The sequence below is a fragment of the Condylostylus longicornis genome, unplaced genomic scaffold, assembly GCF_029603195.1.
Source record: "Condylostylus longicornis isolate FDR11 unplaced genomic scaffold, ASM2960319v2 ptg000064l, whole genome shotgun sequence".
In the NCBI taxonomy this organism is placed as follows: Eukaryota; Metazoa; Arthropoda; class Insecta; order Diptera; family Dolichopodidae; genus Condylostylus; species Condylostylus longicornis.
The window spans coordinates 1,876,044-2,141,257 of record NW_026578032.1 but is presented as its reverse complement, the minus strand read 5'-3'; the positions used below and the strand labels follow the sequence as shown (position 1 = coordinate 2,141,257).

Sequence of the window (265,214 nt, the reverse complement as noted above, 5' to 3'; positions counted from 1 at the left end):
GTTAATTTTAAAATATTTTGGTTGACAAATACCTAAGCTGTTTTTTGACAACGTCAAACTATTATTTTAAAATAAAATATAAAATTAAAAAATATGTATTTTTTGTTAAAAAAAAAGCAAGACACATCCACTAGACAAAGTATATTACTTTTCAATAAAATAATTAAAATTAAATTCGGTCTGTTGAAGGGGCCCAAGAATTAAAAAAATTGAAAGTAAAAAAGTTTTTTTTGGTGTTTTGAAATATATGAATAATACGTTTTTAGTTCCGTCGTTTGATTATAGACTTATACAATTAATGAACTTGAAAAACAACCGAAAAAAAATTTCATATTTTATACAGTTGATTATATATATTTTATAATATTTTTTATATATGCAAATAAAAGTGGAAACATATTATTGAGGCAATAAAATTTTTCCGATGTACTGGCATTACTAAATATAGCATAAAAATCGATTAAATTTTTAGTGTTTTATTATTTTGATACTTCATAAATAATAACCTAAATGTCAAAATCATTCATATGTCATCTAGTGTTTAATAGGTTAACTAGATATATATGGAATTTTTTGAAGTATTTCCTAATATATGCTAGATGTCGCAAATTTATTTACTTGACAACTGAATATTTGTATTTATTACAGTTATGGAGCCAAAAATTTACAAAAATGTTAGTATTTAATTTCTTATTTTATTATTTTTAAATTAGCAAATGTAGAAACGAATTTGTGAAATCTTTTTTTAAGAAATTTATTTTCAAAAACACGAAATGTTATTAAAACACTTGCGAATTTGATTAAAAAACTAATTTTTTATTAGAATTTGCATTGATTACTCGGTTACCATGGTGTAAGCAGTTCAAAACAAAAAAGATTTTAGCTTCGTACCTTCTGATTCTGAAGAAGTCATTAGATAATTTGGATTTGAAAGTGCTTATAACTTATTTAAAAGACACTCAAAATAAAATAATTCCTATAAAATCTTTTATTCTCACAAATAAAAAATGGCTGATCCTTATTGTAATGGGAAGACACCAAATTTGCCATCATTAGAAGTTGTAAAAAAAGGTTTGTGATATTTTATTTTGCACAAATTTCCAAATGCGTAATATGATGTATTTTTTTTTTTAGTTGAAAAACCATTTGTTCAAACTGAGAATTTAAATTGGTTACTTCACATTTATTATGCTCGTCAAGATTTTGATATGTGCCGGGTTTTAATAGAACGTCAATTAGTTGAAAATATTAATGCTGATTATTTATATTTTGTACGGGTAAGTTCTATCATTAGGCTAAGTCAAATTAAATTGGATTTTTAAAGTTTTTTTAGCTTAACATTTTTTAAATCGTACAATACTTAAATGAACTTGTGCGATTGCATTATGTACATATGTTACAGCTACATAGGTAGGTGCACCTGTACATTGATTTGGTATGTTGTTAATAACTTATTACACAAATCAAATAAGTAGAATAGACGCTGGTAGAATAGAACCGAAAAATGATCATAGTTTTTTAGGAAAATTCTTTTCTTCAGAAAACTTATTTAAGTACCTGAAGATTCGCCCACATTTCGAATGCCAATTCAAAATCAAATACATAATATATTCAAATTCAAGATCTAACCTAACAAATAATTCGTAGGTGGTTGGCGGTAGTTAATATCTGCGTGATCAGTAAATTTTGTAGCTGGATTTTCATACCGATTTTTAAATACAAAAGTAGGATTTTGAAATATGTCCCTGTCTAATTAATTTTCTGTTCCTGGTTTTTAAAATTTTATTCGTAACGCGTTTCCGTATAACGTACATTCAAGGCACATTACTTATAACACAAAAATTTAAAGTCCATAATTACAATTAATTTTAAAATCTAAATTATTATTCGGTTTAAACAACTTTGTAATTTTTAAATCAAATAATTAATTATGTATTTTAATTATATTTAAAAGTCTAAGTACATTATAGATTAGGAATACATAGACTGGAGGTACTTGTTGGAAACCAAAAATTTCATTTACAAATTTGTACAAGTATCCTAGTATTGCTAATTTAATTTTATTTGGATTTACACATTAAGTAATTAAGTAGGAATATAGTTGCATTACACTATTTAATATTTCTAAATAATATTAATTAAATTATCAAAATTATTTTTGATATTTCATTACCTTGCAATTCATGCTCATGTATTTTTGATATAATATGTAGGTACCTTTCAACTCATTCAAAAATCTTTTAGAAATCTTTATCATTAAATATTATTAAAATCTATTATGGGGTTTCTTGTACAGTTTTGTCCTTGAATAATATCTAAAATCTATTTAATATGATAATGATCTCTAAAGTATAGTTAGGTACATAGTAAGTAATGCAATGTATAAAATCTTAAATTTTATATATTAAGAGCTGTTATCAAGTAAAATAAAACTTAAAAATTTTATCCTTGATTTAAAGCAAAACCTAATTAATATAAAAATACATATATCATACCAGACAGGCTCTTGAAACTTGTGTAAATTAATTTTTCACTTTTACTTTACATGTGGGAACTTATGTACATACTCATACATGCTTACATAGGTTGGTACATCAAAAATTAAACTAACGCTCCTAATACACAATTTAATTGCAAGATAATTAAGAATCCTTTTTGCATTTTAAATACATTTTCACATTATAAATTATGATTTATAGAAGAATGTAAAGAAGATAAATTATAATGAATGTGAACTACTTGCACAAAAAAAAAATGTGTATAACTTGTATTAATCTAATTATATAATAGTTATGATTACATATATAAGTATGTAAGTAAGTATGTAGATAGGTATTTTGTTTTGTATAGAAATAAAATATGAAAAAAAAAATCTTAACATTTTATTTTTTTCTTTTTAAAGACATTTTTATTATTTATTTGTTGAGTTGACAGTCTCTAGATTATTTAAAGTTTTGATAGAAAATAAAAGAGAAGAAAATTTATTAATTTTTTTCCCATGTATGTAAGTGTATCCTTGTATACAAGGTTTTTGTAACCTTACTTAAAATTATATAAAAGTTTTATAATATTTTATTATTTAACAGTGTTATAACTGTTGTTGATGCAATTGGTAGTTGATAACGTATGTTGCACATAATTTTTTATCGACCATGTAGTTTTATAGTAAAGCAAGTCTTGTTTTCGTGCCACATTTTATAAGAATTGAATTGTTTTCTATTATCAGGTTTGTAAGATCTTCTATTTTAGTTTTCCATTATTTGGTTTATATTAGAAAGAAAACAAGGATTAAAATCACTCGAGCAAAAAATGTTTTAATTTTTTATTTGCTTTATTCAATTATGAAAACCGGTCAAATTACCTCGATCTCCAGTTCAACTTATAATTTTAACTCAATTCCCTGTAAATTGTCTCCTTGTATACCAGAATTATTTTGTAAATCCAAGAAGAATTGTTTTGTAAGATAGATCTATCGATTATGAATTGACCACATCATTAAGTTTTTGATTTTTCTTTTCAGTTATTTATTGGTTTAGTTTTATAAATCATTCTAAAGTTATAATGAGTAAGAAAGTTTTCATGAAAAATTTATTGATATACGTAAGTGAACCGAAATATGATATTTTTTGATATATGAGAACTGGAAAGAATAATAGTTATATACAATTATGGAAGTATATAGAAATTTGAAATCAAATTTATGTATGTTATGTTATATTTATACATATGTAATATTTATTTTATCACTTAATGACGTCACATTGAAAGTGCAAAGAAATACCAATCAAAGGTCTAGACTAGAAATTCTTATTTAAAAATTATAAAGAGGTACATGTATAAAACATATAAAATATAAATAGAATTGAAATATGATAAAAATAATTTAGTTTAGTTGAAATGTTGGAAACTCTAGGATACTTAAGTAAACAATAAAATTAAGTAAATACAGATTTATTAGATTGATATGGAATTGTAAAAGTAATGTAAATCATAGATGAAGTTATAGGACGAATACATTTTAATCCATTTATAATATTACAATACAAATTCTCATTTAGAGTTTTGAAAAATTCAGTCTATAAGTAATGTATTCGAATTTCTTTATTTATTTATTTATTTATTTATTTTATATAACATTATATAATAAATTATAATAATATTATCAACACCCTCGGCTGCCAGGGCTCGAATTTCTTATTTCGATCTTCTTTATCTGTTCGTTATTTTTGCGCATATCAATATGCAACAAAACATCACTTTATTAGAGCATCTTTAACAGCATTGTTACATATGGAATCACAATATGGGGGAATATTTACGAAAAGAATTTGAACTCAATGAAAAGCTATAATCCTATTTTACAGCAATTTCATAATTTATTTTTAATTATTAAACTTCCTTTAAATAACTTTTATTTTTCATCAGTAAAATTTTTTGTATTATAAGAGAAATGTGTTTTACACTATTCAATGCTTGGACATTTTTCTTTTTCATCTCGTTTCCTGCTTATTTTGTAGACTTTTTCTACACAATAAGCAGAAATTTTAAATTCAAAGATATTTATAAGAAAACAATGAAAACGAATTTAGTTAATCGTCTATTTCGTTTATCCTACTTCTATAAAACTGCCATTCGGTCATCAAATTTATAAGTAGAATAAATTGTGTAGTTTTGCTTTTTGTTCTAATTATGTAAGTACATTATTATTTATTTAAATTAAAAATTAATTGGTTTTAATAGAAAATAGATTCATCAATAACAAAATGATATTTTATATTTCTTTCTATTTTTTAGAATATAGCAAATTTATTAAAATGATGCATGAGGATTCATAGTAATTAAATTTAATAATTAATTTTCACAGTAAATCATAGAAAACATATTTAAGAGCAGATGGTTAATTATATTACGAGTAGGTATTACACGCGTATTAACAATATTAGAAAAATATGTGTTTATTAAAACCTTATTATATAAGAGTTAGTACAATTTAATTAAATTTTGTATTTTTTTGTCATGTTTTAATTGACAAATATGTTCATATATGAAAAATTAAGTTCTTTCAAAGTTTGTGGAAAAAATTTTTCTTAGAAATTTTATTAAAACATATAAAATATGTAGGATCTAGGAAGATATTTTATTTTATTATTTTAAAAGAATTTATTTTGGTTAAAATATTTTTAAAATTAATATGAAATTTGATTATAAAACAAAAAACACAATTCCGCCTTTTATTAACAATAATTTTACAAAGTAAAGAAACAAAGCTTTTCTGACATTTTAAATTTTCATAAGAATCTTATTTTAGAATTGTATTGTGTATGCACATAACGTACGTAAATTAATTAGAAAATTTATTTAAATTTAAAATCTCTTTTATTTTAATTAATTTAAAATATTTAACTTTGGTCCTACGCAAATATTAAATACAAAAGAGTGTATGTAGGAATTTTATAACAATTAAATTTATGAGAATTCAATTTTGATTTAAAAATATTTCTGATTTTATTTGAATTTTAGTGGATTAAAATGAAAAATATTATTTTATTTCCTTAATGCTTTTATATATTAATTTACATTTTATTGTCTTTTAGTGATTTGTAATGGCCAAAATGAACACGGAAATGAGTCTAGGAAAATATGAAATTAAACATAAAATATCAAACAATAGGAAACTATTCTAATAAATAAGGAAATTTGTGGAAATTTTTTGGAAATCAAAAATATTTAATTAATTATTTTAAATGTGGTTATACAACTTAATTTCTCGTGAAAAACTTTTAATTATTATTTGTGGTGGTTTAGTAGTAACCAAATTATTAAAATTAAATTTGATAAAAATTTGATGTTCAGTTGGATGAAACACTCAAAATATTTTGTACATTTTTAGTGTTGCTTAAAATTATTTCATTAATTTTTACATTCAATATTGATTTTTATAAAATTTTAATTTAATTAAATATTTTAAATTAATTTGAGCGATTTAATCGAAATAGGAACGAATGTTATTAGAAAAGTAATTTAATAGTAGAAACGAATCCATCTAATTCCTAATCCAGTAATTTCACTTTAATGAAATCAATTAATGATGTAACGTAGTAAGGGTTTCAAAAAAATTTTCTAAGCAAATATCAGATTCCTCGCATACGAAGTAAACAAATAAAATATTTAAAAAATAATAAAAATATTTGCATGTTTTTGATATTTTGATTTGTTGAAAAAAAGGAAAAAATAATAAAATATTAAATTTTTCTAAAGAATTCAAGATGACTTTACTGGAAGATGGAAAGAGAATGTTAAAAAATAAGATGTGACGGTTTTTTTTTTTTTAGATCAGTGTATTGCAGGCTGAAGCTAGAGAATAATCGGACTCAAATGCAGTTTGTAAATAATGATTGATATACACAATAACAATTTTTATATTATGTTTTCAATAACATTTTTGGAAACGAGTTGTTTACAAGTCTACATGCGGATTCGAACTAGAATAAATGTATAGAATGCAATTATTGTCAGGTTCATAACGTTCTTATATAATAGTACAATTTTATTTTTTGTAGAATATTTCCGTATGTATTTGCAAATACATGCAACTACTCTCTAGTGCCAATTTAATTACTCAATAGTCTGCTACTGTTAAGCGGGTAGTAAAATGTAGGACAACTAAAAAGTGACAATAGTAATTTGAAAAATTTAATTAATTTGAGGCATTTTGAGGCAACCTTTTAAAATTATTCTTCTTTATTCATTTATTTGGAATAGAACCAATTTTCTAAAAAAATAATTAATTTCTATATAAAATAATAAAATACAATAAACACTTAAGCATTAATAAACAAAAAAATTTTTATTACTCTGACATAGTTTTTATCTATAAATTCGCCGAATTTAAATTGAAATTATTATTTTTAAAGAAATGTTTACCAAATTTTAAAAAATATTATGCATTTAAATCAAGATTCTTTTATTACACAAAACATAATTTTTAAGAGTTTAACAAAAAATATTATTTAAAATATTTTTTATTTAATTTTATGCTAATCTGTTTTTGTAAATAATTCAAGTACATATAATATTATTTTGGAACTTACAATAAAAGAAACAAAATCCATACAATTGTATTATTTTGATATTATTTTATTTCTAAGAATATTACTAAATAAAATTCATGAATTCCTTTTTAAATTATCTTTGAATGATTCTACAATTGTCATATATGTATTTGAAAGGATTTTGTTTTGGTTTTCAATTTCTAGGTCAATTATAATCTCTAAGACATAATGTTTTTGTTAGAAGTTCTCTTTAGAGAAGGAAGAGTCACTTTGTAAAATATTTTTTTTGAGATGCGATGACCTTGTGAATATTTTTTTTCTATACAATTTGTGTGTTTTTTTTTTTTAATACATATTTCGTTTTTTTTGTTACTACATTACATCCTTTTTTTTTTTTTTGTCCTTGTATATTTATATGAAAAATGTAGTAGTCCTTTTTTTTAATTCAGTCAACTCTAATTTCTCAGCTTGAAAAAAAAAATGTTTTTTTTTTACGTTTCTTAGATCAAAGATAAAAAATAATTTTGAATATTTTTAAGTATATAGAGCAGTTTTGAAACGTTAAGGTTATAATCGGTGTTAGCGAACCGCTTACATACACGTGGCGTTTTCTTCATTAGTTCTAACTAAATATGTCTTGTAGGGCGTAATCTTAACGTTTGATTTGCTATATTTACGATCTGTTATTATAAAACTCTTTCTTTTTTTATTAAATTTCAAGTTAAACTTATTATACAAGTCTTTGTATATTTAGGTACTTCAGCTCTCGCAGATTATTGCACAGTTAAAAAACAGAACACGGACTTCGTTAAAAATTAACAAACTTTGGAAATTTTTTTTATAATCACAATCTTCAATAGGTTATAATATTCATTTACTAAATTAATCTATTTATTAACAAAATTTTTAATTTCAGTTTAGTTGTAAGGCATGATATTAGCTAGAACCATAACTAATTTTTGTCCTTGTTTGACATGGTCTATAAAAGTAAAAAGAACAAGTTAATAAGAGTATAATGTGCATATATCTATGTTTATACAACAGTTGCTAATGTAATTTACTATAGTAAAGGACCTATATCTTCAATAAATTCCTTGTATCTACTTACTTTTTTAATGTTTTAATTTCAAATAAGATCTAAAATATTGAAATATGAGCAACGTATTCATTCAATAACTCTCTTGTGAGTTCAATACTATTATAAAATTCGGTTTGGTCACAAGCAAAAAAAAAAGGACAAAATTTTTCAATTTTCGTTTTTTTTTTTTATAAAAATTTTTTGAAAAAGTTTCACACACACTTGAAAGTTACAAAGTATTTTTCTCTCGGAAAAAGAAATGTCTCCATTTTTCGATAGAAAAAAAAATTTTTTTTTTTGGAAATTCTAAATTTTTTTGTTTATTTGTGAATTCAAGGTTGGATAATTTTACGTGTAATATGAAAAATAAATGAATTCTACATTAAAAATTGAAAAGTTAAATGTTTCAAACACTGGAACATGAGAAAAGCAGAGATAATGTCTCAGAATTTTGAGTTAGGAAGTCTCTATTAAACTACATATGCACCATTTCAAAAGAATATTAATTTGTTGTTAAAAAAGAATGTCAATGAAAAATTCTGTACAGAATACAGAGGTATAAATAGAGTATGTAGTATACAGAATGTTCAAGAATTAATAGTACTCCCAAAACAAAATATAATGGTCCCATACGTTTGCATTAATAACTATAAGTTAAAAATAATTTTTTTTCGAATTTCTATCAAACACAATCATTATAAATTGTTTTTGATATTTTTGTTTTAAATTGAAAATTTTCTAATAAATTGTTTTCTTCTTTTTTATTTTAGGGTTTGATTGAACGAAAAGAAGGTGATTTATTTGCAGCAATTAAAAGTTTTCAAAAAGCAATCGATCTCAATTCAAATAATTTGGATACTTATAAAGAAATTGGTAAAACATTGTGAGTACATGATGACACCATAAATAATACTAATTGTAATTAAGATTATTTAAGTATTTTTATTAAAATTCAGAGTTGTGAATGGCTAAAATTTCGTTTTTATAATAATTTAGATAAGATAGACAAAAATCTTGAATATTATTAACATAGAATTAAAGCGTCATTCTGTATCTCACTTTCTTACTCGCCGATTGAGAAGAAAATGAGGAATAAATTTTATTCTTATATAATGCTTTTTATAATAATTAATAACAAACAATATTTTCCAAATAATTCTCAAACCTTCTAAGAATTAAATTCAAAATATAATAATTTAATTTTCATTGCAAATATTTGTTTTTATATTATAAATTAATAAGTAGATAAGTATATTATTTTCAGTAAACTTAATTTTTAAGTAATTACTTATAATAATAATGAAATTTTCATATAACTCAAATGATTTTTAAATAACTTTATTTTTGCCTTTTATTTAAAAGAGTTTTCTTGGTAATTACAAATGCACACTCAATACAAAATTTATTTTTGAATAAAAGATAATTTCGAAAAAATTACGAATATTCCGAAAAGGAAAATATATTAAAAAATCAGGAACTTTTATAAAACAAAAAAAAAATTCATACTAAATTTTTGTACTGCTTTTAAAAGTAATAAAAATCAGCAAAGCTATGAATGAAATTTTTTTGTTAAAAAAGTTGGAATTTATTTATAAATATCTTTTGAAAAAATAAATTATAAAAGAAAGGTTCATTTCACTGAAATGGACAACCATTTACATAAAAAAAAGAAATATTTTTTAAAATAAAATAAAAGAAAAAACTCTTTAAAAGAATAAATAATAATTTTAATATTAAAATATTACAATTATCACAAGAAAAAATTTTCATTTATAAAAATATTTTTATTAAAGAAAAAGGAAAAATTTATGTATAAAAGTCAGCGGGTTAACAAAATTGTTGTCTAATTTGAAAAAAATTTTAAAACAATTTTATTGTAATTAAATGTAAAATAATGTTTTTTTTTTTGTTAAATTTAAATATAATTAAAAAATAATTTTGCTTTTATAATGAAAATCTCAGTAGTATTTCACATTGCTATACTGAAAATGTTCATATTTTTCATCCAGAAACGATTGATTTTATTAAAATTTAAATTTTAAAAGATGAAATTTTTCGAAATGTAAGAAATTATTAAAATTTTTATTATTTTATGTGATTAATAATAAGTTAATGAGTTTAAATATAATTAAATTCTAAATTCTATATTTAAAATTTTAATTCATAAATAATAGATTGAATCAATAATTTTAAATAAAATTAAATTAATTTTTGTATTATTTTTGTATTTTGTATAATTTGTTATTGTTAGTTTGATTACAATATCATTTTATAAACTATAGAGTATAGAGTATCTGCTTTGAAAATATCATTGTAAATTTTTAATATTAATATACTTTTTCTTTACAAAATTTTTAAATTCAATGCCAAAACACAGGATTTTTAAGACATTTTTTATGTTATTTATTATAATGCCTTAAAATTGAATATAATTCTTAATATTTTTCTAGAATTTAATTGTAATAATTTAAAATGAAATTCTCCAATTTAAATATTTAAAAGATATTCAATATCAATGATTTGTTAAGATATATATCCTTGCTTCTTAGGGAATAATACCATCAGAAATTATTTAGTATACTTCTGTTTTCAATAAATTCTTTCATAAGTTACAAATTTTGTAAAAATTTTATGAAAAATTTTAAATTATTTTAAAAATATAAGTTTATTTTTACTCAGTTTAAGAACTCTGAGCATATGTTGTTCTTTAGAATTTACATGTAAATTGTATAGGAAACAATAATATTTTCATTAAAATTTTCGAAAACTTTTAAAATAAGTTTTAGTTTTAAGTGATAAAAGAAATTGTAAATAGAATACAAAATTATAATACTATAAATTTTCAAAATTAAAAAAAAAATCTGAATCCCATTAAAATAATTTATAAATTTTTTAATAAGGAGCTCTTTAAACTATGAATAGTTTTATACATTGTTAGTTTTAGGGTTATAATCATATTTTCTAACTTCAAACACTTCCTTTATATCATAAGTACCTTTATTAATATTTAAGACAAAACTAATCTCAAGCATCTACTGAAATCTAGGATGTATTATTAAAATAGAGTCAAATTAATAGCAGTCAAAATTATATTCCTTAACAGAAATTAATAATTTTTCACATTTATATCTCATATATGGTATTTTTAGTATAAATTAAATTTTGATTAATAATTCTCCAATAAACTGTAATGACAATTTTAATTGGTATTTACTAATAAAATGTTTAAATTTCTAAAATAATTTTATAATAAATTTAGAACTCAAAGACTAGAAACTACACTCTTTAAATTTGTTCTACTAGCAACAACGCAAAATAATAATTCACTGATTTTATAACTACATTTAATTTTTTGGTGTTAAACAATTCATAACAGAAACCAATTGTATATTGGTTCTTACCATATAATGAGGTCGCCCAACCAAATAATCTATAATTCCTATAATCCTACTTAAATCTATTGTAAAAAAAAAGTTAAAAACTGATTTGTATAATATTTATCCTTTTAAATTCCATTGCATCTCTTTCTTTTAGATTGCAATTATTAGAATTGTGTACTATGATTTCCTTTACCATTCTTTTTATATGGTATATGAACATGTATATTAAAATGTATGTTATTTTTTTTGTTAAAATTAACTAGTACATGTTGTGGTTATTAGTGTTTTTGTCAGAAAAATTCATGTACCCCATATCCCATTTGAATTTCTTCACCACATGTGTACTCTTGTATTTGAACTTAATATGTACACATATGTGAATGTATAAACATATCCAGTTGTATATAGAAAATTTTTATTTTTCAAGTGCACTTTGTATTTCTGAAATGAGAAAAATTGATTTTTTACTGTTGTTAATTTTCTATTTTCGTTTAATATGTAGGATTTCAAAGCATACTCTATATTTAGATTCAAAAATACTTGTAAATGCTCAAAATATTGGTACTTATTATAAATATTGCTCTATTGAATTATCGATTATTTCTATAGTTTAATTAAAGATGATGAAAACAAGGGGATTTAAACCGCCAATTGATACCATTGATTTATTTTTTTTTTTTAAGAAATTTCATCAAAGTATAATGTTCAAAGTTTTAAATGGATGCTTCAATTAACAAGTTACTAGTGTAGGGTACTACTTAAAATTAAAAGATCTACTGTCTTTTCTTTAAATCAGCTGTTTAAATCTGTTCAAATCAGCTCCGATTTGCTTTGTGGCATGAAAAACTGTAGTCTTAAAGATTTCCTATATAAAATGTATATAGCAAGGCGGAGATTGATTTTTGACTATATTTTAAAACCGAAATCAAAAATTAATTTTTTATATCAACTAAATTTTCTTTTATATAATTTTTTGTTTTAGATATTCAATGGGTCGTTTTAAACAATCAATGGGAGTATTTAGAGAAGCTGAAAGAATGTCAACACAATTACGTAGACCAGATCCAGAAATATGTCATTATATTGCTGAAATATTACAATGGAATATACAACAGAAATTTGAATCAGGGAAAAAATTATCATCATTAGATTCAAATAATTCAAATCTTATGAATGAAGTTAAAGAATATTATCAAAAAGCAATTCAAATTGGAAAAAAATTTGAAAGTTATAAAAGACTAGCAGAAATTTATAGAAATGAAAGAGAATATAATAAAGCAATTGAAATCCTTGAAAACTGTTTGCAGTAAGTATTATTTTCACTATTTCTTTTGCTTTTATATGTCAATAAGGTATTTTAAGCACAAAATTCTTAATAAAATCAAGAAAGATTTAACGTAACAAGAGGAACTTAAGAAAATGAAAGAGATTCGTATTTTTATCTTTTTCAATTTAAATTTTTAAAGAACTTTTGGTTCAATATTTTTTTCATTTTTCTTTGAGAAAAAAGGAAAAAATTATTTTTTAAATCGGTTTTATTTGTAGAATTGTACCAGAGAATCAAGAGATTTTAACAGAAATTGGTGTCTTATATTTAAAAGTGAATGATCCACAAAGGGCCTTTGATAAGTTAATTGAAGTTACTAGTATCAATGATAAATTTTCAAAAGGACTTTTGGCATTTGGTGCAATATTACAAGTAAGTTAAGAAAAAAGAAACCCACTAATACTTTTTATAAAATGGAAATGTTTTTTTCTTCTACTCGATTTTCAATACTTTCATCCATCTATTTTGTAATTTTTTTAATATTCAAATGAATTGTACAAAAGTTGTAAATTATTTCTTGTTAAAGGGTTGTTAAATATTTTCAAAAAAATATTAATTTTTTAATTTGAAATTGTACTTGAAATAAATATTACCAATTTATTTTAGCTTGCGCTAGTAATTATTTCTATTCAGAAAAAATTACCATTTCGGTACTTGATATTAAAATTAAAGCACTTTGATTTTCAAAAAGTGGAACAACTTTCTAGAACTTATATAGCGGTTTTTTATAAATTTTTCAATATTCAAACAATTTTCAAAACTTAAAAAGAAATCAGATTTATTTCAATTAATTGAATTTAATTATTTAATTAACATTATTCATTTTAATACTTATTCCTTTTCTATATTTCTTTTACAGTCTCGTAATGATATTGGTGGTGCTTTGGCAAAATACACAAAAATTTCAGGTGAAGAATATGAATGTGCTGAATTATGGAATAATATTGGTTTATGTTTTTTCAAAAAGAATAAATTAATAGTGGTAAGAAGAGAACTATCAAAGCACTATGTATCTATATATACTAGATTTTAGATATATTAATATAAAAAAAATTGTAAAATTTGATATAAAACTATTTTTAATATTAATTTGTATTCATATTACATTAGGATTAATTCAATTAGAAAAGAATTTGCAAATATTTTATTACTTTTGGATAATTAATATTCAGAATTTAAAACGAATAATTTTAATAAATATTACAAACTTAAAATTGTACAACCGATCTCATTAAAAATTAGGAATATGCATTGATATCGTCTATCGTTAGCATTAACTTTAAAAAAAGAATTTTAATTCCTTGTAAAACTTTATTAAAAATTTTATTTTTAACCAATTTGATTAAATAAATGCATTTATTTTGAGAAGCTTAAAAATAATTAAAAATAGTTACAAATTAATTTTTGTAACTCAAAGTTTATTGTGAAAAAAAAAAATTTATTGCAATTACATTAATGAAATTAATGAAATTTTATGTTAAAAAATTTTCCACAACATTACAATAAATTTTTCTTAAATTGTTTATCTCCTAAGACTTACTTTTTATCGTTCTTCTTAAATTGTCATGTAATCTTTCAGAATTATTTAAAATTTCATTATTCATTTAAAATACCTTTTTTTTTTTTTGTTGTTGTCCTCTTCACCTTTACTTTAATGTTTCTTACTTAAATTGCTGTGCCATTTTTTTTTAATTTAATAAAAGAAATTATGTACTTACCTACCTATAAATAATATATAACCATATAGCTGTATAACAATTTATATATTTTTCAATTAAAATGTAATTAAGAAAGTTTTATAAAAGCATATTTTCCTATACAAGTGTAGAAATTTATGTACAAAAAATATTTTATATACTTTTAGAGAAAGTTTTCTCTTTTTGTTTTTTGATTTTGTTTTAAGGATTTCCACTTCAGTTCTAGATGATCTCAATTCAATTAAATTCTTTATCTATATGTATTTTATTTCATTGTGTTATAAATAATAAAATAAAAAAAAATAATAACAAGGAATATAAAATAAAAGAATTTCCTGTGTCTGTTTAAATTAATTGAAAACAACTCAAATGAATACTTTAAATACTAAATATATATAGTTAAGCTCCAACTGGGGGATTATAAATTTTATGCAATTAAAAATTGCGGGAATATTAAATAAATCTTAAATAATAAGTTGCTTTTTTATTGTTATTTTGTTCGGTTTTTTTGTTCTTTTGTCTTTTAGAATTATTTAATTTTCATTATAATTTTTATTTGAAAGTTTGTAAAAGAAAATTTTTAAAAGTTCTTTTGTTTTTTAAAGGTGTACCTTTAGATATCAACCACTTATTAAAAAAGTGACAAAAGTTTTTTTTTATATATATATATAAGTAATTTTTAATTATTAAGAATAGCATAAAACTTTTCAGACTGTTAATAGAAAAAATGTAAAATAATTTTTATATTAAGGTTTTTGTGTTTAAGTATTTTTTTTTTTAAATCGTTTAAAGTAACATTTTAAATCTTAATTTTGAAATCTTTCGAATACAATTAATTTTTATATATAATATTAGAGTTAAATTAAATTTTATTATATTTAATTATCATAATTTCTAATTATTTCTTATATTTTTAGGCAATTTCATGTTTACGTAAATCAGTTTGGATTTCACCAACAAATTACAATGCTCTTTATAATTTGAGCTTAATATTTATAACTGGTAAGATTTCTTGGTAACTGCAACAATTTTTTGAAATCTCAAAATTAAACTACAAGACATAGAAATATTATATTGCAAATTGTGTAGCTAAGGAATACTAAGGCATAATTGTCTAGCTAGAATAGTTGGTAATATACATCAAATATGTTGAGAAATTTCTAGATATAAAAGTGAGAAAAAACGATAATTCTATGTATAAATTTAGTAACTTTCAATTTCATGTAAACTTGAACTGATATTAAACAAAAAAATTTATTAAAATCGTAACATTTGAGCAATATTATCATTCCATATCATTCAGTTATTTACAATATCATATCATTCAGAAAATGTAACCCTTCCTTTTAAAAACTTGTTAAAAAATACTATTAAAAAAGAGTAGAGTAGTTTTATTTCCTGTAAGGTATATTAAACTTAATCCGTTTACTTGGTATTTTAAAAAAAATATTATGAAATCTCAAAGGGAAAAAATCTCTTAGAAATCCTCTTGTAATTCGTAGAATTTTTTTGATTATGTTATTAAATATTTTAGTATTAAATCACAATTTAAGAAAAAAATGAAAGTGTCCCTATAATATGACCTAAAAAAAAAAAACTAAACTTTTCTTTTTGAAAACAAAAAATTTCTCTTTAAAATTTTTAAAAAAAGGATAGAAGAATTTTTTAAAGGATACACGGAAAACAAAATATTTTTTTAAGTTACAAAATGATAAAAGTTTCCTTTTTAGTGTAAAGGCATTTTAGTTATAGACCTATTTTTGAAATAAAATTTATTTTTAATGGAAAATTTTTCATATTCCTTTACAGCTCGACAATATGCAAGTGCTTTTCATACATTAGCAGCTGCTTTAAGTTTACGGAAAGATAGCGCAGAAAGTTACATGTTACTTGCAAGTAAGTAAATAAAATTTGATAGCTGCTGCACTATTTAATTTATGATACAGCAACTAATTTTACAAATTTAGCTATAGAAGTGAGGTAAAATATAAGTGGCTCACCCAAAATTATATAGTTTCAAATTTTAAAATTTGATATTTCTTTAGTTGAAATCGTAATTCTTTTTATCACAACCATGTTATACAATATAATGTTGCTGTTCAATTTACAATATGAATTGAATATGAATATTTCTTCTAAACATTTGAATTCTATAGATTTAAAATGAATTTATAAAATTCAATTTTATAATTTCTATAATTTTTCAATTTTATAATTTCTATTAAATTTTTCAATTTTAATAGTTTTCAATTTAATTATAATATTAAAAGATTAAATTAAGACATCATGTTACAATAATGTAATATTAGATTTTCTTAAATTTTAAATTAAATTTTCTTTGAATATATTTTTACATTGTAAGTGAAAATATTTAATATATTTAGATTATCTAAATTATATTATTACTTACAATGTTTATGTAAATGTATATAAATGTAACTTTGATTTTAATATTATGAATTTATTTTAATTTTTCTTTTTAATTTTAATTTTTCTCTTTAATTTTAATTTTTCTTTTATTTTCTTTTTAGTATGCTTAAGAAAACTTGAAGATTATGAGAATGCATTTACTGCATTTGAACGTGCCGCAACATTACCAGATGGAATGAAAAATCCATTGATTTTATTAAATTTTTCTGCATTTTGTTATGAAACTGAAAGAATTGAATTAGCTATAAAATATTTTAATGATTTTGTTGATGTTGCTCAAGATTTCGTTCTACCAACAGAGGTATGATGTAAGTTTAAGATTATAATTGTAAATAGTAATGTAATATTATGTATATAGATTAGTTTTTATTGCTTTTTTTTATTTTATATTACATTTTTATTTAGTTTATTCTTATTTCAGTTAATTATACTTATAATATTATTGTGTTTGTAAAATAATGTTTTCAGATAATAAAATGTAAAATTTTTAAGGAAATTCTTAAGAAATTTTTAAAGAGTTTGTTAGTGTTAATTTTTTTGCTCGATCATTTAATTTATTTTGCTATTTCAATTTTATTTTATGTAACAGAAGAAAGGTTTATGTAAATTAGAACATACATCATAGTAAAAAAAAAAATGTGACATTATAATTTTAATAGAATTTTAATATTTCGTGTTTGTATTTATTATATAATGCTTATAAAATTTATTAAATTTAGCTTATTTAAAATTTTGCAAACCGATTCATAAAATTGTCTTTATTAAATCAATAATTTTATTCAAGTTTGTGCTTAAAAAGCTTATGCTGCAAAATAATATTATATAAAGTTAAAATGTATTTATTATAAGCACTTGAGAAAATTGTAAATAATTTTATATTACCTATAATGTGGTAACTTATTTATTACTTTAATGCTTATTTTAGAATAACCAATTTAAAATGAAAATATAAAAACTTTATTGTTTTTTTTTTCAATTGTGGTTTTTTTCCAATTATTTGAAATATGTAAATATATTATAATGTAGGTTAATTTTTATTTACAATTTAAATTAATGAATACAATTTTCAATTGACCATAATGTAAGGCTGCAATCAAAGTATTTATTTTTAATATTGTACATTTTTTGTGATCCATAAAATGATTTTCATAATTTTTGGCTTTTATTTTAATTAAAATAATAGATTTTCGTTCGTGAATTCTTGTGTTTGTTTTACAATAGAAAACATTAATAGATATTTTTTTCATTTTTGCAATAATTAAGAATTTAATTTTTAGTAGAAAGTTTTTAATTATATTATAATTAATATGATTTTAGAAAAAAATATATTATTATAACACGTAATAATTAGTTAGAAAATATAAAAATTTTTGTGAAAAAACCTCAAAATTTTATTAAATGTAAATAAGTTATTAAATAAGATAAAATTAAACTATAAAGCTATCTTTTAACAATATTATTATACAATATTTCGAAATTATAGGTATTACAGAAAACCAAAAAATTATTATAATCACTTAAGCGGTTTATTACAAACAGCTTAAACAAGAATTTTCTTGCCATTTAATTAATTTCCTTTAACAATCTTAACGTTGAATTTTTAAAAATTAAAATTATTGTTTTTAATGCGGCACAAAATGTATGTTTGTTATAAGCTCCATAAATTTACTCAATACCTTAAATTTCTTTAATAAATTTATTTAATCCTATGTTTTAATACGATTAAAAACGGTCGTCATTTAGATTATTTATTACATATTCTCACAATAACTAAGAATTAATAAATGTATGTATATAATTACATTATATTATATGCATAAATATAAATTTGAATTAAAAGTAATTTTGATTTTTACTTTCTCGATACAGTTACAAAATTTCGTGATCGGGTGGAAATTGCATACATATGGAATGTTAATTTTTTTGCATTCAAAAAATATTTTGTATGAGTATATAAAATTTTTTTCGGAAATAGTTAATTTCATTTTTTGTTATTAAAAAATTGATTTCTAACAAAATTAGCTTTGAATTTGCTCAAGGAAATCGGAGAAAATTAATTTCTACTAATAATATTTTAGAGGTATATTACGTAAAAGGTTACTTAATCTTAAAATTTATAAGTTGGGATATAAAAGATGACTTTCATAGTTTCATACAGTCATTTCGTTAAGTTAATAAGAATCAATTTAATTGAATTTGTAAATACATATTATTCATAAAAAATACAATGTGATCAGTTATGACCAGACCATATTGTTTCTTCTCTATGTTATGGATTAATTGAATTAAATCAGAAAAATTAGAAAATTTACAAAATGTGGTTTGTTATTTTGTGTTAAGTTTTCAGTTTCAATATAAATTATACACAAATATCTGAAGACATTTTTAAATTTAATATTTTTTTTTTTTGTGAATTATCTAGAAATAAATAAAAATTACAAAATTTTAATTTTAATCCTTTTGAGGTTTTCAAATAAATAATTTTACTTTTCATGAACTTTCTTGATATCATTTTTTTTACTTTGTTCAAAATAATTTTAAAGTAAATGAATAGGCAAAGATTGTAGGAAATATAGAGATTAATAAAACCAAAGAAGATAAAAATATATTTTAGTTTTTTACTTGCAATTTATTTTAAAAATGTAAAAATTTTATTTCTTTATAATTTGTATGTATGCAAAATTCAATCTAATTTTTATTCATATTAAGATAAAATAGAATAAATTTGTATTTTGCTATGTAAAATATTAGTGTTTAATTAAATTATGCAATAATAAATATATGATACACATGTATATTATCTGTAAAAATTTCTTAAGAATTGTAATTTCCTCATATTCTCTCAATTCAATCCTTAAATTCATTAACAATAATCTGATGTAGAAACTTTATGTTAAAAATTAAATTTAAATTTAAAAATAATGAAATTTAAAAATCATATTTATGCATTCGGGAATTCAAAGAATTCATAAAAATGAATAAATTATAGCAAAATTATTTTGAATCTTATGGTCAGTTGAGAGAACCTTAAGGATTTCAATGAATCAAATTATTATAATTTAAATTGCTTAAAATTCATAGTAGTAGCAGTAGTTGTAATAGTAGTAACAGTAGTAATAGTAGTAATTTTTTAATATTAATAGTAGTTCTAAGTAAAAATAAGAGTTCAGTTTTCAGTAAATTAAATTATTATTTGCATAATTTCATATTAAAAAGACCAACAAACAAAATATTTAAATAAAAATTCATGATTTTATTATTTAAGCACTTGTATAATTCTCTATTCTTTATTTTGTACATAAAGAATACTATGTAGTATATGTAGTATTAAGTATTTTAAATTTTGTAATAAAGCAATAAAATATATTTGACATATATTGTATGTATACATACTTTTATAGACATAAGTGTAAAATTTTCAATTGTCCTTGAATTTTAAAACAATAGCAAAGGAAAATCATTAAAAACATAAAAAATATTTTCTCTTTTTTTTTTAATTATCCTTTGTGTATATAAAATATTTATAAAAATAATGTAATAGAACTACTTAAAAAATACTTTGTCGTTACTAACAATATGTATATATTTGTAATTGTATATTATGTTATATATAAAATAATATTAAAAAAAAATTACTTAATTGAATATCCTTGATATCTATATGTATATTGTTTATGAGCTTATTTAAAGGTTTATAAACCATTAATTTTCTATTGTTATTTTATAATATATTAATGTCCTTTTAAAATATTATATACATGTCTAGTTTATTTTATATAATTAATGTTAAGAGCACAATTTAAACCTTACTTAATTATATTGATATTTAAAGCACATTGCTATATAAAAAATATTAAAAAAGAGAAACTAATAAAAAATGGACACTTGAATACAATGAAAACAATATGAATTGTTAATATTAGAAAAAATATATTTAAAGTATTTGAAAAGTTAAATATTAAATAATAAAGCTCTCATATTATATAGTACTTGTATTGTTAAGTCACTATTTTTAATTAATATAAAAGTGATTAAAGAATATATATATTTTTTTTTAATTAAATAAGTTTATTTTCTCCATATAAAATCATATAAATATAATTTTCTCCATATGAAAACAATTAAACATATTAGCATTAAGTTGAATAAAAAATTAAAATCCTACTATTGTAAAAATAATTTGCACCTAATGAAAATGAAAATTACTTGGGGCTTATGTTATATTTAAAAAAATAAGTAATATAAGCTGAACATTGTAAATGTCCTGAACATTAGGAAAACTTATTTCTGCCGGCTATAACCCTTTAAATAGTTTTAAATGCAATAATTTTCTTCTGATTGAGAAATCATGCTTAAACACTTAATTTGTAAAGCTATTGGTTTTGCTACGTAAAACTTAATGAGATATAAATTTAAGAGAGCACTTATTTGAACTAGTAAAATATTTTGAATTTATATGCATACGTATTTTTGGGCTTTTAAAATCAGAAACACAAAACGTATGGATTTTTAACCATAGCGATTTTTAAAAATGAAATCTAGATCTAAATTACTCTTTATACAAAATTTTGTACCAATGCACTAACTTAAAATTTTTAAGTAAAAAAAATAATGTATATGTTCATTGCATAAAATTTGAATAGATTTACACAATTATTTAATTTCAATTTAGTTAATATTTAAAAATTCCGTATTTGTTTCAACTGAAAATTTATATTTAATCGTCATTTATATAAATAAAATTTCTATATATAGAATAATAATCTTCTTATTGTTATTTTTTTTTTATAGTATAAATTTCAGGCAACCAAATTGAAAGCACTTTTACAACAACAGGAAGAATTTGAAGGAAATCCAAATGTTACAACATCAGTTGATTTACCATCAAATTTTTTAACAAAAGAAATTAATAATCAACAGGGAAATAATATTGAAAATGATAATGAAAATAATAATAACAATGAAAATTTACGTGATATTAATCAACAAGCCTCAAATACTACACCAACATCAATTACAAATGAAACAAAATCAAATAAAGATAGTCTTTTCCCAAAAGTTGGTATAAAAAAACGTAAAGAATTTTATTACAAGGATGATATTGAGAAGAATAAAAGTTCAAATGATTTAGAATCACATAAACAAACTTTAAATAATGAAAATGTTGAAATTCATTGTTATAATGATCAACAAGAAGATGATGAAAACAAAAATAATGATAATAAAAATGATAATAATGAGAATGATGGAAATTGTAGCGGTACTGGTGGTGATGTCATTAAAAAGAATTTTATATTATAAAGAGAATTTGAAAATCAAAATTAAATATGATTTTAGAAAATATTTAATAATAATTAATTTATTATTATACTTAAAATTAAATTTGAATTTTAATAGAATTTTTATTGCAATTACACAAAATTTTCAAATTAAAATGTTTATTTTTTATTTCTAAGTTAGGATTTCAAATTCTGCATAATTTAAAATTTTTAATTTCCAATTCGTTACTGCACAAATATTAAAAATATTATTAAGTAAACAATATAATATATTTGTATAACAAATTGGTAAAATAATTTTCGAAATAATTTTTAAGGAATAGTTTAAAGCCCAATATTAAGAAATGATAACTAATAGTATGATAGAAATGAATAGAATGAATAGAAAATATAAACATGAAATTCAGTTAACTAAAATCAACAGAACAGAATTCATAAAGATTTAACAGTGAACAAGAAAAATTTTCGAGAATTTCTTCTTTTAATAATTTTTTTTAAATATCTCACAAATTAATCTCATATTCGAGAGTTTATTCATTTATTTAAACCTGAAAAATGGTATTTTTTTTTTTTAAATTAATTGAACTTAATTATAAGAAGTGGTGGGATGTTGGTTAAAGTTATCTGAAAATACTTTTTAAATCAAATTTATTAAATGAAATAATGTTGAATAACACAGAATTAAAAAATTTTATTACAATAATATTGGATAACACCAATTTTTATTGTGTATTATTAAAAATTATATTATGCATTTTTAATTGAGTAAATCTTGATATTAATGTTGCCTTTATAATTTTATTTAGTCAGTACAGAGAAAATTTTTTTATTTCCATATTTTTCCCACAGAAAAATTATATTATTGTTATTTAAAAGCAACCAAAACCAGACACTTAAATTATTCATTAATAATATTTAAATTTACACTACTTACCTTATTATATATTTTTTATTTGCAATTTCTTTATTACCTATATAATAAATGTATTATATTATCATGTGTAGTTTATTATACATTACTGCGGGCAAGGAAAATTTCAAAAAGTGAAAATTTTAATATTATTCTTTTCCATGGAAATTTAAGAATTTTATTTTTCGATTGAGAGTATTCTTATTTTCATATATTAATGTTTTTTTTGTGGATCATTACAAAAGAGTTAAAAAATTGTATAGTGAGTTAATGTATTAAAAAGTAATAAGAATAATAAAAAATATAAATCAAGCAAAATTTTTTTTACAAAAAGAAAATTACTTAATTTATGAAATATTTCGCCTCTTATAATAAAATTAAATGAATTTTTCCAATTTTTAAGTACATGTTTTATACAAATACATAAGCCCATTGTGCATAAGCATTGAGTTTTAATCCCTTTTTTGTACTTAAACTTACTGATTTTTTATATACCACAAAAAAGGACTGATGACAGATTATAAACTTGTATAAGACAGTTAGCATTAAAATTTAGCTGGAAACTGAATTTTTAGTTTTTCGCTTCTGTACTGAATATGCATATACCAGTTATAAACATATCGTATATATTGGTAAAAACGAACTGAATACAAACGTAAATTTTTTTGTATCAGTAGAACAATTTGAAAGACAACGTATCCAATTGTGGTTTTCCAAATGTCAGATATATCACAGTCTTACATTTCTATAATTAGAGAATAAATATATAGAAAAATTTTGAAATAAAAAGAATATAATTTTAATTAAAAAGAATTCATTTATTTTTATTCAATTTTACATAAATGTTAAAAAAACTAAACAAATTAGAATATTTCTTTTTCTTTTTTTAAATTAAATTAAAAAAAAAAAAAACTTAATTAAATATTTTATTCTTATATAATATAATATTACTAATATCTAATATTTTATTGAAATATTTATTAATTTTTGCTTTATAACTAACTTAATAAATAATTCGTTTCAATTTTTAAAAATATTTTTGCTTTTTATATATTATATAACTATATATGTATATTATATTCTAATTATATTCTTAATTTAATATAATAATTATTACGAAAAATTTAAAAGCATATGAATTTTGTATGTCATTTGTAACATAATTTAAGGGCTCATTAAAAAATGTTACAAAAGATCAATTAAATCGATTTTAAACATTTTTTATTAAAAAAAATACTTAAAATAGAATTTCTTTATTATATTCTTTATTATATTTTAATTTAAATTTTAAAATAATATGTAAATTAATACAAATACCTATATAGATTTATAAGTATTATTATACTAAATGAATCAAATAAATAAATTTGTAGTTTTAAAAGCTGTCTCATACCATATAATAATTTATAAATATTTTCATTATTTGATATTTTAAAAATTTTATTGTAATTCGTTTCAAAATATTATAGACAAATTTTTTAACTCTAAAATTAAGAAACAAGATAAGAAAGGAAACCTATAAATTTCTTTATTGATAACATAATTGTTGCTTAAGGGATATTTAATAAAAAAGAGAATTTGCAATTTTAAATTTTATTTGGTTCACTTTTGATCCACTAATATGATTATTTGATTCAGTTTAAAATTTGATTCACTCATGTAATATTTTTTTTTTTTCAAATTTTCAAATAAAAATTCTCATATTCATATTAATATTCAATTCTAATGTAAAATCTAATAAATATTTATGTAATTTATTTAAATTATTTTTGATTTATTAAAAATATGAATCGAATAAATAAGCAATTTGAATTAAAAAAGAAGAATTATTTTAATTTAAAAAAAAAAATTTTACTATTTTAAAATTCTTAATTAACTTTTGTATTCAATTAGTTTCTGTTCTGAATTTTAATTGTAGAAAATTGTAATTTTTCCTTTTCTCTATATTTAATTGAAATTCTCAATTATCTTGTATTTAAAACTATGTACTTTTTCAAAAAAAAAATCTATGTTATTACTTATTTTTTAAAATTCAGAACAAAAAATAATTTACCTTTTCCAATTAAAAATAAATTTTATACGAATAAATCAAAATACATAGATTATTAAAATATTTGTACATAGTTTTTAATTTATAAACTATAATTATTTATTAGAAATCATAAATATTTCAAAATGAAAGAGAAAAATTTTTTAAATATTTTTATAAGAATTTTCTTCGAATTTTAATAATACGATAAGATATTTTATAAACAAATAACTTAACAGAATAACATTAAGAATAATAAACTTTTTAAAGAATTCCTGAAATTATTTTTTGAATAAAAAAAATTTATTTAATTCGTTAATGTAAAAAGACAAATAACGTTAAAATAAAAGGACCAATTAAAAAAGATGTAGGCATAAAATGAGCTAAAGAAAAAAAAAGAAGAAAAAGTAAAATTGTTATACTCAAACTTTTTAACCCTTTTTCTAAACATTTTTTTTAAAGCTAAATCATTTTATACAATAACAAATATTAAGGCTCTCTTAACACTTTACAAATTTCGATTGATAATTTAAAAAATGTTCTTCATATTTAGTTTTGTATGTACGTCTATAAAATTTTTTATTCCAATTATTAGAGAATATTCATAACAATTAAAATTTTAGAAATAGTTTCATTTATATGTTATTAAAGGCGTGTGTGTAAAAAGGAAGTGAAAGACCAAGAAAAACCAGTCTTTACCCAAGTTTTATTTATCTTGATTTACAAAATTCTTTAAGTAAAAGTTTAACACTTTAAACTTTTCTTAAAGAATTTTAAACTAAATTCTTTAACAAAAGTTTAACACAAAAGATTAAACACTTCTTTTTCATAAATTAAAATTTTAGCATATTTTTTACTCCGAATTTTTTTATTACCATTTCCAGTTCCATACCAGTTTATTTCATATATTTTCGCTTGTTATTAGATATTTTATTATTTTGTGTTAATTTTAACATTGTCTGATTCTTGTCTAAAGTTGTACGCTTAAAAAATTCTTGAAAAAGAAAATCAATCTAATAAAAATGAAAGGATTCGCGTTCATTATAGTAACTAGTCCTTTTTTTTTACTTAAAATTTAAAAAATATATATATATATTGTTAGTTATATAATATAATAATACCAACTGAAATTTTTTTTTCTCAGTTAAAGAAAATAAAAATTCCTTTTTCGTTTTGAAAAGGGTTTGACAAGGGGCTAGTGAACCTTATGCTCTGAATTTTTTTTTTTCTTATTTTATTTTCTATTTAATAAAATGTTATAGGCTTCATTACAAAAAATGAATTGAAAATTATACAGAAAATCAAAATAAAGTTAAAAGAAAATGAAATTATATTTGGTGTTACGTTTAAGGTCACTACAAAAAGGACATTTCAATTTGATATAATTTAATTACACTGTACAATTAAATAATAGATATTAAAATTGTATTTAGTGCTTTCTATATAGAAAATTAAATCAAAAAATAAATTTTTAATGTTAAAATCAATAAATATTTGTAAAAATGTTTGTAAATATATATGTATATCGAATTTGTAATTGTTAATTAAAAATCAAATTTTTGCAATTGGAACGAAAATTTGAACAAAAATCTATTAAGATAATAAATATGGAGTGAGAGCAAAAGGTCAAAACTCTTGAAAAAGAGAACAAATTTTCAATAATACAATCTTTGAAAGTTCTTCAAACCTAAATTTAATTAATAGCTGTTAATATTATAAAATTTTTATATTTTTGATGTTAATTAATAGTTAATTATGCTGCCTTATAAAATTTGCATAATATTTTGATCTTTTGAAATAATTAATAATTAAAATTTAGAAATTTGCAATTGATTTTAAACAATTAATTTTATGTATTTTGTTATTTAATTAAAATGTATTACAATAATAGAAAACTAAAATTTTAAGCCAATTTTTTTATTTTTTTATAAATTTTTCTAAAACATATTCTAAAAAATTTTCTTAATTTCTATGGAAAAAGGTAATATTGAAATGACCTTTTTATTAAAAAAATATGTATAAATTATATATGATATTTGTAATTGAATTAAATATATTGTTGAAATGTGACTGATATTATTTGTCATCATTTATAAAATGTATACATATATAAATATGAGAATTTTATATGAGTTAAATAATAGAAATAAGGATAAAATGACAGACAGAAAATAGCCCTTTTGAAAATGATCCTTTTTGATTTTGATATTCACATAAATAATGTATTTAATATTATAGATATTTAATAATAATTGTAAAATAATCAATAATTGAATTGAAAACCTTTGTAATAGAAAGTCGATTTCACTTGTAACACCTTTTATTTTAAAATTTATTTAATTTTAAATTTAATATTTATAGGTTTATAATATATATATACATATTACTTTAAAAAAAAAAATTGGAACTGTTATAATACAATAAGAAGGTTAAGAAATAATATTCAACAAATATATTGTGGAAAAATTATTATTTTTTTGAAAAACTTGCAAAACGGAACCATTTCGGTAACAAATTAGCTAAAAAGTAATTGAATTTGAAGAGAAAAATTGTTATACAAATAACACTTATAACGTAAGTAAAACTGATTTCTTATTTATTTAAAGCTTAATATGAGCTTATATTTTCATTTATATTGAAAATATAACTGATATAATTAAATGTGTGAACTAAAATTTTAATTTATTTATTTTAGAAAGAAATCAGAAATTTGAAATTTGTGCTGGACTGCATTATATGTGATTTTCCCTAAATTTGGCACATCAATGGAATTCAAGTGTTTATAAAGAATATATCAAAAATTGTCTTTTTGGCCAAGAATTTGGAAAAAATGAATAACCCATTGCACATACGTACCTACTTTTCTTATAACATCACAATATTTATTAAAACACTAAAAATTAAGAAACCTTTACATACTTAATGAAAATGTATTAGGAGTAAAATTTAAAAAATTTTCTGTAGAAACTGTTAGAAAATTTCTAGTTAAAAAATTGTAAGAGAACTTGTTAAAATATCTTTCATATTATGTGTAATACAATAGTATTATTTGATGATCATTGACAGAATAAATTCTAGAATCTCAAAAGTCTCAATCAATAACAAACGTACATATGTAATATTGTTACCCTTAGTACAATTATGTATAATGCAAAGATGATGGAATCAAAAACATAAAATAAATTCGATACGAGTATTCTTGAATTTTTTTTTCTGTTCTTGAATCTTGTTCTCTATTTATTTAGAAAAAATGTAATGATATAGTGTAATGTATTTCTAAAAAAAATATTTCCACTATTAATCTTCGATTTAATATTGAATTTAAAGCAATTATGTAATAATAGAGAATATAAAAATAAAATAGAATATATGAAAAATTATTTTTATATGGAAAACAAGATCAATAATAGTAACTAAAGTAAAAAATAAAAGGAAGGTTAAACGAGCGTAATTCAATCTATATTTAATTTGCAATACAAAAATTACCTAGAGATATTTTGAAAAATAAAATATAGAATTATAAAGTCGATTACTTTAATTGTGATAGTGTTTAATGTTATTATAAAACTATTGTTATTACAGTATAATAAAATGTGATAAGAATAATCTTTTTTTTTTTAGAGGAAATAAGGATTTTTCTATTTTTGTATAAGTTATTTTTTTGTATGCTTTGAAGATTTTCAATAGAATTCACAACATGATAGGATAACATATAAGTATATAAAATTAATAAGTTTTTATTTATCTATATTAAAATAAAATGTTAAATATAGAACAAAATTCATATTTTTCTTTCTTAAACTTTCACAGTATTAAAAATAAATAGTTGATAGAAATTGAGTGTTATTATGCTTCTGTTTTGTAATTTAGACAAATTTTATAAGAAATTTTATAAGAAAACCTATTGTGAAAATTTACATTTAGTATTGTGGCAGAATTCCGAAAAACAAATATTTTCAATTAAGATATCCTAATCTTTAATCTCTTAACCTCTATCTATGAGAAAAACTTAACACTTAATCTAATTGTAAACTTAAACTGCATTCATATATGTAATTCAATAATAAAACTTTAATATAAAATAAATAATTAAAAAAAAATTTCAAAATATTTAAGCATACCGAATTTCAAATATTGTTAATATTTAAAAAAAAAAAGTTTAAAATTTTAAAATTTTCAAATTGTGGAAAAAAAATTTTATAGAAAAATATTTTTGAAATGATTGATGTGTTGATTGCAAAAGCTGTTTTAGTCCGTGAAATTTAATACAAATTTGAGGTCGAAATGCAATCAGATATAAAAGAATGAAAGTATAGTATCTTTAATTTGGCTTTCTTTTAATAATTTAAAATAACTTTTTTTTTTTCTTTTAGGAATCAAATTGATTTATTTGTTCAGAAGTGCTTTTTTACTAACTGGTTTTCAAAGTAAATCGGAACAAAAAGTGCTAACAATAATAAGAAACCAATTTAAGGACAAAAAAATTGTGATCATGTAGAAAAACAAGAAAAAATTTCTGGAATTTGACTGGGAATCGAACCACAATTCCTTTGATCACAATACAAATTATAATTTATCCTAAATTTATATAGCTACTAATCTAATTGAAATGAACTTTTCAAACCAATCAACTATATAATGGAGTGTATGAAGAAGATGTGCGCATACATGTCAAGTAAACTAAATAAAATGCCTGATAAGATGATAATTTTTCTCAAAGTTTGACTATAATGGTTCTAACATCAAAAAAGTGATCGTTTTGTTTACATAGATGTTATATGAAATATAATACAGTGGTTTGAAATTGGTTTATATTGGATGAAAGCATGAAAACTAAAAATAATAATTAGCTTTTTAAATAAAATTTGATTTTATTTTACAACATAATTTAAATATTATATGTACATATATTTTTATGGGAATAGATCAAAATAAGAGTCTTATAGCATTTTTTTCGTTTTATTTTAGGCAACTGTAACAGCGTATTGGAACTTAATGTTTACTAGAATACTGGAAAAATTTTTATATTGTATACCAACACTGGATCAATAAGTAATGAAGGAGATCTGCGAGGAATTAATTGAGCACAAGAGCATGATACTAATTTTTTGGCATTCGGTAAGGATAAATACTTAAGGAGATTTGTAGAATATTGATATAAGAAATAACAAGTAGCATGTGTAATTGAGAAATTGTGTGTAATATTGTGTTGAGCGCGTGTAATCTATGAGAATAGAATATAATATAGATGTTAAAAACTCTAATGGGAGTGTGTTTTAAAGCTGTTAACTTCAAATATAAAATTCTAAAAGTACATACTTTTTTTTTTTAAATAGGAAATGGTCACATAATTGTTACACAATCAATAGTTTTAATAAAATAAGTTATATTGAAAATTACAAGATAAATAAATTAAAAAGATTTCTACTATGATATATAATAAATTTTTTTAAGGATACCTTTTTTTAGTATTTATTAAAAAAATTTATCCTTTTGTTGAAAACATACAAATAACAAAAATTACACAAACAACAATTCTCTACAACCGTTTTTTTTTTGTACAAAATTTAGATCCCTATGTCCTTAAGGTTCAAAATTTTTGTTTAAAAAGGATATTCAATAAGAGGAACTATTTTTATACAAATTGCTATTGTAGATTTTCAAGTAGCGGTCTTTATATATTTTATATACTCATATAGGTCAAATCCATACATATTTTAAAACCAGGAATGAAAAAGGTATTCTAATAAAAATCAATAGGGTATCTATGTTCTTTTTATTATTGTTTTATGGGAATTTTTTTTAATAAATATAGGGAGTATGTTTTAAGTAAATATAGGAAAAATGCTTACACACGCAATTTTTTAAAATTTACAAACAAATAATAGAAACATAAAGAAATTTTAAGCACACGTGCATTTTATTAATATACGTACACTTTTGACTATGTTTCGTAAATCATTATTTAAAAGGGCAACGTAAGACTACGTTTAAATTGTGTTTTAATAAAAAAAACCATTGTTTTTAAATATTTTTTTTTTTTTCTTTAAAATTTTAAAAATTTTTGTACAAGTGCAGATTGTACGTGTATTCATTATATAAGCTCGAAATATAAGTAAATGTGTAATTGGAAACAAGAAAAAATTCTTTAAGGGTTCTTAAGGAATTTTATTTTGCAATTAAAAACATTTTTTATAGAAAAAGTAAAGATCATTTTTATAACAATTAAAAGTTTCTCTTTTTAGAATCAATATTTTTCGTATGGGTGGCTATGAATGTTTGTGGAAGTTGGTACGAGTTGCAAGAACAAAGTAGTTTTTCATAATTTTTGCTGCAGAATATGAAAGAGTCATTTTACAAGTATACTCGTATCTACAAATATTTTTACCTTAAAAAATATTAAATTTTTCAAACTGTTTCATGTCTGGAAATACCACAGCAGAATAATAAATGCAAACTATGTATATAAAATTCAATAGGATTTCAAAGAATGCTATTTTAAAAGTATAACAGGAAATTAATGCAAAATAAGCGCAGTTTTGCAATTTAAATTGTGATACGGCGCAGAATAAAATTTTCTAAGAATTAAATCAAACATCAAATTTTTACTGAGGTGTTCTTTTGGATTGAATTGTTTTGCTTTAAAAGTTGCCTCAGTTCTAATTTAAATATGTAAACGCAAACAGTATCATTAAAATAACCATTCATTTACAAGTATATATCAAGGATTTAAAACAAAATATTCTTAGTATTAACATGAAATATAAAATTTTTTTAATATTATAAAATTCACATGTAAATTTAAAGTTATTATTTCAAGAAATTTCTATATATATATATATATATATATAGATTTTATTTTCTCTATTTTTCTTCACTCGTTTGTTTTCAAAAGTTTAAGAGTTTAATTCCTTGAAAAAATATTGAGATTTAAAACACAATAAACTATATAATTATGTATGCGCATTCATTAATTCAAAAATCGTGATTTTTTCTTTTAGTTTCTATTAATATAGTGTAAAATAAAAAATCATATATAGTATACACAATATATTTTGTATACATAACCATATATTACATAGTATTGTAATCCTTAAAATGATAATCGGAAAATTTCTTAAGAAATCTCATTTTTAAGTCAAACAAAGGAGAAAAGTAAATTCAATTGGAATAACAGATGAAAAATCCTTATAATATCCTTATAATATTACAATTATTGCATATACATGTGTATATATATATAAACTGTGTAATACATACAATAGCATATAAGTGAATTCCTTTGATGTTTAAAGAATATTAAAAATTTTTTCAATCAATAAAATGAAAAAATGTCTAGGAAATTACTTAAGTTTATTTTTAGCATATTTTTAATACATTTTAATTTATAATGAAAGAAATAATCTTGTGAGAAACGATTATCATTATTATTAATTGTTTTAAAGTGTGCATGTAGCCTAAGAATTCTAATTATGATCCAATAATAGCTACGTCCGCCAGAATATATTTTTGGTATTTTTACATTTTAATTTATTAATATTATAGATCTTTAGAACTTCAAACCCATTTATGTAAAAATTTGAGATTTTGTGGCCGTACAAAAATACTATTAAAAAGTCAATTTTATCGATGGATGTTTTAAAATTTAAAATAGAAATTTTGAAATTTTAAATAGTTTTAATTATAATATAATAATTTTATTAATATGCAGATAGGGAGTTTGTTTTATATTCAGTTGTTCAGAATATAAAACCAATACAATTGAGATATCAATTCTGACCTCAAAGCCACAAAATAAATCAAATTAATTGATTAAATTAAAACTAATTAAAAATGAATTTTTTAGCTGTTCAAAATACTTTGGAAATGTTTAAAATTCTTCATATTTTATTTTGAAATTAAAGTTATATAAAAATTGAATATTAAAATCAACTTTGTATTTATATTGGAAAAATTGCAAATTAAAAAAAAAAATAAAAAATTTTAACTCAAAATTATTTTTATTCGATAAAAATTAGATGGAAACCAAAAAATTATTTAATTAGATTAATTTAATTTTCAAGGTGGAATAAAAATTATTTAAATTTTAAATATTATTCATGTAATTGATATTTGATTTAGGTTAATCATTTGGAATTTTTCTTATTTTATTTATAATTAATTTCAATTATTACTCATATTACCGAATATTTACTATTTAATTTAATTTTTTCTGGGAAATAATCAATTCACAATTATTTTATAACAATAAACGATAATATAAATTGCTATTCTTATCAAACAAACTGTTAAAAAACTATCATGTAAAATCTCGAGTAAAATTTTTAGTGTAAAATTTCGTGTGTTTACTTCTTTACCGAAAAGCAGTTATAAAAGAAAAAACTACATATTTAAAATTTGTTGGCCATTACTATATTAGCTTTCAAATTTAAAAATAGAAAATTCTATGTGTCATTTATTCAACAAATTGATCAACACAATTTTTATGAAAGTTAATGACAGAGTTAAAGAATAACCAATGTACATAGACGTATATTAATGTACTCAATTTCTAATAATGTATAATATTACAGTAAAAACTGTTTCCGTCTTAAACAGGTTTCTGATAGATCTTTGACAAATTGATGAAATTAAAAGTTATAAGTTTAACATTTATTGACGAATCACAATAAGTTTTTTCCAGGATATTAGTTTACAATAACATATTTTATGTTTATAGATATTATTTTATATAGTTAACTCTCTTAATTTTTAGTTGGCAATATTTTGATATTATAACAATGTAAATTTATACATCACCAAAGTATTCCAAATTGCAAATTTATACATTTTGTCAGACGAGTTACTCTTTCAATCAATTTTACATATTATTTATAAATATTTTATTAATTTATCAGAGTATTATTAATATATTAGATATAACAATTGTTATATGATAATTTATAGAGACAGTTTGAATATTAATTTATATAGTACATTATTGCATATATTCTTAATTTAATTGAAAAATATTTTACATACACAAATTTTTTTTTATATTGATGTTGCTGTAATTATTCATTGTGCTTTTTTTTTTGGTTTTATTCAATTTTGCATATATAGGTCATAATTATTATATAATAATAAAATTTTGTTATAAATTTTATTAATATATATATATAATAAAAATTGAATATAATTAATGTAAACATTCAATTTTATAAGATTATTCTTAAATTTTATAATTTAATTTTAATTTTATTTAAAATTATTTTCTTTTATTTATTTTATTTATTATAATTAAATTTTTCTTAAATATTATATATACAAAATTTTTAATTTAAGCGTTTTTTAATAAATAGCTTAATGCTGTAATAATTTTTAATAAAAATATTTAAATTTCTTTTTTATTTTCCTATCAAAATTTTATTATATAATTTTGCGAAATTTTTAATCTAAGACCTACTTTTTTATATTTACATATACATAATGACATATATTATATAATAATTAATTTTATAATTATATGTAATTTTTATATTAATTATAAATTTAAATGTTTAAATTTAGCAAGCAAATATTTATTATCATCAGTTATTTAAATTTTTATTTATTTTACATTGTAATTTTTAAATTCTCAATGTGTATATTGAATTTTTTTTTATTAATTTACAACTCAATAATAAATTTTTACATTGATTAAATTCACAATTATCATATATATATTATATTAGCAATTCACAATGAACAAATTTTTGCTTTTCTTAATACTAATTAATAAAATATAGTTATAATTATTATTTTTTTATATTTTTAATTGCATGCAAATATTCTCTTAACATTAATAATTTATATAATATTTAAATGCATAAGAAAAAAAAAAACATTTTTTTTTATAATGTATATACTTAATTGTAAAAAAAAATTTACAATATGGCACTTAATTTTTAAAAATTTTAAATTTTCTTAAATATTAATTTTTTTTTTTTTATATAAGGCTCCCCAATCCAATATTATAACATTTATTATTTAATATATTGTATGTCATTAAAATTAAATTTAGTTAAAGAAAATGTAAAATACATAACGGAAATGTAATTAGAATGGTATAATCAAAATTGCATGTGTAAAATATGAATGATTAATTTAAAAAGCGATTTATGAATTGTGGATGGGTATGCAAGAAAATTTTATTCATTTCAATATATAGCAATTTTTCATTTTACTGCATATTTACATTATTATGTTGTTAAGAAAGCATGAAATGCTATAAAAATTAGGTTAAGAACAAAAAAAAATTGTTAATTATAAAATATTGATTACTCTTATAGTGTTATTTACCAAACTTTGTTTCTTATTTTTTATGCTAAATTATGTATTAAAGTGTGATAATATAATTGTATATCACACTTAAGAATATGAAATCAAATAAAATTAAATTCATATAGTTGTAAAAACAAAATCAAAAATATATTTATTTTATATTCACAATAATTATTGTGAATGGTTTGTTAAATTTATTGCTGTGATTTTGAAGTAGTGACATTTTATTAACATAATAAATTTTATTTTTATGTTTTATACTCGTAGTTTTAAATCAAAAAATCGAAGTGTCGAAATTTGAATAATCGAAACTGTAAACAACTAAATAGTTTTCAATAAACTAGCTTAAATACTCGTAATAAACGGAACTGGAATTTTTGCAAGCTAAGATATCAAAAATTTTAATTTAAGATAATGGAATTGATAGTTGTATAAAAGAATTTATATTAACAAAATGTAATTAACTGGAAAGTAAGAAATGTGAGATCATTAGATTATTAATATTAAACTCGTGCCGTATTTCCAGTGCTTGGATTATTATATGTAATGGTTTAACAACTCATTTAAATGTTAGTAAGTTTCTAATTAATTATATTGTATGTAATTATAACTCAATTTTTATTATACTTTTAAGCATAATTGAAAGACTATAGTTTTGTATATTTTTAGGTATTACATTTAACATTGGATGAAATCATTAGAAAAATATTTGTTAATCCGTTTTGGTAAATAACATTTATTACTTGTAACTTGTAACTATAAATTTTCTTGAAAGTAATGGTATTGTATTCAGTTAAGCTTTTAGTCACATATTTTATATTAGTTTTAAGGAGCATGCATATTTGATATTCTTTAAACTCGCACTTATTTAATTTAATATAAATATAGGAAGAATATAAAAAGTAATAGGTATATAATCTGTATCCTGAATTAAATAAAATTTAGTAAGCACAAAATAAATTTTAGTTTAGTATAATAATTTTCATTTTAGAATAATATTTTATTTATTTATTTTCTGTTGTTAATTAAAGTAATTGATTAATAGTAAAATATTTTGTAAACAATGCATTAAGAACAGAATTTTTTGTTAATTTTACTTAAATCGGTAAATTGAATTAATTATTTTTTAAGCTAAAATTGCAAGTGAAACAAGAAAATTCCTTGAGAATTTCGTTTGAAACCGTATATGAATTAAATGACTATATAAAAAGTAATCATGTATGATTTAAAATTACTTATGATTTTTAATATTCTTCCTAATCTACATTGTACTTATATAATTTATTATTATGTATTTATTTTACAACAGAAAAAGAAAACGATTTTAGTTTTTTACATTCATAACTTAAAATATTTTTTAAATAATAAAATTCAATTATAATTACATGCATCATTTTGTAATAAATAATAAAAATTAATTTCTTTTTTGTAATTATTAAAAATGACTGCAATCACTACATTGTATATGTATATAGATGAACTGATCACTGAATATTGCACTTTTTTTTCACAGAAAATGTAATGGGACATTATGCGTTTTTTTTTTTTGTTTTGCTTTATTAAAATTTATATGATAGTTAATGAAATTAAAAAACTATATCGAATATTTATGAACTGAAATTTTTTAAAGAAAACAAAAAAAAAAAATATAAATGAAAAATTAATAAAAGTATAATTATTTAAAAATTATTGTATTATTAAAAATATTTAAAAAAAATTTCTTTAATGAACATTAATTTTATTAATTTTTTTTTGTTTATTTCTTTTATTTTTAATTCAATTTATAAATTAAATTTTAATTTATTTAATCAAACACATGTCATTGTCATACCTGTTGTACGTGTCATTTCAATACCAGCTAAACGATTTTTAATAAATAATGATTTAAAACTGGTCCTAAATTGTTTTGACATTAAACCATATAATACAAAACCAACAGCTGCATTTATTAATGCTAATAAATCCATAATTTCACCAAATGATGTATAACAGCCTTTTAAAAAACTACGTCCAATTATACCACTTAATAAACCTAATATACCTTGTGGAAATTCTGTTATTAAAAATAAAATTAATACAGCAACTAGTAACATTGTTGTTCTATCTGGTCTTCGATCACATTTTGCTGATGGTCTACTATATATATATATATATATATATAATGGAAATAAAATATTATTTAATTAATTATATAATATATAAGGTTTACAAACTATAAATTTATAAATTAAAATTTTTAAAACATATTTTAGGGGCATCGAGAACGATTTTTTCTCAAATAGTAATTACATTTTATGGTGGGTAGAAGAACGATACTGCAAAACTTAATTTCAAAAACTGTCCATCAGTTTATGTATTAATTAGAAATTGAATATCGAAAAATTAATTTGACCTATATAGTGAAATTTTTAAACAAAGTCCTATATTTTAAAAATATAAATTAAATTAGCGATTGCATACAAATAAAAGTGTTCTACAGTCCACGTTCATTTTTGTACGAACAAATTCTAAATTTAAAAATTTCTGCACGTCTCTTGTACAATTTTAAAAAAAAATTGTGTGTTTTTAGAACTTTTTAATTCTTAATATTTTTTTGTAAATATTTAAACTTTAATCCTAATAATAGTTAACCTAAATAAAGCTAAAAAATAAATATTTTTTTATTTTGTTATTTTCTAGAATACTTACCTATGACATCCATTCAATGACACTGATGGATTTGGATTATTATATTCTTTTAATTTCATTCTACGTTTTGATGCCTCACATAATACTCGTACCAATATAAAACTTATCACAGTTAATATACAACATGGTAATAATTTTATCAGAATTGAATGAACCCAAAAATTGAAACTGTAAAAAATGTAAAACCAATTAGTTTTATATGTACAATAAGTGTATGTTTTTTAAATTACAAGTATAATATTTAAGTGGAATTGTATATTTGATTTCTAAGATGTGAGCGAAGGTAATAAGTGCATAAATAGTTAATTCCATGAATATTATATATTTCAAGTTTATTTGAACTTTAATGTAATAAAGAAATGTAAAACCCTAAATCAGACATAAAAATTTTAAAAATAAAATAATTAGCTTAACTATTTCAATACATTTATCAAAAACTTCATAGTGAATATTTGCTTGCTTGTATTAAATTAGGGTAAATTTTGTTTTTAAAACGGAGCTAAGCGTGTCAACTTGATACCGTTACGCGTGCATGAACACTATTCATGACAATTGCTCAGGCCACTCTTTTTTCTAATGTGTTTCTAATAGAACGCTTAATTTTAAATATCTAGCGAACAAAGCTTGAACGGGAATAATAAAATGATATTTGGAATTACTATATCGCAATTACATTCATTCAAAGTAAATAAGAAAGCAATAAATTATAGAATAATATATTGATAAATATTGAAAAGCATAATTTAACCATCTTACTAACAAAATTTTAAAATTTATATGAATTTTGGATAATAATAAAAATATAATTTTGTTTTTTTTTTTTAGAAAGCAAAAATGTTGCAATCTGGACTCCAGACATATTTGTTTTGTTTTCAATTATGTGTAAAAGACATTTAATTATTACAAATTGAATAGAATGCTGAATGAATTATTTTTGGGTCTTCTAAGTTTCTATGAGTACAACAAAGAAAATAATTACGACCCTTGGAACAAAAAAAAATTAATTTTATTGAATAATACAATTATGTATAGAAAGCTGTTATAGAGAACTATAGAGCTATAAAGAAAATGCAGAACAAAATACAATAAAAGAATAGCGGCAAGAATACGAATTCGTTACATAATTGCTATAAAATTTTAAAAAAAGGATACTATATGGACAACTGGATAGCTTTAACGACAATATTTCAAATTGATATCATAATTTATTCTTATAATGAAATTGGCAATACGTGCGGTATTCAGGTGCGTCTGCTTAATAAGATGATTCTTTGTGTATATAAAACAATAAAATTGCAAATTAAAGGAGTTTTGAAAGACTTTGCTCTATATAATTTAATGACCTTTTATATAATTATCAATATTCATCAGCTGTACATGAAAAAATTGAAGATAGAAGATAGGAGAAGTACTTTAAACTTTTATTAGGAATAATAACCACGAGTCGATTAATAAAAATTATTAATTTATTTTTTCTCTTTTATTATTGTTTATTGCATAGAAAATTTGTAAATATAAAATACTAATGTTCATGATATTTAGTTTATAGAGATTCTTACAACTATAGGTATAGGTCAAGTTAAAATTTTTTGTATATTTTTAAAACTTTATTTTAAGTCACTTGTTTTTGCATATTTTTAAAGGTTTTGCTCAAATGTACACATATAATATATCACATTGTTCAATTTATTTTGTAAGAAACCCTAATTTATAAGATACGTAACTAATTGAATGGGTTCTGGAAATTTTTACAAATTTTATGTAAACTTCTGAATATTACTTCCTTAAAAAGCACCTATATTAATAACTTTTTAAAAAAGAAACTTTATTTAAACCTAAATTAAATTATTTCCTAAACAAAAATTAATAAAAAATCAAAATGTTGAATATCAAAATCTTAAATTTATATTATAACATTTGCGATTTCATAGTGAAAAATTTGTTAAGTACATAATTCTATACTAAATATACATACATGTATACCATAAATTTGATTTTCAGTTTAAAATTAAAATAATATTCAAATTTGTTTTATAATTTAATGTTATAATATAACCATATGTCATGAAAATTTTCATTTTACAAATATTCTTAAATACAGCATTTTATAATAAGAAAAAATATTGCTCACATGAGCGAAATAAAAGTTTATTAAAGTCTATATGTTATATGTTCGTATATAGAGCTATGTACTTTTTGCATATGATCCTTTTTCTGATGTTTTTCATCTTAAATCATATTTTTAAATAGAATCCGGATAGGAAATTTGCTTTAAGAATTTAAAAAAAAATTAGCAATGTTGATATATTAAAGTTATTACTTATTATTGGAATGTTTTTCATGTACCAAACCAAAAAAAAAGAAAAAACAAATTATAATAATGTTATGAAGAAAGTTTTCCTCACAAAATAAAAAGCACCACCACATTTCAATAAAAAATAATTTTTTATACCGTTTAAAAGAAAAAGGAAATAAAGAAAAATGTATTTTTTTTTTCCAATTTTTTGTCATTTCAATTTAAATTATGTTAAAAATTAAACTTTAAATTTAAAATAAATTTTTTAGACTAAAAATTTTTCTCTTTTAAATTTTTCCAATTTTATATTACGTAGATCTTTAAAATTTTAGTATGAAATTGCGTATATTTGTTAAGAAATTTTTGTGAAACGTTTAAAATGTAAAATAAATTAAATGAATGTTATGAAGCGAATAATTTCATTTAAATGTAATTTTTATATTTTGCTGAAATGTTATAAAGAAAATTTATAAAATACTAAGAAAATGTGGTATAAGGCAATGTGGTATATAGCTTGAATGTTCATTAAAAATAAATGAGAAATTATTAAAATAATTGTACCATTATAATATAATCAATTAAATAATTGAAATCAAAAAATTTTCAATTATTCAAATCAAAGAGTGTTTTAGCATTTTGTAAAATTTCATTGAAAATCTTAAAATATTCGAATTGATATATATATGAATGCACGTATAATGTATAGAAATATTTTAGATTTTATAAGAATATCATATATGGATATCGAGTAGTAATTATAAAAATCTTGAAAATTAAAGATTAATTGCACAAAAAATTACTTGTAATTTACAAAATTTGAATTTGTTGTTTATTCTTTACAAATATATTTTAATATAATATTTTCATTTAAAGCAACTTATGTGGCTAAAAAAAAGTTATAGATAAATAATAATAGAATCTTTTTCACTATTTCATCCTATTGATAGACTACTTTTCAAAAAAATTTTTGAATAAAATAGAAGTTTTTTTAGGGTTTTTAGAAAATCACTTCTAAATCTGTACATATACTTATAAAAATTCATGATTTAATTATACACATTAATATTTTCAGTAACATTATTAAATAATTTTAAACGTTTAAAAATTTCAATTCATATTATATACGTACATGTAATTAAATTGTTTAATTTACTGTTGTATAGGCTAGACTTGTTGTCTTTAACAATTTGAATTTAATTGGCCCAAAAAAAATGTAAAAAATAAATCAAAAATAATTTTATTATAATTGTGCCTTTTATTCATTTATGACATACTTGAAATATTATTCACATTACAATATAACGAGCAAAATCTATGTAGTCAATAATTTTAAAAATAAAATATTCGGTCCAAAAGTAAAATTTCAGATCATTAAATATAATAATTGATTAAAGTCATCATAAAATATATATAAGTGATAATAAAAATTTAAAATTTTTCAAACAAAATAATATAATAGCAATTTTAATTATATAACATAAATATTTCTATTTCTTTTGTAGGAAAAAATAACCGTAGGAGACTTCAACGCTAAATCGGCCAACTAGAATATATCTTAAAATTTTTGGAAAAGGAAGAGAAATATTAGAGATGGCCACTAGATGAATATTAATTCATTATTAAAATCGCAAAATAAGAAAAATTTTAAATGTTCAGGATGCATAGAGACAATACTAAATATTATACTGGTACCTGAAAGACTACTGCCAATATCAGAATATAAAAAGAGTGCACAGGAAGTAATAATCATCACGTTTGAGATATGATTACGTGAAAAATACGATAACTAGTATCTATAGTTTTAAATTCATAAAACATTAAATAGAATGGAAAAAAATGAATTATGGTTCCGCCATTTACGATTATGGATACCAAATGTGTACCAGATTAAATAGGAGAAGCTGAACCGAAAGTGATTTATTAGCTTAATTTAGAACGCAGTCATTTATGATTAAGATTATACAAAATTTATTTTAAACAATTAAACATATTACGTGTATATTCTAAACTTTTTTGATATTGTATCTAACCTTTACCAGCATTATTTTAAATAGATTGGTATGAATGATTTAATTATGTTATAAGTAGTATACATTTAGATTATATTTCCGTAGATAAAGTGAATTTTTTTTTTTCAACAAGAAAACACATATTTTCCTACACATAAAAATGATTGAATACTCGAATTATTACAGTAAAAATAATTTAAATCCTTTAAAATCCTAATTAAAATCAAAAAAATTAAAGAATGGGTTTTTGAACAGGAATTTCTTTTCTAAAATCTCTTATTCTTTTTCCTCATAAAATGAGAATTCAAAATTTTTAATTTTTGTATTTGTTTTGGATTCTTCAAAAGAAATGTCTGATGCCATTACAGGATAATAGATTTAAACGGAAATTAATTTCTAAAAAGTTTAGAAAGCGTGCTTATTCTGCTGAAAAGATAAAAACAAAAAAAAAACATTTTTTTTTTTACCAATATAAAAAGTTTTTTTTAAATTTTTCACGTATTTATTTTCATTTAAAGTAAAATTTTGCATTCAAAATTAAATGTAAGAAGTAATTTAAATTTAAAATATTAAAAAATTAAATATTTTATATAGAATTTAATTGTATATTATACCATAATTATTGTAAATTTATTTATTTTCTTTATAAAATCAATATTTAATTTTATTCACTTTATGTATATCTTTAATATTTAATTAAATTAATGTAATACGATACTATATTACATTCTTTTAAGTAATTAGATATTATATTACATTTGTAATACTTACAATTAATGATATAATAATGAATTTAAATAATTTAAGTTTAAAGTATTAACACCGTTTTTGAATAATCTAAAATCATAATAACATAAAAATATCTACACAAATATAAAATATAAAAATTAAATTATTTACAAATTTATTTTCAAATTCAAAATTATAATTTATTGATATGATCGTCTGCCTCATATTCCTAGCATATGAAATTCATTATATTTTGTTATATATTCAAGGATTTTCATTAATCTTACCCGTTTCGTACAATACATCAAAATTCTATTGAAAATATTATTAAATTTATGTTATTCTACTTATATTTATGTACGGGTACAAAATGTTAATTTTAATATTATAATAATAATATAATATTAATATAATAATATTATGTAGACATATACCATAAATTCGCAATAAATTCTAATTGCGAACCAATTTTTAACTTGCAAAATTTTTGTTAAACGATATGAACACGGTAATTCAAATAAAAAAAAATAGCAAACAAAAAATTCTTTATAAAGTGAAAAATTAAAATTAAAAACAAACATTATATTAGTTTAGTTTTAATAATGTTAAGAATAAGTTTTTGTAAGACTAAGAGTATTCGTTAGTAGACGAACTTTCCACTTCTAGAAATAAAGAAATGGGTTTTTCTACTAAAATCATAATTGGTTGCTTATTTTAACCACTTTCCTCCAATGTTTTGATTTCATTTCTTTTAGATTATTTTTAGATTAACAATTCTTTATAAAATTTTCTATGAATCCAGATATATTTACATTTATTTTATTTAAAATCTATAAATAATCTGAAAATAAGATATTGGAAGAAAATTATGTGATGATGTAAAATAAATTTACATAATATTCTTTCAAAATGTTATTTTTATGGACCAAAAAGCAAGAACTTGATGATTACATTTCAGTTTATGGCACATTGTTTGCGTTTTATATTAAATCATTTGCATATTTTTATATAACATAGATACGCGTGTGAACATTATCATTTGTAATTACATGCGTTATCATTGTATATTCAAATAAACATAAATACAATGCTAAAAAAAAAATCCTATTACAAAGATTTATATTTTTTTTACCATTTCATTTGAAATAATTCATATTTCATCATAAGATCGCAATAATAATAATTTTTAATTTAAAATGAGGAATTATTATATGAACAGTAATAAATTTTTATTCTTGAATTTGAAAATAATAACAATTTGATTTAAAGCGTAAAACAAAATAAAAATTGTTAAAATCGACAATGTGTGAAGGTTATAATCTTTAAGGTACATACATTATATTACAATATAAAAGTTAAGAGAAATAAATCAGTACAATGAATTAATTTTCATATTTATATACATGTACATATATACATACGAAAAAAAAATATATATTTAAGTAATTGTAAAAATATAATATGCAGATTTAATTTTAATATTAGGTAGAAATTATATAATGTAGACAAGATTATATTATATAGGTGTAGTATATATGCGCTAACAAAATTCCTTTTTATAATATTCGGTGTTCTTCATTGGAATTTAGATAAAAAAAAAGTTTATAGTACCCTATCAACCATAAATATAGAAATCAAGTGAAATGAAAAAAATTAAGTTAAAATAAATGTTTTAATTTAAATATATGTGCATATATGTATAAAAAAAAATGGTTGAATTAATAAAATTCAGATATGTAATTATGGAATTTATTTTTCGAAATCATAATTTATTTTACGGTTCAGAAACAAATTTATGAATCAATTGAATCATAAATTTATTACACAAGAAAAAAATTAATTGTATATGAACTTTTAATTATTAATTATTCTAAAATATTGAATTTTTTCATCAGTTTTTCTTTCATCCCGAAAAATTTAATTCTCGTTTCAGATTTTACCAGTTTAAAGTTATTTACATAAATGCTATTTACAAAAATTTCAAAAAAAAAAATATTAATTTTTAATAAATTCGTAAGAAAATTATTTTGATTACATATTTATCATAAGTCTAGTAGAAAAGTCTATAAATATTTTTATTGTAACAATTCATTGGAATTTCTTTTTAAATGCTATAATTTAATATAGAAAGTTTTGACGACGGATTTTAGCCTTATTCTTGGTAATTCATGTACTCTTTAGATTTTTATATATTTTAAATCAATTATATTCTATAATTAGGTAAAAGGATTTAATATTTTTATGTAATAATCTCACCATAATTAATTTTATTTAATCGCATATATGCAAAGAATTATGAAAAAAGAAAAAAAAAACATTTTGATGTCAAAATTAAAATTAATATTTTGGGAATAAAATAAAAACGTTTTTTTTATCTAACATTATCAGTATACGATATAATTTTTATATAATACAAAGAACCTTGAAATTTTCTTAGAATATCTAGAAGACTTACTATAAATAAACCATAAATTTAAAATTTTTAAACATAATTTAAAAAAAAATAAAAAAATTATTCATACATTCAAGATCAAAGTAAAAAAAAAATATGTACACATATGAATTGCGAGTTTATGTAATATTAAGATAATCTTGATTTTAATTAATTGATGTGTGTTAATTCAAATTTCACTTTAATAATTTTCTTTATTAAATTAAATTAGAGACTGATTTCATAAACAAATTTTTATACGAGTAATTTTTAGCTCTCAATCTATGATACATGTAGTGCACTTAATTAAAAAATTATTTTTCAAAATATCAAATTATTGAAATTTTTAAATTGCACACTTTAATAAACGAATAATAACAATTCAATTAACAATAATTATTTTAAAAATCAATGATAATGCACACATAATGATAAAATTATTGTCAAACACTATGTGTGCATATACATAGGTAGATGTGAATTGTTGAATTGTTCAACAATAATTATGTGAGCCTTAGAGAATATTACTTGCTGTATTTTGTAATTTTTTTCATTAAATATGCAAGCATCAATTGATTATATTATTAAACAAATTAAATTATAATTACAACACAAAAAAAAAATATATATGAAAAAGCATAAAGTAATAATCAAGGACGAATTATTTTCTTTTTATGTAATTTTATAGAAACTGGTTATGTTGTTTTATTAGATATTATTTATTTTGATAATTAATAAATTTATCTTTTATTTTTTACTTTAAAAAGATTGAATTGTAATTAAAGTAAAAATTTAGTTAAATTTTAAAATGAAATTTTTTTTATCTAAAATTGTAATTATTTTTAATTATTTAAAATAAGTTAAACTAAGATTGAATTTTAGCCATTTGTTTAAATATGTATTTCTTATGAAAAATTTCAATAGTAGGAGTTAGATTCCGATCACATCAGCTCCACACACAGTATTTACAATATTTTAAAAGTTCTAACGCAAAGAGTGACTTTTTTTTCCAATATGATTTTCTTGTTTTAAATTATAAAACTTCTCAGATTATTGTAGGAGTTTAAATGTCCTTGTTTATATTATCCTTGATGTAAAGCAATATAATTTTTAATCATTATGTTCCTATTTTAGTTTCGATTGTCATTAAAATAAAAGTATTTACAGTAAATGTTTTTTTATTAAATTTTTAAAGATTACTTTAAAATTAAATTATGGACAAGTTCAAAAAATAAATTAAATAATTTTAAAAAAGTATTTACAAAAAGTCTAAATTAAAGAGGAAATTTTATTATTTTCCATATTATATACAATTTATATAATTCTGGAGGATATATTAATAAAATATATCCTCCAGACTCACCTTATTTAATTTTATATGTTTTCTATAAAATAAGTTCTTATATTTTGAAATTTTTGAATATTTTATGTTTTCACTTACATAATCCCATTAAATTTTAATTTATTATTCTTAAGAATTATGTCAGACAATTATGTTCTTGTACGCGAACTTGTTAAGTATGTAGTAAATTTTAAATGTATTTTATAAAATAATAATAATATTAAACATACCTATATAATTCTGTATTCGTTTGTGCATCCACTTGATATGTTTCATCACCAAGTTGTTTTACTTTGAATACAAAAAATGTTGGTAAACATAAAATTGGAGCAATTACAAATGAAAAAATTATCGCTTCACTGCAGTGTGACAATACAAATGTTGAAATTTTTCCATGAGGATGTCTGCAAAAAAAATAACTAAACATAACAGAAAAAATTTCCATTTTAAAAGATTAATTTTGAATTTTGAAAAAGCAGCATTCCAAAAAAAAATAAAACAAAAATTATTACATAATTAAATTTTTCATATCATTCATAGATAGGGCAGGAATAGATGAATAAAATAAAATTGAAATAACGTAGATATTTAAAAGATAATCAAAAAGAATGAAATTAATTGCAAATTTACCTTTTGTAATTGATTTTGCATCTAATACATTGATTTGCTTTTCAATTATATAAAGACGTGTCGTAAATATTTTTGATTTGCATTCCCTTTCAATCTAAAATGATTTTTCTAATTTTTCTATATAAGCGTTTGTTTGCTTACTATACTAATCTAATTTTTCTCTACTATCTAATAATAAAATTTTTCAATCAATATTAATAATAAAAAACCTTAATCCTATTATAATTAACTTCAAACTCTTTAAATTACTAGCATTTTCTTATGTTACTGCTATATGAATATGCTATACAGAATATGCCATATATTTTGGGTCAAATATTTGAATACAATAAAAAATAATTAATTATGTTTTTTTTTAAATTATATAAAAAGTATGTAGCTATTACTATATCTATTAAATTTAAGTAAATTCAGGAATTATCCAAAAAAATTTACAATATTATACAAATTAAATTTCATAACTTACTTACATTTTGTATCAAAATTGAAAAGATTTTAAAGGAGTCTTACAATAAATTGGATTTATTTCAGCCGTAAATTATGCAATATTAAAAAATTTTTAATATGTAAAAAACAAAGATGAGAAATAGAGAACAAATACTAAAGTTTTGGAACGAGATTTATTTTAAAATTTATTTAAAATAATCTTTAAAGCAAAATTAAATTTTAAATTTTTTAATAAAAAGTGTGAGTAGACCGAAAAGTTAAATAAAATATCACAATAAAATTTAATATTTCCCAAAATCTTAGGTTTCATGTTTTCACACTTCTTTATGATTTTTATATGGGTTCAATTTTTATAAATTATTTTTAAATGACTTGGGAAGGAAAAAATTATTATATTTCAATTTTTTTTTTATTACCTTTTTGACATTTTTATTGACATTTTCAATAAAATTAATAATAACGGTATAAAATTATCAATTTCGAATTTTCGATAATAATCACAATACGGTATGACTTTTAAGTTTTAATACTCGTATAAATAATAAATCTGCAGTGTGGTTACTTAGTTGGGTACATGTAGGTTCTTATATATCTTTCCTGCTCTCAAATGTTCTATATATAAAAGAATTAATTTTTAATCTACTATTTTTCGAATTTTTTCTTAATAATAAAAACTGCAAGGCACCAATTTTATACTTAAAATTTTTATTATAATCTACATGCAAATTCAAACTACATATGTAAATTGTAAATCGCAAGTATATTAAACTCATAAAATCTACACTGAAAAAATAAATAAATATTTTTAACTACTTTAGAAATTCAATTTGCAATTCAAATAGAAATATAAAAAAAAGGAATTTTTTTTTATGACAAAATGACCTACAAATGAAAAAATATTTAATTTAAGAATTATCATAAATAAATTAAAATAAAATAATATATATAAAAATAAACTTTTAATAATAAAAACTTGTTAAAAAAACATTAAAGTAAAATAAATTTTTTTTAATACACGGCAGTTCCTAATCATTAAAATAACAATATACGAGCATATTATATTTTAATATTATGCATATTTATATATACGATATAATTGTTTACACTTATGTTTTAGCATAATATATAAATTTTATTATTATTTTTTTTATTAAAACATAAAAACAAAAACATTTAAATTTTGTTAACGTGTCGCCAATCGCACATAATAATTTTTTATATAAATGATTTTTTAACACATTCAATTACAGCGGTGCTTAACGATTATACAAATTGCCAGTTATTATATAAGTGGTTATTTTTTATTAATAAAATAACAAAAAAAAACGAAAATTTAAATAAGGATAACAACGTATTTATTGAAAATAAAAATAAAAAAATTTCATAAAAAAAAAATAAAAGCGCACCTAAAATACTTCCGAAAAAATTTACAATTTTTCTTTTCTTTTAATTTAATTTTATTCGAATATTAAAAATTATTTTATATTAGGTATATGTAGTTAACCATATTGTGATTATATTAAAAGGACTCAAAATTCATATTTAAAAAGGACTTTAATATTGTTTTTTTTTTTTTTTTTTTATTTGAATAATTTATACATAACGGTTAATACACGCATAAATACTTCAGAATCAAAGTATGACAAAAAAGTGTAAAAAGAAAGAGAAAAATGAGGATGATCAAATCAATGTGTTTGTAAAGTATCACATTTTATTTTAGAAAATTGGAATACAAATTGATATTTTTGATAGAAATCTTCATAAATGCAATATTTGCAGTATAATAACTTTGGAACGCAATACTGCAAAAACATAACGTATTGAATATGCGATATATTTTTGACTAACCTATAAAATCAGAACAGATCATAATATGATTTAATTGCGTTATTCATATATTAGTTTCGCATTATTGTTGTTTTTGAATTCAACAATATGGGGCAGTTTACGATATATATCGCGATATGTGTTTATGAAAAGATCTTATATTATAGGCCGTTTTCTAATATATCAAATGAGTTCAACTGATATTAGTCATGAACTCCAACGCGACATGACTTACAGACACATACATGCACACATAAATATTAATATACATGCATTGCTAACGGCTATTATAAGTTAGTTTTATATTATGTCAAAATGAATGACCAAGAAAATAATATTTTCATTGTAAAATTTTTAAATTTTCCACTTTATTGAAATAATTTTTAAAACGTTAATTGAGAATTTCGTTCAATTTCAGATAATTGAACGTGATTGTATTGATTGTCAAATATTCGACATACTGGGAAATAGTAATACTGTAGTATATAAGTATAAGGTGGAATATTTAAAGGAACATTTAATCAAAATTTGGAAAAAAAAAATGTTTTACCATACGCCATCTATAATGAAAATGACATCTATAATTTAAGAAAACAAAAATTGGTTTAAGAGATAATGATTAACTGTAACTGCTAACTTTTCTCGATTGATAATTTTAAAGTTAATGTCATATAATTCAGTTATCTATAGTTGCCAAATTTATTCAGACTTATATCAAATCCTTAAGGAATTGACCATTGCAATTAAAAAATGCTTTTTAAATATTTCAAATTTTTCAAAACTTCTGTCATTCAACTGATTCTCCTACTAATCCTGTAATTTAATATAAAAATATATTGGACGAATATACGAGTACCTAACGTTGCGCGTAAATAGCCGACAATAGCTCATAAATTAAACATTGAAACTTATTTCGTGTCAAAGTACAAATAAATTGTTACCCATAACGTCGTAGTTAAATTTCCTTTGATTTTATTATAATTTTAAAAATGTCAAAACTTTTTTTTTTTCGGAAGTATTTTTTTTTTTTTTTTGGAAAAAAAGAACGTCATGCCACCTCTTAAAATATTTTAATTTTGCGTTTTTTTGTTTTATAGCTCGCATAAAAATTAAAGTAAGCAAAATTATTACTTCCTCGCGGTTTTTCATTGTGACAAAATCTCTTTCAGTATAAGAATTTATGCAAATTAAAATAAATAAAAAAATATTTTTTTGCTTTTAATAAAAAAACAAAAATAATAAAATGAAAGCAAAAAACAATAAAATAGAAAAGTAAAATGACTGAGCATAAAAAAAGTCCTTCCAATTAGGTTACAAAAACAAGTTTTTTATTTTTTTTTTAAAGAAGCCTTCATTAAGGATACTTGGTGTTATTGTTGTAATTTTTTTTTTTTGCTGTTTAACATTGTATTTGTGTGCGCACGTGTATTTTTTCTATATTTCTTAGATTTATGTTAATTTTTTCAACACACATATAGAAGAATATTTTTATATATATATTTTTGTTATAGGTTTACAATATTGTTTATTATATATAAAATATTTTGTTAAAAAAAAAGAGAATAAAAAATGAGGACGTACCTGATTGCCAAGTATCTCCATATTGCTAAGGTAACTGTCAAAGATATTGAAATTGTGTGCAAAATTTGCGTGAAATGCATATGAAATAGCAAATAAATTGCCCACGTATAACGACCATTTCGCACTGTAATTCATAGAAAACATGAAAAAAAACACACAATAAGAATTATAAATTTATCATAATGTAGAGGGAAAAAAAAATTAAGATCATTTTTTTAAATAAAAATAATATTAAAATAAATCTCTTGAAGGTTTTAATTTTTTTTTTTTTTCTATATTCAAACAAAATTAGATTACCAACACCATTATTTTAAATTTAACGATATTATAGATTACAATTTAATAATAATAAATTTTTTTTTTGTAAGAATGATTTTATTTTTAGATTAAAATAAAATTAATTTAAAAAAAAAAATATTATTATTGATTCTTTTATAAAAGTAGTAAACACGATTGCCATATTTAATTAATTCGAATATTGTAATCCTCTTAATAAAAGATTAAAGAACAGAAAAGCAGAAAAATTAGTAGAAATCAAATTTAATAATAAAATTTTAAATATATACATACATATATTGAATTACGTAGTTAAATCGTGTATTTAAACATAAATACGTACATAATAATTATTTGATATCCGATGCGAGAATGAGAATGGGTGAGGAAAAAAATTTTTACGATTCACTTTGTAAAATAGAAATCATAAGTTTTATAAGAACAGGATGTTAAAGACCAAAAAAAAATTTTGTGCTATAGCATTTTTAGCAATATGAATTTTAAAGTCAAAATGAGATGAAAATCTAAGTGTAACAGTCCAAGGTTGAAAAATTTGTTATATACTCGTATGTACTTACGAGAGCTTGTACATTAATATCTCTTGTTCATGTGTTTATCTGTTACGAGTAGTACAATTTGATGAAGTACATACATAAGTATGTGCTCCGTTGAAATTCGAATTATATCTTATGGAATTAAGTATAAGATTTCTTTGTAAATACATAAAAATATTAATTTACGTGATTTTTGTAGAAATATTTTTTGTAGAGGACCGCACAACGAGTACACCTTTGAATCACATTTGAATTTAAAAAAATATATTAAATGACATTTGGCAAGTGTGATTAATTTCAAAAATCAAATAATTACAGTCATATAATGTCAGTGTCAACTTTGCAGATAATGGCCATTTACAGAAATCATATGATATTGTTAAGGGTCATACACATATTATTTTAGAAAACCTTTAAAAAAAAAAGTTGTTGAAAATTTTATTTAAAGTATAAAAAAAATTCCAATCTTTTCAATGTGAAATTGTATGCGATTACTTTCATATATAAAGTTCAAAGCATATTTAGGACAAATTTATTTTCCGATATGTACATAATATTATGTACGTATGTACTATCGAAAACTCTTCTTATGACATACATACAGTATGTATATATGTATGTATGTGTAAACAAATTGATATTTTGATATTTTCAAATATTATTTGCTCTTAAAGTTTACGACATTTTTATATTTTTAAATTTTTGCACTTCTAAAACATGGAAATATGAAAATTTTTGCACTTATGCATAAATATTTGACACAAACTTACAAATTTTCTACTAATATTGTTTTTATTATTTGATATGCAGGCCTTGTATTGTTTAAAAGATATTTATATGGAATTCCAAGAAGTTTACCTAAAATTTTATCGTACAAAAATATTTTTAGAAATTGTCATCATTAAGAATGCTTGAACAAAAATTTTCCTGTTATATGACGTCAAAAAGTTTACGAGAACGAGATATACGTTCACAAGACTTTTGACATAAGTATTATTAAAAATTGGAAAATTGTTTTCATTATAATTGTTACAAAATTTATAAAAAAAACACTCACTTGTTAAAATTGTAATTATATGGAAAGAGTTTGAATTTTAAATTCTAATTTTTAATATTTTAAAATTTTCAGATGCAATTTATTAAATTTAATTCTGAATTTTTCTATTTAAATTGTAATTTAAACTGAAATTTTTGCAAATTATTGTTTCAATTTATATTGTAAAAATTATTTCGAAGTAAACAATTAAATAATTATAGAAAAAATCTTTGCAAGTACAATTACAATTAACTATTTATATTGTTTTATTAATCTGAGCCCCATACACTTGATTTGAAATTTCTAAAAAAAAAAAAATATTATTATTAATTAATTAATAAATTTTTATCAAAAAAATAATAAAATATTTTTATACACTTAATAAAAATGTTGTATATTATGGCAATACTTTAATAAATATTTTGGATTTATGATAAAAATTAAATAAAAATTTTTAAATAATTTTTAGTAAAATTCTCAATAAAAAATAATTTCTATAATAAAATTTCGTATTAAATTTGACATAGTACTTGGAAACAAAATTATTATTATGTTATATATTAAATACTATATAATATATATATATATATATATATATATATATATATATATATATAACATTATATACAATTATAAATTATTTATAAAATTTTATGTTATTATTATAGCAATTTATTTAATAATATGAAAATATTATAGTGTATAACACCTACATATAAATAATATGCAGTTATAAATATTAATTTTAATTAAAAATATTAATATAATTATAGTAATAAATTTTATTAATAAAGAAAATAATAAGTAGTTTGTATAATATATTTACATATTGTTTATGTTCCATTTAAGATTATATAATATAGCACTATATAAATTACTTTGGAGTAGTTGATATTAGTATGAATTTGGAAGTATTTCTAAGTGTATTAATTGCTCTTTTGTATAAAAATCCGGTTATATATTAGTTATCCTGTTATATATTATTATATAGCGTAAATTATTTATTTTCTATACGAAAAATGTATAAGGTCATTTAAACCGGAATAATTACCATAACGAACTATATATCCCATTTCAATTACTCCTTTTCTTGCCGATAAAATTTGGATTATGTAATCGATTATATAGAATATTATACACCCTTAAATGGAACAGAAATAATATTATATATGTAATTACCTGGTGAAATTATATACATATAACTAGCAAATGGTATATATTCTATCATAACGAACATATCAGCTACAGCTAACCATTTTAAAATTTTATTTATTGGTTGTTTACACATTTCCTTTCTAGTCAATACAATAATATTTAATATATTTGCTATTGTTCCAAATATGCAAATCTGTAATAAATATGAATGTATATAAGAAAATATAAAATGTATGTATTTTTTTTAATAAAACTTTTATTATGAATAAAATTTATGTAAGATAAAGGAAAATATTTTTTAATAAAATATATTTATATTATTAATTGGAAAATTTTGTATATAAATTTATGATAATTTTATGTTTATAATCAAAATGCGAAGCATAATATTGTATACAACGTGGAACAAATTCAATATTAAATTAGATAAGATTATTCATACCACGATCCCTATAATTATGCAATTTAATTATATGCAACATATTTTCCAATTTTGGTAAGTCTTTATTTCGCTGCAAAATTTTCGAAAATTTGTTTATCTTTTCTTGCTAACAAAAAGATTCTTGCTAACAAAACCTATATGATTAATAGTTTTTCATTGTTTATAAAAAAAATTTGATCAACTCGGCTCCGTGAACTATAACAGCAAAAACATCGACTTTTTTAAATATGGCTAACGATTTTTCGGCCTACCAAGAAATCAATATAATTTTATAGAATCCAAAAACAAAATGGTGTATGTCAGTAAAATAGAGAATTATTAGTATATAAGAGTGAATATTAGACTGAAAGTTTTGTTTTCACTAACAAATATTTGTTTAAGCTGCAAAGTACGTAAATTTTGGGCCAAAATTTGACTACGAAATTTAATGTATATAGTGTTTTTTATTGTTCAGCATTTTATTGTATATAGTTGTTTTATTGTTGTTTAAAAATATATTTCCCTGACCCTGTATTCAATATTATTTATAAATAGGTACAATATGTTCTTTTTTCTGCAATATTCTTTTGGCTTTATTTTGGGCCCATAATTTAATATGCATAAGTTAATATTCTTTTTTTTTCAACTAAGATACATGTCTGTGTACATATGGAGAATTTTGCATTTGAATATTTTAATATAAAATATCTTTTATATTTTGAACAAACAAAGTGTTTCAGTACATTTTAATAAATAAGTTCTACAAAAAGAATTTCAGCAAAAAAATTATTTAAAAATTTTAAGATTTTATTTTTTATTTGGGTTTTTTTTGTAAATTAAAAATAGGAAACTATTTTCTCCGATAAAATTTGTTAGGAACTCAAAAAATTTACGTTTTCCCACTTAAATTTTAAATATTTTTTGAAGTAAAAATTATGACATGCAATTGTTCTTAATGTAAGCCATGTCTATAAAATTTTTTTGTCAAATATACATAATATGTAGATACTTTTTCTTTTTTTTTTTCCTTCTTCACTCCAAGGAGGAGCATAGGGCTAGTGCATGATATAATGTCCTAGTTTCTATAGTCATAGAGAGTTAGCTAGGTAGGTGACTAGCCTACGGTAGTTTTTATTTATATTAAATATTTCAGTTTATTAATATTTACTGTTTATTTTTCTTAGTCATATGTAGATACATAGCTTGATCAAATTATGAAAAAATCAAATTGGATTTGAAATTAAGAAGAACCAAACAGAACTGTATACAGCTTGTACACCAATTTTACAATTTATTAAAATATTACAAAATTTCATTTTTTTAAAAAATATTATTAAAAATTTAATTTTTATTAAATCAAATCAAAACTTATATTTAATTAAAAATAATATTTTTATTATGTAAAATTTTAAAAAATAATTTATATGAAAAATCTTAAATCTAAATAAAAAATATGGTACTTAAAGGCAAAAAATATATTCGTCATACTTACATAACACATATATTATATGCATATACATATATACGTATGTATTACCTACAATATTATGTGTAATGAATTTCATATTTAAAAAACAAAAAATGTATATAAAAATTCCAAATAAAATTCAATAAGTAATAATTTTTGAGATTTTTACTTTTCAAAGAAATTCTAATTGGAATAGGAATCATTTTTTCTACGGAATTTAATTTCAATTTACAGTCAATTACAATAAAAATATTGTAAAATAATATTAGAAGTTGTCAATTTATTTTCTTTTGGTCTATCTATCTAAGCATATATAATTTAATTTAGAATTTGTCAATCAAAAAATAATGAATTAAAAAAACGAGAGAGCTTAAACTTACATCAATTAGGTTAAAGAATAAACAAAGTATATGCTTACACACACATGTATTTACAAAAAATTTTCAATTAAGTTTATAATACGTGTATTCATACTACAACAGCATGTTGAGAAACTTTATGCGAAAAATTCCTATAGTGCACTAAGTGTTCAAGTTTCAATGTTGCCGCCTAAAGTATCTATTCATTTTCTAAATATTTTAGTGCAATATGAAGAATATTAAATTTGGGGAATATTTTCTAAAAGTTTTTTCGCCTAAGGTTTTTCGTGTTCCTCTTTTAAATATATTTACCTATAGTCGACCCTCTACTAATTAAAAAATTTTAAACAGAAACAAAAAAAAATTTATCATCATTAAAATATTCTATTTTTTCAAATATATTTTTATTTTTATATAAAATAAATGTAAAAAATTAAAAATATCCCGAATTGCAGAGAAAATTTTAATACCATATAGGAGAAAAATATAAAAAATTTCACGTACCTACTTATTGAGAAATTTCTGCTTTCAACTAATTCTTTATTATTATTATTGTTAAATAGGTCGACAATTTCATGTTGTTTTAAGAAAGAAAAAAAAATATTATAATGGTATATAACATTTTATCACGTTCTTTTTTTAATTATCACGTAAATCTTGTTTAAAGAATTTACGGTATAAGTATTGATAATCATTATTATTGGAACAGAAATTTTATAAGATCTTTTTTATATACATAGAAAATTTTAAATGATGATAACAAACAAACCTATATTGTAAAATTTACATTATAGTAACTTATTAAATGATACATTTTAATTACCAAAATCGATAATGATATACATATAAACGTTCTTAATAAATTAATTGAAATTTTCCTAAAAATGTACGTGCTTTACTTTTAAACAGTTAGTTAGTATATACGAGTAGCATTCCTTAATATTAACATTCCTTAATATTAAAATTACCTTGACCTACAAAAACAAAATTTACTGGTATACTTATAGCACAACAGTATTTAAAGGAAAGTGGAATTATACCACGTCAATATGGCTAATTAGTTATATATACTCAAGTGCTATATGTATTATGTGTTTAAGATTTCTCGAAAATCATTAGTCAATGAAATCAATAAAAACCAAGTCACTGTAGTTTTTTTTAATTGTGAGATCAGAATAAATTTCTTAAATTTGAAATAAATATTCTTATATATATTTTTGGTAGATTTTGCAGAAGTAAATATTTTGGGTAATTTTTGGGAATAAAATGATTCAATAATTTATCAGTTGTAAGAGTAAAAAAAATTGACATAATTCAGTGCTCTGGCCTATAATTTGCAGCTCGCACGTATTTTTCGTAATAAGCATTCATTTACATAATGACAGTATGATATAAAATTGTTATACCAGTATCTAAAAAAAAAATAAAAAAAAAGTTCAATAAAGAAATAGCTTTGATCAAACTTTTTAGTCGCATTATTCTAAACTAAACAAAATTTTCATAAATTTGAAAATGCTTGAAAAAAAATTCAAAGTTTTATTATATTTAAAAAACGTAAACTTACCAAAAGTGAAACATAACCATGATAACTTTCATATTGCTGTAATGTTGGTCTTATCTCTCTACACCATATTGGATCAGTTGTATCTAAATCAGATTCACTACCACTTGTTACTGATGTAAAATTTCTAGCTGCTAATAAAAATGCTTCAATTTGTTCTTGTGTTATATTATATTTATTTATTTCATTTGTAAAATTCTCAAATAACATTAATCCGGGTAAATCATAATGATTTGTTTTATGTGTTGTTAATTGTGAATTTAAATTATGATCTTTTTTAAATGTATTGGTGGTATCAGTAGAGGAGTTCATTATAGGAATCATTTAGGAGATTTAATATTACTTTTTTTTTTTTTGTTTTATTTTATTACTTATATTTTATATTATTTTGAATTCTATATAATTTTATTATCTTAATATGCTTGAATTTATTTTATATTAATTTAAGAGTTTTTATTATTTTACAAGTTATTATATATTTAGCATTTAATCAAATTTTTTTTTATTCAACAACGAAAAGATTTGATAATAATCACAGATTTTTTTTTTTACTATTCTTATTTTTTTTATTTTTTTCTTATATCTCTGTAATATATTTTAAAAAATCTTAAATTTTAAATTGTAATTATAAAAAAAAAAAAAACAAAAAACAAAATTTATTTTTTTTTTTATATGAATTTCAGTTTAATACATAATTATTATTCTATTATATCAGGAGTTAAATAAGAATTTCAAAGATTTTCTTTTAATAAATTGTTTTCTTAATCTTCTCATATACTTTTTGAACATTTCTTTCCTAAAAACATTTATGAAATCAGTGTTTGTATTTTATTTTCGAGTTAGAGAATTTCATGTATGCAAAAGTAAAATTTTCTTTCAATGTACGTTAATATAGAGTCAATAATGATTTCTTTCTTTTATTTATGCATGCATATTATATTTTTTTTATTATTATTCTTCTTGATATTATAATTTTTTTTTTCTTTTCATTTGAATTATTTTCATCAAAAATGTTTTTATATAATGCGATATCTATAGAAACACGCAATAGATCTAAAGGTATGTGAATCTCAATAAAAATTCATACATACATACATATATAGTAATAAATTCTCCTATTTCATTTCTTTATTAAATTGGTTAAAGTATCAGATTATCCTGTTTTTATTTTTTGCCTTCTTCTTGCTGTTGCTTAAAAAGAAATCGTATGTAAGTACATGTACGAGTATGTACAATATACGATATATAATATATATTCTACTTTATTATAATTTAATATTCAAATATCCTTTAAAAGCCACATCGACACAAAATACATTATCTACGTTGTAACTTTTTCTAGAAATAAAGAAAAAAGAAGGAAAAAAATAAATATGTAAAAAAAAAAAAGTTTATAAAATGTACTTGCAATATTTATTTTCCAAAAATATATTTTACATAATTATGGATGTATGCAATCACAACATATAGATACTCTGTACAGTTGATTTTCGTACAGTTTCTTTATCATATAAAATATTCAATTAGAACATTGAAAATCAAATTTAAAATATTCATTAGTAATTTTAAAAAATAACAATAATTTTTGTATATTCTTATGAAAATCCTATAGATAGGATTTTGTATATTCTTATGAAAATCCTATAATAGGTAGGTCACCATTCTAAAATGTAAATGAAAGAAATATGAAAGGAGCTTATAGTTATAAAAAAATTAAAATAAATTAATGATATTATATAATTTTACTTTACTTATTTCCGAATCATACATTGAGAATGATTTTAAAGAAAATGTAATCAAAAATATATATTATATCGTTAATATTTTCATAATTAAATTATAATTTTAAAATAAAAATAATTATATGCTTACCTTCAAAGGCAGGTACATAATTATATGCAAACACTTACAGTCTAAATTTAAAACATATTTAGTACTCATTAAAATCAAAAGGAGCATGGCTAGAAATGATCTTGTATAAGTTTTTAAATATATTATGTTTTATATAACATGTACGTATTAGTTCTCTCTCTCTTTTATATAACATGCCAGTAGCTATTTTAATTTTTTATTAAAAATTTTTTAAGAATCTAAGTTAAAATCTTTAAAATTATTCTTAAATAATTTATAAAATTTGGAAACTTTTTAAAAACAACACGTAACAAATGTATATATGCATATTAAAATTAGCTTTCAAGTTCCAAAATTCCTCCTTTACTTTCAAGTTAGTTTATGCATATCTGACTTTCTTTATTCAATTTATAATTGAACAATTAATGCATCACCATAAAAATTAAATAGGCTTTTATACTAACTAAAAGTTTTTTAAATATGCGACTTATAAAATATGCAACACTAGTATAAAGAATAATCGATTAAGTCAATCTTAATATTTTGGAATATATATAAAAATATAGGCGAACTAGCTTTGTGTTGGAATTATTTTTCTATAAAAAAATAATTAATATGAATATAAAAGACAATTAAACACAAATATTTACAATTAAAAACTTATTTTTATTTTTTATTTTTAAAAAGAAAAATATAAATTTGGCGAAAAAAATTAAAGTTTAAATTCTTAAAAGAAATAAACGTAAAGTGGTATTTTTGTTTTATAAAACAAAAAAAGTTATTACACAGTATTACAATACATATATAAGTTTATATAATAGTCATAAGAGTTTCTTGTTTTTAGTTTGTTTTAAATCCTTAATTTAATAACAAAAACTAAAGCCTAAAAGCAAAATAATCAATTTTTAAAACTAATTAAAAAAAAAGTATTAAATTTTTTTTTTATTATTGAATTTTAGTCATAACAAAATGACCAAAATTGTAGTAATTTTCTTAATGATTTAAAATTTTCATTTTCTTATGAATTTATAAAATTTTAATGCTAAAAATTTCTATGTGCAAATGAGCTTCACATCTCTGGTGTTTTATCAAATCTATGTACAAAAATTAAATTCGAAATTTGTTTTTTCTCAAATTATGAAAAATTAATATACTTATAATTTCACGTATATAGTTACGTCTACCAATACGACCAAAATGTTTTAAAAAAAAATTTTTTTCGTAGTATGCAACATTTTAAAAAAGTTTCTTTTATGCAGAAAGAAAGAAAAAAGAAGTTATTAAAATTAGAAAATAAAAATATCAGAAATATTTCCACTTTATTCCGAAAAACTGTCGCTCCAGTATGTTGTTGTTAGGGGTGCGACACATTTAAATAAATCTCGTCCCAATGTTAAATTTTCAACATCAGATTTTGCTTTTTTTACTGGTGTCGGTACAGGCGGTCGTGGTGGTTTGGGTCCGGGACATTTACCATCTTCAAGATGTCGTTCTAGAGTTTTCTTTAAAGCAAAAACGCGTTTACATTTTTCACAGGGGAATGTTTCAGGTTTCTCATTATGAACTTCAATCATATGGCGTTTTCTTTCAACTAATTTTGTAAAGGTTTTTTCACATTTATCACATTTCAATGAATCGCCATCAGTTTTATGCTTTTCAACGTGAGCTTGGTACGCCGCTAATAGTTTAAATGATTTGCCACACATTTCACAATTTAATGGTTGATTACTATGCGTTTTTTTATGTTTTATTAGGGCACTCTGCGAAGGTAGGATTTCATTACAATAAGGGCATTGTGCTTCTTTTGGTGCATTAATAGGAGTAGATCCACTTTTATTTTTAACTTCCTTACGCTTACGAGCTGGTGGAGTATAATTGTCTTCACTGCCACTGCTAAAATCGGCTGAAGGGCGTTTCTCTGGCGAAGATGATTCTTTACGATTTCTTTTTGCAGCAGAATTCGTTGATCCCGGCTTTTTTGCTACTGGTGTGGGCCTAGCTGCAGATTTCACTGGTGGAGGAGGTGATGCAATAATTATTGGTTTTATTATTTCACGTTTTTTCTTTTGGGGCTTTTTTGTTCGAACGCGCCTTGATCTCCTTCTACTGCCATAGTCAGAACCCGAATCAGTTGGATCAGTGCCTGAAGATTTCACAACTTCTTCATTTGACAGTTTGAATTCATCATCGTTATCTTCAAGATCGTTGTCGCTTTCATCACTCGGAAATTTTGTAGCGTCTAATAACACATACTCCGTTGCTGGACGACGCATTTTCTTTTTACTTCTCGATAATTTACTGCGCAGATCTTTGTCTGTAGTTTCACATAGCACCTTCAAATTATAAGCGACTTGAACACTTTGCATACATGTATTACATATAAATTGAGGCAAAAAGTCTTTACGTTGTATGCGAATTCCTGAGCATACATTCATTAATTTATCAGCTATTGATAGTTTATTATCTGTTTTGAATATACTTATTAAATCTTCTTTAACTAAACAAACTCGGCATTGATTTTCATCGAGTCCATCTCCGCTTTCGGTTTCTGTAGGAGCTATAGGTTCAAGTTTACTTCTATTTTTGTTGTAAGGACCCCGAGGCCCACGTTTTACAACCGATGGTTTTGAATTACCAGATTGTTTTTTATTAGAATTAGTCATTCGTTTGGCCAATGGCAATTGATCATCATCATCTTCATCATCATCCTCTTTATAATTTTTTGATTCCTTTTCCCGTCTACTTATTGTATCCACCTCTGTTGTTTCCTCTTCTTCCTTATCAACAGTTTCCTATTATAAAAATAAATAATAAAATTGAGACTGTAATTTAAAGATTAAAACTTTAGCGCCTATTGCAAGACTCTTTGTTAACCTCAACATAAAAATGTTCTATACATTGCATATAGCGATCGTTATTAACATAATACATGAGTACATGAAATCTATGGCGCATAAGAGTATTTGCAAAATTAAGCCGGTTTTTTCCCTATACATTCATATTTCCCTTGCAATAGGCAAAAAAACATTTTGTTTTTCATAACTTACATCTTTTTCCTCTGTATCTAATCCATTTGATATTTTTTCGTTTGTATCTTTATCTTCTTCTTCCCCATCTTCATCACCATTTTCCTCAGGATCTTTTTCAATTGTTGGCTCTTCAATTAAAGGTTGTTCTTCGCTATTAAGTTTTTCTTCTTCTTTAGTTATTTCAAGGTCAGCGACATCAGTGTTTTGATTTTCTTGTTCAATTGGTTGATATTCTTCCGCCGTTGAATTATCATTTTTGTAATTTATATCCTCTGCGTTATATTCATCAGCATTTAAGTCAGTATTTGTGTGATAACCATTATTGGGATTAGCTGTAGTATTACATGAATCCGCAATTTCGGGTATACCCATATTTCTTACTTCGTCAAAAGCATCCATTTTTCATTAATTAATATATTTTTTGTAGGAATTGCAAGTTGTATGAGTACAACCTATCTTTTAATAAAAACCGCCGCCGCCACTTACTAAATATCTTTGTACAAAAATACAGTATGCAATATTTATGAGATTTCTGTTGATTATTTTTGTTTATAATTTTCGAATTCTTCTAGAAATACTTTCATCTATATACTATTTATATTTATGAATTGTTTATCACTCTTTATTTTGTAAAACTCCTTATTTTTATTCTCACTTCTAAATATGCTTTTTTTCCAAGCAAAACAATTATTGTGAATTTTCACACACAAAAAAAATTATTTTGATGTTCACAATGACAATATTTTAGGTATAAGTTTTGAAAAATTTTAAAAAAAATTTGCATGTAACTTAATTTTTATTTTCGCACAATTTTTCAATTATTTTAGTTATTAAATATTTTTAAAATATTTTCTTTGCAAATTTCATTTGTTCACACACCCGGCCATTTTGAACTCTTGAATTGAAATAATTGATTTTCTATTGTGAATTGACGTCAACGCTTTGTATGCGAAACAGAATAAGGAATATTTGTTTTCTTTGATACAAGTTATTTATGCGCATGTGTTAAAAGGAGATAAGTATATTTGAAATTTTTTCTTTACAGTGGTTCTTCAAAATTGCACAGGTATTTTTATGTAATATAACTTTCCCTTTTACGCTACCAGAATACATTATTTGAGACATTGTGAAAAGAGTAAAGAACTACATCACATTTAATATTGTAGAAAAGCGTCATAGTGATGGGAATAGTCAATTTTTTTTCAGTTTATAACAAAATCAAAATACTGAAGCTTAGACAATATGCACTTTTTTTTTTTGATATTATTATGTATGTAGTAAATAGAAATGATTTAAAATCTGTATCTATAATGTCCAATAGGGTAACCAAAGAATTATTTGTAATTAACAGAAGTAACAAGATGTAAAGCAGTCTAAATTTAAATTATAATATATGATGCTATATGTGACTTACTTTTCTTCGTCAAATGACAAATGATAAAAAAGAGGACAAAGGTATGTGATTTTGTTTTTAAAATTTTGACAATCATCCGAATGAAAATAATATAAAATGAGTAGAAAAACAAAATATGTACAATAAGTTGTTTGAAACGAATCTTTCAAACCGGTTGCAATGTTTAGTTGACATATTTGATTTGTATTAATGTAATACATATGCTATAATAAAGATGTTTAGTTGTTTATATGTGTATATAAGATGGTTCATAGTAGGTTCATATAATTTGAAGCTCTTTTAATTTTGTCACAAATCAAATATACCAATAATATTAAAAATTATTAGATACAAACGTTAAATTAACTAACATTAAAATAGCCCTTTCATTTACATGTTAATATGCGTTTTATATAAACGATCCATACAAACATAGGATTCTTTTCACTTTGAAAGAGATGGAATTCATTTGCATTAATATTGTTTTTTTTTTATATTTACTATGTTTATGTTTTGTGTGTTAAGTGTGATGATTTATCGTCTTTTGCACGCTTCTTTATTCGCACATTTTTAAAATCTCTGAGAAATTTTTTGCGATTTTTGTTGACGTTAATTTTTTGTGAATTATAAATATCATATTTGTATTTTATCACAGCTTAATATATGTTAGCGGGAATGTTATATCGATTTATCTGCAATAAATCTAAAATAAATAAAAACAAATCTATTTTAACAATAAAAAGCAGATATGTAAGATATATAAATCTGATTTTATTGTTTTCGATATTTGATTATCAATTAACTCAAAGCAAATTTTGAGGCAGAAGATTGGTCCTTCTTGCATGCACTTTGGTGTATGCGTTTTTTAAATGCTATTTTATTTTTTTTTCGTAATTTACGATTTTGACGTTTTTAATTTCAAATTTTTACTAAATCTTCTGGCAACACTATTTAACGGATTCCGGTATTTCTGTTTGCTATTTGAAATTTTTTAAAGAAGCTTTGCAGATGCAAGTTCAGCTTTATTTTATAAAGAAATTACATAATTAAGATTTATCAAAAAGCAGGAAGCTGTGATTTTAATTTAAATTCGTTAATTCTTTTAAAGATATATTGGCTATTTTAATATTATATTACGAATATTAATAAGAATATTGAAAATTTAAAAAAAAAACTCGCATATACGTAAAAATGTGTAGCTCAATGTTTCAACGTAAGCGATTCGAGGTAGGTGGACCTCCAATAAATGCAGTGATTGGATCCGAGCTAGGTGGATCCTTACAACATGTTCAAGAACCGGAATCCGAGCCAGTATTTACGACTACTGAGTCCGAGCTAGGTGGATTCAGCTGCAACAATACATCTGTATGCACTTAAGGTAAGTTTTCTTTTAGAATTTTTTTTTTTTTTTTTTTACGAACTGAAATAAGAAGAAGTTTTCTGAAATTTTTTTAAGTCCCTGTATCTCGTAAGACCTTGAAATTTGACCTCAGCTTCGAAACAAAATTTTCTTCCATTTTGAATTCTTGAACCAACGGTATATGTATATTGTTATAAGATTGATGTTATCGCCATTTTCTTTGCTATAAGTTTTGAAAAATTTAATTTATTTAGGTCTTTAAAAGATTAATTATAAAAACAAACTTTACAAATTTTTACCAAAAGATCGTAATTGTAATTACTGTAGACTATCAACTTGCGTGTCAGAATTCTTACAATTTGTGTGCCCTACAACTGAAAATCGAAAAAGAATATACAGTTTGCAAATTAAACACTAATTTTACTTTACAGGCTAAAAATTTGTTCTATATTCATTTATAAAGATATGACATTGAATGTTATTATTAAATAAGTCAAAATAAAATTATTGGTTCAGCTACCGAATTTGTTCTAATTACTTCGAATTTGTACTAATTGCTTGTCGAACAATAAGTGCACATTACCTCAACGTTTTTCATAGATTAACGAGGTGAAATTGATAAATACATTTTACTTTTTTTTTATAAAAATTAAAAAAGAGCGTTCTTTTGTCTCAAAAATAATAAATATTCGTACTATTATAAAATTTTATTCTTTTGTATTGAAGAAAACCTTTTGGATTTAAAAAGGATTTTTGCATTATTTTCAATTAAAGCCCTTGACTTTTATTTGGTTTTTATCTTGTTTTGTAATCTTTTGAAAAAAAGTACTTTATTGTTCACCTTTTACATTGTTAAATAATAATGCGAAAACATTAGTCTCGCACATCTTATTATGTAAGTACATACATTACATAAATTGATATGGAAATATTTAGGTTTTTATGTACATTATGTACATAATAAATCTTCGGTTGAATAAATCACAAAAATGCACCCACTTCCATATACATATGTGTATGTATGTAGTATGGAAATAGCATATTATGTATCTTAAATTTAAAAAAAGTGTATCATTAAAATTTTCATTTCATTTTAATTTTAGGAGGTACTAAGAAATTGAAATTGCATTTAAAAGAGTAAAATATTTGAAATATTGTTGAAAATTTTAATTATGTACGAACATACATATTATGTAAGTATGCTTATAATATTGTTACTAATTTGCGACATGCTAGAATACACAGTACATTATTTACTATTATGTTATTTTATATAACCTGTAACTGTAAATGCCATAGTTATATATGGGGTGTGAAAGGAAGTTACAGTAGGAAAATATTACAAAAGTAATAATATTGAAATAATGACCTTGAATTTTCGAACAAATTTTTCTCTGAAAATATGAGACCTTTATGTTATACAGATTTTGTTTGCTTTGTTATGTCTTTAAACAAAATTATCAACAAAGTAGACAGATTAAAATGCACATTTGTACATGCATATTATAATATTGTATGTACTTGAACATGATATTTAAGGATAAATTAAAAATTTGAGAGATTGATTAATTTGAGGAATTCGTATAAAGTTTTTGTTAAATATATACCTAATTTGTGATCCTTAAGTGTTCTATGTAATTTTATAATAACACAAAGATCATTTTAATTTTGTTTTTTAATAGTATTTTAGTTCGAGATTTGTTGCCTTTTGTTGCCATATTAAAGTTCATACAATTTCAAATTTGTTAAATTTCATAAATACGTACATACATACATATTACAAAAGGGTTTCATAAAAAATAAAATTTTTTAGTTTAAATTTAAAGGGTATCATAAATATTTTTGATTGAGAATATATTTTAATATTTTATCATAAAAACTTCTAATATGAGTAAAACTTATTATTTTTTTTTTGGTTTTTCTAGGCGAGGAAGCCACTACATTGTTTTTATATAGGTACAATGCAATATTTTTTTATTATAACTAAGTTATACTAATACTGGGAAAGAAATTAAACTATTCATTAAATGATGTAGCATCATTAGATTTTTGAATTGAATTTTTATACTAAAATGGGATTATGCATATTATTTTTCAGAATGTATCAATTTTAAGTTAGAAAAAGCACAGACTGCCATTTGGGTTTTTTTTAATGTGATTTTAGGAAAATAATTGGTTTTTACTAATTTTTTTTTTATTATTCAAAATTAGTGTCCTAGAAAAGCATCATGTATTATCAAAAAGTAACAGCATTTTGTAAAATGTTTGAGTGTACATTTATTAAAATAAATTTATATTTGAAATTTATTCTATTTTACATAGGTATTCTGCAAGTACAATTGTAATAATGAAAATTTTTTTAGATAAAATTTTTTTGAATTCGTTATACACATATAAAAATGTCTGTTTTTTTTTGTATAGTGCACAATAATTTGTTTTTGAAAAAAAAATATTTTTTATAAAAACATTTTCGTGAAATATGAATTTAATTATTATTTTGTTATTAGAAATTCAATATTATTCATACTTATAAGTGCAAAGTACAAGCAAAAACATATTCAGAATTTTAATGCTCTGCATTCTAGAATTGCAGTATGTTTTGTTTGTATAATTACGAATATTTTGCATATTAATTTTTGGAAATGAAAATTCCATATTTTCCGTAGAAATTAAAATGTTATTTAGGTAAAACATAAATAATTTTTTTAGACTTTCACTTCATTTTACTCGTATTTATTTTTTTTTTTTTTTTCAAGTATAATAACAATTTTTTAGGTAATCTATAAGTAATTTAACTTTAGAAATGATGTTGTTTATTATAAAATTTCGAATAAATTAATTAAATTCATTCATTATCCTGCATAATGTTTATTTTTCTTGCCACATACAATATGTGTATAAAATATTCATAACCTTTGAATATATTTATTTTATTTTTAAATCAGTAAAATATTGTATATTAAAAAAACAAAAGTAGGATGTCCGAAAAAAAAGGAATTCTAGAAAGGGAGATTATTTTGAAATTTATAAATATTTTTATTAAGTTGTAGGATTATTTGTACGTAATAAAATGAAGGGAAAAATTAAATTAAATTTGTTTTTGTCAAAAGGTATAATAAGCGTCGGTATATTATATGTATGCAAGAGTTTCATTACCATTTTTAGCCGTTTTTTCGCGAAATTTTAAAATTAAATTTTTATATAATTTACAGGGAAGATATTTGTAGGAAGACATTTCTATAATAGCTAAATGATGAGTAGAAGAAAGGTATATAGATGAAGTTAAAGTCTATATATGACACTATATAACTGATTTAAAGGAATTAACAATTGAAGATGATGAACAAGATTTTATGTTGACATTTTTTTTTGATTTTATCTTTAATTTGAAGTACTTCAAATATTATCTTGTTACTTTCAAAGCATGAAATTTCCAATATTTAAATTTATTTGCAAGTTCTTACTTTTAATTTTTTTTTATACTACAGTATTTTCCTGCATTGCCCCATTTTCAAATTATTATCCCAATAATATCCACGGACATAAAACACTTCCATTATATATTACGATTAACATGCCACATTGAAAACTTATTTATTGAAGTTTAATAATATAAAAATTATTAATAATTCATTAAATATAATAAGGATAATTAATTTAAAATTTTTTTAATTTCATAATTATAAGTAAATAAAAAAAGGTGAATTATATAACAATTAATTTTTACATACCAAATTTAATTTTTTTAATTGATAATTCACAGAAATCCTGAATTAAAACAATTTTAATCATTTAATTGTCTAGTTAACCTGAAAAAAAAAAGTAAATTGTTTAATAATGTTAATTAATTAATTATTTTTCATACTATAAACATTATAATTTATAAAGTAAGAATTTAATTGAATTATACAGAAATATGCATATAATTGTAAAATATTTTTAAAATTTTCTCTTACATTTCTTTTGAATAAAATTTTAAATTTATTTATTTTTGTAATAGGAATGCACTGTATAACTGTATAATTTATGAATAGCACATGTTTTCTTTTTTGTTGATGTATATGTCAAGCGAATCAATTAAATCAATTCGAGTAAGCACTATACTTGGAACTGAAAATAATTTTCTCGTAATTTGCAAATACCCGTACTAAAAAAAAATAATTTTTTTCTCGTAGAAAAAAGTTTTTCAAAATTAAAATATCTTTGTTAAAGATTTTTTATAATAATAAATATTAAATATGATTGAGAACATTGTATTGTAGTCGCAATTGTTATGAATTAAAAATCTTATGCTTTGTGCAAATTTTTTTTTCATCTTTTCAAGAGTGTAATATTCATTTTTGTTGTTATGTTGTAGACTAGACACATTGTTATATAAATTCATAAATTGAATTAAATTTTGGTAAGCTAATTGGTGTGATTTCTATGATGATTGAATCTTATAATTTTTACTATGAACTTCAAATTTATTCATAAAATTATTAAAATTTTTATAAAAAATATGAATTATATTTGAATTTGTGTATGAGACGTGGGATAATGCCGTATGTATAAATCATAAGAATATTTTTTTTTGTTAAATGCCAAATTGTAGCTTAATTAAATTAAATAATTTTGATAAAATTAAATTGGATTTCATAAAGATATTAATGAATGTGGTTATGTAACATAAACTTTAAGTTACATAAGACAGGGGAATCCAGTTTGTTTCGGATCGAATGTTGTCGATGAAGCTTAACTCCGTTCAGCTTATTATTGAAGGATAGTATTAAGCTTAATTCTCTATACTTAAAGGTACTAAGTCCTATGTTACTATACATAATATTACTTTAGCTTTAATTAGGCTGAGCATTGATTAAGTAGGCGCCGAATAATGTTCCCATTTTAAAAATCTGATAAGGTTTTTTTTTAATTCAATAGATTTAATACAGTCCAACACTTATTTATACCTATAAAAGTATCATAAAAAGTGCAAAAAATTCGATATTATGAAAAATAGTTGCGACGTGATTTGAGAAGGAGCTATTTCAAAAAATTTTTGAAAAAAACTTATTTTGTGTTCCTTTTTTCTTTTTTAAGAAACTATTAAAATCTGAATTTTTATTTAAAATTTTATTGGATTTTTCCACATTATTGTACTTTCACCTTAACTATATTATATATTAAATTTATGCATTTGTGTACTTAGTACATTTACAAACAAATAAACACATATGTACGTGAGTAAAATGTCTATTAAATTTAATTGTTCATATGAAAGTTTTCATAAAACGTGTATACTACTTCAAATGTTTTTTAAGTCTCTCTTTATTTCTTTTTATCGACCAGATTGAAAAAATAGGGGAAGTATTGTGATTGCATCCAATTTTACATGTCGAATTTTTAACATAAAAGCTTTTCTTGTTAATAAAGAAATGTAAATAACCTGTATGCGTAATTTTCTCTGTGTAATTTAATATCTGAGTTCTGTTTGGCAATGACACTAATTACAAACAAGAAAATAAAACTACAGAACCTGAACTCATACTCAAAACAAAAATTGCTCTTTTTGGAGTTTATTAATAGAAGTTTAATAATTTTCTCAAAATCAGAAATATCAGTGAACAGGTTTATTGTATTTTTTTAAAATATTATTCGGAAAGTAGAGAATAACGTAATCGACCTGATTTTGTGCTGACCATATAGGTTCTGTACTATATTGCTTTAAGTCTATTCATTTTTATGTTTATAATTCAAATTGAGCATAAAATTACAATAAAAATAGTTGTATGAAATCTAAAATAGTTTATCTTTTATTACCTCATTTTGGGGGCATTAGAATTAAATATTATATTCGACTATATAGACGTTAATGTTATTGTTCACGTTTCTCTTAACAATAGCATTATTTTCTTTACATTGATTGTGATGTTCAAGTGCGTTAAAACTCTTTGTTGTATTTTTACACAATTTTGGTTTTTCTCTTTATTTTAATTTTTTAAGTTCAAGAACTTAAATATTTCTTTTAATGTTTTTTTTTTTTAAATTATTTAATAAAAAATTATTTTTATTTGTAGGTACGTTTACGTATGTGTTTAGTTTTATTCATTAGTGATTAGAATGCCGTAGTTTACATTTGTAGCTGCAAGAATGGGCTCTTTTGGATTATCTAGCGTATTTTAAGGATATTTTTGTTAAAATAGTAAAGTCGTGTGTGATACGTACTCAATTTAATATTTGAAATAACATTTTAAAACATGAAATTAAAAATATCATAGGAAACCTATTTAGTGCATCTGGTTGAATATACCAGAACAGATTCCTTGTAGTTGTCGTTAAATCATATAATGGAAAATCTACAATTGTTTAGCAATGAGTTCATGAGTTTAAAAATAGTTTAATTACAAATACATTTCAAAAATAAGTAATTTTTATTATTTCCTTTTGCATTTGAATGAATTTTAATTTTTTCATCTATCTACTGCGTTCAATAATATCAAATTCAATGATAGTACAGTATAATATCCTGTATCCTATGATAAATCTAAAATTGATATGCTGATGATTATAAATAGTTCAATTGCATTTGTATAATTTAAATTTGTATGTATATGTAATAAAAATTGATTATTTTGCTTGTTATTTAGTTCAATCTAAGGCAATAATCATTTCATATCATCAATCACTTAATGTTTATATAAACTGAATAATATTGTTGAAAATTTAATTGTTTCAAGAATTTAAATTTATTCAAGGATTTAACATGAGTTCTGTTAAACTAGAGCTGTGAGACTAGAGCTTGAGGGAGAATTTGATTAGTTCTACATAAAGAGATGCTATAACTAGAACCATAAGCGGTTTAGAAATTTCATTCAAAATTATTATTTTCTAATTATTCATTATTTTCGATTTAATTTTCAATTTCTATATAGTATTTCCTTTTGTTAGATTTATTCAAATATCAATACCACTGGTAATACTTTAGATTTTTTTTGACTGGCTCATTCATACATTATTAATCGCTGATCCACAAAATAATTTTTAAAAATAAGCATTTGATTAGTTCACAATAATTTTTCCGTTTACGGTTAATATTATGCCTTTTGTTATCTTCATATGTATATAGCTCGATCTTTTTAACCGATTATTTTTGAAGTTTATAGGTTCAATTTAAAATTTGTAATAAATTTTAAATTGAACCTATAAATTCCGGTTTAATTGTTAAATAAAAATTTCATATTTGAATGTTAGTCAAGACTACATAAAATCGGTAGCTCATTCGAAGGATCCAATTTTTGGACACGTTCAGTATTATTTTCGCAGTTGCTGCGGTAGATGTAACATGGTTGAATAAAAAATAGAGATTTCACCTGCTTCCAAAGAAAATAAGCTAGTCACACCAAATGGTATAATTTGTTAAGGCTGACTCAAGTCCAAACCTGGAAAGTCCAAACCTTGAAATTAACTATTTCGAAATCCGAACACTAATTTCTAATTAATTTTTTGTTTTTGATTAAATATTAGTTAGTAATAATGGTGTCATTCTCCCAATGGTATGATATATCGGAAAACAAACTGTGTTGAAAATACCAGTTTATTTCAAGTGTCGCTTTAGGTACGCCAAAATAAAATAAAAACATATAGAAAAATAATTGATCCGATATCATGTAAAATTTTAAAAATAAATTTTTAAAAAATTCTCAAAACAGCGCCACATAAAAATATTATTATGTGGTATGCATATATGTTTGTGTACGCATTTCAGAAAATGAGCAAATCATAATATTATTTGTTGTAAACAGCATAAATTTTATGTAATCAAATATTAGAGAATAGCTTTGAGGCATTTTATATCCCAAAATTCAATTTAATTTTTTTGGTTTCAAACCCAAAAAGGATGTTTTTTTTTTAATTCCTTCTGTAATTGATATTTTATGGGATTGAGAGTTAAACCAAAAAATCTTTTAAATTTAATTTAAAGGTTTTGCTCTTTTCATTTTGTTTCTGTAGTTGGTTTTTATAAAAAAAATTTAGACTTAAAAAAATATGCATGGTTGTATAATTAAAATTCATAAATAAAATTTAAAATTTAAACATGAAAATAAAAAACAAAAAAATCAATAAGTCAAATAAACCATATAAACCACTAAATAAGGTGAATGGTAAAAAATTTTTCTTGTAGTTTAATATTCTAAGAAAGGAAATATTTATATTTTCTTTGAGATATTGAAGATATCTTTTTTCAAATTTTTTAATAATATAGCTATTTTTTTCGTTCTCTTTCGTTCTATTTTTCTCGTATAATTTATTTAAAAAAGAATCATTCATTCATGCAATATTTGATCATTGTCATCATTGATAAAGTCAAAAAATAAAAGAAAAGAAAAAATTTTTATTCTAAAGGATTAATGGTTAAAATGTAGTGAAAAAACAAAATTTAAAGTTGGGGACCAACACAATACAAAAATACTCGGTATGTTTAAAAGATGAGCAAGGAATAAAATTTTTATTGATTTATGAAAGGATGCACATAGCTTTATATATAGGTACCTAGAAATATTTGAAATTGATAGGATCCGAAATTTTTGATTATGTTAGCATTTTGTATATTTAAATATATAATAAGAAGAAAAAAAGTAAAGAAAAGGATTCAAAATGGATTTTTTCTTTACTTAAGAAAGCTTGTTCCTTTTCCCATAGATTCTTATCCTTTCATATCAAATTTAAAAATTATAAATTATTCTCGGAATATTTATGTTTTTTTTTCTTGTTAAACTTGAATTATTCAAATTTGTTACATATATTTTATGTAATCTTGTTTTAATATATTGTAAATATTTTTTCTCTGAAATTTTGTTCTGAGAAAAACCAAAGTTTAATATTAAATTATGGTTACTTAATACTTATTTCATTCTGATTTTCTTTCATAATTGGGAAACTTTTACTAAAAGGGGGGGGGGGGGCGGTTTGATAAAACAATTGGGATTTTTTTGTTTTCATTATAGCTATCTATGTAATAACTTAATAAAAAATAATAAGACAGACAACTAAAACATTAGAGTAATGAAATTTTATTAAAAATCAATAGTGATATTTGATCCTACAAGTATATTGGTATGCATAATTTTGTGAAATAGTTGTGCAAAAACTATATGGAAAATAATAAATAAATAATTTATTTTCAGCACATTTTCAAACCAATTGGACAAAAAAGTTCTTAAATAGTTTAATTTCTTCTACTTGTTTTATAATGAGCCCTATTAGTTGATAAATCAGGCCATAAAGTTGATGATTCATTCAATTTTTGTTCTTCTCCTAGTACTATTAAATGAAAAAATTTTATTAAAGAAGTAATATAAATAGGAGTTCTTTAATTCTTTAAAGAGTTCGTTTGATCCAAAATTTTTCACTAATTTTGTATTAATGTAAATTATGCGTTGATTTGTCATCTAAAACAGATTTATCTTGCACCGTTGAACACAAGACGTAGAATAACTAGTAGACTCATATGGAAAAATTTTAAAATATTTGTAATAATTTTCGCCACAAAAGACTTTCACTATAAAAAAATATTAATAAAAAAAAATAAAGAAATGATTATTAAAATTTTTGAAGATGAATAAATAAAGTTATAAATATCATTAATGCTCAGCTACTATCCATTTTATCTGCTTCTATTTTCTATCCTATTTAAGCTTTATTAGAGCAAAACCAACACATTATGCTCATAAAGCTGGAACAATATATTGTTAATATTTATAGCAAATATTATGCGAATGCGTATGTACAATTCTATATTTTAGAAGATTTATAAAAGCTGATGTCATTATTATTAATACTTTTATAACAACACTATCATCACTTTTAGATGCGATAATCATAAAAACAGGATGAAATAATTATTTATTTAATTTTTATTAATACGTTATTTTTATTATAAAAAAAATTTCATCTATTTAATGTTGAATTTTATTTGCTTAATAAATGTCATAACTTGATTTTTTATTAAATTTGATATTACAAAAAAAAAATATAACCTTGAACTTGAATTCTTTTTAGAAAAATGTCTGATATAAAAAAAAGTTTTTATTAGGTGAAAGATTTTATTAATTTTGAAGTTTTAAGTTAAATTTTTGTTTTGGTTAAATCAAATTACAGAAAAAAAAAGTTTATATACATACATATAAGGTATTGAAATATAAAAAAAAAATTATGACTAGTATGGAAGGTGGAGAATAAATAAAAGAATAAAATTTTAACAATATTTTTCTTTTTTTTTTTGTTTTAGGTTAAAAATATTTCTTATATGAATAAGAGAATTCAAATGTAGAAGAACAAAGTAAAGAAAAACTTTAATACGAGTAAATAATTGCAGCTACTCTGAAAAATATGGCGCATATATTTTGTTAATTGTATTGGAAAAGCTATTGGTAATTTCCGGATTACACAACTGAGATCAATTGAGTGTTGGATGATTTTTAACAGCTTGATGGATTAATTGAATTTTCCGTAAACTGTCAATATTTGTTTTTGTGTTTTCGTAGACCGGACTTTTAAATTTTTGTTGTCTAGGCATCCATCCGCTGAATGACCCACCATCTCGCTGTGAATCGAACCGAAAGCCGCTGTTCACATTGAATTTAAATTGACCGTGTCTATTTTTTCAATATTATAACATTTATTGTTATTGCAATTAATAATACAAATTTCACATCTAGTTGTTCTACTCCATTTATACGTATTACGTATATTGAACTCGAAACAAAGTATTGAAGGCGGTGTGTTCTCCTTTATAGCAGTACTCACATTAAGAGCACATAACTTTTTCCATCTTGTTTAGGTAACACATGAAAATATCTACTTATTGGTATGTCTTATTGGTAACTAGAATAAAATTATATAATAGGATTTTATATGTATATGTAGAAACATACGTTCATAAGCCTATACAGAAGTTATATACTAAATATAAAAAAGAAATTTTTACTTGACATATGACATAATAGTTCTTAGAATTTCTTGTTTTTAATTTATTAACAATTTAATAATAATTTCGAGAAAATTCGTTATTATGTATAAATATCTGTTTACTAGTTGATATTTGAATAAATTATGTACTATATTACTTGTATTAATTGTATAATAATGTAGTATAACTTACATATTCCTACTTATACATACTATGAACATTGCTCGTGTAGGTAGTGATAATTTTGGGCTTATTTAATTGATTAATGATTTTTCAAAAAAAATAATTTTTGTAATTTTTCTTAAATATAAAATAATGATTTTTCTAAATTTAACATATTTTACTTGTATATATTAAAGTATTTGCTGATTTATACAATGTATCTATAATTGCTAATTATGTTTACCAAAATATAATATATGACTTTTGTGTTATCGGACTTGTATCTAGTACTTATATATCCAAAATATATAGGGTTTAAATAATTTCATTTTAAAGATTCAAGGAACAAGATTCAATAAAAAGAACAAGATTTTATTCAAACAATCTTAGTCAATAAATAATTGTTCGGATCAAATTTTGTATTACTGAAACTAGTTTCTTATTATGTATAAATCATTTAACTATATAAAAGATTTCGACAATATCTAAGATTATTCAAGTTAATATTAAAAATTATTTATTGCTATAGATAAAAATTTAACCTTCGTTATAAAATTCCTTATGGAATAAATTTTATAAATATTTATAGAGATTAATAACCATCAGTACAATAAAAGTTATTTTTCATTTTTATCTTTTCTATAGTTTTTTTACCGAATACAATTTATAAAAGAGTCCGTATGGTATTCCTTTTAATCCTTTATTTTTCAAAATATTTTTAAATGAATATGAAATAAAAAATTTTTTGTTATTTATGCATGATTTACTATTATGTTTGTTTTTCAATATCTATAGCTATTATACATGATACCTATACATATCAACGAAATTTTATTATACAAAATTTTTTTTTACAAAACAAACAAGGATACTTCACTCTACAACAATTAGTTTTTAATTGTAAGTAAATAAATGTTTCTATCGTGCACTGTTCTATAAAAAATTTCCCTATTGCTCTATGTATATTGTTTATTATTTGTCTATGTATATAGGTGAGTTAAAAGAATAAAATATTGAGAGAATCGAAACTTCAAACGGGCAGGATTCAACTTTTCGCTATATTTAATTAAAATTATTGAAGTACTAATAACTAGCGATTGGTATACTTCAAAAATAAAGACGTTAATTGTTATAAAGAAAAATTATATAATTCTCCGACCAGTTGCAACTTCTGTTATTTTCGTATATAATACAAAAGTTATATGCAGGAGCTCGAATATTAAAAATTAAATGATTAAATTTGGTATTGTTTTTACAATTTCGCACATATAAAAACAAATGTAGCTATTAAACAAATTGAGCTATGAGTGGCTCAATTACGGTACCGTATGTACATTCTCTCATAAATATTGCTCGAAGAACCTATAATTATTAATGTTCATTCAATTTGTTTGTAGTTCTATAGAGTTACATCAAAAACTTTAAAAATACAGTAATACAGTAAATACAGTAAGTCTTTGGTTACATATAAACAAATTTATGCAAGTTACTTTTATTTTTGAAAAACAACTTTAGGTCCCTGTTATTTTTAACAGTTCAAAATTTCAGTTCTTCCCTGTCTCGTTACACGTAAAAGCAAATAAATTAATTAAAAACTGCACTATTTTTGTTTCCATACAAGGATATTTTTTACTATAGTAAATTAAATGATAAAAAAAATGAAATCGCTTAGGAAAAGGGATTGGTTGAATAGGGGAAAAAAAAAGTAAATTGAAACTCCAATTACCAAAATCATTTTATTTTTTTTTTTAACTTTTTAGAATATGGTTATTATTTAAAGTGTTTAAAACCATTAATTGTACAGGTTTTTTATGATTGAAATGTTCAGTTAAAGGATGAAGTTTTAGTTTTAATTTGATTATATGCTTTTATATTAAATTTCTATTTTTTTTTATTTTTTTTTTATTAAATTGATAGGATTAAAAAAAAAGTCAGAAAGAATGTTTTCATGTCAATGCTTATTAGTTTTACTTTGCCCATCTGTGTGGTTGTTTACACCAAATGATACCCTTACATTAAAGGTATTGAATCTTTAAGAATTAAAAAAAATACAAATTTTATTACGAAACCATTGTTAGAGTAAAAGTAAATCTTTTCTAAATGTACAAAATTATATTTGTACATCTTGTTTAGCAGTCTAATCACAGCGCTGATACAAGTTTTTTCAAATTTATTTCTTTAGTATTAGCTCTTAAACGTATGGCAGATGAATTTTTGTGTTTTCCTTTTTCGTAGTCAGTTCAGTTTCGGTGTGAATAACACATGAGATCTAAAAATTTTAATAAAGTCCTAAAAGACTCAACTTCTATACACAAAAACCGCTATTTATCAAACTACTTCAATCACAAAATTAATTTTTTTTATAAAAATTTTACATAAAAAAATCCCTTTTCATTTGCTTTTCTTTTTAATAAAACTACAAATTCTGTTTGACTTTGCACTATTAGACGTTCTAATATTTTATTTCTAATATTTCCTGTGAAATTTTTTTTTTATTTTGTTGTTGACAACCATTTTATAACGAGGATTTCGAAGTTCATTTTGCAAAAACCGTAAAGTCACTTATTTATATGTTATTCTTTATTGTTATTATTTTCACTTTAGTGTTTATATTTATTTATTAAAATTTCCAGGCATTTAAAATTCCTCATAAATATTACCATATACAAAAACATAATATGTTTGTATATTTAGTTTACTAAGAAATACAAAAGCACAACAAAATCACGACGCAATATTATGTAATCTAATAATATTTTTAACTATAATATGTAAGCATATTATAGCATCTGATTATTACAAAAAGTATCAGATTCTACTGATTTAATAATATTGAATTCGTTGAAAAATTTATTATGAAAAGAATAACAGCGTGTTTATATTTGAAGTTACGTTTTTGCAAAATTTTAAAAGACTTTAAAATTTTAATTTTCACATACGTGTCTATAAAACACGAAATCTCAAAATTTTTATATATTTTATATATTATCCCCACAATAATCATTAAAATAATTAAATATAGTAGATGTGTATGCACACACTGCACATGAAACAACAGAAAATGCTCCGTTATGATGACGATGTGCGCATTCTGAGAATATTTGAAAGTAAAGGTTGCATAATCTTGCTATATAATATGAATTTTTATTACACATATGCGCATACAGGCTTAATTTATTAAATTTAATTCATCACATTAACTTAGAATTGCAAAAATTTGAAAACATAGTTTTTTAATCCTCATATCACAATCACTTTACATTATTACATTATTAAATTTACAAACGCATATAATATGCGCATACATACTTGATATGCTGAAAAATTTTTAATTTTTAAATTTAAAAAATAAAAAAAAAATTACCATTCTAGGTTTAATTTAATATATGAAGAAAAAATATTAAAAGTTCTTCAGGTTATTGCAGAAAAAATTTAATAACAAAAATTAAAGAATAAAACCCTTGTTTCATTATTCTTTTTTTAATCTTATTTGTGTTTTTACCACAATCTCTTCATAACATTTATGCAGTTAAATATTGCTTAAACTTTTATTTTGCGATTTTTTATATAAAGTTTATGTACAAAAATTCATACGTTTTCTAGCTTTTTCTTTCCTCAATCACTTTCATCCCTCGCTGTTTTTCATCAAAATCGCACAAAATTCTTTGAAATACTAATTTTTGGCAAGGAATTGGATCGTAAACCCACAAACCATTCCACGTTTTAAATTTCGAATACGCGGAATGCTTGTTTCTTATTAAATGTTTCTTGAGGTCATAATGGTATATAGTATCACTGCTGTTTTTCATGGCTTCGTTCTCCGAAAATTTGCAGAAAAATTCTATGCAATATTTGTTTTTATTTTATGTTTTAAAACAAAGTGTCCTACTTGTATTTGATTCAAATTTTGCGTTTCGATCTAAATTTATTCAATATTCTATACTCTTTTGCTTTATTTTTACAAAAATTTTAAAATATGTATAGATTTTGAATACTAATTTTTATATATTCCATAAATTTCGTTACTATGTAACTCAAAAGCAATAAAATATAAAATGTCTTCGAAAACGAAATTTTCTTAATTTTTTTGTAATTACAAACTTTTTATCTTATTATCTAAATTTATAAAATTTATTAATTAAAAAATTAAATATAATTTGAATAGACATTCTATTCAGTCTCTGTAATTCTTAGTAGTTAAATAATTTATACAAAATATAAAAAATAAAAATATGAGAACACTTAATGAAGTTATAATGATGGAAAGTGCATTTATATACAAAAGTTTTCAACATTTTTAATATTTTTTAAATTTAAATAGAAAAATAATATTTTTTGTTTCCTGAATTTCTGTGATATGAGTACATTTTAAATTTCTTTTGACATTGAATCTCTACATACGTAAGTTTGATACTGGATTTAAAATTAGTTTTGAATTAGATTTATCTAACAAACTGTTTTTATACATTGTGAAAGGAATCAATTTGCATAGTTTTATAAAACATAAAGTTCTAGATTGCAAGAAGAGAATGAAATCCATAGAGAAACTACTATAAGAGCAAATACATAGTTTTTAAAAAATTTATAATTTTTAATAAGGTTTTTTTTGTTTTTCATATTATTTTCTCATTACATATTATAATATCCTTGAAAATATTGTTTGAATATATCATAAAGAGAAAAAGTGGAATATATAATAATCATATATATTTTTCAAAAGAAAAATAAAATTAGTTACAGTTATCATGGGAAACCGTAATACTGTTTCAAAGCAAAAATTTCAAAAGACGGAGATTTTATTTTTCCATTTACAGAAATTACTCACTTAGTTTGTATTAATGTTGAATGTGACATTAATTTTCGACTTTTTTCAATATTATTTTCTTTTTAGGTAAAGTAAAAATTGCACATACACTCAACACCGAGATAAATACTGTAGAAATCTATAACCGGAGCAAGCTCATGGTTTGTTAAATGGCGCATTTACTTTAATAGTTCGAATCTAGGTTTTCTATCTATATAGTTTTAAGATGGAGTACAGTACATTTAGTATTAAAATAATGCTCTGCTTTTTTTTTAATATATAATCAATTTTAAATATTATTAGGAGAAATTTTCGTAGATGAAGTTTCGTTAAAAGAGCATAAAGGAGAAGCTCTTCATAATCAATATTCTCTTAATCTTTCACTTTTGTAAATCTATTGAATTTCAAATTAAATTTCTATTTACAATATTAAAAGCTGAGTAATTACGTAATCCTAATGTAAATCATCTAATTTCCGCTCAACTGACAGTAAATTCTATAATAAAATATTATCCATTTCCCACACTGTATTTTTTTTTTGAAGTGAGAAAGTGACACAACAAATTTATAATACCAACACTAAAATATAATTTATAAAAACTACATATACATACATACGTACTATAGATTAAGGAATATAATATAGAAAGAAAAAAATGTATTTTAGATTGTTTGCTCTTCCATTGAAACAACAAGTTATCAGATGCTAAAAAGTGCTGATATTGACAATAATGTGTGCGTGTATGTAGGAATAATATGAAAAATGTAATAATCATTTTGTTACTAAAAACAGTTTGAATCAAAAACAAAATGAATATGTAATTATACTTATACTGATAAAAAATATTATTACCTGCCATGCCGACTATTAAAATCATTTTAATAGAAGTTTATAACACAAAAGTACTCAACATTGATGAAACAGCTAGTGAGACATACTTTCAATACTTTCAAGCCTATCACAACGATAGAAAAGTCAAAAGAAAATATTTTCTCACTAAAAAAACAGCTGTTGAGCCAAGTCCCAGTCACCGCAACAAGTTTATGAAGGAACGATAGCAACAACTGTGATAAACATCTCGTATCTTAGCACGAAGACTTCGCACATTCTGGTAAAATATGTGGAGGCAATTTGATTTTTTGAAGAGGCATCCAATCTTTAAAACTGCAGAGCACAACACCCCTACTCCTTATATTTTCAAACTACTTCACTAAATACCCCACCGGCGACTATTGAACTAAGGCATCGTAATCGCTCATCGTAATAATATCATGAGGGAATGAAAGAAACGACTGGTAAACATATTGTGTTTTACGTTGACTTCGCACAAAATCCTCGGGAACAAGAACTCTGCAAGACTCATAGCGACCAGCCCCGACGTTGTCGCGGATATAAACTTTTTAATCACTCCTATATTGGTGACGATATGATGGATAATGTTATGTTCGTAGTTTTTAACACCAATATCTGCCTAATATCGGTTTTTAAGTTTATTATAAATAATATATGAACGATTCATTACATTTTATCAGAATCAGAAAACATTTTATCACATCTTTCAGTTTCATTACTTAAATAAAAAAAAATGAAAATCAATACTTCTTAAATTCAAGGATTTATTCATCTTTAATTTCATTTTTTCTTTTATTTTTTGATATGTATAGAAGCAAGACAAATATATTCACTAAATATATACTTATATATTGTATACCGGTATGGTGCTAATTTTCTGACAGATTAAAATTGAGAATGATTAAAAGTGTGTCGTATGTTTTTATTTTAGCTTAGTGGAACTTTTTTTTTGAAAATGCTTAGAAATTTTGATTTTTTTTTTTTGTTTATTATGCTTTGTATTTTAATTACGGATATAATTAAACTTAATATTTAGTTTTGTATAATAAGATCAAAGTAAAAAGATATCTAAAATACAATTTAAGAATTACGACAAAAATTTATAAAATTCTTTTTATTTTTAAGTGATATTTTCAAGTACAATATATTGTTAAGTATAAGTATCTGTGAATGTTGTTGAATTAATGTAAATATATTTGATTGTGTGCAATGAAATACTGAATCACTTATAGAATATTGAAGGAAGTCAATAAAAGACACAACAATATGAATAAATTTTTATGTATAACAAAAATGGTGTCTTCTGGCTCAACGTTTACTCTGTTGTTAGTTGTAGAATAAATTTCAAACATATACGGGTAACTTAGTCTCGTTAACTTACCAATTTATGTAAATCTTATATTAGACTAGTTTAATCTAAGACTTAGATTGCTCAGGTCTTTCTCACTTAAAATAATTTGAGCATAAAATTTCCATTAGTATACATTCAACTCAAATCGTATAAAAATGAGCAGATTCCAATTTTTAATTTGTTTTTGAAATTTTTAATTATAAAACTTTTTTCTAATTATTTTAATTTTTAAATACAGAAGAAGTTTTTAATCTCTCGATATTATTTTTTGTTTTTACAAAAATTTTTAATTGGCTTGAATTATTTTTTAATAAATAATAAAAATTTTTTTAATTGTAAAATGCAAAAAAATATTCAAAAATTAAAATCATTTTTTTTTTCAGTAAAAGCGGGAAAAGAGAAAATTCTTCAAAAAGATTTTTATTTTTTTAAATTCCTTATTTTCTTTTCTTATCTTTTATGAATTTTTCGTATATAATATTAAAATTTCGTAGTTCTTCAAAATCTCAATAAATTTTTGATTTTTAAAATTTAAAAGCAAATTTGATTTTTAAATATTGAAAAGCAAAATTTTATTAGAATAAAATTATTGTAAATTAATTTCGCATTTAACCCATTGTAATTTCTTGAATATTTTTTTTAGAAAACTGCTGCAAAAATTCCACTTACTTGGATTTTAAATGAGCTATGTAAATTAGAGGAAGTAATTTTTGTACTTTAGAGCTCATTGCGGTCTCAACAACAAAGGCATTGCAAAATAATGTTTTGGTTTAAGTATTATATTATTGTTAATGGAGATCTAAAAAGTCAATCAGTGTAAATTCAACAAATTTTAATTTTGAGATAAATTGAAAAAATCCGGAAAATTGTTGTTTTAGAGAAAGCAGTTGTTTTGACAAAAAACTTTGTTATAGAAAATTACAATAACTACAAAAGGTACAAACATAACCCTATTGTCAATCAATGAGCTTAAGAATATAGTGCAGTCATTGGCATAGTGCAATAACTTATTTTGTATTAATTTAAAAGGCATAAATTGAAATCGTCGCGCGATAATACTTTTAATATGGCATTAAGTATAATTTTATTCGAAATAAGGCGAAGTAAAAATGTTGAATATATGTGATAGCAAATATGTTGGAAATTTTTTAATTTATGGCCTAAAAATTACGGTCATTTTCCAATTTTGTATATCAAAAAAATTTATTGTAGATTTAACTTATAAATTTTAACAGTTTTTACTTTCCAACATCTTGAAAAAGAGTGCAAATTTAATGATTACTTTAGTTTACAATTTTGAATTTCTGATATCTTGAATAGGAGCACAATTATATTAAAAAAACCATACATTTTCATTCTTTTTTGCAATTCTTAAGAAAATTCTGTTCTCATTTATTAAGTTAAAGTACTGAAAAAATGTTAAAAATGCAAGAAAACATTTTCTCTTTAAAATATCCAAATTCTTTTGTTAAGCGTAACCATAAATTTTTTCGCATATAAATTTATAATTTTTCCTATTTTTCAGTTAATACTGTTTAAAGGACCTTGAAATTATCATGCTACAATATAAATATATTCAAGGATGCAATCTTTGTTTTTGTCAAAAGTCTTTATTAAATTTTTATAAAATTCACAAAATTAAAAGAAAAGTAAACACTACATGCTCTTTTTCCTATTAAAAGCACTAAGGGAAATGGAAAAAAGTTAAGAAAAAGCTGAAAGTAACATTTAAATCCTTAAAAAAAATCAATTTTGTTTTTTCCATTCTTTTTACTCGAGTAGTCCTGCATAAATATTTTGCAACTTTTTATTCTGTAAAGTTCAAGTAAAATATTAAAATAAAAAATATGAAAACAGGAAATTCTTTTTCTAAGAATTTAATATTGATGAATAAATGTTGAAATTTTTTTTTTCATTTTTAGTGAAGAAATGAAAAATTGGAAAAAAAATATAGCAAGAAAGAAGAAAAAATAAAGTAAAAATGAAAAACAAAATCAGTGCAATCGAAAATTAAGATAATTGAAATGGAAATGGAGAAAATTTAAATTCCGATTTTATTTGGTTTATTGCTGCATTTAATGACCGAAACATGAGAGACGATATTGTTTTGAAAGCATTATTTTGTTTAAAAAATATCCTTATTTTGGATTTGTTTCGGTCCCGAAGCAAGAAGAATTTCCTACAATATTATAAATTATCATTGTATTAATAAGTATTGTTACACAAATTTTGAGGCAAGAAAGATTTAATTGCTGGCATTAAGCAGAAAGAATCTCAGTTTTGCAGTTGGTGTTGTGATGGAACATTATTTGTTAAATTAGATAGACTGAAGGATTGGAAATTGACTTGCCGTGTTATGATTTTGATGATTTTCAAAACGTTGGATAGTAAAAGAAATGCTATGCGTGCTCCGGGAGTGTTCTAGTCTCTCCATACATACATAGGATAAATCTTGGAGTTTTAATGACTTTGTAAAGATGCTGACTAGCTTGGGAGGAATTGAAAAGAGTCATCTCTGCATGAAATAAAGAGAATTGTGTAAGTCAATCGTATAAAATTATTAATCTTAAGGTAAACGGTAGTGCGTTAAAAGCCAAATAAATTTAAAGGAAAGAATAGGTTTAAATATGTAATAGAGTAATGAAGAACTTCCCTTAAAATTTTCATTAAATTAATGAAAACAAAAAAAGAAGGTAAAAATATCATTAACTTTATAATTAAATTTAATTTTATGAAAAGAAAAAACAATTCTTTTAAATATTATGAAAATTAAAAAATAATAATGAAGAGGTCAAAGCAATATAGTTGAAGTTTTAATAAATTTAATTAAAGTTTATGTATAAAAAGAAATGAGGTGACAAAACACTTAATTTAAAATTTATTGTTGTCTTTATTCTATATAGAATATTTTTAATTAAAAATTTTTTATAATAGTAAAAAAATTGTGTTCATTGAAAAATCTTTTGTATATGAAAATTAAATTATTGCCTTACGTTTAAAATAATTTATTAAATTTATATAAGAGATACTAAGAGTTGTCCTGGATACTTTGGTATTGGTTAGCATCGTTAAATCTTCTATTATATTCTACGTACCTCAACAACTAATTCAAGCAACAGTTCTGCTGTTTTCAAAATTCATGTAAACATTTAGTGTGAAAAATATAGTAAAAGTACTAAAATATAAATAAGTACTCCTAATTTTGTGCAATATTTATGTATAGTAGTAATTCTTTTGGTTTTGTTATTATTTTGCTCTTAATATAAAAAGATGTTTTTACAATAAGTTTGTAATGGTGTATAGTGTGATGTAAAGCATGTTAAGCAAATGGTGCACGCGGTTCATTAATAAAGTTTGATGAAATCCGCTTGTTCAATACGGAAATTAAGAAATTTGTTAGTCTTTGAATTACCACGTTTGCTACTAATATCCTTTATCCTTTATTTCACTTTAACTCACCTGAACATCACAAAGAAAAAACAAAAATTTTTTTTTTGAAAATAATTTAGAAATCATTATCCAAAACTTCCAAAAATTAAAAGTTTTTGTATTATAAAAATTTCATATAAAAATCCTATTGAATTTTTTATCCTTGAAAGTAATGAAGTGCATATTATACTCATAGGTATATTCTTGTTTTAGGAAATTGGAAATTTCATAAAACTTTTAAGGAAGAATTTTTTAATATTACTCGTAGCGTACAATATTTGAAGAGATATTTAAAGTTCCTAGCTTTATTATTTATGAATAATAAAAATATGTTCACAATTTTTTATATAACCGTAAAGAATATATTAAGTAATTTTTGTTTAAATAGAATAAATTTTAGAAAATTTCGGTATTTTTTCAACAATTTCAACAAAACAGAATTTGGAATACTTATATTGTTTGATTAAAATTAATAATTTAGATTTTATTTTAAAAATATTTAAAATTTTTATAATCACAAATCAACAATAATGTGTTCAATTCATATTGCTTTAATGTTAACTTGGATTTTATTAAAATACGTAAACAAAAGGCATTTGGAAAAGGCTAACAATTAAGATATCATGGTTACTATGACACTAATAATATCGACAAAATCAAATAGCCCCTGGAACATGAAACTAGCCCCTAGAATCGAATCTTAAATTCGATCCAATTTCAAATTTTAACTACTTATAAGATAATAATTAGTGAAATTTATTAAAAATTAATAAGAATATAAGTCAATTAAAATAACTAGTGAGAAATAAGAATAACTAGTGAGAATAAGTCAACTAAAATAACTAGTCTAGAAAGGAGACCCTAAAGAATGAATGTAATTTTCTGAAAATTAATAATTTAAAATATATGATCTTACATTTTTTTTCAAAAGCGTTTAATAAATTTCTTTGAGTACACTTCAAAACATTATTTTTGGTATAGTCACTTTAGTATTTTTTGCACATTTTTGAACAGTTTCCACACAACAATTTACACAGGCACCTTAATACCTCCTACCGTTAAAAAGTAAAGGGATTAAATCATGACTTAATTTACACAATTAATTTATCATTCATTTCTAAATGTTATACTACATTTACATAATCTCAAATTATCAAATTCTATTCACGCACATACACATAAACTTAAAATAATATTTAAAGTATAAATGTAGGGAACTAACAAAATTGTAATTATTTTCATATAAGTACATAGCAAGAACGGTAAGGAGAGATAAGTAAAAGAAGAGTAAAGAATATTTTAGAAATCTACTTATATTTTTACTATTACAGAATTATATTAGAAGTGTATTTTACCTATATTACATTACCTTTTTATATTTTCTGGTTTATTAATATTCTAATACAAACATAACAACTTTCATTGGTAAAATGGTAACAACTTTTTAATCCTACTTTAGTAAAATCTTAGCCAACAGGTTAAAAATTTGTTTTTATATTATATATGTACATAAAGTATTACTTTGTATATAAAAGGTTATTTTTACGTTTAATGAATTTTAATGAAAAGCTTAATTTCTCTACAAAATATTTTAATTTTAAGAACAAAAAAAAACAAAATCTGATTAAGTTGTTTTTTTTATTTAACCTTTATTTTTATTATTTTATACTGTAACAGGATTTAATGGAAACAGGATTTAATTGTACGCAATTTTATACATGTAATATAATTATAACAGCTAGAAAACTTTTAGATTTCAATTGAACTTACTTTGGTAGTTTGATATTTTTGTGTTTAATTTATTTAAAAGTTTGCTAATAAAATTCCAATTTGTTTCTTACTATATACTTTCAGTTAAAAATTAAACTTTTAAACATTAAAATACATAAATTGAAATTCTCACTATCAATATCAAATAATCCAATCCAACGTGAAGGATGCTTGATTTAAAACTGAGATTATGAAATTTATTTTTTAAAAATTTGAAATCGGCCGCGTATTCATTATCTTTATGGGGCCTTATTCACTATAATAGAAAGTATTACATTAGTGTTTGTTTCATGCCAAAAATTTTACATTTTTAAAATAAGTTTATTTAAGTTTTTATTATTTTCGTTTTTATATTTTATTATAAGTTTGAAAAATTATTAAAATTGGAAAACTTAAATATTTTTTATGAAAACTTTCAAGAGTTTAAATACAAAAATAAATTTAATACTAAAAATCAGGAATAATATAATAAATTGATCAAAATTTATAAAATTCGAAAAGTAAATATTAAAAAAGTTTTACATTATGTACAGAATTGGAAAAGTCAAGTTTATTTTTATTTGTTTTGAAATCTTATTTATTCTTCTAATAATCTGATAAAAATTTTGAACTTTACATATACTTTTTGAAAACTTCCATTTGAACAAATTTTGTACCCTTCATACTCTTTCGAAAATAGTTAATAACAAGAAGTCTTTACTGTTCCTATAAACTTCCGGATTCTTTCATTAACTCATGGAATCCGGAAGTTTATAGGAACATTGGAATTTTATTATAAATTTTTAAAATTTTTATGCTCTGCCACGTGCTTTTATGCTTTGCTATCAAATTTTCCAAAAGAACTATTCTTTAAATATGTGCATAAAAGGTTTTTATACTTTTTTCTACTTTTTTCAAAAAGGAAATGTTTTGAACATGATTCAGTTTTGCACTTTATTTATTTTTATCCTTTTTAGTATATTTTTTTCACTTTTATACTTATTCTGTGCCACTTTATATTTGGTTTTTTGTTTTTCTGTTATATTTCCAACAAAATTGAAAAAAAAAATGTAGTTATTAGTTTCAATTTGTTCGTCTGTTCGTTTATACTTGCCTGCAGGTATGGTTGCAGAATTTCTGTATTCCACTCTATTTCTATTCTAATTCTGCCTTTCAAAAGCTGTCACCTCTTAAATTTGTGAATCGAATTTCAAATCTAATTTACCAGCCTGGTATGACTTCAATTTTCGGTTATTTATTTCTTTTAAGCTATTAATTTTGCAAAATTTCTGTAACAAAAAAAAAATTTCTAAACGTATTCAATAAAATTTTTTCTTTAAATTAAAGGAATGGTTTTTAAGAAACTCAAAACTTCTTAAAGGAAATGTGCTATATTACAATCAATTGCTTTAATCCGTGTTTATTTAAATCTGTGTCTCGCGTTAAAATGAAGAAATATCATTTTTTACATGATTATACACTTATTACATTAATATATACGTATACGAGTATATGTTGAGTGTAACACAAACATCAAGTTAATTTTGATAATTTGTTAATTTTTAAATAAATTTTTTTTTGTTAAATATTTAAAAATTTTCTTTAATGTTTAAATTATGTGTCTCAAAAATTCTTTTCCAACCAAACATTGTACTTAACTTTGATATCCTTTTGTGTAGTATTTTCTTCTTTTCAGAGTAAATCCTTTCATGTGTATGTTATACAAAGAAAATTTGGTTTGTTTTTTTTTGTTGTTATTTTATCCTCAACTTTTTAGATCCAATTACTTTCTTTTCTTTCGCTTTTCCAAAAAAATTTTTTTTAAGTGTTTTGTATGTACATAGGTTTTTTCCTGTATTTTACCAGATTATTCAAATGAAATTTTATATTTCATTCTGATTTCATACTCTCGGGACTATATTTTTCGTAATATATGTATACCTACGTGCATAAATATTGGTACAACTTCTAATTAACAGAGTAAAATTAGCTTGATTGTATACTTTAAGATAACATGTTTTATACGGAAGTCTTCAATTAGGAAAACCTATTGATAATGAAAATTTTCTACTTTAGTCAATAATCTAGAATTAATCAAATAATTTTTTATGCATATAGGTTAACTAGTAGACGGTATAATATTTGAAAGTTTGTATGACATCTTTGTATAATATAAAATTTAATAGTTATTGAATGTATTGTATTGGTTCTCATTTTATTCTATCACTTTATCAAATTATTGTGGTTTTTTAAAAATTCTCAGTCTCTCATATAAAATAAGAATTTTAAAAATTAATTATATTTCAATAATGACTTTCATTTTAGGTTGTTGCGGTAATGTTGTTATTTGATAGTTATAATAGTTATGATAATTAGTTTTCCGGACAATAATTAGATAATTAGAGATTTTTCATGATTTTGTATGATTTTAGTTAAAAATAATTTTAAATCTATCAAAAAATAATATTAAATATAGAATTTTAAAGCTTTTGAACTTTCAATAAGAATAGCAGAATTTTTAGTATTTAAAAACCCTGTAAACATTTTCCAAAATTTTGTACTTGTTATAACATTAAATTATATTATTTAAAATTAAGTAAGGAAAGATTATTAAAGTTACTTCAAAATATTGTAATTATAAAGAACAAAGGATATGCTAACTATGAGGAGCATAAAAAAGGTTCATTATGAGCCCTTAAAAATTATGTTGCTATTTTAAAAATTTATTCATAGAGAAATATTTTATTTTTTTTTTGGATAATGAAAGTAAAAGTGTTCAACACTAAACAAATTTAATTTTTTGCTCCCTCTTTTTTTATTTTTTTTATGAAAATTGGTCAGCGAAAGTAATTAACTTTTGAAAAAAGGAAAAAATAAATTAAAATACAAGTATGCTATAGGGGAGGAAAAAAATAAACAAAAAGAAAAAAAAAATTCATTTTCTTTATAAGAAAGTTCTTTAATAATAAAATTCATTAATGAAATCAGTTGACGCGGTTAAATTGCGTGAAAAGAATTAATAAAATAAGAAAAAAAGAAAAACCAAATAGAAAATGGAAATTTTTTTTTGGATATTTTAACAATTTAAAGAAGTTATTTAAAATGTCATAAAAAATGATTTATTGTAATGTCCTTATAGAGTTTGGCATATTTTTTTGGAAAGTTTAATAAAATTAAGAGTTCTTAAGTATTAAACTCAAATTTTTTGTGGAAATGTTAGAAAATTTTATATATATCCACTTAAAAATAATATAGACAAATTTACATTTCAATGAACATTATACAATTGCTTATATAATGATCCAAGACAATAAATTTTGCCAACAATTCAATTTCATTAAAATGTTGGACTTCGAATTTTGAACTATAATAACACTTAATCATTCTATATGTATTTGAAAATATTGAATGTCATGAAATTTTTAATAACAATTTAAATATTTTTGTGTCTGTTTTTTTTTTTTTTTGTGTAAGAATATTTTTTTTAAAGAGGAATAATTAGTTGACAAATAAACAATAAAGTTAATTAAGTTAAGTTTTTTAATTTAAAAAATTTCACTTTAATAAAAAGAATGAGTTCGTTATAGTTTGGGTTAGGTTGTCATTGCTGTAAATATAAAGTTTTTTGAATATTGTGAATTTGAGTGAGTTTGAAGTTAAACTATAAATTTATATAGCGAATTTAATTGATTTAATGAGCTTTTATAATTACTGTGAAACCATTTATTTAATAATTTAAGGAATATGATGGAACGGATTTAAATTATGTAAGTTAATACCCTTGTGAAATCGACGTTAAAATCACTTGGTTTCTGGATACAGGTACATATTTTTTAAAAGCTTGCATTTTTGCTGGCTAGACAAAATTTGTAAATAATGTTAATTGTATCTGTTTGCGAAATTTCAGCAGACCGCCTTGAACGGTATATAGAAGTTTTGCAAACAGATGGCCAACTGGTTAAATAAGGAAACTAAAATTACTTTTTTTAATGTTTTTTGAAAGTGTATTATAAAAATTTGAAATATGTTTTATGAAATTTTAAAATTTGTTTTTTTTTCAATTAACTTTACTATACATTAGGATAGGGAGTAATATGCAATGTTACGGCCATTGAAGGAAATCATTAAAATATCGGTAGGACATTATAAAATGTTGCATGAATAAACAATTTCCGTCACACGTTTTAAAATTTTTCATACTTTTTTGTTTTTATATTTTTACTTTTGCCAGACATGCTGAATCATTTTTAAATAGAATAATCTTGAATTAATCCTTAAATAAATTAAAAGTTCTCCTATAATTCTTTATAAAATTCATAATTTATTCAACAATTTTTTTTGTGTTTTTTTTTTACTTTATTTGAAAAAGTTAATCAAGTGAAAAAAATTTATACTTTCAATAACATAGAAGATAATTTTCTTGAATAATTTTCAAATTTATAAATTTAAATTTAGTTGATCATTATCCTTATAAATTGTTGAAGAAAATTCATTAATAAAGAACTGAAGAAAATTTTGGTAGCAAATTTTGCTGCGACAAATTAATTCTATGTCATAGATTACAATATTAACAAATTAAAGAAAACTTAAGAACGGAAAGAAAAAATTAAAAAATGTGCTTAAAGAAAAAAGGGAAATCTGTTTTTAAAAATGGAATAATTAATACACTCATTTTGCAACTCATTTTGCTTCCCTTTTTATTGCGGTGGAAATTTTAGAGATTTTATAAATTGTTAATTAATTCATGCTTAGTTAATGAAGGAAATGAATTTTAGAGGATTTACTCGAATTCAGGATTGAATTAGTCATTTCTATATTTTTTATTAAGTATTAATTTTATCGTAAAAACTACTTGCATAAAAATGAAAAACAGAAGTGTTGTATTAATCGATTCAATATTGTATAAGAATTTTACTATTAATTTAATTTATCATTGTATTTAATATTATGGGGTATATGGACTGAGAATTTTATTACCATTCGACATTTCGATTGTTTAAACAAAAAATTTCATTAATTCATAAAAATTGTTCCAAAATTTCTACATTATTCTTGTATAGTCATTTTAGTTTCATTAATTACTTTGTACGTATAACATGTTTTTATAAAACTATTTCGTTATATATATATAAAATGTATATATATATATATATATATATATATATATATTTTGCTGTTATTATTGTCAATGAATCGATTAAATCTATGAAATACATTCTCACGTTAACTTAAAACATGTTATTAAATAAATAGAATATTACAAAGTGGCAATTGTTAACTTTTCATGTCCGTAAATTAAAAGGTATACATAATAATAGAATTTCGTGACAATCGAACACTTAACTCAAGGTTTTACTTCCTTTTTTTTACTTATTGTTTGATAATATTTATAATATGAGGGGAATGAGTAGATGTGAATGAAAATAATTATTGTCAATAAAAGCGAGAAATTTATTATAATATATATATAGGAAGAATTAAAAAATATTTTAAGTAAAAAAATGTCAAGCAGCAACAAAACAAAAGAATAATTAATTTAAAGATTGTATAATATTGAATATTTAATTATATGTCAAATTATGTATGTATTTACTGGTGTATAAGTATGTATGTCCTTATATTCAAGTACCAAAAGCCACCTTGTGACTTAATAAAACTATTAAATTTCTTCCAATTTCAGAGTTCATCACAAAGGACCTGGTGGCAATCGGGGTCGAAGTTCGGCAAACTGACGGAAGTTGGAGGTTAATTTGTGGCTCAAGCTACTTTCTCGGAAAACAGAACAGTCGCCTTTTAGAGGACTCGTAGAGAAACTCGTTGATTACTGTCGGAGGAAAAATAAAGGGCTCATATTGGGCTGCGCTAATGCGCATAACACAATATGTGGGAGCACCAATACAAATTTAGGAGGTAAGTACCTATTTGAATTCTTATTACAAAATAATTTAGATATAGTTAATAGGGGTAACGAATCTATCTTTATAAATGTATTATACAGGGAGGTCTTAGATCTCATCATATGTAGTCCTTTAGAGATCAGCACAAAATTCGTTCAATATCTCATTGATTTTTTATTAGCATTACGTAATTTTTGTCACATATCGGATTTCGATATTAAAAATTCTCATATTAAATAATTCAAGAGGAAATAATTAATTTAAAAAAAATTACTGTTTAAAATCTAAAGTTTTAATTTAAAGTAGAATATTTGTGGGCGTAAAATTATTAACTAAAATTTTAAACCTCAAAAATTTGTTTGATTATTTAGTAAATATTTATGTTTATTTATTTACATTTAAAATTATTCCCAATATTTTAAAGCTGTTTATAAAATTTCTCTTATACAATATTTGCATATTAAAATAATATTTACATATATTTATTTTTAATTTTATAAATTTTACAGTAGTTCATATATTTGAACAGGCAAATTCAAATATTTAAATTAAATATTTTTAAGAAAAATTCTAAGAAAATCATTTTTGTATATAAAAATTCATTAATAGAAAATTTTAGAATGAAAAGTTAAAAAAAAACTCACCCAAAAAAGCCAATGTTGTTTTCAAACAAGCTTTTGAAAGACTAAATTTATTTTCAATGATTTTTTTCAGACAAAATATGCTTATAGTTGACAATTACAGTCGATTCAATGGGTTATTGATTAATTAATTTTATTCAGTTTTGCTTAATTTTGCTATCCAAATTTTATAACGCTGTTATATAAATCGTTTATAACTTAACCAACTTAAATTTAGAGAAATTATAATAAAAGTTTTGCTTGAACTAAAAACAAAATTTTCAAATCATACCGAGAAATTAATTTAACAAAATAAATTCGGTTTTTAGTTAGAAAAGTTTGAGTGTTTCGAATTTTTACAAAATGATTTTAAAATTTGACGTTCATTATTTGGCTAATGATAAAAAAAAAGTAATATAAATTTCGGCCACCAGATCTTACAATTTAATTACAAAATATATAAAGAATAAAATTCAATATAAAACCCAAATTATTTTTTCAATTCGTCACAATGCAACACAATGTAACATATTTAGAAACAAAATTTGCATATAAAAAATAATCTAATAATTTTAAAACTTTCTCATAAAAATTAAGCAGTTCTAAATGTCGGGAAGACGATTAATTTATCTTAGTTATTTATTTCAGAACACTATTAAATTTTACAAACGAGAGTAAATAGAAGAATTCTCCGAATTTATTTGTGTATTGTTTTAATTCTTTTTAACAAAATAAAATTATTGCAGTTTTTATAATTGCATTACATACATATACGTTATGTATGTAAATATATTTTTTGTCAAACAAAACGATCAGAGCGAACTGCACAAATAAAAATATTTAATTTTACTGAAAGATATTATTAAATTTTTCGAATTACAATATTGTTTTCGAATTTCAGTATAATTAAGTTGTGGAGTGTTTTTCTGCTCCAAAAGTTTTAATTTAAAATTGGAAATAAATTGAATTCGAAAAAAAAAACAATGAAAAACATTTAAAAAAACTTTTTTTTTTAGAATTCACAAATGGTTTTTAATTGTTGAAATTCACAAAAGAGAAAAACTTTTAGACAAAGCGAAATTTTGTAACTTTTTGTTATAATTTTAAATATTTATCTTTGGATAATTTTCTCTTTAAAATTTACTAAACGCTCGTTAAAATACTGAAAATTTTAATATCCTTGCTTATTTAATATAGAGTTAGGACTGCGGCAGACATCAATTTTTAGTTTGATTGCTACTGTTTGATTGCTTCTTTGTATTTTATAGATTTATATTCAAGTGCACACATATGCAACTGTATGATTGTACGCAATTCAGTAATCAAGTCGATTGAAAATTTTAGTTAACGCACTCGATTTAAATTAACACAATAGTTTAATTGGTTAGATGTGTGTACAACAAATTTTACAATTAAGCAGTAATTGGAAAATTAAAAATTTCATGTCTGCCTGTGCCCTTATATGTTGGAGAAAGGCGACTTTAATACGATTTTCTTAATTATACGATCATTAATGATAATAACTTCATAATTTTTAATAAAAACAAGAGTTCAATGAAGTCAAATTAAGAAAGATAACGTATTTATTTTTGATACGAATCAAATTCCACTTGCAAATTTTACTAAATTTAAGATTCTGAAGGATTTTTTAAATTCAGTGAATAGCTTAATAAAGTCTTTAATATAAGTTAAATTTCAATTTTTAAAAAATTTTCATTTTAAAAAATCCTTTGCTTTTTTTTCCTCAAAATTTCTCTTACTTTTTTTCATTTTATTTCGAAATTTTGAATAGACGGGTCTAAATCAACAAACCTTTGGTTATACTGAGAATTTTTTTTTTATTAAAAGTAATTTAAATTAAGGCTAATGTAAAAATTTTTACTGATACTTTAATGGTATTTTTCATTTATTTAAGAATATTCTCTTTAAAAATTGATCGAAACTGTATAAGTTTAACAGATGATAATGTAAATGAATTCGCAATTATTTTGGACATTTTTTAATGGAAAATCTTTTAATGGATTATTTCTAATTTTATATGGCTCTTTCGAAATATAAATACAAGCGGTGGTATACAAGATTCCAGACTACGTTTTTTAGTCTGACAAATAATATAGATGGTATTTATATATCTCAGATATAGATGATGTTTATAAACGATATTTATTCTTGGTATGTCTGCCCGCCCATCTATTTTTTACAGTGATAGCGCAAGACTTAAAATTAAAAATACTGTAAAAACTAATTAACTTACAATTGTAATTATTGTAAATTGCGAGTAATCGACACTGTGTTTTGAATAGTTGCTGTACAATATCAAAAATTATTTTGTTGTATTTGTGATACTATAGTCTTTTAGCTTTGAGCAAGCAAGTTTAATAATTTGGCCAATTCATATTTGTAAAAGATTTTGTCGAACATGTTTGAGCTCTTATGATATCAGTCATAAAATTTCTATCACTATTAAAACTAAATTTTAAACATATCACGCCATATATAATGTGAGCTACTTAATAAATGATTTTTAACTATTTAGAAATATTTTAGGCTAGATTGCATAAATTTAAATTGAAATTCTATAGAATTTCATAGAATCAAGAGTTCGTGTAAATATCACAGAATTGACACGGGTCACTTTTCTTATTTTTGTTTTTCTGTTTTAAGTTGTAAATCTTAAAATTCATGGAAAACTTTATTAGCCATTTTACGTGGATTGTTTTAGATTTTCATTTTTTTTAAGTGAATTATAGCTTAAAATTTCAATTCCATGTATTAATTTTAATAGATTTTTTTTTTGAATTTAATTCTATGGAGAGAAAAGTTTTTTTTGTTTCTTTATCAACCTTTTGCTGAAATTTTTTGGCAGACCCAATATTTATTGCTAATTAATTTCTTAGAAGGAAAAAAATTTAGGATCTTAGTATTAGTATAATGCAGAAGAGCTTCTTCAAAAAGAGTTATTTTAACTATTATCATCTTGTTCTTTCCCGAGAGATCTTCTTATTTCATTGAATGAATAACAAATAGCTATAACATAAAATTTAGAACCAGATTTCTTTAAAAATATGGTAGATAAGTGGAAAAAAAAATAGAAAAATTTAATTCTTGAGAAAAACCATTTACTGGTCTCTAGACTAAAATTTTTGCACATCTACATCAGTTCATCAGACCCACAAAGCAAAATTCGAATTTACATTAAATTCTTGTTTACATCAAAATTTATGAGCATTCAACAATAAGTATTTTAAGTGAAATGAAAACATGGGAATTTTATTTTTTTTTCATTGGTTTCTTAATTCGAAAAGAATAATTTTATTTTTAAAATTGGAAAAATTATTTTTGTACAATTTCAAAATCAACCTTAAAAATCATTTTAATTAGATTTATTTTCCATGGAATTTCATTCATAAGTGGTTAGAATCTAGAAAAGTTTATAAATTGTTTGGCAAACTAAGAAAAATCCAATATGACACTATGAATAATAAAAAAATAATAAACTTTTATAATAAAATTTTCATATAAATTATTTAATTTATTTATTATATATAATTCAATTGTTTCTCAATATTTTAAAGTTTTCAAGTTGTTAAAGAGGAAGGGGGATTCAATTAATCTCAATGGCATCTGAACGTTAAAAAGTAAAAAAAAGAAAAAAATAAATTATTTATTTTTCCTGGGTTTCATTGTGAGGAAAGTAAATATAATAATCTCGCTCCCAAAAGATAAAACATGTAGTTTTACAATCAGTTTTATATTCAACTTGATTCTTTAAAGCCTAAAGGTTTTTTCCTGTTAAATTTGAATATACTATTAATTTTTTTTTATATTAAATAAAATTTTGTAATCAAATCTCATATCCAACTAATAAAATTTCGAAAATTTTCTCAAATTTTAATATTATTGTTCTTAATAAAAATCATTTTAGAAATTAGAATTAATAAATTTTATTCCTTGCATTAGATTGTTGCATAATTACCTTTTACATTCTTTTCGTATCCTTGAATACTTTCCTGATTTTTATTTTGAAAAAGTTGGAAAAATAACTTCTATTTAATCTCTATGTTTGATTATATAGAATCTATTATGTTATATTTATGTAATAAGTATACACATTAATGTAGTTATGGGTACAAATGTTACGTAATGGTATAATAATTAATTAAATGGAAGTCATAAAATACTAATAAAAAAATTTATTAAATAAAAATTGTTAACTAAGGACAATATACAAACTTCACATTCCATTTATAAAAATATCATAAATTTGTACGAAAATATGTTTATTGAATTAGAAATTACAGTAATGCTGTGACTATACTCTTGCTAGTACGAAATCGTACGAGTGGTAGACGAAAAATTTATTTTTACAAAAAGAAGATTTAATGGACTTACCCATTATTAATACCGAATTTCTAAACCGATTTTGTAGTTTAACTCCAAAGTAGGAAAAGAAATTAAAAAGATGAAAGAAATTTCAATGTTTTCCGAAGGAATAGGTTGTTTTCTAAAGGAATCACGTTAGTTCGAGCAAATGTGTATACACGTATAAAAGATCATTCCTGTATCTATAATAAAATTAAATTACTATGAAAAATATTTCATATTTTTTCTATTATTGTAAATTTATGTTAGTTTTACTTTTTTATTCCACTCGTAATTACTTTTATTGAAAAATCATATCTTTTGCTTGTTGCGAAAACGAACATAACTCAAAATTTGCACTTTTTATAAAATATAAATTTAAAATTTCGGAATTAATAATAATATTATTTGTTTTCTCCTTATAGCATTATATTATTATTTATTGTTAAACGGCAATTATCCAGATGGGGCAAATGGCATTTTTGCACTAGAAATAATGATTTCGGTGGCTTACATCTTTATAAATAATTCACAAATTGTATTTTTTGAGTTATGTCATTGTTGTGACAAGAGGTCGATATTATATTTGTACATTTTGTTCTTATTTTACTGATAAAATAATTTTCAGGAATACAATAATTATCTAAATGCTTTTTCCATAGGGAAGTGCAACAAATACTATATAGTCATTGGGATGGAAATAAATGTGCATATTCCTACACACATATAATATTCTTAGTAAGGAACCTGTAAACATTAATTTTTTAATTGGTACTTTGTACTTACTTTTTATTGTGAATTGTAATACATTCTAAATACATATACATATATGTTGTTCGAGATTTTATATAATATGTACAATGTAATGACAAATGCTTGATATTGATACTCAATTAATTCAGTAACACTGACATCAGCAACAGTTTTTCAAGTATTTATTAAATTTTCTTAAATAAATCTGTAATTAAAAAATATAAAGAAAATTTATCATTAGAAAATTTTTTATTTTCAAATTAAATAAAGTAATAATTACAATACATGATTGTTATAATTTAAAGTTCATTTAGTAAAATTAGGGAAGAAAAACTTTCAATTAAATTATCAAATCATTTTAAAGATTGAATTAATTCAGGCTTTTTTAACCTAATTATCATATTTAAAATCACATTCAATGAAATAACAATAACATAATTAAAATTATTTGGATATTTTAAAAACAATATTTATCGATTCTTTTGAAAAAATATCACAAAATGAATAAATTGTGACAAAAATAATTTTAAATACAAATAAAAGATAAAATAAATTCAATAATTTTTACCGTCAAATATTATAATTTATATTGCAATTGTTAAAATTATTTTATATTTTAAATTTTGAATGGAATCACAATATTTATAACATTCTATGTACTTTGTGTATAAAGGCACGAGAGAAAGAGGAGAGAATTGATGCATAATTGATATTTCTAATTAAGTCTAATTAAAAAGTGTATAATTAGTGAATTGGAAAATTCCATTTATTTTTAAATTTCAATTGTAAAGTTGAAACATTCAATTTTTTGTTTTGAATTAATTTTTAATACATGTATAACAATTATGAATTATAGTTTTTAATTAAAAATTCAAATAAAACTTTAGCCGTTTAGTTACAAAATTACAGAGACTTTTAGCAATTCGGGTAGAAATCGCTGTCAAATATTTTATTTGTATGAAAAATTACGAATATTTCTGAAATTGTATCTAAATACCGCTTAGAGTGCTGTCATTGCATGGTCGCGATCATCTAAGACTTATATGGACTCACTCGTGATTTGTTTACAATTCACGAGATTACATTTGTTTACAAGATTTCATTAAAGACTAGAAACTACTATAATCGTGTATTAAATTCAATCAAATATCAGAGATCAAGTGCTTATTTAATTCGCTTCAGAAATCAGGAACAAGAAAAAAGGGCATTTATCATTACAAAATTTTATATTGAATTTATTGTTTATCAACAAACTCAGTTTACAATGAAAATAATTTTTGTAAAAGCATCCTACTTATACGGATTTTTTTCTAAAGAGTATAAAGCGCAATTGATTCAAACTTTTTTGACAAGAAGTACTATTGATAATGTATTAAAATTCCTCGGAATTCCATAGAAATAGGAATTTTAATTGAAATTTTGAAAATTATTTATTAAGCAAAAAAGAGGATTTTACTGTTGTAATTTGCCAAACTCCTTTCTATTGCCAGCTATTACATTTACCTAAAATTGAAATTTTCTTTTAATTGTAAAATTGTGGATACTAATTATAATTATATTGGATACTAAGTAAGAATCTATAAATAAAACATAAATATTTTTGTGCTAACAATAAAAGAATTTCACTGTGAAATGCATGATTTTGTAAATAAATAATATTTTGTTTCCGTGAAATTTTTCAACCATTTTTAATGCAAAAATAATATAAAATTTTCATAAGAAGAATTTTAAGTTTTTGGTGGAAGTGAATTTTTTGATGTTTCATCATTTTTAAAAATAAAATTCAAAAATTTTCAAATATTTGTGGTCCATTAATTCCTAGAAGAATAAGAATAAAAAAAATATTTTTTTTTCCACTTTGCAAGTTTGAATAAAATGTTAATGATTTTATAATGACTAAGTGATTGTTTTTTTAAGAATTTATTTTGTTTAAGCTATGTGTGCATAATTATGTAGATTTTTAAAAGGAAATTAAAATTTTATGCAACAATTTTTTTTTTGTAGATTATGCATGAAATGATTTCACAAAAGGTAGAACAGTATTATCGTGAAACTCCTGCACAAAAATTATTTGAATTTTAATATTGCTTGAATTTATTTTAGTTTTAATATAATATCATTGTTATTTTAAATATTAATTTATACGTTTCATTGAAGCATTTCCAACATTTTAACAAATGAATTCAAATTAAGAACAAATATTTTTTCAATTTCATAACATCCAAACAAGTGTTTTGTAAAGGTTAACAAAAGTTGAATTGGATTTATATAACAATATTTACCTAAGTAATAGATTCGCTTGAACAGACCGGTGGACAAAGATATTTCTGAATCAATTCAGAATTCGATGCTGACCTAGAATATACAATATTTTATGCTAAAAAATAAATATTTAGCTGCCCACGGATGTTTTCAATACACTTCTCCATTTACTTTCCATGTTATATAGTCTTTATATGGGAATAAATTTGTATTCTCTTCAGACATACTGAAATAAATAAATAAATAAGTAAATACTTCCGGCGGAAATACATATTGCTAACATTGCGTCCAGGTTGCGGTCAGACTCAGCTCATTGTTGATAAGGAATTTCTTTGTCGAGCTCTCCTCTCGTGGCCAGTCCCTCCGGCTTTATTCACCTATGCTTCTAAGGATTGGGATAGGGATGGTGCTGAAGTTTTCTCCTTGTTACATGGGGTATCTGCATTGTATTGGCTCCCTAACGAGTCTAATGCTGTCACAAGCTGGCGGAAGTGTGCGCTCTCTATATTGTCACGCTTTTGGGTGCAACATATATATAGACAATAGATAATTATATGTCGATGGCAGCTGAATAGTCTTGTCTACATGCGGGACGGAGAAAAAGTGTAGAAAAAATACCACTTTAGGAAATAGGATGGTCTCTCTTTCATTATCTATGCAAGATCCTGGGCGGCGTCAGACTGGTCATACAAGAACCGTGTGGCCACCTTGTAATAGTGCGGTCAGTGACGACATGTAGGTCACGGAGTAGTGGTAGTAAAACAGCACATTGGCACTAACTGGGGTGTTTAACTTTGGCATTTATTCTTTTCCAGACTTATGTCTTTATATCATGTTAGGTTTGACATTTATATCATGTTAGGTATTATGTAAATAGCATTATTGTATGGCTTGTTCTTATAATGTATTTCCGATGAAAAGTGATTGAAGCAAAAGGAATTTATTGTTAATTTTTTGAATAATTGCGGATTGTATATATTTATAATGTATAATATTTATCGCTATAAATGATATGTTGCAGGCAGACGTATTGGTTTTACCTTTATTTCTATGAATTTGGTGTAATCATTTCATTCATTAGAATTTCAATTCATGTGCCAATAGATAAATTTGTTCCAAAATAATACGTTCCCATTTTTCTTTTTTTTCTAAATAATTTTTGTTAATAATTATTTAGAGTATACTTATCGTATATTCTAATAAATTGATGTTTATCTAATAAATTATTTAATAATAAATAGGTGAATAATATTTTCAAACAACAAAATGAATGGGTTTTAATATTTTTTCCCAAGTTTTTTGTTTTTTTTTTTTTAACAATAACTTAATTGAATATTTCGGGATTTTTCTATGATTTCCTTTATTATATTACGTATACTGACAATACTTTGTGTGTTACGCATCACATTTGTTTACATAAGTTGCATATATTCGTACAGTCTCAGGAGACTGTTCAATAGTTTGATATATTATTTTTATTAGATCTTGGTATTGGTATTGATTTATTAAATTATGTACATTTAAAAGAAAACCGACGAATTAATCAAGTAAATTAATTTTTGCAAATTAATACGTTATAGGTAATAAATTCTGGATTTAATGTTACTGAATAAAAGCGCTTTAATGGAGATATGAAATCAAAAATTATTATTATTTTAATCAATCAAAAATAAATTCTTTGTTTGCCGTAGATCGCATAGTTAATTTTTAAATGCGCAAAAAAAATTGTGTGAAAAATAAACTAAAATACACATTATTGCATATCTGTCGGGGTATAAAAATCATTGCATATCTGTAGGGGTAATTAAGTAGACGAATCGTGTGAGTTAATTTTTAGTATTATTTTCAATTATAAATTAATTTAAATAAAAACCATTTAATTAGGTTAAATTACTTTTCATTTAATGCTGCACGATTTATTATAAATTATTGGAAAACAACTTTATTTTAATCTTATGTCTTGTTTATATCCTGAATTCCTAAAATACTAATACATTAAAATGAAATATTGTAATTTGGCATGGCTATTAGATAATTATATATTTTATAATCTCAAATATAATGTTTGGGAGCTATTTTACAATGTGGAAATTTCTTAAGTACAATACGTTCATTTTTCACCGAAAAAAATTATTATTCTAAAATTATTTATATGATTCACAAAAAGTTGAATGAAAATTTTTCAGTTTTGTATTGTACTTGTTCAAATTTTAATTAAATAAAATTTAATTTTACATATTTGGTTTTATTTTTTTAAAGTAAGTAGAATAAGTTATTTTAGAAAAATTTTGATTTCATTGATAATATTTTAATTAAAAATTTTAATTAATAAATTTTACTTTATAATTTTAAAATAACTTTCAAATTTTTCCTCAACATCTCAATTGCACAATTTCTATTTCTAACAAAAGAAACAACTTCAAATTATTCGAAAATATACAAAAAAAATATTATGAACAAATTTCTTTCAATATTGTAAATATTTAAAAATTGTTTTTAAAATTTATATTCAAATTTTTTGAAATTAAATTTAAAATAAATAAAAATAAAATCTTTAAAAAAAAATAGTATTTTTGAATTAGCTGTTAATGGCCAAATTTCTTAAAATTTAAAATTAAGTTAGAAAATTTTTTTGATAAAATTTTAAATAAACTTTTGATTAGTATGAAACTGTGTGTTCTATTTACATATACACATCAAGATTTACACACACGCTCGGTTCTAACTTTTTTGGCGTCCTACGCGATTTCCAAAATTTTGCGCCTCTATATAACGCATAATAAATCACTTTCGTATAACTTTATCATGATGAATGCAAGATTTGCCGGAGAATTAAAGCCTGAAATTAAACTAAAGAAAATTTAGTTATTTTTTCAAATTTACAATGGGGCCCCGTTGCAAATACTTACCTTGCATATATGATAGATCCATATATATACAAATAATATGTGGGATCCATACACGTATATTTTAAAATATACTTTTCAATAAGGCTTGAAAAAGTTTGAGTTGTAGAAAAATATACAAAAAATGATATAAAAGGGAAAAGTTTATTTTTCATTAATTGTTCTAAACATTTTTACAAAGTATCCATAATAACCTAATAAAAAAATAAAAAATAGGCTACAGTAGAATCTGGTTAATATCACACCAAAAAATGCAGAGAATTTAGTGATGTTAATTCTGAAAATTGTGAAAATAAACAAGATTCGTACGATAACTAATTCTTTCGTTGTTTTTTTTTCCTCATGAATGAAATCAATAACATAATTTAACTTTTGAACGACCTACTTTAAATGAAGTTAAACGTTTTTAAAATCGAGAATCGAATGTAAATGTATATAGAAATTTTTATGTCCTGACGTTTATTTGAAAATAAGCGGGTTGTGATGCTTTCTGATACAATTTTACGAGAATTGTACTGCTTACATACATATACATGTATGTACAAATAGATTCACATATATTACGATTCTTGTATATTAGGAAACTACAGCCAAATTTTTTTTAGAAATAAACAAAAAATTATACTAAAAATACACTAAGTAGATTTTGTTGTTCTTAATATTTTCATTCCAAAATTATTTTTAAGATTTACAAAATAAATTAATGATTTTTATAACTCAACTATTTTTAGATGTAAATTTGAATCATATTACTGTTTATAAGGTATCATAAATTTTGTATGTGTAAAAACCAATAAAAAGAAAAACATATTGATGTGGTCAACACACGTTTGAACGATTATATGCATTGAATGTTCCTACATAATAAAAGTGCTCTAAATAATTTATTTTATTAGTTTAGCGAAAGTGTTATACAAGACTTTGAAAATATTCCTGAAACACTTATTTCATACTTTAAGAATACTAATAATCTTTCAGTTCAAATGCTCACGTAGCTCCGTAAATAAATCGTTAGTTCCGTAGCTACGTAGGTAATTTATTGTAGCACAGGAGCAGTTGCTGAAATCACCTCTAAAGGGGTATGCCACCTCTAAAATAAATAAAGATCTAAATTTTCATGAAAATCGGACGATATTAGAATTACGAGTGTACAATCAGGCAGTCAGGCAACTGGCAGATGTCTTTCTAATATAACAGTTTAGTTTCGTTTCCCTAGTGAATATACAGGGAAATTGATTTCGGTTCAAAATTCGGCATGGTGTGATATTTGTTGCCATTCCACTACTTCTCTTACTGTATATACAATTCGGGCGATAAAAAAGATATTTTTAACATCAATTTGATGAAAGTATAACAAATGAACGTGGGTGTAATTAAATACATACATAATACGATATATATACATAATTTATTATACAATGTATCTTTTTTTTTTTTGGAATTATCGCATATTGTGTGTTTGTGAAAACGGTTTTCATTAAAAACCAAAATGTCTGATCTTGAATAAATATCAAAATAGAAGAGAATTTTTGACCTTCATGTTGAATTCCAGGTGCAAAAAATATAAAATTACAATGAATTGGTTTTTTATTAATAAGCCTGTAAGTTCATATATTCATTTATAGTATACATACATACATAAATACAAAGTCTATTATAAAATGTTATTAAAATTGTTTATTTAGAAAAGAAGAAGAAAAGTAGCTTTGTTCTGTTTTATATAAATATTAAAATTCATTTTAATTGTATATAAAAGAATTTTCTCTTTTTTAAAAAATAATTTTCTGAAAATATATTTCAGATCATTTAGATTCACTTTTAAAAATAACATAAGAAAATATTTACATAGAAAGAGGAGATACTTTTGGAAATTATGAAAAATATGTAAAAAGTAGCAAATTTTTTCAAAAACTTTTAATTGAAATTTTAAATTTAATTTGATTATTCGGATTGATTATTTATATTGATTTACAAAACTCAAGTCTATATTAATAAAACTTCTACACGGTTTAGGATGAACTCCTATATCGGAACACTATTTTTGTAGCAGCAATTTATGTTGCGCTTCCTCTTAAAATTTGAAAAATGTATCAATGTTTGACAACCTGTGTTGTGGCAGAAATCACAAGTCGAATTTTAACTGTTAACATTTTATATTATATAAAAAGTTCTATGATAAGCTCCTCAAAGAATGTAAAATGTATTGCAATTATCTACATATTCTGCACTATAAATTATACAGGGAATGGCAAACCAAATTCCAAAATATATAGTTTGTAGCTGAGAAATATAAAATGAGCCGAATGAATCTAATTCGAAACTTGGAGTTTATAAAAAGCATTGAGATTTTTTTAGGCCTGGCATTCAAAACGATGTTTAAACAATACAAAATTGAAAGTTTTGTCACAATTTCTGCTTACACAATATAGAAGGCGATACTTCACCGCTAAAGTGCGCACTCTAGTTTTAAATGTGTAAATTCACCAAATTTTTAATTTTAGTTTATTTTTTTTTCGGCTAAGAAACTGTAATTAAAAAAAATTTTTGCTTGTTCAAATTTTAAACAGTTTGTGTAAATCAACGACGAACTAAGGAAATACAGACAATGAATATCGTAAAATGTATTTCTATAATCAACTCATATTAAGCGTCAAAGGACGAGAATTTCTATTTTTAAATGAAAAGAAGGAAAAAAATGAATGAAATAAAAATAATTTTAAAAGGAGTCTACTTTTATAATTTAATACTGAAACTTAATGTTTGTAAGGGTCTGCGTATACTATGATGATTTTTTATGATTATAGTCTGATAAGAATTTATGTTATAAGATTTAAGTATTAAAAACTTTTTCGTATTACAATATCTTATTTTATTTAATATTATTATATAATAAATTACTTTACAAATGTTGTTATCTTTCCCCCATATAATACGATAATAAGCAATAAAACAAATACTCATTATGTATAATTTTATATTGAATTCATTACGGTATTATCGATGACCTAAATCAAATATCATTTATTATTGAAATTTTTTTCTATTATTGTAAATGAAATGTCACAATGAATAGTTATAGGAATTTCTAATTAATATTATTCCTTGTAAATTGAAATTGCCATTTTATTTTCATTATTATAGCAATATATACATTCGTACGAATAACTAATTATACAAAAATTACCAATAAAATGAAATTTAATCAATAATTGCACCTTATACAACTCTTTTATAAAGGTTTTATCGCATTTAGACCTTAATTTTTATATGGAATTTTAATTTATTCTAGTGTATAATTTGTAGAATGAAATTTGAATAATGTGTTTAGGCGAAAATTGTTCAGTTTTTCGAAAAATTAATATTTCAATTTCTTTGAATTTCTAATTAAAATGGAAAATGTTTTTAAAAATTTTACAATAGGTTTGTTAAAGTAAACCATTTACGTTGTTAAATTGGAAAAATCGTAAAATTATAACTTTATATTTCAGTTTTAAATTTTAAAATCAAATATAAGTGCGGTCTATAATTGTCTGAATATGCCTAAAGGGTGGTTCATTAATAGATACTTTAAAATATTATATCATTTAAAGGGCAAATAAAAAGTTTGTTTGATACCATTTGTGAAAAACAGAAATGTGCTGAAAATTTCAATTTTAAGTAAGGCACAAGTTTCGAACAAATAGTTTTTAAAAAGGTTTCAAAATTAGATGTCATCCTATTTTACCATTTATGTAACTTTCATAAGAAAAACGTTCCAACTTGAAAAAATCATGATATTGGTTCTGATATTTGTTTACAGTACAGGATACTCATCCTATCGGTGTGTAGATTTTTATACTGTTATTTTTAAGTTACAATTATTTCCGTTATATATGAATCTAGTCTCAAAATTCATAACAAATTCAATGTTGCATATTTTCCGATGTTGTATTTAGAAATACTACAAAGCCTATCATAAATTTTTTATTTTCTGTTAAAAATTAATAATTTTTTTTAAGATATTCTCTTTGGAACAAAAATTTTTAAAAGTACTGTTAATTTAATAATTCTTTATTTTGTTATTAAATTGCTCCCACAGCAAATAACTACTCATATTGTTTAGAAATAAAACTAAAAATAGAATTCATTATATTTGAAATTCCTTATTATTTCTGAATGTAAAATAAAATGCTTTTTTCTAAATTTTCATTCAATTTTTCGGAAAAAACATGCAATTTTTAAAACTTTATTCGTCTACAATATTTATTTATGATTAGAAGGGATCATTGGTATTTTATGACTCTTCTTTCTTACTTAAGCTTTCTTTTTATTTTCTATTCATAATTTCAACAAAAAATATTTCAAACCTAAAAAAAATATCCTTAAAAAATTGATATCATTGATTGATCCAAGTACTTTAATAAAATAATTCATTCAGAATGCGAATTGTAATACTGTAGTAAAAGTTGTAATTATATTTTTATTATTGATAAAGTTTCTTTACAAAATAAACTCATTTTCATTTACCTCAAAAAAACAAAATGAATAAATCATCAGGGTTTTTCTAGTATCTTTTATTATAGACTGCTGTATAGTTTTTGAAATAGATGTGTACAACTTCTAAACATATTAAACGACATCGAAACCATTTGTATTTTATATAGAAATTTTTAGATTTTATTTTATATTTGAAATAAATAATTTTGATATAAATTGATCTCAGGAGTCTATTTTGATTTTACCTTTAAAACAGATAAAGACATTTAATTTATATTCATGTTGTTAAACTATGGGGCACACATATGTATGTACTCGTATATATTTAGAGGATAAAATTGATGAGGGTAACAAAGTTTAAACAGACATAAACTCCATAAAAATGTTGAATCAAATTGAAGTTTTTATATTGAATAAAAATTAATTTTTGAAGTACTAAATCATGATAATAAATTATTCTGTGTAACTATCTATATAATTTGAGGAGTTTCTGGGCATAATTCAATTTAATATTTAGAAATTAATGTTGCAATCATGCAATTTATGCACATCTCTACCATTTAGGATCAATTTATTGACTTTGAAATGTAAGATATCAAATGTGTATTTAGGTATGTGTTGTATGTTCATTATTCAATTTTATTAATGGTGACAATATTCTTTACCAATTTATAGGCTACAATGTTAGGACTTCAGACTAAATAAATTCTAAATTTTTAAATTTTACGGAATTTGTAACTTGCATTTAAGAGAAAAAGTTTAAAATTTGAGGGTGATGTTCCGAAACCCTAAGGTATTATGTACGAGATTTTTTTCTAAAAATTACATTTTTCTTAAATTCAAACTTGAATTTCTAATTAATTACTTTAAAAAATGGAAAATTGTTGAAAACTTTCAAATTGAAATGAATTAAGTTGAAATTGAAATGAAATGGAAGCAATTAAAATATAACAAATGAAAAACAAAATTATATTCAAATGTAACCTGTGTATAGTGGGGCTTTAAAGTTTCTATATGTACAATAATTGAGAAAAAAAAACAGCAAAAATCATTTATGTTTCGAAAAACTCTAATTAGAAACAGTACCTTTGAAATATTTCAAAGCAAATAGTCTTTTAATATTAGGTCTATATACAACACACATCTATAATATTAATGAAATATTATACACACACATACATATCTGTATTCGTATAATATTCACAAAATTCATTAAATACATATACAACGCAAAAATTTTGAGAAATCTTTTGATTAGACCTTTATAAAGAAAAAATGTCCTTTCCGTATATTTTTCCAATGAATTCTATTATTAATGTTGAATTAAAGTATGTATACTTTTTAATTATCTTGCAGGGATAATTACAATATATATTGCAGATAACCATACTGCGAATAACCAGTAGGGATAACCAGTAGGGTTAAATAATAACAATCTGGTATTATTTAAGTCTATATGGTACAATTTCATTATTCAGTACAAAAAATATTGTAGGAAGTATACATACATATGTACATACAGTTACATATACATATGCATTGCAAAACAAAATTATTTATGTTTGCAAAAATTTAATATTTTTTTTTGTTTTGTTAAAATCATAATACGAGCAGTTGGAAGTATAGATGAAGTTTTTGAGTTCAAGGATAAAATATGAGAAAGAACTTCCATGTATACAAAAAATCTTTTGTAAAAAAATAAATCTATTTTAATAGTATACCATATAATAATGACATAAACATATATACGTATGCATGTATGTATGCAAGATAAAATCATCAACTTTATGATGCTCTCTGGAAAAATGTTTGTCTTTAAAAAGCATATGAGTTTGAAAAATATTTAAAATTTTTATTTTAATTTTTCTTCTTTATTTCAAAAATTTAATACATACGTACACACATGTATTTAAAAAAAATGGCAAATTGTTTAAAGAACAATAAAATAATAAAATATAAAAACAATTTTTAATTTGTCAAAAATAATTTTTTAAGAGATAATATAGAACGTCATTCCTTCTTAATGTTCATATAATTGTTTTGGGCGACAATATGATATTGTCACATATTTTAAAGAATCCATACATATGTATGTATGTGTGTGTTTACAGTAAAAAAATTTAATAAATTTCTACAAAATTTGAAAAACTTTAAAATCAACATGACGGATAAAAAATTATTTTTGACAATCGTAAGCTATTAATTAATAATTTGTTGTTTTGCAATAATGATTTTTTTAAAATTTACAGCTATAATTGTTCCAAAAATTATAATGTCAGGGCCAGAACGAAAACTGTCAGCCGAAAACTGTTGTAGATATGAGGCAAAAACAATGATGGTTACGGAACAAGAAGAAATAATGTAAGTTAAGTTTATATTTAATGTTGTATTTTATGATATTTAAATGAATTATATTATAATTTTAGAGAACTGATCAACAAATGGCATAATATCCACACAAAATTTTTGCTGAACAAGCAGTTAAAATTCCATGACAAACCTTTTTTTTTTATGGAAGACGAAAACAAATATGTTTTGCGGCAGTAACTTTAATTAACATGAAATGTATACGCGCATACTTTAGAAAATAGTTTTTGATTTCGATACTTTGGTTTCAATAAGTGCTTTTATGGGCAATACTAGTATTTTTAGTTCTAACGTATTCTGTAAAGGCTATATTATAAATGCTGCATAACAAGAAATGTACCAAATTTCCAAAATATTTTATACCCCTTGTATGTCAAATACTTTTTGTACTTTAAAACATTTAAATTTTAAAAGCTAAATTTTATTCTTGAGGACATAGTTTCTTTAAAATTCATTAAAACTTTTTTCATTTCAAAATTATTTTTTTTGTCCTTGTGTGTTCATTCCCAAAATAGAAGTGCAAACTTTATGGTAAGAATTCTTAGAAATTCTGTTCAGAAATTTCTTAGTATTACAAACGTTATGATAAGTTTAAGAATATTCGAAGAAAAACATTGTTTGGTGAAGGGATGTGAAAGTATTAGAACAAGTGACAGACACTTCTTCTTTTTCTTGGACGAAAATTTTAAGAAAAAAAATAATATAAATAAAAGATAAAAGGCACTTATGGTGTAGAAAAAAAAAGTCATCATAAAATATGAAGATAAGCGATTTAAGAAATAAGGAAGGATTTTTCAAGAAAAATTACTTAAATTTCCATTTAGGACTATGTTTTAAGTTTGTTTTTTCTTGATTTGATTGCTTTGCAAGTGACAAATGCGATTTTAAACAGCTAAGTGTTCGTTAATAAATTATAATGGTATCTACTTTAATTTAAGTAAAAATTTTTAGGAAATTAAAATTAAAATGAGTGAAATTTAGACCATGCCGTCTTGAACTGAATGAAGATTTATGAATGTTTTAAATTAGTTTGCTTTTTGTTTAATGTATAAAATTCCGGTATATGAACATGCAGTCCTGGAGGATTAATTTAAGTTAATGTAAAATTAACAAAATCAAATCAAAACCTTTATCATTATTTTTATGCAATCTTGCAAAATATTTTTGTATAAAACTTATAAATAAAACAATTTTATTTGTGTTTTAGGAAGTACTGGAATAAAATACGGACTTTTTTGGACCTACCTAGCCGAAAATGATATAGCAGTCAGTCACTGAAAAATCAACAGAAGAATATGGTCTGTAGTCTTCTTTCTTTTCCAAAATTTAGTTTTACTTAGCACTATAAAAACGTAGATTGTAATTAGATTTAAGCACAATTTTTAAAGAATATAAAAATTTATAAATCGTCCGATGTGATAGTTATAGTTACACATTTTTATACACAAGCAATGTTATTTTCATTAAAGTTTTAGTTAAATTTTTGTATAATTCTAATAACTTAAACTTTTCAATTAAAATGTTTAGGAAACTATTTAAATAAATTCATGTGAGCAAGCTGAAAAAAAAACATAAAAGTGAAAATTACGAATACAAATGCAATTTATAAAATCTTATTAACCTAGTAAAGTTTTTTTTACAACTGAATTTAATAGTTTGAATTTAATTTAAATACGTTATACGAAAGAGTACAAAAAAAAACGAAGCAATTTCCGCGAATTGTTTCTTTATCCTCTAAAACTCACATGTTTTCAATTTAACTTCAAAATTAGCATGGCAAGAAAACTTATTGTAAAACATTCCCGCATAAATTATCAAAATCCCATATGTTCTGTAAAAATAAATTTAGTGGTTTAAGTTCAAATTAGCAATGTTAGAATTAGGGAAATTTTAATTTCAAAAAGAGTCTTAGATCTTAAATGTATGTTAATTCGATTTAATTGCTTTTAATTACATATATTTTAATATGGGCGTATAAAGTAACCTTCTATTAAAAATAAGTTGTCTCTTAATGACTTATCAAAAATATCAAAATTATTCCTCATTTTTATAACGGCATGCTACAATTATAATTGAATTGTTGTCCAAAACTTTTAATATTCATAATCCTATTAGAGCTTTTCACCTAAAAATCAAAAAAATGTGTTTAAAATCAAAGTTTTTCTTCAGTTAAATATTGAGATTTCATTAAGTTATTAAAATAAAGTCAACTGAATTGTCAAGTGAATTGTAATTTTTATAAATGTTTCTCATTTTGTTTAACCGTTTTGAAGTATCTAATTAAAATGTCGTAAAACTTTGTACGAAATAATTAATAAATTAAAGTGAATTTATCGTTACTTTAATTTTTTATAGGAGATTGTTATCATGTTCATTTATAAAAATTTGTAAAACTTTATCAGAATTAATGGGAATTAATTAAGCAAAGTTTTACATAAAATAAAGTTTAAAACTGTAGGTAAACAGATAATAACTTTTAAAAGTTTTTTCCAAAGATGTGAAATTCTTTACAGCACATTTAATTCAGGAAAATGTTATAATGATGAAAGAGATATTAGATTTAATATTGGGTAAAGGTGTTGTAACAGCACGACGTTTATGGTGGAATTCTTATATTTCTTCGATTTTTTTTATAAATATGTTGAAAATATTATAATGAAAGCGTGTGTATATTTTAGTTTTAGTTTACTATTCCCTTTTACTTTCCGTACATACGGTGCTTAAGTCCTTGAAAAATATGGTCATTGATTTGGTAGAAAAAAATAATTTTACATTCATTCCATTTTAAAATTATAAAAAAGTTTAATTGAGACAAGTTACTTTAAAGATAATTTTCAGATACAACGAGAAGTTTAGGTGTGTTATAAAATATGTATAAAGAAAGAGCAAAAAATCGAAATTTGTTTTTATAATTTTTTTTTTTAATACAATTTTAAAGCAGTCTTTATTTACGTGAAATTTTGGAAGGTTACGTACACACTTTTACAATAAATTTTATTTTAACATGCAATACACTTACAGACTTACCGAAAGTTGTTAAAGTTGCCATTTAAAATATCAGTTAATATGCAATTTTTCAGCAGTCATATGCAGTTATTAATTAAATTAAAAAGTTGGTGTTAATTAATTATGAAATTAATGCTAATTGGAGTTAAATTGCAATTATGTGATTTGTATTAAAAATTTTAAAATCTTATGATTACTTCTATTTACGCAAACTTATTAAATTATTATTAATAAAATAAGATATTCATAAAGACACTAGGTATATAAACAGCCAAAATATTTTTATGTATAATGATTCACGGCATTCACTTAACATTCAGGAATTATTAGATAGATAAAAAAGAAAGTAAAATAATTATTTATGTAAAAGTGATTATTAAGATTCTTAGAAAGCCAAAGTTAAACTTTTTAAAAAATTTACTTACGTAGAAGTCATGGTAAGATACACACTTACATTTATACTTCTCATGTAAAAATTAAATTCGTTTTCTAAAAGCACTTCCTCCAGGGGGTTTGTTTTAATATTTTTTAACAATAATAATAATTTATTATAGTATGGTTGACTGTACATAATTGAAATCAAATACTTATGTAAAAAAAAAATAAAATCATCAGTAATTTTAAATTTCCAAAATAAATTTTTTTGACCGTTTACTAAGAAAATTTATCCTTCAAAAAATATTTTTCTTTTTATTTTTTTGTTTTGCTGAAAAACTTTAATCCCTCAAGTGTAAAACTTTTCCTTTGAATATTTCACTTTGATTCATAATGCATTATATTCAAATAAATAAAATTCTAAGTTAATGTCCTTGAATAATATACATACAAATTAAATTTATAGGATAATTTTTTTTTTTGTATAATTTAAGTGCCTATTAGTTAAAAATTAGAATATTTACCAATTTATCTAAAATAATATTGTAAATTCATGACATTTAAAGTAGAATTTATATTTTCTTTTATGTATATACAAGTACATAAGAATTACGGAAGGTTGAATAAAGGTAAATAAATACCAATAATGAATTATAAGTAGAAAAAGATAAGAAGAAAAAAAATTGGAAATTGGATAATCTCGAATTTAAATGACACATAACATGTCGAAAATAAATTTTATTATTATGTCGAAATTTAGAGATTAAGGGCATAATATAGTCCATGTAAGAAATAAATTCAGTGGTGGAACGAATGCTTCAAATTTGGTAGTTTTGATGAAATTCTTCTTTATTTAATATTGCAGCACAAATGTTAATTATTTCGTGGTGAATTAAACAACAAATTAAATATGAAATATGTGATAGAAATACGACCAGAGCTTAACTTTTTATAAAGTCACCGAAATTTAATATGATAAAGATCAATTTAAATATTAAATTTTATGGGTCACATATCTATATATTAATAAAGTAAACCAAATTATTTTTTCTCCTACAATTATTTCATAATGGAAACAAGAAACATGTACATATGTATGTACGTTTGTCAAAATATTATTCCCATCTGTTTTTGAATTGTTTTCAAATTTGTTTTCAAATTCTGCTTTTATTGTATACAATTTACTTTATTTTTTTTTCATTTATTTATTTTTTTTTTCATTTTTTTTATTTATTTTTCTTTATAGAATAAAATATTTTCAACAAAAATTTCTAAATAATTATGTTAAATTCAAATACGAAAATAGATATGTACGTATATACAATACATACAAGATTTATTTGACATATAAAACAAATGAGCAATCAAATTAGGTTGAGTTCAAGTTTACAGATGTTAAAAGGTAGTTCTTATGTTTTCAGCGGAATTCTGCAATCAAATCTAAAAACTGGAAACAACAGTTCTGAAACCAAAACTTTCCGCTGCAGCAATCTGTTATGACATTTCAAATTCATTGGAAAATTTAATTTTGATATACATAATATGTCGCCACATATTTACATATTCTCACTAATTTCAGTCATAATATTACAAATTTATAAAATTTTCCCAAGAAATTGGAAAAGACTCACAATTTTGTTAAAAAAATTAAAATTTTTTTGAAATTTTTGGGCGGTCTTATATTTAAAATTTTAGTTCTAGTTTTTTATATTATAATGATAGCACAAATTTAATGCTGCAAATATTACTGAAATTCTCTTACAATTTTACAATCACAAATGCGCTACCCCTTGCAGTATAAATACAAAAACGCACTGCATTTGTAGAATTTTATAAGATCTGCAAACTTGAACTAAACATTACAGAGCCATTGAATTATTAAAATTAATAATGATTTATATTCATACAAACAAACATAAATATACTTATATTTTATTTATATATGTATATTAACATTTAAAAAGAATTTGTAATTCATTTTTTATTTACAAATTAAATTTTATTCTATATCATACATACATAATTGAATGTTATAGATTACAATCAATAAGTGGGTCCTTGTAAATTATTCTCATATAAAAAAATATATAAATGTATATGTATATCAATCAAATAAATTGATTTCACATGAATAAACATTAAAAATGTGTAAACAAAATTTTTTTTTTGTAGGCGATAAAATAAACAAATGAACAATATTTAGACCAGTACTGTATTTAAAATTAATTGCATTGATAATAAAATTGTGGCGGAAAACAAGAGGTTTTTAACAGGAATTAATAAGAGACACTTACTTTTATACTTTAAACGTGTTATAAATAAATAGAATTAGATTTTAAAATTAAATTGAAATTTTGGGTTAAAAATCAAATGATATTCTTAGTAAAATTTTATTCATTCTAACTAGTATTCAATGAAAACAAAGTTTTTAAAAATTCTAAATTTGTCATATAAATTTATAATACTAATATAAAAAAGCGAAACGGCTAGACAAGTCGACGTCATTTTTAGTTACAAAAATGTTAAAGGGAAAAACAAAATTGTAAACTATTAGTCAAGATTTTCCTATTTAAAATTGCTCAAATTGCAAGAAACTTTTAATTCATGTTGACTCTTGAGTCGTTTCGAAAAATTGCTCAAATTGCAAGAAACTTTCAATTCTATGTTGACTCTTGAGTCGTTTCGAAAAATAGCACTCGCTCTTAGCTTGTTATCCGATTTCATAACTTAATAATACAGTAGGTTCAACAATGCAAATTTCTATTTTATTGCCAAATATCGGTATATGCTAAGTCAGTACAAAATTCCATTGTTCTATAAAAAATTTCGAAAAATATCTATAAATGTTTTATAATAAGAAAATGTAGCATTTATTATTAAAAACCTCTTTTTAAAATATTTTTTTTATAGTTTTTATAAATTTTTTTCTTCATTTTCTATAAGTAGCTTTATAGCTACAATAATTAAAATGTATTGTAGGTGAAATTAATTTGTTACCTATTTGTTTATAAAATAAAATAAATATTTCGTTTACACGTTTTGCGAATTTTATTTATAAGGTATATATATATGTATAAATAGGTATTTGTGCTTTAATAATGTAAACAAAATTTAAACATAGCATTTAATATAAATTCTATAAACAAAATAATTGGCAGGTCGAAATAAAATCAATTCATTTTATATAAGAATAAATGTATGATACAGCAGAACTCTGATAAAAAGAATTCTAGGAGGATAAATTATTTTTACCATTTATATAGAGAAATTTTGTTACAGAATTCAGGTGAAAATAAGAACATAGTCATGAGATTTATTCCAACAACTCAATAAAATAAAATTAGACATAAATTTTCAGTAAAATCAGCTTCAGCCGAAATTGAGATATAGGAGCTAACAGATATACATACGAGCAAACTGATATCTCGCTAGAAACTAGTTTTGTTGCTCTTCTGAAGTACGAAAAAATTCATTGTAACTGAAATGTCGACAAGCAAAATTTGATACGATGACAATACTTCGCATATTGTTTACGATTTTTTTTTTACCTAAAAATTGCTTTAAAGTTGATCACAAAATTTTTTTTTTTTACAGTTTGTTTCAAAAATTTTAAGATTTTCCCCATTTTGTTTATTTCATCAAAAAAGTAAACAAAATTAAAAAAAAAAAATTTATTAAATTTTTTTGGTTTGAATATTTCAAATTTTCGAGTATAGAAGCTGAAAAGCAACTTTTTAGAAAAAATTCAATTAAATTAATTTTAATATTTTAGACATTTTCATTTGTTTTGAAAATAAATTTGCAAATCCGTACATAAAAATATAAATATATTTGTAGTTATCTAGAAGTAAATTCAAAGTTTGAGACCTGTGAAATAATTGTTGTCTTATAGATGGTTTTAATTTCAATAAGGTATGAAGATTGACCCTATAAACTTATTGTTTTCTACATTTCCTGTTTTACATTACTTAATTTGTGCTTTACATTACTTCGTGTTTAAATTTTTTCAATTTGCTTCTTGTACGTTAAACTCGAAAATATAAAAGGCAATGTCGGCCTCTGTGCCGTACTGGTATCTAAATTAATACTAATATTCCTTACATTTTACCAATGTAACCTAATGTTAAATATCAGTCTCGTCATCTATTGATGTCTCTTTTTGAAGATCATTGCTTCAACATGGGTTCTATGTATATTTTGTTTCCACTATTAGCCTTGGAAAACAATATATGTAATAATGGAAATAGTTCTTGACCTTTGCTTTATTGCTAATTACAAATCTTAATTTTAATCCTTCATTAATTGAAATCCTTCAGGTGTAGTGTACTTATAAGGCATGATTTTTGGATAGATTTTTGGTATATATTTAATCTTATTAAAAAATAATGTGACAACAGTGTCCGAAAGTCCTAAATTGATGCTAACATCTCATGCTGATAATAATTTTAATTTTACCATAATTTCTAAATTTTTCTACATCAAAAATCTTATTTATAATTTAAAAAATTTCAATTTTCTTTGAAAAAATTTTTTAGCAATAAATTGAGTGCCTACAAAAAAGAGAGTATTTTACCGACAGTAAAAAATAAAAACAAAATAAAGTCCAAGTAAATTATTTTATATTTAGGAAATATTAATTAAAAATTTTAATTTTGAGTTCAAAATTAAATTCTACATAACATTATTAAGCGCCCACCTTAGTTTAGAAATCCCTTGGAGTTTTTTTAATTAATTTTTTTTTCGTTTTATAAAATGATAAATACATTTTAATGACAATCTCGGTATGTTTATTTTTAGATATCGCTATACACGTAGGAACTATTTGGACTTGAGTGCTATAATTATTAGTTCGTTTGTAATGTTACGAAATTAAGATAGCGAATGAACATCAATGTAAAATTTCAAATCGACTTAGAGTTATGCATCTGCCAGTATTACCAATAAATGTCGGATAGTGGCGATTTGAAAGCAGGTCTTTTGAAGTTCTACCATCAAAAACGGAATGCTTTTTACAGCAAGCTACAAAAACGTGCTGCTATTGCGGATTTCTATTAGAACTACAGCGAATTCAATTGATATAAAAAAAGCTGCTAAGGCTCTATAGCGATCAAACTTCGCGTAAATTAATAAAAAAATACAACAGTAACAAAACTACTATTTTCATAAAAAACTATTCACATATATGCAATAGTTGTTGCGGTAGTTGTGACTACTAATTTTTAGACAAATAAATTTCACATTTTAAATAACACGTTTCATACGACATTAAAAATAATGTCATCTAAAATTACTGTACAAATGTAACACGAATTCCTGTCTTGATAATGAGTCCTTATATTTTTTTTAGAAACAGTATGATTCCTTATGGTTCCTTTTACAAATCCTATAATTATTTATTCGTACTACTATGAATATAAATTCAGTTTACAACTCTTTCTATTATCGTCTCGTGTTGCTTCTTTTTGTTTTTGGCCTTTTATGTACCTACATAATATACTTTCACACAGAGAAATATTAAAACCAATTTAATCAAAAAAAATGAATTATTAATAGCGAATCCAGTAATTATACATACATATACATTAATATATCACAACAGTATACAGAGATGAATGAAATTTTAAATTGTGTATTGAATTTGTGTCAATACCAATGAAAAAAAAATCAATACCAAAATCATCAAGAGTGGAAAATCCAAGTTTATTTTATTAAGGGTAATTGAAAGGGAGATTGGAAAGTTTGTTTTTCTTGTATCATACTCGTATTAATCAAATTTAAAGCTACAAATATTCAAAATATCATTATAGGTTCTTTTCATTAAAGCGTAATTATGTTCTGATGAAGCTTACACTATATTTTTTTTACTAAAAATTTATTTTAAATTTATATACAATACTTTAGATGCGCTCGGAAAATTTTTGCTTCTTTTGTGAGTGATCTAACACAACAACATCAATTCGCTAATTAAAAATGAATTCTTTACCTTTGTAGAGTCTCTTTATTCACTATAATCAAAAAAGATACTTGGTTGTATTGGTTGATTGATTTACGTTGTCATGAATTAAATCAGGCGCAAATTATTCTAAGGCATTTTGTTAACAACTTTGTCATGAATATTAAATAAAAATTTATAATATTTTCAAATGGAATATTCATAATTTCAGTAGCATTTCCGTTTTCGAAGCAAAAAAAAAACGTTTCAAATTTCTGTGTATTGCGTGATTGGAAATTATAATTTATGCATGTAAATTAAAAAATCATTTGATTTGTGGGTGAGTTTCTTAAAATTAAATTATAAAAATTTATTTATAACAATAAGAAAAGATAAATCGTTAAAATCCTGGTCGCTTGCTGTTTTTTTTTTAAATTGAAAAAAATGCGTGGGAAATGCTTTATTCTGCCTTTTGGAAAATTACTGAAATAATTATTACTTTAAAAATTTAATGAAAATATTAAAGAGTAAATTTGCAGTATGTAAAGTGTGTAAGGAGCAGCTTTTCCTTATGAGTGAATAAAATAAGAAATTTTATAGAGTAGACAAAATTAATTACCATAATTTATTGTACTGAATATTCGATTGATAATAGAGCAACAATATTGAAAGGATTTTTTCCGAATTTATAAAACCCTATTCGGCCCTAATCGAAATAGAATTTATTTTAATGTTAGAAGAATAACTTAACAGTATTTTCTATACATAATAAATGTTTACGTCTGGAAATTTAATTTTTTTTTTGGAAATTGTTAAATTAAATTAAGTATAATTAATTTTGAAAATCTTATGGTACATTATTTTTTAAATAATAATAAAATGTAAATTATTTCCAATGATGGTATTCTTAATTTTCATTTTATATAAACGATTCATTAATTATTGAATAATTTTTATAAAATAATTTAAAGAAAAACAATATTTCCTTTAAACTTATTGTAAGTTCTTTGATTCGGTATATTTATAGTTAAACATTTTTTAATAACTCTTCTGAAGAAAATAATAGATAAAGCTGCATAGCAAAATTTTTTGTTTTATACGGTAGTCTCCAAAATATATACGGCGAGCCGAATTTACTCCTCCAATGCAATTAATGTATTATGTGACATTCATCATGCCGTCTGTTCAGTAATTTAACATAATATAAGATGTATGACTGTATTAAAAGAAAAAAAAGGTGAAAATTTTCGTAATATCATGCTTGCTCATTCAATGTCACTATTGAATTTACGGGCATCACTATTGAATTGCTATATGTTAATCTTTATTAAATTATACATATATATTTATATGGTCACCTTCCAAATACCTATTATTGTTTTTGTTTTAGAAGCCACAATCCCAAAAAGGCTGAGAATCACTGATTTAATAATATAGTAGACAATAATAATAATAATAATAAATCACAATACGATAAGCTTTGAAAGTGTATTCTATTTTGAACGAAATCAATAAATAACACACATTGTAATTAATTCAGACAATTGGAAAAATCAAACTTAATTAAATTAAAAATTTACTGCATTACTGCGGTAAATTATATATATATATATATATATTTTTATTAAATTTATTGGATTCATAAACATATTAGAAAAAAATAAATTACAAAATAATATAAATTAAATATAAAACGAAAGTAGAGTAAAGTTAAGTAATTAACTAAAGAGAACATTAAGAAATCTAAATTAAAAATTATTCAAATTTATACAAAATGGTGTCGTAATAAGCGAGTTTTTTTCACAAAAAAATTTTCTCAAATCTTTAATAATGGTACAGTGGTTTTAACTTAATATTTTGTCAGTATTTTTTCATTCCACTAAAATCAGTATTATACCATTCAAGGAACCAATCATAATTTAATTTATTGAATGGAATATAAATAATTATTAATTTATATTGATTATTAGAGTTAATCGTCTAAGAGTAAGACAATGTTAAAATTGAAAAAACATTATGAGTTTAACGACCCTTATAAATAAATAAAATTCCGTTTGTCCGTGTTTAGTAAAACACAGTAGACGAAGCAAGTCAACTTTTTTTTTAAGATTGCGGAATTGCAGAATACTTGTAATTATTTATCAATGTTTATATGTTTTCTTAAAACAAACAATCTTATAAATTTTTAGAATTTAAAGGTGCCAAATTTTTTTTGATTGAAGGAAAGCACGTTCTCAGCAAGATCTGCTTTCATACAAAATTTTTCAAATTTTTGCCGACAGCAGCGAAAAGCCGGCACAGACGGGCGGATAATGAATGGGCAGATTAAGTTGAACTAATTATAAACACAATTTTTTTTTTTAATTTCTTTTGGAAATTTGCTTAAAAGAAAAATAATTCATTATAAATTTTTTTACATATCCAATTTTAATTAACATTTTATTTTTAAAATTCTTAAAAATAGTTTTAATTTTAATTCACCTATAAAAATAATTTTAATTTTATAAACAAATTGCATAAATTCTTACTAAAATAAATGCAATATTAAAAAATTATAGTCAAAATAAAATTTATTTTGTAAAATATTCCAACGTTTCAAAGTAGTTCGCGTAATATTTACATATATGTATGTAAATTATACGAGTACTGTATTGAAATCTTGCTTTATTATACCATACATATATAAAAATATTTAATAATCTTTAATATAATTTTTATTCTTACAATTTTTCAAAAAAATTAAAAAAGGATAAAAAATACGCAATATTTTTTCTTTATTAAAACAATTCTAAGAATTTTACATAAGTTGGAAAAGCGTAGAAATAATTTAGTGTGGGTATATTTTAATATATAATATACTGGCAGAGTAAAAATATGTTATATACATACTTATAATGTTTTAAAAAATGTTAATATTATTACAAAATTCATTCCAAGAAATGCAGTTAATATTGTGAAATTATTATACCGAATTTGCTATTGTAAATTTTGTAATAAATTCCTTTTTGTATAAAGCATCTTCAACTTTACAACAATAACGAAATTCCTGTATCTATATATAAATTACTCATTCATTCTATGTAATTTTGATTAATATGCGATATATAGATTGCAAGTAACTTTGATTACAATGCAAAAATGTAATTATAAACAATATTTCAATTATTCAATTATTATTCAAAATCCGGAACGAAAAGTATAAAAATGTATGTTTATATGTATATAAATGCAAAGCAATTTTAAAAGTCAACATGAATAAATTTTTAACTTTAAAAAGGATAATTTATTGCATTTAAGTTATTATAAGTAACTATTCAATTCTACACTAACTACTTATATAATTTCCTCAATGCACTTATGCAATTAACCATTTATGATTTTATAAAAATAGAAATTTCCTTTCTTTTTTCTCTCATTATTAATTGTACTTTTTATCCTTGACAGTTTTTCCAATAAAATTTATTATTAATGAAATCAAGGACATTTTTTTATATTATTCGCTACGCTTTCTCTTTTAATTTTAATTTTATGTTATAAAATCCATCTATACTTATACAATGTATGTTATATTTGTATACATAAAAAATTATTAGACTCATAAAAGTAGATATTACATGGGTGATTTTGTTTTTATATCTATACATTTCAATTGATGCAGTTCTCTGTTATATTGATACAGTGGAATCTGGTCCTAGTATATAAATATGTAATATTAAGTAAATATATCATCAATAGTTAAATCAAATAAAAATTCCTCTCTTTGTTCAGCAAATTAAAGTGTTAAAGAAAATAATTAATCTAGCTTTATTGAACTATTGTTTGTAGTCGGTTTTAAATTATAATTTTGAGGCTTCTTTATTTTTTTTTCTTTTATTCGTTACAGATGTTTAAAATAATCGTGAAACAAGGATAGATGAGTTCAAATCGTTTTCAGACGTATCAATAATGGCGGACTTTAACTAAAGTAAAACACACCTGAGTGGCATAACTTCGTAAAACTAATCAAAATTGACTAAATATTAGTTTTGTTCTATTAAGTTTTTGTATATTTATATTCTGCGAGAAAAAGTATCGAAGTGTTGCCTCAACACATTAAACTGAATCGAGAAATGTTTGTTCGTTTCAATATTTCTATTCTGACGCCGTCCTAAATAAGCCGAAAGGCCTCAATTTCCACAAACAGCTCTAAACGCGTCGGCTTTACGCGTATTGCGTAAATACTAGGAAGTATCTACAAAAGAACTTTGTTCTGAAAAGTTTGTATTTACCTAATGTGCGTTTGCTTGGCACAACCGCAAAATAATTGACAATAAAACATGTGAAAACACTCGTTTACACGAATTTATTTTGAACAGAACAGAATTGTGTTATTCGCAGCTATTAATTGCTTTTATTTAATCATATAGTTTTCTTAATATCACTTTCGAATTCATATTTACATTATTATTTATAAGATATTTTCCTCCTATAAAAAATTATTGATTAAATAATATTAAATTGAGAGAGAAATGATCACGTGACATATTTCACTCAATTTGGTGCTGTCACATTTCTATCTTGAACGCTTTCCATTATAGTGCATTTGCATTACAATAAGTTTCTTATCTTATCGTGACGAAGAAATATTGAATAGATAGAAATATAAAGAAGCGCTCTCCCTTCTCTTTTTTATTTGTATAACAAATGTTTACCTAACAGGTATACATAAATCGATTGCACTGTATGTGCATATACACACATTTATAACTGTATAATATATAAGTAATGAAAATAATAAAACCGCAACGTTAACAATATTTTTTTTTTCATTTTTATTATCTTTATAGTATAGAAGATCATAAAAGAAGATAATATTGATATTATATTAGAATATGCTGTTGTAATACTAGCATTAAATATCCATTACATTTACAATTTGATAGCTAAGTTTAAAATATAAAAGCATAAAATAGACACCCACTTATTTAATTTCTTTTTTCTATTATTTGAACATGATAAAACATGATGATAAGATAAGTACACATTTAATAGGAGAGGCCAACTATAATTTATTTTACAAGTAGGTACACTACACGAGTTTTATTTAATAATAGTGGTGATCTGTTTAGATAAAATATTTAAATGAGGTGAAAATTAAGAGTTAAGTTTTTTTTTTATCAGCAAAATTTATTAAGTGAAAGGGGCAACAAAAATGAAGGGCTCATATAATCTTAGGTAATTGAATATTTTTGTAATTAATTGAAATTGAAAAATAATTTTAATATAATTCTCACAGGTGATTCAATGAATTAAATTCTCGGTATTTTATTGTTAAAGTTAAAATGAAATTTTAAGGGTGCAACTTGCATTTCTTTCAACATGACATTATTTCACATTGTTTTTTTTTCAGAAAATATTTGTGATTCAATTATGTAAAAGAGTACAATGGAAATAAGAGAAATTTAAAGAGTTACCAAGCGAAATTTTATATAATTAAGAAGAGTTTTTAAAAAAATATATACGGCATATTAAGTGCAAAAACAGAGTCAAATAGGTGAACAAAAACGGCGAACGAGCTTTTGTTGTTAGCACAAAAAAAAAAAACGGAACGGTAAAATCAGCTGTTTACTATTTTGCATACAAGGCTACTCTCACGTGAACACAGATGTTGTCAAATTCGAAGCGGTCTGCGGTAATTTCAATCCATTCTGGACAGTCCTATTTCTAAATGTGTATTGCATATAAATTTTGAGTTTACGCCGCAGAAAATCACTTCTTTTCACCTAAAATTAGATGTGGCGAAAAAAGAATTATTAGTTAACCATAATGTTGAAAGTCTAATTATCAACATTTTCAGAAGTTGAAAACTTTTGTGGTTCAAATAATTTTTTATTATAATGTAGGAAAATTTGTAAACACCTTCTTTACTCTCTACCTATACATTAAAGTCTATTAGGATTTTCTTTTTATTATTCGCAAAAAATTCATTTTTATATCTTTTAGATTCGCTTTTAAAGGTAGATTCATAATTTCTTAATAACAAAATTTAAGTATTATATGTTGTCTTCTTCCTACACAAATCATACTGCCTGATTACCTAAAAAGTTGAATATATTTAACTTTTATTCATTCTATCAGGGGATTTTCAAAAGCATATGTGGGTACGTATTTTTGTTTGACAGGTTCTTTAAACACCTAATATGGCAATTCTCTAGAATTTTTTAGTATTTCAAAATGTTTTTGTTTTATATATTATGTACATACATACATATAAATTGTATGCCTATATATATCGATAATTGAAAAAGTCGAAAATACAAGTACGTATTGAAATTATTTAGATTGTAAAAATATAAAATTCATGGTGAATATTATATAATATGTAGACATGCAGATATTCTGAAAACAGGTGAAAATTTTCAATTTTATTTAGATATGTATTCTGTTTTTTTTCTCTCAATTACAAATTTTGTATTAGAACTGTAGGATTCTTTATTAAAACCATAGGATTCTTCATTATTTTGTAAATGGAAAAATAAATTAAGGATTTCTATAAATTCCTTTAATAATCTTCTTTTGATCTACATAATGTGCATATATTTCCATACATATTTCTATTCAATAAGATTCAAAATTGCAATAGCCCTTTTGTTAGATAACAATAGATAAAATGTTACATAACAATCTTTTATTATTTAAGTTTTCTATATCGTAGTTCAACTATTAAATTGGTAACATTAAAACTAATTTAAAACTATTTTCATGTAGAAAAACTGTAATTTTCTAATATTAATTAAAAATATTTTTTCATTTAAAACTATTGCGCCTTATTTTATAATTTTTTATCAGTGTTTTATTATTTTGTTAATTTCAGGATTTAATTATTTTTATATAATACTTGCTTGTCTGCTTTGATATTTGATTAAAAACAATTTATTTTAGGATCAGCAACAAAGAAACAAAAGAAGACCATTTTTTTCCGAATAATTTGGGCATCAGTACCTAGTATAGTAAATTCCAAGATTGAAGTATTTGAGGAGATAATCGTAGACTATTTAATAAATCAAGGCGAAAGAATGTATGAAATAGTATAGGGAAAAGTTAACCACCTATAACAAATAAGTGTGTGGTGCCATGTGCATAAGTTTTAATACATTGTGCGAGAGCCAAACAAAGCCAGCTACAAGAATACACACAACATTAGTAACGGCCGATGTAGTAATCTCGGTATTATGCAAGATGATGATAAGGATTTTACAGAAGATGAGGAGCAACTTCATTCTTGAAGTCTGCTTCATTTACAGATTCATTTCCACGCAACCGGTCTAATCGAATAAATGGTTATCAATTGGCGCCGGTCAGGATTTTGAGTTGACGAGGTAGATGAAATCAATCATTATTTGTATTTAGGTATAATCAAGCTTTCGGCTAAAATCCCGAATTCTGGTGGTAAGAAAAGAATAATCAACTTTTTAATGAAATCATTTAATGAGTAAACACTTACAATGCATGTACATATACATTAAATCGCTATTTAACAAAATAACTCCCATTTATATAACTAATATAAAAGGAATATATTTGATTAAGTTCACAAATATTTTATTAAATAATTCAAATTTGACGAATTTCCTAAATTCTTTTTTCTGGTAAATATAGAAAAAATATTTAAGTACTCTATAGAGTATATCATAGTATGTAAATCTAATTAGGTAAATATATTATAATATCTAATTACTCTTATTCTAAAAAGGATTCCATAAGTATAAATTACAAATTTTACTACACTTACGTAATCATAACATATTCCTGGTTTCTTCATTCTATGGTATGTATTTGTATGTTGAAATTGTATTTGCCTGTATTATGTGTTTGCAATGAACAAACTAAATGATGATATATTTTGGATGAAATCTAGAAAGTTATAAAGATTTGTGAATACTACAATCTTATATAAGCAAGTTAATTACATAAATACATACGTCAATTAGGGTAGAACTACGAGTACATACGTAGGGTAAAATTTTGAAACCACAATATAGCACGAGTCAGAATTAATTAAAAATATTTGTCCGCATCAATAAAATTGAAAGGATAATATTTTTTATATTTATAAATAAAAAAATATAATTGAAATTTTTCTTTTAATGAAAATTCTACAAACTTTCTGCCCCAATGTATCAGACAAAATTATTAAAAAATATTTTTAATTAAACGATTTTTATTTAAAGTTTTTATTTCTTCCTTACAAATTTTATCCCAGCAAATATTGGTACAATTGCAGTTTACATAAATTGGTTTTTCATCGAAAATTATGATTCTTTTAATCTTTCCGAAAAATTTGTGGAAATTGAAAAACTTAAATTAGAGTATTAAGGTAAATATAATTTTTTTTTTTTTTAATACATATTGTAATTGGGTGCTATCATTATTGAATATTGTTAATTTATTTATTTATCTTATGTCCAAAGAGAAACATGAGTTTTAAAAGTAATTTGTAAATTTAATATTGCCTTTTATAATGTGAATTTTGTAATTTAAATGTCGAATATCTTGAATCATTTCAGTTTGTATTAAAAATTTATTGAATTAATAAAACATTGTGCCAAGAACAATGTGGCTTTCGCAAAGCACATTCAACTGAGACATCGAATCGAACTGAATGTTAAATGAGTGGATGAAGGAAACCGGCCCTGGAAATATGATTGTTGTTGTTTTCTTAGGTTTAAAGCGAGCTTTTGAAACAATTACCAGATATAGTGAAAAAATTGCAGTATTACAGATTCAGAAATAAAGAATGACAAAGGTGAATGAAATTTATTCCCTTTGGAATACACCATCCATATGGTGTATTCTGGTGGTTGTCCCATTTTTGATTTACATCAATGATTTATGTGAATGAACTAGATTCAAATATTTGCTTGTTACACATTACTTTTAATTGTAGGGAAACATATCGATGCTATTGACCAGTAAATAAATTATGATATGGATAAACTATATAAGTGATTATGCGGATATAAGTTAATGTTAAACACTTCAGAATCGAAACAAAGTGCAATAAGAGAAACAGAGGTGTACATGGAAACAGAAATATGCGATTTAAAATTTCAAAAAATAAGTTGGATTTTTAGCTCGAATTAGAAAATCAATTATAGAAATTATGTTTATTCAAGAAACTTAAATGACCCCAGATGCTACGGCATGCTAGTCACCTACTTGGTTTAAACTCTATGACGCAATGAAACTGGCACATGATTAGGCTATCTATGATGAAGAAGGAAAAAATAATTGCCGTTATCCAGAAGAATCAGATCCCAGAAAATACTATTATAAATAAAATAGTTACTATTACAACACATTCTTAATATTTACTATACATATTTAATCCATAAATAATATATGTGTATGCCTACAAAATTTTATTGGTATTACTAAACTGTATTAAAGCACTAGTATATATGATATAGGAAGTCTTTGGAATGCCTTGTAATAGTAGTAATTGTGTCAAATAAACGTACTGAACTATTTAAAACAAAAATAGACACTTACATATACTATATCTCTTGTAACATTATGATTTGTAAAAACACTGACGTATTACAAAACTGTCTCAGTTAAGAAGAGAATAAAATTCATTTGTGTGTATGTGGTGTTAATAATGTTTACTACTAATTTATTAATTTTATTTATGACATTTATTGTGATCATAAAATAAAATATATTAAGAATGATAATTACATTTAATTAGACATTGTTTCTAGCCTACGTTTTAATTGTATCATTGTTGTATATTTGAAGTGTAAAACAAGATAATGCTATCGTGAACATTTGTTAAAAAAAATTGATATTTAATAGCAATTTGTTAAACTATAAAAAAAAATATAAAATTGAATTTATTAATTCCGGAAAAATAATCGATATACAATCAATCTTAAAATGTAAAATAATATTATTGAAAGTAAAAAGAGGTACTCGTAACATTAAACACGTTCTGAGAAAGATTGCTCGGAATGAAGCCAAAGGGATAGTCTGCTGAAGCAATGCTGAAGACAAATACCAGAATACATGAAAAAAAAAACTTGTCTCAGGAATGTTCAAGAGAGCAAAACAGCTGGGATTGTCAACAAACGTTTATGTTCACAATCGACCGGGCACCAAATGGTACAAGTACATAGTTTTGCCAGATTATATTTGAGTGAAAAGTTTATACATATTGCCATACCTGTATTTTCTCATAAGTCGAATAGGTGTCTTACAGCTTCATACGAACATATTTTATAACAAATAATTATAATATATCAATATTATTTAAGAAATACAAACTTATTAACATGTGGCATTTATCAAAGCCTTATTAAGAGTAAGAATGAAAAAAATACAATGAAACTATAAAAATCTAAAAATCTTTGGTGTCTTTTTAATAATCAATAGAATTCTTATAAAATTGTTTTTTCTTGTTTTTTATAAGAATTCCTTTAAATATTTTCACCACAGGACGAGCTTTATCGATTCGCATGTCTACTTATAAAAGTCTGATAAGATTTTTTTTATTTCTTCTTTTTTTATATTAGTTTTTCTCTTCTCTCTTATTAAATAAAAATATTGTTATGTATATGTACTCGTATATGTCCAATAAATAAGTATGGTGTCATTCATATTTAAGTAAGTTTTTAGAAATAGTATTGCCAATTTATCACGTAAATTGGATTATCATAATCTTATCGTCTTATTTTAATGGAATGAAAAGTAAAATAAAGCCAATTATTATTTGAAAATGTTGTATAAATACTTAAATAATTTAATTAAATTTTTATTATAAAACAAATTTGTAATATTGAAACATTCCTTAAATAGTCCTTAGGAAACTTTTAGGATTTTTCTTAAATTTCTTAACAAAATGAACAATAAAAAATTCTTTAAACTCTTTAACCTAAAAATAGAATTAAATTATTGATTTTAGGTCAAATGCGAAAATCTTTTAGCTATATCACTGAGTCACGTACAAATTTTCCAGTGAAACTTCAAATTATAGTTCTTGATCGAAATACAAAATATATGGCAGTATCAAATTTAAATATGGAACGGTATTAAACATCAATATTATATTTTCTATAAAATTATTGAAATTACACTTAAAAACTAGTTAGTTTTGATTAGAAGAGCCTACGCCTCTTAAATCATCATACATAAAAGGTATAAGTAAAGCATATGGCAACAATACAAAAGAAAAATCAATCAAGTATGATACTTATGGTATTGAAATCAAATTGTCTTTTCATTAATTCAAATCATCATCATTAAATTCGAACTGTATAATGTTATCATGATTAATGCCATACTATAAAAATGAAATATTGATTATTGTGTTTTCTAGGAAAAAATAATTTCTAAAATTTTTATAAAGCATTGGGAATGATAAGGATATTTTAACTTTTCAACAAAAACTAAATTCATTTTTGAATAAATTATGAGCATTTTGAAATTTTTAAGCGTTGTATAACAGAATAATAAAAAATTATTTAAGTCATTTAAGAGAAGGACTTTTTGAGGATTTATCTTTAGTTTGATTGCTAACTGTAATCACTAAAAATTTCTTCCGTTTTTGTAAACGAGTTTTAAAATCCTTTTATTTATCGAAAAGTTTTGAAATTTAAATATGAACTAATTTTAAATAAATACCTAATTCAAATACTGTAGAAAATTATTTTTGATTGTATGTATGATAACTCACTGAACATATGTTTCATTATACATGTGCAAATAAATTATGCATAAGGAGGTGCAATTTCCTACATTTAGTGTAAAGTATATGATCGCACATGATTTGTTACAGTTTTTAACATCAATTCCGTGAATTTTTTGGGTCATTTCTTCATGAAAAGGGTGGGGCTCTAAAAACTTTCAACTGAATTGTTGAATTCCTTAACATCTAATTATTTTCGTTCAACGAATTGGTTTTACGCTTCCGAACCTGCGTTTGATCTGCAAGGCCATGTGAATTGATGTCATAATATTTTTTCTATTTTGGTTGGCACGTAAAATTTTTTATTCATATCTAAAAACACTTCTTTGGATTCTTTGGACTCTCTAAAAATTTAATTTTAATAAATTTTAGTATTATAAATTTGGAATTTTATTTTACTTTGACAAAAATACAAAGGATTTATAAACTGATTGAATATATTATACTAATTTTATTTTATATTCGAATAATTAATTATATCAATTTTAACATTTAAAATTTAATCTACATATATAAAATAAAATCCGGCACATAAATATTTTATTCTGTTTTGATAGAGTCAAAAAGAAGGAGGATATTCTTTATAATACCCGAAATATTGTGTGTATTAAACTAAATACATACATTTATTGACAAAATTATAATGGATTGTATGTAAAATTTCAAATAAATTTTAAAATAAATTCAAAAGGTTTCATTTTCTTTTGATATGAATTTTATTCGAATCATATAGGCAATTAAATGAAAAATGTATGTGTACATAGGCCTAAGTAAATAATATATTCGAATAATTAAATATATTTTCTATTCAACTTTTGACATTCAAAAGATTTATTTTATTTAAAAAAAAAACAACAGAAAGCTGTGAAATTGTCAATATAAAGTTTTACAATTTTTAAATACTTTTGAACTCTTTAGAATCATTCATATTGAAAATTGAAATACATAAGTAGATTGGTGATATTCTATTGGTGATTTATTGATAGCAATTTAAATTTTGAATTGAAAAGCTCAAGGTATGAGAGATATTATAAGTATATATGTATATAGCTGTATTTTATTTACATTCATTTATAAATAATATATTAAAAATGAGTTCTTTTAATAACGCTATTCATTAGGTTTCATTCCATTATTGGGTACCCTTAAGGGAATTAATTATTTACATAAAAACGTGAATAACATCATTTTGTGTTAAGAGTTTTTTCAATATATTCCCAAAGAATTTCCGGAAAAGTTTCACTTTATCTTATGTTTATCGAGTGCAACTATCTTACTGTTCGTCTGTCTAATGAAATTTGCTTAACTAACAATATTTGATTTAGTAAAATAAGAACTAAAATGAAAAACAAAATTGCAAAAAATATATTTGGTCTCCCTATTATACGTTAGGTAGAGTCGGCTTATATTATTCCAATCTTATTTTGCATCTAACTGGTGTATAAAATTTTCGGCAGTTTTATTATTTTGTATTTAAAGTCTTCTATCCAAAGCTACTCCTATAATTTTTACACCAGTTTTAGAAATAATAAGTGGCTTGATCAGAAATGAATATATTCGTAGTGGCAATATTCTGTTTTTCGAATGAATTTTGGTTCCTGGTTTAATATTATTTAATAATTTCCGAGGGAATTGAGGGAAAAATTTTATTGAGAATAATATTCGGAAAGTTTTCTAAGAGATCTCTTGTATTATATTCTAAAATTAATTAGCGATATGTCTATGTATTTGAAATTTGAGAATATTGAGAGTATTTTTTGTAATAATCTTAATATCTTATTGAATCCACTGCAATTAATTTCTTTCGGTATGACTTAAAAAATATTTCGATAATTACCGACCGCATTGCATACAATAAATAAGGTTAGGTGATAGCACTAAAAGTTGGATGCCGAGTTTTCGGTGGAAGGGAACTTCTTCATAGCAGGGAAGTAGTGAAAGTATTTTTAGAGAAAATTCTGTCTGTCTATCTGTGGTATGCGTGTGCATGCGTGCATCTCAAGTCATCTTTTGGGAATATCAGACCTCGGAAACTGAATATTTTTGCTGGATTCCGGTAGTACAATGCGAGTCAAATTTACATTTCTTTTTAGGTATATTAAGTAAAAGCTTACCAACTTCTTTAATATTGGAAGGAATTGTTTAAAAAGGATTTTCATAATTTTCTGTAACACTTGTTCGTTAAACTAGATACTACATATTGCGGTCGGTTATATGTTGGCCACATTAAATTTTTATTCAATATAAACTGCAATATACGATTTACCCTCACAAAATGATTTAAAGAGTTAATATATATAGAAAAATTGATTTTTAATTGCAAATGAAATGATTTTCAATAAAAAATGAAATAAGAGAAATATTTAATGTTTAATGAGAATATTTTGATAGAAAATTATTATTTGAAAAAAAAAAAAAAATACAAAAATTATTTCGAAATTTTTTGAATTGAATAGAACAATAGAATTGAATAAAAAAGATATTGGAATCATTAATTTTTATTTAAATAGATGAATTTAATGAAAATTTAATTTTTATTTAGAAATTTCAATTCAAATTAAAATATTAATTTTCGTAATTAAAAATTTAAAGGCAATCATTGGTAAACGAATTTCCATTGAAATTAGTAAGCTCAGTCAGTTCACTAAAATATTTGTAAGAACAATTTAATTGCTATTTTTTGATATATCAACAAAATCATTTTAAATTTCAATTGATAATTAATTAAATTTAATTAAATTTTTTAGGTTTAAAATTTTTCAATTTTATTAATATTTTATCTTGTTAAAATTCAAATTTTGCTATAATTTTTTATTAGAAGTTCAAGTAGATTTAAATAATAAATATAAAATATTGATTAAATTTTTAAATTAATACAAAAAAAAATTCATTTTTCTTTCGGAATTCTTCAAGAACATCCGTTTTATTACATTAATTTTGTTTATGAGCTCAAATTATGAGAAATCTTTTCTAGTTTCTTCAATTCTATAATAACTATTTAGGAATATTTCCTAAGTCTATATGGTCTTAAGCACATACATTGAATACTAATAAATATATATACAATATTACTTATACATTTTTACTCCGTGTTGAATGTAAAATTGAAGGAATTATAGGGATACTTAATGTAGGAGAAAATATAAAATTAAATCAAAAAATATTTCTATTTGTTTTTTTTTTTTTGGAAAATAAAGAGAAGGAAATAATTCGAATGATGACAGAATAATATATTCATTATTATCATATTATCATATTCCCTATATTATATTTCAAGCATCCATAGGCTAAGAAGAAAAACATTAAAATGAATGAAGACTATATAAGGTAGAATTAAATAATTTTTGTTTCATTTCGTGTAACTATAAGTTTAAAGAATTTTTTATTAAAAAAATTAGAAATTTTCAAAATAAATTCAAATTTTTAGACATAAAAATTGACCTTTAATACATATTTTCTCTTTAATATGCACAAAATGTGAGTTGTTTAAAGTATCGAAGAGTAAAATATTGAACTGAAATAATTTTATAAATTTTATGTAAATTTGAAAAAAAATTGCATATCTAAAGGCGAAGCGTGCTATTTAATCTTCTGTTGATAATGAAGAAGAACAAAAATATGAAAGATATTTATCAGCTACGTTGATATTAATTGAAGATAACATTTTTTTAGAAAAAAGGCTGAATTTTCAAATTTTTCGGCTGTGATAATCGGAATTTTGAAATATTTCAGAGTTAATGCTAAGCCAAGGGCTGTTTGTGCTCTAAATATTGTTGAGCTATTTATGACTTTGAATCTATTGAATAAAATTATAGTTGGTCAATCAGTATTATGAAAACAATCTGTTATTTCCAAATTATAATTAGGCCGGCAGTTAATTACATTAATTAATCAAATTGAAATTGTTCATATTAGCGATAATTTGAAGTAAAAATTCGCTAATTATTTAAGAATTTTTGAAACAATTGAAATTTTAGACAATTTAGAGTAGGAGCGAAGATGCAATATGTTAATATATTATTAAAACAATTTTTTTCCTGTTTTAATAGCCTATGTTTAATTTGAATCCTACTATATTTAATTGAATATAAAAAGATTATAATTTTATGAATAATTTATTCGTAACAAAAAAAAAGAAAACAAAAAAAAAATTTCCATAACCTCACTGTTTTTCACCAAGGTTAAATTTTTATTGAATTTGAATAATTTGAGGGTCTTCTTTCGTTTAGTTTCCATATTTATTATTATTTTTTATAATTGGGTGTATTTTAAATAAAACCATAAGCAGATTTAAATAATCTTTTTATATTCTTTTAAATTAAAATAAAAATTATTTTATTTACCTTTGTACAGAATTGGTGAATTTTAAAAATATTTGTAATTTTTTTCTTTGTTAAAAAATAATTACAAAAAATTTAAAAAAATAAATATAATGGACTTTATGTAAGCTAACGTTGCCGTATATAATTTTTGATTATATCTAAGTATTGGGGGCTTATTCTTGAGAAGTAAATAATGAAGTGATACACGATATTGTGGAGAATTTAAAGAGGGGGGGGGGGGGGGTGGTGGTGGGCGGGGGGTTATTATTATTGTAAACACAAACCCATCCGCTTTCTTTTCATTCATTAATGATTTACTTCATATTTTCGCCGTTCTTATTGCATTTTAATATTCGAGTAGTCAATTTTAATTGGGGATTCTTGCAATTTTTCGTATTATAATTCTAGATAAAACAAATGAAATTTATTTAATATCCCCCTCGTATTAACTATAACCTCTTATAATTTTGAATACAATTTATGTTAAATAGAAATTCTTTCTTTCTCTTCTTCTTTGCCTTTTCCCACCTATCTGGGGTCGGCCCAAATAAATAGAAATTATTACAAAATAAAATAATCAAAAATATTGAAAACAATTTGAAAACATTCATGACCTATTCACCATTGTCACATTTCGATTTACCCTTTTTTCTATTGAAACTATCTCATATTGATAAAATATTCAAGTATGTGTTCTAGGTCAAAGTTCGATTTATTATTTGATATTTTTTCTCTATATAGTACAACCGTTTTGTACAAATACACCCTTCCGATTAAATTATCATAAGACTAGATACAAAATCAACAATAAATATTAATTTCATGTCATTTATTAATTTTCATAATATTTTAATTCCATATTATTTATTTTAATTAATTACTAAGACCCATTAATATTTTCTAAATTTTATTTAATTTATATTAATTAAATTCAGTTTTATTATAGGTATATTAAAGGTAATTATATAAGAATTATTTTATCATTTAAATAAAATATTTTTTTTTGTATTCCTCTACGTATAAATATAGATTAGAATTAGGTTATCAAGGGCATCACGTATATGAATTTGTTATTAATTATAAATAATATATAAAAAAATAACAATATTTTAATTAGTCGTATGGAAAAAAAGTAAAAGGACATTTGTTAAACCCGGAGATAAAACTAACACTTTTATATAGTAAAATATCGTTTGTCGGTTTTATACTTATTATAATGGCTTCCACAACCACCCATTAAGTAATAAGAGCTTGTTGTGATGCTCTTTAGCCTCAACTTTAACTAAACAATTACGGTTTTTTAAAAACCCATTAAGTATTTACATTTGTTATGTCTCTGATCACTAGGAACTCACAGATTCCACCAATATGTGACATTGAGCTCTATTAAAAATATTTTTGGAGACATTTTTGAAAAATTTTTTGAAAAACTTTAAACGGGTTTTCTGACTATACTATAGGAGATAGAGCGATTCTAAGTGTTTTTCGTGATCACTGGGAATTCACAGATTCTGCCAATATATGATATTGAGCTGAAGCAAAAATATTTTTGGATATATTTGAAAAAATGCAAACGGCCCTAAAATTTTTGCTAATATTTCTTTAAAATACCTATTGCGGAACTAGCATCTTTTAGTTAGATAGCTACGATCTGTGTTTGCTGAACAATGGCGTAGAAACGTAACATTCATCTTGAAATCTTTCAAATTTAAAAAGAAATGCAGCCTATGCATTTTTTTTCCACTTAGCTGACACCAAAATATTTCTGGTACGTTCTTCTCTAAATAATCTTGATTTGACAACGTCTTTCCCGGTTGTGTTTTAAAATAGTATCTTTTTTACTTTGTTCTAACAAATTTGGAAATCGATCTAACAAAGGCAGCAAATAATATTTTTTTTTCAAAATAAAGCAATTTATCGATTTAATAGTAGCAGTACTTTACAATCTTGTAATATTTTAGTGTTTTGGAAAGTAGTGTATCAATATTTTTGCAAAATTTTCAAATGTTGCCAATTCCAGTATTTTAGCAAATTTCAGTATCTTTATGTATCCATGCTAAATTTAAAGCAAAAATGTATTCAAATGGTTACAATAATTGTCTTCAATTTGAAAAACTCACTGCAATGGTCTGGTTTGAGAGAAGGAGAAAGCAAAATGTAATTACTCAATTCGGTAGAATCCTGCGTATGCTATCAATTTGTATATATATATATAAAATGCTAACCATATTACAAACCTATCTACTTTTGAACTTTTCATGATCATGACTTTGAGACTAAAGCGGTTATTTTCATCATAGATACTGAATAAATTAAGTAAGCGTTTGTCAAAAAAGAAAAAAAAATTACTCTTAAATAAAAGCAACGAATTTCACCTTTCATCTACATTTTTCATATAAAATGTGGCAAATAAAGAAAAAAGGAAAAAAAAATTTAATTTCTTAAGAATTTTTTTATTGTTTTTGAAACAGGTGCTTTAAAAATTTATGCTTTATAAAACATAAAAAAAGTAAATTATTTTCCTTTTTTAAATAAAAGTGATTTATTTTTAAATTTTTAGAGGGATTTCGTACGAACACAACAACTACCTATGATTTAATTTCCACGGCTGTGTAAAGGCTGTGTATGGTTTTGTGTGTATTTTCTTTCAATTCTTTTTTGTTTCAATTTAATTCTTTCGGAAAAGCATGGAATAAAAAAATGTTGTAAATGTAATGGAATTTTTAAAAGAAAAATTACGAAAAAATTGGGAATATTTTCCGAGAAAATTAAAAAAAAAAAAAAACAATTTGCACCATATTTCGTTTACCATGTTCTTTTTTTTGGTGTTTCATGGTTTCTTTTTCTCTCTTTTTTTTTGGGTATATTGTCTTTTTGTTTTGGAAATTTTTTGGTTTTCCAAGTCTTTTGTTATTTGTTATTGCATTTTCATGCAATGGAATTGAAATATTTCTTAAATCATTGCAGAAAGAGTTGATAATCTGTTCGAAGAAAGTCGACTATATTGTGAAAGCATTTAAACAATTTAAAAAGTAAATTTATTTTCAAATTTGTGGTCCCGGTGCACTCTTACTCCGTGTTCTATAATCTACAAATTTATATTTCAAATCTTTTCCACAAATTTATTGAACAAATTTAACTACTTGCATGGTTAGTAAATTTCTCTTTCAATTATCTCAATTTTTAAAAAACTTCATTCTCACTGCTCTTCAATATAAAAGCATTAAAAGCAAAACTATATATAAAGCACTGTTAATTTTTTACTTCCATAACATTAATATGGGAAAGAGAGAAAAATTAATTTCATTACTATCGTTAGAACAAATTGAAATATGCATTTTGAATGATAGTATATTTTCTACATTCACGTATAATTGTATTGAAACAGTACCATCACAAGTTCACACAATAACTCGTATAGTGGAAAGTCAATAATTTTATTAATTGAAGCGATTTTACATTACTAGTGGGTTCCATTATTAATACTTAAGCATTCAATTATGCTACAACTGAATGAAAAATTTAAAATACTAAAATATTTAAGAAAATATCTCCCAATCAATATTTGTGTTATAAAGGTATTTTATGAGATGAAGTGTACCTAATGTCAATCAACTTAGAATTTGAGTTTACTGGAAATATAGAAGATTTTTATTTGCTTGAATACAATCATATATCAGGCATTAGCACAATTTAATAAAAATATTTTTCTTTTTTCAAAAGAATTTCTTAAAGTATAACAATATGTTTTCATCTAATTTTCGAAATCTAATAAAATAAAAACACTTAAGTACCCAATTAAAATTCTTAAGAATTTGCTCAAGTACCAAAAAAATTCTGACATAATACCAAAACAAATGTGATGAAAAATTGAATTTGAATTTTGATTGACAATATTTTCTTTGTAAAGCAACAGATTTCATTTGAAAATTGGAAATTGAAATGAAAAAGAAATTTAATATTTTTATACATACATACATATATAAAATTGTCATAATACATACACATATATACACACATGCAAAAAATTATTACAAATATTCGTCGCATGTTCTGTTATATAAGATTTTGTCGCGTGTTTTTATTGTATTACACACATTCCATGAGTACAAAACACTTAATCAAGGATACGTAAACAATCAAAAGATTATAACAATAAAATTGTGACATACAAAAAATTTTTACAGCAGATTCAATCGTATTTAGAATTTATTGTTTTGTAAGTGTAAGTGTGTTTGAAAATTTTTATGAAATTCTCTATCGTTTAACGTGTCTTAACTGTTATAAAACAGTGTTTTACAGTTCAATGATATTATAGAAAATTGTTAAATACTTTATTAAATTATGGAATGAGATTTAAATTTGGAAAAGATAAGTAAAAAAATTTGATTAAAAAGAAAAAAATTCTAAAAAAGAAATCATTTATCATTCAATGTTATAAACTTTTATACAAAAAGAAAGTATATAAAATAATAATAAAAGTCAAAATAATAAGAAAAAAACAACAAAACTTTTGCATATTTTTGAAAATTTATTGGCATTTTTTGTTTGTTCTCCGACTTTTTAATTTTTTTTTTCATTTGAAAAAGTATGGTTATTATATAAATTTTTGAACCTACACAAGATTTTTTAAAATTTTAAATTTCTATTTGTAATATCGTAAATAAAAAAAATGTATCAGTTTAAGAAAGATAAATAAAAGAAATTCTTGTGGAAAGTTATGAGAAAACCGCAACAAATTTTAAACAAATTCAAAGATCTAGGAATTTTCTAGAAAAAATTCTTTGCTTAGATTATTTCATTTCATATTATAAAATTTATTAGAAACATTAAGGACTCAGGCAAATATGCAATTTTTAGTTTTGTAACTATGTTTGATTGCTTATTTGTGTTTCATATTGGTTTGTATTCAAACGCACATACATTCAACTGTATGATCGCATGCAATTAAGAAATCAAACAGTTTTGTAATTTTTTACAAAATTGATTGCATTTTTTGTAGACGCAATAAATTTTACACGACCAACAATTTTACAATTAAGCAGTAATGGGAAAATTAAAAATTGCATGCATGTCTGCCAGAGTGCTATAAAACATTGCTTTAAACACTTTTTTCAACTTTCTGCAATAGTACTATATCATACATATTGTTCAAACATCAAACAAGTTGACATATAAAATATTGTTCAAATGGATTTTGTTTGATTTAATTATAACATTTGTTAAAAATTTTGATATGTTTAATATTGTATGAAGCTTGATCCGAATTTTGTTTGATAGAAAAAAGAGTACGCGCTAATAAATTGTCATACAATATTTTATATATTAATTAAATGGCCGTAATTTAAATTTTCTTCTTTTAAATGTTATTTTAATGTCATAGTTTTGACATTTAGAAACAATTCTTTCATAAACTAAATTTAATACTTGACATACAGAAAATATTTGGAATTTGTTCGTTGTTTCGAAATCAGACGCTCTTTATGGTGAAAAATACAATGCTTGCTGTGTTAATCGCCATTTTGCAATATAACAATTTTAGTTTAAAAAAATTAGACTTTTCTTCAAATATTTTGTAAGAAATTGGAACTTTTGAAAACTTAATAAAAGTCTTTTTGAAATTCACCACGTTGCAATTAATGAAGTTTTGTTTCTTTCACCCTTCCTTTTTGCTCATGAATTTTTAATCACCATTTCTGTTATACGTTTTAAAAGTTCTTGTACTCTATTTTCCCATCTCATTGTAAAAATTTCAAGGTTTATAATAAAAATAATTTTAAATCCTGCACAAACACAGAATTTTTTTTTTTAAATTGTTTACTTTTATTTTCTCAAATATTTTACTTGTTTTGGTTATTTTCTCACTGTGCAGTCTTTTTTAAAAATAATAAAAAAAAAAATTAAAAAAATTCGTTCAACTTTAACCGAGTTTTTGTTTATTTTATTTCTCTCTTTCTCTCTCTCACTCTCTCTCTCTATTTGTTTCTCAGCTATAAATTACTTGGTTCATTGAAAGTTTATGATTTTTGAACTGAATTTTTCTTAGAAAAAAAAATTTATTATTTAGTCGGCCATTGTTTTAAATATCAGTCATAAATAACAATAATATCGTGACAGAAAGGAATTTTAAATTTGAATGTAAACATTTTGCAGTATTTTAATAAATTCTGATTACATAAATCGAAAATCTAAAAGAATTTGTCTGAAAAATTCAAAAATTTTTCATAGAAATTTTTATAATATTAGATGTAGGTATATTGTTTGCTTTTGGGCGACTTGCTTAATAATCTAATTTAATACCTTAAATACATATATAAAATATTTGGATTTGGTTGTTAACCTTTTAATTTTTCGGGAATCGGATAATTCAGTTTTAAGAAATTGAATATATTATGGAAAATTAGACAAACAATTAAATAGAATTTTCTGTCTAAGTTTGCTTTGAGACATATTGTGTTCATAATTTAAAATTAATTGTATTGTTTTGAAAAAATAATGTGAAACACAGATTTTATATTAGATAAATATAGGTTTGGAGGATTCCATAATAGGGATGTATCCGAACGTCTAATAAGCAAAGATATAAATTATAAAATGGTGTTCCAAGTTTAATCTGAACAGCCATAATAAAAGAATTCCCCGGATACTATGCAATTCTTTTAGTATAACCTAAACGATGATAGCCAAATCAATTTTTATTAGATTCCAGGGTAACGGTTATCTAGAGGGAAATGATTAATCTGATTTGATAGCGAAACAAGAGGTGTACTTCTTCTGCAATGACTTGTAAAAAATTAAGTAACCAAGCGGAAACAAAATCTCTGTAGTTAAGGAAGACAATGGCTATGGCTATGGCAAGCAAATAAGTTATTGCAGATGCTCAAAGGTGTTTTATTAAAACAATTCATAAAATGAACAAAATATGTAAAACCTCTCTCACATTTATCTCATATTCACCTCTCTCTTTTAAATTACAAAAAGCATCATAGAAAATTATTCTCAGGAACGGTCGAAAGTTGTAAGTTCTGTAAGAAAATGAAGAAAGGATCAATACAACTTCTCAAGAATATTGGAATATAAAATTGTATGTGAAGGGATTGCTTAGGGTGACTTACTTTAATTGAAGCCTATAGTCCCGGAATATAGAGTATTTTTTTTAGACCCAGATTTTTGTTATTGCAACGATTAAATTTTTTCATATAGCAAGTACTTATTTTTAAATTTACATATTTATTCTTTATTTTTTACGACAAGAGAAAAAATTTAATTGCACCCATAAATATGCAATTTTTTCTTCTTCTACATATTTTTCATTAAATTAAAGTAAATAATGAAAAAATTCACTTCCAGTGATTGACTGATTTTTTATTTAAAATTGTACAAATGTAAAAAAATAACAATAACAACAAAATGTCAATTTTTATATTGGGAATTCTTGACAAAACATCATTTATTAAGCAATATGGCATCATAAATAATATTCGTAATAATAGAGAGTAATTTATAGAATTTTTTTTTTATAGGAAGGAAGTAAAACTTATTCTTGTTTCTACGTATACGGGATGTTATTTTTCAGTAAATAAGGAAAATTAATCTCAATCATTGTAAATATTGTTTTATTTTTCCCGTTAAAAATGTGTTACATACACATTTTTATATCAGTATATTAATAGATTCAAGTATATGTAGGCATGCTTGTAGTATGGGATATAAAGAGTTTTAATAACCATTTTTCAATTGAGAAGTTTTAACTAGGTTTTTGATTATTTGTCATTCTTATAACATTCTTACATTAATTATTAAGTTTTTATTATATATTTATCTCACAGCTTTATCATCTGACAGCAGATATAGAGCCTGATCGTGTATTTCGATATTTTACTCACAAAGTGAGAAGAAAGTGAGTACCTATCATGTATTTGAGTAACGTAATTTTCGAGCCAGACGAGCTATTCCGTATTGCATATCTCATTTTTTTCCTAAAATGTATGCAAAATTAATTCCCTTTGTTTTTGAAGGTAAATCGATAATTTGAGAAAAAATGTAAAAATCCAAGTGAGTAATCTTAAGTGATACAATAGTTCATGCAGTGTTTATATCTGAATAATCTTAATATCGTCCAGGTATTACCGCTATTCCTAAGAAATATTGAGGAAAAAATTCTAAATTAACTCCAATAAATATTACAATAAATTGACTTTTTAGTCACTAATAATTCAAAGTTAACCCTGTAAAGAGTGGATATACAGTTAATTAATCCTCCTATAATTGCAAATAAAACTCCTATTAATAATACATAATGGAAGAGAGCTACTACGTAATATGTATCATGAAGTAATAATATCAATAGATGAATTGGCTAATACAACTCCGGTTAATCCTTAATACAGCAAAAACTGAGTAATCTTAGTCAGTTTTTCAATTAAATTAGTTTATAGATCAGTTTATAAATTTATAGGTATTTAAAATAATTGCTCTTAAAATGATCATCAAATTATATTTTAGATTAAATAATCGATTTAATTTTATGGTATGTACCTAACAAATAGGATATTTGCTAATAGGCGATCCCATTTTTGGTTATTTTGATTAAGAACAGAAACTGCTTGAGAACTATATTAAATTTTTGTTAAACGGTCAAAATCTGGGCTTAAAATTTTTTCGTGAAATAGGTCTCATAATTCAACTCAAAATCTTACAAAATTTATTGAATGCCAAATTCTCGTTAATTTTTTACTAATTTATATCTTTCATACATTTAAGCCTAGAGGATATTTAGACCATTTGGTAACTTTTTATGTTATTTCCGATTGTAGTTTGTAAAATCGCTCATCTAATTAATTATTGTCTATTTCCGTCTTTTACTTGTATATTTTTTTTTTAAATTTATTTAGAAAATTTTTATTGAATAACACCAATTTCAATATTTTGAGAGGGTATAAACATGTTTTACTCACATCTGAACATTAAAAATCACTTTATTTATTTTACACTCTTTGGGGAAAAAAAAATCAAAAATATTCAAATTTTTTGTATACAAAATTCCTGGAGCCAGAATCAAAACAAAAAATTGTACCTATTTTGCCTAAGTAAATATTTTTATGTTTAAAAATACAAGAAAAATTTAAAAAAAATGGGTGCTGTGACTGAATTAAGGAAACTGAAACACGAAAAAAAAAATTTATAACAATTTTTTTTTTCTATTTTTTCACTTTCTTTCTGTCTAATTATTAAAATCGACTTGAGTAAAAAAAAAATAATTTTTTCTATAAACATCCTAAATCCTGCAATTTTTCATGAGGGCGTGTAACTTTTTGTATGTAAGACAAAAAATTAATTTTGTATTTTTATTTTTCTCTTTTGTTTTTCAATAAAAAAAATGTGCGTATTTGCAAAGTTTTTATTTTGCCTATCTGTCAAGGTTTAAATTTTAAAAATAAATTTTCGAAAGAGGAATGAGAGAATTTTTCCATTCTCTTTTTATTCTTCTTTCCCTCTTTCGGAAAAATTTTTTGTATAAGAGTAAGATTGAGTAATACGCGAGATATTTTAATTTCTTTTTCTGCTTTCATTATTTTTTTCCCTTAAACACTCTCACATATTGTTCTTGTCAAATTGTAACAAAAAACTTATATAATCAGAATGATAATATTACAGTTAATTTTTGAGAACAAATAAAATTCAATGTTAGTTTTATTGTTAGTATTGTAAGCAAGTTTTACTTTTCAATTTCCGGATACCAATAACAGTATTAAACTTCAAGTCAGAAATTGGAAAAGAGAGTCTAAAGATCGAGAAATATGGAGGCAAATAGTAGATCAGAGCTTACCAAGAGCTGTAAAGCCAAAAAAGAAGAAGAAGAAGGACTCTGGAAGAACATAAATCTTTGTTAGATGGAAAAAAAATTTAGTTTTATAACATAATACAACTTATTTACAGGAACTTGTAACGCTTTCAAAGACATGCCAAATGACATTTTCAAATCCCTTCCAAATCTGTTATCACAGGTTCGATTTTCAAAAACCACACTAAAATGAGAGCACTTAAAGCTTATTGAGATATTTTCAATTAAATGTCGCATGTGGTAAGTTCTGTTCTCTTCTTGTTTAGAAAAATCACTATATCTAAGAGTTACAAATAAAAAACAAAAAGAGTGTATATAAAATGTGGTTGGAGTAATCTACATATTCAATTATTTTGTTAGATTTTTTACCAGTAGTATTGTGTAGTGTTACCATTTTCTCGGAATTTCATGATCAGATATATGTTTATTGATCCGTGTCACATTTTTCCTTCTGTTCCTCAACATTTTTCTGAGAATTAATTTAAAATTTTGTAATGACATATAGAAATATTCAATCTATTCTAATTATTCCATAGCCCTAATAATTATATATAGACTAAGGGGTAAGAAATAATATATACAATCTATTCTAATTATTCCATAGCCCTAATTATATATAGACCAATCAATAATTGCATTTTCGTATACAAATAAATTTTTTTTTAGAATTGTAATCCAAAATCGAAATTATACCCATTAAAAATATGTAAATTCTGGATGACACGAGTACTTGCTATATAAATATTAATATGAAGGTAAATCGAATTTAAATCCTTTCAGGCTTAACCAGATTTTAAAAATACAAATAAAAATTTCAAGTTCATTTAAACCATGAAAAATTTATCGATGTAGAGCAAATTTTTCTCCCGTAATTTTTACAATTTCCTAAAAAAATAAACGAAACAAGTTTGAGAACAGGAAATGAAAATAGTAAAAAGAATAAAATACTTGTATATCCGGCAAAGTAAAATGTGTACATGGAACTTTTAACATAAAAAATAGAACAAAAAAAAAAAAAATAAAGATTACAATTATAATTTACAAGGAATTTACATAACAAATTTCAAAAACTTTTAATCATCATTATTTTGTCTATACTGTTCCATATTGTCAGAGTGTGCTAAATCAGAGAACAATTTAATTTTTATTTATTTATTTTTTATGTTTTCAATTCCACGATTTGTTAAGTTCGTTGAGGAAAACACCAAAAAAAGAATTTATGAAAAAGTTTTTCAAAACTTTTACACCTAAAAATTTTGGTGTAAAAATAAGGATATAATTTTAAGTGCGAACATTTAAAAAAACACATTTATACACCCACACTAGATCATAAAATAATAAAAAAATAAAACCGGAAAGAAAAATCAAATAAATTTCAAATATAGAAAATTTATTTCAATAATTTTTATTTCCTGAAATTTTCCTCAAAATTAATTTTAAATCTTGTAATCATGGTTGTATAACAGCTTGAACTAATCTTCAATACTAATATTCTAAATATTTTATTTAAGGATTCTCAAATTTATGCGTAGATTGTAAAGCGGCCGACAAATTGCTTAATATCCGCTGAGGTGTAAATAAGAATCTGGAGGATTCTAAAAGCGCTTAATTTTGAGAAACAACATTAAATTTTAGGTTCATTTAATCTGGAATAGGCTTGTCTTGAAAAGGATATTTGATACAGAAGCCGAATTTATCGTAAAAAAATTCGGACGTGGGCTGAGCTCACTTAAGATTGATTATGCCAAAAATAATAGTAGTGTGTGTTTAAAATGAATTCATAATAATTTTACACAATGGTAGCAGGGATACAAATAAAAATCTGAGTTATCAGCTATAGGCGGCTTATTCATAAAATATCGCAGTTTTGTAGTAATTGTGCCTTATTTACTTATAGGCTACAATCGGCTGAGCATTGAAATTGTATACGATTAAATTATAGATTTTAATAATAGAAAATGATTTAAGAGCGTGTAGGTTAATTATTATATGAAACTGTTTTGAAAAATAATTATAATAATGCTATTAATATCCTATTATTATGAAATATAAAAATTAAATATTTTGTAGCGGAAATTATTCCCACAAAATCTATATATAATTTTTCTTTACAGGAAAACCGAGTTAATCAAAAACGAATTCAAATTATAAAATGTTATGGCTATGAACAGATAGACCTTAAATACAATTTTCATAATTATTTCAATTATCATAAATTTTAAATGATTCTCTTATAAATTATTTTCAACGAATTTCATCCTAAATTAAGGGGTAAGAAATTCTTTAAAATCTCTTAAAGTTTAAATTTCTTCTTTTCATCTAGCCTATGTAAGATAATACTTATATTTCAAATTATGAATTTTATAAAATTAAAAAAATTTTTTAGTAAATTTCATTTTAAAAATTATAATTATTAAATTTAGTAAATCTTATAAAATAAAAAATTATATTTATTACGTCAATATTATATAAAATTAATGAGCACTCAAAAATTTATAATTTTAAGAGAAAAAAATAAATGAAATAACGAACACTTCCATAGATTTCATAGAAAATATTTCAATAAAAATTCATTTAAATAGAATTAAAAAGTAATTATCAAAATAATTATAAGATGAAAAGAAAAAATTCTGTATGCAATGTTAGAAAGCCTATTCAAGTATTCTGTACACATACGCGTATATAAATAACTTTATTATATACTATGTAAGTAAAAGAGAGCGTTAAAATATGAATTCTCACTTTAAAAATTAACCCGATTTTTCCCAGTAAAGTATTTACTGGGCGAAAAAATATTATTAATGTATGGTACCGCCTTGTACAACTGTAACCGAGAATTTAGGAATTTTTTTGGAAAACATATTTGACTGTTCCGAATTTTGGTGCTCTGTTACGGAAGTAAGTGGTTTCTTTCAAAATCAAAATCGGTTGTCCGATAAATTTTTAATAACATGTAACGTAGCTACATCAAGGTCATAAATTCTCAAAAGGAACCTTACCATTACGTTTTCAGTAGCTCTTTCATTATATTGGAAAATATACAAGAAATTTCTTTGGAGAATAAATAGCTTGAAACATTAGTTTGCCTTTTTACTCAATTTACATTGACTTTTTTTAATACTCTTTATCTGACACCCTTTTTATATACCCTGCTTTATAGCAGAAACGTTGTGAGAAAAGCTGTGAATATACGCTCAACGCATTCATGCATGCAAGCAGGCCCCAATGACTTCATTCATTGTAATTTTTATTAATATGTAGCGGCATTTATAGCAAGTTTTATTGATCGTAGTTATAACAATATGAAAATACTAGTTACAGCACCAATTATAAAGTACGTCATACAATATTTATCAATAAATTCATTTAATACTCGTAATTCCACAATAGCTATTCTCTAAATAAATTATTTTAATTTTTATATTAGAAAAAAATTATTATGCATTAAGTGCGTAGTGTAGGTTAGAAGATGTAACACATGCTGTATACAATATGTACACATTATGTTTAAATTATTACGAAAACCAAAAAAGGAAACTAATATCCTTTCATATTATACAAAATTTCCATATATGTATACTTGATGTATAAAGATGTTACATGAAATATAAATTAATTTTAATAGGATTGCAATATTAACGAGGGCTGTTGTTGTATATGATAAACATGGCTGTAATATAAAATAAATTTTTTATTAAATTTAAATTACAAAAAAAAAAGAGGAATATAATTAAAATAAGAAGAACAAGCACGTTTCAAGTATGTATGAAATATATGCATATGTTTCTGTATTTCCCAAATATTTTAACCTTAACAAATTTATAAAGGTACAGATATTTTCTCGAAAAATCTAAAACATTTTGTACACTTTTCCATATAAGGACAATTATCCGGTTTCCTATATAGGGAAAAACAAAAAATTTTCGATATTCAAAAAATTTCAAAGTTTCATCTTCTGTTTACGTAAATTTTATGTCAAATTAATATGTCATTACGTTCAAATGTACTTCATATATGTCATTACGTTCAAATGTACTGCACACATAAAAAGTAAGTTCTAATAATTATTCTAATAGCAATTTATTATTTTTACTTACTTATTTTGGTCCTTTAACCTGAGAATTTATTATGAAATATATAAATGTACTTGAATATCTTTTTAAGTCAATAAAAAATTTGAAATTTTATTTTGTTAAGTAAAACAGGAACCAATTTCCTGAGGATTTTTCTCTTTGCTCTTCAATATTTTGTATTTTATAGAATCACATACAAAATTTGTATTCATGCAAGCAAATAAAATTAATAGACTCTTACGTAAGATTATTAGTGCCATTTTGTTTATACCTTAAAGTATATTAATTTAATTAAGTATAGTAACACTATAACTTACAAAAAATATAAATTTCAGAGGCAAATTTTTTATATATTTAAAATAAATATCAAATATTACGTGCTTATATTCAAATCTGGGTACAAATTATTATAATATACTAACACATATACAGATATTGCATGTTAAATTAAATGTTAACTTCTTACTGGGATTTAACAATAAAATTTGATGGTAAAATGAGCCTTTGTTATAAGCATTCATATATAATTTAATTAAATATAATGACGAGTTATTTTGCTTGTTAACATTTTATATATTATCAACAGAGGTGGAGTAGTTATGCTTGGCTCCATTTTCCGTGTATGATACGAAAAAAATTAATTTTGTTTTAATATTAATGGAATTACAATCACTTTCACACATTATTAATAATTATACAATATTAAATTTACTTCAATTATTAAAACCAATATAAATTTTTAAAATTTCCAAATATATTGAAAAAAAATATCGAATACTTGTAAAATTATTTATTCACATACAAGCAATTATTTTCAAAGGATTAAAATTTAAAATGAATTTTTTATATAAAACTTAAAATTTCAATAATATTTCAATTATTATTCACACCTGTTGGAATTAAATTTTTATATCATCATAAAATAATGAAATTAATTTTATTATTGATAAAATTTGCAAATTAACCATTGAATTTATTTTATATTGAAATTTTTCAAAACAATTTCAAAGTTTGAGTGTAAATAAGTTTGAGTACACTCTTAAATACAAAAAATTACTTAAAATTTATAAAAACAAAAAAAATAAAACCATTATTTTTGGAAATTAAATTAAAGTTTTTTTGCAATTATTAATTTATATGGTAAGTATTTTGACTATATTCGATCCATTATGATTTAAAGCCTAACCATATAGTTTTCTCCACCAAATAAAATTAAAAAATGTTTAAATGTACGATGTTTAAAATTTGCACTGCAATGAAGTGGGAAATAAATTATATTTTATTGAATTTTACTGATATACATGTAATTAACTATATAATTATAAGTATAACTCTGTTCAATAGTATACGTAGTAGATTGGTGCTTCTAAATTCCTCTAAGAAATATTTTGTATTAAGTTCAACGAGATTTAACAAGATCAAAGGTTTTCTTCACCCTACACGATCAAAGGCATTCAACGCTACCAAATTGGTTTATTTATGAAGCTCTAAAAGTCCTTTAATAGTTTTAAAATCGAAAGGAATTCCATATATTGCTATTCCAAACTCGTAAAAGCTGCAAAATTGTAAAAAGATTTGATATTAGTAAAGTACAGAAATAGTGATTTTAAAATTTCCTTATCATGAATTTTTTAATAATAAAATTAAAGACAAATATTATGGAAAAGATCTTAACGTTTTTGCTTATAACAGAATTAAAGAATGTAGGACCTATAGAACTTAATTATTAAATACAATTGCTAATATACATAAGAGGCATAAAAGTCTATAAAAAACTTACATTACAAAATTCTACATGCATATTATTTTTTTTTTGGGAAAAATTATGCATTTAGTCCTCGAAAATAATTTAAAAATTTGACAATAAAAGTACAAATCAGCCTGATGGCATACAATTACGAAATTATAATGATTTTCTTATTTTTTTGTTTTTTACATAATTGAATTTATTAAGAAGCTCTAACAAAAAAAATTGTACTATACAAACACAAAGAAGGATGGCAGCAATGACTCCTTCTTAAAATGATTGACTATGTAATACCCATTTAAAATCTTAATACAAAAAACAATCGAAAAGAAAACAATTTAATTTTCAATCATCGTTTAAGCTGTAAAGCATTCACTCTTCCACATAAATTAAAAGGATAATCGAATAATTTATTATTCATCGTTTGAAAATAAAAAAAAAATAAAAAATAAAAAAGGGAAAAATTAAAATCTGTCTAGCTACACTTATGTATAAAGGATGAAATTAATTTAAACAAATCTAAAAAAAAAAACAAAAAAGTCAAAATAAATTTAAATACATGTAAGAAGAAACAATTGAACTTGATGGAAATTCCTTCATGCAACTGCAGAACAGATGGATGACGTAATCAAAGGAACGAGTTTAAGGCAGAAAAATTAATTAAAAAATTTTTCTCCTCGAACTGGACTCGAACCAGTGACCTACCGCTTTCTAGGCGGACGCTCTACCAACTGAGCTACAGAGATATGAAGAAATTGCCGAAGAAATGTTCTTCACATTGCTTTATACTGTAATTCATATGATTATACGAGTACTAAGTGTTGTTTACATTGAGATTTCTTCGTATTCCTATTTTTTTTTTCTATTCCAAATTATAAAAGCATACGTAAAAGAAATAATTAAATACTAATATTTTGTACATTTATTCCGACAGATGGCTTTAATACATTTCAAAGAGTGAGAGGTATAAAATATCAAATTCTCGATATTTAAAATTTCTAAGTTAGTGTTTATTCTATAATAAAAACTATTGTATTATTGTATAACAATTATAATTAATGCTTGGGGCGAATTTTGGTATTCCTTTATGATAATATAACTTTCATATATTAACAAATAAAATATTGAATATATTACATGCAATAAAATGATACACTCGGTATCATAACACAAGAACTGAACGTAATTTATCGAAAGAATATAGATATTTCGAATATTGAATTTATATGCCTCTCTTAAAAAATAGATTCGGTATTCACTTTAAGTTTAACCGAAAAACAATTCACAATTGAATGTGAAATTGAGTTTATAAATTTAAACTCTTGTTAAAATCGCTCTTGTAGTGCTCTCATAACAATACCATGTGTTTGTGAGTTTTTCTAAATATTTAATTTTACACGTATACAAAACATAATCATAATATGTCAAACTGTCATAATTTCATCTTATACATATACCAGTTATAATATAAACAGCATAAAAATTTGTAACTACAATATTCTTGTGTAACATGCACAAGTATATTGCTATTTCTCTTGTGCATTGTAACTTAAAACTGTAAACGAGTATCCCATCATATTGAAGTACATACATATACTTATATGTGTAGTAGTTTGTTTTATGAGTAAAATATTTTAAATCGTCAAATTAAACAGAAAATTTTATTTATATGTATACATTTTAATGTAGTACAGGGTGGTTTAATATTAAACTTGAATAGAATAAGGTATTCTTAAAATCAAACGCAATTGAACCGGAATAATAAGAAGACTTTAGGACATTGTGTTGCTTTTCCCACTTATAGATGTTGGCTAGATATTGAAGTGTCCCTTAGCCAGAATCAACAGAACATTCAATAGTTCGAAATAAGAATAATTTATATTACGATATGAATGTGTGTTTGGAACTATCAGTGATGATTAGAGAAGACTCAAATCAAAATTTATTCGCTTCTGAGGAATATGACAAATTTTGAAGGCTTTTTTCTTTCAATCTACAATCATTTTTGCGATTTCTGAAGAAAACTCAAGGTGAATAACGTAGGTAGAACTGAAAACTTTTTGAATTTGAATTTTTTGCAGAAAAAATTTCCTGTTTCCAATAAAATTATGCCGCTTACCCCTATAAAACGAAAAATTCCAAAATTAAAATACAACTCTCTTCATTCTATAAATTTTTTTACTTCTCATTTCAAAAATAACAGTTCATTTTTTTCTATTTTTACTTTGTTTTGTGCGAAATGGTGAAAAGGACACTTTTCTTCAATTCCTTGTATGTATTGAAGCCACGTGCTCTTTATTTTATGTAGTTCATTTGTTATTTAAACTGAACAAAACAAAAAAAGTCTACACGTATAAAAATAAAGAGAAAAAAAATTTCTTATAATTTGTCTTTACGACACACCACTAAATAGACTTCGTATATAACACAAAGAATTTGAAGTTGTGCGACACAAAGGATCCTTTTAACAGTACATATATCACACAAGGATTTAATGATGAAAATTAATGGTTCTGAAGAAAAATATGTTTAAGTTACGTATTTAAAATTATTTTAAAATTTAAAAAGTTTAAAATTTTTAAAAAGAGAAAAAATTTGAAAATGTTCTCTTTGATTTTTACGAGATTTTAAATTTAACAATAATTATTGTTTTGGTATAAAATTTTCTGACAATCTTGTAGTCATAAAATAACAATTAAATTATAATTTTAAGCAGAATGTTTTTTTGACCTTTGGAGGCTAGAGTTAAATTAGAGGGTGAATGTTAGATTTAAAGTAACAAAAAAAATTTTACATTTTAAATTTATTCTATAAAAACTTTGAAATTATTGCATTGAATATTAAATTTCAAAGATTCACCATGGTTGTCTTGTTTTGTCTTGGTTAACGTATAATGAGAGAGCACCTTATTAAGATAATGTTTACAAAATTTTGGGGTGAAATAGAAAAAAACCTTAGTACAGACCTTCTACTGTTACTTGTTGATTTAATATCATGTGACTGCTCAGCTCTAACTCACAAATGTATAGAAATGCTATACTAATATAAATTTGCTGGGGAAAAGGCTCAACAGAATCTTACAATAACCCTTTTCATTTAATCAATGTGGTGAGGATCCAGAACATATTGTAGAAGATGAGTCACATTTAAACTGTGTACAATAGATTCACGTGAAACTGGCTGCATTATTGCCTCAATACAAAACCTTGAATTTAAGCTCCGGATATGTTTAAATAAAGAAACACATTATATTATTACAAGTTTTACCCAATCCAGTGTTAAACTCATAACAAACTATCCTTATTTTATGTTTTAATTTACTTAAAATAATTAATTAATAAAAAAATTTAAATGATACCAGTAAAACAATTTTATTGTGAATTTTAATTAATTGTATAGTCATTGTATCGCATTATGTCATAATATCAAAAGGCAAACTGCACCCACAACTCGTATTGTGGGTAGTAATAATGGACTAATTTGTACACATAGCCATGAATAAAACATGTTGGTCAACTTAACACTTTATGTTAATTATTTTTAATATTATTATTGTGCCCAATATAAATATTACGAACTTGCATATACACAATAATTTGTTACTGAGTAATTTTAATTGTAAAGCGGGCTATTTATTTAATTATTTTGGAATATTTTGGAATGTTAAAATAAATTACAAAGATAACATATGCATGAATTTGTGTTATGGTTAATTAAAATTTTAATAAAATGCTAATTATGAAACAATTGTGTTTATTATAGTAAAAATTTACTTATGGGACCTATAAAATCTTAAAATTATTACGATATTTTTAATTACACACTATAAGTTTTTTGCATGGTCTTCACCATTTGCTCGAAAATTATTTATTAATTTTTATTTAAATTATTTTTTTTAATGATTTAATAAACAATCGCATGAAATAATTTTCGATATTCAACCTTTTTTCTTTTTTCTACTAGGTGAAAAAATTTCGAAAGACGAAGAAGGACGGCGCTACCAGCCTTTTTACTCCAACAGTGGGGAAGCTTGACTCCTAACCTAAAAATTCACCAAAACCCTGAACGGATAAAACTGGTCCTACAGACTAACCTCTGCGCTAACATGGTTTTTCAGTACAGGAATTAAATACCTTCCATAAGGAAATTGGTATCTTGTGTTAAATCGAAAGGTCTTGTTCGTTTAAGTCTTTCTGTCATAACGTCATTGTCTAGTAGCCGAGTTGCTTCCATATTTACATGCTGTTCTAGACGAGCCCTGTGCCTTTCTAGCACAACTCCTAATTTACAACCAAAGGAAACCCTAAGTCGCTGTGGAAGACACCGTTATGTATATACCATGGCGTATTTACCATGCCCCGTAGAACTTTATTCTGGAAGGTTTGAATTTTGTTAATGTGAGTCTTCTTGGCACAACCCCACAGTTGAATGCCATATCGCCATATTGGTTTAATGATTTGGTTTGGTTTAATGATCAATATCTTATTATTAATTGCTAAATTGGACTTACGACCTAGGAGCCAATAATTTTCTCTATATTTATTTTCTTATTCTATATGTTTCTTCTTTATATTCTTTTTCCACCTTAGCTTGACATCTAAAGCCATTCCTTGGTATTTTTTTGGGTTTTGGATTGCTGCGTTCGTTTCATTTAAGTAAATTTGTGATGGATTCACTATTTTCCGATTGGCGAAGTTTATGTTAACCGATTTTATATTCACCATAATGTTAAATGATGCTTACTTTCTATCTTATTTTATTTATTAGCTAAATTAAGGCAGCATTAAATTTAAAATCCTAAAACCTGGTTTTCCCTTCATATATACCCGCATAACTCTCAATGGCATCTACAATAGAGCATTGTTATCCTATTTTTCAACTTCCACAAGTCATTTGTATTACTTTTGATATTTTTAAATAATGCTTTTTATTTGCTTTTCATTCCTCTTCCCATAAATTAAATTTTAAGGATAATATTATTTTTGTTATTTAACACTCATCTTAAAATATTAAGGATATGATAATTTTCGAATCAGAATTTATGATTTTGATTGGGTCTAAAGTATAATAGTATTAAAATATCATAAAAAAATATTTTAAAAATGGAAATTTACTATTCGGAAAAGCCGTAAAACCACTTAATAGAAAAGTAGATAAACATCATAAATGAATAAAATGGATGGCGCCTCAGGAATAGAGGCGAAGAGGATATTTGTATATAGGAAAAAATTATTTTTGAAACCATAAAACAAAATATTGATTTAAGTATTTTATAAATTATAAACAAAATAGTAAAAAATCGGGGGGGGTCTAGTGAAGTTAAATTTACATATTAAATAGGGAAAAAAAATTTTCATTTTTATTTCCAATTACTTGTTTTTGGCCCTGCAAATTTACTGAGTAATTTCAATGTTATTTTCGAAAACAAAATTTTATAATTTAAAAGCATAGAAGGCGACCGGAGTTCATTAGTAGCAATAACTAAATTAATTCTCTGACGAATTTCTTCTTTTGATCTATATCATTTTTGTTTACTGTACGTTTAACACGAAGCCATAAACCAGATTGAATTACTTATAAATTCTAAAATTTTAGGATGAAATACAAAATGTATGCGTATAATTTTTAAATTAATTTTCCATTGCATCTTTTAAAACCCATAATTTTTTCCATGAAATTATTACTTTATATTTTTAATTGGAAATAATTGTTTTAACTTTACAATAAACACAATTTCTTTGAGCTTAATACTCTTATTAACTTATTACATATTTATACCCGTACGAACTTATGTTCGGTGAGCATTATAAATTTGCCTTACCGTTTGTAATGCTCAGAAATAATGGTCTGAGATACAGACATAATTATATGTTTTTGATTTGCATACTCGTATATGGAGATCCGGCGCTGAATAGATGTCGAATTTTGAGTCGATTTAATTAAGTTGAGTTCACCAAATTCTCACAAATGATTTATTATAGTAAATACCAGAACCTTATTTAAATTGGCTGTGATCGAGGTAGTTGTTTACATAACTGCCATACAACTTCAAAAGTTATTTGGAATTATCACAAAAATGATTGAATTTATAATATTAAAATTTCGGGTGAACAAGTATATTGTTGGAACTGTTATCTGTGATATAAATCAATGAAATTATTTGACTCTTTGTAGTTGCTGCCATACAACTTCAACGTAGTTGGTTTGTTAGGGAGGGAACCTCAACACTGTCACCCAGCACTATAAGCCAGTATAATGCCCATCAGGATCCCCTCCAACACACACCCGTCTATTTGAATCCATTGAAATTCCTTGAAAAAGTTCAGCAGATCACCGACAGACGCACCCCAGAACTCTTCAAATTCGTCGAACCGATATCCTACCAAAAAGCGTTCCCTCTTCCACACCAGAGTGGGGCGCTTGCATAACCAACTTCAACAGTTCTTTATTAATATCTTAGAAACTATGGAAATTACCACAACGATCATCGCCCGTAAGATAACAAGCTCGTACGGGTATCACAGAGTTGGCATGATCTACTTTATTTTTTCTCGTTTAATTATTAAAAATATATAAAAACTTAAAAAATGAAAAATATTTTTACATAAACATAACAATCTTTATATTACAATTAAATCTTTTAAAAATCCTGCTAAAGCATAATTTTTCTAAAGAATCCATTTAAAAATTACAATGTTATCATTATTTTTCTGATATTTGTTTTGATTTATAAATTTTACATAAATATTATATTTTTACTATGAAATATATGAAATTTGAAGGAATAAATTCCAGTGGCGTGGTTGCAAAAAAATAAATGATAAGGCAAATTCAAACTATTCATTTAATTTGAGAGTTTAAAATGTATTCAATAAGAAACATAAAAGAGAAGAGAATTAAGAGAGAAAATATCGGTCTCCTTTCCAAATTTGCACAAATAGTTGCCGTGTCATTTATATGGAGTTGTGTTGTGTGTGACTCGCAAAAGCCATTTTTTAAATATTTTAGAACAAAAAAAGAGCGTTCTTTAGAACTAGAAGAGCGTTAGTTAAAGAGTTAAAATTGTCTTGAAAATGAGAGAATTATTTCAAATTTATCACTTTTTCCTATATTGTTCTCTCTCAAATATAATAAAATATAAAATTTGAACTACACGTAAATTTTTACTTCACATCCGTGTGATGGTAATGGTATTGTTTGTAGAGAAAAATGAGAATGCGATTTAATTTACATTTGAAGCAAATGAGATTTGTTTTTGCAGTTTATTCTCTGTATCAGTGCCGGATCTATAATATGTGCAAAGTAAGCATTTGCAATCAACGGAACGGAATGACGGAAAACTACGTGTTCTCCGAAAATTTTTTTTAATTGTATTTAAAGTGTAATTAACTTGATATGTATCTATTCCATTCTTCATACTATATTCTATTGATATTTTCCATTCTTCATACTAAAAATTAACTTAAACGGAAAATACGATTTATAAATAAAGTAATATGAAATTGTAAGAATTATTGTAATAAATTGCAATGTAATTTTCTTGTCTTACATTCTATACGCCCATGCACAAACGTATGTGTTGTATACAATATGTTACTTTGTAAAAAATTAAAAAGTAAAGAGTGTTTTTGCGTATGTCAAATGTAACTTTTGCGGAAAAGGATTGCAATAATAAACAAAACTGCGAAATATACGAAATTTTCTATTGAACACAATAATAATTAATGTATGTAGATATGTATTTATTTCCGGTATAACATATTCGAATAATATTAAAATAAATAATTCGTTTATTTATTAACTATACAAAGCGTCGAAAGTACAATAATTGGAATTGCAAATTAATAAAAAAGTTTAAAAAATTGTAAAAATTTATTGGTTCCGAAAAGGTCATTGAGATATCACGTTAAAAGTTTGGAAATAAAAACATAATAGAGTCTGAGGGTAGTATGGCGTAAGCGTTGAAGATTTGCAAAAGGCTAGAAATACATAAAAGGATGTTCATCTATACCCAAGATTCTAAATCTTCAAAATTATTTTACTTATAATTCAGTGAGTACAAGGGCGGCTGGAATTGTTCTCGTCTTGAGGGACAAGAAGGATTGTAAAAGCCGATACTGATTATATTTACCTATGTTTATAAGGCGCCTTTGAGGTGGAAACTATGACAGTACTTAAGCTTACGGAGTAAACTTCTATTAAATAGGTATATCACCATTTTTGACTACGGGTACCCAAAGTAGGGGTTTTAGGATTTACTCTTTTGAAAAGAGTAGATCCTATTTCTGAGGCTGTACAGGTACGGCTTTCCAAAAATTTTTTTTTTAAAACAGAGCTATCTTGTGTTACTTTGCGACTTTCGGGAAGACGGATAAAAAAGAAACACACTGATTTATATGGCGACCACTAAAGTAATTTAAAAAAATAAAAAAGACAAGGAAATTAAAAACAAAGCAGTAAAGCCCTACGGGTGGATACTCGCTTGTACCGAGTCATAGGAACAACTTTGACCATGCGAAAATATGACAACAACCTTCATATTTACTAATGTATAACGTTTAATTGATATGTTAATGGGAAATTATTGCTTGGATAGGATAGCCAAGAATTTTGAGAGAGAGAAGGGTTTTACTTTCCCTGGATGCGATAGTTCTCATGAATGTATTCTATTTTTAAATTTTACGCTATGCAGGCATTTTTACTTCTACATAGCCAATCAGTCATGTAAAATAAAAATATTCACTTTTTTATTTCTTAAAATCGATAATCAACTAAAGCCTCCATATTTAAAAAATTTAAAGATGACAAAATTAATAAAATTAACAAAAATATGAAAAAGGACTTTAATAGACTTTTGTGATTTAAGAATTCTATTTGAAAATTTATTTATTTTTACACACATTTACACACATTTTGTATTCATTAAAATTCCAGCCTACTATATATTGGAAAAAATGTGATGAAACCATGAAATTAAAATTCAAGTGCACGTGGTTTTGAAATTTATACAAGTTTTTGATTTATAACGCTTCATGTGATCTTTTAGTTTATTGAACTTTTATTATGATGCCTCTCTTAATAAAATTTCAATGATGATAATAAATTTGTTAAAAAGAATCATCATTAATAATATTGAAAATCTTATTTTATGTTAGTAAATGTGTCAAGCTTATGAATTCATGCCTCCTTTCTGTGTATATGAGAAAAAAAAACCTTTGTCAAAAATCTTCTTCTATTTTCTCTACTTTCTGTAACTTTAAAATCATTTAAAATGAAAGGAATAAAATGTGATTTGTATTCTAGTCTCAAAATTTCTAAATTTATTTTTTTAATATAAATCTAAAATAGTATCTAAAAAAAAAAATCCAATATAAAATATCTGCGCCCATTTTTTTCAAACTGCGTTACTGTTAAGATACGAAACTTTTTATTTTTAGCATGAACGATTTTTTTTTTTGTCATACTTAGTTAAACACAACTTTGGTTTTCAAATTGTGAAGTCTCTGAGTCTTAATTAAATTTAAAATTAAAGTTGAGAAGAATTTCGTGAGAATTTTTTTTTTTGAATTTGCCCCAAAATTTCTCCGACTACACTTGGAAAGTAGTCACTGTTTCAATTTAAAAGTTTTTCTATGCAAAATTTTCTTGTAGTTCAATTTATGGCTGAAATAATTTTCTATTAAAAGAAAATAATTGTTCCAACACGTTTATAGAGTAACAGAGTTGGTGACTGCAAAATATTTGACCTTTATTACATTCGGGTGAATGGGTGGAAAAAAAATTCATAAAAATTCGATTGGGGCTAAAATATTTTCAGAACATTTTAAAGTTAGCTAGAAAATTTTTATTATTTTTTTTTTACCTATATTTTTTTTCCAATTCTCGTTGTTTTCCTGACTCTTACAGTTACATTAGAACTAGATTTTTTTTTTATATAAAATTTAAAAAATTTCATTGAAATTTCTTTCGAAAATTTTTTATTTATTCACATGACTTGAAAACTTACAATTCAATTAGGAAAAAAAACTTGAATTCTATTTGTAATTGAGGTTACAAAAACAAAAAAAAAATCTGATGTGGTCAGTACATAACCGACCGCAATATATATTGGCTAGTCTAGCGAAAGTGTTTATGAAAATGCCTTTTAAATGCTACTTTCCAATTTTAAGATAGTTAGTAAGTTTTAGTTAACATTTCTCTAAAAATGTAAATTTCGCTCTTAATGGAGTTTCACTTTGCGCCATCCGGATTCCCTGTTCACCAGAATAGAACACTAAGAACCAGAATTTAAGTTTCAAGGAATTTCATCAATTAATTCCGTAGATATGAGCTAAAATGTAAAATCGCGCCGGAAAAAGGTTCAGTTCTCGATGCCGCACATATCCCAAAAGTTGATCAATCCGTGACATAGCCGAAATAAATTCACATATAAAACTTCATCGAAATTGGTTTAGCCGACCCTTAGATACACTCGTGTACATACAAATAGATACACAGACCAGCCGACTGACATTTCTCTAAAAATAGTTTATTTACCTTTTCCTATCATAAAGAAGTGCATTTCTACGAAAAACTAAACATCCGAAATTTGGTGTCTTCACAAAACCTCTCTTATTTTATGCAATGCAGTCGGTAAAAAATTAAAAAAAAAGCACAAGATTTTCACAAGAATAAATTCTTTACAAAAAATTTAAAGGAAGTACAAAAAGATGACAAAACAAATAAATCAAACGAAATCATATAGTATAAGTATACGATGAAATAAAAAGTGTAAACTGTGAAATCTCTAACATTGGCTTTTAACAAAAAAAATAAAAATTAAACAGAAGAAAAAACGGAAGGACAAAAGCGTCATAAAAACGTGCCAAAATATCTTGGTAACAATAAAAGATGAATAAAATAAAGAAGACGGTAAAATAAGTTTAAAGAACTTTAGGATAACTTGAAGGGTACTTATAAGCAGAACGGCTAATTATAAGAACGGAAGCCCTTTGGGTGAATAACGATATTCTGTCTATATGAGTACTTCCATTGTGAAGAATATTTTTAAAATTTTTTTTTTTTTTGTTATTCAAGAAGGCATTCGATGAGTTCCATTCGTAATTAATGTCCGGTTCGCTCAATAGGTGGTGTAAAGTGTATTTATGTTTTCCAAAATGACGTCCGTTTTTTTCATTTGAAAGTTATTTTAAATTTCATCATGCTCACATCAAATATTATCAATTTCTTACTTATTCAGAAATTTTCTAATATAGAGGCAATAAGTGTGTATAGCAAATAGAGTAACAAATTTATAATACACTAAATATGAGAAAATAAATCAAATTCGTGTAAATTGAATGGTGAATGGTTCTTTTCTTTATAAGATTTCACACTTCATACTTTCAAAAGAATGAAAAGAGAAAAAAGGTAAAGAATAAAAAATTTTCTTTTCTGCATTTTAAATTAATTTCTTTAGTGAGAATTTTTTTTTTTTTCATTCAGTAGGACGAAATTGTAGAGAAAATCGCAAAATTTTTTTTCAATAATTTTTCCACTAAGTTTCTTTCAACTTCCTCTTAGTATGTACCAGAGTTTTAACTATAAATAAAAGTATTGAATAAATAATTCCGAAATGTTTTGAATTGAATTGGGAAATTTGTAGATTTCCTTAATTTTATTTTATCAAAATAAAATTAATTTTTATTAAAGGCAAAATTGTTTTTCATTTTCTCGAGTTCAAGTTTACATTTTCAAAATGATGCAATAGCTTTAATCCAAATTTTATAAAAATTCTGAAAAAAATTAAAGCTATTCACAAAAAAAAATCAATATTCACAAAAAATCATAAGAAAGCCAAGATGAGGTGCTAATTCAAAATGTAGAAATTATTCCCTTACTGGTATTTTGAAAAAAAACTGGCCATTCTACAGCAGGAATCCGTCCGTATGCGTTAAAATATTTCAACACAAATGGTATTTATACAAGTACAGCGGAATGTAAAATTTTAACACGGAATGTTACAAAATCCTTTAAAACGTCGTTAAAACAATATGTTCTGGAGGAAATTTTATTGACCCAGGATTACTTAGTCCTTTTTGATATCCAAAACCGGTTTAGCGCTTTTTCCTTATTCCTTATTTTGATTGTGTTAGGACTGATTATTTTTTCGATTCTAGAAAATTTTTAAAATTTTTAAATAGTAAGCGAGTGTCTGATTAAGCGTGAACCAAACCTGAATTTGTTAATCTAAAGCATGATTATCAGTCGTCTCTCCAAATTCATGGTCAGACTTCAAGTGACCCTGTTGTTATATCAAACTTTTTTTGTTTCTCATTTCCCTAGCAGTTTTGCGACTGGTAGGGGGTTTTTCTGTTGATCTTATTTTGAGTTGCTGTTGGGGGAATTTTCGAGTTCTACTATAATTTTTAATCATGTAAACTATTATACTAAATGTTGTTACAAAGTCTGACGTATAGATATAAAATTTTTATAAAATTGTTTTTGAATAATTAAATTTCAAAAGTCATTCGCCGGAAAGTCTGATTTTTTGCGCTTATCCGAAACAAACATTTAACTGCTGACGTTATACTAATTTAATTTTTGTCACTTAACAACATTAAAATTTATTTATTTTTTTTTTGATGTTGTACTCGTATTAGAAACGATCATTAGAGCAGAATATTTTAATGATAAAAAAGGTTATTTTCATTATAATGAAAACATCCTCAATATATGCAATATAATATAATTTCTAAAAATAAAATCAATTTCATAGAATTTTGATAATATAATCAAACCTAGCTAGGAAAATTTATTAAAAATGCGGAAATAGCTACACATGTGTGTAAAGATAAAAAATTAAAAGAATGCGTAATGAATTTCCAAATTATTTAAAATATTGATATTTTAATATAACAATATTATGTATAACAAAATATACGAATATATTGTATAAAAGTACTTTTGTTATACATTAAATAAATTATATAACGTATTTAAGCTTAGTAATCTAATAAAATGTCAAAAATATCACATGTTTTTGTGTTGTTTTTTTACAAGAAATTGTTTTTTAATATTTTTTTTTTCATATTTTGTTCTCTTTATTTTTCACATACATACGTACGTAGTACATTAATGCTCTCTATATTAAGGAAATTTATGCCTAATACAGGCATGTCAATTACAGAGATAAAATGCTGAAAAAGGCATATTATCCTAAAGAAGAAAAAAAGAGAAAAAGAGAAAAAATTTGAATTTCAGTTGCTCTTCTTTTTTTTTTTGATTGTGAATTTCACAATGCCCGGATGTTGACTAGGCATATTTAAATTTATTAAGAAGAGAAAAAACAATTTTGTTTTTTTTTTTGGTTTTTTGAATTTATGCATGTAATTACGCAAGTTAAATTAAAAATATATTTTTTAAAAAGAATTTTATAAAAATTTCTTGATAAATTTTACAAGATTGTGTGGTAATCTTTGTAAAAATATTAAATATACTTGCCTTAAGCGGGTTATGAAGAAACCAATATAAAATTAGTAAATTTACTTATAGAATTTCTAGATGCTTTAGGCAATTTTCAATTTTATTGTGGCAACGCTATCCAGTAGAGATCTGATAATAAGATTTAAAACTGCATATATTCATATTCTAACTCGTTGAATTCTGAGCCGATCAGGATATGTTTGCTTATTGCTTATCTGAACTTCATTTAATATTCTCGAGCTATCTCGAATTATCGTATTTAAGCTAGTTAGAATAATTGCCGTACTAATCGCAAATTTAACTTCTTGCACTGACATTTACTACAAAAGTTGAGATTCTTTAATTATTACAGAAAGGTACGTACCTAAATAAATATACCTACATACATATGATGTATATAATGGAAATATATTCTTTTTTTTTTCATCCAACTTAAGCACATCCACACTTTTCCTCGTACAAGTAAAATATAAATTTTTAAATGGATAAAATTAATAAATTTTGTCTTAATTTCACTTTTAATTTTTTAATTTTTGTAATATTTAAGATTAAAAAGTTTTTCTGAAAAAACCATTAGACCCGAGTTACACGTAAAAAAAATTAGTTTAAATTAAATTTTTAATTTTTATTTTTGTTCTAATATTGAATATAAAAAATTAAAATTACTTACCAATTTTAAATGTTGAAATTTTTGGAGCAGTATAATAAAGAAGAGAACAGCCTGAAAAAAGAAAGAGAAAAAATAATATTGTTACTAAATTAAAGTTGAATAATTATAATGAACGTATGTTCGAAGGGTATTATAAATTTGAAACGCTTGGAATACCGTTCGAAATGCTAAGAAATAATGAACTGATAGGCATAGATGAAGACTGAGGTATAGATAAGTTGGACAGCTGCTGTACAAATTTTAATTCTGAAATTTTGCTTTAACAAATGATGAAATGTGGCCACATTAAAAATTTTGAGATTGTATGAGTTAATGTGAAAAAATTTTGCACGACCTTGGCAAAAAATGAAAAATTTTTTGGAAATTTTTTATAATTTTGCACGACCTTGGCAAAAAATGAAAAATATTTTGGAAATTTATTAAAATTTTGCACGACCCATACATAAACAAATTCTACCATTAAGTTAGATGCCATTGAAACTACCATTGAAATTTTTAAAACATTTCTTCCCAAATTAATTTGCAAAAAAAAAAAATTTTAAGAGTAAAAATACTTGGAATTTACCAGAAATTAAAGAAACTTATTAAATAATTATTTTTATTAATATTTTACGAATTCGATGATGATTTTGGAAATCAGGGAGGTTTTCTGACACCGTTTGCTAGTGCTACTCGTATATCACGGAAAATGGCTTTTATCGTATTTAAAACAATTTCTAAAAAGAAAATGAATGGTTTTCTTTGGTAACTCCATTCGTCATTGCTTTTAAAAGGAACCCCTAAATTACTTTAATTTTCTCATTTCAAAACTCTAGAACTTGATAACAATTTTTTATGAATTTAGAAATTCGGTATCGTATACAGTTTCAATATGAGTGATCGAAAATTTAAATACAAATTATGAACGATTATCGGATCCACCCTGTGATCGGTTCTATGACCCTAATTGCTTTTTCATAAAATAAAATGTAGGCAAACAACATTATTCTGCGTTTTATGAAATAAAGTGTTATTTGAAAAATTCTAAAATCTATCGACTTTACGTTTACAAAAATAAATCATGTACGTTTGACATTGTCACGTATGACACTCAATGAAATTATCTAAATTTTCATATTATATACAATACGCATATCCTTTTACAACAAGAAAATGTTAAGGCTATAATAGACAATTGGAAAACACATTGATAACCTATTTTAATAATTTATTCACGAATAATAATAATAATGGAATACACACAAATATTTTGTAAATTTTCCAATACTCTTCAATAAAAAAATATTTTAGACTCGTACTTCATCTTGAAAAATATTTTCATTTTATGTGCAAAAATAAAACTGCCATAAATCCCAATTTCTTTCATTTTAATATTGGTCTAGATTTACTATAATTTTTATATATCGTATATTGTAGGTTCTATGTACACATGTATTGTTTCCGTTTTTAATCCTTATACAAAATATTTTTATAATCCTTGATCTTGTTACTAGAATAATTTGTTAAAAAATTTTATTAAAAATCTTTTGATTTAATTATCGTATACTTCAATAGTTTAACCAAATTTTCAATAAACTACAAATAATTTTTTTATTTTGCAATAGTGGTTTCAATGATTTCGAATAATATAATTTTTAAGTATTCTTTAAAAATTTAAATATACGGTATATATACTTAATAATATGTAAATATAAATATTTAAAATCGGGAAAACCAAAATAAATTAATTAAAAATTAAAATTATAAAGTGTGTATATGGGTGTTTATGGTTTTCTATATAAAAAAAAATTGAGTATATGAAAATTAATTGTTTGTTAGCCACGAGCAGAATAACTATAAAAATTTTAATATAAATAACCTAAAAATCCCAAAATATTAAAACACCAAAAATTATTTTTCATTTTAATCACACTAAACTAATTTTATATAAATAGTCGATGCAGAAGGCGAAAAAATTTAAATATAAAATTTCAATTTCATTAATTTATAAATGAAATTCAAAACTATTTAAAAATCTGATTGATATCAGAAACGGATAGAGTCGAACGCATTTAATTCTGTTATATTTGTATAAGCGAATGTAATTCTAAGGGTTCAGGCAGACATGTAATTTTTAGTTTTGCAATTACTGCTTGATTGTAAAATTCTTGCTGAACATTTAAACATCTAAGCTACTGCTTTTGGCAACTAAAAATAACTAAAAATTGCAATCAAACTGTTTGATTCTATAATTTCATGCGATCATACAGTTGCAAGTGTGCGTACTTGAATATATTCCTATGGAATATAAATAAGCAATCAAACAGTTGAAAACCTAAAAATTGAATGTCTGCAAACTAATTAACAGAATTTTGTGGAATTTATTATTAGATTTCGGTTTAATAATGAAACTAATTAACAAACATTGAGGCAAAATCTGATTCCCAGAAAGAACCAAAGAACCAAATTTGAATTTTCTACGTTAAGAACCAAATTTGAGTTTTCAAAGTTATTGCATTGCAAGACGATTGTATTCTGAGCACATCAGATTTTTTGGTGTCGTAAAAATGTTATAGAATTATTTATTAAATCACGGCATTTTGTATATATATATAAGTGATTTACATAAAAGCTCTTATTAAAATAAAATATTAAATTAAATATGAAAAAGATCTCAATTAATTTTTTTTATTTCATCTTTTGAAAATTACGATGTGTTATAAATATAAATTTCCATGGAGAAACGCAAATTTCATAGCTACACAAAAAAAAAAAACAATTATTAAAAATATGAGCATTTTATGTGAATGACATTTAATTAACGCATAATGAGACACAAAATATCATTTCCTTTCATCAATTTTATACTTGACAAATTATAAACAGAATTTCATTTGAATTATTAATTTCGAGTAAAAGATTGTTAAATTGAATTTATTTTAAAGATCAATGATCGCGTATATCAGATTTACAAATATTGTTATTGAAAAATTCAGAAAGTTAAATGATACGATTGAGCATAATAAGAAATAATTTCCTAAAATTATAGAAGAATTTTGGAACAATTAAAATTTTAACGATAAAGCGAAAAATTTAATTACTTCCTCATAAATCTAAGTTTGCATTCTCATTGTTAAGGAAATTGTTTGTGTGTGGCATCAATTATATCACGACTAGATTTACTGAGTGAAAAAATAGAAAATTTATGTCAGCTATACCCCCTACAACAATGCTGATACAATCCTAAAATATATGCTGCAAACGTATACTATGATATTAAAAAATTTCAAATAAGGTTGAATTCGCGTTCGCACTTCCGATTGCAAGAGATTTTATTAGTTACAAGTTACAACTGCACTTCAATAGAACTACTAAAGCAGCGTTATCAAAAAAAAACTCTGCAGGCGTCAAAAAGTTTGATTTGGATTCTCTACTAATTGAGTTCTATACTAATTGAGGTTAAGGTTGCAAAAGAAGGAAAAAAATTTATGCTAACGATTTGATAGAAGATCTTTTGCAGTTCTACTAACAAATACTGAATGCTTTTTGCAGTAAACTCCAAAGAACAAGGTTGTTCGGGACACAATGATGCAGCAGGGTTTAGGCAAATATAAAACACCTATATCGGGGGCCCTCTTTCGTTTTTTATTCATAAATTTTCAGGTCAGAATATCACTTCGCGCACTATCAACTAATAATTGTGAGCAAATGACGATTAAAAGAAAATGTAATGTAAATTTTTTTTTTAAATTTTGACTTTGCACTTAACTATCTTTGAAACAAAAATCCTTGAACACCTCACGGAAGGGAATTTCATGAGCTTTAAAATAAGTATGGTAAGATTTCTTTGTCTATAATATTTCTAAAGTTATCAGTAAAAATATAAAAACTGAATGATTTTTAAAAATTCCAACATTGAGCCCTAATAATTCGAAAAAGAGGGCTCAAAAAGGCAAAATATCACAGGTGATATTTGTACTCCTGAATGCATTTTACCATCCTGAAGTACTATTGAGTCTAGAACCCGTATAAATCAGATATAAAATTGATAACTAAAAGTGAAAAATTTCAATTGAATTTTATAAATCAATAACAACAAATTTGTTTTTCCGTGTATGCCAACATTATGTACACATTTAATAAATTAAACTCCCTTTGATTTATGATTTTATATTCGTTTTCCCTTCTACATACATATATTAAATTTCAAAATTAGAATTGTTATAGAAAAATAAAAGGTGCCTTTATAAAAATTTTTCTATTTAATTTCTACGTACTAAATCCGAATGCACGCATGTTGTCAATAATATTCTTGAATATCAACAATATTAAATTTAAATATAATTTTCTCTGATGAAAATTTAAAATATGTAAAATTTTCGTAAAATTTTCAATAAGATGCACAAAAATTATTGACACATATACTCTTTCTATTACAAGCATTACATGATACTCGTGTACAAAATATTTTACTAAGCTGCAAATGAATTTTCGGACTAAACTACAAAAGAGATATAGAAACTTTATAATGCATATTTTTTTTGGAAATTTCATTAGAGTATTATAGTTGCACTTTCAGTGCGAAAAACCATTGCATTTTTTGAAAAATTACCAAAAATCTAAAATATAAAGTTTTAAATCTTTTAAAAGAGTTCCATATAATGGATTTTGTAAAATTTTGTTATGAACATTTGATAGAAAGACTGTATCATGAGTTCAGCTTATCATAATCTTAACTGGTAAAGTGTTGGACATTGAATTAATTAATAGTGAACTAAGTAAACAAAATACTGCAGTAATGATGTTCACAAATGGAACAATACGATCCCGTTCCTTCCAAGACAAATGCGAAATTCAAGAAAGAATAACATCAAAGAGCATTGAAATATTCTAATATAAGAGAACGAAATATTCTTTGAACAATATATGGGACCTTGAAAATTTCTCCTAAAAATCACATATTTTTGTTTTCCTTCTTTTAAATTTTCAATGCCATCTACATATTTTAAATTGAAATTTCTTATAAAATTTAATATTTATTACATTGAATTTAAATAAGCGTAATATCCCAATAAAAAACAGTTGGTTCCATTGTCTAAAAAAAAAAAAATATGACAAATATGTTTGGCAGAAAAATACAAAAGCCTTAAAATATCTTAGATCTTTTTCCATTAAAAAATTTTATTCCATATACCAAAATAACTTCTTACATTTATTGCGTTTTAATAATTTTATATATATATATATATACATATATATATATATGAATTTATTTAAAGGACAAACAATTTTTAAACCGAATATTTTAAAATATTTTTGCTCATATTTTAAGGATTCTCAAAAATTTTAAAACAAAATACCCAAAAAGGCACAAAAATTCTTTTTGTTTGGCTTACGAGCCCAATTCTGTTTAAATTATTATAAAAATAAATATATCATATGGTATGGTAGCTTTTGTAAGGACAAGAAAAATCTAGAATAATTGAGTGATTGTGGAATGAAAGTGCTTTTAGGAGTTGTGTAGTGTATTTTGTTTCCCTCTTTAAAAGTGATGTTTCGAGAGATGAAGTTTAGTTTGTAAATAATTTCTCAAGTAATATGAAAATTTTTTCTAATATTATTAGTTCTAAGTCTACAGGTCACAAAAACTTTCAAATCGTACCTATAATTGTAATTTGTATAATTTTTTGAGCTTGGAATAGGCCTTGCTCATAAGCAACTAGATAATCACATTCTAATGGGCTTAAAATATAATCAATTAATTTTAAATAACTTTACAGCCTGGTAACGCACTAATTCTGAATTTGTTAACCTCTCTTCCAAATCTGCGTTTTTTTACTCTCCAATTTTGAGAATGTTAGTCTTTTCGTTCATTTGTCAAGTAGATTATCAAGTATGTGTTATGCTGGGCAAAACTTAATTTTCATAAACTTCATGTGGTAGGTGTTGCAATGTTATCCAATTCTGGTTTGATAGAAGCAACTGTCAATTTATATTTTATAAATAATTTGCTCATATTTTGAAAAAGAAAGCAAAAAATTATTCAATCAAATAGAGATTGGGACACTGATAAAACAGCGATCTTTTCCCAGAAAAAAAAATTTTCATAATCAAAGAGTTCTAAAGTTTTTAGAGCAATAAATCAATAAAGTCAAATCGGAAAATAAAACTGAAAATATTATTTTTAGTAAGTTTGAAATTCCAACTATGTACTCACGTTTATTTCAAACACAGGGAGATTTCTGGAACTTAATTCAATTGGATTCACAATGAAAACCATTTAAAAAATACCCAAATCCTTTAAAACTGCAATTCATTCCTATTCTATGGAAAAAATCTAATCGTTGCAAAAAAAAATTAAAACAAAAACAATTCCCTACAAAGTTTCATATTTTATACAAAATTTATTGTTGGACAGGAGGAACGAAACTGCTTTAAAAGCAACACCAATATTTTATATCAAAAATGTCAACGGGAAAAGCAAAAAAAAAAAAAATTGTACGTGCACAAAATTCTGAGATCAAAAGTGAAGTAAAAATAGCTATGAATCAAATTAAAAAAATGACCTTCTCGTTGCTTTCATGTTGCTGACATTTATTTCTAAGTTACACAAATTTTTAAACTCCACTGTAGACATGAATGAAAAAGATTGAATTAAAATAAGTGAATGAAGATATTTTAAGTTGGAATGGTTGTAATTTCAGGAGATCAATGCAATACTTGCATTATTGATTTAGAAATATTTTATTTATTTTTATTTATTTTTATTTTATATTTTTTTTATCAGAAATAGCTGTAATTTTATTGTTCGGTCAGGAAATACAGTTGCCGAACAGCTTTGAAGTTCTCGAACCTAATTTTCTATAAGATTTTAAATGAATTCTTGATATTCATGCAGTTACATCAATAGGACGCTCGTTTTGTTTTCTACGTGCAAACCTCAAGTACTTTTTCTGGTTTTGTAATAATTCATCAAATGATAACGTACGCATGAGTCGTATGGTCGGTATAAACTTTTTAAAAGGCGATACAGCTTTAATATTTACTAAACTTCAACAATGATTGGCGTGTAATTAAGATCCACGGACGCTTGGTGAACAACACGGATGTAGCCACAGATATATTTGCTTGGTTAAAAACATCCTAGTATTATGAAGGCCATGGAGAGCTCTGGCTACTCTAGTATAGCTGCAGATAAATGTGAAATTCGATTTGGTGATGTTTTCAAATGATGAGAAATGAGAGGAATAAAAACTGTTGCGGACGGAAATCAAAACGTGTTCTTATAGATTTAAGAGTGAAAATCATAATGCTTTCTTAGATTACTTTAGAAAGCTTAAGAAATATATTGGATTCATTTTACAAAAATATTTAACTTGCATATTTTAAAATTTCAAACAATTATTTCATTTCAATCCGGGGTTACGCTACAAGGGAACCACATATTGTGCTCCCTCCCCTGAATGCGGCGCATGGCCCTACAGCACCCGTTCGCACTTAATTAAAAAACTCATGACTAAAAACGCTTAACTAAACACACTTGCAGACTAAATACATTTAAAGCAAATATAAGATTCAACATTTGCCACACTTTCATTCCAAATAAAGCACAGACACCTATAACATCTTTCCGAACACAGAAATATCGTAGAAATCAAAATCCGAACATTAAAAATAATTTACTTGCAATTTTAATATTTTTTTTCCTATTTTGATTTTAAGGCAGACACAACAAACACTACTGTATAAGTAATCGCCAAGGATCTTTAATTTTTTTTTAAATTTCTTAATTTTTATTTCTTTCTTTCATATTTTTCATTCTTCTTTTTTCTACATACATAGAGAAATTATTCTTCCATCTGGCAAATGTAATGATGAAATTCAACTTTGTCTTCATATTCTCATATATTTCTTTGAATTTTAATTACAAGCAAATATTTGCACCAGAATCCTAGAACACTGTTTAATATTCAAGAGAAGAATTACTAAAAAAAATTTTTTTTTATAACATGATATGTTTGTCATTCAATATTTTAATTAAACAAATGGATTATAAAAATTTTAGAGTGGAGTGAGATTATTTAAAGTATAGAAATTTAAAAAAATTTTTAGGAAATTATTGTTGATTCTGAAATATTTTTGATTAATTGAAAAACTAGAAAATTTAGAACATTCAATTGATCTGTCTTATAAGAGTCTTATAAGAGAGATCCTCGAAATATCCACGCTCTGTCTTTAGCGTAATTAAAATTATTAAATAACATATGTAGTGGGGCCCATAATATGAAATTTATTATGCAATATAATTTTACCAACCCAAACCATATGATACCAACAATTTTAATTATACTAGACAATCAATATAAAATTGTCTGGCCCCGAAAGGTATGCAATTTTTTATTTATTTATTACATGTAAATATTTTTAAGATGTCATCATTTTTCTGCAAGAGCCTTATTCAAAAATTCGATATAACAAAAACATTATTAATTTGGAAAAACAATAAGAAGCTAGCATGCAATTAAATATTCATTTTTCTTTCATCTCATTTGCTAGGACGAGTTTTCTGAAATGAAACTAAGAACGTATTTAATTTTTATAAAATTATTCCATGAATCATCATTATTCTATACATATGTATATATGTTTGCTGTTATTAGAAATACACATGTGTACATATATCAAGTCAAAAAAAGTATATATTTAATCCTTTATGGTACGATTTAATCGTTTGTCTAGTCATCTAAATATTATTTTTTATTATATTCTTTTCATTCTTATCGTACAACCAACAAACGTTATTATTTTGACCGCAAGCATTGCTTATAATAAGAAGGGTATTGTAATTGAATTAAATTTCACCCGTTCAGTTTCCAAAGCTAAACTTATTTTTTCATGAAAGAGAAACGTTATTAAATTGTTTTTAACAAGATGTCAGGAATTTCTGCATATCTTCACTTGGGCCAAAATTTATTAATTTTTAGAGGCACAATTGCAAAATTAATTCATGCAACTGGACCTTACCAACGGTGGGGGTTGCATTTTTAATCTAATCTATAAGACAATAACTATAAAAGGATTATTTTGAAACTCTGAACTTCAATTCGATTAAACAAAAGAACACAGATATGTTATGATTTGTGAACTGTGCGTTACAAGGAACACAGCTACTAAGATACAGAAATTTCTCATGTTTAACTCTACCAATAATGCTTCCATTTTTAAGGACAATTATTTTATAAAATCATCGTGAAAATAAATTTGCAGATACAAATAACTTCTACGAAGGACCAATTGTAAATTCTTTTTAGATATATGTCAAATTAAAGACAGTTGAACTTAATATTATAAAAAAAGTTTACGTAAAATATTTTCATTTACAATGTCCAGGAGTAGACTTATAAGTATGTATATTAAAATGTCATTTTAAAAATACATGTACAATGTGACCATGTCATGTGTTGTCCACACAAGGATTTTTCTTTATAATTATTAATTCTACTAATATTGAAAATCAAAATTCTATTTTTATCCTCCTTCTGAATAATTTTGTATTTCACATCCTAAAATACTTATGAAATGAGATTAATTCAGCAAAAAAAAAATTAATTTTTTTTAAATCTATTGTTCTAAATTTGAAGTTATGGTTATACTTAAATTATTTTTACTTCCTTAATACAATATTTTTAATTTTGTACTTTATTTTACACAAATATAAAATTTAATTTAATAATTCAAGCATATGCAAGTCTTATAATATTTGTGAATTTAATAAAGAATAATAAAGAAGTTGGGATACTTTTAATTTAAGGAACATTTTATAAGTAAAAGACAAAGTATTTAAGAAGCTTACATTGAGAGCATTAAATATTATTAAAAATATTATTAAATTATAATTTTATATTAAGAAATTTTAAACACAAAATGAATCCGATTAAAATTTGAATTAATTTATAATATTTTTAAATTTGAATTATAATTAAAAGAATTTTTAACAATTGCATTTTGCATATTCTCCTTAAAACACAAACAAGAATTGTACACTATTGACTTTAAACCATAGTATCTTCTGAAATTTGAGTCCCTACATACATTTTATCTGTGCCCCTGATAAATACATTTTCACATTATCATTTTACACACATACATTTTCATTTTATCTGGGCTGATGACAAATTCCAGTATAGCAGTCATCTCAAGAAATGAGACTTCACGCAGTGCTTCACTTCTTCCAACCAAAGACAGCAGAATTTGTCCTCCACCTTTCCCATCCCAGATAAAACAACGGCAGGTGTTGTTCAATAAGTATACCCACCAATGGGTTCAAATCAAAGATGGCAGAGGAGGAGCTGGCCACACTCGGTCCCACAGGAGTGATGAATTTTTTTGAGTAAAATAGGGTAATTGTTCCAATAATCGAACCATGCCCGTTTATACATAGTAGTTATGATATAAAAAAGTAAAACACTTTTAAAATCATTTAAAATTTCAATAAAAAATTGATTTTTTAAGCAATTTTATCATACACTCGAGGATCTTACTTTTTGGTCTTCTTGTTTTCAGGTATATATATATATATATATATATACTCGTATATATGTACAAAATTATTATAAATAAAATTATAAAAAAAATTTCACTTAATATACGACATAAACGCATAAAATATTAAAGATAATTACATTGTAATTCAAATATCATCAATATTTTTTTTCTTTATTTTTTCTTTTTAATTAATCGAACAGCAAATGTTATACAAAGATCAAATTCCCATAAGAATAATCATTGAACTTGAAAAATAATGTGATATTCATAAATTATTTTTTCTTCTTTCTTTTTTTTGTTGAAAACTGATTCTAAAAAAATTGGAAAAAAAAAAATTTCCTTATTAATTTCAATTTACTCCACTGTACGTCCAGACGTTTGTTTATATACTCTGTAAGACAGAAAACTGAAATATTGTAGATGAATTGCGAGAAACTTATTTTTCTAGAAGAAAATTTTTACCTACATCAATATTTTCTGAAAATAATGATGCCTCATAATTTTAGTTTTTTATTGTATATGCAAACCGAAAATATTTTTTTTAAATTCTGCAAACTCTGAACAGAAGAAAGATGTATTTGTTGCTGAAATATGGACAAACATTGGAATACATGATTTGAGCTACTGGATTACGAAATTTTAACAGTAGTTACCAAAAATTCAATAAAAACAAAAAAGAAACTAGTTGAATATTTCAAATGACCACATGCACCATAATATCTATTGATTTGTTACAGCTTTTAATAATTTTACTGGCATCCTAAAAGTATGCAAAAATTATGATTTAAATAATATCAAATATATAACAATGTAAACACAATTCGAAGCCGAAAAACTTAAAAAAAAATGTATTTTCTTCTAGTAAATTCGCCACTTAACAAACCCTTGATTTAATGCAAATTTATTTTATTAATGTTTGATTTTCCATTAATCCCTTCCACATATACAAATATAGATTTTTTCTTCACTTTTACATTTAGAAAAAAAAACTCCTTTTACAGAAGATTTTTGAAATTCACGCACATAAAAAATTTATTTATTCACATATTTATTTATTATTTATTAATATGGTTTACATGTGAGTCCTTGAAATTTTTGAAATCTATATTTTTATATTATAAAATAATTGCAATAATAAACCATTGATATTATACAATTTGAGTATGTGTTTGTGAAAATAAAATTTATTTTTCGTTTTGACAAATTTTCTAGAGAAATTATTTTATTTAATTTTAACTTTAATTTTACTGTCTTATATGCTATTTTTTGTTTTTCATTTAAAAAATAGGAAATAAATTATTATGATGGCGTCTTAGGAATTCATTGAATTAATATATAAAAATTTTTAAATTAAAATTAATTTTTCTTTCTTATTAATTACAATTCATGATGACTGTAAGAACAGAAAGGATTTTAATGTTAAAATTATAAATTAGCGTATATGCATGATCGTTGTACCCGAATTTTAGGTGAAATTAAGAAAGAATTATTAAAAAAATTTCTAATTAATGGAAGAGAAATAAATCAGGAATAATACAATTAAAAATTTTACTCAAAAAACTACTTTCAATTTAATGAAAAAAATTTCTTACATAATATCGGTGCCAGAATTATTATAAATCTGACGCCAATTATAATCAAATGCCATTAAATTTTACGTCAACTTCTCTTAAGTAAGATTTTAAGTAGCAAATCAAATTTTAATATTCTCTCAAATTATTTCTCTTAATTGATTTCCATTACAGTTGTACCACTTAATTAGTCTCTTACTTTAAACAACTCTATATTTGACATTAATTTATTTGTAAGCAAAGAAATTATTTGTTACTGCTATGGCACCATTATTCTGTCTCATAGCTAATATTTGGTAAAAAATATTTAGAATATAAGATCTGTTATAAATCTCAAGTTTTTTTTGTAATTATTGAATATATCGTAAAAATTTTCAATATTATTTGAATTGTAAAAAAATAAATACTTTGTTTCTCGAAAAAAAAAAACGATATGCATAATATTTTCCTAATATAACCAATCCTCTTATTGCATACTTTTAGGAGGAGAACATGAAAATTTCTTTTAAAAGGCATAAGTATCTGACTTAGACCCTCTGGAGATACAAAATTTTTAGTATTTATCTTAAATAATAAGAAACATGGAACTTTCGAAAATGTACGTGCGGATGGACGGTCGAAGATGAGGGGAGATAGAGTGGTTAAATAGTGGTGTAATTTTTCTTTTTTTAATTATCTTGGAAATTTTGAAGAGTATAATATAAGAATGTACTTTAAGAGTATAATATTATATACATAATATTATATATACATAATATTATATACATATAATATTATTATATATATACATAATATTATATACATAGATTTATTAAACAATAATTAATTATAATTCAACTTAAACACTTTGTTATAATTTTTTTTTTTATTAATTTTAACACTTTGTTAAAAATAGATTAAACGTTTAATCTTTTCACTCATATGATTGATTGTTTTTTAACATGTTAAAATTTTTACATAATTAAAACATCACAATAAACACTGGAATCTTTATTAAATACAGAATTTTATATATAAACTCCTACGTAAACATTGGCTTCATTAAACACAATGAGTGGAATTTTGAAAACAAAAATAATTTTAAATAAATGATAAAGCATGTATAATAATTATCCAAAATATTTCATCATATACGAATATTATAAATAATTCTTTTGAATTTCAGCCTATAAATAAAAATATTACAATATTTCTTGTTCTTAAACACATAAAATATTTATACACAATTTAATTTCTTATACGTATAATTGTAAAAAAATTTTCAACAAAACCATAAATCCTTAATAAATATAGAAAATATTTTGAATGAGCAATTAAAAACTCTTATACAAGAAATCTCTTTTAAATAAATTTTATAAAAATTTCATTCATTGATTAAAAGGTAAAAGAATTTAAGTTATTTTAATTGTTATATCTAAGTAACTGTTATACATACGTATATAATAAATAAAAATTAGAGTTAAAATTAATTTCTCATACCTTAAAATTTTAATTTTATTTGAAGTAGGCACATATATGTATATTATACTTATGTATATAGAATTATCAAGTATAACAAAATTTTTATTACAAAAATTTTCCATTCTAAAAAATTAAGAAGCAATAGAAATGATTTTAGAAGAACAAAAAAAATGTTAATAATCGTTTTCAAACCCTTGTTATTAGGTCTTGATAATTTTTTATATAAATAATATTGAAATATAACAATTACCATTACAAGAATTGAATACGTTATCAATTTTTCAACTACAAATCGTTTAATGTACTTGTGTGCGAACACTATATTTTTAAAATTAATCGACGAGTATGATGAGTACGACTGATTTAATTATAAATGACAATGAGATGATGAGTGCTATTCTAAATTATACATTCTCATTATTTCTCTCATTTTTGAGTTATAGTTTGAGAAACAGTGAATTTGTTTGTTTAGTAATAAATAAAAGATAGTAAATAATAAATTTTTATTCAAATTGTAACTCAAAATAAATATTTTTAAATAATATAGATGATTCATTAATTATTAATCATATTTTAACAAAAATACCAAATGCATTCCATTGTAGCTTATATGGAATTCGAATTTCAATATATTGAGTATTAATAAAATAATTATGTCTAAGAAAATTTAGTAAATTCAAAAAGTTAAAACAGATTTGTTCTGGAATGTGCTGATCGCATTCCATGTAATTAACAAATTATTATTTGCTTAAATTCCTGAAGGTATATAACGTAAGTAATTATAGTTATACAGGCAACTTTAGATATAATACGCTTATACTATATCCCACCTTGAGAATAATACTGGATTATCTCTAAATTTATAATTTTTCGAGTAAAAGAGTTCCAAAGTTAGGTTATTTTAAAATGTTAATATTTCGTCTTACACTATAGTATTGAAAATTGCTACTTTACAAACCATTGGATTGACCCAACTCTACTGGTTCTCACAGCAAATTCATTGTATTAAGCACATAATTTCTTATAAATGGAAAATAAAATTTATAATGTAATTCCATTTTCCAATATAGAGTTTGTGACTCAATTTTATATTCCTAGAAAATTTTATTTTAAGCTTATACTTATAAAATATAAGTATAACATTTTTAAATTGAAATTGTTATATATGCTATATTTTTTGCCTTAATACACAAGAATAATGAATATGTAGACAAAGAAATATACTAAAAATTTGTGTATAAAAATTCACTTAAATTTTTCACTGGAAAAAGAATCTACCCGCGGCATATTATGACTTTCAAAAGATAAAAGTGTTATATTAAAATGTTGAAAATTTTGTATATTTATTTTATTATTTAAAATTGTTTTAAAAAGAGCATACATATTATCTTTTCACATTTTGTTAAAGAAGATAATCGTAAATTAAAATAAAATTTTTTATTTTTTCTGAAATGAACACTTGACACTTATTACAACTTATATAATGAGACTTCAGATAGATTAAGTAGATAAAAAATAAGAGCAGAATTTCTTAGAAAATTACGAGTTTTTTTTTAATTTTCATGATTTTTTATAACATTTAATATTAATTATTTATGCTTTATTCATATTATATTATAAATATTGCACACACACAATCTTGTATAACATGTGAATTATAATCTTGTATAAAATTATCAATTTAATGTTCATATGGTGTAAAAAATTTGATTAGTTTGAAATCTCATACATTTTATATTTTTTGTTGTAGTCTTATAGTAAAAAAGTAATTATAAAAATTGAAACCTTAGAACTTAATATTGAGATGGAGTTTGTAAAAAATAAACACAGAAAAAAATTTTAATGAGAATTATGACATTTGTGTATCAACCGTCTTAATGACATTTGTGTCTAAAAAAAGAAAAATTTAATAAATTTCTTATTTTATTAAAAAATTAATGTGTGTAGGATTTGAGATTGTCTGGAATATTAAAAGAAAAAGTAGAAAAATTATATTTAACTGTGATAGCTCTTGTGATATCCGTACGAATGATTTTACACAACAATAACTAATAAGCGATCACGAAAAACACTTAGAATCACTCTATCTCTTCTAGTTTAGCCAGAAAACGCGTTTAAAGTTTTTTAAAATATTTTTTTAATTATTTCCAAAAATATTTTCTACTACAGCTTATTATCATATATTGGTGGATTCCGTGAGTTCTTGGTAATCACGAACAACATTTCGAAACGTTCCGTTCTCTCGTCTGGTTTATTCAAATCAAATATAGTTCTTAGAGTTCTTACAATTTTATAAAATAGGTAAAAATTTAGTTATCCTTCCTGAATGCGATTTATGGTAGTTATCGTCGGGCAATACAAACGAGCAGCTAGATAACCGGTTAGACATAGCTAAATCGACTCAAAATTCGACGCTGAATAAAAATTTTGCAAAATTTCTTTTAATATAACGGTTAATCTAGCATTTCTTTTTTTAAACTGTGTAATAAAGTCAAAAACATAGTTCCTATTAAGCTTTTAATTGGTATATATTCTTTCACAATTTTTAAATTCACTGATTCTTAAATACGCCTTAAACTATGCAATTTTCATATGCTGTTAAAAAAAAACGTTACATCAACTTTAATTGTTAATCGAACAAGAGAATCGAATATGAGCCCTTTCAAGTATTCAATGAGCCCTTTTACTTATATTCATTTACTCTTATGCTGCCCTATTTCAATTTATTTAAGGAAAATAATTCGGAAAAAACTTATACAAAATCCAACACTTTTTTTTGTTATTTTAAATTTCACTTAAAATTCCTTATATTTTTTCATGCTTTAGCCAAAAATATCTACCATCAAAGAATTTCATATAGGTACCTATTGAATATTATACATTTTATGTATAGCTAGTGATCCGTAAAATCATTCAAAATCACTCCACCTCCTGTTCATTTTGGACATTAATTCAGCACATATTGTTGTCATGTATCAGATCAGATCAATTTGAAATACTTGAATCCTTTATAAAGCTGAACAATATATTATGAATTTTGTATATGAAATTGATATTATTTATTATAAAAAAAATTCATTTTTTTCTTAAGAATTTTATATTTTTACACGCTTTTCAACCTTGATATTCATTCATTCATTTTAATTCAAATATCAACAAATTTATTTTAACAAAACGCTACCTTACATTATGCAATATTACAATATTTTTGAACTTTTTTGTATATGACGTTTCATTAAATGGAGTTTTTTATCTTTAAAAATCATTGATGAAGATAAATATCAAAGGAATGAAAAGAAAATGAAATATTAAAGAGAAGAAAAAAGAAAAAATTTGACGGTGACACAATAAAGATGAAAAATAAAAAGGAAATTTTACGTGGTACGCATCGCAAATATTAAGACGGCTTTGTATAACAGTTTTTATAATGCAAATGCACCATTTACATAGCAAACTTTCAACTGAAAGTAAATGAAATTTTAAATTATTATGTTATAATTACAAACTTAATTCTTAAATTCTGAAAACCGAGGAAAAATAGCGACTTACTTCAAATCAGAATGGAAATGGCTATTGACCCTGTTCCTTTAAGATTTTTTCTATCCGTTTCCAATTAGGAATTGAGTTGCAGAAATCTTAAAATTTTACAGAAATTAGAACTCAGAAAATGAAGTCAGGACAATATTTTTATCCACATCTCTCCACCTTTTATCCAAAATTATCACCTCTCAAAATTTGGAAAATTTCCATTTCCGGCACTTTATTTTTCTGAAACTAGGAACGGGATCTGCGAATCCACTTTTAAATTTGTTCATCAGTTGAGCGGCCGATTCAACATATTAATTTCTTCTCCTCCTCCTAAAAGTATGCAATAATTATAGCTATGTATTTTTTTGAGTAATTGATTGATTTTTCAAAAAAGTTTCTTGAATTCACTTAAGGTAAATGTATATTACTTTAGAAATCATTGGTTTGATATCCGAATTCATTATTCGCTATATTTTATTAAGTGTATTCATATAACAACAGTAGGTTTTTGTAAAAAAATTTAATAAAAAAAACAAAAATTTTATACAATTTTAATATTAATAAGAAAGAGAGAAAAAAAGAATATCCTTTTCATATCAAAATTTTCAAGGATATTTTGATATTGTGTAGCTATATGAAGACGAAATAACTCGAATATTTCATACTTGAATTACTTGATGAATAAATTAAATATTGAAGAGAAAAAGTTCCATTTCCTTTCTTTATATCATCGCCCTATTTCAAAAACTTTAAATACTTAAAGGATAAAGTAATAGATCCTTGTTAATCTAATATACAACAACATAAAAATTTTAACATTTATAGATTTTAATTACTTGGTTGGAATGTTCAAAATTTCACTTATAAATTACTAAATGCTGTAGGTACTTTCATATAAAAGGTGTAACCTGTTTGTGAAAGCATAAGATTATATTTTCAATATTTGACCTTGCTTTCAATCAAATATAAATTGTTGATTTGATAAAAAAGCAATTTTATTTATTATGAATTTTTCTTTGAACTGCTGTAGTCATGCTTACAATGCAATTAAAAATATTATAATGGTGACTATGGTGTAAGCAATGGCATAACTATTTATTTATCATGTTAATATTGTTATTAGGAAAGTAAATTTGTCATGTCAACGCCTTCAAAAAAAAAAATTAATACATATAATTGTAGATTCATGTAAAATATTTCTTTCAAGTTAAGAAATTAATAATAGGGTATTATAAAATATATTTTTTTTTATTACTAGATATTCATAAATTGCTAGCAACGTATTTGGAAGTATGAAATTATTTCACATTCTCATGACATGTACACCCTATACCTATACTGTATAATTTCTAAATATATTTTATTTCAATATTAATATTTAATCTATAGATAGGTACGGAATCAAACATTGTCCTCCTGGAATACAAAATTCAAAATCAAACACGATTAATGAAGAAGCCTTCAATATATAAAATATAAAAGGCAATTTCGGAAGCCTTCATATATAAAATGTATGTGTACACCAATATAAATTTTTTACAACCGAATCGCTAATTATAAAGAAATTAAAATTATTCAACAATTGGCCTCTATTCCAATCACTTATTCAAAATGAACCAATTTCCAATTCATAATTTTTAAATGCTTTCCTTGCATGGTATCTGAACTGAAACTGCTATAGAGCTGTATATGCTCTCTTTTTCATAGAGTTATAGCTCTCTTTCAATAAAGTTACCCGAAATCAAAAAAACAAAAAAATTTCCTTTCCAGAATCCTTGTTACTTATACGGAAGACCTACAATTTCGTAAATGTTGCTACAGCCCTAAAGGTAAAATTCTGAATTCTTAAATCTATTGTATGTATACAAAAAAATTTACAAAAGCAATTCTTAAAAAATTCAAAACTGTAATATTAAAGAAATCAAAAATAAATATGAACTGCTTTTAAAACTGAAGCAAATATTTTATTAAAAAACTTTTTAAACCTTGTTTATTCATGTTGTAAGAAATAATTATGAGTCCCGAAATTTCTTATTTAAAAAATTTTATTCGTATAACGGTCTATAACGGTATACAGAACGTATATATGTAAAATTGATTATGGTATGGTGATGGTGACAAAGACAAATTCCTTCGGGTCATAATTTCATGTATGACAAAACTAAAATTTTAAGAATATTTTTGCAAAAATGAAGAAAATCTGTGTGATATTTTTGTATTTTAATGGCCTACACATAAAATTTTTCGGTTACATATTATATAACCTCAATAATTTTTTGTTTTGTCCTCACTTACCACCGTCACATCTAATCCTTCGTACTAATTAAATGTATTTCATGCGGAAAAATTGTACGCCTACGTTAAATTTAGCTTTTGTTGTTTTTTTTTTCTTGTAAAATTTATTTAGGACCTTCAGTTTTTTCTTGTTTTTAATTTTTCTGGTTTTTCCTTTTCTTGTTCTTCTTTTGATTCCTAATAAGTCTTATTTACCGTTGTACAGATGATACCGTTATAAAACCCATTACAAATCATTTATTTAAAAAAAAAAGTGGTTTTCTTTAAGGAATTCTTGTCACAAAAATTGTAAAATTCTCATTCCACTCAAATATTACAAAAAAAAAATATCACGGTATATTAGCGAAGAAAACAAAATATTTTTGGTTTATAAGAGAATTTTCACTTGAAAAATATCGGGAGTAAAAATTAGGTAAAAGTTTTTTTTTGTTTTTGTTTTTGTACATGGGATTTCGAAAATCTAATTAAAAATAATGTGAAATTCGAATAATACGCAAACTTTGTCATTTAAAAAGATAAAACAAATCTTCTTTAAATAAAGCCGAATGAAAATTATGGTTATGTAAAGTAGCACATTTCCTCTACAAAATTTTAATAATTGTTAAAAATCTCTGTTTATACTCTCTATTTATTATAATAAGAGAGCCAATATTACATTACTCTTTTAATATCATAATAAGTAATATTTTGCATACAGCTAGGAGGAGAACCAAAAATTAAGGGGGGGCAGTAACATAACGATGTCAAATGGGATTATCAGTTAAGGACGGAAACAATATTTTCCTGGTAAATAACATTTAGCAATGAGAGGGCTTTTACAAAAAGAGAGTTATTTGGGTATATTTAATGAAGAGAGTTTGAGGTAATTTTATTAGCGAAAGTCGGTGACGTGTTTGCGAACTTTTAGTTCAATTAACCGTCGAAGAAAAAAATGTGATGTAAAAAACCTAAAACCAAAACAGACTTTTTAGCGGAAATTTTTCATTGTCTATGCTACTCGTATTTCACGCCTTCATGACAAACCACCGGAACGACGAACGAATTGAATGAAGTTATTATATATTTTCCTTTCAATTTAATTGGAAATGTTCTTAAAGCACCATTGTAATGGTAAACCACAAAAAACCTTGAAACTCAATAAATAATATTTACCAAAAAAAATTTTAAAATTTTATTTAAATATTTTTGAGTGCCACGAAATTTACCACTCATAAAGCACTAAGTATGTATATCTGTTTAATAATTTTTCAAATAAGTAATTATTCCAAGAATTTTAGATCAGAACGCGGATAGGAGCCTTAAAAGTTTTTATTTATTAAAATGTAAAAATATCATTAGCTTTTCTGCTTAATTGTAAACAAAATATATTGTGAAGATGAAAAGTAAATATCAAACTTTTAAAAAAGTTTAAGTTTTTAGTGAAAATCTTAATCATGGGTATGGATTTACAAAGAGAAAGGTCCGCAATGGTTTTACTCACTAACCTAACATTTGGAATACTTCTTTTTCGAAAATTTATCATGAAATTCTCGGTAATATTCTAAAGATAAAAAATAATAACGGGGGAGATCTCTTGTTCCATTCGGTTCCCTTAAAAATGTATAATCAATGTAGTGCAGTCTATTGAAGAGAGAATAATTTATAGCTTTATTTATAAGAAAATTTAAGCTTAGTTAATTTAGTATAGTTTTAATAAATAGCTTCAATTCCTACACCTAATTAAATTCAAGAATAACCTCACATTTAAATTGATTATAACTTTTTGTATTAATTGCATACCTTCAGGCGAACCCGTTTTTATCTCACATTTTAATGAAAACAAGAACAGCTAGGTTTTTTTTGACTCTCAATAATGCTATATATATCTATCAGGCCGCCAAACTTGAAGAACAAATCAAAAATAAATTTCAAATGGGGTTTATGTGGAAGAGGTGGTTTAGTGTGGTGGAAATTGATTAATATTATTAGCTCTACTGATTCTACATATTTTTTTTAATTCAAACTTTTAATTTCCCAAAAATCGGTTGACATAAAACATTAAGAATTGTTTTTGTAACGTGCTCAATTCACAATATTTCATTTCACAAAAAAAAACTTTAGCTTAGTGCCCTAATAGATGCCATCTATTACTATTACCAACCCAATGAAACAAATATTAATTGCTAGTTTAAGAGAATATGACCCCGAACGGCTACCACCGTAAAGCTCATTCACTCTACTCCAACCGATTCCAGGTATTAACTAAGTTACACTTAATTTACCTCCAGAAACTTTTTCCCCTTCCACTATTTGTTGAATAATAAGAAAACTTATTACCTTATAATTGACCATTTTCAGTTTGATTTCATATTTCAGTAATGTTATTTATTACGTGATCTTGTTAACTGTAATTTTTGACATTTTAATTAATTTTCAAAATTGTCTTATATAACTTCGGTCTAGAATTTTTATTATTAAAATTAATATTTCAATTATTTCAATTTGTTCGTTAACAATTACGTAATTTACAATAAGAAACTAATTAATTACATAACCTTAATTAATTTTCCATAACAAGTAATTTATTTTTTTCATTTCTCATTTTTAATTTCGCTAAATTATAAAATTTATTTAAAATTCCTTTGAGCTTTGTTAGATAGTCGCCCGCCTCCATTATCTTCGTCATTCATCACCTTTTTTTTTCCAATTTTCATCATTTCATATATAACTATGTTTGTGTGTGTGTGAGTATTTTTTCTTCTTGTCAAAATATTTTTCCACTTAATTTAGTTTTTGTATATTTTCTTATTCTTCTTTTTAGAGTCTTGAATAAAAAAAAACTTATCAAGAAAAGGATTTTTAGTACCCAAGGACATTGAATGTATATTCTTCAAATCATCATGACTCAATTATTTATTCTTTATTTTTCTCTCTTCCTTTTTAAATTAATTTCATTTTTTTTATTTACTTCTTCAGAAATTTTATTATAGGTGTATATTTGATGCTCAACGGGAAAAACAAAATGAAAAATAAACTTTAAATGTGAATATTGAAGACGAAACAAAAACAAAACAAGAAAAAAAACCTTGTAATATCCTTAAAAAATGAAGAAAAATAAGAAAGAGAAAAAAGTCCTTTTAATATAATTTTTAAAAAATAATCCTTGGCTATCCTTAAATATTCAAAATTCATTTATGAGTTTGTCTTTTCTTCTCCGTTTTTCAACATCAACTTTTCATTATACTTGATTGGTAAAAAGTTTCTGAAAATGAAATTATAAAATTACATCACTAACAGAGAACCAACAAATGAGATGGAGAAAAATAAAAATTTTATAAAGAATTTCTTGTACTTAATCCAAAAACAGGTAACCAGAGCACAAAATCACAAAAAAACAAAATGGAATATCACCCAAGGACGTTACGTAACGCATAAATATAATGAAATTTTTTTTTTTAAATATCTTACAAAAAGTAGAAGTTAAAATAAATTTTAAAAATAACAAGGTACCTAAAATGAAAACATTACAATACAAAATTCTAACCCAACTTTAAATACTATGAGATTCCACTGATTTTTTTCCGGAAAACCGGGAACAAATTTATTGGAAAATAAAAAAAAAATCTCTTCCACCCTTACATTATTGTCATTTAAAAACTTTTTTCGGATAAATAAATTTCTTATCAAATTGAAGTTCTTAATATTTATACGAGGCTTCTCTTTTAGAATATCTTAACGGTTTAGCTCTAATTCCAAGAAGATATCAGTAAATTGCAAGAAACTGAGGGCATGGTTTTGAACAACTTCACATTTCGAAACAACAAGTTCGAAATATTTTGGATATATTTAGTAAGAACTCTAAAAAATAATAGAATAAAATTTTAAGCAATTCAATAATTATTGTCCTCAACTTTTGTAAATTTTAGATCTAATTACTTGAACATAAAAGTCAATGGTATTGGTTAATGTCTTTTTAAATTAGTAATGGAAGCATTGTTCGTTTTGTATAGCATTTAAATTCGGACATTTTCACTTCATTCAATTTAATCTTGAAATTCAGCACAACTGTTTTCACTAGTGAGAAAATTTCATAAATTGCTTTAAGTATGAAATTTACTTCACTCCTTTTAAAATTTTTGAGACTTCTAATTCATTTCACTCAAAATTGGCTCAAAGGCGGTTACCCGAAGTGATAATTAAGACAACACTGTATTATTTCCGCCGTGCAATTGCAATATAATAGATAAGTTAAATTGATTTGTACAATTGCCAATTACAAGTATACCCGCACCTTCTGTACATTTAATTATTATATTAATTTATTTTTGGTAAAATTCTCGCATATTAAATTTTATCAAAGGACTAATATTGTCAATAAAAAATTAGTAGATGCCCCAGTTATAATGGCATATTACTAAAGTTAAGATAATTTTTAATAAAATTATTTTAATTAATATGGGAGTGCCATTAACATTACAAAAAACAATTCTTTCGCATGGTTCACATTATTTTGCTATATCATGATAGCTATATCATGGTGAAAATAATCACTATGATTATTTTGCTATATCGTCGTGATTATTTTTTAACGTGCACCTTACAATATAACGTAATAGTCAATCAGATTTAAATGTATGCAATACAAAGTGTTATATAACAAGCAAATGATTTTCGGGAATATAGGAACTAGTATTGCAGTATGGGGTAATTTTTCACAAAATACATAAATCAAAGCCTTTCAAATTTCAATTTAATAATGTACGATTATATGGATTCTCAAATCTAATTAAATATTTTATACAATATAATTTTCAAGTTTAAATTTTAAATATTACAAACAAGTTGAATCAAACAGCACTCACTCCAAATTAGAATGAAATGGACACATTTCACTTCCATTTACATTAAAAATTCAATGTTAAATTAAATTCAATTTGAAATTTTTTTTTCATAAAAAATTTCTTGTAACTTTTTCGGAAACAAAAATTGAAAATTATAATATTTTGCTAATCCAATGAAATGAAGCTAGAAATTGTTGAAGAGAAGACGTCAATAACAAAATTTTCTTCCTAATGCAAAATTATTTATGTATGTACGTGTATGTGAATACGCATCTAGGATTCAAACCAATTTAATTTTATTAAGCTAGTCATTTAAAATAATTATACGAGTTTTTTTTATTTCCTCAACATTTTCAATCTTTCTCACCAAATCCTTAAAAATAAACAAAGTTTAAATAAAATAAAAAACCAAAAAAACAAAAATTGAGGGGGAATTATACAAAAAAAAAGGTAAAAATAATTTTTATTATTTAAAAATTTTAAAATTGAGGGTCTTTTAATAAAACACAAAATCACACTCGAAAAAATATTTTTTTTATAAAAACTTTCAAATAGAAAACAGGGTTTTGTAAATTTTATTTTATTCACGTGCATATGTCTAGGTAAGCTATGTACTATAAAGGGAAATGAGAAAAGTTGTCATAATAATTTTGATCGTTCTCTCTGGTTATTGTTCTTTTTCTATATTTTACCACCAACACTACTTACAATAGTAATGGTATTGTGATATGAGGTGAATTTTCAAAAGAAATTGTAGTTGTAAAAATGAAAGTGTTTTCAATTAGTCCTCGGTCTGTCACAATGTTGGCTAGGTTATTAATCATAACAGATTTGTCCTTATATATTTTACAACTATTTTGGTTAATTTATTTAGGCGGAAATACCGCAGTTGAACCATGTGATAATATACTAATCACACCAATGGAGAGTACTCGATGAGAGTATAAAATAACAAGTCTTAGAATCCTTACAACTGCTAGTATATGAATTCAAACGTCAGAAGGTGTTAAGGCTATAATATTGAAATTACGCACTACACACTTAGGTGATCAATCTTAATCAACCAATTTCCCAGTTATATTCGGACCAGTATATACAGAAGGATTGCCAATTCGTACGAGAGACATGAATTTACCACAGCTAATTTTACCTAATTTCATTTTTTATTAAATTCAACATCTTAAAGAGAATGTTCGCTACAAATGTACACTTAAATGTTGGTAAAAAAAAAAATGTAATATGAAAGATAACAGAAAAATCTCAATTTATGTCACCTGATGTTGAATAAAATATTAAAATGATAAAAACAAAAAATAATAAGGAGAAAATTAAACAATTTGAAATTATAATCGGATTTAGCGATTACCACAATATTTAGTCAGATTATGAATTCCCCAAAACTTGACAGTTTCATTTTTTTATTAGGTAATAATTATGAATTTCATAATTATTTTTATAATTATAATGAAATTAAAATAAAAGTTTAAATAAAATCCGTATTAAATTTTTGGAAAATGTATAAGAATATTTAATGAATTCTGTACATCACAAAATTGAAAAAATTGATTTCTTTAAATTTAGAAGTTACTAATTTGATTGTCATTATTATTATCAAAAATATTGTCAATCAATAATACTAGGGCCATTTGAGAGTACCTAAGATTTAAAAATCAAAAATTTGTAGAACTTTCTTAATCCGATTATTTTGAAAATATTAAAATTGACAATTATTTGACATTTCCTCTTAATGCATTTTACATAAGTAATATGTTTAACATGCACATAAAACAAGGTTGAGAAATGCGCTCACCATCTTATATAGTGTAAGTGAGTTGAATAACAAAGTTGAATATTGATTATTATTATAAAAAATGTTGGTCAACAATTTCGAAAGTAGAATGCATGAGCACTGCAATTAAACTTTTCTTTGCTGGTTTATCAACATGTTGTTAATTAATGTATGTATGTGATTTAATTAAATTTTTTTGTATTTTCTGGATGTTTTATTCAATCTACCACGAAATTTTTTTTTAAAAATCATGTTGATCAACTCGGTTGAATGGGATAATGGAGATGTCATGTTAATTTAATTTTTTGCTAATTCACGTTTCACATTTTAAAGGTTGTTGTACGTTAAAATGTAATTAAAAAAGTTTTATTCAAACAAATCATTGAATTACTTAAGATTCATGTGCTTTTAAATTGAACATCACTTTTGTAATCTATTTTTAACAAACGAAAAAATGTTACTAAAAATAGATTTTTAAAAGTACACTTTAAGGTTACAGGTTTTTTATAACCATGGTAAATACACAGTTTTTGTTTTTTTGTACTAAAGACAAATATGATTTTTGTGTTTTTATTTTTAGAAAAATTAAAAATTAATACGGTTAAACTTTCCCATTTATATGAGGGATTTTCAGAGTCTTAAATATCAACAAAAATTTTATGACTTAATTTAATAAAAAAAACTTTCAAGTTATATTTTATCAAATTTCATAAAAAGTTTTCAAATATTTTAGTAATTACAACTTTGTCAGCTTATAATCACCATTAATTTTAATCCTTCTTCGTCTTATTTCCCTCCTATTCATAGGACAATAGTTTAATACAATAAACAAAGTTTTAAAAATTTTCAAACTTGTACTCTTACCGTAAATTTTAATCAATGTGCTAAACACATCACATTTTTCCTTCCATCCATCCGATCGCACGATAACTTGAAAACGAATTATGCAATCGGCACCAAACTTTCACTAATTGTTTCTCTTTAGCCAAGGACTCCTGATATTTTAATTGAACCAATTCGAACAACGGGTTCGGGTAGCTGACATACAACCCGAAGAGATTATTTTAAATATTTCAAAAACTAATACAGAAATTAATATCGAATTTTGTAAGAGTGTGTCCAATTATATGTCCGTATACTCGTTGATATATTCGTTAAGTTTCTATAATGAAAGTTAATTTTAAATATTTAACAAATAAATTTTTTAACTCAGATTGTCTTGGTGCAGGGTATAATTCAGTCGGTTTATACCTACTGAAACGTTTTTACTTGTTTTAAATTAGTTTTAGCATTTGACAAAGAACAATAAACACTTTTGATATTATTTAAAATGAAAATGCATTATAGCGCAACAACTATAGAAAAAACTTGAGGAATATTAGCAATTTTCAAATGGAAACTATGTATGTATTGCGTTTTATAACCAGCAATTGAAATAAAAAATTTTGTATACGTGTGTCATGCAGAAGTAGAAATATTAATAAAATATGTGTAAAGATAAATGAAAGGATCTTATAATAATAATAGTAAATAATTTTTTTTTTAAAGATCTTCATTTGATGTCACATTCATTCTTTTTTTCTGTATTTTCAAAAGGTAAAACAATTTCAAATGCAATATGGGAGAATGTTAACAAATGATGACAAAAATTTTTATAAATTTTAGTGATTTGTCTACATAAATGAAAAGGGTAAGATAGAAAATATCATTTCAAGGCAAAAACTATATAGGATAACCTTCATCACAATTGTATCCTTTTTAGTATTACAAAAAAAAAAAAAACTTGCAAAATTATATTTTTTGTAAATTTTTAAATTGTTTTCTTGCACAAAAAAAAAAAAGAAAATTTAAAGCTTAAAATGTGATCATTTAAGATTTGGAAAATTATTTTAATAAATTATTCAATTTGTATATAGTTATAGATAATTGGATAAAAGGAAATTATAGCCATTATACAAGACAACCTTAAACAAATACGAAATACTAGGATTAAGAACACAAAATAAATTTAAGTCAAATCAATGGTTTGTAAAGTAACAATTTCCCTTCAACAATCAAAAATGCTGCTTTTAAAAACAATCTACTATACTTTCATAAAATTACTTTCATTAATATACGAAAAAATTTTAAAGATTGCATACATTTAGGATGAGCAATTTTAGGATTTTAGATAACGATAAATTTTAAAAACCTTTTGTTTTTTTAAAGTTCAAATATGGTATGCCGCTGCGATAAAAGAAGGCAAATGGTATTTTGCTGCGTTTCCAGAGTGACGGGAGGTGAACGTAGATAAACAGTTTCTTCTACGGATATAATAAAAATCAATGTGCATATGAAATTTCAGCTTTCTATCTTCAAAGAGTACAGAAGTTTTCGAAACATGTGCATGGACGGATGGATAGAGTGAAACTAACAAGCACTCTTTTAAAAATTTTTTTGGAAAAATACTAAAGTAAGAGTGTACACTCTGTTATATCAATAGATTAATTAGAACTAGTCATTATCATAATAAATGAAAGGTCTGGTTTGAATAGCTGACAAATTTATTGCATAATTTTCGACTTTAATGTTGAAGAAATCTATATCTTATCTGTCAATTGAGCATCCATGAACGCACAATATAGTTTTTCTTATATATTCACAATCAATTCCAGAAAAATGAGTAAGATTTTGGTTTAATAAAACTCATTCAACTACCATAGACTAATGATTTAAATGTAGAAAAAATAAAGTCTTTGATTTACTTATCGAAAAATTTTATCAAAGAAATATTCATGGAAAACTACCAGATACTTGTATTGTATTCATTTCAAAAATAGAACGGATTTAATTTGAAAAAAACAAAAACAAAGACAAAAAAATTTTTAATTTAATCCTTAAAATGATTTCCTTTCATATACATAAATTTTTCCAACAGCAATGCCGGTATATTTATAAAAAAAGGATCAAAAAAAAAATTGTTATATGATCATAAATCATGTGTAAATAATAATATTATTTTGAAATTTCAATGCTGCTGTCACCATAACATTTTGGTGAATCTTAAAATTTCAATACACTTAACAATAATTTAGTGAATTTTATAAAGCTTGTTAATGATATATTTTTATTAACATTAAAAAACAAAAATAAATTTAATAAAATTTTGGTTCTATATATGTACAAATTTTAGAGATTCATCGAGATTGCATATAGCGGTGTACAGTTGAACCTGGACAAGAAAGATTTAATTTCCAGAGAGATCAGATTCAGTAGAAATATTCAAACCATTTTATAAAACATAAGATAGCGACTTCCAACTCAATAATCCACATAATGCTGATCATACCGATGGGGGAAAATTAAAAATAATAAGGAATAACACAAGACAGTATCTTTAATTTGTGTTTCTCGAACTTTGTTTTATAAGTAAACAGCTACTGAAAAACACCAACAGAACACGTTTGAGACCGCTACTGTACAAATGAGGAAATTTCGCAACTTATAGAATATAATAATTCATTGTATAGGTTTCTCTAGCAACAAACACCTAATTAAGCAGTTTATTAAGTATTACCAAGGAAAAATTCAGATAAAATTGTATCCAGATATAGATAGATTGTATTATTGCCGCACAAAATCTACCCTGGTTGTATAAAAGCAGCATTATACTGAATGCACTTTGAATTCTTTTACAATATAGTTCTCAATTATTGGAACTCTGCCGTAACTCTTCCGTATATCTTCCGTAATAATTGAATTAATTGGTAAAAATTAATTGATTAATGAACATTACTATACTAACGCTAAATGCTAAAGCAGCATAAAGGTGATAATTTCCGTAAGTCAAACAATTATAAATCTTGATTTCTTGAAATTCATCTTAGCCAAGTTGAACTGTTACATAGCAATAAAACATAAAACATACAAAATCTAAAATGTGTGAGGATAATGTTGCAATAATAAAAAAATTCACCGTTATATGCCATTGAATAATTTTTATGTTTATTTTTCCATTTTTTTGTTTTGTTTCACATTCATTTTAATCAAAAAAGGATCATTATGGTTGGTTTAACATTGAATTGAGAAAAATGAAAAAAAAAAAATCAAAAATGTGAAAACATCGAAAAAATTGAAGGTCACTGTTTTTATTTTTTTCTCTTTTTTCTTTTTTCACTTCTTCGTTTATCATCGAAATTGTATCTTTAAGGCGCAGAAAACACAAAAAAATTCGAATCAAATATTTTTTTGTTCTTTGACTTTTTCACATAATTTTTAAAATTGACAAGATGAAAATTTGGAATTTTTTTCGATTGTAACTAAACACATTTACAAATACATAAATATATATATATATATATGTACATAATATTATTTATTTATATATATATATGTATATATTTGTAAACTAATTTGAAACCTAATTGAAAAATTAAATGAAAAATGAAAGCAAATATTTTGTTTTTTTTTTGTTGTTTTGTGTTTTCATTAAACTTTATTAATAATGATAAAAAGTCAAAAACGTCAGTTTTTATTTTTGTTAATTTTGTACTTAAATTCAACCTTATACTCCAACAAAAATCTCAGACAACGTTTACACAGCAAGCAAAGTTTGATGATTTTGCTTGGGTGAAAATTTAATGAAAATTTGATGTGTAAACATTCAAAATCGTATAAGAAAAATAGAGTTTAGTCCAATTCTAATCAAACATTTTGACAGCAATAAAAAATAAAATGGCGACATTAGGAGCCGAGTTATTAGCTGTTCAATTTGACACCAGATTTGATCAATAAATGCTTAATGTATGATAACATTCATAGTCAACAAACCCATTCAACAAATCCATTCAATTTCATAGTTGTCAAATTTAATCGTCAAACTTTGCTTGATGTGTAAACGCTGTCTTAAATAACAATACAAGATCATAGTAATTTTAATTTTTCTTTATTATTTAATGAAATTTGTACAAAATTAAAGAAGAGTGCGAAAATTTTCCATTATAATTTTTTCTTATTATTTTTTTTTTTTATTCCTTTTGCCTTTTTTTTTTCTCTCTTCAAAATGAATTAAAAACATCCGTTCCTTAAAGGATATCTTCATTATATTCCATTATTATTTTATTATTATTGTGTTTATATACACACATTGTATATACGTTTACACAAATATAAATATAAATTGTAAATGAATTTTTGCAGAACCTTGAACTATTTTTATTTATAGGATAATTCACAAGAATACAAGAATTCTATTTACTTTCATTATTTTATTTTGTATAGGCTAACAAAATAAAATTTTCAAAATTTTTTGAATTTTTCAGGTGTTCCTTTCGTATTGTGTCAAAGTGCGTTTGTTTGTAAACAATCCCGTATTATAAGATTTTGGACATTTTTATAAGTGCATAAAGAAAATAATTTTTAATTTTGACAAGAAAACAATAATATTATTTTTCCTTATTATAATTATTACTACAGGTATATATAAGAGCACAGCATTCCGACAAGTTGCGTTGGTTTTTTAGTTTTCTATCAACTGCCAGAAATTATTAACGGCAACATTAAATGAATAATCTTCAATAATAGAAATGATGATCAATTTAGAAAACAGATGTTTGGATCCCTTTAACAAAATGGGGTATGAGTAACGGAGCAACTATTTTTGTAGACAGAGCAGCAATGTATGACTTATTAAAAGAATTTGTATCTCCAGTAATATTATCCAGATCCAAAGTATACACTCGGAGATATCACACAAAAAATCGGACGTTATTTTCTCAATATTAAAAATGCTCGATTCAAAACACTTTTGTATATTCGCGGCCAAATTTCGGTAGTTATACAAAATGTATGGATTCCCAGTCATTGTAGAATGAGTACAATCGTCGTCCAAAGAATCGATTCAGAAATGAGTAATACTAGCGCATCATATCCAAATAATACAGAATTATTTAGGGAAAAACTTTAATAAATATTCAGGAATAGCAAAAAAGTGAAATCGATCGATTTTCAATACCCTGTCCTGTGAATAATTTGCTTGAATGTGTTGGTGAAATATCTTTGAATGATGAAAGTTGTTTTTGCAAATGTAGTGATAGAAATTCGACCGAAACCAAAATTTTTTAAATATATATTTCGGATTCTACTTAGACCACAGTATTAACACTATACACAAGCCATTTTATGAATTAAAATCTTTGGAATTGATGATTAACTTTAATAATTCTCGATTTATTCTTCAAATTGCAATTGTATAACTTTGAAATATTCAAATATTCTAAATTAATATTGTAGAAATGTTAATAATAACAAAATTATGGTAGATCTCTATACATAATTTAAAATGTGTATCATTTCGATTCACAAGAAAAATTTATTGAATAGAATTTTATTATAAATTTAATGATTTAATAAAATATTCTCTTTCAGATTTAGCAACGGTCTTTTACATCAACAATCCTAATTGAAATTTTGATAATCTTTGTGTCTAGAGAACTGGTGTTTAGAGAACTGGTAAGTTCCATTTCATTTAAAGTGTGAAGATGGTTTATTGTTACGAGTATTCGGAAAAAAACTTAATAATTTTGTGATATTGATAATTTTACACTGCCCTTTACTTTAAATAATTTGAATTGATACAAGAGTGCGAATAATGCTTCAATAAATATTTTAAGATTCTGGAACACATTTTTACAATTTCCTTCTCAAATTATTATTATTTCTTCATCGCAGTTTCAAGAATATTTTCACATTAGCCATATAGATTCTATAGTCTAAAAACTCAAATAATATTATGTCATAAATTATGATGAGAAAAATATTTAGTTTTTTTTTTCTTCTCTTTAAACGTGACATAATATTTTCGGAATATTTAGGTACGTCAAAAATGGTAAACAATTTGCGCGTTAACCCTTCAATGTGACAGCATGTAAATATAGAATAATTTGATATCACGTATACAATTTATTAAGTTAATTTACTCACATAAATTGTATGAATAAAATATGCGAGGATTGTATAGAATATTGTAAACATTAACGTATCTAATTTAATATGTATACATACATATATATTTTTTATTACCTATATTGAAAAAAAAAATGATACTATTTTCGTGTATAACGATAATTTCCATTAATGTATGTGTGTGTAGGTACATTTAATCCCTATTTATAAAGTGTTATTATTGAAGCTTTATTTTAAATGGAAAAAATTGTTATGTAGGTTTTTCGTATGTTTTCGAAATTGTTTTGGTTAACTACAATAAAAGAAAGAAATATAGAAAATTTTTTATCGTAAAACTAAAATAAAGATTTTTATATTTGTTAGTAAATATGTAGGATTTTTTTTTTTGGAGAGGAATGGGGTTGAAAATAAAAATGTGAAACAATTTTTCGGACATTGAAAATTAATGGTAAAGAAAAATTTTCAAAATTTTTTTTTTCTTTGTTGAGTTTCTAGTAAATGCCATTGTGCTTATAATATGCAGAGGTGTTTGTTTTTGAAAACTTAATTTCGAATGTAGAACATGTAGACATGTTTGTACAGAATATTACTCACAGGGGGGGGGGGGGGGGGGGAGCGGTGCAAGTTTCCTTAGAAGGAAACCTCATTTCCTTCTAAGGAAATTTGAATTATTTTCAATATGAAAATTTTATATTTGAGGTTATTGCTATTCATAGCTACTCGCAACATTTCTAGTTTTAGAAAATAATGTAGAAAAATAAAATCACAAAAAAATTGGCAATTGATTGGAGTAATGATTTTATTATGACTATATAAAACTGCTGAGTAAACTTGCCGCTTGCAGTGATCTGATTAGTTTTTTTACAATCCTTAAAAATTCCATGAAATTTCGTGTTACTTTAATCAATATCTCGGATTCTAATATTTTAATTTTTTATATAAAAATTTCCTTGTTTGTGTGAAAAATCCAGAAAAAATTTTTTGAGAAATTTCGTGAAATGAATCGCATACAACCTTTAGAATCTAATAGTTTTCCGAAATTATGAAATTTCCAGACTGCTTCATAACAAATTATTCCTCATTCAAGCATGAAATTACTAAATTCCTATTGTTCTTTTTTACATACATATACAGTAATACCCCGCACTTATGTACCCTTTGGGACCGGAGCGTGTACGTAAAACAAAATTGTACGTAGAATGAATCTACTACTTTATTGATGAATAATATGTTTGAAACAAACTAAAACAATAAATATATAAATAAAAAGAAAAAGAGGGATATGCAGTTTTATACTTTTATTTCATACGTTTTTATACTATATTTAACACTTAACGTGTATTAAAAAAAACAAAACAAAAAACAAATTCATATACATATATAAATATCAAACAAAACTGAAATATAAAACATAAACTTCAAAATTCATCAATACATAATTTAAATATAAATAATATTGTAATTGTTACGCGAGAGCTCAGAACACTGGAGCTTGGATTAGCCCCGGGAGAGGAATGTTTGAGAATGCCGCCAGACCAGTCCAAGTTACCTCCCTTTAATACCGCCATCATTCCCAAAGAGGAAGGAATGTTGATAACGAAAAGTATTTAAAGAGAATAAAGAGGGGAAGGGACGGCAGGAGGAAAATAAACGTATTTCTACTTACTGTGCAAGTTAATATTTCATAGAATTATTGTTCAAAGAAAAAAACTATACATAAATAAAAATAGAAAAAATAATTCTTAATACAAAAGTTTCGTTTTTGTTTTGTTCTTATTCCACTTTACATAGATTTTGTTTTGATTTGTTTCTACATGCATTCACTCATAACAAAATTTAGGTTTCATAGAAATAATGTACACACATACAAAAACACGTTGTTACAAGTGTACATTCTCAATTTGGTATACATAATTTTTTTTTCCATAAATTTCAAAACCAGAAAAAATGTACTTGTACATAAGTGTGAATCATTGTACGTATAATGGGCAATTGGGGACAAAAATGAGATGTACGTAAGTGCGAGGGTACGTAAAACGAGCGTGCGTAACACGGGGTATTACTGTATATAGAAATTTTCAGTTCATATCCTGAACAGCCTTTTTATTTGGTTAAGAATAACGAAAATCGAAAATGTATAAATTGATTTTTTTTCCGGTCTATTTTTAATAATATAATATTTAATAGTAAAATAATTGGAATTATTTATAAATAATTGATTATAAATTATAAGTGTGTACATGCACATATGCCTGTTATTCAATAATGTATAAATAAAATCCTACTGAAATTTTTCCTATACGAAGATTTTAATACTCAATGATTGTATGAAAATTTTATACATTCTTTGTAATTTTTAATACAAACTTAGCCAATATTTCATATGTATAATATGTATTGACATTTTATTCAGGTTTATTATAATTAAAGTTATAAATATTTTATACAATATTTACCTTGTCATGGTATAAAGGTATGAAAATATTTCTATATGTACTTATGATAAATATTTAAATTCAGGAATTTTTAAGTGTTTTTGAATATTTTAATAACGACGGTCTTGTCATATTTTAATTGATTTTGTGTAGTTAACCATGATTATTTAATATTAACATGTTCATTACCAGGTTCATTGATTTTAATAAATCACATATAAAATAATTGTTTAACTTGTTTTTGCACAATTAATTTATTGGAGGCTGTAATTGTTTATGTATACATAATATAGAAATGCGTGTAACGATTTGATTAAATATTTAATAAATGGCATTTTATGAAGAAGGAAAGATAAATATTCATTGCGAATTTTTAATAACAAAATTCAAATTTGGTCTTTTGAATTAATGCAAAAAATCCACCCTGCACACTCCAATGTACACCGAGCGCAAAAAGAACCGCTTTGCTATCCACTTAAATGGTGACGGCCTCAGTCGATACCCAGAGCCGCACCTCAGCCTAAAATACACTACTGTAATTTGGGAGCCTAACCAGTCGCATGTCCTCACAGGATACTCCTGCCCCACTCCCATTGTGTGTTTAAGAACCATAAGTGTAGATAGAGAAAACCTCGGTCCGCGGAAGTTCTCAAAGCTTTCTCTCCTGAATCAACATGTCGTAATCCGCACGAACATCGGTTACCGAAACCGAATTATCAGTCCGCAAATTCTCGACATCCAAGCTGTGCTCCTCTAAAATTTTGCATATGTTGACGAAACTATGAAAGCCATTGCCACTGCAATACATGCCAACCTCAGCGCCATCTCAAACATTGTCTGCTCTCCGGATACTTTGTACACATGCTTATGTGAGAATATATTATATATATGCTTTGTATACATGTTCTCAACCAGTATGATAGCCGCGAGTCTTACAGATCTGTCAGTCTGTCTGTGCAGATCAACAAAATTTATATCTGAGCTTACTTTGAGAATGACACAGTTAAATCAAATTTTTAGATACTCGTATGTCAGGTATCGGAAACTGGATTTCTATTACGTAGCGGTTTTGACTACATTTTTAAAGGAAATAATCAGCAGATTTTCCTTAAATTTTATATAATATATAAGCTTTGTCTGCTATTTTCATAATCTTGTGCAACACTTTCACTAAACTATACAATACGTCTGGCTGTGCTTGTTGTCGGTTATGTGCTGGACACATAAGATTTTTTATTATTCAATAGCAATAAAAAAAACTCAAATATTGTAACATTTGAAATGAAAATTAGTACTTAATAAATTTTTATGAAAAATTACACTTTTTCCTGAAATAAATTTCGTTAAAGGAAGTGTCTAATTTATGGTACTGGCAGTGAACTTTTTTTTATTCACAGAAACAATGTCATTTTTCATATTATATTAAAACCATAAGTTCACTCAATTTTAATGTCCTTGCAAAGGATTTAAAAAAAAAATATTTTTACATTTAAATAAGAAAAAAAAAGCAAAAACAAAAAAAATCATAGAAAAATAATAGATTTTTGTTTTCTTGCAAAAACTGACAAATTTTTCTAATTTTGATGATGATTTAAATTTTTACAAGGTTTATCTTTAACACACACACATACATGGGTATGTCATTCACAATAAATTTTCATACGCGTGGATATGTGTGGCACATGGATTAAGTTTTACATAATGTAAGAAAAACACACGTTTTTTTTTGGCAATTTTCTATTATTTAATTAAATAAAAGCATTTCCATGTTTGAATTTTTTGCGCTTAAACTGGAGACGATTTTAAAATATAATTTAATATTTAATTTTATAAGATATCAGTATCAAGAAAATTTATCAATGTTAAGAATAAACCATTTGACAAATATTATTAATTCCTTTATTTTGTGCCAATTTGTGTACATAAATTGACAAAAAATAAAAAGGATATTAAGACAATTATTGTATTTAGAAAAATCACTGGTTTGGTCAGCATATAAACGATACCACAGTGTATTGTGTAATTTAGCAAACATGATACCCAAGATATTGAAAATGTCCTTTTAAAACTTGCCTCAAATTCTAAAATGCTAGTATAATTTTCCTTGTAAAATTTAAATTTGGTTCTTAGTAGATTTACACTTTCTGTGATCCGATTTCATTTGAGAATTTGTCAGTTACTGCCGTTACCGTCAATTAGTAGTCTTAGATATTTGGTAAATAAAGTAAAATTGACCCCTAATGAAAGTTAAGTTTCGGAAATCTGGTATCCGCAGGCAGAGAATCGAAAAATTTTCATTGTTTTTACTTGAACATTACAATATTAAATTTCAAATAGATCATCCAATTCTTTGTCTATGAGCAAAAATGTGAATTGGTTCCGTAAAAGAAACTTAATTGTGGAGTTTCTTGTTGACTTGTCATATATTGTCGGACACAGCTTAATATAAAATTTCTTAAAAAAATTTTAAATCGTCCCATAGTAAAGTTTTAATTTCTGAAACCTGGCACATAACTAAAGTAAAGCCACTCAGATGTGTATAAATTTTCATCAAAATCGGTTCAGCCGAGGTTGAAAGACACAGAATTGAGTGCATATACTGATAGACAGACACACGGCCATCTCGCCAATAATAGTTTTTTTTTTATATTTCTCTATCTCGGAGAAATGCAATCCGATTGAAAACTCGACATGTGAAATTGATAGTGATGGCATTTCTTCCCTTATTTTATGTAATGCGGTCGGAGAAACAAAAAAAAAATTATTTATAAATAGGCAAAAAATTTAAATGGAGGCCTTAGACACGTAATAATAGAATGTTAAATTATTTTTTTACTACATTGCACTAAATAATTTTCTGAATGAGATATACGTATATATGTGTATATACATATGTTTTTGTCTGTAGATGAAGTCCTTGAAATTTAACTGCCAAATACTCAGAATTTAACTAACTTTACGGCATATACAAGAATACACATGTATGTATACTTAGGTGCTATATATTATTATAATGTACATGTATAACAATAAAAAATATGAGAAATTAATTCAATGCATACTTATAGGCGTTATTCATTTGAACCTTTTGTCGTATAGGAATAACGCCTTACACTTTGTTGCCAATTTCTGATACCTAAAATACAAATAAATTTGTTTTTTTAGAAAATATTTTTTTTTCGTATAAAAGGACTATAAAAGGACTACACAAAGTCTTCCACGAAATAAAAACAAAAACAATCATTGTGAAAACAAACCGGTTTAGAGAACAAACATTTTTTTTTCTTAAATTTTCCAAATGGAAAAAAAACAAAAATCATTTTTCATTCACTTTTTGTTAAATTTTTTTTGACAACTGATTTTTATTAAGGAAGAAGAACTGAATGGTTACAAAGGATGTAAGCATATATGTTTGTATAAGAGTTGTTGAATCTAAAATATTGTTAATGATCTGACAATAAGAATTAATTTTTTGATACGTTTTGTTTAAATTTGGCTCAAATTCATCCTTGAACCTATTTTTGAATTTAGATTTTAAAAATTCACGATAAATAAAATTAATTCCAAAAATTGTTCTATCACTGTTAGGCAACAAATTGTTATATGAAAACAAAAGGACATTGCCGATAGCAGTAGAAAATTTTTAAATAATCATTAATTTCTGAGTAATTATTGGGCAATAGCATCACTACTGGAATATGCCAAGGGCCTAGGTATAGTGCTAACGAAAGTGAGGATTAAAATCTAATGGAAGGATCCTATGGGTCGATGTAAGAAGAGCCTATGAGCCTTGGTTCCCTATGGAGGACAAAAAAATAATAATTTGAGCTTAGAAAGAAATTGTTCTTTATAATTCTAGAATTATCATATTTAAAATAAATATGACGTCATCAGTTGATAGTATAATTTTTGGGAGGAGCACGTATATTTTATTTCTGATTCTAATAAATCTTTAAATTTAAATTCAAACTACTGAAATTTAAAGTAAAATGAAAGAATTATGCGTAAGTATTAGTTTTCAATTGTTAAATATTATTAAGGATTAATGACTACTCTGTTTATTTTTAGGTATAAAGCGATACGAAACTGGTCATTCGCAGAGAAATTGGTTACATGAGTTCATAGTAGTTTTAATTATACTTAAAAATCGTCACTACTCTAACATTGTTCTTATTACAACAAACTGTAGTAACTCTCACTACTTGAATATAATTTAGTCATAGCTCTCATTTAATTCTTCTAATTAAATCTTAGATAGAAATTTTTTATTAATAAGACACATAACAATATATAATTATAGTTTCAATACTCTTTTCATAGCTTTATAGATATTTATGCAATAATTATTGAAAATATTTTATTTTAATTAATTTTGAAAAGTTTTTGAATATCTAAAAAGTTTAAAAGTCAAGTATATCCTTATTAATTTTCCAATAAAATCCTTAATCATTTTTAACATGAATTTTCAACAAAAAATATTTTATGGAAAATAAGTTGTACTTTAAGTTAAAACTTTAATAATGTAGAATTGGGTAATTTTGGGGAAAATCTCTGATAATTTTCACATTTATAAGCCGAAATACGTATTTTTAACACAAGAGTATCAGTTATCGGAACCGAATAACCAGTCAGCAAATCCCCGATATCAAAGCCGTACTTCTTCAAATTTCTACCGTCTAGTTTAAGTAAAGTAAGATCTCCAAATCCCTGGGTGCAATAACACAGGCGTTGTCTTGAGTGTCTGTGCCACTGCAGCGCACGCCAATCTCAACAGACATATAAGTTTTTTTGGAATAAAATAAACATTTTAAATAAAATTTCATTCGTTCTTTAATAAAAGTACAATTTTTTTTTTGTTTAATTTAAGAAGCAAATTTTTAACCTTGACAAATGTTATTAACATCAAATAATTTGCTTTTTTAAGTAAAATAATCTACTCCAAATTTAATAGTATTATTTTTAAATTAAATTTGAACCCAATAGTTAATATTTTTATTTAAAGCTTTAAAAGGATTTTATATTTCAAATTTTGGAATTTAAAATTTGAAAAATTCTATAGGACATAACTCTGACATGAATGTTTTTTCAATTTCATATAAAAATAGTCAACTATAATGTTTTCGATATATGAACTTTCTTCCAAAACATTATTCTAAAACATAATATATAACTGAAAGCTACTTACCAACACCTTAGAGATTTTACGGAACTAATTTTGAAATATAAACTTGAACTGAGCTATTCGAATTTAAAAATATCAATGATATTCCGTATAATCTATTTGTAAATTGTTTCAACCCCCTGCCGTTTTGATAATCCGATCTTGCTAATTTGCAATACCGGTTTTCGCGCCAGTAAATATAAGTTCTCCATTCAATTTGTTGGCAAACAAACCAATGGTCAGATGAACAGATAAATAGATACAGTACTATAACTGGTGATCAGAAGATCACAGTGACGTATAAACAAATGATTTGAAAAAATCAACATGAAATTAAATTTTGAGCAGAAAACATAAGAACTTATGACATCGGAAACGTATTCTTCAGGGTATTGCACATATGGTAACAAAATTATGGCCTGCCTATAATATATAAATTTATTAATATCTATTATACATATCCTGTGTAATATTATAATTTTATAGTTTAATTTTTCATATCCTTTTTGTTCACAAAATCGAAACATTATTCGGAGAATCGCAAATAATGAATGCATAGAGCAAAATATCAAAAACAAAAACAAACAAAGAAAACTTTTTAGAAAGAAAAAATTAATATTTGAGTTCAAGAACAATTTTAAATTAATTATGTATTGTATAAAGAGTGTTTCAAATACCGTTAAGGGAAAAACAAAAAAAAATTCTCAAACCTTTCGATTGAATCAAACCTAAGGATACAAAATTGTACACATATCTTTTTCTGATTTCTTTGTTTACTGAATTACCTTATATAGGTTCCTTTTATATCTTCAAAAAAAATGGTTAAAAATTTATATTACTTGCGTATATTTGGTAAATTTTGGGTTCCTTAACGGCATACTTCTACTGAATCACCCTTAAATTTTAAATAGAAATTTTACCTGTGTTTTTTTTTATTTCAAACAATATAATATCAAATAAATTTCACCGTATATTCCTTAACTTTATAATATTGATTTTAATAAAAAGAGAAAACCTTTTTCTTTCCTACATAACACGCACATTAATAAACGTACATTGTACTTATACAAACTAAATATGTATTAAAGTATGTGTATAGGAAAAAAAAGTAAACATTCTCTAAAAAGGATGTTATTTATAAATTCATCCTCTATACTTTTTTTTCCAATTGTTATACATAAAAAGGACCAAAACAAAGTTTTAATGTTTTTCTCCTGTTGATATTAAATAACAAAAAAAAAAAAAAATTTTATTGTATAAAATTAAAGGTATAGAATGTAGATTTTTTTTAACATTCCCAAAATTATTGTTTTTTTTTTTGAGTTTTCACAAAATTCATGATTCTTAGTTTTGGGAATATATGAGATAAAAGGTGATATAGGTGACAGGGGGAGAGAGAGAGGTGACCGAGAGAGAGAGAGACAGAGAGAAAGGTGAAAGAAAAAGGACCAAAGAAAACAAAAAAACCGAAAAGATTTTCGTTTTCATGCTAATCATGCCATTTCATTTTATTGTTAATTTAATTATAATGTTATATAAATATCGGAATATTTGTATATATGTATATTATGTATGTGTGTAGAATATACATAGAGATAAATTGGTGATATTTGTGGTTACATAATATTATATAAATGATATGTTTGATAATTATAGTTAATTCAAGGATAATACTTAAATTTTGGTTTTATTGTAAAAGAAAATTTATAGAGAACATTTTTGGAAAACATATTTAATGTTTTGGAATTGCGGAAGATAATAAGTTTCGAAGCTATTATGAATATATTGCCAGATGTGATTTTTTCAATATGATTTTCTCTAAAATAACCCTGCCTCTTAGTACAAACAATTTTGTTTCTTATAAAAATTAGCTGATTAAGCTTAAAACATCATTTTCAGACCACCCTATTCGATTTCTGCAATTTCGGAAATATATGGTGTAGACAATTCAATTTTTACAACTTTCGTGAGGCAATTAACTTGTGAGGCTGTGGGGGGATGGAAGAAAAATTTTTCTAGCGAAATAAATTATTTATTAGTGTCTAAAAGCAATTAGACTCCTGCGAAACTTGTGTATTAGGAGAAATACGATTTCAAAAATTTAAAAAACAAAAAAAACGGTTAATTTTAATGGCCATTTTGCTTTTTTGCAAAATTTGAAAAATGCTTATTGTAAGCGTTAAGGTCGTTGTTGGCATTAACTTTAAGACGGGGTGAGATCGGTAAAAAAATTTTTCTATAAAAATAAGTTTCTAGTACAAAATTTCAGTTTTCTATCTTCAAGAATGTAGAAGTTTCGCAAACAAGTCCACGGGTGGACAGAGAGACAGAGTAAAACTAATAAATAATTTTTTTCAAAAATTTTTTTGGAAAAATATATTAAAACGTTTTAAAATTCCAAAATGTCAATATTAAAAATTTAACGAAATTGAATTTATTTTTTTAACCTATTCAACTTATTAGTCATATACGCCTGTATTGTTTTTAAATGAAATCCAGTATAAATAAATAAAATATGAGAATAAAGTCTTCATGAAATTCATCATCTGTTATCGAAAAATATTTATTTAACATTTTAATGAATATATTTTAAAATATGTATAATAGATTTATCAGAATTATGTTAAAATATAAATTATAATCACCTGGAATAACTTTTATTATATTATTCAAAAATATTTGTATTTAAATTGTTATCATTTAATTCAATATTTTCAAAATTATTGATAAATTGTAAATTTTTAAAAAATGTAATCCATAAATTTATTGGGGAAAATCTATATTTTATGGGCTAACAGTAAGATCAAGGCATAGATATTATGTATAACAAAATATATTATAAAATTGGTTAAATGAATTAAAATAAAATTAACATAAATATAGTTATAAAAACTAATATAGACTCTTTATAAGTAACAATGTATAAAGTCTGAGATTGTGTTATTGAACTGCACACTATATACATTAATATTTTAAGAATTCTAGCTCTAAATGTTCGAAGTTTCATTACAACATAATTTTATCTAAAAATTATAAATTTCATAGTAAAATTTCTTCATGAAAATTTCATTCTTTTCATCATTAGCCTTTTTTTGGAAAAAGACAACAATTATATAATAAATGTGATTTAGATTCATAACTCTATCTTCTATAGAAATAGACTATAATATGGTTGCTCTTTATGATTCATTGTCACTGATTTTATCTTTGTAAAATAGAAAATTTATTCTATTTTCATGTGAAACCACATGTTTCTTTCAACTATTTTTAAATTAAGATTGTAAATATAGAAGCAAATTATTATTGTCGTCAACTAAAGTTAACTATTATACAAATTTACTTTCGAAAAGAACCACTTATTTCTGCTATGAAAATTTCCGAAGTTATGAAAATTTTATATGAACTAATGGATTTTATGATGAAAATTATATAAAATAGCTAAAAATATAAAATAAAGACCATAAACAACTGGAAGTGGCAGACCATATAAACTAAAATTTAATTAATATGCACTAAATAATGAACTGAATTTGGTGTTCTAAAAATTAAAATTCAATATTGTAGAAGTGTAATTAAAAATATTTTCATAATGAACACATACTTACCCTAACATTACCATTAGAATAAACAGTTCACTAAACAACTAAACAACATGTCTTCACTTTTCAAAGTTGGGATTCATGCGGTAAAAAAAAATATTTTAATTGATTTTACAAAATGATTTTCAGTGTCGAAGCACATTTTGGAATTGATGGGTATAAACAAAATAATTGTCGATTCTAGAATAGAGTGATGATCCTCAATATTGAAGAAATCATTAGGGCACTGAAACAAGTAACTGTAGAGTGTGGTTTTCTGTCTAGCACAATGAATATTGTTCATTATCAAACAATAATTAGAAATAGAATAAGGGATTTCAATCAGGCAGTAAAACATGTCATACCTACGACAACGGATACAATTAATCTTTTGAAAAAAAAAAATCGTTCATCTAATAATTTCTTCAAAAACAAGTGTTAGTTTATGACCAAGATCGTGTAATTTAATTTTAATATACAAAATTGTTAGCCTGCGAATTTACAACATGTGATCAAAATCCTCTCCTCTACCGGTCATTTATTATCCCTTCGTTGTCCTCCGAATTACAAATAAATTATGGTGTATGAATGTATTTTCAATTTTTTTCTATTATAAAGTATAAAATTCTGGTAATATCAAAATTTCTCACTAACATTATTAATAGTTTTACATTTATCCTAACTTAAGTAATAAGTGCGCACGTATTTACCTCATTTTACCTATATAGGAGATCAAGTATTCTATAAATAGCTATAAACAATTTTTATAATATATTTATGTAGTTATATAAAATTGACCCAATTCATAATATTTTCACCTGTTATATAACAACATAATGCTATCCTGACAGGTAATTTTTCAAATAACGTGATCTGAAAAAGAAAAACTTATTCAGATGTAAATGAAAAATAGAAATTTATTTTAATATCGTATATTTTATTGTTTTAAAAATACAAGATTAAATATTTTACTTTAATATTGCTATAACGACAAATAAATAAAATTTATGCCGCAGGTGCTATGCTTCAAGGATTGCATAATGCTGGTTACTATAAAAATGATAATTGACATTATAAAAATTATAACGTGATTTATTAGATTTGGAGTACAAATTCGTATATAGACAAAGAGAAAGTCAAAGGTTATATTATAATAATTTTTACTTTTCCCCGAATAGTTTTTAATTGGAAGATAATCTTTATTTATGAAATTAAATGAAAAATTAAAGTTCTATTGAAAATTTTTTGAAAAAATTTTGCTTAATTTTGTAGATTACCTCTAAATTTTTAATAATTCAATTTAATCAGATTATATAATATAGTTTCAAAGAAAAATTCAGTTTTCAATTAAAAATTTTTTAATGCTATGGAAAGGGATAATAATGGACTCTATATTTACGTTAATAATAATGTTAAACAAATTAAATTTCAATTCATTCACCTCAACCCATAGGATCTTCTGTAATTCGTGACCCAGTTACATATCAGCACTGTTTATACGCCCTGGACGAACCTCAGAATTACGTACACTTGCAGCCGTGAGGGGCACTGAGTCACACTTTGCAGGTGCTCTGCCGTCTTATCCTCTTCCAAGCAGAAAGGACACTGCAGCCTCTCAATTTTTCCCATCCTTTTCAGATAAACCATGGTGAGATAATATCCAGTGAGCACACTAACCCAAGTCTCCACAACTCAACGAGATTAACTGTTTCCTTCCTTTCCTGGGGGGGCCCCAAAAATTTTTTGGAATAGCCATTTCTGTACACCGTCTGCACGAATCATTCTTAGCCCCACTAATTCAGCCACCAAAAGTCTGCAGGAACATCGTTCTCGACACCCCAAATGAAGGCTCTGGCCCAATAAGCTAAGTCGCCGTCCTCCCCATGGAGCCAGCTTATCACACTCCCTTATTATATTTGATGTTATCACATTGGAATAACTCTGAGGTTATTTGGATTTATACATCACATCACATACATGACAGACACTATAAAAATTTTATATTTAAATATATTTGAAGAAAAAATATTTCACTTTAATAACGTTTTGCTCTTGCATTGGAATTCTTTTTTAAATACTTAAAATAAGTTATTAATAGAAAAAATATAATATCCTTTATATATAAAATAACTGAAAATGAATTGACAGGATATCCTGCAATCGGTATCCATTTAATCGAAATAATAATAAAATTCATATAAATATACTTAAATATTAAAGGATCTCATATAGAATCGTATTTGTTAATATGTATGTACATTTGTATTAAATAATTTGTGTGATTTGCACATTTTGAGAAAAAAATTGTAGAATTTGACAGTCTCTCACATTTTACGTCATGAACTTACAAAGCCTGTTTATCCACTTACATCAAAATTAAATTTTTAAATAGATATACTTTGTATCCTTCTTTCTCTTTTCTTCATTAATATAGTTTACTTAATATAATTATTAAAAAATTGCCTGACTGGGTAATAAAACAATGAACTTATAAATTTTTTAAAATGATCAGACCTCGAAAATCGAACTAGGGACCCAATTTACATTTTTATCATTTCTAAGAAACTAATTGACGGAATTTGTTGAAACTTGATATTCTGGCTGTTACAGAAACTAACAGCTAACCGAAATTTCGGTCGGTAATTTTCTAACCATACAACGGACTCTTTTTGATTTGCAAATAAATTTTAATTTTTCAGTTTTATTCATTTTTGTATTAATTTTTTTTTTGTATATTTATTTAATTTAAAATAAAATCAAAAAATTAAGCTAAAAAAAGTTTTAAAATGTCAAATATCCTAGATTGTTTATAAATTTCTATATTTGCCTACGGCTGTCATAACTTGAAACTGACATTTTTTTGTAATTCAAAATTTTAAAATTATTGTTTTTTGATAGCATGACCCCAATACAAATTTTTTTTATTCCAAATCAAAATTAATTGAAAAAAATATAGTTTTTTAGAATAGTTAAAATATTAAGGTAAATCAATAAAATAATTACTTTATGATCAAAAATATAAAGAAGAAGAATAGCAAATTGTTGTCAAGAATTAAAGAAAGGAAAACTCTTCATACAATTGCAGACCAAATGGACAACGTAGCTAAAAGAAAGAGTCAAGGTCACAGAATTTCAATAGAAATATCAAATAATAAAATGTTGAAGTTTGAAGAAAAAAAAATTGTCATGCTCTTATGATCGATGATTTACTTACCAGTACGTTAATAAAGAAATTATGTAATTTTCTTAATTACAAATAGATGTCATAATAACGTATCGCTATATGTTAGCTGGCCTCAATTTTTAACTTACAATTAAACTGAAATGGGCAGTCTAAGAAGACGAAAAAAGATTTTCAAAAATTAATGATTTTGTGGTGCGATTAAGTAGATAACATCTATGTTTCTCTTATAAACATCCTACGCAGTTTTCTCTCATTTCATTATCAAGACCTGTAAACAAATTATATGTTATATAAATTAATGTCTAATACCTTTACCTAATTTTTGAAATAATTATAATAATTCTAATAATTCTACACTGAAATATTAACTGAGAATATATAAACTGTTCTCATTAAGTATTTCACTCCTCTCTCTCTCTCCCTCTACGAGCTATTATGATTTAAAATTTCCAAAATATAATTTTTTCGGCTCCCTATTTTCTCAATATGAAATTTGTTTCTCTTGCATTATACGATTTGCTCTATAGTCTTATATAATTAATATAACTAGATAATAATTTATATGCGTGATTATCTTTGAATAAGTTTAATAAATTTCATGATATATTATTAAGGTTCTACATATATAAATGTTAAACTCATTTTCATGTTAGATGAAAATTTCAAAGTTTTGCTCTAAATGAGTGTATACGTCTTCAAACATACACATACCACACCATTTGCATCGTTAAGTTTCTTTTAGTAAAAAAAATTCCTTGAACATAAAGTTCATAACTGTAATTTATTCCGAACGATATTAAAAATTTTAAGAGAAAAAAAAATACCTAACACCTTCTTCTTGTGATGAAACATTAATTGATCACCATGGTTATAAATTTTATTGGAGTTTTATAAGTGCTAAAAATTGTATATTAAATATATCCAAAAATAATACCGTTATATAAGAGAAGAAAAATACTTTTCAACTAATTTATTTTACTTGTTTTTTAAAAACAAGAACGCGTAAAATATCTCAGTTCATAAAATTATTGATAAGGTTTTTTCTCGATATAGTAATGGAGAATGTAAAGGGATGAAATGAATTTCCAAAATAAAGTGAAGGATATGGTTTCTAGGAATTACACTTGTATACTTGTAAATAATTTGGTAAATTATTTTAATTGCATATCATGAAAATTGTTATGATCTGTAAGTTATAAGTATTTGCAAGTGTAATGAAACTTTATCTATTACGAACAATTTTTTTCAGAACGAAGCAATGCTTGAATAATTTTTTATGATACATTAAGCTGCACACAATATCAATGTGTTCCATAAGTTTAAACAGAAACTCTCGAAGAGAAACAGATGGCTTTACCCGCAGCAGTAGTTCTGATCTATAGAACAGTCATTTGAGCGTGACATAGATAAAGCTCTCCATTCCTCACCCATCTAAAAAACTGTTGGAGGAAATTTCGGGCCCAAAAAGGAAGGGGTCCAGATAGTAATCGCCTTTCTTACGGGCCACTACACACTCAAATACCATATGCCTTTAGTGTAATTAGTTGCTAATAATTTGTATAAATTATGCAGCTATAAGGAAACAACGGAAAATATTCTGTGCTGATTCAAGGCGGCATTTGTGCATTGCTCTTCTAATGCCTCTGATATATTTATCGTAAGAAGTTCGATACTATTACTGAAAACACCAATCAATTCATACAAATGGTTCGTGTCTATGATTAAATTTTTTTTGAAATTTTTACGATAAATATCACTATCATACTTAGTGACTCGATACGATTATTCTAAGAATTCAAACATTAAGATTGAAAGGTTGGTTTAGCGATGCTGTTTTCCTACTTGCACCCTATAACACTACAAATAACATGCACCCTATAACACAAATTCTTTTACATTAATTCGATTTTATTTGATGTATGTAAATGTAAGGTACGACTGCGCAAAGTTAATGTTTTATTCAGTAATGTTAGATTTTAACATAAAAAAATTTTTTGTTTTGTTTTCGTATTTTTATTTTACGTAAATTTAATTATCTGTAAATGCAGATGTAATTTTTATCTAAATAACATAATAACTCTCGTATATAACTCTAATATAATTATTCTTTATCATAATATAGAACAGAAATGAGTAAATGGGTTTTTGAAATAAAATGTAACAAAATGAATTTCACTACATTAAACAAACAAGAAATCTGCAATAATAATAAGTAAATGTATGTGTATGAAAGTATATACGTTAAATATGTATGAAATAGAAATCTAAACATAAATCGGTTTATTATTAGTCCTAAACATTAAACATCATACTTTCTGATTTATCTTGTATACTCGAATAATAATATAGATATATAAAATTTGATTATAGAATTCGTAAGGATTTTATTTCTTCATTACATTTTAAGAGCCACCATTCATTCTATGTCAATAAATTCAATCATTAAAATAATTACTTGCTTATTATACGTATATTTAAAAATAAAGATTTCAATGAAAATGCGATTGCAAATTTATTATCATTCGCGGCAGCATTCTTATGCAGATTAACATAAAAAGGATATTGACATTTTAAAATCTCTATGAAAAGATTTAATAGCTTTATATTGAGTATAAAACCTATTAAGCTATTTACAAGATAATTTATTTTATCTTTAATAAAAAATTCATTGTACAATTTTCTCCAATTTTATTAAAAAAAAACGTCCCTATTAAATTATAATGACCTATTCTTAAATCAATCAATTTTTTAAAATATTTTTTAATAGATTTTATTACCATAGGGTTTATTAAAAAATATAAAGTAAAATCAAACATTAATGAAATCAAACAAAATAAAACAAAACATGGGCACAATCAAATAAATCAAACAAAATCGGAATCATACAAAATAAAAGTATAAATCAATGAAGTCAAACCGCGAAATATAATAAGACTAGTAAAAATAGCAGAACAAAAAAAATAAAATTAAATGACAACGGAGTTAAATAAAATATAAACAAACTAAATAGGAATCAAACAAGTATAAAGAGCCAAACAACAACAGAGTTAAAGGTAAGATAGCACAATAACAACGAAATTAAAAAATAGTGTTGAACCAAACCGTAATCAAATGGAATGGAATCATTAACTTGATAACCTAATATAAAGTTTAATTGAAAAATAACGGAATCAAACTAGTTAGAAATAAAAAAATAAAAATCAAACAAAAACGAACCAAATAAACATCAAATTTAGTTCTTCGATTCTTGTTTGATGAGAATTTAAAAGTGTTTTATTTCTTTCTATATCAAACAAAATCCAGGAATGTTAACACATCAAACTACTATAAAACAAATTTTAACTAAATCAAACAAATTTATTGAGCAATATTTGGCAGCTTGGATCGTATCTAACCACGAAAGAAAACAAAATAAAAGTCTTTTTTAGAGCCCAGATAGACATGCAATTTTTAGTTTTATGAAACGGTTTGATTGCTTATTTGTATACTATATGTTTATACTGAAGCGCTCGCACATCCAACTGTATGATAGCATGAAATTAAGCAATCAAACAGTTTGTAATTTTTTACAATTTTTAGTTAACGCGATTGATTTGAGTTGACGCAATAGATTAGTTATTTGAACATATCAACAACAAATTTTTAACTAAGCAGTAATTGAAAAACTACCTGAGCTGCCCCTAGAAATCATCAATCATACACAAGTAAACTTTATTACCACGAAACAATTAGACACTGAGAATTTTTTTTAAATTAATTTGCGAACAAATAAGTTCGCAAAACAATTATTACTGGAATAACGAATTTTTTTACTGATTATCAAATTGTCATTGGTTACTTTGGGAACATTAATAAAATCCCGAAAATTAAATCATAAAATCAGATTTTTAAAATTTAACCATAAAAAAGTTTGATAAATCATTTGAATTTTAATGTTTGAATTATACAAAGCAGACGTTCATACCCTTGTACTTTGTAGGTGGTATGAATCGAACTTTGTTATCACTTCTTGGATAAAATATTTTTCTTTTAAGTTCAAAATTTAAAAAAAAAAATAATTTACTTAATCAAATTCCATTTTAACCATTTTATTATTTTTAAAAAAAATAGAATTGGAAAATTTATCTTTACCAGACTGATTTTATTGCTTATTTAAAAAATAAAGAAATTTTTAGTCTTTTATGCGTTCAAATACTTTAGAAAATTTTCTTTTTATTTTTGAAATCGAAAATTTTATTGCTAGTAATAAATTTAAAAGCAGAAATTCTTTATAGTTTCATAGGGCTCTTGTGTCTTTTTTTTGTGTGTCTACTCGTGAAAATCAGGAAATAAATTCTATTTAAAAAAAGATTTTTTTCTTTTTATTAACTACACTTATTATCTTACCGTTATTTAAGTATCTACTCATAAACATATACGGATCCTATTAAATAACGGATATTAGGAATTTATATGCCATATTCTCTACAATCACATACATGTGTGTAACACTCCTAAAATAAAATAAGAAAAAAAAACAAAAAAGGAAATGACGTAAAAATGAACTGATTAATATCCGCCTTTTATGCTTTCTTTCATTCTTATAATGTATAAGACAAACGCATATATCGTAGAAATGTTAATAAAAATTTTAAAACATCCTTAAAATATCCTTAAAATAGAAAAAATTTTAATAAATAATAACATTGTTATATAAAGATTAATGTAGATGTGTGCGTGGCAAAGAGACAATTTTCTAAAATATTCTGAGAATTTCTGTGTTAAAAGACTATAATTTCCTATAATGGATTGGAAAATAAATATATTAGAAACGATAAGGCGATAAAAGGATTTTGTGGAAAAAATATTTAAATATATTATGGTTTACTTTTTTTTGAGGAAATTTCCAATATAAGGGTGGTGTTTTCACTAAAATTTTACCGTATTAACATACAATTTTAATAAATTTATTGTTAAATTATTTTGCTCCTCTCAATAAATTATTTGTATTTATTCTAACTATCGGATTTAATGGAAATCCTTATCCTTAAGTTAACAGTTTTTAAAGAAATCTTTTATGTAACAAATTAAAGAATAACATATAGACGCCTCGAACAAAAGACTATTAAACAAAAATCGGGCTTAGTTTTATATAATCATTGTATTTTTAAAAAAAATTGGAATTTTATGGAATGGTATTAGTGTTGTACAAGCTAATTTACACAATAATTCCCACGAACAATTAGAAAATTATTAAGTTTCAAAAAAATCAATATGGTTTTTAAGGGAAGTCGAGTACAGAAACTGCGATTACTGACAAGATAACAAATATTCAATATTTAAAATGTGGAAGTAAAATTGTGTCCTTAGTTTTTATAAATTTATCGAAGACATTTGATGTGATTTATCTGTAGCATTTTGTTGAAAAGACTGCATGTTTTTGGAGTTCAAGTCAAAATAACTAATGAAAATTTATTCATACAACTGCAGAACAGATGAATGACGTAATAAAAAGAATGAGTCAAGGCAGACAAATTTATAAAAAAATATTTTTCTTTGAACTTTACTCGAACCAGTTACATACCACTTTATAGGCGGACACTATACCAAATGATTAAAAATGATAAATTAATAATAAATATAAATAGCCCAGTCATGAAGTGAAAAAAAAATCGCGCCTATAAACAGGCAATTTTTTATTATTAGTGCTCAAATAGTATTTCTAACCTTATAATAAATTTTTTTTTCATAGCTAGATAGCTAGCTATATTCTTTTTATTTCTTATTAATTTAAGAGCTTTAAATTCTATTTTTGATACAAAATAAATTTTATAAGGAAAAAGAAAATCAAGAATAACTTTTTAAATTCAATAATTGAAATTTAAATTGACATTTTCTTTCTTAAAAGAAATCAGTACTTTAAATTCTATATATAAAACTTAAAAACCTTTATCATGAAATCTGAAAACTTTTAAATTGAGGTCAAATATAACGATATTTTATTTATATTTCTTACAATTCCTGATAATACAAAAAAATTGTCCGATGATCAAGAAAAATTTTCAACAAAAATATTAAAAATTGAATTTAATATTGGACCAAAACCAAAATTCAATCAACTAGTTTAAAATAAGTCTAAATATTTATTAAATTTATTTATAAATTTAGTTAAGTGCTATTTACATATATGCCATTAAAATGGAAATACTTACACTTTTCACAAGGATCAAAGTAAAAATTTCGATTTTTTTTCCCTTTCCATCTTTTTTTCTATGCAAAAAATTAAAAATCTATTTTATTTTGAAAAGGAGTTGATCAGATTTTCTATGAAAATATATTTAATAGAATTCAATTTTAAAGTTTGTACATTATTTCGTCCTTAATTCTATTATATAAATCTCTTTAAATCAACCAATCAACCGTACATTATTCTGTTTATAAAATAATTTAAAATTCAATTTGAAAATAATTTTTTTTTTGTTGTTACTTGCTAGCTTTTTTAAATTAAAATTTTTATTTTTTTTTTTTTGGTTTCAAGTAATAGGATTTAGAGTGTAAATTTTTTTATAAAATTTAATATAAAAAATACGTGCGTATACAGGGAGAGTAGAATATTAGCGATCGATATCTTAATTTCACTGGCAAATTATGAGAAACTGGCATATAACGCTTAATTAAAACAAGAAGAATTTTACGGTGGCCGACCAGTTTGATGAGCAATCGTTGATTTTCAAATGGAACCAACTAATATGAAATTTTCTAAATCCGCCTCATAATTAATTTGAAATAAATTAAGAGAAATACGAACAAGAATTTCACATCATTTGCAAATTAGAATGATTTTACTCTATTCTTCAAATTAAAATTATTCGATTTTTAACAATTGAGAACTGAATTAAATTGAATTAAATTGAAAGAAAGAATGGAAGATTCTTCTGTGAAAATACCATGAATGTTAATGAAAATATTATTTGCCTTTATTTAAATTTATAAAATAAAGGAAATGAAAGAATAATAATATGGAAAAGGTCAAATAATCAAACCTTTTTAATATTTAAATGACACAATTACTTACAATTTTTTTCAACACTCTAAAAGTTTCTATTTTGGTAGTGGTAGAATTTTGACTCTATTTTTTTCTAATTTCTAAATATTTGGTTTTTTATATAAAATTTTAATAAAGTTGGAGGCTTTTATGTGTTTGGTGTCGATATCCTCTTCTTACATACAGAGCAGTTTCAGCAATTCAGTAAGAAGAACGAATAAGTGGGCAATAAAATCAAGAAGTTGCAGCCTAAAACAATATTGTGTAGTAAAATATCGTTAAAAAAATTTTAACCAATTACGTGTAATTTGCAGCATGCGGAAATGTGATAAGTTTTACTTGAATTCTAACAAGAATATTAATAATTTTCATATTATAACAAAAATTAATTTTTTAATTATAAAACTAATAATTATTTTAAAAATTTCTTCAATAAATACACCACCGCTCTTTATCAAGAATATTAATAAAATTAATCAACAAAATTGATCAAATTTTTGGTTTTTAAAAAGGGTTGTCTGTTACAAAATTCTATTTAATTTTGACAAGAACAAACCTGTCAACATTAAACTTAATTCATTTTTAAACATGACCTTATACAAAATTTTCTCATTTCATTTGTCATTACGAAACAATATAAATTCGCATTTAGCACTTTTAATAATATTGTGAAAAGGATATTTTTATTTTTAACAAATTACCAAAATGGTTTTGTGGAATAAAATCCATTTACATATTTTGTTTTGTCTGCCCATTTACTCATCCATTCGCAATACTTGTGTACTTTCTATTTTGCTAACATTCTGAGTAGACCTTTTAAATTAATCATTTATATTGGTTCTTCTCTAACATTTGGATTTATTTTTCTCTTACACGAAATTTAGGAGGAGCCGAAAACTAATAATTTTTAGATTTTGATAAATAATGTGCTCTTTCTAAAACTTTTTTCTAGAAATTTTCTTCATATACCTTTTAAAGCCATCCAACAAAATGGCAATATTCGGTAAAAAATGTTTTTTCAATACAATGAGAAATATCGAGCTTGTATATAAAAGCAAAAATTGGTCAGATACAAAATCGTTTCCTGAAACCATAAATACAATTTAATGCACAATTGAATTCCATGTTCCTAATAGAAGACCTAGTTTTAATAATGTTTTTTCTGGAACTAATTCTCTATTGTTGCAAATGAATTGTTTGCAGAAAAATCTGCTAATTTCCAAACCATGGCTTTGAACGACCACATTTTTGATTAATATTTTTCCTTGAATATATTTTTCGTGGATTTTTAATAAATCACTAATGTTATGCTCTTCCATTCTAAACAAATTTTTAAAATTTTTTTTTTCTAATACGTGACGAAACGGCAAACGAAAAAAAAATTAAATATAAAATAATTTTTGATTTTAATTTTCTGTAGACCTACTCTTCTTTTCTTAACATTTTTAAAAACTAAAATTGTTAAAATCAATTATTTTAATGCTATTGATGCGTCCTCATTTAATAAAATAGTGTTAAAATTCGTCATAATGACAATTAATTATGCTATATAGAAAAATTTGTAATGCTTTCCTTATAATAAAATTTGGTTTAACATGAACAAAATATCAGAAGGGTAAAAATTTTTTCCTAAATTAATTGAAAATAAAGGTGTTTCGGGAAACTGTAGGTAGTATTTCTAATTGGATTTAGTGCTTCATGTATATTCAAAATTAGTACAGAATATTAAAAAAAAATTTATCAAATATCAAAGTAAATAATAATTTGATTTTGGGAGTTATTGAGAAAATGTGGGTTCAAAAATAAATTTGTGAATTTGAAAAGAATTTTTCTAATTATTTAGCTTTTAAGAATTTAAACCTCAACCCTATTTCTATCTATTAAGATTAAAAAACCTTAATATTGAAAAATTTTTCTAGAACTTTATTTTCAATAGTTTTTTTCCAACAATATTATTTCTTTTTATGCAAGTACTTGGCAGAGTTAGAGAAAATTCCAATAGAATTTTTTTAAATTAAAATTTTTAATTATTAAAGGAATAAAAAATTAAGTATAACAGACAATTTTTCAATTCCTATAAAGTTCAGATTTAAGAAACTAAATTGTAATTTCTCCGTAATGAATTTTCTTATATTAAAATTCGATATTTTTAGATTTAGACTTGTAAACCAAGAATTTCATAAAAGTTTTTTAAAGCAATTGTTTTTGTTCTCAAATTATTTTTTATAGACTTCTGATAAAACAATAAATTTCAAATCATTTTCTAATTTTAGATTGATGTGTAGGCTTATTGAATAAGGGTCAAACATTTATTGTGTATAATATGAGAATAACTTTGAAATCGCTGTAGCACTACATATATGAGATTGAAGTAGTTGTTATTGTTGACCAGTTATTAGTAAATTATCCTGTAGGTTAAAATAAACATAAAACAAAAAAAACTGACACAAAAATATCCTTGTTTCCTTTTGTCTTTGAATTTGAATCAAAAATATAAAAGAATTTCTAAATTTTTTCAATTTGTTTTCCTTGTCCAATATAGAAGTATAAAATTTTTGCATTTATTTTTGACAAATTTTCCATTTTGTATACGTTGCGAACTTTTCATACGTAAATAATTTTTTAACTTAAAAAAAAAAAAAATGTTTTTTTTTTTATGAAATTTTTGTTCATATAATTTTTTTTTTTTTTTTTTTGTTGACCTTTTCCAATTTAATTTGAATCTGGCTTCAGGGTTTGTTATCCATTTTATTTTAATAACAAATTTTATTTTTGAATTTTTTTATTTTTGTCTGACGCAATTATAAAATTTAAATTTAAAAATATGAAAAAAAAAATTTTCAAACACGTCTTTTACTGTTTCAGTTAGAGGTGCGCCCTTTATATATTTCTTTAAAATTGCCAACAGGGACAATAATAAAATATGCACTAATTGTGTTGCTTTTTATATTCAATTTATGCTTTAAAATATATTTTTTATGAATAATCCCTACATATATTATTAGAGAAAGTTCAATCTGTTGGACTGTTGCTCTATTGGTTGTATTATTACAATTTACTATTGTAATTAATATTCACTTATTAATTTCTCTGGAACTAAATCAGCTGAGCCAATTTTAATACAAATTAATTGAAATAATCTCTTTAAATCAACATTTCGGATCTCAGTAAGCATCGTATTATCGGCCGATCTTATAAATTTTTGCCCCATATATTTTAATATTTCAAATTGATATTTTGCCCTTAAAATTTAATATTTCAAATTTATTTAAAAAGCAAAACACTAAACTTCGCAAAATTGGTTATTAAAACAATGACCTGTACAAAATTTTAACTGAACTTTCGCTAGAACTTTTTCTAGTTCAAAAATTTTTAGAATGCCCTCGATTACGTGTTTGCTAACATCGAATTATTTTTCATATATTGTTGCAGTGTCTGCATTAAAAATTAAAATTCTCCGGAAAATAAGCTATTCTTCTAGCAGTGCAGCACTCCACCACAGTGCTGCCAATATTATAAGAGAATATTGTGTTATAACAGTTAGAAGTTTTCTCCGGAAAATAAGCTATTCTTCTAGTTCAATTTACTTGAATACTAAGATTCTTTCTCTTCTTAAGCAGTCTTTCTCTTCTTCTGATTTTTAAATAAATTGTGATAACCATAGAAACCACTATATTGTCGATTAATTTCCCATATTACGCATTGATCACTAATTACCATAATTTTATTATTCACGACATTAATGGCAGATTACAAGCCACCTTCACAACACAAATGATCTCTTAATTTCAAACGCGCTTCAACCGTATATGTTAACATTATGTACCTGGAAAATATTCCGACGTCTGCTATTTACAACTTTTCTCTATCTTATAAAATTCTATTAAATAATTATGACTATTAGTAGCTATTTAATTAACAATACTCGTAATTATAATTTATAAAATATTATTTTCAATTATAAAGGGTGATAGGTAATTATGAACGTATTCTTTTAATAATTTTGTTTATTACAATAAATTTAAATATTCTTATATTTCTTTTTAAATATATGTATTTAAATTAATATTGAAATTATTTGAAAATTTTGTTTATAAATATAAAAATATTTTTTAATCCTTCTTAAACTGTTTTTCGTCCTTGATAGACATGTTATTGCTATGGTTCATATTTAATTGATATATAAAAGTGAAAGCAACAGATTTCTACTCTAATTTAAGAAACATAAATTGAAAAGAAAACAAATTCCCAGCCAAATTACATTATTACACACATGTATGGCGCATACATAATTTTTTATGTATGTACACATGTATACCTATACCTATGTTTAAACATTTTACATAGACTGAATTAAATATAAAAAGCACTTGTTACCAAGTAATTTTCAAATACTTAAAAACACATATTTTTTCTAAATAAAATAAAAATAAATTATTATTAAAATAAACATAAATGCATATATATATATAGATATACATGCTTATATATATATATAAATATATAAGTACATTTTATATAATAACATGTAGATAATTCAATTTTATAACAATTTTCTTCAATTTAAATTACATTGTAAATTTCTTACAATATTACCATATAATTTTACATAATCATGTTATTTTTCACTTGTTATACATACATATACACAAACACTAGCTATTACCGCAGAAACACTGGGCAAATCATTTTGTTGTTCGCCTCTTGGCGGCCAGAGCGAACAATCATACAAAATTTATATGACTATCTTCCGATAGTTGATGTAGGTCCCAACAATTACGACATAAACGGAAAAAAGAGAACTGATGGTCTCACTCGGGCGGTAAGTCGTTTCTTTGAGCCACAGCCATGCTTTAAAGTTCTATTTACAAATAGCGGCCAATAAGAACGGGTCAGGTCGATCATTCTAACAATTGTTCGGGCCTATTATACTTAAAAAAAATTAAAGTTTCCCTTGAGGCCAGCGGGACGGGAACATATTTGGTTGTCCAGATTTGGACTATTGTTGAGTGTAGTCACTGAACACTGCCTCTCGATGGTCCAGCTGAAAAAGATTGAAAGGCGGACTCAATTGGATCGGATTGGAAAAAGACAACACGCTGGGGCTTTTATTGTGTGAATATAAGACGGTGGTTCGTCTACGACTGGGTTGTTTCAGAAGGGGCTTTGTAATCTCGTTAGAACAACAACTCGCCATTTGCCAATTTATATCTAGGCTATTGATAATGTCGTGGCCGCCATTTATCAATAGCCTAGATGTAATGCTAATATTATCAAAATTAATATTCTAATCAACTTCGATTAAACACAATGTGCATAAGAGGATAAATTACATATGTTGCACATCTTTTTTAAATTAAATGTAAAAAATTTTTAATGCATATTTTAATTTTTTTAAGTACATTGAAATTATGGCTGATTCCAAAGAATTAATATTATCTTCTGTATTAATACGAATAGAAGGAAAGTTATTAAATTTTATAACAGTATTATATGTCAGTATAACAGATAATAAGTGTAAGAGTAATAAAATAATTTTCCTTTAAAATTTCCATTAAACGTTCAACTCAAATACATTATCCTATAAATATTAAATGAAATAATAAACTTTTATGTCTTTATGTACAGAGCCGGATTTACCACATATGTGAATGCAAATTTTGGACAAGGCGAAAATATTTATAGCGTCAAAATATTCTATAGTTATCAGAGATTCTCAAATTTCCTCAAAATGCACCAACAATACAACTCAATTCAAAATAATTTTTTTTGTCAGCTCATTCACCAACACTACTACATTTCCATTTATCAGCTCACGTACTCAATCCATCACTGCTTGTATGTCATACGTACTACTAAAAATATTATTTTCTAATTATATGAACAATTTTATCCAAAACAAAAAAAAGTTCAAAATGCTCAAGTTATCCTTTCTCTTACAACATTTATATTAAATATTTTTTCATAAAAGTATCCTTTATCTTAAATTTTTTGACAGCTTCTCGTATTAGTTTACATTTTATTTAACTACATAGAAATTTTAGTTGTTTTGTAATCCTATTAAGTTTATATCATATTATATGAGTTTTTTAATTGAATATTTATTTTGATAGTAGTGTTATTTGAGATAAATGAAAAAAAAAAATTAAAACTTTTTGATTACTTTCAATTTTTATTTTCCTCCATTCCATCTAAGTTTTATCACTCTAACAAGTTTATTATATACGATCTCCCAAAAACAAAAAAAAAATTAATATTCGAGATGTGAAAAGTACTTTGTTATAAACAAGAGGATAAAAAATATTCTGCAATTTATGAATATAAAAAACGAAATAGGAAACTATGTAAGGATATTTAAGATTTTCCCATATGCACTAATATGTTGTAGAACGATTAAAGAGTTTTCCTTAATAATAATTTCGGTTTAAATTGCTTATAACCGCTCCCGGCTATTAAAAAAATTATACCCTTAAAAAACAAAATAATGTCTGTTACTGGAGATAGTATTATAGTTTTATTGTTAAGTTAAAGAAAATACGATAATTAAGGAGATGTAATAAAAAATTACATATATGAAGTCAAGACAAAAACCTCCTAAATTGTTATATAATGAGCTATTGTATTACAAATATTTTGTTAAATGTAACAGGATAGAAGAATATAAACGACTACTCATCATATTGTTCTTCTGAAATAATGTTATCAAGGCAGGATACTCACACTGTAGGTCTACTAGACCCCAGTCTTAGTAAATTGTTTCACGAAAATATGTACGAGAGTAGACGGTTAAAAAATCATTGATTTCTTTTTTGTTTTTAACAAATTTTAAAAAAAATAAAAATCTATTTTAAATCACACTTTCTGAATTGAGTTCTAAAATCACAATTAGGATTCTAAAATCATCAGTTCAAGTATAGGATAATTTAATTCCATAATATATGCTTCCCAAATCTTAATGAAATTTTGTTAAAGAGATAGACTTTTTAAGGACAGTAATACAAAACGATATGGACCCTTGTGTGTAGTTCATTCTTATTCTTGTATATTCAAAATAAAATTTCATTTAAATTTCATTCTTGTCCTGATAAAATGAAATTTTCCAATTTCCTAAAAGAGATTTTGTGTGGGTATTACCAAATGAGGAAAAGTATACACACTTTATAGTTGAATACTTATATATACGTATGCCTGTACTGTAGTACTATTAAAGCGTACACATTATGTGAATTTTATACCTTTAAGTATGAAATTCACATATTGCACCCAAATGTATATTTTCAAAACATTTAAAAGAACTCTTGATCTAAAATAAATTCATACAAAATCAATAAGGCAATCAATTAATCAACTTCTATTTAACACAAAAAATATATACCATAACGTATTTAACGTATGGGAATTCATGCAGTCTTAAAATAACCCTAGTTCTCTAGACAATTTTTAACTTAATTATTTTTGATGTTACAACATTAACTTGTGAAATGTTTTTTAAAAAAAAAGAAAACTAATACGCAATTTTTCCTTATCCTTTTTCTATTACAAATAAAAAAATAAATATATTTTAGATTATTGATGTTAAAGTTCTAAGAATTAATGTTCATACATTATTTAAAGGAATCTCAAGGAATGTAACAGTAAGTAGTATTGGAAAAGGAAAAAAATGCGCATAAAAAATATTGTAAATGAATTTACAGAACTTATATGAGAGTACAAGTAGAGAGAAATGTGAGTACAATTTAAAAATATTTCATGTGTATAACCCAAGTATCAATTTTTGTTAAAAAATTTATTTTAGGAACATGAAAGTAGGGGCAGATTATCAGTTCATATTTTGTAACGTCTAGGCTCCTACTGGAAAACGAAATTTTATTTTATATCATTTTTTATACATAAGCAAACAAAATGACCTTAAAAAAAGATTTCTGCAATAAATTAAATCCCATAACTTTAAAATAATTGAAGCTATCAAGGTCATCAGCATGTACTGCCAATCGTACGTAAGAGTGAAGTTTTTCCTTCAAGAGCACTGCACGTTATTTGCCAGTCAGTTTTAATTATTTTAAAGCCATGTATGGCGAATTCGCTAAGAAATTCGCTGAGTATAGCCGTTTGATAGTATGTATGGCGAATTCGCCAATTTGTATATTCAACAAAAAAAATCTGGCTAATATGGAGCAAGAGTTTACTTTAAAATACGGTTAATATTGTAACAGGCTGTCATAATGTTAAAAATAATTGGCGAATATAATACTAAATCTGGCGAATTCACCAGTTGAAAAAAGTTTCGACAAGTTGATGAATTCATTTTACGTAATAAGTTTATTGAATTGCTGTCTGTTACTAATTCTCTATTCAGAGTACAATTTGGTACATTCATCTTTGAAAACTCTCCTGCGGAGCGTAATTGTTTCATGGGAATGTAAAATACTTCAATATTATGTAGATCTTTAAATAAATTCAAAATAATAAAAAAAACACACATTCCTTATTCGAACAGAGAATCAAATGATTTTAACATAAACTCATGCTTATTGAATTCAATGAAAGCAAGTTGATTTGTAAGATTCTTTTTTATTTGTTCGCCTAGTATTAAAATTAAATGAAAAATTCTTTTATAAAATGTTTTTTTCTTATTAACTTATGCATAAGTATGTATGTACTTTGAAATTTAATCATTGCATATATTATGTGTGTACATAATCTGGTTTTGCATTCAATTTTATTGAATCAGAATAAAAAATGATTTTTTTAATAAATAATTAAATAAAATTTTAACATTTTTAATAAGAAAAACATCATACTTTTATATTTAAATGGAAAATTAATGTTAAACTAGTAGAGTATCATATTCAACTTAGTAGCATTGAAAGCAATACTAAATTATAGAAACTGGGCGAAAAAGATTTGAAAGTCTATTTTTCATATAATCGAAGTCTGTACTTCAAATTACTTGCCGCTAAACACAATATAAATAGAATACTTAACATGGCGCACAATTTAAGTGGCATATATAACACTTTAGAAGTATAACACTTTCTAAAAGTATAACAATATATTCCGTTAGATATTTTGTCATTTTTATTAAAAAAATGACGAATACTCTATATTTAAATTTATACAGTAGATCAGGTTCACGATAAATATAACAGAATTTCTATACAAAACATAGGTCTATGCACAAAATGCTCTAAATCATAGGGTAAATTGAAATGTTACGTCTTTTTAAAGGCAGCTCAATCATTATTAAATTAAGAAATTATAAAAATTACATAAAATTGAAAATTCTTTTTAAAAATGTTATATTCCTTAAATTTTAAAATCTTTTGTTCGTGATGACTCACTGTTTTTTTTTTTTGAAAAAATATTTCGAATGCATAGGACTTGTCTCCAACTTTATGAGCTTATATAAATTATGATGTTCTGCTAGTTGTAATAGAAAATGAAATTTTTGAAATTTTAATTATACAAATTTTATAAAACAAAAAATAAAATGGAGTCTCTTAGTGCTTATAAGTTATATGCTATTGTTACATTTGAAAAATTTTGTTGTTTTTCTAGTTTCTTTGATTTCCATGTAGAAGAAAATTTTTAATTATACAATTTTAATTAGTTTTTTGATATAACATCTAATATACAAAATAATTTAGAAAATAAATTGTAAAGAATATATTTTTACAGTTAACAAAGAAATGCATTTTATTAATTTGCCCTCTATAACTATGTTTTGGAATATTTTATTTGTATATATTTGCAATATTTCGAAAAACTTTTAATTAAGAAATGGAAACCCTTTAAAAGTTAAAATAAAGCATGAGTACTTTTCAAATTAATTTAATATTTAATTAAAACTCAATGTTTATAAAAATTTATGAATTAGTTTTTCTATGTCTACACCATACGTAACTCTAAAATGGTCATATTTTTTTGGAAAAATTCGAATTACAGTGCTATACAATACAGTTTAGACTCAGCCAACTCTCGGTCCAATTATAAATCCACAATAAATATGTAAATTCCAATACTTATTTTACTCTAATATCTTCTTACTAATACAATACGATAAAAAATTTATTCTATAAATAATATATGAAATCTTCAAAGTCCAAAAAGTTCAAAAGCTCTTTATCCTGAGGATTTCCCAGAAACTGATTTTATTTTACTTACATTGTTTGTACATACATATTGTATTCATTGGATTATGAATTGAAGAAAAAAAAAAGAAAAATTTCTAACAATTTAAATTTTAAGAGCTTCCTTGTCCCAAACATAATTGTTTTCATTTTCAAAAATCTTTCAAATTTTTAATATTAAAAGAAACCTGAAAACAAAAACAAAAAAAAAATTTATTGCCTTTTGGGTACAAAATATCTTTTATTATAAAATTTTGTTTGTCTTCCTTTACAGAATATTGTAAATTTTACCATAAAGTGTACACAAAAGGTTCCAGGGTAATAATATAATATGCTAAGGACTATATAAAAGAATTGACTGCTACTTATATTGTATTTACAATCTTGCCAAAATATTTTAATATGCAAGTATGTATGTGTGTATGATTCGGTACATAATAAATTTAAAAACACAAAAACTTATTTCTAAAGAAAAGTAAATGCAACGGAATATATGTATACGTGTATGTATGTACGTACAACTAAAAAGTAAAAATTTCTTATAAGAAACCTCACAAATATTGAACAAAAATCGCATAGTAAATGCCTTTGATGATAACAACTTAAATAAAAGAACAGAAAGATGTGATATATGAAGATGATTTAAAGTTATAGTTCATTTAGTCATTTTAACATAGAAATAAGAACTAATTTTATAAAAAAGAAAGTTCGCTACGAGTATCCTTTCGAACTTTTTCCACATTAAAACACAAATGATTTTACATATTCTTACTCTTAATCAATTTGAATTTTGTACTTCTACATTTTGTACATTATTAACTTTACCTCAGTTTGGTGCTGCATAGCAAGTTATCTTGAAACAAAAATACGGAGGAAAATGTGAGGAGGACCATGTCTGCGGTTCTTGCTTGTAGGAGAGATACAGTACAGATACAATAAATTAAACATTAGTTCACGGCTATCATATTAATTATATACATGTGCTGTGATACTAACAATCCGAGAAACAACTGTTGAATACTTCTGTCGGTTTGCTATAAATTTTTGAATAAAAGAGCATCGAACTACTATTTACTCTCAAAAAAATACTACTCTTAATTATTTAGATTCCTCTCTCAGCTCCAGGGCACTGTTCGTAAAATTATACCTTATATCTTACATTATATTTTAGTCTATATTGTTTATTCTTTCGGTGATTTGTACTATTTCGGTGATTAAAATTTCTTAACCAAATTTTATTCTTGTTTTCATTCACATCATTTCCTGAAATTCAATTGAGTGCACATTTCTCAATAATCTAAAATTGTATAAGCATTTGGTATTACTACTATTTTGTAAAATTTTTGATTTTAAACAATAAACATTTTAAAAGAACAAAAACAATGCTATACCGTTGCCTTAAAGATTAATCGCTCAAGGATTTCCCAAAATTTTGTCAATTTGCAAACGAATAAAAGCAAAAAAAAATCAATGAGTTTTTGATCTTCTTTCTTCTCTAATTCAATATTCAATATTTATTCTCAAAATTACTTCAATACTTCATAAATAAAAGACCCAACCCAGGACACAACCAAGTCTTTAAAATAACATGAAAATAATAATTTTTACATCATTATGACATCCTTGGTATTGATCATGTACAAAAATTAATAATTTAAATGGAAAATCCAATAATATGATGAAAATGCGATAAATATTGCATGAGCTACCCGAGAAAATTTGTTTTTTATTAACAATGAAATATAAAAATTAAAGTACATATGCGATTGTAGAAATGGAGGGTTGCGATTAACTCTCTTAAATTTTGTAATATCTCCACAAAAGATGGTAATAAAAAAGAAATTTCTTATTCTAACAAAATTTATTTACTTTTATACAATTGAATGAAAGAATCCTTAAGAAATCCTTATAAAATTTTTAAACACAATTATTCTTTGTTTTTCTTTTCTTTTGTTTTTTTCAAAAAAATTTTGCGTAAAAATTTCTTGTTACCTTGAAATAAAAGGCGTATGCGTAGGTAGCTTTATTTTTGACGCGTTGGAGCACAAAACAAAAGTGTAAAAGAAACTAATTAGTAAAGTAAATTTTTAAGTACATCGGGGCGAAAATATTACAGAACATATCGCGTTGTTTTATATTGAGTGCGAATAAGAGAACTAAAAACTTAATATTAAATAATCTACAAAACGTGTTGAAATAATTTTGTTTGTTTTTGTTTTTCTTTTTGCTTTGGCATAAATTCCCAATCGTATTTTTCAAAATTTATAAATATTTTAGTTTGCCATTTAACACCTGACAAATTCATTATTACGCAAAAAAGCAATTTTTATTTAGTTTTTTTTTTTCAATATTAAATTTTTATATATTCTTCTTTTGCATATTCTTGAAGTTACGAGTACAAAAAAAATTTTTATAATATGCTTATGAATCATATTCGAAAAATGTAGTACCTTTTATCTCTTTACCATTTGCAATAATGGATTTTTGCTTAATACAGGCTATTGAGAGAATGCTTCTAATTTTCAATTGGAGCGGAGTGACACACAATAAAGAATAAAGGCTTGAATGCAGTTGAATATTTTTGACAATGCATAACTTTTATTACAATGAAATTAATAAAGAGTAGTTCTATAAATTTCATTCAGATGGCATTTTATTTTGTTCAGGTATATGTGCTGATTACATTGCAATTTTATTTTTACTTACTTATTCAATATTTTTTTTTTATGTGTTATTCACGGATATGCTGAAGTGACTGACTGTCATTATCAAATACTAAATTAAAATTTTTTGCCTTTTTTGTATTCGGACTTTAATATTTTCCCGTTGTAATTTCATCATTTTGATATTTTAATATTCAAAAATAATGAATTTTTTGTTTCTTTTGTTTCCCTGCAAATTATGAAATTTAAATTATATTGCAAGTCAAATGTGCAAAACCATACACACAAGCTAATTTAACTAGATTTTAAATTTACTAAAAAGTTTCTTGAAATTTTCAGTCAATTTTCTATAAAATTCTAGAATAATTGATGCAAATGTTACGAAAACGAAATCTAAATGGTTATTTTATAAGGAAAGAGTAAATTATTCCCAGTACACTTAAATTTTGAAATATTTAAGTATGTATGTATGCAAATGTATCCCTGACATCCAAAATGCAGTATGAATTTAGTACTGCATTGTATCCGTAATCCATATTGCAGAATAAAAAATTTGTACAATGCAGCAGAGCCAGATATAAAATTTTTATTTCCAAACCAAAATTTGTCCATGAGACATTTTTCTAAAGTTTTACTAGGATATTAATACTGCAGTTCAACTGTAGTAAAATTATTTTCACTGCATTTTGAACGTCACGATATGTACATTTTATCATTACCGTAACAGTGAAATAACCACAATATCAAAATTTTTTTAACATATTTTATATTTTGACCTGAGAGATGGAGATTAAATAAATAAAATGTGGCCACAATTTATTTTACTTTTCTACACTTCGACTTCTTTAAAATTTATTTGTAAAAATTTGAAAATAATAAAGTTTTTCCTAATAAATCATGTCAATAGTATATAATTGACTTAGAAAAATTGGAAAATCCCAAATGTATTTTATGAATAAAAATTAAATTTGTTCAAATTTTTGCAATAAAATAATCTTACATATACAATAAAAATGTTTCAATAATTTATTGCATTTCTTAATACAAATAAATTTTTTTCTAAATTTTACAAATTCCTCTCAATTTTTATTGTAAAAATTTTAATGTTATTTATTTAATTGATAAATTAGGTATGGCAATAAAAAAAAGTTTATTAATTTCATCTGTGTACAATATATTCTACTTTTACATTTATATATATAATTATCTAGTTTCCATTATAGTGATGCCAGGCTTAAATAATAAAGACTGTCAAATAAGAGAAATTAGTTCAAGCTATAAACACTATAGAATTAAGTACATACACCAAAATAACATAACAATTCTGAGATTTTTAAACCAGTAAGTTGTGCTACAATACCCAGTTTAAAAATAAGTTTTGCTTCTATTTGTGAACTTTCTTCTGAGTTATCACATAAAGAAAGTGCTTGCGAGGAGTAGATGAGGAGACATTTATTCAAATATCTGCCTTTATTACTCTTATACTAAAAATGAATGTCAAAATTATCATAAATTCTTAATTTATAAAGGATAATTGTTTACTCTGTTATCATTTCTATGTTGACAGGTGTTTTACAATTGTAATGAAATGTAATGTGGTCCAAAAATGGTTGTACACAATTTAATTATAAAATTATAAATAATTTTTATGTAAATAATATCTCTTTGATCTTCTAAATTTGGATTTCAAATTAATCTAAAGAGAGTACATATCATAAATAGTATAAAATTTACAAGGCCTTATAAATATCTACCGCTAATTCATACATATGCATACATATGTATTTTAGCACTTATGTTTTTTTCTTTACATATTCATATTTTAAATTAAATTCTTATGTCCTACAATATCTATGTACATCAAAAAATTGCATTTAAATAGAAATGAAATTGTTACGAGTACAAGAAAATTGCATATGCTATATATTCTTAGAATTCTTATTAAAATATGCAAATTTACATCTCTCCTTCAGAAATTCTAAAATAGAGCACATATACATATAAAGTAGAGTGTAGACGACTCTCTTGTTTATAAATAAAAATTTATGATGAAAATATATTATAGTTTTCTTAGAAAAAATTGTAATTCCTCTGTGGTCTTAAAAATATATAAGTAATATAAAATAATTTACTTTGTTAATGGTTTTTCTACAATATCTTACATATACATATATATTTCATATATTTTATATATATATACATAAATATTATAAGCGTGTTCATCCAATATACCCGGAATTATACACACATTAATATATTTCTCAAATTGAAAATATATAACAATGAGTAAATTTGAAATATGATTGAAATACAATTATTTTCAATTTCATAACTTATCGAAGCAATATTTCGATTATTATCACTTATTATAGGGTAATTTTACGGCAGCTCAATAATCAATAACTTTGATTTCATCAATTTAATAATCTTTCATCAATTAATCAAGTACTTGGAAATTTACAAATTTGTAAATAAAATTTCTATTAAATACAATGAAAATTAGTATATAGTCTGGTCTGGATTGTATGGCACAATCATTGGTCCAATTTCATTGAAAATAAGGAAAAAATTGATTTCATTAGGGTAACATGCCATATGGCTAGTCAAACATTCACTTTAAATGTGAATGTGAACGAAATTCAACTCACAGTTGGACATCAAGAGTGTTGCTGCCTTAAAACACAAATTAGAGAATTAATAGGTAAATTAATATCGTAATTTTAAAAAAAAATTTATGTAACAATGCAATGTCATTACAATTGAACGACAATTTTCTTTTACATATTCAAGACTCTGGTTTCCAAAAATATATCACAATATATAAAATTAATTAAGTTTTTGTGACTTCTGGGAAAAAAATGTGAACCTACTTTACAAGTATTAAACATATTGTTCCTCCCCTTCTACATACACATAAATAACCCGTTTTTATCACAATTTTTTCTGCATTTCCACTTTGCCATTATCAAACCAAAAGCAAATATTTTATCACTTTCTTCTTTCATTTTAATATTTTTTAATGTATATATATATATATAATATATATATATATATATATATATATAATATATATATGTACTCATAAACAAATCTTATTTAATACACCACGAGTAGAACATTAAGAACTACCATAAAAATGACGTCATAACTTTACGACATTTTATGTTTTTATATTGTGAACGAACTCAAAATACCCTGTGGTAATATTTATTAAAAATAAAATAAAAAACAAATACCGATAGTTTTATGAAAATTTTTGCACAAATGTGCAAAAATTAAATTACATTCTTATTTTTAGATTTTCACTTTAAAAATTTAAATTTAAAAATTTTGTAGAAAAAAATTGCATAAAGGAAAATTTAAAAAAAAAATTCACAATATTAAACTTATTTTGACCCCTACGTACAACTGTATTCAAAATTGAAAATATTTAATAAGCGGAAAATTTCTTGGAATTTTTTTTTTTATTATAAAATTTTTAAAATAAAAGTTAAGGAATTTTTAACTTCTTTATTCAAACTTTGTAAACTTTTTTTCAAATAAAAAGTTATTAAAATTAATAGTGCCATCTATCTATATATTATTTATATAGAAAAAAATTTCCTAACCGTAGGCCATGGTATTTTAATAAACTTTATAAGAATTTTATTATAAAATTGGTTAAAAGATGTTAAAAAAAACATTAAAGGGGTAAAATAGTATAATTTAATAATTTTTTAAAATTTTGGGAGAATTTCCCAGAAAACGTGATTATATTGAGACGATTATAAGGGAAAGATTAAGATATTTGTACATTACACGACAAATTTACAAATATCTAGGTTATAATGTATATTGTCAAATATTCTTGTGGAAAGAAGAACGGAATATCTTAATGGTTTTGTATACTTAGGGAAAAATTATAGAACTGAAAGTGAATAACAGAAACGATTTTAGATTTGAAAAGCATCGGTTCTTTATTATATTAAAGTGAAAATCACAAGGGAAAACGAGTTGAAAAAGGCAGAGAAAAATTTAATAAACCATAAGTATAGGGTTGAGAAAAGAATGAGTGGAAAATTTAAGAAAATGAGAATATATAGTGGTCTTCTTAAGTATATGTGGCGTTAACCAAATAGATTATGGGAAAATGAAGAATAACAGAAAGCTAAAGAATTTGTAACAGAATTTGTAATTTCTACGAAACATGTGTATATATATAGTGTTATTACTTAGTGTAATAGCCATTTATTTAAACCATTAAAATTTCTTATAACAAACATTCTTTTCATATATATTCATTTCAGATATATATTCAATTATAATTCATGAGAAACTAGAACTATCTGTATACTATTTTAATATTTTTTCCTCATACATATTGCTCATTTGCAAAAAGGAATCCACAATTCAAGAATCATATAGTTTTTGATACAAATATTTTTAAGAGATTAACCACTTACCAGTTTATGAAAAAAAAGATGTAATGCTTCCAGATCGAAACGACAAGGAGATAAAATACGAAATTTGACAACATAGACGGGCTAACTATAAACTTAATGTAAAACGATATTGTTTTTTTTTTTTAAATGTCATCACTTATTTAAATTTCGACTCTCTTCTCTGAGAAATTAACAATCTTTTGACAGTAATGTTTTAATAATAACTCAAATCCACTCCAAACCCAATAAACATTAAAGACAAATCTTATAAAACGCGAATCATTTTTTTTTTAAGCTGAAACATTACTAAAAATTTATTTTTTCATATTAAAATTTAAGAAAATAATTTTTAAAATCTTAAAAAGTTTAACAAAAAATAAAAATTTTATTATACAATAAAAATTACAGACAATTTGTTTTTTTTGATTCCAAAACACTTGAAAAAATCTTTTTAATTAGACTTGAACTCATCTTGAATGATCCCAATACAAATTTCGTTTATATTTTTACAACAATTTAAAATTAACTTTATAGTTTTCAAAAAAATTCCCAATAAATTAACATTTGTTATAAACTTTTATACAAAAATATATATGTATATATACAATATCCCCAACCTCTTTATAATATCGTATTGTAAAATAAATGTTTTTATAATAGAATATAAAAAATTCTTTTCTTTTGTAAACTTTTATAAATAAGAAAAAAAAAATATTTAAACTTACAATCATCAAAAATGAATAAGAGATAATCAAGACAAAGATAACAATTGAGTTGTTGTTTTTTTTTATATTTTCTATTCATAAAATAATTTATGAGATTTTTTTAAAGAATCTGTAGTTAAATACGAGTATATCCTTTATATGCTATTAAGTAAGTAATAAACTCAAAGAAAATCAAGAAAAATAAAATATATTTAATATTAAAGATTACAATGTAGACGTATAGAAGTCAGAAATTTATGATTTAAAAGATTCGGAATTCCTTTTTTATAGAATCGATAATTTAAAAAGTTTACAATTGAAAAGTTTAACATTAAAAAGTTTACCATTTTAAAAAATTACCATTGTTTTACTTTTCTGAGAGTATTCATTTCAATAAATGTATTTAAATAAAATGGCAAAATGGTGTTTGTAATTAAATTTTTTTTAAAAAGTGTTCTCAAGTTCAATTTATAAGTAAATTTAAAAATTTTTGTCAATGAATCACCCATTTCACATTAATATCAGACTGCACTGTGTATAAAATTAATAAAATTAACACATAATTATCCACTAAATTGGAAATTTATGTAAAATGAGATGCATACATTTAACGAGTCCAATTAGTTTCTGAAAATTTTCATAAATTATTTAAAATTTATTAAAAATTTTGCCAAAAATTATACGACTAAATTAGATATTGACAACATAATATACTTATGTAATGTAAATTGTCTTACTTAAGTATATTACCGAATTTCATTCCGATATTATTATAATTTAATTAATTAATATTTTTAACTGATCAAAAGTAAAATATTTGTACTCCATATCTATGACAAATTGTTTTTAATTGACTTATTACCAATTTTTTTACAATAATCCTTTCTAAGGAATCATTTTCATATATGTATGTATTCAATATTCCTACTAATACACAAAATTACCAACAATAATATTGAATTTGCAACTTAAAGTATTTTATACTTAAGTAATTCTTTAATTTAAATAATTTTTAACAAAGTGAGTTTCGAAACCCTTACAACTTCCTTTGAATAAAATTTTTAAATTATTTCTCGTAATTCTCAATTGTCATTTTAATTTTAAAAATTTCTCAACATCAAATTAATTCGAAAATTTCAGCAAATTCGTCTTGAATATATTTTGTACAAAGTTCATACAAAAAAAAAAATTTTGTCATTTTTAAAATTAAAACAATAACAAAAAATTTTTTTAATAATTAATATTCTCTTTCTTACTTACCTTCTTTAATATTTAAAGATCCTTAATTTCCTTACTCGTATCTCGTACACGGAATTCGTTTTAGTAATTCAATTGAAAGAAATTCTCAAATTTTCACAATTAAAATTAAATTAAAACAAATATAAAATTTTCTTTAAATGAAAAACAAAAAATGTAATTGGAAAAATTAATTTTTTTTTTTGTACAAAATTATTAAACTTCTTTGTTTTTCCACTTTTACTTTTTATATGAGACAAAAAAATATTATAAATTTTTAATTCAAAAGTTTAAAATTCTTAATTCAATAAAATTGAGAAAAAAAAATAATGAAAGAAAATTAAAAGTAACAACACTTTTGTGTTTTGTGCTCTTCTTTTCTTTTCTGAATTCACTTTTATTTAAGCACGTTCGTAAATCCTTTTCGGTTTTTTTTAAGAAAATTTCAAGAAAATTTTCTAATTAAAAATTTATTTTGTTAAAAGATTGTTGTTTTCACAATTCTATTAAAAATTTTTAACTTGGTTTTATTAATTTCAAAAATTTCAACATTTTAAAATTTTTTTTTTCATAAAATTGTTGAAATTTCAATTAAAAATATTATTGTTGATTTTATTTAAAAAATTTTTTTTTTTTATTTTAAAAAAATACTAGATCAATTTTCATTTCTTCTAGACTTTCATTTTATTTTTTCTGTGATTTTCTAATATTTTTTTTTATAAAATTTATTTTTAATTATTGATTTTCACTTTTTTAATAGACAACCAAAATAAAATAAGAAAAACTTTTGTTCCAAGAAACAAAAGAAATTAAGGATTTCCAAATTCACAATTTCTTTAAAATATTTTTAATTAATTTCCAAACATATGTATGTATATATGTATAAGAAACCTTTTAAAATCTGTTAAAATCACTTGAACCTATATAAAATAAAGGTAAAATCAATATTAAATATTTGATAATTTTTTCAAAATAATTTAATAATAATTAACAAAAAAATTAAGAAAATTCTAATCCTTCGACCGTTCTATAATTTCCAAATTTTCATTTCGGAAATAAATTACTATAAATATATTAATAAACTCAACTGTTATATAAATATTTTTATTAAACTTTTCCAATTTTCCCCTAAAATTTCAATCACTATAATTAATTATACTCTTATATGCAAATAAACAAAATAATAAATTAATTGGAATTTTTGTGTGTTTATAATATAACAAAAATATTTTCTTAATTTTTATTTTAATAAAATAAAATTTTCCATGTGTAATATCTCCCGAATTTGTGTGAATAATTAATTATTATGGAAATTTACCAATCACTTAACACAATTCACAATTCAAACAAAAACAAAAATATAATAATTTTCTATAACTTTAATTTTCAATTTAATTTTATTATTATTATTATTATTGCTGTTGTTGTAACAACTACCAAACTGTTATTATAACTGTTATATTATTATACTGTTAGTTTGTAACTATATAGACTAAAAATGTTGTCGCACTTACAAATCCCATTATAACATATTACATTCGTATATTTATATAAAAAAAAATATGGGATAATGAGTGTATAACTTTTTCTTATTATTCCCTATATTATATCCTTTGGTCCTTTTGAAAATAAACAGGAAAACTCTCATAAAATTACTTACATAATTTTGTCTTTTTCCTACTGCTTATTATTTTTTATTTTCTCTTGTATTTATTTAATATTTTTTTGTGTTTCGTTAATCTTTTTATTTATCTATATAGTAAAATAAAAGTCCAAAAATATTTTAACTTACTTAAGACTTTTTGGTTTTATACTTTTAATAACAAAAACAAAATAAATTTTAAAGGATTTCAAATAATCCAAAAATGAAAAACCAAAAAAAACAAGTGCTTATTTCTGTGTTATTTTAACTCTTAAGGAAGAACTCTTAAAAAAAAGGATTATTTACTATTTATGTTTTTGTATTTGTTTGGTGTATAACTATATGTTTACGTATAACAAACAACCCGTAAATATTTTATATTAACACTTGTTAAATAAAAAACAGAAGAAGGGAAAAATATTAAAAGAAATGAAATAAAATAAAAAAAAAATACTATTTAATTTAATACCTAATGCACTTAATAAAAACCAAAAGGAAATTTTATATTACAAAGTATTTCTTCTAGGTTACAATTTCTAAGGGGCAAAATAATTAATTTTTTGGGATCAACAATATATTAATGATCTTAATTAAAAAATTTCCACTTGAAATTTTAAAAATTTCTTCAAGTATATTTTTTAAAAAAAATTAAATGAGATTTCAAATTTCCAACTAGCTATCTTAAAAATTTTTTTAAATAAATAAAATTTAATTTTCTTAAATTTAAGAATTTTTTACATTTACTTCTAATTTACAACACCATCCCATTAAATTCCAAATACTTAATTAATTTTAAAGAGTAAAACTGAAATTAACAAACCAATTAAAAATTACAATATTTTTGATTTAACACTCTCTATTTATTCCAAGATCGTTTATTTTGAATTAAATGAAAAATTTGGAACTAAAAAAAATTGTAAAATAATTTTCTTACAATTAGCAAATGGCTACTTTAAATTGTCACCGTTATTTTCACTTATAGTCGTAATTTTCGTCGTACACACACAAAAAAATTATGAAGCGATATTTTTTTGCTCTAAAAATACGTCCATTCAATTTCAATTTACAATTAAGACTGAGAGAATTGAATAACTAAAATGAATAACTAAAAAAGAAAAAGGGAAAAAAAATTAAAAAAGTAAACACAATTTTTCTTCTTTTATTACAAAATTATTTTTTTTGTTATGTTTTTGTTTCTTTTCGCCAAACAACAAGAAAAAGGAAAAGCCTAAAATCCAAAAAAAACAAAAACAGAAAAAAAAAATTTTTTATGTTTTCATTTAAAAGGAAAATATCCATAAAAATAAAACAACCACAACAAAATTTAAAAAGATACAAAAATAATTAAAAATTTTCAACAATACCTTGGTGAAATTTCTATATGTATGTATATACACATTCATTATTACCTGTTGTTCAACATATTATTTATATTTCTCCTCTGAAAGTTTTCGTGCAATATAAGGGGAATTTTCTCATTAATTTCGATCTAAGAATGCGCAAGATTTTAAATTTAAATACTACTTATGGTATATACGTACATACTATTTACTATTTATATAACATATATATATATTTTTTTATTCAAAACACGTGAAATTTTATAGAGCAGAAAATTAGAATACAAAAACAAAAACTAAAAAGCTTTATACAATAATATTTACGAATATCGTAATAAAAATAAAATAAAAATGGAAAATAAATAGAAAGAAAATATGAAATGATAAAAAAAGAAATATTTAGAAGCACGTGAAACAATTTCCATTGAGTAAAATTTGAATTTTAATTCATTATTTTCTATTCGTATGTATGTATGTATGTATCAATATGTATAGATATAGAAATAGATATAGATTTTTGTAATGTTATATGCAACGAATATGCTGAACAAAATAGAAAAAAAAAATATTAAAAATATTGAAAATAATAATGGTATATGTGTGTATGATATATATACCCAATATGTATATATATATATATATATATATATATATATAATATATAAATTTTAAAAGGATAATAAACGGACAGCTTATATACAACGTGTGTATTATTGAAATAATGCATACAAATTTACTTTGTATTTAAGTCATTGCTTTCTAGAAAATGTCCAGAAATGCTGTGTTTGCACATTTGTAATTATTGACTGATCTTATTATAACAATAAGATTAAATAAACTGAGAAATATTACCAGTAAATTTAATAAATTAAAATGTTTTAAATTGAATATAAAAAAAAAAATTTATTTTTATAATTCGTTATTAAATAACACATTAAATCAGAAATTACAATAAATATATAATTTGAATATAATAATATTGTATGTATGTGCATATATATAACATAATATATATGTCTATAGAATACAATATATGTAGATCTTATACATATACACTTTGCCTAGTACACCTACATAAATATTTGAGTACTCAAATATTTTCTATTGTATTTTTCTTTGGTGTTAATAACCTTAAAAATATATACATACATAACTTTATTGTATGATATGAATTATATGTACATAATTTTTATATATACAAGTTATTAACATATTATATATAAAACAAATTCTCTTCTCTTATTTTACTGTATTCTTCTATATTTAGACCATATTGTTATATGTTTTTCAAAAATATGTATTAATATACATATTTTGTGTTATATTCATATAAGTGTTATATATTGTTATATTAATTCTAAGAATTCAAAATTCTAGGAATATAATGTATATCAAGCATATTTAAATATTATATAGTATGTATTATGCACTTAATTCAAATATTTATTTTAACAGTTCCAAGTAAAAAAGGTACCCATAATATAAAAGTTATGTTATTTACATATGTAAACATAATGCATTACCAGGTATTACAGATTTACTTTATACAACTACTACCATCTGTTATACAATTTAAAAGTTGTAAATGAAAATATTACACAGCTACACATACAAGAAGCTATTTGTAGCTATTTTGGTTATAAAATCTTTTATTCTGAAAAAAAAATTGCATATATTTAGGATGGAATGATAAATTAAATTTTTGTATAGCAATTGTAGCTTAATTATTATAAAAGCAAATTTCCATTAAAAATTTGAATTAGATTGAATTTTTTTAATTTTAAATGCATGAAAACTCCATGCGTACAATATCACCTTAAGTGAAAAATGTCAACTATACATAAATAATGTTTCTGCAAAATATTTAAAGATTACAAAATTGCGCTGCCATTTAACTGGTCATTAACACTCAACTGAACGTTGAAACATCAAAATATCTTTGTTGACTCTAAAGGGTATTGGTATTGAAAATGTATTTAATGTCGATAAAAATAACATAAGTTGACTTTATCTTTATGCGTATTACAGATCCTTGTTGCTAAAACTTCTATATTGTCAAAAAAAAGGACTTTCTGTTACATGTATTGAATCAAAATCCATATTAAAAATATTAAAAAAAAGTGATATAAATACTATTTTCAAGGTAAGTATTGGTACACGATTTCTTACTTTTTATTTAAAAGGAAGAAATGTGGGTTTAATCTTTAATATCATATTGGATTAAATATTACGTGTGTGCTTTTACACACAAATTCCTTAAACATGTCATATACAATAACAATGTACAATTCCTATAATATAATCATTCTAATACAGGGTGATTCAGTAAAGATTATAATATTATATACATATTATCATTGTTTCGAGCATCAGAAATGAGCAAAATTTACGTATCAACATGTTATGTTACATTTTAATCAAATATCTAGCAACATATTGCAGTAAATTTTGTTATCTTAAGAACCGGCATAAACAATTAAGTCTTGTTTGTATATTTTTTATTTTCTGTAATAAAATGATTAAGCATGAAAAACGTAATATGTAAGTATTTTTATTTTTATGTTTTTCTTTTGTAATATTGAAAGCGAAAAGCGAATATTTTTATAAAGAGGTCAACGATTCTCTTTTTAAACAAGTTAAGCATGAATGATAATAAGAACAAGAGTGTCTTGTTTTTATTTTGTGTTTTGATTATTATAAATTGGTTCTATAAAAAGATTATATAAAATGAGTATCTATAGCTTAAACTGCATTATTTTGTATGTATGTGTTGGCAAAAACTCAAAAATCTTATACCCCTTCTTAATATTTCTACTGCGCAGCGTAATTCTAGTTTATTTTCAATATTATTGAAATACTCAGAAAAAAATCTATTTAATTCCATTTTTGTTTATGAGTCGGGATTTGATTATTAATATACAAAAGATAATAAAATATCAAAAAAATTTCACACAACAATATCAAAATTGTAAAATAAATTTACAAATTTTTATTTGAAAGTTTCATTGTTACAGTTTTAGTTTCCAAATAATTATCCAAACCAGCTTTGCCAAGCTCACGACCAAAGCCAGACATTTTATAACCACCAAATGGTACCTGTGGTAATACAGCATCATAACAATTGATCCATACTGAACCAGCATCAACATAATTAGAAAATCTTACAGCACGATTTAAATCTTTTGTAATAATTGCAGCAGCTAAACCATATTGTGTATTATTAGCGCGTTCAATCATTTCATCTAAATTATTAAATTTGAATATAGATTGAACTGGACCAAATATTTCTTCTTTGGCAATTTTCATATCATCTTTAACATTTGAAAATACTGTTGGTTCAATAAAGAAACCAACATCTCCTAAACGTTTACCACCGCATTCTAATTTAGCACCTTCTTTCTTACCACTTTCGATATAACCAAGTACTTTTGTAAACATTTCATCATCAATTTGTGGACCTTGTTGTACACCCTTTTCAAATGGATTACCAACTTTTCTAGCTTTAGCTTTTTCAACAGCCTTCTTTACAAATTGATCATAAATTTTTTCATGAACATATGTTCGACTACCAGCACAACATGATTGACCATGATTTGAAAATAATGCTTCGTGTGCGATTTCAACAGCTTCATCAACATCTGCATCATCACATACAACAAGTGGTGATTTACCACCCAATTCTAATGATACACGTTTTAAATTTGTTTCAGCTGCGGCTTTCATTATAATTTTTCCAACTTCTACAGATCCAGTAAATGCAACTTTACGAATTTCTGGATGATGACTGATTGCAGCACCAGCAGTTGGTCCATAACCTGGAATAATATTTATGACACCAGGAGCAAATCCAGCTTCTTTAGCTAAAGAAGCAACATACAAAGCAGTAAGTGGTGTTTGTTCAGCTGGTTTCATAACAATTGTACAACCAGTGGCTAATGCAGGACCCCATTTCCATGCCAACATTAACAAAGGATAATTCCATGGTATAATTTGACCAACTACACCAATTGGTTCTTTTTTTGTAACTGAATATAAACTTGATCCAGCTGGAACCGTATCACCTGAAAATTTATCACACCATCCAGCATAATATTTAAGAACTTCAACTGAATAAATAACATCCATCATAGCTTCAGAGAATGGTTTTCCATTATCAAGTGTTTCTAAATTGGCAATATATACTTGATCTCTCATTATAAGATCGGCCAACCTGTAAAAACAAATTTTTTAATTACGAAAGTAAATAATATTATGCATATTTTTTATTCTTACTTAATCATAATTTTTGATCTATTCCATGGATCCATTTCTCTCCATGGTGAACCACGAGCGAATGCTTTTTTTGCTGCTTCAACAGCTAAATCAACATCAGCCTAAATTGTAAATTAATATGCTTTTTTTATTTAATATACGAGTACATTTCTGGATTTATCAAAAAGAAATTACCTTATCACCTTCAGCTACATCAATAATTTTTTGTCCAGTAGCTGGATTCATTGTTGGAAATGTTTTTCCAGAGACGGCATCAATATATTCATTGTTAATGAAAAGCTATAAAAAAGCATTAAAAATTAACGTATTATAATAAATACATGATAATTAGTTATAAACTGAAAAAATATTTAGGATATAGAATATTGGAAACGTAATTCAGAGAAAAACGTTGCACAAGTTAAATTACAATAAAGCTAAGTAAATGGACAATAAAACTAACTGAACAGGATGGGTAGGATGGCGGACGAAATCGGCCGAGGCGGTTGCTTGCCTGCAACTGAGATGCTTCGGGGAAGCTTTGTGACCCCGGGGAGAATCTCGGAACTTGATGTGGCTGCCATACTGCGGTTTGTCAGGGGCCTAGGTGTAGGGCTAATGTAGGTGGGAATGGGAATCACAAAAGATCTTTTGGGTTGCCGTGAGAAGGGCCTAACGGCCTCGGTCCCTGGGAAGAAAAAAAAAAAAAAAGTACACAATCTTCCCAAAATAAATATGAAGATTTTTCTAATTCGTAAACACTTCATGATTTCTAAACGAGTTATACACAAAAAAAATATACAATTAAAAAATTTTAAGTGTTCATGACTCAAAGCACTGATTTTGCACTATTTTTGTGAAAAATAATTTCTTAGTTAAATTAGTATTATGATAAGATAATAAAGCTGAAAATAAATTATCTTGTATATACTTAAAGATAGTATATAACCAAAATTTTTGTACTTATTTTATGTACATACGTTATGTATATTATTATACGTTATTATGTATATACGTTATTATATAAATATTAAATATTCTAACATATGTACAAGGCTTAGTTATCCTATTCGTATGGCCTCGTTACGTAATTTTCTCTTTAATTCAGAACAATGAGCAAAAATTTTTAATATTGTTGAAAAATCTCCCACATTTCAAACTATTGTAAAATTTGCACACTTATACAATAATGTTAAATTGCCCAAACCGCCATAGATTTTACAAAAAAGAAAACCAAAAAGAAATGTAGTATCATAATTCAAACACATTCTCAGCTGTATTATTCACCCAATAATTTTGATTAAAAACGTAAGTAAATTGTGTAAGGATGCGCCTCTTAACTACAGTATCTTTTAAAGCAAAATGTGGTTTATAGGCACAAAGAATTGTTCAAATTAATTATTAATTTATTATGGTCACAAAATTGATGAAAAGATCTATTAGAAAATTAAACTTTACAATAAAATCAACATTGTCTTGCTTGTGCGAGTACACACGTGCTTAAAAATGTACAAAATTTCCTTAATATCTCAAATATTAAGATAAATTCATCTACATCTCATTCTTCATTATCGCTAAATTAATACAAATATTGTTAAAACATTTAAAATAAAAAACACGTACCGAAATGAGAAATTTTTATCTTAATTTCTTTTTTAAATCTTTATTTTTTTTTTACATTTGTTTCAATAATAAAATCATCGCGTTTCAGAAAGGAGAGGTGGGGGCTTTGATTAACCTTGACTTTCAACGTATTGAAGAAATAAAATAATTTATTTATTTTTTTTTTGTTCTGTTCTCTTTATTTTGATTAAAAAGTACTTAAAAAGTCAAAAAGTTATAAAATTGGTGATTATTACACTTTGCACGTTTGATAAAAAAAAAAGGCAATAATAAAACACAGAAGTGATATTGCAAAGTTTTTTGAAGATTTTTATTAATATTTTGTTTTCTAATATACTTTTAAGGCAAAAAAATCATATTATGTAAGAGAAATCTAATTGCTGATGGTTTGGCTTCGACTATATACTCTGAAGCTCTAAATACTTATCTAATATTATACTTGTATTGATATAGATATGAAAAATATTTCGGTTCACCGGCTGGTTGCTATCAATTCAGAATAATGGTCGACTGATTAATGAGGTCAAAAATGAAAATAAATCGAATAAATTATTTTTTGTTATTTCATCTACTTATAAATATACTTATTACTTTAATGGTAGCAACAACATAATGTAAAGTAATAAAAATGATAAAATAAAATTAAAATTACTTGCAATTTAGGAAAATAAAATCTCCGTTAAAGTTAAATAATCACGAACACAATATTGAGAAGAATTTCATTTAATTTATTTTTTTATTATTTAATTTAATTTATAATTTAATTCCTCAATTAAACTGTAATGCTTTATAGAAGAAGATATTTAGAATGGTCCCGTTCCGATCTATCAAATTACCTTTCAAAATTCTAAATCTATAATTGGATCTGATTCTCAACTATTCTACTGACTTTATTCACATGTATGTATGTAAAAAATTTTTTTAATTTACTCATATTATATTCATAATATCAGTAACAAAATGTCAGAAATCGAAAATTAAATTGTAAAAACAATAATGTAGCTTTGAGTAGCAAATAATATAATTTTTGCTCAATCATTCTCGTAAAATTATACCACATATTATTTACATAACTGTTATATCCAATACGTAATCACGCAAATTTATTTTTTTTTGTCATATAAATTGTGTATATTAATATTTAAAATTATAACTATGAAGTTCAGGTAATTTATGACAATTTTAACCGCATAATAGTAAACTGTTATATTAAATAACTTTCCGACAAACAACTCACGAACGATATTAAATACTATTTGTACGTCAATGAATTTTCTTACAATTATTGAAATTTATTTGAAAAGTCATCAATTTTCCCTTGAATTATTAAATTAAATGTAGGTATTTAAATAGATAATTTTCTTTAAAAAATAATTAGTTTAAATATCGATTAACTTTAACAGAGCTGGATGGAAATGAGTAGACATAAATTATAAAGAAAAATTTCTAGAAATTCGTGCATTTCGAAAAACTGGAGTCGTGAAATTTTATGGAAAAATTTGTGCAAATAAAAGTGCAAATTGGTATCATTGTTGCAGAAGAATGACAATTTACAAACTAAATAAACTGTTCCCTCTTTAACTTCTGTCTCTTCACATGAAATCTACATTTCGTAGAGTCTCGTAGACACTATATGATAACATAATACGAGTATTGTATTCAACCGGTACAATTATAAAAAACTAAAAAAAATTTTTTGATCCTATATGTACCTGATTAAACAAGTATGAATGTATGTATGCATGCTTATTCTTCTATATAAATTATAAGAGTACATACTTATATGTATATTATTCCAACACGAAGAGTGAGAAAAAGTAAAATAACAATCTTTGCTACGCGAAAATATTTCAGACATATGTTCAAATATAATGTATTATTCATCTACGCTCTTAAAAATATTATAATATTCCTGTTATACAAATAATAAACAGAAAAAAGTATACACAATTATTTGAAGTGAGTTTATACACCGGTATTTTGATATAATCACATACACACATTTATAATCAGACATAGGCCAAATATCGAAACAAAACTTATATTTTCTTGCGTTTCATACAGCAGTTTGAGTTTTTTTCAAAAATTTTCTAAAACATTTTAAAATTTCAATCTGTATTTTAAAGCTTCCTATACAAACGCCTAAATTGATATTCTGTGTTCAATACCTTTACTCTAAAAAATATATTCTAACATTAGTGATATTTTTAACAAAACAAGTCATAACAATTAATTTAGTTATTTTATTTAAGTCTGGACGGACTATAGTAGCCCTTATCATGAAAAATTATCGACGAATAATATTAAGTACGATAAGGGCCACTAATTTTTTATTATTAATTTAATCTTATAAAATTTGTTAAAACCTAATAATTGGACATTGTAAAATTTTTGGATTTATATCACTACATTTTTTAATTTAAATATTGTTAAAAATAATATATCCAATATGTATTACAATAATTAACAATAATATAATGTTAATACTTACTTTTGTATATTTAATTTCTGGATTTGGATTTGCCATTTTGTAAAATAAATGTAATTTTAAATTCTCACAATTTCAAAAATTATTTTAATACAAAAACTTATTCTATCAACACAACGCTTTGGTCAATTGCTCAGCAAAGACTGGAGAAATATTTTGATTTTTAAAATTACATACTAAAAAAAAAATATACATTTTTCATTTTTCTCCTCTTCTCTCCCCTTCACATCGCATGATGACGAAACACAAATAACATACAATCATACTTTGCTTTATTTTATTTTTATTCCCTTTCCTTCGTATAATTGCTCCAACATAAATCCGTCTCTTTTTTTTCCATAGATAATTTATTATTTTTTCTTATTTTTTTTTACAATAGAGTTAGCAAATTGATGTATTGGAGTAGTGGTGATACAATTTGGTTTTTTTCTATATTTTTGGTTTTATTTTTTTCTTGAAATTATGGATTTTATATTTATAAGAGTAACATAATTATACAAGTTTTAAATATTGACCAAAATTACAAATGTACAAATTAACAAAAATTAAAAATTTTATGCACAAATTTGTTACAGGAAACAAATTCTAAAACGCAGCACTTTTCGAAAAAGTTTATTCTAATAAAATTGTTAATTTTTATGGATGCCTCTGCCTGAAACCTCTGTTAGGTTGCACGGCCTCCCGGGGTGTACACCTAGGCCACCAAGGCCCGATGTGATGCTCACTTCTGTTAAAAGTTAGGCTTTTTGATTTCTACATTTTGCTACATAATTTTTTTTTCATATTACCATCTTTTGTTTTATAATTTCTACAATGTACAAATGCTTAGCCTATGCCTATGCATAATTTTTTTTTATTTTGTTTTACGATGTTTATTTTAAAATCAACTTATTTTCTGTTGCTATTTTAGACCCCCATTAAATATGGTAATTAAAAAATTATGATAAGAGGTACAAAAATTTGACGATCTCAATAACTAGATATCTTTATAACTATATATATTATAAAACTTTATATTCCAGTACTAAAAATTTTATTCAAAACAAACACAAATTTCTTTAAAATATGAAATTGTTATTCTAATTCATAATACCTGACTTACACTTGCAGAAATAGACACTAGTGTATATAAACTAAGTTTGACAAGCAACTAAATTTGAATTTTTATTATTAAAATTTGATTTTTCTTATTTTATATTTTGAATGTCTACTGTTATAATAAAGCTAACCATGCGAACTACTTATGGCAGAACTAAACAAAATTTTGAAAAGTTTAACTGAAAACATAATTTAAACAAATGTATGGCAGCGCTAACAAATCTAAAAAAATTGTATGATTTAGTTTGAATTAGACATAAATATAAAGTATGCCCGTAAATTAAGGCTGCTTTTACTATACAAAATTAAAAATTTATCCAAATTGTTGATCTTGCAAGTGAACTGATTTTGTAATTCGAGGTGTAAGACCAAAAGTACATGCTTTATTTCCATCTTGATTATAAAATGATATTGTATTTGATCCATAAAGTGGAAATTTATTTATTAAATCTTGATTTGATGAACATGGTAATTCTCTAGTATAACAATCGTTATATTCAGAATGTGGCATTGGATATTGTTCAATACTCTTTTCAACTGATTTTAAATAATCTTCATAAAATGTATGCCACCAGAATTGTTCTAAACGAGATTGTCTTGTTGCTAATATATATAAATATAAATGTTTAATCTTTTATAACGTTCAATTAATCGTTAGTGCTTAAGTACCTTTTTTAGAAATTTTTTGTGGAATTCTATATTGAGCTCTTTGTTCAGTTACCAATGGAAAACATGAAAATGTGCTTCTATTTAATTCTATTTGATTTTCAGCCTCAGATGATTCCGATGTGGGTGTTTCTGATTTTTCAAAGCTAAACCTTTTTAATTTATTGTCAGTTAGTTCCATTTGTATAGGGTATCGAAAAAGTTATTTAAACAAAATAAGTAAATAAAAAATTGAGAGTTTGATAAAGTAAAAACTTAGTCTTATTCTTGAAGTTTTAAAATTAGATTTCCGAATATGATTGAATTTCTCGAAAGGGTGTTATGAAAATATTGAAAATTTATATGAATAATCAATTTGTCTGAAAAATCTAATTGTTTATGTAATATAAACAAAATATTGGTTGCTGACAATATTCACCATGTAAACTTCATTTTCAAATTTCCTGTTGAAAATATTTTAATTATAAAAATATTCATGTATTATGCTTGTTGTTATTGTGTTGAATATTTTATATTCAGTTGGAGAATTGGATTTCAAATATGATTATGAATTTGCACCCAGAATTGCATTTTATGGCTAATTATGAGATTTTTCTTTGAAGCTCGAATGTCACATTTCAATATGAATACTTAACCATGTTAACCATCATTTTAGAATGTTGATTATTGCAAAGGAATCCATAACTCATCCAATATTAACAGTTATTAGGTATAAAAGTAATATTACTAAAACTATCAAACTTGAATTCCCTTTAACACCACACATACCTATGCATAAACATAATTTAAAATTTCCATGGACTTTAATATATCCTTTCATATCCTTTTATTTTGACTTTTGTTTTGCTTATTAAACTTTAAATTTATTGATTACTTCTTTTACTATTTTACCAAGTATTTTAACATAATGTCATTTACCTTTATTAAAAAAGTTTTAAGCTTTAAATAAAGCTTTTTTCGTGTACAAATAGGGGAACTGCACGAAATCCTTTATTATTCTTGATTTTGACTTACAAACCTACTTATATTGTTTCTATAAAATTATTTGTACAAAATATATGTGGGTATGTATGAATAGAAAACTCAACAATAACATAATCACGTGGGAATTTTTAAGTAAATATAGACAAAAATATAAAAAAAAAAAAAAACATAAACCCACTACATGACAGACGTGATTTTAATTGGTGTTATATTAGAAATAATTAATCTAAAATATATACTTGTACGAATTATAAAATATTTGAAAACTGTGCGTTATTATGGACCATATATATATATATGTATATCTATGTATTTGTATGGATCATGTTAAAGTGTGTAAGAATTTCAGTAAGTTTTCTTAGAACTTGTGCAATACAAAATATTTTATGATTTTCATCTCTAAATTAATGTGTATAACTTTTTGATTCAAATGACTGTACTACAGAAGATATTTTTTTATAAAACTCATCTGTACCAAAAATAGTTTCTATACAAAAATTATCATAAATTATTCTATATATTAAAATTAACATTCAAACAATCAAACAATTTTTTGTCTTAAATTCACCATTAGTCGTAGTATTACATTAATATGTACTAGAAAGGTTGTTGTCCATAATACATTCACCGTAATTAATTCAGTAATTGTTTAAATAAATTATATTTTAATTTTATAAAAGCTGAATTTGTTTTGAAAATCATTCAAAAACATTCTATTGCAAATAATAGTCTGTTTAATTTTTATAATGTTAAGATTTGTAAAACCTTAATATGAGGCAAAAAAAATAATTAATTCTTTTCTACTTATTAAATAGAAAATAACAAATTTTATTAAAAAAATTCTGAATATTACCACAAGTGCGATTGTTTGTATATGTCATATACAATTATAATGTCTGACCTAAGAAAATAAAATCATATAAAAAGGGTATTATAAAAAAGATGCCTGCAATACAATTTTTTATTAATAACATATGTAAGCTATTTTACTGTTGGGTATAATTCATTTACATTTTTATTTAACAGAACAGAATATTAAAATAAAATTTGTAATCGTAAAAAAAATCTATTATTTCTAAAATATAGAAATTTTTCTAATATTATTTGAAATGTAAATTATCAATGGCAACACAGTTTTGTTATATAGATATATAAGAAAACTGTGCTGTCATTGATAGTATATCACTGTGCTGTCATAAAACTGTGATAGTATATAGATATTGAATATATACAATTTTGTACGGAATGATATGCAATAAAGAGCGTCACTAATAAGTTCCCGACACAAGTCATAATTTTCTATTATTATACCTAAATTCTCTTTCAATATTTTCATTCTCGCCAAAGAAGGGCGACCTCTTTATCATTTAACTTTATTATTTCAAAATTTATACATAAATTTTGACATTATCTTATGATTTTAGTTAACTTAAATTAACCCTAGAGTTGTTCTAACGAACAAATGAGACAAACAAAATTTTTCTTATTTTTCAAATTTATTAATTTTATCTTTCAATTGTTCGAATTTCTTCACTTTTTTTTTGTATTATACGCCCTTGTTTTATATCATCACAATTTTTTTTTTTTTGACTCTATAAATTCTCTTATATAATCTTGATTCTAGATTATAAAATGTCATTGAAAATTTCTAACTTTTTTTTTTTTGTCATTCAAATATTTTCACTCCCACTTGAAAGCCTAAAAACAAAAGAAATTATTATGAGAAATATTAAAGAACATTCAATGTCAACTATACTTTGTACAATTATGAGACCAAAATAGATAAAATTAATTTCATGTTAAAGGGATAAAATTATTGTTGTAATAAATCATTTTAAATAGAAAAGTTTTACTATATATTTTTCTATTTTAATATGTAAGAAGAAAATAACATGTTTTTTTATTTTTCTTCATTCGTAAATGAGTAAAACGTGTGTAGGTACTTAAAGTATAGATAAACAAAAGTTTTTGACTTAATGAATAAACAAGAGGTCAAACCTCTTTTGAAAAGAAAAATGAAAAATAAAAATATATTTTATTCATTCATTCCTGAATATCCTTAAATAATTTATACAAATAATGACTGTAAGCATATGTACATGTATGTAAAATTTATGAAAAGGACAAATAAATTTTTGTAATGTGTAAACATAATCTCATCATTGCTATGTACAAATTATTTTTAATTAAGTGTCGCCATTGGTTTTTATCCGTAAAGTTTTATGTATATAGAAATAATTTCATATAGTTATTTGTTCATAATTAAAAAAAATATATGTAATTATTCGAATTTTCAATATGAAATTGCAAAAAAACATGTTCATAGTTATACTAACAAATTGTTTTGCCTCCACTTCTATCCAAAACACAAACCAAACTCTTTAAAATTTAGCTAAGACTCTTAACATTTTTAAACTCTCATAGAGCATAGAAAATGATCATGATCATAAAATAACCTATTCTTTTATACTTTAGCAATCCTACTCTCCTACGGAGAGCAGATCATATTCTTGTTAAATTAATTAAATAAAGTAATAACAATTATAAATTTTTCAATTTCATTTAATTTTAATTATTATGACCATTTTTTAAATCAATCATTAATTTATTACCCATTATAAAAAAAAAACATTTTCTGTTAAATATTATTAAATTTCACATTAAATTTTTTACCCTATATCTAAATGAAATAAAGTATTACAAAATCCTACACTAAAATTAATAAAATATCTAATATCTTCAATAATTTTCTATACTCATCCTTTAATCATAGACATCACAATTATGTAAAACAAAAAAACAAAAATATTTTTCTTTTTAAGAATACGTGATTTCAGTGAAAATAAACCTATAATCACTTCCTTAAATCATAAAAATTTTTACCTAAATATTCAATTCCAGATAATAGACCTTTTGTTTTGACCTTGAGTTTTCCCCAGCAATCTATACGAGTGTATCTTGTATATTTTTTATTTCGACATCTGATCAGAATAATAAAAAAAAAGGATCCATTAGATAAAAGTATAATTTTTCTTTTTTATATTTTTTTTCTTTTGTTTCGTCTCTTACTCACTTTTTGGAATCAAATTTGTAAAATATTAAAGTACGTATTTTGTGTATTCTAGAGAACTTTATCATAGAGAAAACCTTAATTGATATAATGTATTTCAAGGACGACAGTTATTTTTAATGAAAAAAAATTAAAGTAGACACGTTCTAAAGAAAAAATTAAATTTAGAAGTTAGGCGGAAAAGTTGTATAGAAAAAGTAGGTTGGTATGAAATTTTCGTTAAAAATTTTTTTCTTGTAATACTTTTTTTTTTTAAAAAAAGTTTAAAATTTCAAAAAGAAAACCAAAAAAGAAAATTAAAATTGCTTTAATTTTAAATTAAAGTTATGCAACAAGAACTTCTAGGAACCTTCAGATTTTTAATAATAAAGTGAATAGACAAGCGAAAAATTTGTTTTGGTCTTATTAAACATTAAAAACAAGTAAAAATGTTTCAGTCGGTATAAACCGATTGAATTATACCCTGCACCTTTCGTTGTTGTATAGCAATTACTCCAACCTGCGAAACCATTCCGTAGAAACTTCACGGATATGTCCGAACTATAATTTGTATAGGACACACGACTGTCAAGTTTAATGAATCTGGCTTTATTATTTTTCCGAATATAAAAAATTTGCTTTTGGAGTTGTATGGCAGCCACCCGAACCCGTGCAGCTATCCGATTAAAATTGTGTAGAATATAATTGGACACATGTATACAAAATTTTATATTTATAGCTTTATTAGTTTTTGAAACATTTACAATAAACTCTTTGAGTTGTATGGCAGCTACCCGAACCCGTTATCCGAATTAGTCCAATTAACAATAGTGTTCGTCCTTGGCACAAAAGAAACAACTTGTGAAAGTTTGGTGTCGATTGCATTATTCGTTTTTTAGTTACCGTGCGATCGGACGGACAGACATTTCTAAATCAGCACAGAATTTTACGCTGAGCAAGAATATATGTATATGATCATACCGCAGATGACTCCTTCAAGTAGTTACAAACTCCATACCAAAGTTAATATACCCTTCACGAAGTGTAGGGTATAAAAAAGAAGACCATTTTGTACGAGTATGAACTTTTTATATTGACATAATTTCTTCAAATTTAATTAATTTGATTTCAGAATTTAAGATCACTTCCAGAGTCACAGGCGTTACGTAATCAATTCTCAAACACGTAACTAAACAACAGTTTGGTTATTTTCTCAATAATGTGCGGAGAGTAGAAATAACATTATTAGCTTATTTTTAACTTTAGCTTATTTTCAATATGGAAGAATATGTGGTGGCACCAAATTACGTGTGTCGACTTTTTGATGAAAACGTCCTACTCCATCGTGGGGAAGTGTAAATAAACTATTATCAGAAAGATTCACCCTATCGGTTTGTTTGTTTTTCTGTCTGCTGTCTTTCGATCTGTATGTTTGTTTGTCGTTCTTTCAATATGGCAGTCAAGTTAGACTGAACTAATTTTGATGACAATTTATATATCAATTTACTTTAACTATGTCACGGATTAATCAACTTTTAGTCGCGGGAATTGAAACTTTTACATTTTTAAAAAAGTATTCAACAAATTAACTTCAAATTTTACGACAACAGTACGACAAACCATTTAACTTTTGAAAGAAATCAAGTGTCAATAATTGGACTTTTAATACGGGTCAAATTTTAATAATAATCAATCTATTTCCTTGAAATTTAATATTTTAATTCAGAATGTCAAAACAATGAGCTTATAAATTTTTTGAAAATTTTTTGGTATGGCCCGAAAACCGAACTAGGAACCGATTTACGTTCTTTACTGAGGAAAGGTTTTAAACCTCATTTACTATGTAGGTATGTTAACTAAAAGCTTAGTAACCTTCAGATAAGCATTCCAAGGACATTTTCATAATATTGTGCAACAATTTCGCCAAACGAAAAAACACCCTTTGCGGTCAAAGGGTATTTTTTTGGTAGTTTATTAAAGTACCCTGGTTATTTTCAGATATATTTTAGTTTTAAATACTCGGAATCTTAAATAAAAATTTTATCTTAAATTTTTATCTATAACCTAACAGGAAAGGATTACTCAATTAATCTTAACAAATCAGAGTTCATTCAAATTTATTTATTAGGATTAGTAAATGAATAAAGAAAATTTTATAAATTAAAAATAAATTCACTTGAAAATAATTCAATTTGAATAGAAAATTTGCAACTATTTAATAAATTTAAAATTAAAATTCACAAAATTTCAAATTAATTGTAGAAAATTCAAACAATGGAGAATATTTGAATGAAAAACTGCAGCACTTTCTAAAACATACGATAGGAGTTTGAACTGAAAAGCTCTTCGAATTATTTATAATTTTATAGGATTTGACTAACTTATTTATGAGGGTAAATTACTGTTACAAAATGGTTAATATTCATTCTATTCTATGTAGTCAATTACAGTGAATTTATTCCAAATGAGTATTACTAATTTTATTAATTCTAAAGACTAAAATTATACTATAAATTATTAAGGGTATACAAAACAACAACAAGAAAATTAAACTAATTTTAATGGTTTTTTCATTCAAATTTTTCTTTTATTTTAGAAAACAAAAGCATATAACTAGATTTAAAATCTTTTGTATAACAATATCAAAAAGTTGTGCGTATAATGCAAAGCAAAAACAATAAATTTTTTTTTTAAATTTAATTTTAGATTTAGAAATTCTTTTGGTTTTTTCTTTGTTTTCTAAATAAACTGAAAATTTTGGTAACAAAATATTAAATGAAACCTTTTAGGCATTAAACCATAATATGAGAACAATTGATCTTAAAAAAAATTGAACTATTAAATTAAATAAAAATATATGAAGACCGGATTAATACGAATGCATATAACAAAATATAAGAAAAGTCTGAAGAAAACCCGAGATGTAAATTTAGAAAATTTATAATTAGGCCATACTCCAGGATATTGAATTTGCAAAAAATGCAAAAATACTTGAATGCAGTAGCATTTTAATTTCTTAAAATTTATATAACACAAGAATGGTTATATGCTCAAGTATATAAGTGTACGACGAACTTTTTACATGCATTTTAATTGATAACAATCTTCTTGAACCCACATAAAATAAAATTCACCTTCGAGTCTTTAATTCATTTCCAGTGCTATTTTTATGCGATAAATGGCATGTACTCCGAGTTCACCCGAGTTGTTATGCAATGCCAATTTATTACGAGTATTATACTAACGTTATAAAATTAAGATGTAAAATTGAACATACTCTGCATTGAAAATTGTAATTTCGTAGGGATATGGAACAGGAATTTCTTGTTAAAACTAGAAAAAAAAGAGAATAGACAAATAAATGAAAAATAAAGGACAAAAAAAAAAATTTTTTTTCTTAATATTTAAGATTAGGTATACCAAGTTAAAGAGAATAGCCCATCCAGACACATTTTTTGTCTTGATTTTGATATTTTTTTTTTTTTTTGGAATATTAAATGGAGTAAAAGAAAATGATGAAAACCAGAGAATGTAAAATATTTACAAATATATTATACATTATAGAAAAGGACAACAAAATTTCATAAAGATTGCCGATAATCATGGGTTTTGTGACCTTTTACTTAATTTGAATTCGCCTGCTATCGTATTTACGTACATATTTTGTCTACAATATTCTCGTATACATTTATTTTCTTACTATTTATATTCCTATATACTTTTTGTTATTTACTTAAAATCTCAAATATAAAATATAATTTAGGGGATAAAGATAGAAGAGAAGCAAAAAATTACTATACGTTCAGCCATTTAATGAAGTGAGTAAAAATTCTCAAGTAAAGTTACAATGTTGGAGTGTCGTACGTAATCAATCGTTTTATAATTCGAGATAAGTAGAGGAAATTATTGAGAAAGATATTGAAATTCAGACAGAGTATTTACTGAAGTGTTCAGAAAATTCAATTTGATATTTGTTCAAATTATTCATGGCTTTAATTTAATAATTTTAATAATTCTATTTTAGAATAAAAATGTTTATTAAATAATTTTATCTTTGTCATCAAGTCAAAATGAATCTTGTGACTTTAAAATTCTTTATATAATTTTACATATATGAATTATAAATAGTCAACTTATTCCACCTTCATCGGTTCCTAATTCTCGTATAGAACTATCATGTTCCAAACAATTCAATTAAATTTTAACAGCTACATTTATCATATACCCACAAAAAATATTTTATTACTAGCAACACATTTCTCAACATTATTGCAACATTAAATGTTCAACCGGTACGTCAAGTCAGTTCTCCCTTCTGAAAAGATTCCAAAATTTGATTAAAAGCAAATAAAACTGGAGAAAAAGCAAATACTGGAGAAAAATTTGCAACATATATACAAATGTATGTATTCTACCCAACAAGAATAAGCATCACAGGACTAATTGTCCATTATCAATTACGAATTAGTAATACTGTTAGAAGATCCTCAAAATTACCTGACATGCTCTATGGATTGAAACCCACATGGTAGCAGATGCGTGGGATAGCCAAGATATATTATACAACAAAGGAAAATATCCAAAGAAACCATAGGATATAACAAAGCTTAGCCATCAACTGAGTACACCGGGAAAGGTTTGCCGGATTTTTATACTTCCAAGTGACGTTCAACATCAAGGGGAAAAAATATATTGTTCAATCAAATTTTATGTGTGTATATAAAAAAAAAATTAAAAATTTTTAACCCACAAGAGTAAGTATAAAAAATTTATTCAAAATATTCAAAAAATGTTAAATTCAAAGAAAATCTAAAAATAAATTTTTTTTTTGAGTAAACTTACAAAATATACCGCAAAAAATCCTTTTCTTTTAAAATTAATTTCTTCTCGTTTTTTACAAAATGAAAGATTATTAAAAATGTTATATGTATATAAGGATAAAAAACCACAAATTCTTTATGATTATTGTAATTTTATAAAGATATTTTGGTTATACAATTTCTACTCCACCTCCTCCTGCTCATATGTGTACAATGCTAGTTTGTGTTCAAAATTTTCAAAATAATTAAAGATAAAAATTTATTACCTTGTTCAGATTAAAATGATGGTATAACTATAATAATAATTTTAAATAATTCTATTGTTATTAAAATATTTATATATTGGTTAAAATATAATGATAAAATACAAAATAATCTGATTTTAATGATTATTATTTAAATATATTATTATGAATGCTATTATTAACATATAATAAATCATATATGAAAAGAAGAAATAATTTTAAAAATAACTTTATAATTTAAGAAGATAACCCTATATAACTGCACATTATGGAATTTAGGAAGATTCTATTGAAAGTAATGAAAACTTAAAATACAAACTACTTTTAATAATATCAAAATGATAAAGCTTTAATATCAAAGATGAAAAAATACAATACTGGAACTAACATAGAACTATAAAAATTTTTTATATTATTTCTTATTCAAGATGTTTTGCAGTTAATGGGCTATTTTTTCAAATATCTTGGTTTGCTATTAGACTCCAAATTTAATTGATCAACTCATATCCTTTACCTCAAGCAATACGTTAGGTTAGGTTAGGTTGTCGCGGCTCCCCGAAGGGTACACATAGGCCAACTAGGCCCGTTGTGGTACCGCTGGATCTCTTCCCTCCCGCTCCTCATTTGAACCAGCCCGAACCCTTTAAAAATAGGTTAAAATTCCTAACGCTTACATCCGCCAAGTCCGTAGTTTGCCCGAAGAAGTAAGACCCAAGAAATCTCTGCCTGGAGTTCGCCAGTGCCGGTCATGAGTATAGAAGGTGGGTCACCGTTTCCTCCTCGCCCTCGTCACAGCAACTCCTACAGAGGGGCGGCCCATTCTCCTTACATGTTCACCGATCAGACAATGGCCCGTCAGTACCCCTACCACAGCACTGATATCCTCCCTTCTGAGAGAGATCAGATCCCTTGTGCGACGTAAATCCAGCTTTGGCCACAAATTCCTTGTCACGTTACACGTTGCTCTATTACCCCATCTAAGGTTGGTGAGCACCACTGCCGCGTTGCACAGCAGCAGCCCTAGGGTTCTTAGAGGCATGCCCAAGTTCTCCTTTTCAGATGGAATCTCCAGAGTAGTTCCATGCCTCGCAAGCTCGTCCAACCTGCAGTTACCCGGAACCCCACTGTGTCCGGGGACCCAGACCAAGTTTATTTCGAACTGCCCTGCCATCTCATTGAGAGACGACCTGCAGTCCCGGACCGTTCTAGACGTGGAGACCTCAGAGCCCAGTTCCCTTATCGCGGCCTGGCTGTCAGAAAATACTGACACCACCAGTCGGTACGACGTTGCACCCAAGCCAGCGCAGAGCCTCCCCAATTTCTGCCACCTCGCAGCCATCTGCCAACCCAGCACATCTAATGGCGGCAGATGGAAGAGAATCTCGAGAGCCTGAGTAGGTTGGAGGGTAATACCTCACCAATATATACCATTGCCATGTTTTGAATCTTGCTTATCAGGCTGAGGCCCCCCGCTGTGTGGAGAGCTGGCCACCACACCAGAACGCCATACATCAGGAT

At 23.7% G+C, this 265,214-nt stretch overlaps 4 protein-coding genes and 1 long non-coding RNA gene across 7 annotated transcripts; 1 reads left to right on the top strand and 4 right to left on the bottom strand.

Moving 5' to 3' along the window:
• Positions 1 to 986: 986 nt before the first annotated feature.
• On the top strand, positions 987 to 22,265 carry LOC129612245 (Bardet-Biedl syndrome 4 protein homolog). Its single transcript, XM_055525786.1, has 11 exons — positions 987 to 1,071; positions 1,135 to 1,277; positions 8,901 to 9,013; positions 12,493 to 12,816; positions 13,056 to 13,209; positions 13,697 to 13,819; positions 15,452 to 15,536; positions 16,344 to 16,430; positions 17,066 to 17,265; positions 21,756 to 21,836; positions 22,059 to 22,265. The coding sequence occupies exons 1-11, from the start codon at positions 1,008 to 1,010 to the stop codon at positions 22,263 to 22,265; spliced, it is 1,581 nt and encodes a 526-aa protein (XP_055381761.1). The 5' UTR covers positions 987 to 1,007.
• A 14,643-nt stretch (positions 22,266 to 36,908) lies between these two features.
• Positions 36,909 to 58,825, bottom strand: LOC129612248 (G-protein coupled receptor dmsr-1). 3 transcript variants are annotated; one of them, XM_055525790.1, is made up of 7 exons: positions 58,298 to 58,825; positions 54,510 to 54,678; positions 51,465 to 51,588; positions 47,210 to 47,398; positions 38,173 to 38,340; positions 37,316 to 37,620; positions 36,909 to 37,098 (listed from the first exon to the last, which is right to left on the bottom strand). In XM_055525790.1, exons 1-7 carry the CDS (start codon positions 58,616 to 58,618, stop codon positions 37,079 to 37,081), a joined length of 1,296 nt encoding a protein of 431 aa, XP_055381765.1. In that variant the 5' UTR covers positions 58,619 to 58,825; the 3' UTR covers positions 36,909 to 37,078. The 3 variants fall into 3 exon arrangements, with proteins under 3 accessions (XP_055381765.1, XP_055381764.1, XP_055381766.1); XM_055525789.1 differs by lacking the exon at positions 36,909 to 37,098 and having other exon boundaries at positions 37,293 to 37,620; positions 58,298 to 58,824; XM_055525791.1 differs by lacking the exon at positions 36,909 to 37,098 and having other exon boundaries at positions 37,293 to 37,620; positions 47,210 to 47,383; positions 58,298 to 58,822.
• Positions 58,826 to 59,344: 519 nt separating this feature from the next.
• On the bottom strand, positions 59,345 to 242,054 carry LOC129612250 (uncharacterized). Its single transcript, XR_008697216.1, has 5 exons — positions 241,515 to 242,054; positions 168,025 to 168,075; positions 100,889 to 101,060; positions 69,659 to 69,736; positions 59,345 to 59,632 (listed from the first exon to the last, which is right to left on the bottom strand). It is a non-coding gene; the product is annotated as an uncharacterized LOC129612250 (long non-coding RNA).
• LOC129612247 (zinc finger protein weckle) lies at positions 60,997 to 64,062 on the bottom strand. The gene is made up of 2 exons (XM_055525788.1): positions 63,193 to 64,062; positions 60,997 to 62,937 (listed from the first exon to the last, which is right to left on the bottom strand). The coding sequence occupies exons 1-2, from the start codon at positions 63,571 to 63,573 to the stop codon at positions 61,465 to 61,467; spliced, it is 1,854 nt and encodes a 617-aa protein (XP_055381763.1). The 5' UTR covers positions 63,574 to 64,062; the 3' UTR covers positions 60,997 to 61,464.
• Positions 242,055 to 247,417: 5,363 nt separating the features above from the next.
• Positions 247,418 to 252,970, bottom strand: LOC129612227 (aldehyde dehydrogenase X, mitochondrial). Its single transcript, XM_055525768.1, has 4 exons — positions 252,838 to 252,970; positions 248,919 to 249,023; positions 248,745 to 248,845; positions 247,418 to 248,682 (listed from the first exon to the last, which is right to left on the bottom strand). The coding sequence occupies exons 1-4, from the start codon at positions 252,871 to 252,873 to the stop codon at positions 247,452 to 247,454; spliced, it is 1,473 nt and encodes a 490-aa protein (XP_055381743.1). The 5' UTR covers positions 252,874 to 252,970; the 3' UTR covers positions 247,418 to 247,451.
• Between the last annotated feature and the right edge of the window lie 12,244 nt (positions 252,971 to 265,214).

Bases quoted from the DNA above. Each gene is read 5' to 3' on its own strand.
- LOC129612245 (XM_055525786.1), top strand. From the start codon at position 1,008: ATGGCTGATCCTTATTGTAATGGGAAGACACCAAATTTGCCATCATTA. The intron at 9,014-12,492 runs GTGAGTACATGA...TTTTTGTTTTAG, and splicing joins AAAGAAATTGGTAAAACATT to ATATTCAATGGGTCGTTTTA. The intron at 16,431-17,065 runs GTAAGTAAATAA...TTTTCTTTTTAG, and splicing joins AAGTTACATGTTACTTGCAA to TATGCTTAAGAAAACTTGAA.
- LOC129612248 (XM_055525789.1), bottom strand. From the start codon at position 58,618: ATGATTCCTATAATGAACTCCTCTACTGATACCACCAATACATTTAAA. The intron at 54,679-58,297 runs GTAAGTTTACGT...TATTTATTACAG, and splicing joins ATGGTTATGTTTCACTTTTG to ATTTGCATATTTGGAACAAT. The intron at 37,621-38,172 runs GTAAGTATTCTA...ATATATATATAG, and splicing joins TCATTGAATGGATGTCATAG to TAGACCATCAGCAAAATGTG.
- LOC129612247 (XM_055525788.1), bottom strand. From the start codon at position 63,573: ATGGATGCTTTTGACGAAGTAAGAAATATGGGTATACCCGAAATTGCG. The intron at 62,938-63,192 runs GTAAGTTATGAA...TTTTTATAATAG, and splicing joins TAGATACAGAGGAAAAAGAT to GAAACTGTTGATAAGGAAGA.
- LOC129612227 (XM_055525768.1), bottom strand. From the start codon at position 252,873: ATGGCAAATCCAAATCCAGAAATTAAATATACAAAA. The intron at 249,024-252,837 runs GTAAGTATTAAC...GCTTTTTTATAG, and splicing joins CAGAAATTAAATATACAAAA to CTTTTCATTAACAATGAATA. The intron at 248,683-248,744 runs GTAAGAATAAAA...TTGTTTTTACAG, and splicing joins AGATCAAAAATTATGATTAA to GTTGGCCGATCTTATAATGA.